Raw genomic sequence first — 288358 nt, 5'->3', positions numbered from 1 at the left:
AGAAGGGGATTTGCTGCCTCGGGCACCAAATGGTCCGTCTCCTGTGAGTCTAGATTTTTGAATCCGAAGCGAAACTGATAGTTAATTGTAACGTTCAGGGCCTCCTAATGACGATGGAACAGTCAAATTGCGTCGAGAGTCAATACATCGACCTCTAGCCGTCTTGTCTACAAGGGGATATTGCTGCCTCTGGCTCCATGTGGTTCTTCTCCTTTGAGTTGGGATTTTCGAATCCGACGCAGAACTGATAGTTAATTGTAGCCTTCAGGGCCTCCTAATGACGATGGAACACTCAAGTTGCGTCGCGATTCAATACATCGTCCTCCAGCGGACAGGTCTCCAAGGGGATATTGCTGCCTCGGGCAACTTATGGTCCGTCTCCAGTGACTCTAGATTTTCGAATCCGACGCAAAACTGATAGTTAATTGTAACGTTCAGGGCCAACTAATGGCGAAGGAACACTCAAATTGCGTCGCGATCCAATACATCGCCCTCCAGCCGACTTGTTTCCAAGGGGATATTGCTGTATCGGGCACTATATGATCGTTCTCCTGTGAGTAGATTTTCGAATCCGACGCTAAACAGATAGTTAATTGTAACGATCAGGGCCTCCTAATGACAATGGAACACTCAAATTGCGTCGAGATTCAATACATCGTCCTTCAGCCGACTCTTCTCCAAGGGTCTATTGCTGCCTCGGGCACCTTATCGTCGTTCTCCAGTGAGTCTAGATTTTCGGTCCGACGCAGAACTGATAGTTAATTATAGCCTTCAGGACCTCCTAATTACTATGGAGCACTCAAATTGCGTCGCGATTCAATACATCGCCCTCCAGCGGACTGGTCTCCAAACGGATAATGCTGCCTCGGGCACCTTATGGTCCGTCTCCAGTAAGTCTAGATTTTCGAATCCAACGCAAAACTTATAGTTAATTGTAACGTTCAGGGCCTTCTAATGACGATGGAACACTCAAATTGCGTTGCGATCCAATACATCGTCCTACCGCCGACCTGACTTCAAGGGTCTTTTGCTGTCTCAGCCACCTTATGATCGTTCTCTTGTGAGTCTAGATTTTCGAACCCGACGCGAACTGATAGTTAATTGTAACGTACAGGGCCACCTAATGACGACGGAACATTCAAATTGCGTCGAGATTCAATACATCGGCCTCCAGCCGACTTGTCTCCAAGGGTCTATTGCTGCCTCGGGCACCATATGGTCGTTCTCCTGTGAGTCTAGATTTATTAATCCGACGCAAAACTGATTGTTAATTGTAAGTTCAGGGCCTCCTAATGACGATGGAACACTCAAATTGCGTCGAGATTCAATATATCGTCCTCCAGCCGACTTGTATCCAAGGGGATATTACTGTCTCGGGCACCATATGTTCCTTCTCCTGTGAGCAGATTTTCGAATCCGACGCTAAAATGATGGTTAATTGTAACGTTCAGGGCCTCCTAATGACGATGGAACACTCAAATTGCGTCGAGATTCAATACATCGGCCTCCAGCCGACTTAACTCCAAGGGGATATTGCTGCCTCGAGCACCATATGGTCCGTCTCCTGTGAGTCTAGATTTTCGAATCCGACGAGGAACTGATAGTTAATTGTAGCCTTCAGGGCCTCCTAATGACGATGGAACACACAAATTGCGTCGAGAGTCAATACATCGACCTCCAGCCGACATGTCTACAAGCGTCTATTGCTGCCTCGGACACCTTAAGATCGTTCTCCTGTGAGGCTAGGTTTTCGAACCTGACGCAAAACTCATAGTTAATTGTTACGTTCAGGGCCACCTAATGACGATGGAACACTCAAATTGCGTCGAGATTCAATACATCGGCCTCCAGCCGACTTGTCTCCAAGGGGATATTGCTGTCTCGGGCACCATATGATCCTTCTTCTGTGAGTCTAGATTTTCGAATCCGACGCAAAAATGATAGTTAATTGTAACGTTCAGAGCATCCTAATGACGATGGAACACTCAAATTGTGTCGAGAGTCAATACATCGTCCTCCAGCCGACTTGTCTCCAAGGGTCTAATACAGCCTCGGGCACCTTATGTTCGTTCTCCTGTGAGTCTAGATTTTCGAATCCGACGCAAAAATGATAGTCAATTGTAACGTTCATGTCCTCCTAATGAAGGTGGATCACTCATATTGCGTCGAGATTCAATACATCGGCATCCAGCCGACTTGTCTCCAATGGTCTGATGCTGCCTCGAGCAGCTTATGGTCGTTCTCCTGTGATTCTAGATTTTCGAATCCGACGCATGACTGATAGTTTATTGTAACGTTCAGCGCCTCCTAGTTACGATGGAACACTCAAATTGCGTCGCGATCCAATACTTCGTCCTTCTGCCGACTTGACTTCAAGGGTTTTTTGCTGCCTCGGCCACCATATGGTCCTTCTCCTGTGAGTCTAGATTTACTAATCCGACGCAAAACTGATTGTTAATTGTAACGTTCAGCGCCTCCTAATGACGATGGAACACTCAAATTGCGTCGAGTTTCAATACATAGGCCACCAGCCGACTTGTCTCCAATGGTCTGATGCTGCCTCGGGCACCATATGGTCAATCTCCTGTGAGTCTAGATTTACTAATCCGACGCAAAACTGGTTCAGGGCCACCTTATGACGATGGAACACTCAAATTGCGTCGAGATTCAGTACATTGGCCTTCAGCCGACTTGTCTCCAAGGGGATTTTGCTGTCACGGGCACCATATGAACCTTCTCCTGTGAGTCAACATTTTCGAATCCGACGCAAAAATGATAGTGAATTGTAACGTTCAGCGCCTCCTAATGACGTTAGAACACTCAAATTGCGTCGAGATACAATACATCGTCCTCCAGCCGACTTGTCTAGAAGGGGATATTGCTGACTCGGGCACCAAATGGTTCGTCTCCTGTGAGTCGGGATTTTCGAATCCGACGCAGAACTGATAGTTAATTGTAACGTTCAGGGCCTCCTAATGACGATGGAACACTCAAGTTGCGTCGCGATTCAATACATCGTCCACCAGCGGACTGGTCCCCAAGGGGATATTGCTGCCTCGCTCACCTTATGGTCCGTCTCCAGTGAGTCGGGATTTTCGAGTACGACGAAAAACTGATAGTTAATTGTAACATTCAGGGCCTCCTAATGACGATGGAACACTCAAATTGCGTCGCCATCCATTACATCGTCCTCCAGCCGACTTGTCTCCTAGCGTCTATTGCTGCCTCGGGCACCTTATGATCTCCTGTGAGGCTAGATTTTCGAACCTGACGCAAAAATGATAGTGAATTGTAACGTTCAGCGCCTCCTAATGATGTTAGAACACTCAAATTGCGTCGAGATACAATACATCGTCCTCCAGCCGACTTGTATCCAAGGGGATATTGCTGACTCGGGCACCATATGATCCTTCTCCTGTGAGTAGATTTTCGAATCCGACGCTAAAATGATAGTTAATTGTAACGTTCAGCGCATCCTAATGACGATGGAACACTCAAATTGCGTTGCGATCCAATACATCGTCCTCCAGCCGACTTGTCTCCAAGGGTCTATTGCTGCCTCGGGCACCTTATGGTCGTTCTCCTGTGAGTCTAGATTTTCGAAGCCGACGCAGAACTGATAGTTAATTGTAACGTTCAGGGCCTCCTAATGACGATGGAACACTCTAATTGCGTCGAGATACAATCCATCTTCCTCCAGCCGACTTGTCTAGAAGGGGATATTGCTGCCTCGGGCACCAAATGGTCCGTCCCCTGTGAGTCTATATTTTTGAATCCGACGCGAAACTGATAGTTAATTGTAACGTTCAGGGCCTCCTAATGACGATGGAACAGTCAAATTGCGTCGAGAGTCAATACATCGACCTGTAGCCGTCTTGTCTACAAGGGGATATTGCTGCCTCGGGCTCCATGTGGTTCGTCTCCTTTGAGTCGGGATTTTCGAATCCGACGCAGAACTGATAGTTAATTGTAACGTTCAGGGCCTCCTAATGACGATGGAACACTCAAGTTGCGTCGCGATTCAATACATCGTCCTCCAGCGTACAGGTCTCCAAGGGGATATTGCTGCCTCGGGCACCATATGAACCTTCTCCTGTGAGTCTAGATTTTCGAATCCGACGCAAAAATGATAGTGAATTGTAACGCTCAGCACCTCCTAATGACGTTAGAACACTCCAATTGCGTCGAGACACAATACATCGTCCTCCAGGCGACTTGTCTAGAAGGGGATATTGCTGCCTCGGGCACCAAATGGTCCGTCTCCTGTGAGTCTAGATTTTTTTAATCCGACGCGAAACTGATAGTTAATTGTAAATTTCAGCGCCACCTAATGACGATGGAACTTTCAAATTGCGTCGAGATTCAATACATCGGCCTCCAGCCGACCTGTCTCCAAGGGTCTATTGCATCCTCGGGCACCATATGATCCTTCTCCTGTGAGTCTAGATTTTCGAATCCGACGCAAAAATGATAGTGAATTGTAACGATCAGCGCCTCCTAATGATGTTAGAACACTAAAATTGCGTCGAGATACTATACATCGTCCTCCAGCCGACTTGTATCCAAGGGGATATTGCTGACTCGGGCACCATATGATCCTTCTCCTGTGAGTAGATTTTCGAATCCGACGCTAAAATGATAGTTAATTGTAACGTTCAGCGCATCCTAATGACGATGGAACACTCAAATTGCGTCGCGATCCAATACATCGTCCTCCAGCTGACTTGTCTCCAAGTGTCTATTGCTGACTCGGGCTATATATGGTCGTTCTCCTGTGAGTCTAGATTTTCTAATCCGACGCAAAACTGATTATTAATTGTAACGTTCAGGGCCTAATAATGACGATGGAACTCTCAAATACCGTCGAGATTCAATATATCGTCTTTCAGCCGACTTGTCTCCAAGGGTCTATTGCTGCCTCGGGCACCTTATGGTCGTTCTCCTGTGAGTCAAGATTTTCTAATCCGACGCAAAACTGATAGTTAATTGTAACGTTCAGGGCCTTCTAATGACGATGGAACACTCAAATTGCGTCTGGATTCAATACATCGTCCTCCAGCGGACTGGTGTCGAAGGGGATATTGCTGCCTCGGGCACCTTATGTTCGTTCTCGTGTGAGTCTTGATTTTCGAATCCGACACAAAAATTATAGTTAATTGTAACGTTCACGTCCTCCTAATGACGATGGAACACTCAAATTGCGTGGAGATTCAATACATCGGCCTCAAGCTGACTTGTCTCCAATGGTCTGATGCTGCCTCGGGCACCATATGGTCGTTCCCCTGTGAGTCTAGATTTACTAATCCGACGCGAAACATAGTTAATTGTAACGTTCAGGGCCTCCTAATGACGATGGAACAGTCAAATTGCGTCGAGAGTCAATACATCGACCTCCAACCGTCTTGTCTACAAGGGGATATTGCTGCCTCGGGCTCCATGTGGTTCGTCTCCTGTGAGTCGGGATTTTCAAATCAGACGCGAAACTGATAGTGAATTGTAACGTTCAGCGCCTCCTAATGATGTTAGAACACTCAAATTGCGTCGAGATACAATACATCGTCCTCCAGCCGACTTGTATCCAAGGGGATATTGCTGACTCGGGCTATATATGGTCGTTCCCCTGTGAGTCTAGATTTTCTAATCCGACGCAAAACTGATTATTAATTCTAACGTTCAGGGTCTAATAATGACGATGGAACACTCAAATACCGTCGAGATTCAATATATCGTCTTTCAGCAGACTTGTCTCCAAGGGTCTATTGCTGCCTCGGGCACCTTATGGTCGTTCTCCTGTGAGTCAAGATTTTCTAATCCGACGCAAAACTGATAGTTAATTGTAACGTTCAGGGCCTTCTAATGACGATGGAACACTCAAATTGCGTCTCGATTCAATACATCGTCCTCAAGCGGACTGGTGTCCAAGGGGATATTGTCGACTCGGGCAGCATAAGATCCTTCTCCTGTGAGTAGATTTTCGAATCCGACGCAAAAATGATAGTTAATTGTAACGTTCAGCGCATCCTAATGACGATGGAACACTCAAATTGCGTCGAGATTCAATACATAGGCCTCCAGCCGACTTCTCTCCAATGGTCTGATGCTGCCTCGGGCACCATACGGTTGTTCTCCTATGAGTCTAGATTTACTAATCCGACGCAAAACTTATTGTTAATTGCAACGTTCAGGGCCTCCTAATGACGATGGAACACTCAAATTGCGTCGAGATTCAATACATCGGCCTCCAGCCGACCTAACTCCAATGGGATATTGCTGCCTCGGGCACCATATGGTCCGTCTCCTGTGTCTAGATTTTCGAATCCGACGCAGAACTGATAGTTAATTGTAGCCTTCAGGGCCTCCTAAAGACGTTGGAACACTCAAATTGGGTCGAGATTCTATACATCGTCCTCCAGCCGACATGTCTACAAGCGTCTATTGCTGCCTCGGACACCTTAAGATCGTTCTCCTGTGAGGCTACATTTTCGAACCTGACGCAAAACTCATAGTTAATTGTAACGTTCAGGGCCACCTAATGACGATGGAACACTCAAATTGCGTCGAGATTCAAGACATCGGCCTCCAGCCGATTTGTCTCCAAGGGGATATTGCTGTTTTGGGCACCATATGAACCTTCTCCAGTGAGTCTAGATTTTCGAATCGGACGCAAAAATGATAGTGAATTGTAACGTTCAGCACCTCCTAATGACGTTAGAACACTCCAATTACGTCGAGACACAATACATTGTCCTCCAGGCGACTTGTCTAGAAGGGGATTTTGCTGCCTCGGGCACCAAATGGTCCGTCTCCTGTGAGTCTAGATTTTTTAATCCGACGCGAAACTGATAGTTAATTGTTACGTTCAGGGCCTCCTAATGACGATGGAACACTCAAATTGCGTCGAGAGTCAATACATCGACCTCCAGCCGACATGTCTACAAGCGTCTATTGCTGCCTCGGACACCTTAAGATCGTACTCCTGTGAGGCTAGATTTTCGAACCTGACGCAAAACTCATAGTTAATTGTAACTTCAGGGCCACCTAATGACGATGGAACACTTAAATTGCGTAGCGATTCAATACATCGGCCTCCAGCCGACTTGTCTCCAAGGGGATATTGCTGTCTCGGGCACGATATGATCCTTCTTCTGTGAGTCTAGAATTTCGAATCCGACGCAAAATTGATAGTTAATTGTAACGTTCAGAGCATCCTAATGACGATGGAACACTCAAATTGTGTCGAGAGTCAATACATCGTCCTCCAGCCGACTTGTCTCCAAGGGTCTTTTGCAGCCTCGGGCACCTTATGTTCGTTCTCCTGTGAGTCTAGATTTTCGAATCCGACGCATAACTGATAGTTTATTGTAACGTTCAGCGCCTCCTAGTTACGATGGAACACTCAAATTGCATCGCGATCCAATACTTCGTCCTTCTGCCGACTTGACTTCAAGGGTCTTTTGCTGCCTCGGGCACCTTATGATCGTTCTCTTGTGAGTCTAGATTTTCGAACCCGACGCAAAACTGATAGTTAATTGTAAATTTCAGCGCCACCTAATGACGATGGAACATTCAAATTGCGTCGAGATTCAATACATCGGCCTCCAGCCGACCTGTCTCCAAGGGTCTATTGCTGCCTCGGGCACCATATGGTCGTTCTCCTGTGAGTCTAGATTTACTAATCCGACGCAAAAATGATAGTGAATTGTAACGTTCAGCGTCTCCTAATGATGTTAGAACACTCAAATTGCGACGAGATACTATACATCGTCCTCCAGCCGACTTGTATCAAGGGGACATTGCTGACTCGGGCACCATATGATCCTTCTCCTGTGAGTAGATTTTCGAATCCGACGCTAAAATGTTAGTTAATTGTAACGTTCAGCGCATCCTAATGACGATGGAACACTCAAATTGCGTCGCGATCCAATACATCGTCCTCCAGGCGACTTGTCTCCAAGGGTCTATTGCTGACTCGGGCTATATATGGTCGTTCTCCTGTGAGTCTAGATTTTCTAATCCGACGCAAACCTGATTATTAATTGTAACGTTCAGGGCCTAATAATGACGATGGAACACTCAAATACCGTCGAGATTCAATATATCGTCTTTCAGCCGACTTGTCTCCAAAGGTCTATTGCTGCCTCGGGCACCTTAAGGTCGTTCTTCTGTGAGCAAGATTTTCTAATCCGACGAAAAACTGATAGTTAATTGTAACGTTCAGGGCCTTCTAATGACGATGGAACACTCAAATTGCGTCTCGATTCAATACATCGTCCTCCAGCGGACTGGTGTCCAAGGGGATATTGCTGCCTCGGGCACCTTATGATCGTTCTCCTGTGAGCCTATATTTTCGAACCCGACGCAAAACTGATAGTTAATTGTAACGTTCAGTGCCACCTAATGACGTTAGAACACTCAAATTGCGTCGAGATACAATACATCTTCCTCCAGCCGACTTGTCTAGAAGGAGATATTGCTGCCTCGGGCACCAAATGGTCTGTCTCCTGTGAGTCTAGATGTTTGAATCCGACGCGAAACTGATAGTTAATTGTAAGGTTCAGGGCCTCCTAATGACGATGGAACACTCAAATTGCGTCGAGAGTCAATACATCGACCTGTAGCCGTCTTGTCTACAAGGGGATATTGCTGCCTCGGGCTCCATGTGGTTCGTCTCCTTTGAGTCGGGATTTTCGAATCCGACGCAAAACTGATAGTTAATTGTAACGTTCAGGGCCTCCTAAAGACGATGGATCACACAAGTTGCGTCGCGATTCAATACATCGTCCTCCAGCGAACAGGTCTCCAAGGGGATATAGCTGCCCGGGCAACTAATGGTCCGTCTCCAGTGACTCTAGATTTTCGAATCCGACGCAAAACTGATAGTTAATAGTAACGTTCAGGGCCTTCTAATGACGATGGAACACTCAAATTGCGTCGCGATCCAATACATCGTCCTTCAGCCGACTTGTCTCCAAGGGGATATTGCTGTCTCGGGCACCATATGAACCTTCTCCTGTGAGTCTAGATTTTCGAATCCGACGCAAAAATGATAGTGAATTGTAACGCTCAGCACCTCCTAATGACGTTAGAACACTCCAATTGGGTTGAGACACAATACATCGACCTCCAGGCGACTTGTCTAGAAGGGGATATTGCTGCCTCGGGCACCAAATGGTCCGTCTCCTGTGAGTCTAGATTTTTTTAATCCGACGCGAAACTGATAGTTAATTGTAAATTTCAGCGCCACCTAATGACGATGGAACATTCAAATTGCGTCGAGATTCAATACATCGGCCTCCAGCCGACCTGTCTCCAAGGGTCTATTGCTGCCTCGGGCACCATATGGTCGTTCTCCTGTGAGTCTAGATTTACTAATCCGACGCAAAAATGATAGTGAATTGTAACGTTCAGCGTCTCCTAATGATGTTAGAACACTCAAATTGCGACGAGATACTATACATCGTCCTCCAGCCGACTTGTATCAAGGGGACATTGCTGACTCGGGCACCATATGATCCTTCTCCTGTGAGTAGATTTTCGAATCCGACGCTAAAATGTTAGTTAATTGTAACGTTCAGCGCATCCTAATGACGATGGAACACTCAAATTGCGTCGCGATCCAATACATCGTCCTCCAGGCGACTTGTCTCCAAGGGTCTATTGCTGACTCGGGCTATATATGGTCGTTCTCCTGTGAGTCTAGATTTTCTAATCCGACGCAAAACTGATTATTAATTGTAACGTTCAGGGCCTAATAATGACGATGGAACACTCAAATACCGTCGAGATTCAATATATCGTCTTTCAGCCGACTTGTCTCCAAAGGTCTATTGCTGCCTCGGGCACCTTAAGGTCGTTCTTCTGTGAGCAAGATTTTCTAATCCGACGAAAAACTGATAGTTAATTGTAACGTTCAGGGCCTTCTAATGACGATGGAACACTCAAATTGCGTCTCGATTCAATACATCGTCCTCCAGCGGACTGGTGTCCAAGGGGATATTGCTGCCTCGGGCACCTTATGATCGTTCTCCTGTGAGCCTATATTTTCGAACCCGACGCAAAACTGATAGTTAATTGTAACGTTCAGTGCCACCTAATGACGTTAGAACACTCAAATTGCGTCGAGATACAATACATCTTCCTCCAGCCGACTTGTCTAGAAGGAGATATTGCTGCCTCGGGCACCAAATGGTCTGTCTCCTGTGAGTCTAGATGTTTGAATCCGACGCGAAACTGATAGTTAATTGTAAGGTTCAGGGCCTCCTAATGACGATGGAACACTCAAATTGCGTCGAGAGTCAATACATCGACCTGTAGCCGTCTTGTCTACAAGGGGATATTGCTGCCTCGGGCTCCATGTGGTTCGTCTCCTTTGAGTCGGGATTTTCGAATCCGACGCAAAACTGATAGTTAATTGTAACGTTCAGGGCCTCCTAAAGACGATGGATCACACAAGTTGCGTCGCGATTCAATACATCGTCCTCCAGCGAACAGGTCTCCAAGGGGATATAGCTGCCCGGGCAACTAATGGTCCGTCTCCAGTGACTCTAGATTTTCGAATCCGACGCAAAACTGATAGTTAATAGTAACGTTCAGGGCCTTCTAATGACGATGGAACACTCAAATTGCGTCGCGATCCAATACATCGTCCTTCAGCCGACTTGTCTCCAAGGGGATATTGCTGTCTCGGGCACCATATGAACCTTCTCCTGTGAGTCTAGATTTTCGAATCCGACGCAAAAATGATAGTGAATTGTAACGCTCAGCACCTCCTAATGACGTTAGAACACTCCAATTGGGTTGAGACACAATACATCGACCTCCAGGCGACTTGTCTAGAAGGGGATATTGCTGCCTCGGGCACCAAATGGTCCGTCTCCTGTGAGTCTAGATTTTTTTAATCCGACGCGAAACTGATAGTTAATTGTAAATTTCAGCGCCACCTAATGACGATGGAACATTCAAATTGCGTCGAGATTCAATACATCGGCCTCCAGCCGACCTGTCTCCAAGGGTCTATTGCTGCCTCGGGCACCATATGGTCGTTCTCCTGTGAGTCTAGATTTACTAATCCGACGCAAAACTGATTGTTAATTGTAAGTTCAGGGCCTCCTAATGACGATGCAACACTCAAATTGCGTCGAGATTCAGTACATCGGCCTCCAGCCGACCTGTCTCCAAGGGTCTATTGCTGACTCGGGCACCATATGATCCTTCTCCTGTGAGTAGATTTTCGAATCCGACGCTAAAATGATAGTTAATTGTAACGTTCAGCGCATCCTAATGACGATGGAACACTCAAATTGCGTCGCGATCCAATACATCGTCCTCCAGCTGACTTGTCTCCAAGTGTCTATTGCTGCCTCGGGCACCTTATGGTCGTTCTCCTGTGAGTCAAGATTTTCTAATCCGACGCAAAACTGATTGTTAATTGTAACGTTCAGGGCCTTCTAATGACGATGGAACACTCAAATTGCGTCTCGATTCAATACATCGTCCTCCAGCGGACTGGTGTCCAAGGGGATATTGCTGCCTCGGGCACCTTATGTTCGTTCTCCTGTGAGTCTAGATTTTCGAGTCCGACGCAAAAATTATAGTTAATTGTAACGTTCACGTCCTCCTAATGACGATGGAACACTCAAATTGCGTGGAGATTCAATACATCGGCCTCAAGCTGACTTGTCTCCGATGGTCTGATGCTGCCTCGGGCACCATATGGTCGTTCCCCTGTGAGTCTAGATTTTCTAATCCGACGCGAAACATAGTTAATTGTAACGTTCAGGGCCTTCTAATGACGATGGAACTCTCAAATTGCGTCGCGACCCAATACATCGTCCTTCAGCCGACTTGTCTCCAAGGGGATATTGCTGTCTCGGGCACCATATGAACCTTCTCCTGTGAGTCTAGATTTTCGAATCCGACGCAAAAATGATAGTGAATTGTAACGTTCAGCGCCTCCTAATGACGTTAGAACACTCAAATTGCGTCGAGATACAATACATCGTCCTCCAGCCGACTTGTCTAGAAGTGGATATTGCTGCCTCGGGCACCAAATGGTCCGTCTCCTGTGAGTCTACATTTTTGAATCCGACGCGAAATTGATAGTTAATTGTATCGTTCAGGGCCTCCTAATGACGATGGAACAGTCAAATTGCGTCGAGAGTCAATACATCGACCTCCAACCGTCTTGTCTACAAGGGGATATTGCTGCCTCGGGCTCCATGTGGTTCGTCTCCTGTGAGTCGGGATTTTCGAATCAGACGCGAAACTGATAGTTAATTGTAACGTTCAGGGCCTCCTAATGACGATGGAGTTTTCAAATTGCATCGCGATTAAATACATCGTCCAGCAGCGGACTGGTCCCCAAGGGGATATAGCTGCCTCGCTCATCTTATGGTCCGTCTCCAGTGAGTCGGGATTTTCGAATACGACGAAAAACTGATAGTTAATTGTAACATTCAGGGCCTCCTAATGACGATGGAACACTCAAATTGCGTCGCCATCCATTACATCGTCCTCCAGCCGACTTGTCTCCAAGCGTCTATTGCTGCCTCGGGCACCTTATGATCGTTCTCCTGTGAGGCTAGATTTTCGAACCTGACGCAAAACTCATAGTTAATTGTAACGTTCATGGCCACCTAATTACGATGGAACACTCAAATTGCGTCGAGATTCAATACATCGGCCTCCAGTCGACTTGTCTCCAAGGGGATATTGCTGTCTCGGGCACCATATGATCCTTCTCCTGTGAGTCTAGATTATCGAATCCGACGCAAAAATGATAGTGAATTGTAACGTTCAGCGCCTCCTAATGATGTTAGAACAGTCAAATTGCGTCGAGATACAATACATCGTCCTCCAGCCGACTTGTATCCAAGGGGATATTGCTGACTCGGGCACCATAAGATCCTTCTCCTGTGAGTAAATTTTCGAATCCGACGCAAAAATGATAGTTAATTGTAACGTTCAGCGCATCCTAATGACGATGGAACACTCAAATTGCGTCGCGATCCAATACATCTTCCTTCAGCCGACTTGTCTCCAAGGGGATATTGCTGTCTCGGGCACCATATGAACCTTCTCCTGTGAGTCTAGATTTTCGAATCCGACGCAAAAATGATAGTGAATTGTAACGCTCAGCACCTCCTAATGACGTTAGAACACTCCAATTGCGTCGTGACACAATACATCGTCCTCCAGGCGACTTGTCTAGAAGGGGATATTGCTGCCTCGGGCACCAAATGGTCCGTCTCCTGTGAGTCTAGATTTTTTTAATCCGACGCGAAACTGATAGTTAATTGTAAATTTCAGCGCCACCTAATGACGATGGAACATTCAAATTGCGTCGAGATTCAATACATCGGCCTCCAGCCGACCTGTCTCCAAGGGTCTATTGCCGCCTCGGGCACCATATGGTCGTTCTCCTGTGAGTCTAGATTTACTTATCCGACGCAAAACTGATTGTTAATTGTAAGTTCAGGGCCTCCTAATGACGATGCAACACTCAAATTGCGTCGAGATTCAGTACATCGGCCTTCAGCCGACTTGTCTCCAAGGGGATATTGCTGTCTCGGTCACCATATGATCCTTCTCCTGTGAGTCTAGATTTTCGAATCCGACGCAAAAATGATAGTGAATTGTAACGATCAGCGCCTCCTAATGATGTTAGAACACTAAAATTGCGTCGAGATACTATACATCGTCCTCCAGCCGACTTGTATCCAAGGGGATATTGCTGAATCGGGCACCATATGATCCTTCTCCTGTGAGTAGATTTTCGAATCCGACGCTAAAATGATAGTTAATTGTAACGTTCAGCGCATCCTAATGACGATGGAACACTCAAATTGCGTCGCGATCCAATACATCGTCCTCCAGCTGACTTGTCTCCAAGTGTCAATTGCTGCCTCGGGCACCTTATGGTCGTTCTCCTGTGAGTCAAGATTTTCTAATCCGACGCAAAACTGATTGTTAATTGTAACGTTCTGGGCCTTCTAATGACGATGGAACACTCAAATTGCGTCTCGATTCAATACATCCTCCTCCAGCGGACTGGCGTCCAAGGGGATATTGCTGCCTCGGGCACCTTATGTTCGTTCTCCTGTGAGTCTAGATTTTCGAATCCGACGCAAAAATTATAGTTAATTGTAACGTTCACGTCCTCCTAATGACGATGGAACACTCAAATTGCGTGGAGATTCAATACATCGGCCTCAAGCTGACTTGTCTCCAATGGTCTGATGCTGCCTCGGGCACCATATGGTCATTCCCCTGTGAGTCTAGATTTTCTAATCCGACGCGAAACATAGTTAATTGTAACGTTCAGGGCCTTCTAATGACGATGGAACTCTCAAATTGCGTCGCGACCCAATACATCGTCCTTCAGCCGACTTGTCTCCAAGGGGATATTGCTGTCTCGGGCACCATATGAACCTTCTCCTGTGAGTCTAGATTTTCGAATCCGACGCAAAAATGATAGTGAATTGTAACGTTCAGCGCCTCCTAATGACGTTAGAACACTCAAATTGCGTCGAGATACAATACATCGACCTCCAACCGTCTTGTCTACAAGGGGATATTGCTGCCTCGGGCTCCATGTGGTTCGTCTCCTGTGAGTCGGGATTTTCGAATCAGACGCGAAACTGATAGTTAATTGTAACGTTCAGGGCCTCCTAATGACGATGGAGTTTTCAAATTGCATCGCGATTCAATACATCGTCCAGCAGCGGACTGGTCCCCAAGGGGATATAGCTGCCTCGCTCATCTTATGGTCCGTCTCCAGTGAGTCGGGATTTTCGAATACGACGAAAAACTGATAGTTAATTGTAACATTCAGGGCCTCCTAATGACGATGGAACACTCAAATTGCGTCGCCATCCATTACATCGTCCTCCAGCCGACTTGTCTCCAAGCGTCTATTGCTGCCTCGGGCACCTTATGATCGTTCTCCTGTGAGGCTAGATTTTCGAACCTGACGCAAAACTCATAGTTAATTGTAACGTTCATGGCCACCTAATTACGATGGAACACTCAAATTGCGTCGAGATTCAATACATCGGCCTCCAGTCGACTTGTCTCCAAGGGGATATTGCTGTCTCGGGCACCATATGATCCTTCTCCTGTGGGTCTAGATTTTCGAATCCGACGCAAAAATGATAGTGAATTGTAACGTTCAGCGCCTCCTAATGATGTTAGAACAGTCAAATTGCGTCGAGATACAATACATCGTCCTCCAGCCGACTTGTATCCAAGGGGATATTGCTGACTCGGGCACCATAAGATCCTTCTCCTGTGAGTAAATTTTCGAATCCGACGCAAAAATGATAGTTAATTGTAACGTTCAGCGCATCCTAATGACGATGGAACACTCAAATTCCGTCTCGATTCAATACATCGTCCTCCAGCGCACTGGTGTCCAAGGGGATATTGCTGCCTCGGGCACCTTATGATCGTTCTCCTGTGAGCAAGATTTTCTAATCCGACGAAAAACTGATAGTTAATTGTAACGTTCAGGGCCTTCTAATGACGATGGAACACTCAAATTCCGTCTCGATTCAATACATCGTCCTCCAGCGGACTGGTGTCCAAGGGGATATTGCTGCCTCGGGCACCTTATGATCGTTCTCCTGTGAGTCTATATTTTCGAACCCGACGCAAAACTGATAGTTAATTGTAACGTTCAGTGCCACCTAATGACGTTAGAACACTCAAATTGCGTCGAGATACAATACATCTTCCTCCAGTCGACTTGTCTAGAAGGGGATATTGCTGCCTCGGGCACCAAATGGTCTGTCTCCTGTGAGTCTAGATGTTTGAATCCGACGCGAAACTGATAGTTATTGTAAGGTTCTGGGCCTCCTAATGACGATGGAACAGTGAAATTGCGTCGAGAGTCAATACATCGACCTGTAGCCGTCTTGTCTACAAGGGGATATTGCTGCCTCGGGCTCCATGTGGTTGGTCTCCTTTGAGTCGGGATTTTCGAATCCGACGCAGAACTGATAGTTAATTGTAACGTTCAGGGCCTTCTAATGACGATGGAACACTCAAATTGCGTCGCGATCCATTACATCGTCCTCCAGCTGACTTGTCTCCAAGTGTCTATTGCTGACTCGGGCTATATATGGTCGTTCTCCTGTGAGTCTAGATTTTCTAATCCGACGCAAAACTGATTATTAATTGTAACGTTCAGGGCCTAATAATGACGATGGAACTCTCAAATACCGTCGAGATTCAATATATCGTCTTTCAGCCGACTTGTCTCCAAGGGTCTATTGCTGCCTCGGGCACCTTATGGTCGTTCTCCTGTGAGTCAAGATTTTCTAATCCGACGCAGAACTGATTGTTAATTGTAACGTTCAGGGCCTCCTAATGACGGTGGAACAGTCAAATTGCGTCGAGAGTCAATACATCGACCTCCAACCGTCTTGTCTACAAGGGGATATTGCTGCCTCGGGCTCCATGTGGTTCGTCTCCTGTGAGTCGGGATTTTCGAATCAGACGCGAAACTGATAGTTAATTGTAACCTTCATGGCCTCCTAATGACGATGGAGTTTTCAAATTGCATCGCGATTCAATACATCGTCCAGCAGCGGACTGGTCCCCAAGGGGATATAGCTGCCTCGCTCATCTTATGGTCCGTCTCCAGTGAGTCGGGATTTTCGAATACGACGAAAAACTGATAGTTAATTGTAACATTCAGGGCCTCCTAATGACGATGGAACACTCAAATTGCGTCGCCATCCATTACATCGTCCTCCAGCCGACTTGTCTCCAAGCGTCTATTGCTGCCTCGGGCACCTTATGATCGTTCTCTTGTGAGGCTAGATTTTCGAACCTGACGCAAAACTCATAGTTAATTGTAACGTTCATGGCCACCTAATTACGATGGAACACTCAAATTGCGTCGAGATTCAATACATCGGCCTCCAGTCGACTTGTCTCCAAGGGGATATTGCTGTCTCGGGCACCATATGATCCTTCTCCTGTGAGTCTAGATTTTCGAATCCGACGCAAAAATGATAGTGAATTGTAACGTTCAGCGCCTCCTAATGATGTTAGAACAGTCAATTTGCGTCGAGATACAATACATCGTCCTCGAGCCGACTTGTATCCAAAGGGGATATTGCTGACTCGGGCACCATAAGATCCTTCTCCTGTGAGTAGATTTTCGAATCCGACGCAAAAATGATAGTTAATTGTAACGTTCAGCGCATCCTAATGACGATGGAACTCTCAAATTGCGTCGCGATCCAATAAATCGTCCTCCAGCTGACTTGTCTCCAAGGGTCTATTGCTGACTCGGGCTATATATGGTCGTTCTCCTGTGAGTCTAGATTTTCTAATCCGACGCAAAACTGATTATTAATTGTAACGTTCAGGGCCTAATAATGACGATGGAACACTCCAATACCGTCGAGATTCAATATATCGTCTTTCAGCCGACTTGTCTCCAAGGGTCTATTGCTGCCTCGGCACCTTATGGTCGTTCTCCTGTGAGTCTTGATTTTCTAATCCGACGCAAAACTGATAGTTAATTGTAACGTTCAGGGCCTTCTAATGACGATGGAACACTCAAATTGCGTCTCGATTCAATACATCGTCCTCCAGGGGACTGGTGTCCAAGGGGATATTGCCGACTCGGGCAGCATAAGATCCTTCTATGTGAGTAGATTTTCGAATCCGACGCAAAAATGATAGTTAATTGTAACGTTCAGCGCATCCTAATGACGATGGAACACTCAAATTGCGTCGAGATTCAATACATCGGCCTCCAGCCGACCTAACTCCAACGGGATATTGCTGCCTCGGGCACCATATGGTCCGTCTCCTGTGTCTAGATTTTCGAATCCGACGCCGAACTGATAGTTAATTGTAGCCTTCAGGGCCTCCTAATGACGTTGGAACACTCATATTGGGTCGAGATTCTATACATCGTCCTCCAGCCGACATGTCTACAAGCGTCTATTGCTGCCTCGGACACCTTAAGATCGTTCTCCTGTGAGGCTACATTTTCGAACCTGACGCAAAACTCATAGTTAATTGTAACGTTCAGGGCCACCTAATGACGATGGAACACTCAAATTGCGTCGAGATTCAATACATCGGCCTCCAGCCGACTTGTCTCCAAGGGGATATTGCTGTTTTGGGCACCATATGAACCTTCTCCTGTGAGTCTAGATTTTCGAATCGGACGCAAAAATGATAGTGAATTGTAACGTTCAGCACCTCCTAATGACGTTAGAACACTCCAATTGCGTCGAGACACAGTACATTGTCCTCCAAGCGACTTGTCTAGAAGGGGATATTGCTGCCTCGGGCACCAAATGGTCTGTCTCCTTTGAGTCTAGATTTTATAATCCGACGCGAAACGGATAGTTAATTGTAACGTTCAGGGCCTCCTAATGACGATGGAACACTCAAATTGCGTCGAGAGTCAATACATCGACCTCCAGCCGACATGACTACAAGCGTCTATTGCTGCCTCGGACACCTTAAGATCGTACTCCTGTGAGGCTAGATTTTCGAACCTGACGCAAAACTCATAGTTAATTGTAACTTCACGGCCACCTAATGACGATGGAACTCTCAAATTGCGTCGCGATTCAATACATCGGCCTCTTGCCGACTTGTCTCCAAGGGGATATTGCTGTCTCGGGCACGATATGATCCTTCTTCTGTGAGTCTAGATTTTCGAATCCGACCCAAAAATGATAGTTAATTGTAACGTTCAGAGCATCCTAATGACGATGGAACACTCAAATTGTGTCGAGAGTCAATACATCGTCCTCCAGCCGACTTGTCTCCAAGGGTCTTTTGCAGCCTCGGGCACCTTATGTTCGTTCTCCTGTGAGTCTAGATTTTCGAATCCGACGCAAAAATTTTAGTTAATTGTAACGTTCATGTCCTCCTAAAGAAGATGGATCACTCATATTGCGTCGAGATTCAATACATCGGCCTCCAGCCGACTTGTCTCCAATGGTCTGATGCTGCCTCGGGCAGCTTATGGTCGTACTGCTGTGAGTCTAGATTTTCGAATCCGACGCATAACTGATAGTTTATTGTAACGTTCAGCGCCTCCTAGTTACGATGGAGCACTCAAATTGCATCGCGATCCAATACTTCGTCCTTCTGCCGACTTGACTTCAAGGGTCTTTTGCTGCCTCGGGCACCTTATGATCGTTCTCTTGTGAGTCTAGATTTTCGAACCCGACGCAAAACTGATAGTTAATTGTAAATTTCAGCGCCACCTAATGACGATGGAACATTCAAATTGCGTCGAGATTCAATACATCGGCCTCCAGCCGACCTGTCTCCAAGGGTCTATTGCTGCCTCGGGCACCATATGGTCGTTCTCCTGTGGGTCTAGATATACTAATCCGACGCAAAACTGATTGTTAATTGTAAGTTCAGGGCCTCCTAATGACGATGGAACACTCAAATTGCGTCGCGATCTAATACATCGTCCTCCAGGCGACTTGTCTCCAAGGGTCTATTGCTGACTCGGGCTATATATGGTCGTTCTCCTGTGAGTCTAGATTTTCTAATCCGACTCAAAACTGATTATTAATTGTAACGTTCAGGGCCTAATAATGACGATGGAACACTCAAATACCGTCGAGATTCAATATATCGTCTTTCAGCCGACTTGTCTCCAAGGGTCTATTGCTGCCTCGGGCACCTTATGGTCGTTCTCCTGTGAGTCTATATTTTCGAACCCGACGCAAAACTGATAGTTAATTGTAACGTTCAGTGCCACCTAATGACGTTAGAACACTCAATTTGCGTCGAGATACAATACATCTTCCTCCAGCCGACTTGTCTAGAAGGGGATATTGCTGCCTCGGGCACCAAATGGTCTGTCTCCTGTGAGTCTAGATGTTTGAATCAGACGCGAAACTGATAGTTAATTGTAAGGTTCAGGGCCTCCTAATGACGATGGAACAGTCAAATTGCGTCGAGAGTCAATACATCGAAATGTAGCCGTCTTGTCTACAAGGGGATATTGCTGCCTCGGGCTCCATGTGGTTCGTCTCCTTTGAGTCGGGATTATCGAATCCGACGCAGAACTGATAGTTAATTGTAACGTTCAGGGCCTCCTAATGACGATGGAACACTCAAGTTGCGTCGCGATTCAATACATCGTCCTCCAGCGTACAGGTCTCCAAGGGGATATTGCTGCGTCGGGCAACTAATGGTCCGTCTCCAGTGACTCTAGATTTTCGAATCCGACGCAAAACTGATAGTTAATTGTAACGTTCAGGGCCTCCTAATGACGAAGGAACACTCAAATTGCGTCGCGATCTTATACATCGTCCTCCAGCCGACTTGTCTCCATGGGTCTTTTGCTGCCTCGGGCACTTTATGATCGTTCTCCTGTGAGACTAGATTTTCTAATCCGACGCTAAACTGATTGTTAATTGTAACGTTCAGGGCCTCCTAATGACAATGGAACATTCAAATTGCGTCGAGATTCAATACATCGTCCTTCAGCCGAGTCTTCTCCAAGGGTCTATTGCTGCCTCGGGCACCTTATCGTCGTTCTCCTGTGAGTCTAGAGTTTCGAATCCGACGCAGAACTGATAGTTAATTATAGCCTTCAGGGCCTCGTAATGAGGATGGAGCACTCAAATTGCGTCGCGATTCAATACATCGTCTTCCAGCAGACTGGTCTCCAAGGGGATAATGCTGCCTCGGGCACCTTATGGTCCGTCTCCAGTAAGTCTAGATTTTCGAATCCGACGCAAAACTGATAGTTAATTGTAACGTTCAGGGCCTTCTAATCACGATGGAACACTCAAATTGCGTCGCGATCCAATACATCGTCCTTCTGCCGACTTGACTTCAAGGGTCTTTTGCTGCCTCAGCCACCTCATGATCGTTCTCTTGTGAGTCTAGATTTTCGAACCCGACGCAAAAATTATAGTTAATTGTAACGTTCATGTCCTCCTAATGACGATGGAACACTCAAATTGCGTCGAGATTCAATACATCGGCCTCCAGCCGACTTGTCTCCAATGGTCTGATGCTGCCTCGGGCAGCTTATGGTCGTTCTCTTGTGAGTCTAGATTGTCGAATCCGACGCATAACTGATAGTTTATTGTAACGTTCAGCGCCTCCTAGTTACGATGGAACACTCAAATTGGGTCGCGATCCAATACATCGTCCTCCAGCCGACTTGTCTCCAAGGGTCTATTGCTGCCTCGGGCACCATATGGTCGTTCCCCTGTGAGTCTAGATTTTCTAATCCGACGCGAAACTGATAGTTAATTGTAACGTTCAGGGCCTTCTAATGACGATGGAACACTCAAATTGCGTCGCGATCCAATACATCGTCCTTCAGCCGACTTGTCTCCAAGGGGATATTGCTGTCTCGGGCACCATATGAACCTTCTCCTGTGAGTCTAGATTTTTGAATCCGACGCGAAACTGATAGTTAATTGTAACGTTCAGGACCTCCTAATGACGATGGAGCAGTCAAATTGCGTCGAGAGTCAATACATCGACCTCCAACCGTCTTGTCTACAAGGCTCCATGTGGCCTCGGGCTCAATGTGGTTCGTCTCATGTGAGTCGGGATTTTCGAACCAGACGCGAAACTGATAGGTAATTGCAACGTTCAGGGCCTCCTAATGACGATGGAGCTTTCAAATTGCATTGCGATTCAATACATCGTCCAGCAGGGGACTGGTCCCCAAGGGGATATTGCTGCCTCGCTCACCTTATGGTCCGTCTCCAGTGAGTCGGGATTTTCGAATACGACGAGAAACTGATAGTTAATTTAACATTCAGGGCCTCCTAATGACGATGGAACACTCAAATTGCATCGCCATCCATTCCATCGTCCTCGTGCCGACTTGTCTCCAAGCGTCTATTGCTGCCTCGGGCACCATATGAACCTTCTCCTGTGATCGTTCTCCTGTGAGTCTATATTTTCGAACCCTACGCAAAACTGATAGTTAATTGTAACGTTCAGTGCCACCTAATGACGTTAGAACACTCAAATTGCGTCGAGATACAATACATCTTCCTCCAGCCGACTTGTCTAGAAGGGATATTGCTGCCTCGGGCACCAAATGATCCGTCTCCTGTTAGTCTAGATTTTTGAATCCGACGCGAAACTGATAGTTAATTGTAACGTTCAGGGCCTCCTAATGACGATGGAAAAGTCAAATTGCGTCGAGAGTCAATACATCGACCTGTAGCCGTCTTGTCTACAAGGGGATATTGCTGCCTCGGGCTCCTTGTGGTTCGTCTTCTTTGAGTCGGGATTTTCGAATCCGGCGCAGAACTGATAGTTAATTGTGACGGTCAGGGCCTCATAATGACGATGGAACACTCAAGTTGCGTCGCGATTCAATACATTGTCCTCGAGCGTACAGGTCTCCAAGGGGATATTGCTGCCTCGGGCAACTAATGGTCCGTCTCCAGTGACTCTAGATTTTCTAATCCGACGCAGAACTGATAGTTAATTGTAACGTTCAGGGCCTCCTAATGACGAAGGAACACTCAAATTGCGTCGCGATCCAATACATCGTCCTCCAGCTTACCTGTCTCCATGGGCCTATTGCTGCCTCGGGCACTTTATGATCGTTCTCCTGTGAGTCTAGATTTTCTAATCCGACGCTAAACTGATTGTTAATTGTAACGTTCAGGGCTTCCTAATGCCGATGGAGCACTCAAATTGCGTCGCGATTCAATATATCGTCCTCCAGCGGACTTGTCTCCAACGGTCTATTGCTGCCTCGGGCACCTTATGGTCGTTCTCCTGTGAGTGTAGATGTTCGAATCCGACGCAAAACTGATAGTTAATTCCAACGTTCAGGGCCTCCTAATGACGATGGAACACTCAAATTGCGTCGAGATTGAAAACATCGTCCTCCGGCTGACTTGTCTCCAAGGGGATATTGGTGCGTCGGGCACCATATGATCCGTCTCCTGTGAGTTGCGCCCGAGGCAACAATGCACCCTTGGAGAAAAGTCGGCTGGAGGACGATGTGTTGAATCTCGACGCAATTTGAGTGAGCCATCGTCATTAGGTGGCCCTGAACGTTACAATTAACTATCAGTTATGCGTCGGATTCGATAATCTAGACTCACAGGAGAACGACCAAAAGGCGCGCGAGGCAACATTAGACCCTTCTAACAAGTCGGCTGGAGGACGATGTATTGGATCACGACGCAATTTGAGTGTTCCATCGTCATTAGGAGGCCCTGAACGTTACAATTAACTATCAGTTTCACGTCGAATTCGAAAATCTAGATTCACAGGAGACGGACCATCTGGTGCCCGAGGAAGCAATATTCCTCTGCAGACAAGTCGGCTTGAGGACGATGTATTCTCTCTCGACGCAATTTGAGTGTTCCATCGTCATTAGGAGCCCCTGAACGTTGCAATTAACTATCAGTTATGCGTCGGATTCGAATATCTAGACTCACTGGAGGACGACAAAAAGGCGCCCGAGGCAACAATAGACCCTAGGAGACAAGTCGGCTGGAGGACGATGTATTGAATCGCGACGCAAATTGAATATTCCATCGTCATTAGGAGGCCTTGAATGTTACAATTAAGTATGAGTTTTGCGTCGGATTCGATAATCTAGACCCACAGGAGAACGACCGTAAGTTGCCCGAGGCAGCAATAGACCCTTGGGGCCAAGTCAGCTGGAGGGCGATGTATTGAATCGCGGCGTAATTTAAGTGTTCCACCGTCATTAGGAGGCCCTGAACGTTACAATAAACTATCAGTATCCCGTCGCATTCGAAAATCTTGACTCACAAGAGACGGACCGTATGGTACCCAAGGCAGCAATATCCCCTTGAAGACAAGTCGGCTGGAGGATGATGTATTTAATCTCGACGCAATTTGAGTGTTCCATCGCCATTAGGTGGCCTTGAACGTTACAATTAACTATCAGTTATGCGTCGGATTCGTAAATGTAGATTCACAGGTGAACGAATACAAGGTGCCCGAGGGAGCAATAGACCCTTCGAGACAAGTCGGCTGGTGGCCGATGAATTGAATCTCGACGCAACTTGAGTGTTCCATCGTCATTATGAGGCCCTGACCGTCACAATTAACTATCAGTTCTGCGTCGGATTCGAAAATCCCGACTCAAAGGAGACGAACCACATGGAGCCCGAGGCAGCAATATCCCCTTGTAGACAAGACGGCTACAGGTCGATGTATTGAGTCTCGACGCAATTTGACTTTTCCATCGTCATTAGGAGGCCCTGAACGTTACAACTAACTATCAGTTTCGCGTCGGATTCAAAAATCTAGACTAACAGGAGACGGACCATTTGGTGCCCAAGGCAGCAATATCCCTTCTAGACAAGTCGGCTGGAGGAAGATGTATTGTATCTCGACGCAATTTGAGTGTTCCATCGTCATTAGGAGGACATGAACGTTACAATTAACTATCAGTTTCGCGTCGGATTAGAAAATCTAGACTCACAGGGGAACGACCATATGGTGCCCGAGGCAGCAATAGACCCTTGGAGACAAGTGGGCTGGAGGACGATGTATTGGATCGCGACGCAATTTGAGTGTTCCATCGTAACTAGGAGGCGCTGAACGTTACAATAAACTATCAGTTATGCGTCGGATTCGACAATCTAGACTCACAAGAGAACGACCATAAGCTGCCCGAGGCAGCATCAGACCATTGGAGACAAGTCGGCTGGAGGCCGATGTATTGAATCTCGACGCAATTTGAGTGTTCCATCGTCATTAGGAGGACATGAACGTTACAATTAACTATAATTTTTGCGTCGGGTTCAAAAATCTAGACTCACAAGAGAACGATCATAAGGTGGCTGAGGCAGCAAAAGACCCTTGAAGTCAAGTCGGCAGAAGGACGATGTATTGGATCGCGACGCAATTTGAGTGTTCCATCGTCATTAGAAGGCCCTGAACGTTACAATTAACTATCAGTTTTGCGTCGGATTCCAAAATCTAGACTTACTGGAGACGGACCATAAGGTGCCCGAGGCAGCATTATCCCCTTGGAGACCAGTCTGCTGGAGGACGATGTATTGAATCGCGACGCAATTTGAGTGCTCCATCGTCATTACGAGGCCCTGAAGGCTATAATTAACTATCAATTCTGCGTCGGATTCGAAAATCTAGACACAGGAGACGGACCATATGGTGCCCGAGGCAGCAATATCCCATTGGAGTTAGGTCGGCTGGAGGCCGATGTATTGAATCTCGACGCAATTTGAGAGTTCCATCGTCATTAGGAGGCCCTGAACGTTGCAATTAACAATCAGTTTTGCGTCGGATTAGTAAACCTAGACTCATAGGAGAACAACCGTATGGTGCCCGAGGCAGCATCAGACCATTGGAGAGAAGTCGGCTGGAGGCCTATGTATTGAATCTCGACGCAATTTGAGTGTTCCATCGTCATTAGGATGCCCTGAACGTTACAATTAACTATCATTTTAGCGTCGGATTCGAAAATCTACTCACAGGAGAAGGATCATATGGTGCCCGAGACAGCAATATCCCCTTGGAGACAAGTCGACTGGAGGCCGATGTATTGAATCTCGACGCAATTTGAGTGTTCCATCGTCATTAGGTGGCCATGAACGTTACAATTAACTATGAGTTTTGCGTCAGGTTCGAAAATCTAGCCTCACAGGAGAACGATCATAAGGTGCCCGAGGCAGCAATAGACGCTTGGAGACAAGTCGGATGGAGGACGATGTAATGGATGGCGACGCAATTTGAGTGTTCAATCGTCATTAGGAGGCCCTGAATGTTACAATTAACTATCAGTTTTTCGTCGTATTGGAAAATCCCGACTCACTGGAGACGGACCATTAGATGAGCGATGCAGCTATATCCCCTTGGGGACCAGTCCGCTGCTGGACGATGTATTGAATCGCGATGCAATTTGAAAGCTCCATCGTCATTAGGAGGCCCTGAACGTTACAATTCACTATCATTTTTGCGTCGGATTTGAAAATCTAGACTCACAGGAGAAGGTTCATATGGTGCCCGAGACAGCAATATCCCCTTGGAGACAATTCGGCTGAAGGACGATGTATTGGATCGCGACGCAATTTGAGTGTTCCATCGTCATTAGAAGCCCCTGAACGTTACAATTAACTATGTTTCGCGTCGGATTAGAAAATCTAGACTCACCGCGGAACGACCATATGGTGCCCGAGGCAGCATCAGACCATTGGAGACAAGCCGGCTGGAGGCCGATGTATTGAATCTCGACGCAATTTGAGTGTTCCATCGTCATTAGTAGGACATGAACGTTACAATTAACTATAATTTTTGCGTCGGATTCGAAAATCTAGACTCACAGGAGAACGAACATAAGGTGCCCGAGGCAGCAATATCCCCTTGGACACCAGTCCGCTGGAGGACGATGTATTGAATCGAGACGCAATTTGAGTCTTCCATCGTCATTAGAAGGCCCTGAACGTTACAATTAACTATCAGTTTGGCGTCGGATTAGAAAATCTTGACCCACAGGAGAACGACCATAAGGTGCCCGAGGCAGCAATAGACCCTTTTAGACAAATCGGCTGAAAGACGGTATATTGAATCTCGACGGTATTTGAGTGTTCCATCGTCATTATTAGGCCCTGAACGTTACAATTAATAATCAGTTTTGCGTCGGATTAGAAAATCTAGACTCACAGGAGAACGACCATATATAGCCCGAGTCAGCAATAGACCCTTGGAGACAAGTCAGCTGGAGGACGATGTATTGGATCGCGACGCAATTTGAGTGTTCCATCGTCATTAGGATGCGCTGAACGTTACAATTAACTATCATTTTAGTGTCGGATTCGAAAATCTACTCACAGGAGAAGGATCATATGGTGCCCGAGGCAGCAATATCCCATTGGAGTTTGGTCGGCTGGAGGCCGATGTATTGAATCTCGACGCAATTTGAGTGTTCCATCGTCATTAGGATGCGCTGAACGTTACAATTTACTATCACTTTTGCGTCGGATTAGAAAATCTTGACTCACAGGAGAACGACCATAAGGTGCCCGAGGCAGCAATAGACCCTTTTAGACAAGTCGGCTGAAAGGCGATATATTGAATCTCGACGGTATTTGAGTGTTCCATCGTCATTATTAGGCCCTGAACGTTGCCATTAACAATCAGTTTTGCGTCGGATTAGTAAATCTAGACTCATAGGAGAACAACCGTATGGTGCAAGAGGCAGCATCAGACCATTGGAGAGAAGTCGGCTGGAGGCCTATGTATTGAATCTCGGCGCAATTTGAGTGTTCCATCGTCATTAGGATGCGCTGAACGTTACAATTAACTATCATTTTTGCGTCGGATTCGAAAATCTACTTACAGGAGAAGGATCTTATGGTGCCCGAGTCAGCAATATCCCCTTGGATACAAGTCGGCTGGAGGACGATGTATTGTATCTCGACGCAATTTGAGTGTTCTAACATCATTAGGAGGCGCTGAACGTTACAATTCACTATCATTTTTGCGTCGGATTCGAAAATCTAGACTCACAGGAGAAGGATCATATGGTGCCCGAGACAGCAATATCCCCTTGGAGACAAGTCGACTGGAGGCCGATGTATTGAATCTCGACGCAATTTGAGTGTTCCATCGTCATTAGGTGGCCATGAACGTTACAATTAACTATGAGTTTTGCGTCAGGTTCGAAAATCTAGCCTCACAGGAGGACGATCATAAGGTGCCCGAGGCAGCAAAAGACGCTTGGAGACAAGTCGGCTGGAGGACGATGTAATGGTTGGCGACGCAATTTGAGTGTACCATCGTCATTAGGAGGCCCTGAATGTTACAATTAACTATCAGTTTTTCGTCTGATTCGAAAATCCCGACTCACAGGAGACGAACCACATGGAGCCCGAGGCAGCAATATCCCCTTTTAGACAAGACGGTTGGAGGGCGATCTATTGACTCTCGACGCAATTTGACTGTTTCATCGTCATTAGGAGGCCCTGAACGTTACAATTAACTATCAGTTTCCCGTCGGATTCAAAAATGTAGACTCACAGGAGACGGACCATTTGGTGCCCGAGGCAGCAATATCCACTTCTAGACAAGTCGGCTGGAGGACGATGTATTGTATCTCGACGCAATTTGAGTGTTTTAACGTCATTAGGAGGCGCTGAACGTTACAAATCACTATCATTTTTGCGTCGGATTCGAAAATCTAGACTCACAGGAGAAGGTTCATATGGTGCCCGATGCAGCAATATCCCCTTGGAGACAAGTCGGCTGAAGGACGATGTATTGGATCGCGACGCAATTTGAGTGTTCCATCGTCATTAGAAGGCCGTGAATGTTACAATTAACTATGTTTCGCGTAGGATTAGAAAATCTAGACTCACAGGGGAACAACCATATGGTGCCCGAGGCAGCATCAGACCATTGGAGACAAGTCGGCTGGAGGCCGATGTATTGAATCTCGACGCAATTTGAGTATTCCATCGTCATTAGGAGGACATAAACGTTACAATTAACTATAATTTTTGCGTCGGATTCGAAAATCTAGACTCACAGGAGAACGAACATTAGGTGCCCGAGGCAGCAATATCCCCTTGGACACCAGTCCGCTGGAGGACGATGTATTGAATCGAGACGCAATTTGAGTGTTCCATCGTCATTAGAAGGCCCTGAACGTTACAATTAACTATCAGTTTTGCGTCGGATTAGAAAATCTTGACTCACTGGAGAACGACCATTAGGTGCCCGAGGCAGCAAAAGACCCTTGGAGACAAGTCGGCTGAAAGACGATATATTGAATCTCGACGGTATTTGAGTGTTCCATCGTCATTATTAGGCCCTGAACGTTACAATTAATAATCAGTTTTCCGTCGGATTAGAAAATCTAGACTCACAGGATAACGACCATATATAGCCCGAGTCAGCAATAGACCCTTGGAGACAAGTCAGCTGGAGGACGATGTATTGGATCGCGACGCAATTTGAGAGTTCCATCGTCATTAGGTGGCCTTGAACGTTACAATTAACTATGAGTTTTGCGTCAGGTTCGAAAATGTAGCCTCACAGGAGAACGATCTTAAGGTGTCCGAGGCAGCAATAGACGCTTGTAGACATGTCGGCTGGAGGACGATGTATAGAATCTCGACCCAATTTGAGTGTTCCAACGTCATTAGGAGGCCCTGAAGGCTACAATTAACTATCAGTTCTGCGTCGGATTCGAAAATCTAGACACAGGAGACGGACCATATGGTGACCGAGGCAGCAATATCCCATTGAAGTTAGGTCGGCTGGAGGCCGATGTATTGAATCTCGACGCAATTTGAGAGTCCCATCGTCATTAGGAGGCCCTGAACGTTGCAATTAACAATCAGTTTTGCGTCGGATTAGTAAATCTAGACTCATAGGAGAACAACCGTATGGTGCCCGAGGCAGCATCAGACCATTGGAGAGAAGTCGGCTGGAGGCCTATGTATTGAATCTCGACGCAATTTTAGTGTTCCATCGTCATTAGGATGCGCTGAACGTTACAATTAACTATCATTTTTGCGTCGGATTCGAAAATCTACTCACAGGAGAAGGATCTTATGGTGCCCGAGTCAGCAATATCCCCTTGGATACAAGTCGGCTGGAGGACGATGTATTGTATCTCGACGCAATTTGAGTGTTCTAACATCATTAGGAGGCGCTGAACGTTACAATTCACTATCATTTTTGCGTCAGATTCGAAAATCTAGACCCACAGGAGAAGGATCATATGGTGCCCGAGACAGCAATATCCCCTTGGAGACAAGTCGACTGGAGGCCGATGTATTGAATCTCGACGCAATTTGAGTGTTCCATCGTCATTAGGTGGCCATGAACGTTACAATTAACTATGAGTTTTGCGTCAGGTTCGAAAATCTAGCCTCACAGGAGTCGGATCATAAGGTGCCCGAGGCAGCAATAGACGCTTGGAGACAAGTCGGATGGAGGACGATGTAATGGATGGCGACGCAATTTGAGTGTTCCATCGTCATTAGGAGGCCCTGAATGTTACAATTAACTATCAGTTTTTGTCGTATTCGAAAATCCCGACTCACTGGAGACGGACCATAAGATGAGCGATGCAGCAATATCCCCTTGGGGACAAGTCCGCTGCTGGACGATGTATTGAATCGCGATGCAATTTGAAAGCTCCATCGTCATTAGGAGGCCCTGAACGTTACAATTCACTATCATTTTTGCGTCGGATTTGAAAATCTAGACTCACAGGAGAAGGTTCATATGGTGCCCGAGACAGCAATATCCCCTTGGAGACAAGTCGGCTGAAGGACGATGTATTGGATCGCGACGCAATTTGAGTGTTCCATCGTCATTAGAAGGCCCTGAACGTTACAATTAACTATGTTTCGCGTCGGATTAGAAAATCTAGACTCACAGCGGAACGACCATATGGTGCCCGAGGCAGCATCAGACCATTGGAGACAAGTCGGCTGGAGGCCGATGTATTGAATCTGGACGCAATTTGAGTGTTCCATCGTCATTAGTAGGACATGAACGTTACAATTAACTATAATTTTTGCGTCGGATTCGAAAATCTAGACTCACAGGAGAACGAACATAAGGTGCCCGAGGCAGCAATATCCCCTTGGACACCAGTCCGCTGGAGGCCTATGTATTGAATCTCGACGCAATTTGAGTGTTCCATCGTCATTAGGATGCGCTGAACGTTACAATTAACTATCATTTTTGCGTCGGATTCGAAAATCTACTCACAGGAGAAAGATCTTATGGTGCCCGAGTCAGCAATATCCCCTTGGATACAAGTCGGCTGGAGGACGATGTATTGTATCTCGACGCAATTTGAGTGTTCTAACATCATTAGGAGGCGCTGAACGTTACAATTCACTATCATTTTAGCGTCGGATTCGAAAATCTAGACTCACAGGAGAAGGATCATATGGTGCCCGAGGCAGCAATATCCCCTTGTAGACAAGACGGTTGGAGGGCGATCTATTGACTCTCGACGCAATTTGACTGTTTTATCGTCATTAGGAGGCCCTGAACGTTACAATTAACTATCAGTTTCCAGTCGGATTCAAAAATGTAGACTCACAGGAGACGGACCATTTGGTGCCCGAGGCAGCAATATCCACTTCTAGACATGTCGGCTGGAGGACGATGTATTGTATCTCGACGCAATTTGAGTGTTTTAACGTCATTAGGAGGCGCTGAAAGTTACAATTCACTATCATTTTTGCGTCGGATTCGAAAATCTACTCACAGGAGAAGGATCTTATGGTGCCCGAGACAGCAATATCCCCTTGGAGACAAGTCGGCTGGAGGCCGATGTATTGAATCTCGACGCAATTTTAGTGTTCCATCGTCATTAGGTGGGCCTGAACGTTACAATTAACTATCAGTTTTGCGTCGGATTCGAAAATCTAGACTCACAGGAGAACGACCATAAGGTGCCGAGGCAGCAATAGACCCTTGGAGACAAGTCGGCTGAAGGACGATGTATTGAATCTCGACGCAATTTGAGTGTTCCATCGTCATTAGGAGGCCCTGAACGTTACAATTAACAATCAGTTTTGCGTCGGATTAGAAAATCTAGACTCACAGGAGAACGACCGTAAGGTGCTCGAAGCTGCAATAGACCCTTTCTAGACAAGTCGGCTGAAGGACGATGTATTGAATCTCGACGCAATATGAGTGTTCCATCGTCATCGGGAGGCCCTGGACGTTACAATTAACTGTCAGTTCTGCGTCGGCTTCGAAAATCTAGACTCACAGAAGAACGACCATAAGGTGCCCGATACAGCAATAGTCCCTTGGAGACAAGTCGGCAGAAGGCGATGTATTGAATCTCGACGGTATTTGAGTGTTCCATCGTCATTAGGAGGCCCTGAACGTTACAATTAACTATCATTTTAGCGTCGGATTCGAAAATCTACTCACAGGAGAAGGATCACATGGTGCCCGAGACAGCAATATCCCCTGGATACAAGCCGGCCGGAGGACGATATATTGAATCTCGACGCAATTATAGTGTTCCATCGTCATTATTAGGCCCTGAACGTTACAATTAATAATCAGTTTTGCGTCGGATTAAAAAATCTAGACTCACAGGAGAACGACCATATATTGCCCGAGGCAGCGATAGACCCTTGGAGACAAGTCGCCTGGAGGACGATGTATTGTATCTCGACGCAATTTGAGTGTTCTAACGTCATTAGGAGGTGCTGAACGTTACAATACACTATTATTTTTGCGTCGGATTCGAAAATCTACTCACAGGAGAAGGTTCATATGGTGCCCGAGACAGTAGGATATAAGTCGGCCGGAGGACGATATATTGAATATCGACGCAATTTGAGTGTTCCATCGTTAGGCCCTGAACGTTACAATTAATAATGTTTTGCGTCGGATTAGAAAATCTAGACTCACAGGAGAACGACCATATATTACCCGAGGCAGCAATAGACCCTTGGAGAAAAGTCGGCTGGAGGACGATGTATCGGATCGCGACGCAATTTGAGTCTTCCATCGTCATTAGCAGGCCCTGAACGTTACAATTAACTATCAGTTTTGCGTCGAAGTCGAAAATCTAGACTTACTGGAGACGGACCATAAGGTGCCCGAGGCAGCAATATCCCCTTGGTGACCTGTCCGCTGGAGGACGATGTATTGAATCTCGACGCAATTTGACTGTTCCATCGTCATTAGGAGGCCCTGAAGGCTACACTTAACTATCAGTTCTGCGTCGGATTTGAAAATCTAGACTCACAGGAGACGGACCATATGGTGCCCGAGACAGCAATATCCCCTTATATACAAGTCGGCTGGAGGACGATGTATTGAATCTCGACGCAATTTGAGTGTTCCATCGTCATTAGGAGGCCCTGAACGTTACAATTAACTATCAGTTTTGCGTCGGATTAGAAAATCTACACTCACAGGAGAACGACCATAAGGTGCTCGAGGCTGCAATAGACCCTATCTAGACAAGTCTGCTGAAGGACGATGTATTGAATCTCGACGCAATATGAGTGTTCCATCGTAATTAGGAGGCCCTGAACGTTGCAATTAACTATCAGTTCTGCGTCGGATTCGAAAATCTAGACTCACAGGAGACGTCCATAAGGTGCCCGAGGCAGCATTAGACCCCTGGATACAAGTCGGCCGGAGGACGATATATTCAATCTCGATGCAATTCGAGTGTTCCATCGTCATTATTAGGCCCTGAACGTTACAATTAATAATCAGTTTTTCGTCGGATTAGAAAATCTAGACTCACAGGAGAACGACCATAAATTGCCCGAGGCAGCAATAGACCCTTGGAGACAAGTCGGCTGGAGGACGATGTATTGTATCTGGACGCAATTTGAGTGTTCTAACGTCATTAGGAGGTGCTGAACGTTACAATTCACTATCAATTTTGCGTCGGATTCTTAAATCTAGACTCACAGGAGAAGGTTCATATGGTGCCCGAAACAGCAATATCCCCTTGGAGACAAGTCGGCTGGAGGCCGATGTATTGAATCTCGACGCAATTTGAGTGTTCCATCGTCATTAGGTGGCCCTGAACGTTACAATTAACTATGACATTTGCGTCAGGTTCGAAAATCTAGCCTCACATTAGAACGATCTTAAGGTGTCCGAGGCAGCAATAGACGCTTGTAACATGTCGGCTGGAGGACGATGTATAGAATCTCGACCCAATTTGAGTGTTCCAACGTCATTAGGAGGCCCTGAAGGCTACAATTAACTATCAGTTCTGCGTCGGATTCGAAAATCTAGACTCACAGGAGACGGACCATATGGTGCCCGAGGCAGCAATATCCCATTGGAGTTAGGTCGGCTGGAGGCCGATGTAATGAATCTCGACGCAATTTGAGTGTTCCATCGTCATTAGGAGGCCCTGAACGTTGCAATTAACTATCAGTTTCGCGTCGGATTAGAAAATCTACTCACAGGAGAAGGAACATATGGTGCGCGAGACAGCAATATCCCCTTATATACAAATCGGCTGGAGGACGATGTATTGAATCTCGACGCAATTTGAGTGTTCCATCGTCATTAGGAGGCCCTGATCGTTACAATTAACTATCAGTTTTGCGTCGGATTAGAAAATCTACACTCACAGGAGAACGACCATAAGGTGCTCGAGGCTGCAATAGACCCTTTCTAGACAAGTCGGCTGAAGGACGATGTATTGAATTTCGACGCAATTTGAGTGTTCCATCGTCATTAGGAGGCCCTGAACGTTACAATTAACAATCAGTTTTGCGTCGGATTAGAAAATCTAGACTCACAGGAGGACGACCATAAGGTGCCGAGGCAGCATTAGACCCTTGGAGACAGGTCGGCTGAAGGACGATGTTTGAATCTCGACGCAATTTGAGTGTTCCATCGTCATTAGGAGGCCCTGAAAGTTACAATTAACAATCAGTTTTGCGTCGGATTAGAAAATCTAGACTCACAGGAGAAAGACCGTGAGGTGCTCGAAGCTGTAATAGACCCTTTCTAGACAAGTCGGCTGAAGGACGATGTATTGAATATCGACGCAATTTCAGTGTTCCATCGCCGTCAGGAGGCCCTGAACTTACAATTAACAATCAGTTTTGCGTCGGATTAGTAAACCTCACAGGAGAACGACCATATGGTGCCCGAAGCAGCAATAGATCCTTGGAGACAAGTCGGCTGGAGGACGATGTATTGGATCGCGACGCAATTTGAGTGTTCCATCGTAACTAGGAGGTCCTGAACTTACAATTAACAATCAGTTTTGCGTCGGATTAGAAAATCTAGACTCATAGGAGAACGACCATATGGTGCCTGAGGCAGCGTCAGACCATTGGAGACAAATCGGCTGGAGGCCTATGTATTGAATCTCGACGCAATTTGAGTGTTCCATCGTCATTAGGATGCGCTGAACTTTACAATTAACTATCCGTTCCGCGTCGGATTTGAAAATCCCGACTCACAGGAGACGAACCACATGGAGCCCGAGGCAGTAATATCCCCTTGTAGACAAGTCGGCTGGAGGTCGATGTATTGACTCTCGACGCAATTTGAGTGTTCCATCGTCTTAGGAGGCGCTGAACGTTACAATTAACTATCATTTTTGCGTCGGATTCGAAAATCTAGACTCACAGGAGACGGACCATATGGTGCCCGAGGCAGCAATATCCCCTTGGAGGTAAGTCGGCTGGTGGCCGATGTATTGAATCTCGACGCAATTTGAGTGTTCCATTGTCATTAGGAGGCCCTGAAGGCTACAATTAACTATCAGTTGTGCGTCGGATGAGAAAATCTAGACTCACAGGAGACGGACCATTTGGTGCCCGAGACAGCAATATCCCGTTATATACAAGTCGGCTGGAGGACGATATATTGAATCTCGATGCAATTTGAGTGTTCCATCGTCATTAGGAGGCCCTGAACTTACAATTAACAATCAGTTTTGCGTCGGATTAGTAAATCTAGACTCAGAGGAGAACGACCATATGGTGCCCGAGGCAGCAATAGACCCTTGGAGACAAGTCGGCTGGAGGCCGATGTATTGAATCTCGACGCAATTTGAATGTTCCATCGTCATTAGGTGGCCCTGAACGTTACAATTAACTATCAGTTTTGCGTCGGGTTCGAAAATCTAGACTCACAGGAGAACAATCATAAGGTGCACGAGGCAGCAAAAGACCCTTAAAGTCAAGTCGGCAGAAGAACGATGTATTGGATCGCGACGCAATTCGAGTGTTCCATCGTCATTAGGAGGCCCTGAACGTTGCAATTAACTATCAGTTCTGCGTCGGATTCAAAAATCTAGACTCACAGGAGAACGACCATAAGGTGCCCGAGGCAGCATTAGACCCTTGGGGACAAGTCGGCTGAAGGACGATGTATTGAATCTCGACGGTATTTGACTGTTCCATCGTCATTAGGAGGCCCTGAGCGTTACAAGTAACTATTAGTTTCGCGTCGGATTCAAAAATCTAGACTCACAGGAGACGGACCATTTGGTGCCCGAGGCAGCAATATCTCCTTCTAGACAAGTCGGCTGGAGGACGATGTATTGTATCTCGACACAATTTGAGTGTTCCATCGTCATTAGGTGGCCCTGAACGTTACAATTAACTATCAGTTTTGCGTCGGGTTCGAAAATATAGACACACAGGGGAACGACCATATGGTGCCCGAGGCAGCAATATCCCCTTGGAGTTAAGTCGGCTGGAGGCCGATGTATTGGATCGCGACGCAATTTGAGTGTTCCATCGTCATTAGAAGGCCCTGAACGTTACAATTAACTATCAGTTTCGCGTCGGATTAGAAAATCTAGACTCACTGGAGACTGACCACAAGGTGCCCGAGGCAGCAATATCCCCTTGGACACCAGTCCGCTGGACGACGATGTATTGAATCGCGACGCAATTTGAGTGTTCCATCGTCATTAGGAGGACGTGAACGGTACAATTAACTATAATTTTTGCTTCGGATTCGAAAATCTAGACTCACAGGAGAACGAACATAAGGTGCCCGAGGCAGCAAAATCCCCTTGGAGTTAAGTCGGCTGGAGGCCGATGTATTGGATCGCGACGCAATTTGAGTGTTCCATCGTCATTAGAAGGCCCTGAACGTTACAATTAACTATCAGTTTCGCGTCGGATTAGAAAATCTAGACTCACAGGGGAACGACCATATGGTGCCCGAGGCAGCAATAGACCCTTGGAGACAAGTCGGCTGGAGGACGATGTATTGAATCTCGACGCAATATGAGTGTTCCATCGTCATTACGAGGCACTGAACGTTGCAATTAACTATCATTTTAGCGTCGGATACGAAAATCTACTCACAGGAGAAGGATCAAATGGTGACCGAGACAGCAGGATATAAGTCGGCCGGAGGACGATATATTGAATCTCGACGCAAATTGAGTGTTCCATCGTCATTATTAGGCCCTGAACGTTACAATTAATAATGTTTTGCGTCGGATTAGAAAATCTAGACTCACAGGAGAACGACCATATATTGCCCGAGGCAGCAATAGACCCTTGGAGACAAGTCGGCTGGAGGACGATGTATCGGATCGCGACGCAATTTGAGTGTTCCATCGTCATTAGGAGGCCCTGAACGTTACAATTAACTATCAGTTTTGCGTCGGAGTCGAAAATATAGACTTACTGGAGACGGACCTTAAGGTGCCCGAGGCAGCAATATACCCTTGGAGACCTGTCAGCTGGAGGACGATGTATTGAATCTTGACGCAATTTGAGTGTTCCATCGTTATTAGGAGGCCCTGAAGGCTACAATTAACTACCAGTTCTGCGTCGGATTTCAAAATCTAGACTCACAGGAGACGGACCATATGATGCCCGAGACAGCAATATCCCCTTATATACAAGTCGGCTGGAGAACGATGTATTGAATCTCGACGCAATTTGAGTGTTCCATCGTCATTAGGAGGCCATGAACGTTACAATTAACTATCAGTTTTGCGTGGGATTAGAAAATCTACACTCACAGGAGAACGATCATAAGGTGCTCGAGGCTGCAATAGACCCTTTCTAGACAAGTCGGTTGAAGGACAATGTATTGAAACTCGACGCAATTTGAGTGTTCCATCGTCATTAGGAGGCCCTGAACGTTGCAATTAACTATCAGTTCTGCGTCGGATTCGAAAATCTAGACTCACAGGAGACGACCATAAGGTGCCCGAGGCAGCATTAGACCCTTGGAGACAAGTCGGCTGAAGGACGACGTATTGAAACTCGACGGTATTTGAGTGTTCCATCGTCATTAGGAGGTCCTGAGCGTTACAATTAACGATCAGTTTAGCGTCGGATTCGAAAATCTACTCACAGGAGAAGGATCATATGGAGCCCGAGACAGCAATATCTCCTGGATACAAGTCGGCCGGAGGACGATAAATTCAATCTCGATGCAATTTGAGTGTTCCATCGTCATTATTAGGCCCTGAACGTTACAATTAATAATCAGTTTTTGGTCGGATTAGAAAATCTAGACTCACAGGAGAACGACCATAAATTGCCCCAGGCAGCAATTAACTATCAGTTCTGCGTCGGCTGCGAAAATCTAGACTCACAGGAGAACGACCATAAGGTGCCCGAGGCAGCAATAGACCCTTGGAGACAAGTCGGCAGAAGGGCGATGTATTGAATCTCGACGGTATTTGAGTGTTCCATCGTCATTAGGAGGCCCTGAACTTACAACTAACAATCAGTTTTGCGTCGGATTAGAAAATCTAGACTCACAGGAGACGGACCATATATTGCCCGAGGCAGCGATAGACCCTTGGAGACAAGTCGGCTGGAGGACGATGTATTGGATCGCGACGCAATTTGAGTGTTCCATCGTAACTAGGAGGTCCTGAACTTACAATTAAATATCAGTTTTGCGTCGGATTAGTAAATCTAGACTCACAGGAGAACGACCATATGGTGTCGGAGGCAGCGTCAGACCATTGGAGACAAGTCGGCTGGAGGCCTATGTATTGTATCTCGACGCAATTTAAGTGTTCCATCATCATTAGGATGCGCTGATCTTTACAATTAACTATCAGTTCCGCGTCGGTTTTGAAAATCCCGACTCACAGGAGACGAACCACATGGAGCCCGAGGCAGTAATATCCCCTTGTAGACAAGTCGGCTGGAGGTCGATGTTTTGACTCTCGACGCAATTTGAGTGTTCCATCGTCTTAGGAGGAGCTGAACGTTACAATTAACTATCATTTTTGCGTCGGATTCGAAAATCTAGACTCACAGGAGACGGACCATATGGTGCCCGAGACAGCAATATCCCCTTATATACAAGTTGGCTGGAGGACGATGTATTGAATCTCGACGCAATTTGACTGTTCCATCGTCATTAGGAGGCCATGAACGTTACAATTAACTATCAGTTTTGCGTCGGATTAGAAAATCTACACTCACAGGAGAACGACCATAAGGTGCTCGAGGCTGCAATAGACCCTATCTAGACAAGTCTGCTGAAGGACGATGTATTGAATCTCGACGCAATATGAGTGTTCCATCGTAATTAGGAGGCCCTGAACGTTGCAATTAACTATCAGTTCTGCGTCGGATTCGAAAATCTAGACTCACAGGAGACGTCCATAAGGTGCCCGAGGCAGCATTAGACCCCTGGATACAAGTCGGCCGGAGGACGATATATTCAATCTCGATGCAATTCGAGTGTTCCATCGTCATTATTAGGCCCTGAACGTTACAATTAATAATCAGTTTTTCGTCGGATTAGAAAATCTAGACTCACAGGAGAACGACCATAAATTGCCCTAGGCAGCAATAGACCCTTGGAGACAAGTCGGCTGGAGGACGATGTATTGTATCTGGACGCAATTTGAGTGTTCTAACGTGATTAGGAGGTGCTGAACGTTACAATTCACTATCAATTTTGCGTCGGATTCTTAAATCTAGACTCACAGGAGAAGGTTCATATGGTGCCCGAAACAGCAATATCCCCTTGGAGACAAGTCGGCTGGAGGCCGATGTATTGAATCTCGACGCAATTTGAGTGTTCCATCGTCATTAGGTGGCCCTGAACGTTACAATTAACTATGACTTTTGCGTCAGGTTCGAAAATCTAGCCTCACATTAGAACGATCTTAAGGTGTCCGAGGCAGCAATAGACGCTTGTAACATGTCGGCTGGAGGACGATGTATAGAATCTCGACCCAATTTGAGTGTTCCAACGTCATTAGGAGGCCCTGAAGGCTACAATTAACTATCAGTTCTGCGTCGGATTCGAAAATCTAGACTCACAGGAGACGGACCATATGGTGCCCGAGGCAGCAATATCCCATTGGAGTTAGGTCGGCTGGAGGCCGATGTAATGAATCTCGACGCAATTTGAGTGTTCCATCGTCATTAGGAGGCCCTGAACGTTGCAATTAACTATCAGTTTCGCGTCGGATTAGAAAATCTACTCACAGGAGAAGGAACATATGGTGCGCGATACAGCAATATCCCCTTATATACAAATCGGCTGGAGGACGATGTATTGAATCTCGACGCAATTTGAGTGTTCCATCGTCATTAGGAGGCCCTGAACGTTACAATTAACTATCAGTTTTGCGTCGGATTAGAAAATCTACACTCACAGGAGAACGACCATAAGGTGCTCGAGGCTGCAATAGACCCTTTCTAGACAAGTCGGCTGAAGGACGATGTATTGAATTTCGACGCAATTTGAGTGTTCCATCGTCATTAGGAGGCCCTGAACGTTACAATTAACAATCAGTTTTGCGTCGGATTAGAAAATCTAGACTCACAGGAGGACGACCATAAGGTGCCGAGGCAGCAATAGACCCTTGGAGACAGGTCGGCTGAAGGACGATGTTTGAATCTCGACGCAATTTGAGTGTTCCATCGTCATTAGGAGGCCCTGAAAGTTACAATTAACAATCAGTTTTGCGTCGGATTAGAAAATCTAGACTCACAGGAGAAAGACCGTGAGGTGCTCGAAGCTGTAATAGACCCTTTCTAGACAAGTCGGCTGAAGGACGATGTATTGAATATCGACGCAATTTCAGTGTTCCATCGCCGTCAGGAGGCCCTGAACTTACAATTAACAATCAGTTTTGCGTCGGATTAGTAAACCTCACAGGAGAACGACCATATGGTGCCCGAAGCAGCAATAGATCCTTGGAGACAAGTCGGCTGGAGGACGATGTATTGGATCGCGACGCAATTTGAGTGTTCCATCGTAACTAGGAGGTCCTGAACTTACAATTAACAATCAGTTTTGCGTCGGATTAGAAAATCTAGACTCATAGGAGAACGACCATATGGTGCCTGAGGCAGCGTCAGACCATTGGAGACAAATCGGCTGGAGGCCTATGTATTGAATCTCGACGCAATTTGAGTGTTCCATCGTCATTAGGATGCGCTGAACTTTACAATTAACTATCCGTTCCGCGTCGGATTTGAAAATCCCGACTCACAGGAGACGAACCACATGGAGCCCCTTGTAGACAAGTCGGCTGGAGGTCGATGTATTGACTCTCGACGCAATTTGAGTGTTCCATCGTCTTAGGAGGCGCTGAACGTTACAATTAACTATCATTTTTGCGTCGGATTCGAAAATCTAGACTCACAGGAGACGGACCATATGGTGCCCGAGGCAGCAATATCCCCTTGGAGGTAAGTCGGCTGGTGGCCGATGTATTGAATCTCGACGCAATTTGAGTGTTCCATTGTCATTAGGAGGCCCTGAAGGCTACAATTAACTATCAGTTGTGCGTCGGATTTGAAAATCTAGACTCACAGGAGACGGACCATTTGGTGCCCGAGACAGCAATATCCCGTTATATACAAGTCGGCTGGAGGACGATATATTGAATCTCGATGCAATTTGAGTGTTCCATCGTCATTAGGAGGCCCTGAACTTACAATTAACAATCAGTTTTGCGTCGGATTAGTAAATCTAGACTCAGAGGAGAACGACCATATGGTGCCCGAGGCAGCAATAGACCCTTGGAGACAAGTCGGCTGGAGGCCGATGTATTGAATCTCGACGCAATTTGAATGTTCCATCGTCATTAGGTGGCCCTGAACGTTACAATTAACTATCAGTTTTGCGTCGGGTTCGAAAATCTAGACTCACAGGAGAACGATCATAAGGTGCACGAGGCAGCAAAAGACCCTTAAAGTCAAGTCGGCAGAAGAACGATGTATTGGATCGCGACGCAATTCGAGTGTTCCATCGTCATTAGGAGGCCCTGAACGTTGCAATTAACTATCAGTTCTGCGTCGGATTCGAAAATCTAGACTCACAGGAGAACGACCATAAGGTGCCCGAGGCAGCATTAGACCCTTGGGGACAAGTCGGCTGAAGGACGATGTATTGAATCTCGACGGTATTTGACTGTTCCATCGTCATTAGGAGGCCCTGAGCGTTACAAGTAACTATTAGTTTCGCGTCGGATTCAAAAATCTAGACTCACAGGAGACGGACCATTTGGTGCCCGAGGCAGCAATATCTCCTTCTAGACAAGTCGGCTGGAGGACGATGTATTGTATCTCGACACAATTTGAGTGTTCCATCGTCATTAGGTGGCCCTGAACGTTACAATTAACTATCAGTTTTGCGTCGGGTTCGAAAATATAGACTCACAGGGGAACGACCACATGGTGCCCGAGGCAGCAATATCCCCTTGGAGTTAAGTCGGCTGGAGGCCGATGTATTGGATCGCGACGCAATTTGAGTGTTCCATCGTCATTAGAAGGCCCTGAACGTTACAATTAACTATCAGTTTCGCGTCGGATCAGAAAATCTAGACTCACTGGAGACTGACCACAAGGTGCCCGAGGCAGCAATATCCCCTTGGACACCAGTCCGCTGGACGACGATGTATTGAATCGCGACGCAATTTGAGTGTTCCATCGTCATTAGGAGGACGTGAACGGTACAATTAACTATAATTTTTGCTTCGGATTCGAAAATCTAGACTCACAGGAGAACGAACATAAGGTGCCCGAGGCAGCAAAATCCCCTTGGAGTTAAGTAGGCTGGAGGCCGATGTATTGGATCGCGACGCAATTTGAGTGTTCCATCGTCATTAGAAGGCCCTGAACGTTACAATTAACTATCAGTTTCGCGTCGGATTAGAAAATCTAGACTCACAGGGGAACGACCATATGGTGCCCGAGGCAGCAATAGACCCTTGGAGACAAGTCGGCTGGAGGACGATGTATTGAATCTCGACGCAATATGAGTGTTCCATCGTCATTACGAGGCACTGAACGTTGCAATTAACTATCATTTTAGCGTCGGATTCGAAAATCTACTCACAGGAGAAGGATCAAATGGTGACCGAGACAGCAGGATATAAGTCGGCCGGAGGACGATATATTGAATCTCGACGCAAATTGAGTGTTCCATCGTCATTATTAGGCCCTGAACGTTACAATTAATAATGTTTTGCGTCGGATTAGAAAATCTAGACTCACAGGAGAACGACCATATATTGCCCGAGGCAGCAATAGACCCTTGGAGACAAGTCGGCTGGAGGACGATGTATCGGATCGCGACGCAATTTGAGTGTTCCATCGTCATTAGGAGGCCCTGAACGTTACAATTAACTATCAGTTTTGCGTCGGAGTCGAAAATATAGACTTACTGGAGACGGACCTTAAGGTGCCCGAGGCAGCAATATACCCTTGGAGACCTGTCAGCTGGAGGACGATGTATTGAATCTTGACGCAATTTGAGTGTTCCATCGTTATTAGGAGGCCCTGAAGGCTACAATTAACTACCAGTTCTGCGTCGGATTTCAAAATCTAGACTCACAGGAGACGGACCATATGATGCCCGAGACAGCAATATCCCCTTATATACAAGTCGGCTGGAGAACGATGTATTGAATCTCGACGCAATTTGAGTGTTCCATCGTCATTAGGAGGCCATGAACGTTACAATTAACTATCAGTTTTGCGTGGGATTAGAAAATCTTCACTCACAGGAGAACGATCATAAGGTGCTCGAGGCTGCAATAGACCCTTTCTAGACAAGTCGGTTGAAGGACAATGTATTGAAACTCGACGCAATTTGAGTGTTCCATCGTCATTAGGAGGCCCTGAACGTTGCAATTAACTATCAGTTCTGCGTCGGATTCGAAAATCTAGACTCACAGGAGACGACCATAAGGTGCCCGAGGCAGCATTAGACCCTTGGAGACAAGTCGGCTGAAGGACGATGTATTGAAACTCGACGGTATTTGAGTGTTCCATCGTCATTAGGAGGTCCTGAGCGTTACAATTAACGATCAGTTTAGCGTCGGATTCGAAAATCTACTCACAGGAGAAGGATCATATGGTGCCCGAGACAGCAATATCTCCTGGATACAAGTCGGCCGGAGGACGATAAATTCAATCTCGATGCAATTTGAGTGTTCCATCGTCATTATTAGGCCCTGAACGTTACAATTAATAATCAGTTTTTGGTCGGATTAGAAAATCTAGACTCACAGGAGAACGACCATAAATTGCCCCAGGCAGCAATTAACTATCAGTTCTGCGTCGGCTGCGAAAATCTAGACTCACAGGAGAACGACCATAAGGTGCCCGAGGCAGCAATAGACCCTTGGAGACAAGTCGGCAGAAGGGCGATGTATTGAATCTCGACGGTATTTGAGTGTTCCATCGTCATTAGGAGGCCCTGAACTTACAACTAACAATCAGTTTTGCGTCGGATTAGAAAATCTAGACTCACAGGAGACGGACCATATATTGCCCGAGGCAGCGATAGACCCTTGGAGACAAGTCGGCTGGAGGACGATGTATTGGATCGCGACGCAATTTGAGTGTTCCATCGTAACTAGGAGGTCCTGAACTTACAATTAAATATCAGTTTTGCGTCGGATTAGTAAATCTAGACTCACAGGAGAACGACCATATGGTGTCGGAGGCAGCGTCAGACCATTGGAGACAAGTCGGCTGGAGGCCTATGTATTGTATCTCGACGCAATTTAAGTGTTCCATCATCATTAGGATGCGCTGATCTTTACAATTAACTATCAGTTCCGCGTCGGTTTTGAAAATCCCGACTCACAGGAGACGAACCACATGGAGCCCGAGGCAGTAATATCCCCTTGTAGACAAGTCGGCTGGAGGTCGATGTATTGACTCTCGACGCAATTTGAGTGTTCCATCGTCTTAGGAGGAGCTGAACGTTACAATTAACTATCATTTTTGCGTCGGATTCGAAAATCTAGACTCACAGGAGACGGACCATATGGTGCCCGAGACAGCAATATCCCCTTATATACAAGTTGGCTGGAGGACGATGTATTGAATCTCGACGCAATTTGACTGTTCCATCGTCATTAGGAGGCCATGAACGTTACAATTAACTATCAGTTTTGCGTGGGATTAGAAAATCTACACTCACAGGAGAACAATCATAAGGTGCTCGAGGCTGCAATAGACCCTTTCTAGACAAGTCGGCTGAATGACAATGTATTGAAACTCGACGCAATTTGAGTGTTCCATCGTCATTAGGAGGCCCTGAACTTACAATTAACAATCAGTTTTGCGTCGGATTAGTAAATCTAGACTCAGAGGAGAACGACCATATGGTGCCCGAGGCAGCAATAGACCCTTGGAGACAAGTCGGCTGGAGGCCGATGTATTGAATCTCGACGCAATTTGAATGTTCCATCGTCATTAGGTGGCCCTGAACGTTACAATTAACTATCAGTTTTGCGTCGGGTTCGAAAATCTAGACTCTCAGGAGAACGATCATAAGGTGCCCGAGGCAGCAAAAGACCCTTAAAGTCAAGTCGGCAGAAGAACGATGTATTGGATCGCGACGCAATTTGTGTGTTCCATCGTCATTAGGAGGCCCTGAACGTTACAATTAACTATCAGTTTCGCGTCGGATTAGAAAATCTAGACTCACAGGAGAACGAACATAAGGTGCCCGAGGCTCCAATAGACCCTTGGAGACAAGTCGGCTGGAGGACGATGGATTGTATCTCAACGCAATTTGAGTGCTCTAACGTCATTAGGAGGTGCTGAACGTTACAATTCACTATCATTTTTGCGTCGGATTCGAAAATCTAGACTCACAGGAGAAGATTCATATGGTGCCCGAGACAGCAATGTCCCCTTGGAGACAAGTCGGCTGGAGGCCGATGTATTGAATCTCGACGCAATATGAGTGTTCCATCGTCATTACGAGGCACTGAACGTTGCAATTAACAATCAGTTTAGCGTCGGATTCGAAAATCTACTCACATATGGTGCCCGAGACAGCAATATCCCCTTTATATACAAGTCGGCTGGAGGACGATATATTGATTCTCGATGCAATTTGAGTGTTCCATCGTCATTAGGACGCCCTGAACGTTACAACTAACTATCATTTTAGCGTCGGATTCGAAAATCTACTCACAGGAGAAGGATCAAATGGTGACCGAGACAGCAGGATATAAGTCGGCCGGAGGACGATATATTGAATCTCGACGCAAATTGAGTGTTCCATCATCATTATTAGGCCCTGAACGTTACAATTAATAATGTTTTGCGTCGGATTAGAAAATCTAGACTCACAGGAGAACGACCATATATTGCCCGAGGCAGCAATAGACCCTTGGAGACAAGTCGGCTGGAGGACGATGTATCGGATCGCGACGCAATTTGAGTGTTCCATCGTCATTAGGAGGCCCTGAACGTTACAATTAACTATCAGTTTTGCGTCGGAGTCGAAAATATAGACTTACTGGAGACGGACCTTAAGGTGCCCGAGGCAGCAATATACCCTTGGAGACCTGTCAGCTGGAGGACGATGTATTGAATCTTGACGCAATTTGAGTGTTCCATCGTTATTAGGAGGCCCTGAAGGCTACAATTAACTATCAGTTCTGCGTCGGATTTGAAAATCTAGACTCACAGGAGACGGACCATATGGTGCCCGAGACAGCAATATCCCCTTATATACAAGTCGGCTGGAGGACGATTTATTGAATCTCGACGCAATTTGAGTGTTCCATCGTCATTAGGAGGCCCTGAACGTTACAATTAACTATCAGTTTTGCGTGGGATTAGAAAATCTACACTCACAGGAGAACGATCATAAGGTGCTCGAGGCTGCAATAGACCCTTTGTAGACAAGTCGGCTGAAGGACAATGTATTGAAACTCGACGCAATTTGAGTGTTCCATCGTCATTAGGAGGCCCTGAACGTTGCAATTAACTATCAGTTCTGCGTCGGATTCGAAAATCTAGACTCACAGGAGACGACCATAAGGTGCCCGAGGCAGCATTAGACCATTGGAGACAAGTCGGCTGAAGGACGATGTATTGAATCTCGACGGTATTTGAGTGTTCCATCGTCATTAGGAGGTCCTGAGCGTTACAATTAACGATCAGTTTAGCGTCGGATTCGAAAATCTACTCACAGGAGAAGGATCATATGGTGCCCGAGACGGCAATATCTCCTGGATACAAGTCGGCCGGAGGACGATAAATTCAATCCCGATGCAATTTGAGTGTTCCATCGTCATTATTAGGCCCTGAACGTTACAATTAATAATCAGTTTTTGGTCGGATTAGAAAATCTAGACTCACAGGAGAACGACCATAAATTGCCCCAGGCAGCAATAGACCCTTGGAGACAAGTCGGCTGGAGGTCGATGTATTGGATCGCGACGCAATTTGAGTGTTCCATCGTAAGTAGGAGGCCCTGAACTTACAATTAACAATCAGTTTTGTGTCGGATTAGTAATTCTAGACTCACAGGAGAACGAACATATGGTGCCCGAGGCAGCAATAGACCCTTGGAGATAAGTCGGCTGGAGGACGATGGATGGATTGCGACGCAATTTGAGTGTTCCATCGTCATTAGGAGGCCCTGAATATTACAATTAACTATCAGTTTTTCGTTGGATTCGAAAATCTAGACTCACTGGAGACTGACCATAAGGTGCCCGAGGCAGCAATATCCCCTTGGACACCAGTCCGCTGGAGGACGATGTATTGAATCGCGACGCAATTTCAATGTTCCATCGTCATTAGGAGGCCCTGAATGTTACAATTAAATATCAGTTTCGCGTCAGATTCGAAAATCCTGACTCACAAGAGACGGACCAACTGGAGTCCGATGCAGCAATATCCCCTTGTAGACAAGTCGGCTGGAGGTCGATGTATTGACACTCGACGCAATTTGAGTGTTCCCTCGTCATTAGGAGGCGCTGAACGTTACAATCAACTATCATTTTTGCGTCGGATTCGAAAATTTAGACTCACAGGAGACGGACCATATGGTGCCCGAGGCTGCAATATCCCCTTGGAGTTAAGTCAGCTGGAGGCCGATGTATTGAATCTCAACGTAATTTGAGTGTTCCATCGTCATTAGGAATCCCTGAACTTACAATTAACTATCAGTTTTGCGTCGGATTAGTAAACCTGACAGGAGAACGACCATATGGTGCCCGAGGCAGAAATAGATCCTTGGAGACAAGTCGGCTGGAGGCCGATGTATTGAATCTCGACGCAATTTGAATGTTCCATCGTCATTAGGTGGCCCTGAACGTTACAATTAACTATCAGTTTTGCGTCGGATTCGAAAATCTTGACTTACTGGAGGCGGACCATCAGGTGCGCGAGGCCGCATTATCCCCTTGGAGACCAGTCGGCTGAAGGCCGATGTACTGAATCTCGACACAATTTGAGTGTTCCATCGTCAATAGGTGGCCCTGAACGTTACAATTAACTATCAGTTTTGCGTCGGGTTCGAAAATATAGACTCACAGGGGAACGACCATATGGTGCCCGAGGCAGCAATAGACACTTGGAGACAAGTCGGCTGGAGGACGATGGATGGATTGCCACGCAATTTTAGTGTTCCATCGTCATTAGGAGGCCCTGTATATAACAATTAACTGTCGGTTTTTCGTCGGATTCGAAAATCTAGACTCACTGGAGACTGACCATAAGGTACCCGAGGCAGCAATATCCCCTTGGACACCAGTCCGCTGGAGGAAGATGTATTGAATCGCGACGCAATTTGAATGTTCCATCGTCATTAGGAGTCCCTGAATGTTCCAATTAAATATCAGTTTCGCGTCAGTTTCGAAAATCCCGACTCACAGGAGACGGACCACATAGAGCCCGATGCAGCAATATCCCCTTGTAGACAAGTCGGCTGGAGGTCGATGTATAGACACTCGACACAATTTGAGTGTTCCATCGTCATTAGGAGGCGCTGAACGTTACAATTAACTATCAGTTTAGCGTCGGATTCGAAAATCTACTTACAGGGGAAGGTACAAATGGTGCCCGAGACAACAATATCCCCTTGGATACAAGTCGGCTGGAGGACGATATATTGAATCTCGACGCAATTTGAGTGTTCCATCGTCATTAGCAGGCGTTGAACTTACAATTAACAATCAGTTTTGCGTCGGATTAGTAAATCTCACAGGAGAACGACCATATGGTGCCCGAGGCAGCAATACATCCTTGGAGACAAGTCGGCTGGAGGCCGATGTATTGAATCTCGACGCAATTTTAATGTTCCATCGTCATTAGGTGGGCCTGAACGTTACAATTAACTATCATTTTTGCGTCGGGTTCGAAAAGCTAGACTCACAGGAGAACGATCATAAGGTGCCCGAGGCAGCAAAAGACCCTTCAAGTCAGGTCGGCAGAAGAACGATGTATTGGATCGCGACGCAATTTGAGTGTTCCATCGTCATTAGGAGGCCCTGAACGTTGCAATTAACTATCAGTTCTGCGTCGGATTCGAAAATCTAGACTCACAGGAGACGACCATAAGGTGCCCGAGGCAGCATTAGACCATTGGAGACAAGTCGGCTGAAGGACGATGTATTGAATCTCGACGGTATTTGAGTGTTCCATCGTCATTAGGAGGTCCTGAGCGTTACAATTAACGATCAGTTTAGCGTCGGATTCGAAAATCTACTCACAGGAGAAGGATCATATGGTGCCCGAGACGGCAATATCTCCTGGATACAAGTCGGCCGGAGGACGATAAATTCAATCCCGATGCAATTTGAGTGTTCCATCGTCATTATTAGGCCCTGAACGTTACAATTAATAATCAGTTTTTGGTCGGATTAGAAAATCTAGACTCACAGGAGAACGACCATAAATTGCCCCAGGCAGCAATAGACCCTTGGAGACAAGTCGGCTGGAGGTCGATGTATTGGATCGCGACGCAATTTGAGTGTTCCATCGTAAGTAGGAGGCCCTGAACTTACAATTAACAATCAGTTTTGTGTCGGATTAGTAATTCTAGACTCACAGGAGAACGAACATATGGTGCCCGAGGCAGCAATAGACCCTTGGAGATAAGTCGGCTGGAGGACGATGGATGGATTGCGACGCAATTTGAGTGTTCCATCGTCATTAGGAGGCCCTGAATATTACAATTAACTATCAGTTTTTCGTTGGATTCGAAAATCTAGACTCACTGGAGACTGACCATAAGGTGCCCGAGGCAGCAATATCCCCTTGGACACCAGTCCGCTGGAGGACGATGTATTGAATCGCGACGCAATTTCAATGTTCCATCGTCATTAGGAGGCCCTGAATGTTACAATTAAATATCAGTTTCGCGTCAGATTCGAAAATCCTGACTCACAAGAGACGGACCAACTGGAGTCCGATGCAGCAATATCCCCTTGTAGACAAGTCGGCTGGAGGTCGATGTATTGACACTCGACGCAATTTGAGTGTTCCCTCGTCATTAGGAGGCGCTGAACGTTACAATCAACTATCATTTTTGCGTCGGATTCGAAAATTTAGACTCACAGGAGACGGACCATATGGTGCCCGAGGCTGCAATATCCCCTTGGAGTTAAGTCAGCTGGAGGCCGATGTATTGAATCTCAACGTAATTTGAGTGTTCCATCGTCATTAGGAATCCCTGAACTTACAATTAACTATCAGTTTTGCGTCGGATTAGTAAACCTGACAGGAGAACGACCATATGGTGCCCGAGGCAGAAATAGATCCTTGGAGACAAGTCGGCTGGAGGCCGATGTATTGAATCTCGACGCAATTTGAATGTTCCATCGTCATTAGGTGGCCTTGAACGTTACAATTAACTATCAGTTTTGCGTCGGATTCGAAAATCTTGACTTACTGGAGGCGGACCATCAGGTGCGCGAGGCCGCATTATCCCCTTGGAGACCAGTCGGCTGAAGGCCGATGTACTGAATCTCGACACAATTTGAGTGTTCCATCGTCAATAGGTGGCCCTGAACGTTACAATTAACTATCAGTTTTGCGTCGGGTTCGAAAATATAGACTCACAGGGGAACGACCATATGGTGCCCGAGGCAGCAATAGACACTTGGAGACAAGTCGGCTGGAGGACGATGGATGGATTGCCACGCAATTTTAGTGTTCCATCGTCATTAGGAGGCCCTGTATATAACAATTAACTGTCGGTTTTTCGTCGGATTCGAAAATCTAGACTCACTGGAGACTGACCATAAGGTACCCGAGGCAGCAATATCCCCTTGGACACCAGTCCGCTGGAGGAAGATGTATTGAATCGCGACGCAATTTGAATGTTCCATCGTCATTAGGAGTCCCTGAATGTTCCAATTAAATATCAGTTTCGCGTCAGTTTCGAAAATCCCGACTCACAGGAGACGGACCACATAGAGCCCGATGCAGCAATATCCCCTTGTAGACAAGTCGGCTGGAGGTCGATGTATAGACACTCGACACAATTTGAGTGTTCCATCGTCATTAGGAGGCGCTGAACGTTACAATTAACTATCAGTTTAGCGTCGGATTCGAAAATCTACTTACAGGGGAAGGTACAAATGGTGCCCGAGACAACAATATCCCCTTGGATACAAGTCGGCTGGAGGACGATATATTGAATCTCGACGCAATTTGAGTGTTCCATCGTCATTAGCAGGCGTTGAACTTACAATTAACAATCAGTTTTGCGTCGGATTAGTAAATCTCACAGGAGAACGACCATATGGTGCCCGAGGCAGCAATACATCCTTGGAGACAAGTCGGCTGGAGGCCGATGTATTGAATCTCGACGCAATTTTAATGTTCCATCGTCATTAGGTGGGCCTGAACGTTACAATTAACTATCATTTTTGCGTCGGGTTCGAAAAGCTAGACTCACAGGAGAACGATCATAAGGTGCCCGAGGCAGCAAAAGACCCTTCAAGTCAGGTCGGCAGAAGAACGATGTATTGGATCGCGACGCAATTTGAGTGTTCCATCGTCATTAGGAGGCGCTGAACGTTGCAATTAACTATCAGTTCTGCGTCGGATTCGAAAATCTAGTCTCACAGGAGAACGACCATAAATTGCCCGAGGCAGCAATAGACCCTTGGGGACAAGTCGGCTGGAGGACGATGTATTGGATCGCGACGCAATTTGAGTGTTCCATCGTAACTAGGAGGCCCTGAACTTACAATTAACAATCAATTTTGCGTCGGATTAGTAAATCTAGACTCACAGGAGAACGTCCATATGGTGCCCGAGGCAGCGTCAGACCATTGGAGACAAGTCGGCTGGAGTGTTCCATCGTCATTAGGATGCGCTGAACGTTAGAATTAAATATCAGTTCCGCGTCGGATTCGAAAATCCCGACTCACAGGAGACTAACCACATGGAGCCCGAGGCAACAATATCCCCTTGTAGACAAGACGGTTGGAGGTCGATGTTTTGACTCTCGACGCAATTTGACTGTTTCATCGTCATTAGGAGGCCCTGAACGTTACAATTAACTATCTGTTTCGCGTCGGATTCAAAAATCTAGACTCACAGGAGACGGACCATTTGGTGCCCGAGGCAGCAATATCTCTTTCTAGACAAGTCGGCTGGAGGACGATGTATTGTATCTCGACGCAATTTGAGTGTTCCATCGTCATTAGGTGGGCCTGAACTTTACAATTAACTATCAGTTTTGCGTCGGCTTCGAAAATCTAGACTCACAGGATAACGACCATAAGGTACCGAGGCAGCAATAGACCCTTGGAGACAAGTCGGCTGAAGGACGATGTATTGAATCTCGACGCAGTTTGAGTGTTCCATCGTCATTAGGAGGCCCTGAACGTTACAATTAACAATCAGTTTTGCGTCGGATTAGAAAATCTAGACTCACAGGAGAACGACCGTAAGGTGCTCGAAGCTGCATTAGACCCTTTCAAGACAAGTCGGCTGAAGGACGATGTATTGAATCTCGACGCAATTTGAGTGTTCCATCGTCATTAGGAGGCCCTGAACGTTACAATTAACTATCAGTTCTGCGTCGGCTTCGAAAATCTAGACTCACAGGAGAACAACCATAAGGTGCCCGAGGCAGCAATAGACCCTTGGAGACAAGTCGGCAGAAGGGCGATGTATTGAATCTCGACGGTATTTGAGTGTTCCATCGTCATTAGGAGGCCCTGAACTTACAACTAACAATCAGTTTTGCGTCGGATTAGAAAATCTAGACTCACAGGAGACGGACCATATATTGCCCGAGGCAGCGATAGACCCTTGGAGACAAGTCGGCTGGAGGACGATGTATTGGATCGCGACGCAATTTGAGTGTTCCATCGTAACTAGGAGGTCCTGAACTTACAATTAACAATCAGTTTTGCGTCGGATTAGTAAATCTAGACTCACAGGAGAACGACCATATGGTGTCGGAGGCAGCGTCAGACCATTGGAGACAAGTCAGCTGGAGGCCTATGTATTGAATCTCAACGCAATTTGAGTGTTCCATCGTCATTAGGAGGCCCTGAAGGCTACAATTAACTATCAGTTGTGCGTCGGATTTGAAAATCTAGACTCACAGGAGACGGACCATTTGGTGCCCGAGACAGCAATATCCCGTTATATACAAGTCGGCTGGAGGACGATATATTGAATCTCGATGCAATTTGAGTGTTCCATCGTCATTAGGAGGCCCTGAACTTACAATTAACAATCAGTTTTGCGTCGGATTAGTAAATCTAGACTCAGAGGAGAACGACCATATGGTGCCCGAGGCTGCAATAGACCCTTGGAGACAAGTCGGCTGGAGGCCGATGTATTGAATCTCGACGCAATTTGAATGTTCCATCGTCATTAGGTGGCCCTGAACGTTACAATTAACTATCAGTTTTGCGTCGGGTTCGAAAATCTAGACTCACAGGAGAACGATCATAAGGTGCCCGAGGCCGCTAAAGACCCTTAATGTCAAGTCGGCAGAAGAACGATGTATTGGATCGCGACGCAATTTGAGTGTTCCATCGTCATTAGAAGGCCCTGAACGTTACAATTAACTATCAGTTTTGCGTCGGATTCGAAAATCTTGACTTACTGGAGGCGGACCATCAGGTGCGCGACGCCGCATTATAACCTTGGAGACCAGTCCGCTGGAGGACGATGTATTGAATCGCGACGCAATTTGAGTGTTCCATCGTCATTAGGTGGCCCTGAACCTTACAATTAACTATCAGTTTTGCGTCGGATTAGAAAATCTAGACTCACAGGAGAACGACCATAAGGTGCTCGAGGCTGCAATGGACCCTTTCTAGACAAGTCGGCTGAAGGACGATGTATTGAATCTCGACGCAATTTGAGTGTTCCATCGTCATTAGGAGGCCCTGAACGTTGCAATTAACTATCAGTTCTGCGTCGGATTCGAAAATCTAGACTCACAGGAGATCGACCATAAGGTGCCCGAGGCAGCATGAGACCCTTGGAGACAAGTCGGCTGAAGGACGATGTATTGAATCTCGACGGTATTTGAGTGTTCCATCGTCATTAGGAGGCCCTGAGCGTTACAATTAACTATCATTTTAGCGTCGGATTCGAAAATCTAGACACACAGGAGAAGGTTCATACGGTGCCCGAGACAGCAATATCCCCTTGGAGACAAGTCGGCTGAAGGCCGATGTACTGAATCTCGACACAATTTGAGTGTTCCATCGTCAATAGGTGGCCCTGAACGTTACAATTCACTATCATTTTTGCGTCGGATTCGAAAATCTAGACTCACAGGAGGAGGATCAAATGGTGACCGAGACAGCAATATCCCCTTGGAGACAAGTCGGCTGAAGGCCGATGTACTGAATCTCGACGCGATTTGAGTGTTCCATCGTCATTAGGTGGCCCTGAACGTTGCAATTAACTATCAGTTTTGCGTCGGGTTCGAAAATCTAGACTCACAACAGAACGACCATATATTGCCCGAGTCAGCAATAGACCCTTGGAGACAAGTCGGCTGGAGGCCGATGTATTGAATCTCGACGCAATTTGAATGTTCATCGTCATTAGGTGGCCCTGAACGTTACAATTAACTATCAGTTTTGCGTCGGGTTCGAAAATATAGACTCACAGGGGAACGACCATATGGTGCCCGAGGCAGCAATAGACACTTGGAGACAAGTCGGCTGGAGGACGATGGATGGATTGCCACGCAATTTTAGTGTTCCATCGTCATTAGGAGGCCCTGAATATAACAATTAACTGTCGGTTTTTCGTCGGATTCGAAATTCTAGACTCACTGGAGACTGACCATAAGGTGCCCGAGGCAGCAATATCCCCTTGGACACCAGTCCGCTGGAGGACGATGTATTGAATCGCGACGCAATTTGAATGTTCCATCGTCATTAGGAGGCCATGAATGTACCAATTAAATATCAGTTTCGCGTCAGTTTCGAAAATCCCGACTCACAGGAGACGGACCACATAGAGCCCGATGCAGCAATATCCCCTTGTAGACAAGTCGGCTGGAGGTCGATGTATAGACACTCGACGCAATTTGAGTGTTCCATCATCATTAGGAGGCGCTGAACGTTACAATTAACTATCAGTTTAGCGTCGGATTCGAAAATCTACTTACAGGGGAAGATACAAATGGTGCCCGAGACAACAATATCCCCTTGGATACAGGTCGGCTGGAGGACGATATATTGAATCTCGACGCAATTTGAGTGTTCCATCGTCATTAGGAGGCGTTGAACTTACAATTAACAATCAGTTTTGCGTCGGATTAGTAAATCTCACAGGAGAACGACCATATGGTGCCCGAGGCAGCAATAGATCCTTGGAGACAAGTCGGCTGGAGGCCGATGTATTGAATCTCGACGCAATTTTAATGTTTCATCGTCATTAGGTGGGCCTGAACATTACAATTAACTATCAGTTTTGTGTCGGATTCGAAAATCTAGACTCACAGGAGAACGACCATAAGGTGCCGAGGCAGCAATAGACCCTTGGAGACAAGTCGGCTGAAGGACGATGTATTGAATCTCAACGCAATTTGAGTGTTCCATCGTCATTAGAAGGCCCTGAACGTTACAATTAACAATCAGTTTTGCGTCGGATTCGAAAATCTAGACTCACAGGAGAACGACCATAAGGTGCTCGAGGCTGCAATAGACCCTTTCTAGACAAGTCGGCTGAAGGACGATGTATTGAATCTCGACGCAATTTGAGTGTTCCATCGTCATTAGGAGGCCCTGAACGTTACAATTAACTATCAGTTCTGCGTCGGATTCGAAAATCTAGACTCACAGGAGAACGACCATAAGGTGCCCGAGGCAGCAATAGACCCTTGGAGACAAGTCGGCCGGAGGACGATATATTGAATCTCGACGCAATTATAGTGTTCCATCGTCATTATTAGGCCCTGAACGTTACAATTACTAATCAGTTTTGCGTCGGATTAGAAAATCTAGACTCACAGGAGAACGACCATATATTGCCCGAGGCAGCAAAAGACCCTTGGAGACAAGTCGGCTGGAGGACGGTGTATTGGATCGCGACGCAATTTGAGTGCTCCATCGTCATTAGGATGCGCTGAACTTTACAATTAACTATCAGTTCCGCGTCGGATTCGAAAATTCCGACTCACAGAAGACGAACCACATGGAGCCCGAGGCAGCAATTTCCCCTTGTAGACAAGTCGGCTGGAGGTCGATGTATTGACTCTCGACGCAATTTGAGTGTTCCATCGTCATTAGGAGGCGCTGAACGTTACAATTAACTATCATTTTTGCGTCGGGTTCGAAAAGCTAGACTCACAGGAGAACGATCATAAGGTGCCCGAGGCAGCAAAAGACCCTTAAAGGCAGGTCGGCAGAAGAACGATGTATTGGATCGCGACGCAATTTGAGTGTTCCATCGTCATTAGGAGGCGCTGAACGTTAGAATTAACTATCAGTTCCGCGTCGGATTCGAAAATCCCGACTCACAGAAGACGAACCACATGGAGCCCGAGGCAGCAGTTTCCCCTTGTAGACAAGTCGGCTGGATGTCGATGTATTGACTCTCGACGCAATTTGACTGTTCCATCGTCATTAGGAGGCCCTGAACGTTACAATTAACTATCTGTTTCGCATCGGATTCAAAAATCTAAACTCACAGGAGACGGACCATTTGGTGCCCGAGGCAGCAATATCTCCTTCTAGACAAGTCGGCTGGAGGACGATGTATTGTATCTCGACGCAATTTGAGTGTTCCATCGTCATTAGGTGGGCCTGAACGTTACAATTAACTATCAGTTTTGCGTCGGATTCGAAAATCTAGACTCACAGGATAACGACCATAAGGTACCGAGGCAGCAATAGACCCTTGGAGACAAGTCGGCTGAAGGACTATGTATTGAATCTCGACGCAGTTTGAGTGTTCCATCGTCATTAGGTGGCCCTGAACGTTACAATTAACAATCAGTTTTGCGTCGGATTAGAAAATCTAGACTCACAGGAGAACGACCGTAAGGTGCTCGAAGCTGCAATAGACCCTTTCAAGACAAGTCGGCTGAAGGACGATGTATTGAATCTCGACGCAATTTGAGTGTTCCATCGTCATTAGGAGGCCCTGAACGTTACAATTAACTATCAGTTCTGCGTCGGCTTCGAAAATCTAGACTCACAGGAGAACGACCATAAGGTGCCCGAGGCAGCAATAGACCCTTGGAGACAAGTCGGCAGAAGGGCGATGTATTGAATCTCGACGGTATTTGGGTGTTCCATCGTCATTAGGAGGCCCTGAACTTACAACTAACAATCAGTTTCGCGTCGGATTAGAAAATCTAGACTCACAGGAGACGGACCATATATTGCCCGAGGCAGCGATAGACCCTTGGAGACAAGTCGGCTGGAGGACGATGTATTGGATCGCGACGCAATTTGAGTGTTCCATCGTAACTAGGAGGTCCTGAACTTACAATTAACAATCAGTTTTGCGTCGGATTAGTAAATCTAGACTCACAGGAGAACGACCATATGGTGTCGGAGGCAGAGTCAGACCATTGGAGACAAGTCGGCTGGAGGCCTATGTATTGAATCTCAACGCAATTTGAGTGTTCCATCGTCATTAGGATGCGCTGAACTTTACAATTAACTATCAGTTCCGCGTCGGTTTTGAAAATCCCGACTCACAGGAGACGAACCACATGGAGCCCGAGGCAGTAATATCCCCTTGTAGACAAGTCGGCTGGAGGTCGATGTATTGACTCTCGACGCAATTTGAGTGTTCCATCGTCTTAGGAGGCGCTGAACGTTACAATTAACTATCATTTTTGCGTCGGATTCGAAAATCTAGACTCACAGGAGAAGGACCATATGGTGCCCGAGGCAGCAATATACCCTTGGAGGTAAGTCGGCTGGTGGCCGATGTATTGAATCTCGACGCAATTTGAGTGTTCCATCGTCATTAGGAGGCCCTGAAGGCTACAATTAACTATCAGTTGTGCGTCGGATTTGAAAATCTAGACTCACAGGAGACGGACCATCTGGTGCCCGAGACAGCAATATCCCGTTATATACAAGTCGGCTGGAGGACGATATATTGAATCTCGATGCAATTTGAGTGGTCCATCGTCATTAGGAGGCCCTGAACTTACAATTAACAATCAGTTCTGCGTCGGCTTCGAAAATCTAGACTCACAGGAGAACAACCATAAGGTGCCCGAGGCAGCAATAGACCCTTGGAGACAAGTCGGCAGAAGGGCGATGTATTGAATCTCGACGGTATTTGAGTGTTCCATCGTCATTAGGAGGCCCTGAACTTACAACTAACAATCAGTTTTGCGTCGGATTAGAAAATCTAGACTCACAGGAGACGGACCATATATTGCCCGAGGCAGCGATAGACCCTTGGAGACAAGTCGGCTGGAGGACGATGTATTGGATCGCGACGCAATTTGAGTGTTCCATCGTAACTAGGAGGTCCTGAACTTACAATTAACAATCAGTTTTGCGTCGGATTAGTAAATCTAGACTCACAGGAGAACGACCATATGGTGTCGGAGGCAGCGTCAGACCATTGGAGACAAGTCAGCTGGAGGCCTATGTATTGAATCTCAATGCAATTTGAGTGTTCCATCGTCATTAGGAGGCCCTGAAGGCTACAATTAACTATCAGTTGTGCGTCGGATTAGAAAATCTAGACTCACAGGAGAACGACCATAAGGTGCTCGAGGCTGCAATGGACCCTTTCTAGACAAGTCGGCTGAAGGACGATGTATTGAATCTCGACGCAAATTGAGTGTTCCATCGTCATTAGGAGGCCCTGAACGTTGCAATTAACTATCAGTTCTGCGTCGGATTCGAAAATCTAGACTCACAGGAGAACGACCATAAGGTGCCCGAGGCAGCATTAGACCCTTGGAGACAAGTCGGCTGAAGGACGATGTATTGAATCTCGACGGTATTTGAGTGTTCCATCGTCATTAGGAGGCCCTGAACGTTACAATTAACTATCATTTTAGCGTCGGGTTCGAAAATATAGACTCACAGGGGAACGACCATATGGTGCCCGAGGCAGCAATAGACACTTGGAGACAAGTCGGCTGGAGGACGATGGATGGATTGCCACGCAATTTTAGTGTTCCATCGTCATTAGGAGGCCCTGTATATAACAATTAACTGTCGGTTTTTCGTCGGATTCGAAAATCTAGACTCACTGGAGACTGACCATAAGGTGCCCGAGGCAGCAATATCCCCTTGGACACCAGTCCGCTGGAGGACGATGTATTGAATCGCGACGCAATTTGAATGTTCCATCGTCAATAGGAGGCCCTGAATGTTACAATTAAATATCAGTTTCGCGTCAGTTTCGAAAATCCCGACTCACAGGAGACGGACCACATAGAGCCCGATGCAGCAATATCCCCTTGTAGACAAGTCGGCTGGAGGTCGATGTATAGACACTCGACACAATTTGAGTGTTCCATCGTCATTAGGAGGCGCTGATCGTTACAATTAACTATCAGTTTAGCGTCGGATTCGAAAATCTACTTACAGGGGAAGGTACAAATGGTGCCCGAGACAACATTATCCCCTTGGATACAAGTCGGCTGGAGGACGATATATTGAATCTCGACGCAATTTGAGTGTTCCATCGTCATTAGCAGGCGTTGAACTTACAATTAACAATCAGTTTTGCGTCGGATTAGTAAATCGCACAGGAGAACGACCATATGGTGCCCGAGGCAGCAATAGATCCTTGGAGACAAGTCGGCTGGAGGCCGATGTATTGAATCTCGACGCAATTTTAATGTTCCATCGTCATTAGGTGGGCCTGAACGTTACAATTAACTATCAGTTTTGTGTCGGATTCGAAAATCTAGACTCACAGGATAACGACCATAAGGTACCGAGGCAGCAATAGACCCTTGGAGACAAGTCGGCTGAAGGACGATGTATTGAATCTCGACGCAGTTTGAGTGTTCCATCGTCATTAGGAGGCCCTGAACGTTACAATTAACAATCAGTTTTGCGTCGGATTAGAAAATCTAGACTCACAGGAGAACGACCGTAAGGTGCTCGAAGCTGCATTAGACCCTTTCAAGACAAGTCGGCTGAAGGACGATGTATTGAATCTCGACGCAATTTGAGTGTTCCATCGTCATTAGGAGGCCCTGAACGTTACAATTAACTATCAGTTCTGCGTCGGCTTCGAAAATCTAGACTCACAGGAGAACGACCATAAGGTGCCCGAGGCAGCAATAGACCCTTGGAGACAAGTCGGCAGAAGGGCGATGTATTGAATCTCGACGGTATTTGAGTGTTCCATCGTCATTAGGAGGCCCTGAAGGCTACAATTAACTATCAGTTATGCGTCGGATTTGAAAATCTAGACTCACAGGAGACGGACCATTTGGTGCCCGAGACAGCAATATCCCGTTATATACAAGTCGGCTGGAGGACGATATATTGAATCTCGATGCAATTTGAGTGTTCCATCGTCATTAGAAGCCCCTGAACGTTACAATTAACTATCAGTTTTGCGTCGGATTCGAAAATCTTGACTTACTGGAGGCGGACCATCAGGTGCGCGAGGCCGCATTATCCCCTTGGAGACCAGTCCGCTGGAGGACGATGTATTGAATCGCGACGCAATTTGAGTGTTCCATCGTCATTAGGAGGCCCTGAACGTTACAATTAACTATCAGTTTTGCGTCGGATTAGAAAATCTAGACTCACAGGAGAACGACCATAAGGTGCTCGAGGCTGCAATGGACCCTTTCTAGACAAGTCGGCTGAAGGACGATGTATTGAATCTCGACGCAATTTGAGTGTTCCATCGTCATTAGGAGGCCCTGAACGTTGCAATTAACTATCAGTTCTGCGTCGGATTCGAAAATCTAGACTCACAGGAGATCGACCATAAGGTGCCCGAGGCAGCATGAGACCCTTGGAGACAAGTCGGCTGAAGGACGATGTATTGAATCTCGACGCAATTTGAGTGTTCCATTGTCATTAGGAGGCCCTGAACGTTACAATTAACTATCAGTTCTGCGTCGGATTCGAAAATCTAGACTCACAGGAGAACGACCATAAGGTGCCCGAGGCAGCAATAGACCCTTGGAGACAAGTCGGCAGAAGAACGATGTATTGAATCTCGACGGTATTTGAGTGTTCCATCGTCATTAGGAGGCCTGAACGTTACAATTAACTATCATTTTAGCGTCGGATTCGAAAATCTACTCAGAGGAGAAGGATCACATTGTGCCCGAGACAGCAATATCCCCTGGATACAAGTCGGCCGGAGGACGATATATTGAATCTCGACGCAATTATAGTGTTCCATCGTCATTATTAGGCCCTGAACGTTACAATTACTAATCAGTTTTGCGTCGGATTAGAAAATCTAGACTCACAGGAGAACGACCATATATTGCCCGAGGCAGCAATAGACCCTTGGAGACAAGTCGGCTGGAGGACGATGTATTGGATCGCGACGCAATTTGAGTGCTCCATCGTCATTAGGATGCGCTGAACTTTACAATTAACTATCAGTTCCGCGTCGGATTCGAAAATCCCGACTCACAGAAGACGAACCACATGGAGCCCGAGGCAGCAATTTCCCCTTGTAGACAAGTCGGCTGGAGGTCGATGTATTGACTCTCGACGCAATTTGAGTGTTCCATCGTCATTAGGAGGCGCTGAACGTTACAATTAACTATCATTTTTGCGTCGGGTTCGAAAAGCTAGACTCACAGGAGAACGATCATAAGGTGCCCGAGGCAGCAAAAGACCCTTAAAGTCAGGTCGGCAGAAGAACGATGTATTGGATCGCGACGCAATTTGAGTGTTCCATCGTAACTAGGAGGCCCTGAACTTACAATTAACAATCAATTTTGCGTCGGATTAGTAAATCTAGACTCACAGGAGAACGACCATATGGTGCCCGAGGCAGCGTCAGACCATTGGAGACAAGTCGACTGGAGTGTTCCATCGTCATTAGGATGCGCTGAACGTTAGAATTAAATATCAGTTCCGCGTCGGATTCGAAAATCCCGACTCACAGGAGACTAACCACATGGAGCCCGAGGCAGCAATATCCCCTTGTAGACAAGACGGTTGGAGGTCGATGTTTTGACTCTCGACGCAATTTGACTGTTCCATCGTCATTAGGAGGCCCTGAACGTTACAATTAACTATCTGTTTCGCGTCGGATTCAAAAATCTAGACTCACAGGAGACGGACCATTTGGTGCCCGAGGCAGCAATATCTCCTTCTAGACAAGTCGGCTGGAGGACGATGTATTGTATCTCGACGCAATTTGAGTGTTCCATCGTCATTAGGTGGGCCTGAACTTTACAATTAACTATCAGTTTTGCGTCGGATTCGAAAATCTAGACTCACAGGATAACGACCATAAGGTACCGAGGCAGCAATAGACCCTTGGAGACAAGTCGGCTGAAGGACGATGTATTGAATCTCGACGCAGTTTGAGTGTTCCATCGTCATTAGGAGGCCCTGAACGTTACAATTAACAATCAGTTTTGCGTCGGATTAGAAAATCTAGACTCACAGGAGAACGACCGTAAGGTGCTCGAAGCTGCATTAGACCCTTTCAAGACAAGTCGGCTGAAGGACGATGTATTGAATCTCGACGCAATTTGAGTGTTCCATCGTCATTAGGAGGCCCTGAACGTTACAATTAACTATCAGTTCTGCGTCGGCTTCGAAAATCTAGACTCACAGGAGAACGACCATAAGGTGCCCGAGGCAGCAATAGACCCTTGGAGACAAGTCGGCAGAAGGGCGATGTATTGAATCTCGACGGTATTTGAGTGTTCCATCGTCATTAGGAGGCCCTGAAGGCTACAATTAACTATCAGTTGTGCGTCGGATTTGAAAATCTAGACTCACAGGAGACGGACCATTTGGTGCCCGAGACAGCAATATCCCGTTATATACAAGTCGGCTGGAGGACGATATATTGAATCTCGATGCAATTTGAGTGTTCCATCGTCATTAGAAGGCCCTGAACGTTACAATTAACTATCAGTTTTGCGTCGGATTCGAAAATCTTGACTTACTGGAGGCGGACCATCAGGTGCGCGAGGCCGCATTATCCCCTTGGAGACCAGTCCGCTGGAGGACGATGTATTGAATCGCGACGCAATTTGAGTGTTCCATCGTCATTAGGAGGCCCTGAACGTTACAATTAACTATCAGTTTTGCGTCGGATTAGAAAATCTAGACTCACAGGAGAACGACCATAAGGTGCTCGAGGCTGCAATGGACCCTTTCTAGACAAGTCGGCTGAAGGACGATGTATTGAATCTCGACGCAATTTGAGTGTTCCATCGTCATTAGGAGGCCCTGAACGTTGCAATTAACTATCAGTTCTGCGTCGGATTCGAAAATCTAGACTCACAGGAGATCGACCATAAGGTGCCCGAGGCAGCATGAGACCCTTGGAGACAAGTCGGCTGAAGGACGATGTATTGAATCTCGACGGTATTTGAGTGTTCCATCGTCATTAGGAGGCCCTGAGCGATACAATTAACTATCATTTTAGCGTCGGATTCGAAAATCTAGACTCACAGGAGATGGTTCATACGGTGCCCGAGACAGCAATATCCCCTTGGAGACAAGTCGGATGAAGGCCGATGTAATGAATCTCGACACAATTTGAGTGTTCCATCGTCAATAGGTGGCCCTGAACGTTACAATTAACTATCAGTTTTGCGTCGGGTTCGAAAATATAGACTCACAGGGGAACGACCATATGGTGCCCGAGGCAGCAATAGACACTTGGAGACAAGTCGGCTGGAGGACGATGGATGGATTGCCACGCAATTTTAGTGTTCCATCGTCATTAGGAGGCCCTGAATATAACAATTAACTGTCGGTTTTTCGTCGGATTCGAAAATCTAGACTCACTGGAGACTGACCATAAGGTGCCCGAGGCAGCAATATCCCCTTGGACACCAGTCCGCTGGAGGACGATGTATTGAATCGCGACGCTATTTGAATGTTCCATCGTCATTAGGAGGCCCTGAATGTTACAATTAAATATCAGTTTCGCGTCACTTTCGAAAATCCCGACTCACAGGAGACGGACCACATAGAGCCCGATGCAGCAATATCCCTTTGTAGACAAGTCGGCTGGAGGTCGACGTATAGACACTCGACGCAATTTGAGTGTTCCATCGTCATTAGGAGGCGCTGAACGTTACAATTAACTATCAGTTTAGCATCGGATTCGAAAATCTACTTACAGGGGAAGATACAAATGGTGCCCGAGACAACAATATCCCCTTGGATACAAGTCGGCTGGAGGACGATATATTGAATCTCGACGCAATTTGAGTGTTCCATCGTCATTAGGAGGCGTTGAACTTACAATTAACAATCAGTTTTGCGTCGGATTAGTAAATCTCACAGGAGAACGACCATAAGGTGCCGAGGCAGCAATAGACCCTTGGAGACAAGTCGGCTGAAGGACGATGTATTGAATCTCAACGCAATTTGAGTGTTCCATCGTCATTAGGAGGCCCTGAACGTTACAATTAACAATCAGTTTTGCGTCGGATTCGAAAATCTAGACTCACAGGAGAACGACCATAAGGTGCTCGAGGCTGCAATAGACCCTTTCTAGACAAGTCGGCTGAAGGACGATGTATTGAATCTCGACGCAATTTGAGTGTTCCATCGTCATTATGAGGCCCTGAACGTTACAATTAACTATCAGTTCTGCGTCGGATTCGAAAATCGAGACTCACAGGAGAACGACCATAAGGTGCCCGAGGCAGCAATAGACCCTTGGAGACAAGTCGGCAGAAGGACGATGTATTGAATCTCGACGGTATTTGAGTGTTCCATCGTCATTAGGAGGCCCTGAACGTTACAATTAACTATCATTTTAGCGTCGGATTCGAAAATCTACTCAGAGGAGAAGGATCACATGGTGCCCGAGACAGCAATATCCCCTGGATACAAGTCGGCCGGAGGACGATATATTGAATCTCGACGCAATTATAGTGTTCCATCGTCATTATTAGGCCCTGAACGTTACAATTACTAATCAGTTTTGCGTCGGATTAGAAAATCTAGACTCACAGGAGAACGACCATATATTGCCCGAGGCAGCAATAGACCCTTGGAGACAAGTCGGCTGGAGGACGATGTATTGGATTGCGACGGAATTTGAGTGCTCCATCGTCATTAGGATGCGCTGAACTTTACAATTAACTATCAGTTCCGCGTCGGATTCGAAAATCCCGACTCACAGAAGACGAACCACATGGAGCCCGAGGCAGCAATTTCCCCTTGTAGACAAGTCGGCTGGAGGTCGATGTATTGACTCTCGACGCAATTTGAGTGTTCCATCGTCATTAGGAGGCGCTGAACGTTACAATTAACTATCATTTTTGCGTCGGGTTCGAAAAGCTAGACTCACAGGAGAACGATCATAAGGTGCCCGAGGCAGCAAAAGACCCTTAAAGTCAGGTCGGCAGAAGAACGCTGTATTGGATCGCGACGCAATTTGAGTGTTCCATCGTCATTAGGAGGCGCTGAACGTTGCAATTAACTATCAGTTCTGCGTCGGATTCGAAAATCTAGACTCACAGGAGAACGACCATAAATTGCCCGAGGCAGCAATAGACCCTTGAAGACAAGTCGGCTGGAGGACGATGTATTGGATCGCGACGCAATTTGAGTTATCCATCGTAACTAGGAGGCCCTGAACTTACAATTAACAATCAATTTTGCGTCGGATTAGTAAATCTAGACTCACAGGAGAACGACCATATGGTGCCCGAGGCAGCGTCAGACCATTGGAGACAAGTCGGCTGGAGTGTTCCATCGTCATTAGGATGCGATGAACGTTAGAATTAAATATCAGTTCCGCGTCGGATTCGAAAATCCCGACTCACAGGAGACCAACCACATGGAGCCCGAGGCAGCAATATCCCCTTGTAGACAAGACGGTTGGAGGTCGATGTTTTGACTCTCGACGCAATTTGACTGTTCCATCGTCATTAGGAGGCCCTGAACGTTACAATTAACTATCTGTTTCGCGTCGGATTCAAAAATCTAGACTCACAGAAGACGGACAATTTGGTGCCCGAGGCAGCAATATCTCCTTCTAGACAAGTCGGCTGGAGGACGATGTATTGTATCTCGACGCAATTTGAGTGTTCCATCGTCATTAGGTGGGCCTGAACTTTACAATTAACTATCAGTTTTGCGTCGGATTCGAAAATCTAGACTCACAGGATAACGACCATAAGGTACCGAGGCAGCAATAGACCCTTGGAGACTAGTCGGCTGAAGGACGATGTATTGTATCTCGACGCAATTTGAGTGTTCCATCGTCATTAGGTGGGCCTGAACTTTACAATTAACTATCAGTTTTGCGTCGGCTTCGAAAATCTAGACTCACAGGATAACGACCATAAGGTACCGAGGCAGCAATAGACCCTTGGAGACAAGTCGGCTGAAGGACGATGTATTGAATCTCGACGCAGTTTGAGTGTTCCATCGTCATTAGGAGGCCCTGAACGTTACAATTAACAATCAGTTTTGCGTCGGATTAGAAAATCTAGACTCACAGGAGAACGACCGTAAGGTGCTCGAAGCTGCATTAGACCCTTTCAAGACAAGTCGGCTGAAGGACGATGTATTGAATCTCGACGCAATTTGAGTGTTCCATCGTCATTAGGAGGCCCTGAACGTTACAATTAACTATCAGTTCTGCGTCGGCTTCGAAAATCTAGACTCACAGGAGAACGACCATAAGGTGCCCGAGGCAGCAATAGACCCTTGGAGACAAGTCGGCAGAAGGGCGATGTATTGAATCTCGACGGTATTTGAGTGTTCCATCGTCATTAGGAGGCCCTGAAGGCTACAATTAACTATCAGTTGTGCGTCGGATTTGAAAATCTAGACTCACAGGAGACGGACCATTTGGTGCCCGAGACAGCAATATCCCGTTATATACAAGTCGGCTGGAGGACGATATATTGAATCTCGATGCAATTTGAGTGTTCCATCGTCATTAGAAGGCCCTGAACGTTACAATTAACTATCAGTTTTGCGTCGGATTCGAAAATCTTGACTTACTGGAGGCGGACCATCAGGTGCGCGAGGCCGCATTATCCCCTTGGAGACCAGTCCGCTGGAGGACGATGTATTGAATCGCGACGCAATTTGAGTGTTCCATCGTCATTAGGAGGCCCTGAACGTTACAATTAACTATCAGTTTTGCGTCGGATTAGAAAATCTAGACTCACAGGAGAACGACCATAAGGTGCTCGAGGCTGCAATGGACCCTTTCTAGACAAGTCGGCTGAAGGACGATGTATTGAATCTCGACGCAATTTGAGTGTTCCATCGTCATTAGGAGGCCCTGAACGTTGCAATTAACTATCAGTTCTGCGTCGGATTCGAAAATCTAGACTCACAGGAGATCGACCATAAGGTGCCCGAGGCAGCATGAGACCCTTGGAGACAAGTCGGCTGAAGGACGATGTATTGAATCTCGACGGTATTTGAGTGTTCCATCGTCATTAGGAGGCCCTGAGCGTTACAATTAACTATCATTTTAGCGTCGGATTCGAAAATCTAGACTCACAGGAGATGGTTCATACGGTGCCCGAGACAGCAATATCCCCTTGGAGACAAGTCGGATGAAGGCCGATGTAATGAATCTCGACACAATTTGAGTGTTCCATCGTCAATAGGTGGCCCTGAACGTTACAATTAACTATCAGTTTTGCGTCGGGTTCGAAAATATAGACTCACAGGGGAACGACCATATGGTGCCCGAGGCAGCAATAGACACTTGGAGACAAGTCGGCTGGAGGACGATGGATGGATTGCCACGCAATTTTAGTGTTCCATCGTCATTAGGAGGCCCTGAATGTTACAATTAAATATCAGTTTCGCGTCACTTTCGAAAATCCCGACTCACAGGAGACGGACCACATAGAGCCCGATGCAGCAATATCCCCTTGTAGACAAGTCGGCTGGAGGTCGACGTATAGACACTCGACGCAATTTGAGTGTTCCATCGTCATTAGGAGGCGCTGAACGTTACAATTAACTATCAGTTTAGCATCGGATTCGAAAATCTACTTACAGGGGAAGATACAAATGGTGCCCGAGACAACAATATCCCCTTGGATACAAGTCGGCTGGAGGACGATATATTGAATCTCGACGCAATTTGAGTGTTCCATCGTCATTAGGAGGCGTTGAACTTACAATTAACAATCAGTTTTGCGTCGGATTAGTAAATCTCACAGGAGAACGACCATAAGGTGCCGAGGCAGCAATAGACCCTTGGAGACAAGTCGGCTGAAGGACGATGTATTGAATCTCAACGCAATTTGAGTGTTCCATCGTCATTAGGAGGCCCTGAACGTTACAATTAACAATCAGTTTTGCGTCGGATTCGAAAATCTAGACTCACAGGAGAACGACCATAAGGTGCTCGAGGCTGCAATAGACCCTTTCTAGACAAGTCGGCTGAAGGACGATGTATTGAATCTCGACGCAATTTGAGTGTTCCATCGTCATTATGAGGCCCTGAACGTTACAATTAACTATCAGTTCTGCGTCGGATTCGAAAATCTAGACTCACAGGAGAACGACCATAAGGTGCCCGAGGCAGCAATAGACCCTTGGAGACAAGTCGGCAGAAGGACGATGTATTGAATCTCGACGGTATTTGAGTGTTCCATCGTCATTAGGAGGCCCTGAACGTTACAATTAACTATCATTTTAGCGTCGGATTCGAAAATCTACTCAGAGGAGAAGGATCACATGGTGCCCGAGACAGCAATATCCCCTGGATACAAGTCGGCCGGAGGACGATATATTGAATCTCGACGCAATTATAGTGTTCCATCGTCATTATTAGGCCCTGAACGTTACAATTACTAATCAGTTTTGCGTCGGATTAGAAAATCTAGACTCACAGGAGAACGACCATATATTGCCCGAGGCAGCAATAGACCCTTGGAGACAAGTCGGCTGGAGGACGATGTATTGGATTGCGACGGAATTTGAGTGCTCCATCGTCATTAGGATGCGCTGAACTTTACAATTAACTATCAGTTCCGCGTCGGATTCGAAAATCCCGACTCACAGAAGACGAACCACATGGAGCCCGAGGCAGCAATTTCCCCTTGTAGACAAGTCGGCTGGAGGTCGATGTATTGACTCTCGACGCAATTTGAGTGTTCCATCGTCATTAGGAGGCGCTGAACGTTACAATTAACTATCATTTTTGCGTCGGGTTCGAAAAGCTAGACTCACAGGAGAACGATCATAAGGTGCCCGAGGCAGCAAAAGACCCTTAAAGTCAGGTCGGCAGAAGAACGCTGTATTGGATCGCGACGCAATTTGAGTGTTCCATCGTCATTAGGAGGCGCTGAACGTTGCAATTAACTATCAGTTCTGCGTCGGATTCGAAAATCTAGACTCACAGGAGAACGACCATAAATTGCCCGAGGCAGCAATAGACCCTTGAAGACAAGTCGGCTGGAGGACGATGTATTGGATCGCGACGCAATTTGAGTTATCCATCGTAACTAGGAGGCCCTGAACTTACAATTAACAATCAATTTTGCGTCGGATTAGTAAATCTAGACTCACAGGAGAACGACCATATGGTGCCCGAGGCAGCGTCAGACCATTGGAGACAAGTCGGCTGGAGTGTTCCATCGTCATTAGGATGCGATGAACGTTAGAATTAAATATCAGTTCCGCGTCGGATTCGAAAATCCCGACTCACATGAGACCAACCACATGGAGCCCGAGGCAGCAATATCCCCTTGTAGACAAGACGGTTGGAGGTCGATGTTTTGACTCTCGACGCAATTTGACTGTTCCATCGTCATTAGGAGGCCCTGAACGTTACAATTAACTATCTGTTTCGCGTCGGATTCAAAAATCTAGACTCACAGAAGACGGACAATTTGGTGCCCGAGGCAGCAATATCTCCTTCTAGACAAGTCGGCTGGAGGACGATGTATTGTATCTCGACGCAATTTGAGTGTTCCATCGTCATTAGGTGGCCCTGAACGTTACAATTACCTATCAGTTTTGCGTCGGGTTCGAAAATATAGACTCAGAGGAGAACGATCATAAGGTGCCCGAGGCAGCAATAGACCCTTGGAGGCAAGTCGGCTGGAGGCCGATGTATTGAATCTCGACGCAATTTGAATGTTCATCGTCATTAGGTGGCCCTGAACGTTACAATTAACTATCAGTTTTGCGTCGGGTTCGAAAATCTAGACCCACAAGAGAACGATCATAAGGTGCCCGAGGCAGCAAAAGACCCTGGAATTCAAGTCGGCAGAAGGACGATGTATTGGATCGCGACGCAATTTGAGTGTTCCATCGTCATTAGGAGGCCCTGAAGGCTAAAATTAACTATCAGTTCTGCGTCGGATTCGAAAATCTAGACTCACAGGAGAAGGATCATATGTTGCCCAAGGCAGCAATATCCCCTTGGAGTTAAGTCGGCTGGAGGCCGATGTATTGAATCTCGACGCAATTTGAGTGTTCCATCGTCATTAAGAGGCCCTGAACGTTACAATTAACAATCAGTTTTGCGTCGGATTAGAAAATCTAGACTCACAGGAGAACGATCATAAAGTGCCCGAGGCAGCAATAGACCCATGGAGACAAGTCGGCTGGAGGACGATGTATTGGATCGCGACGCAATTTGAGTGTTCCTTCGCCATTAGGAGGCCCTGAACGTTACAATTAACTATCAGTTTAGCGTCGGATTCGAAAATCTGGAGTCACTGGAGACGGACCATAAGTTGCCCGAGGCAGCAATATCCCCTTGGACACCAGTCCGCTGGAGGACGATGTATTGAATCGCGACGCAATTTGAATGCTCCATCATCATTAGGAGGCCCTGAACATTACAATTAAATATCAGTTTCGAATCAGATTCGAAAATCCCAACTCACAGGAGACGGACCACATGGAGCCCGATGCAGCAATATCCCCTTGTAGACAAGTCGGCTGGAGGACGATGTATTGAATCTCGACGCAATTTGAGTGTTCCATCGTCATTAGGAGGCCCTGAACTTACAATTAACAATCAGTTTTGCGTCGGATTAGTAAATCTACACTCACAGGAGAACGACCATATGGTGCCCGAGGCAGCAATAGACCCTTGGAGACAAGTCGGCTGGAGGCCGATGTATTGAATCTCGACGCAATTTGAATGTTCATCGTCATTAGGTGGCCCTGAACGTTACAATTAACTATCAGTTTTGCGTCGGGTTCGAAAATCTAGACTCACAAGAGAACGACCATAAGGTGCTCGAGGCTGCAATGGACCCTTTCTAGACAAGTCGGCTGAAGGACGATGTATTGAATCTCGACGCAATTTGAGTGTTCCATCGTCATTAGGAGGCCCTGAACGTTGCAATTAACTATCAGTTCTGCGTCGGATTCGAAAATCTAGACTCACAGGAGATCGACCATAAGGTGCCCGAGGCAGCATGAGACCCTTGGAGACAAGTCGGCTGAAGGACGATGTATTGAATCTCGACGGTATTTGAGTGTTCCATCGTCATTAGGAGGCCCTGAGCGTTACAATTAACTATCATTTTAGCGTCGGATTCGAAAATCTAGACTCACAGGAGATGGTTCATACGGTGCCCGAGACAGCAATATCCCCTTGGAGACAAGTCGGATGAAGGCCGATGTAATGAATCTCGACACAATTTGAGTGTTCCATCGTCAATAGGTGGCCCTGAACGTTACAATTAACTATCAGTTTTGCGTCGGGTTCGAAAATATAGACTCACAGGGGAACGACCATATGGTGCCCGAGGCAGCAATAGACACTTGGAGACAAGTCGGCTGGAGGACGATGGATGGATTGCCACGCAATTTTAGTGTTCCATCGTCATTAGGAGGCCCTGAATATAACAATTAACTGTCGGTTTTTCGTCGGATTCGAAAATCTAGACTCACTGGAGACTGACCATAAGGTGCCCGAGGCAGCAATATCCCCTTGGACACCAGTCCGCTGGAGGACGATGTATTGAATCGCGACGCTATTTGAATGTTCCATCGTCATTAGGAGGCCCTGAATGTTACAATTAAATATCAGTTTCGCGTCACTTTCGAAAATCCCGACTCACAGGAGACGGACCACATAGAGCCCGATGCAGCAATATCCCCTTGTAGACAAGTCGGCTGGAGGTCGACGTATAGACACTCGACGCAATTTGAGTGTTCCATCGTCATTAGGAGGCGCTGAACGTTACAATTAACTATCAGTTTAGCATCGGATTCGAAAATCTACTTACAGGGGAAGATACAAATGGTGCCCGAGACAACAATATCCCCTTGGATACAAGTCGGCTGGAGGACGATATATTGAATCTCGACGCAATTTGAGTGTTCCATCGTCATTAGGAGGCGTTGAACTTACAATTAACAATCAGTTTTGCGTCGGATTAGTAAATCTCACAGGAGAACGACCATAAGGTGCCGAGGCAGCAATAGACCCTTGGAGACAAGTCGGCTGAAGGACGATGTATTGAATCTCAACGCAATTTGAGTGTTCCATCGTCATTAGGAGGCCCTGAACGTTACAATTAACAATCAGTTTTGCGTCGGATTCGAAAATCTAGACTCACAGGAGAACGACCATAAGGTGCTCGAGGCTGCAATAGACCCTTTCTAGACAAGTCGGCTGAAGGACGATGTATTGAATCTCGACGCAATTTGAGTGTTCCATCGTCATTATGAGGCCCTGAACGTTACAATTAACTATCAGTTCTGCGTCGGATTCGAAAATCTAGACTCACAGGAGAACGACCATAAGGTGCCCGAGGCAGCAATAGACCCTTGGAGACAAGTCGGCAGAAGGACGATGTATTGAATCTCGACGGTATTTGAGTGTTCCATCGTCATTAGGAGGCCCTGAACGTTACAATTAACTATCATTTTAGCGTCGGATTCGAAAATCTACTCAGAGGAGAAGGATCACATGGTGCCCGAGACAGCAATATCCCCTGGATACAAGTCGGCCGGAGGACGATATATTGAATCTCGACGCAATTATAGTGTTCCATCGTCATTATTAGGCCCTGAACGTTACAATTACTAATCAGTTTTGCGTCGGATTAGAAAATCTAGACTCACAGGAGAACGACCATATATTGCCCGAGGCAGCAATAGACCCTTGGAGACAAGTCGGCTGGAGGACGATGTATTGGATTGCGACGGAATTTGAGTGCTCCATCGTCATTAGGATGCGCTGAACTTTACAATTAACTATCAGTTCCGCGTCGGATTCGAAAATCCCGACTCACAGAAGACGAACCACATGGAGCCCGAGGCAGCAATTTCCCCTTGTAGACAAGTCGGCTGGAGGTCGATGTATTGACTCTCGACGCAATTTGAGTGTTCCATCGTCATTAGGAGGCGCTGAACGTTACAATTAACTATCATTTTTGCGTCGGGTTCGAAAAGCTAGACTCACAGGAGAACGATCATAAGGTGCCCGAGGCAGCAAAAGACCCTTAAAGTCAGGTCGGCAGAAGAACGCTGTATTGGATCGCGACGCAATTTGAGTGTTCCATCGTCATTAGGAGGCGCTGAACGTTGCAATTAACTATCAGTTCTGCGTCGGATTCGAAAATCTAGACTCACAGGAGAACGACCATAAATTGCCCGAGGCAGCAATAGACCCTTGAAGACAAGTCGGCTGGAGGACGATGTATTGGATCGCGACGCAATTTGAGTTATCCATCGTAACTAGGAGGCCCTGAACTTACAATTAACAATCAATTTTGCGTCGGATTAGTAAATCTAGACTCACAGGAGAACGACCATATGGTGCCCGAGGCAGCGTCAGACCATTGGAGACAAGTCGGCTGGAGTGTTCCATCGTCATTAGGATGCGATGAACGTTAGAATTAAATATCAGTTCCGCGTCGGATTCGAAAATCCCGACTCACATGAGACCAACCACATGGAGCCCGAGGCAGCAATATCCCCTTGTAGACAAGACGGTTGGAGGTCGATGTTTTGACTCTCGACGCAATTTGACTGTTCCATCGTCATTAGGAGGCCCTGAACGTTACAATTAACTATCTGTTTCGCGTCGGATTCAAAAATCTAGACTCACAGAAGACGGACAATTTGGTGCCCGAGGCAGCAATATCTCCTTCTAGACAAGTCGGCTGGAGGACGATGTATTGTATCTCGACGCAATTTGAGTGTTCCATCGTCATTAGGTGGCCCTGAACGTTACAATTACCTATCAGTTTTGCGTCGGGTTCGAAAATATAGACTCAGAGGAGAACGATCATAAGGTGCCCGAGGCAGCAATAGACACTTGGAGACAAGTCGGCTGGAGGACGAAGTATTGTATCTCGACGCAATTTGAGTGTTCCATCGTCATTAGGAGGCCCTGAACGTTACAATTAACTATCAGTTTAGCGTCGGATTCGAAAATCTACTTACAGGGGAAGGCACAAATGGTGCCCGAGACCACAATATCCCCTTGGATACAAGTCGGCTGGAGGACGATATATTGAATCTCGACGCAATTTGAGTGTTCCATCGTCATTAGGAGGCCCTGAACTTACAATTAACAATCAGTTTTGCTTCGGATTAGTAAATCTCACAGGAGAACGACCATATGGTGCCCGAGGCAGCAATAGATCCTTGGAGACAAGTCGGCTGGAGGCCGATGTATTGAATCTCGACGCAATTTGAGTGTTCCATCGTCATTAGGGGGCCCTGAACGTTACAATTAACAATCATATTGCGTCGGATTAGAAAATCTAGACTCACACGAGAACGACCATATATTGCCCGAGTCAGCAATAGACCCTTGGAGGCAAGTCGGCTGGAGGCCGATGTATTGAATCTCGACGCAATTTGAATGTTCATCGTCATTAGGTGGCCCTGAACGTTACAATTAACTATCAGTTTTGCGTCGGGTTCGAAAATCTAGACCCACAAGAGAACGATCATAAGGTGCCCGAGGCAGCAAAAGACCCTGGAATTCAAGTCGGCAGAAGGACGATGTATTGGATCGCGACGCAATTTGAGTGTTCCATCGTCATTAGGAGGCCCTGAAGGCTAAAATTAACTATCAGTTCTGCGTCGGATTCGAAAATCTAGACTCACAGGAGAAGGATCATATGTTGCCCAAGGCAGCAATATCCCCTTGGAGTTAAGTCGGCTGGAGGCCGATGTATTGAATCTCGACGCAATTTGAGTGTTCCATCGTCATTAAGAGGCCCTGAACGTTACAATTAACAATCAGTTTTGCGTCGGATTAGAAAATCTAGACTCACAGGAGAACGATCATAAAGTGCCCGAGGCAGCAATAGACCCATGGAGACAAGTCGGCTGGAGTACGATGTATTGGATCGCGACGCAATTTGAGTGTTCCTTCGCCATTAGGAGGCCCTGAACGTTACAATTAACTATCAGTTTAGCGTCGGATTCGAAAATCTGGAGTCACTGGAGACGGACCATAAGTTGCCCGAGGCAGCAATATCCCCTTGGACACCAGTCCGCTGGAGGACGATGTATTGAATCGCGACGCAATTTGAATGCTCCATCATCATTAGGAGGCCCTGAACATTACAATTAAATATCAGTTTCGAATCAGATTCGAAAATCCCAACTCACAGGAGACGGACCACATGGAGCCCGATGCAGCAATATCCCCTTGTAGACAAGTCGGCTGGAGGACGATGTATTGAATCTCGACGCAATTTGAGTGTTCCATCGTCATTAGGAGGCCCTGAACTTACAATTAACAATCAGTTTTGCGTCGGATTAGTAAATCTACACTCACAGGAGAACGACCATATGGTGCCCGAGGCAGCAATAGACCCTTGGAGACAAGTCGGCTGGAGGCCGATGTATTGAATCTCGACGCAATTTGAATGTTCATCGTCATTAGGTGGCCCTGAACGTTACAATTAACTATCAGTTTTGCGTCGGGTTCGAAAATCTAGACTCACAAGAGAACGATCATAAGGTGCCCGAGGCAGCAAAAGACCCTTGAAGTCAAGTCGGCAGAAGGACGACGTATTGGATCGCGACGCAATTCGAGTGTTCCATCGTCATTAGAAGGCCCTGAACGTTACAATTAACTATCAGTTTTGTGTTGGATTCGAAAATCTAGACTTATTGGAGACGGACCATAAGGTGCCCGAGGCAGCATTATCCCCTTGGAGACCAGTTCGCTGGAGGACGATGTATTGAATCGCGACGCAATTTGAGTGCTCCATCGTCATTAGGAGGCCCTGAAGGCTACAATTAACTATCAGCTCTCCGTCGGATTCTAGACGGACCATAAGGTGCCCGAGGCAGCATTATCCTCTTGGAGACCAGTCCGCTGGAGGACGATAATTGAATCGCGACGCAATTTGAGTGTTCCATCGTTACTAGGAGGCCCTGAACTTACAATTAACAATCAGTTTTGCGTCGGATTAGTAAATCTAGACTCACAGGAGATTGACCATATGGTGCCCGAGGCAGCATCAGACCATTGGAGACAAGTTGGCTGGTGGCCTGTGTATTGAAATCGACGCAATTTGAGTGTTCCATCGTCATTAGGATGCGCTGAACGTTACAATTAACTATCATTTTAGGGTCGGATTCGAAAATCTACTCACAGGAGAAGGATCATATGGTGCCCGAGTCAGCAATATCCCCTTGGATACAAGTCGGCTGGAGGACGATGTATAGTATCTCGACGCAATTTGAGTGTTCTAACATCATTAGGAGGCGCTGAACGTTGCAATTCACTATCATTTTTGCGTCGGATTCGAAAATCTAGACTCACAGGAGAAGGATCAAATGGTGACCGAGACAGCAATATCCCCTTGGAGACAAGTCGGCTGAAGGCCGATGTACTGAATCTCGACGCAATTTGAGTGTTCCATCGTCATTAGGTGGCCCTGAACGTTACAATTAACTATCAGTTTTGCGTCAGGTTCGAAAATCTAGACTCACAACAGAACGACCATATATTGCCCGAGTCGGCAATAGACCCTTGGAGACAAGTCGGCTGGAGGCCGATGTATTGAATCTCGACGCAATTTGAATGTTCATCGTCATTAGGTGGCCCTGAACGTCACAATTAAGGGGATACGGAATCACCTATCCCCGCAATGTTAATATATGCCTACTATAGGGAACATTTTCTCACAAACTACTGGAGACAGAGAGGTAAAAATTTTACTGTATGTGCATTCATATGTTACAACAATACTGAAACAAGAGTTTATTGTCAAAGTATTTTCTTACAGAGATATTGTACATTTATTTTAAGTAAATATTTTCCATCGCTTTTTACTAGACTATCACCCCTAAGTCTTTTGTAAATCAAGTAATTAAAAAATCGTTGTTTCAGTATGTAATAGGGACCTATGTCACTACGTCATAAAAATTTCAGACTTCTAGGTTGACCAGTACCTGAGATAATGTTCCTAGATGAAGTAAAAAGTAAACTTACGGGAAACGGAGAAAGAAGATTAAAACATTCCTGATCCGTAGCTAATACCCCCTTCACAGTCTTCATAATCATCTTCAAGTCTTCTTTTAGCACCCCTCTGAACCTGTCTTGCTTTTTTCACTAATGTCTTGATTATATTATCAGCATGCCTTAGTCTGTGCTGATCTAAAAAGAACATAGCACGTACCGTACGGGAACCAACACACATACCCAACTTTTAAAGGACCTGGCATTTAGTTATATTTCCAAGATTGAAGGTTGCCACAGCATCATACACACCAAAATGTAGTGTATTAATTCCGACAAACACTGTTTTTGGGAGACGATGCCATATCACACTATTCAAGCACTCGTTGGGGTTCTGCGTTTTTCCGTGAAGACATTTCATCAGAAGACTTCTGTCAGCCAGATCTCTGAAAATGGGCTTTATTTCTGCCATGATGGCTGATGGTAGACTGTGGTGGTGAATGTATTTCTCTCCTGTTGTTAGTCCCCTATTGTATTTACACCAGCTGGTTTCACCTTTGGGGCACCAACCATGTTGTGGATGCTCATCCGTGGATGCGGTGTGGAAATATAAAGCCCATATAGCTCTCCTCATTTCTTCAAGATTGCCTGTATTTTGCCTGATTGCAAGGCAATAGCAGTTCTGAATGTGGTCTATTATGGAATCAGTCAATCTTCCTCTGCCATCCAAGGTTTTCCCATCATCTAGTTTTTTCCCTTTCATAACTGATTTTAACCTTCTCAGCCTGGCACCCATTCTCTTCTGCACATGTCCTATACATTCAAGTTTGCTTATATTTACACTGTTCCCATATGGTTTGCTTTCCAAAACTTCTTTGAATGCTTTAGAGTCACCATCTCCCAGATATTTGACATAGCGAACATTATACCACTGTGAAGAGCGATGAAAAATTTTCTTCACCCCAGCAACCTCCATGCCACCACTACTACCATAATAATTAGTAATACAGTCATCACTGTGTTCATTTTTCAGCCTGCCTGTGCACCTACAGTATTTAGACATTATTGCAACATCAATAACCTTGCCAGTATCAACACTAGTTGCTGTTACAACACCATTGTTGGAGGTGTGGCCCCTTTTCTGCCACGTGCCATCAAACGCCACTGTGAGGTCACGACTGCCGTCATTTTCTTCCACTGCTTCTTCCACAGCAACCTGCATTGACTTCTGTGCTACATCTTCAACTGCAGATCCTAGTACATAATTGTAAGCTTCAAACTTTGAAGGTGCACTTGGAAGATTTAGAACACCACATAGCATATCACCAGCTGCTTTGCCCTTACCAATTGCTCGCAATCCATAAACTAACCTAATATTTACACTATAAAGTTCAGTTTTCTTGTTTCCATTATTTACAGTTACTGAAACCGAACTTGGAAACTTACAGCTGTATTTACAAACACTGCATATTAAATTAAACTGGGCAGCCAGGCCAACATGGGATTCTACTTTCAGAGAAACGTTTCCATGACATTTTTTGCAGCACAAACTGTTTTCAAGAGCTTCACACAATATATTCGTATCAATGAGTTCAAAAACTTCATTCCCTCTATCAAGTAAATTATATTTCTCTTCCAAATCTCTTAGTTTTTTATGAGAAGCACTGTTTTCATTTGGTGTAAGTTCGTTCGGCAAATCAGTAATAAGTGGATTCACATTTTCCAACAGTGATGATGATGAACTGCTTTGCTTTGCTAATGAATCATTATTTCTTTTCTTTTGCCAGTTCACACGCTTTTTAAATACTTTTGCTTTAGCTCTAGGCATTTTCACTGCGAAAAATGAAGCACTAAATACGAAATAACTCAACAACAACTACTTTCTTATATCACACTGTTTACAAAACAGTCCCGCCACAAAGTCAAAGAGTAACTTGAGGAAACCAGAAAGAAACATTTTCGGGCAACTAGTGTATAAATAGTCGCTGGAAACCGGGATATTTGAATTCATGTCACTTTAAAGGTACTGCCAAAAAGTTCATGGTCAGCCACGAGAGACGTGTATAACTAAAGCGCAATACCCGATTTCACAAATATATAAAAATAAAATAGTTATAATTGTAGTAGAGCTATGTATGATACGTCATTTTAAAGAGGAAACATGGCAGAATATAATACGCCAATAAAAAAAAATTTCGATTTTTTAACCCAAAATCCGATTCCGTATCCCCTTAACTATCAGTTTTGTGTCGGATTCGAAAATCTAGACTTACCGGATCCCGACAATAAGGTGCCCGAGGGAGCAATATCCCCTTGGAGACCAGTCCGCTGGAGAACGATGTATTGAATCTCGACGCAATTTGAGTGTTCCATCGTCATTAAGACGCCCTGAACATTACAATTAAATATCAGTTTCGAATCAGATTCGAAAATCCCAACTCACAGGAGACGGACCACATGGAGCCCGATGCAGCAATATCCCCTTGTAGACAAGTCGGCTGGAGGACGATGTATTGAATCTCGACGCAATTTGAGTGTTCCATCGTCATTAGGAGGCCTTGAACTTACAATTAACAATCAGTTTTGCGTCGAATTAGTAAATCTACACTCACAGGAGAACGACCATATGGTGCCCGAGGCAGCAATTGTCCCTTGGAGACAAGTGCGGCTGGAGGCCGATGTATTGAATCTCGACGCAATTTGAATGCTCCATCATCATTAGGAGGCCCTGAACATTACAATTAAATATCAGTTTCGAATCAGATTCGAAAATCCCAACTCACAGGAGACGGACCACATGGAGCCCGATGCAGCAATATCCCCTTGTAGACAAGTCGGCTGGAGGACGATGTATTGAATCTCGACGCAATTTGAGTGTTCCATCGTCATTAGAAGGCCCTGAAAGTTACAATTAACTATCAGTTTTGTGTTGGATTCGAAAATCTAGACTTATTGGAGACGGACCATAAGGTGCCCGAGGCAGCAATATCCCCTTGGACACCAGTCCGCTGGAGGACGATGTATTGAATCGCGACGCAATTTGAATGCTCCATCATCATTAGGAGGCCCTGAACATTACAATTAAATATCAGTTTCGAATCAGATTCGAAAATCCCAACTCACAGGAGACGGACCACATGGAGCCCGATGCAGCAATATCCCCTTGTAGACAAGTCGGCTGGAGGACGATGTATTGAATCTCGACGCAATTTGAGTGTTCCATCGTCATTAGGAGGCCCTGAACTTACAATTAACCATCAGTTTTGCGTCGGATTAGTAAATCTACACTCACAGGAGAACGACCATATGGTGCCCGAGGCAGCAATAGACCCTTGGAGACAAGTCGGCTGGAGGCCGATGTATTGCATCTCGACGCAATTTGAATGTTCATCGTCATTAGGTGGCCCTGAACGTTACAATTAACTATCAGTTTTGCGTCGGGTTCGAAAATCTAGACTCACAAGAGAACGATCATAAGGTGCCCGAGGCAGCAAAAGACCCTTGAAGTCAAGTCGGCAGAAGGACGACGTATTGGATCGCGACGCAATTCGAGTGTTCCATCGTCATTAGGAGGCCCTGAACTTACAATTAACAATCAGTTTTGCGTCGGATTAGTAAATGTAGACCCGCAGGAGAACGACCATATGGTGCCCGACGCAGCAATAGACCCTTGGAGACAAGTCGGCTGGAGGCCGATGTATTGAATCTCGACGCAATTTGAATGTTCATCGTCATTAGGTGGCCCTGGACGTTACAATTAACTATCAGTTTTGCGTCGGATTAGAAAATCTAGACTCACAGGAGAACGACCATAAGGTGCCCGAGGCAGCAATAGACCCTTGGAGACAAGTCGGCAGGAGGACGATGTATTGGATCGCGACGCAATTTGAGTGTTCCATCGTTACTATGAGGCCCTGAACTTACAATTAACAATCAGTTTTGCGTCGGATTAGTAAATCCAGACTCACAGGAGATTGACCATATGGTGCCCGAGGCAGCATCAGACCATTGGAGACAAGTTGGCTGGTGGCCTGTGTATTGAAACTCGACGCAATTTGAGTGTTCTAACATCATTAGGAGGCGCTGAACGTTGCAATTCACTATCATTTTTGCGTCGGATTCGAAAATCTAGACTCACAGGAGAAGGATCAAATGGTGACCGAGACAGCAATATCCCCTTGGAGACAAGTCGGCTGAAGGCCGATGTACTGAATCTCGACGCAATTTGAGTGTTCCATCGTCATTAGGAGGCCCTGAAGGCTAAAATTAACTATCAGTTCTGCGTCGGATTCGAAAATCTAGACTCACAGGAGAAGGATCATATGTTGCCCAAGGCAGCAATATCCCCTTGGAGTTAAGTCGGCTGGAGGCCGATGTATTGAATCTCGACGCAATTTGAGTGTTCCATCGTCATTAAGAGGCCCTGAACGTTACAATTAACAATCAGTTTTGCGTCGGATTAGAAAATCTAGACTCACAGGAGAACGATCATAATGTGCCCGAGGCAGCAATAGACCCATGGAGACAAGTCGGCTGGAGGACGATGTATTGGATCGCGACGCAATTTGAGTGTTCCTTCGCCATTAGGAGGCCCTGAACGTTACAATTAACTATCAGTTTAGCGTCGGATTCGAAAATCTGGAGTCACTGGAGACGGACCATAAGTTGCCCGAGGCAGCAATATCCCCTTGGACACCAGTCCGCTGGAGGACGATGTATTGAATCGCGACGCAATTTGAATGCTCCATCATCATTAGGAGGCCCTGAACATTACAATTAAATATCAGTTTCGAATCAGATTCGAAAATCCCAACTCACAGGAGACGGACCACATGGAGCCCGATGCAGCAATATCCCCTTGTAGACAAGTCGGCTGGAGGACGATGTATTGAATCTCGACGCAATTTGAGTGTTCCATCGTCATTAGGAGGCCCTGAACTTACAATTAACAATCAGTTTTGCGTCGGATTAGTAAATCTACACTCACAGGAGAACGACCATATGGTGCCCGAGGCAGCAATAGACCCTTGGAGACAAGTCGGCTGGAGGCCGATGTATTGAATCTCGACGCAATTTGAATGTTCATCGTCATTAGGTGGCCCTGAACGTTACAATTAACTATCAGTTTTGCGTCGGGTTCGAAAATCTAGACTCACAAGAGAACGATCATAAGGTGCCCGAGGCAGCAAAAGACCCTTGAAGTCAAGTCGGCAGAAGGACGACGTATTGGATCGCGACGCAATTCGAGTGTTCCATCGTCATTAGAAGGCCCTGAACGTTACAATTAACTATCAGTTTTGTGTTGGATTCGAAAATCTAGACTTATTGGAGACGGACCATAAGGTGCCCGAGGCAGCATTATCCCCTTGGAGACCAGTTCGCTGGAGGACGATGTATTGAATCGCGACGCAATTTGAGTGCTCCATCGTCATTAGGAGGCCCTGAAGGCTACAATTAACTATCAGCTCTCCGTCGGATTCTAGACGGACCATAAGGTGCCCGAGGCAGCATTATCCTCTTGGAGACCAGTCCGCTGGAGGACGATAATTGAATCGCGACGCAATTTGAGTGTTCCATCGTTACTAGGAGGCCCTGAACTTACAATTAACAATCAGTTTTGCGTCGGATTAGTAAATCTAGACTCACAGGAGATTGACCATATGGTGCCCGAGGCAGCATCAGACCATTGGAGACAAGTTGGCTGGTGGCCTGTGTATTGAAATCGACGCAATTTGAGTGTTCCATCGTCATTAGGATGCGCTGAACGTTACAATTAACTATCATTTTAGGGTCGGATTCGAAAATCTACTCACAGGAGAAGGATCATATGGTGCCCGAGTCAGCAATATCCCCTTGGATACAAGTCGGCTGGAGGACGATGTATAGTATCTCGACGCAATTTGAGTGTTCTAACATCATTAGGAGGCGCTGAACGTTGCAATTCACTATCATTTTTGCGTCGGATTCGAAAATCTAGACTCACAGGAGAAGGATCAAATGGTGACCGAGACAGCAATATCCCCTTGGAGACAAGTCGGCTGAAGGCCGATGTACTGAATCTCGACGCAATTTGAGTGTTCCATCGTCATTAGGTGGCCCTGAACGTTACAATTAACTATCAGTTTTGCGTCAGGTTCGAAAATCTAGACTCACAACAGAACGACCATATATTGCCCGAGTCGGCAATAGACCCTTGGAGACAAGTCGGCTGGAGGCCGATGTATTGAATCTCGACGCAATTTGAATGTTCATCGTCATTAGGTGGCCCTGAACGTCACAATTAAGGGGATACGGAATCACCTATCCCCGCAATGTTAATATATGCCTACTATAGGGAACATTTTCTCACAAACTACTGGAGACAGAGAGGTAAAAATTTTACTGTATGTGCATTCATATGTTACAACAATACTGAAACAAGAGTTTATTGTCAAAGTATTTTCTTACAGAGATATTGTACATTTATTTTAAGTAAATATTTTCCATCGCTTTTTACTAGACTATCACCCCTAAGTCTTTTGTAAATCAAGTAATTAAAAAATCGTTGTTTCAGTATGTAATAGGGACCTATGTCACTACGTCATAAAAATTTCAGACTTCTAGGTTGACCAGTACCTGAGATAATGTTCCTAGATGAAGTAAAAAGTAAACTTACGGGAAACGGAGAAAGAAGATTAAAACATTCCTGATCCGTAGCTAATACCCCCTTCACAGTCTTCATAATCATCTTCAAGTCTTCTTTTAGCACCCCTCTGAACCTGTCTTGCTTTTTTCACTAATGTCTTGATTATATTATCAGCATGCCTTAGTCTGTGCTGATCTAAAAAGAACATAGCACGTACCGTACGGGAACCAACACACATACCCAACTTTTAAAGGACCTGGCATTTAGTTATATTTCCAAGATTGAAGGTTGCCACAGCATCATACACACCAAAATGTAGTGTATTAATTCCGACAAACACTGTTTTTGGGAGACGATGCCATATCACACTATTCAAGCACTCGTTGGGGTTCTGCGTTTTTCCGTGAAGACATTTCATCAGAAGACTTCTGTCAGCCAGATCTCTGAAAATGGGCTTTATTTCTGCCATGATGGCTGATGGTAGACTGTGGTGGTGAATGTATTTCTCTCCTGTTGTTAGTCCCCTATTGTATTTACACCAGCTGGTTTCACCTTTGGGGCACCAACCATGTTGTGGATGCTCATCCGTGGATGCGGTGTGGAAATATAAAGCCCATATAGCTCTCCTCATTTCTTCAAGATTGCCTGTATTTTGCCTGATTGCAAGGCAATAGCAGTTCTGAATGTGGTCTATTATGGAATCAGTCAATCTTCCTCTGCCATCCAAGGTTTTCCCATCATCTAGTTTTTTCCCTTTCATAACTGATTTTAACCTTCTCAGCCTGGCACCCATTCTCTTCTGCACATGTCCTATACATTCAAGTTTGCTTATATTTACACTGTTCCCATATGGTTTGCTTTCCAAAACTTCTTTGAATGCTTTAGAGTCACCATCTCCCAGATATTTGACATAGCGAACATTATACCACTGTGAAGAGCGATGAAAAATTTTCTTCACCCCAGCAACCTCCATGCCACCACTACTACCATAATAATTAGTAATACAGTCATCACTGTGTTCATTTTTCAGCCTGCCTGTGCACCTACAGTATTTAGACATTATTGCAACATCAATAACCTTGCCAGTATCAACACTAGTTGCTGTTACAACACCATTGTTGGAGGTGTGGCCCCTTTTCTGCCACGTGCCATCAAACGCCACTGTGAGGTCACGACTGCCGTCATTTTCTTCCACTGCTTCTTCCACAGCAACCTGCATTGACTTCTGTGCTACATCTTCAACTGCAGATCCTAGTACATAATTGTAAGCTTCAAACTTTGAAGGTGCACTTGGAAGATTTAGAACACCACATAGCATATCACCAGCTGCTTTGCCCTTACCAATTGCTCGCAATCCATAAACTAACCTAATATTTACACTATAAAGTTCAGTTTTCTTGTTTCCATTATTTACAGTTACTGAAACCGAACTTGGAAACTTACAGCTGTATTTACAAACACTGCATATTAAATTAAACTGGGCAGCCAGGCCAACATGGGATTCTACTTTCAGAGAAACGTTTCCATGACATTTTTTGCAGCACAAACTGTTTTCAAGAGCTTCACACAATATATTCGTATCAATGAGTTCAAAAACTTCATTCCCTCTATCAAGTAAATTATATTTCTCTTCCAAATCTCTTAGTTTTTTATGAGAAGCACTGTTTTCATTTGGTGTAAGTTCGTTCGGCAAATCAGTAATAAGTGGATTCACATTTTCCAACAGTGATGATGATGAACTGCTTTGCTTTGCTAATGAATCATTATTTCTTTTCTTTTGCCAGTTCACACGCTTTTTAAATACTTTTGCTTTAGCTCTAGGCATTTTCACTGCGAAAAATGAAGCACTAAATACGAAATAACTCAACAACAACTACTTTCTTATATCACACTGTTTACAAAACAGTCCCGCCACAAAGTCAAAGAGTAACTTGAGGAAACCAGAAAGAAACATTTTCGGGCAACTAGTGTATAAATAGTCGCTGGAAACCGGGATATTTGAATTCATGTCACTTTAAAGGTACTGCCAAAAAGTTCATGGTCAGCCACGAGAGACGTGTATAACTAAAGCGCAATACCCAATTTCACAAATATATAAAAATAAAATAGTTATAATTGTAGTAGAGCTATGTATGATACGTCATTTTAAAGAGGAAACATGGCAGAATATAATACGCCAATAAAAAAAAATTTCGATTTTTTAACCCAAAATCCGATTCCGTATCCCCTTAACTATCAGTTTTGTGTCGGATTCGAAAATCTAGACTTACCGGATCCCGACAATAAGGTGCCCGAGGGAGCAATATCCCCTTGGAGACCAGTCCGCTGGAGAACGATGTATTGAATCTCGACGCAATTTGAGTGTTCCATCGTCATTAAGACGCCCTGAACATTACAATTAAATATCAGTTTCGAATCAGATTCGAAAATCCCAACTCACAGGAGACGGACCACATGGAGCCCGATGCAGCAATATCCCCTTGTAGACAAGTCGGCTGGAGGACGATGTATTGAATCTCGACGCAATTTGAGTGTTCCATCGTCATTAGGAGGCCTTGAACTTACAATTAACAATCAGTTTTGCGTCGAATTAGTAAATCTACACTCACAGGAGAACGACCATATGGTGCCCGAGGCAGCAATTGTCCCTTGGAGACAAGTGCGGCTGGAGGCCGATGTATTGAATCTCGACGCAATTTGAATGCTCCATCATCATTAGGAGGCCCTGAACATTACAATTAAATATCAGTTTCGAATCAGATTCGAAAATCCCAACTCACAGGAGACGGACCACATGGAGCCCGATGCAGCAATATCCCCTTGTAGACAAGTCGGCTGGAGGACGATGTATTGAATCTCGACGCAATTTGAGTGTTCCATCGTCATTAGAAGGCCCTGAACGTTACAATTAACTATCAGTTTTGTGTTGGATTCGAAAATCTAGACTTATTGGAGACGGACCATAAGGTGCCCGAGGCAGCAATATCCCCTTGGACACCAGTCCGCTGGAGGACGATGTATTGAATCGCGACGCAATTTGAATGCTCCATCATCATTAGGAGGCCCTGAACATTACAATTAAATATCAGTTTCGAATCAGATTCGAAAATCCCAACTCACAGGAGACGGACCACATGGAGCCCGATGCAGCAATATCCCCTTGTAGACAAGTCGGCTGGAGGACGATGTATTGAATCTCGACGCAATTTGAGTGTTCCATCGTCATTAGGAGGCCCTGAACTTACAATTAACAATCAGTTTTGCGTCGGATTAGTAAATCTACACTCACAGGAGAACGACCATATGGTGCCCGAGGCAGCAATAGACCCTTGGAGACAAGTCGGCTGGAGGCCGATGTATTGCATCTCGACGCAATTTGAATGTTCATCGTCATTAGGTGGCCCTGAACGTTACAATTAACTATCAGTTTTGCGTCGGGTTCGAAAATCTAGACTCACAAGAGAACGATCATAAGGTGCCCGAGGCAGCAAAAGACCCTTGAAGTCAAGTCGGCAGAAGGACGACGTATTGGATCGCGACGCAATTCGAGTGTTCCATCGTCATTAGGAGGCCCTGAACTTACAATTAACAATCAGTTTTGCGTCGGATTAGTAAATGTAGACCCGCAGGAGAACGACCATATGGTGCCCGAGGCAGCAATAGACCCTTGGAGACAAGTCGGCTGGAGGCCGATGTATTGAATCTCGACGCAATTTGAATGTTCATCGTCATTAGGTGGCCCTGGACGTTACAATTAACTATCAGTTTTGCGTCGGATTAGAAAATCTAGACTCACAGGAGAACGACCATAAGGTGCCCGAGGCAGCAATAGACCCTTGGAGACAAGTCGGCAGGAGGACGATGTATTGGATCGCGACGCAATTTGAGTGTTCCATCGTTACTATGAGGCCCTGAACTTACAATTAACAATCAGTTTTGCGTCGGATTAGTAAATCTAGACTCACAGGAGATTGACCATATGGTGCCCGAGGCAGCATCAGACCATTGGAGACAAGTTGGCTGGTGGCCTGTGTATTGAAACTCGACGCAATTTGAGTGTTCTAACATCATTAGGAGGCGCTGAACGTTGCAATTCACTATCATTTTTGCGTCGGATTCGAAAATCTAGACTCACAGGAGAAGGATCAAATGGTGACCGAGACAGCAATATCCCCTTGGAGACAAGTCGGCTGAAGGCCGATGTACTGAATCTCGACGCAATTTGAGTGTTCCATCGTCATTAGGTGGCCCTGAACGTTACAATTAACTATCAGTTTTGCGTCAGGTTCGAAAATCTAGACTCACAACAGAACGACCATATATTGCCCGAGTCGGCAATAGACCCTTGGAGACAAGTCGGCTGGAGGCCGATGTATTGAATCTCGACGCAATTTGAATGTTCATCGTCATTAGGTGGCCCTGAACGTCACAATTAAGGGGATACGGAATCACCTATCCCCGCAATGTTAATATATGCCTACTATAGGGAACATTTTCTCACAAACTACTGGAGACAGAGAGGTAAAAATTTTACTGTATGTGCATTCATATGTTACAACAATACTGAAACAAGAGTTTATTGTCAAAGTATTTTCTTACAGAGATATTGTACATTTATTTTTAAGTAAATATTTTCCATCGCTTTTTACTAGACTATCACCCCTAAGTCTTTTGTAAATCAAGTAATTAAAAAATCGTTGTTTCAGTATGTAATAGGGACCTATGTCACTACGTCATAAAAATTTCAGACTTCTAGGTTGACCAGTACCTGAGATAATGTTCCTAGATGAAGTAAAAAGTAAACTTACGGGAAACGGAGAAAGAAGATTAAAACATTCCTGATCCGTAGCTAATACCCCCTTCACAGTCTTCATAATCATCTTCAAGTCTTCTTTTAGCACCCCTCTGAACCTGTCTTGCTTTTTTCACTAATGTCTTGATTATATTATCAGCATGCCTTAGTCTGTGCTGATCTAAAAAGAACATAGCACGTACCGTACGGGAACCAACACACATACCCAACTTTTGAAGGACCTGGCATTTAGTTATATTTCCAAGATTGAAGGTTGCCACAGCATCATACACACCAAAATGTAGTGTATTAATTCCGACAAACACTATTCAAGCACTCGTTGGGGTTCTGCGTTTTTCCGTGAAGACATTTCATCAGAAGACTTCTGTCAGCCAGATCTCTGAAAATGGGCTTTATTTCTGCCATGATGGCTGATGGTAGACTGTGGTGGTGAATGTATTTCTCTCCTGTTGTTAGTCCCCTATTGTATTTACACCAGCTGTTTTCACCTTTGGGGCACCAACCATGTTGTGGATGCTCATCCGTGGATGCGGTGTGGAAATATAAAGCCCATATAGCTCTCCTCATTTCTTCAAGATTGCCTGTATTTTGCCTGATTGCAAGGCCATAGCAGTTCTGAATGTGGTCTATTATGGAATCAGTCAATCTTCCTCTGCCATCCAAGGTTTTCCCATCATCTAGTTTTTTCCCTTTCATAACTGATTTTAACCTTCTCAGCCTGGCACCCATTCTCTTCTGCACATGTCCTATACATTCAAGTTTGCTTATATTTACACTGTTCCCATATGGTTTGCTTTCCAAAACTTCTTTGAATGCTTTAGAGTCACCATCTCCCAGATATTTGACATAGCGAACATTATACCACTGTGAAGAGCGATGAAAAATTTTCTTCACCCCAGCAACCTCCATGCCACCACTACTACCATAATAATTAGCAATACAGTCATCACTGTGTTCATTTTTCAGCCTGCCTGTGCACCTACAGTATTTAGACATTATTGCAACATCAATAACCTTGCCAGTATCAACACTAGTTGCTGTTACAACACCATTGTTGGAGGTGTTGCCCCTTTTCTGCCACGTGCCATCAAACGCCACTGTGAGGTCACGACTGCCGTCATTTTCTTCCACTGCTTCTTCCACAGCAACCTGCATTGACTTCTGTGCTACATCTTCAACTGCAGATCCTAGTACATAATTGTAAGCTTCAAACTTTGAAGGTGCACTTGGAAGATTTAGAACACCACATAGCATATCACCAGCTGCTTTGCCCTTACCAATTGCTCGCAATCCATAAACTAACCTAATATTTACACTATAAAGTTCAGTTTTCTTGTTTCCATTATTTACAGTTACTGAAACCGAACTTGGAAACTTACAGCTGTATTTACAAACACTGCATATTAAATTAAACTGGGCAGCCAGGCCAACATGGGATTCTACTTTCAGAGAAACGTTTCCATGACATTTTTTGCAGCACAAACTGTTTTCAAGAGCTTCACACAATATATTCGTATCAATGAGTTCAAAAACTTCATTCCCTCTATCAAGTAAATTATATTTCTCTTCCAAATCTCTTAGTTTTTTATGAGAAGCACTGTTTTCATTTGGTGTAAGTTCGTTCGGCAAATCAGTAATAAGTGGATTCACATTTTCCAACAGTGATGATGATGAACTGCTTTGCTTTGCTAATGAATCATTATTTCTTTTCTTTTGCCAGTTCACACGCTTTTTAAATACTTTTGCTTTAGCTCTAGGCATTTTCACTGCGAAAAATGAAGCACTAAATACGAAATAACTCAACAACAACTACTTTCTTATATCACACTGTTTACAAAACAGTCCCGCCACAAAGTCAAAGAGTAACTTGAGGAAACCAGAAAGAAACATTTTCGGGCAACTAGTGTATAAATAGTCGCTGGAAACCGGGATATTTGAATTCATGTCACTTTAAAGGTACTGCCAAAAAGTTCATGGTCAGCCACGAGAGACGTGTATAACTAAAGCGCAATACCCGATTTCACAAATATATAAAAATAAAATAGTTATAATTGTAGTAGAGCTATGTATGATACGTCATTTTAAAGAGGAAACATGGCAGAATATAATACGCCAATAAAAATAAATTTCGATTTTTTAACCCAAAATCCGATTCCGTATCCCCTTAACTATCAGTTTTGTGTCGGATTCGAAAATCTAGACTTACCGGATCCCGACAATAAGGTGCCCGAGGGAGCAATATCCCCTTGGAGACCAGTCCGCTGGAGAACGATGTATTGAATCTCGACGCAATTTGAGTGTTCCATCGTCATTAAGAGGCCCTGAACATTACAATTAAATATCAGTTTCGAATCAGATTCGAAAATCCCAACTCACAGGAGACGGACCACATGGAGCCCGATGCAGCAATATCCCCTTGTAGACAAGTCGGCTGGAGGACGATGTATTGAATCTCGACGCAATTTGAGTGTTCCATCGTCATTAGGAGGCCTTGAACTTACAATTAACAATCTGTTTTGCGTCGAATTAGTAAATCTACACTCACAGGAGAACGACCATATGGTGCCCGAGGCAGCAATTGTCCCTTGGAGACAAGTGCGGCTGGAGGCCGATGTATTGAATCTCGACGCAATTTGAATGCTCCATCATCATTAGGAGGCCCTGAACATTACAATTAAATATCAGTTTCGAATCAGATTCGAAAATCCCAACTCACAGGAGACGGACCACATGGAGCCCGATGCAGCAATATCCCCTTGTAGACAAGTCGGCTGGAGGACGATGTATTGAATCTCGACGCAATTTGAGTGTTCCATCGTCATTAGAAGGCCCTGAACGTTACAATTAACTATCAGTTTTGTGTTGGATTCGAAAATCTAGACTCACAACAGAACGACCATATATTGCCCGAGTCGGCAATAGACCCTTGGAGACAAGTCGGCTGGAGGCCGATGTATTGAATCTCGACGCAATTTGAATGTTCATCGTCATTAGGTGGCCCTGAACGTCACAATTAAGGGGATACGGAATCACCTATCCCCGCAATGTTAATATATGCCTACTATAGGGAACATTTTCTCACAAACTACTGGAGACAGAGAGGTAAAAATTTTACTGTATGTGCATTCATATGTTACAACAATACTGAAACAAGAGTTTATTGTCAAAGTATTTTCTTACAGAGATATTGTACATTTATTTTTAAGTAAATATTTTCCATCGCTTTTTACTAGACTATCACCCCTAAGTCTTTTGTAAATCAAGTAATTAAAAAATCGTTGTTTCAGTATGTAATAGGGACCTATGTCACTACGTCATAAAAATTTCAGACTTCTAGGTTGACCAGTACCTGAGATAATGTTCCTAGATGAAGTAAAAAGTAAACTTACGGGAAACGGAGAAAGAAGATTAAAACATTCCTGATCCGTAGCTAATACCCCCTTCACAGTCTTCATAATCATCTTCAAGTCTTCTTTTAGCACCCCTCTGAACCTGTCTTGCTTTTTTCACTAATGTCTTGATTATATTATCAGCATGCCTTAGTCTGTGCTGATCTAAAAAGAACATAGCACGTACCGTACGGGAACCAACACACATACCCAACTTTTGAAGGACCTGGCATTTAGTTATATTTCCAAGATTGAAGGTTGCCACAGCATCATACACACCAAAATGTAGTGTATTAATTCCGACAAACACTATTCAAGCACTCGTTGGGGTTCTGCGTTTTTCCGTGAAGACATTTCATCAGAAGACTTCTGTCAGCCAGATCTCTGAAAATGGGCTTTATTTCTGCCATGATGGCTGATGGTAGACTGTGGTGGTGAATGTATTTCTCTCCTGTTGTTAGTCCCCTATTGTATTTACACCAGCTGTTTTCACCTTTGGGGCACCAACCATGTTGTGGATGCTCATCCGTGGATGCGGTGTGGAAATATAAAGCCCATATAGCTCTCCTCATTTCTTCAAGATTGCCTGTATTTTGCCTGATTGCAAGGCCATAGCAGTTCTGAATGTGGTCTATTATGGAATCAGTCAATCTTCCTCTGCCATCCAAGGTTTTCCCATCATCTAGTTTTTTCCCTTTCATAACTGATTTTAACCTTCTCAGCCTGGCACCCATTCTCTTCTGCACATGTCCTATACATTCAAGTTTGCTTATATTTACACTGTTCCCATATGGTTTGCTTTCCAAAACTTCTTTGAATGCTTTAGAGTCACCATCTCCCAGATATTTGACATAGCGAACATTATACCACTGTGAAGAGCGATGAAAAATTTTCTTCACCCCAGCAACCTCCATGCCACCACTACTACCATAATAATTAGCAATACAGTCATCACTGTGTTCATTTTTCAGCCTGCCTGTGCACCTACAGTATTTAGACATTATTGCAACATCAATAACCTTGCCAGTATCAACACTAGTTGCTGTTACAACACCATTGTTGGAGGTGTGGCCCCTTTTCTGCCACGTGCCATCAAACGCCACTGTGAGGTCACGACTGCCGTCATTTTCTTCCACTGCTTCTTCCACAGCAACCTGCATTGACTTCTGTGCTACATCTTCAACTGCAGATCCTAGTACATAATTGTAAGCTTCAAACTTTGAAGGTGCACTTGGAAGATTTAGAACACCACATAGCATATCACCAGCTGCTTTGCCCTTACCAATTGCTCGCAATCCATAAACTAACCTAATATTTACACTATAAAGTTCAGTTTTCTTGTTTCCATTATTTACAGTTACTGAAACCGAACTTGGAAACTTACAGCTGTATTTACAAACACTGCATATTAAATTAAACTGGGCAGCCAGGCCAACATGGGATTCTACTTTCAGAGAAACGTTTCCATGACATTTTTTGCAGCACAAACTGTTTTCAAGAGCTTCACACAATATATTCGTATCAATGAGTTCAAAAACTTCATTCCCTCTATCAAGTAAATTATATTTCTCTTCCAAATCTCTTAGTTTTTTATGAGAAGCACTGTTTTCATTTGGTGTAAGTTCGTTCGGCAAATCAGTAATAAGTGGATTCACATTTTCCAACAGTGATGATGATGAACTGCTTTGCTTTGCTAATGAATCATTATTTCTTTTCTTTTGCCAGTTCACACGCTTTTTAAATACTTTTGCTTTAGCTCTAGGCATTTTCACTGCGAAAAATGAAGCACTAAATACGAAATAACTCAACAACAACTACTTTCTTATATCACACTGTTTACAAAACAGTCCCGCCACAAAGTCAAAGAGTAACTTGAGGAAACCAGAAAGAAACATTTTCGGGCAACTAGTGTATAAATAGTCGCTGGAAACCGGGATATTTGAATTCATGTCACTTTAAAGGTACTGCCAAAAAGTTCATGGTCAGCCACGAGAGACGTGTATAACTAAAGCGCAATACCCGATTTCACAAATATATAAAAATAAAATAGTTATAATTGTAGTAGAGCTATGTATGATACGTCATTTTAAAGAGGAAACATGGCAGAATATAATACGCCAATAAAAATAAATTTCGATTTTTTAACCCAAAATCCGATTCCGTATCCCCTTAACTATCAGTTTTGTGTCGGATTCGAAAATCTAGACTTACCGGATCCCGACAATAAGGTGCCCGAGGGAGCAATATCCCCTTGGAGACCAGTCCGCTGGAGAACGATGTATTGAATCTCGACGCAATTTGAGTGTTCCATCGTCATTAAGAGGCCCTGAACATTACAATTAAATATCAGTTTCGAATCAGATTCGAAAATCCCAACTCACAGGAGACGGACCACATGGAGCCCGATGCAGCAATATCCCCTTGTAGACAAGTCGGCTGGAGGACGATGTATTGAATCTCGACGCAATTTGAGTGTTCCATCGTCATTAGGAGGCCTTGAACTTACAATTAACAATCTGTTTTGCGTCGAATTAGTAAATCTACACTCACAGGAGAACGACCATATGGTGCCCGAGGCAGCAATTGTCCCTTGGAGACAAGTGCGGCTGGAGGCCGATGTATTGAATCTCGACGCAATTTGAATGCTCCATCATCATTAGGAGGCCCTGAACATTACAATTAAATATCAGTTTCGAATCAGATTCGAAAATCCCAACTCACAGGAGACGGACCACATGGAGCCCGATGCAGCAATATCCCCTTGTAGACAAGTCGGCTGGAGGACGATGTATTGAATCTCGACGCAATTTGAGTGTTCCATCGTCATTAGAAGGCCCTGAACGTTACAATTAACTATCAGTTTTGTGTTGGATTCGAAAATCTAGACTTATTGGAGACGGACCATAAGGTGCCCGAGGCAGCAATATCCCCTTGGACACCAGTCCGCTGGAGGACGATGTATTGAATCGCGACGCAATTTGAATGCTCCATCATCATTAGGAGGCCCTGAACATTACAATTAAATATCAGTTTCGAATCAGATTCGAAAATCCCAACTCACAGGAGACGGACCACATGGAGCCCGATGCAGCAATATCCCCTTGTAGACAAGTCGGCTGGAGGACGATGTATTGAATCTCGACGCAATTTGAGTGTTCCATCGTCATTAGGAGGCCCTGAACTTACAATTAACAATCAGTTTTGCGTCGGATTAGTAAATCTACACTCACAGGAGAACGACCATATGGTGCCCGAGGCAGCAATAGACCCTTGGAGACAAGTCGGCTGGAGGCCGATGTATTGAATCTCGACGCAATTTGAATGTTCATCGTCATTAGGTGGCCCTGAACGTTACAATTAACTATCAGTTTTGCGTCGGGTTCGAAAATCTAGACTCACAAGAGAACGATCATAAGGTGCCCGAGGCAGCAAAAGACCCTTGAAGTCAAGTCGGCAGAAGGACGACGTATTGGATCGCGACGCAATTCGAGTGTTCCATCGTCATTAGAAGGCCCTGAACGTTACAATTAACTATCAGTTTTGTGTTGGATTCGAAAATCTAGACTTATTGGAGACGGACCATAAGGTGCCCGAGGCAGCATTATCCCCTTGGAGATCAGTTCGCTGGAGGACGATGTACTGAATCGCGACGCAGTTTGAGTGCTCCATCGTCATTAGGAGGCCCTAAAGGCTACAATTAACTATCAGCTCTCCGTCGGATTCTAGACGGACCATAAGGTGCCCGAGGCAGCATTATCCCCTTGGAGACCAGTCCGCTGGAGGACGATAATTGAATCGCGACGCAATTTGAGTGTTCCATCGTCATTAGGAGGCCCTGAACTTACAATTAACAATCAGTTTTGCGTCGGATTAGTAAATCTAGACCCGCAGGAGAACGACCATATGGTGCCCGAGGCAGCAATAGACCCTTGGAGACAAGTCGGCTGGAGGCCGATGTATTGAATCTCGACGCAATTTGAATGTTCATCGTCATTAGGTGGCCCTGAATGTTACAATTAACTATCAGTTTTGCGTCGGATTAGAAAATCTAGACTCACAGGAGAACGACCATAAGGTGCCCGAGGCAGCAATAGACCCTTGGAGACAAGTCGGCAGGAGGACGATGTATTGGATCGCGACGCAATTTGAGTGTTCCATCGTTACTAGGAGGCCCTGAACTTACAATTAACAATCAGTTTTGCGTCGGATTAGTAAATCTAGACTCACAGGAGATTGACCATATGGTGCCCGAGGCAGCATCAGACCATTGGTGACAAGTCGGCTGGTGGCCTATGTATTGAAACTCGACGCAATTTGAGTGTTCCATCGTCATTAGGATGCGCTGAACTTTACAATTAACTGTCATTTTAGCGTCGGATTCGAAAATCTACTCACAGGAGAAGGATCATATGGTGCCCGAGTCAGCAATATCCCCTTGGATACAAGTCGGCTGGAGGACGATGTATAGTATCTCGACGCAATTTGAGTGTTCTAACATCATTAGGAGGCGCTGAACGTTACAATTCACTATCATTTTTGCGTCGGATTCGAAAATCTAGAGTCACAGGAGAAGGATCAAATGGTGACCGAGACAGCAATATCCCCTTGGAGACAAGTCGGCTGAAGGCCTATGTACTGAATCTCGACGCAATTAGAGTGTTCCATCGTCATTAGGTGGCCCTGAAAGTTACAATTAACTATCAGTTTTGCGCCGGGTTCGGAAATCTAGACTCACAACAGAACGATCATAAGGTGCCCGAGGCAGCAAAAGACCCTTGAAGTCAAGTCGGCAGAAGGACGAAGTATTGGATCGCGATGCAATTTGAGTGTTCCATCGTAACTAGGAGGCGCTGAACGCTACAATAAACTATCAGTTATGCGTCGGATTCGAAAATCTAGACTCACAGGAGATCGACCATAAGCTGCCCGAGGCAGCATCAGACCATTGGAGACAAGTCGGCTGGATGCCGATGTATTGAATCTCGACGCAATATGAGTGATCCACCTTCATTTGGAGGACATGAACGTTACAATTAACTATCATTTTTGCGTCGGATTCGAAAATCTAGAATCACAGGAGAACGAACATAAGGTGCCCGAGGCTGTAAAAGACCCTTGGAGACAAGTCGGCTGGAGGACGATGTATTGACTCTCGACGCAATTTGAGTGTTCCATCGTCATTAGGAGGCCCTGAAGGCTACAATTAACTATCAGTTCTGCGTCGGATTCGAAAATCTAGACTCACAGAAGACGGACCATATGGTGCCCGAGGCAGCAATATCCCCTTGGAGTTAAGTCGGCTGGAGGCCGATGTATTGAATCTCGACGCAATTTGAGTGTTCCATCGTCATTAGGAGGCCCTGAACGTTACAATTAACTATCAGTTTGCGTCGGGTTCGAAAATCTAGACTCACAAGAGAACGATCATAAGGTGGCTGAGACAGCAAAAGACCCTTGAAGTCAGGTCGGCAGAAGGACGATGTATTGGATCGCGACGCAATTTGAGTGTTCCATCGTCATTAGAAGGCCCTGAACGTTACAATTAACTATCAGTTTTGCGTTGGATTCGAAAATCTAGACATACTGGAGACGGACCATAAGGTGCCCGAGGCAGCATTATCCCTTTGGAGACCAGTCCGCTGGAGGACGATGTATTGAATCGCGACGCAATTTGAGTGCTCCATCGTCATTAGGAAGCCCTGAACGTTACAATTAACTATCAGTTTCGCGTCGGATTCAAAAATCTAGACTCACAGGAGACGGACCATTTGGTGAACGAGGCAGCAATATCCCCTTCTAGACAAGTCGGCTGGAGGACTCTGTATTGTATCTCGACGCAATGTGAGTGTTCTAACGTCATTAGGAGGCGCTGAACGTTGCAATTCACTATCATTTTTGCGTCGGATTCGAAAATGTAGACTCACAGGAGAAGGTTCATATGGTGGCTGAGACAGCAATATCCCCTTGGAGACAAGTCGGCTGAAGGGCAATATACTGAATCTCGACGCAATTTGAGTGTTCCATCGTCATTAGGTGGCCCTGAACGTTACAATTAACTATCAGAATTGCGTCGGATTAGAAAATCTAGACTCACAGGAGAACGACCATAAGGTGCCCGAGGCAGCAATGGACCCTTGGAGGCAAGTCGGCTGAAGGAGGATCTATTGAATCTCGACGGTATTTGTGTGTTCCATCGTCATTATTAGGCCCTGAACGTTACAATTAATTATCAGTTTTGCGTCGGATTAGAAAATCTAGACTCACAGGAGAACGACCATAAGGTGCCCGAGGCAGCAATTGACCCTTGGAGACAAGTCGGCTGAAGGACGATGTATTGAATCTCGACGGTATTTGAGTGTTCCATCCTCATTATTAGGCCCTAAACGTTACAATTAATTATCAGTTTTGCGTCGGATTAGAAAATCTAGACTCACAGGAGAACGACCATATGGTGCCCGAGGCAGCAATAGACCCCTTGGAGACAAGTCGGCTGGAGGACGATGTATTGGATCGCGATGCAATTTGAGTGTTCCATCGTTACTAGGAGGCCCTGAACTTACAATTAACAATCAGTTTTGCGTCGGATTAGTATATCTAGACTCATAGGAGAACGACCATATGGTGCCCGAGGCAGCAATAGACCCTTGGAGACAAGTCGGCTGGAGGCCGATGTATTGAATCTCGACGCAATTTGAATGTTCATCGTCATTAGGTGGCCCTGAACGTTGCAATTAACTATCAGTTTTGCGTCGGGTTCGATACTATAGACTCACAGGAGAACGATCATAAGGTGCCCGAGGCAGCAATATCCCCTTGGACACCAGTCCGCTGGAGGACGATGTATTGAATCGCGACGCAATTTGAGTGTTCCATCGTCATTAGGAGGCCTTGAACTTACAATTAACAATCAGTTTTGCGTCGGATTAGTAAATCTAGACTCACAAGAGAACGACCATTTGGTGCCCGAGGCAGCAATAGACCCTTGGAGACAAGTCGGCTGGAGGCCGATGTATTGAATCTCGACGCAATTTGAATGTTCATCGTCATTAGGTGGCCCTGAACGTTACAATTAACTATCAGTTTTGCGTTGGATTCGAAAATCTAGACTTATTGGAGACGGACCAAAAGGTGCCCGAGGCAGCATTATCCCCTTGGAGACCAGTCCGCTGGAGGACGATGTATTGAATCGCGACGCAATTTGTGTGCTCCATCGTCATTAGGAGGCCCTGAAGGCTACAATTAACTATCAGCTCTCCGTCGGATTCTAGACGGACCATAAGGTGCCCGAGGCAGCATTATCCCCTTCGACACCATTCCGCTCTAGGACGATAATTGAATCGCGACGCAATTTGAGTGTTCCATCGTCATTAGGAAGCCCTGAACGTTACAATTAACAATCATATTGCGTCGGATTCGAAAATCTAGACTCACAGGAGAAGGTTCATATGGTGCTCGAGACAGCAATATCCCCTTGGAGACAAGTCGGCTGAAGGCCGATGTACTGAATCTAGACGCAATTTGAGTGTTCCATCGTCATTAGGTGGCCCAGAACGTTACAATTAACTATCAGAATTGCGTCGGATTAGAAAATCTAGACTCACAGGAGAACGACCATAAGGTGCCCGAGGCAGCAATAGACCCTTGGAGGCAAGTCGGCTGAAGGAGGATCTATTGAATCTCGACGGTATTTTAGTGTTCCATCGTCATTATTAGGCCCTGAACGTTACAATTAATTATCAGTTTTGCGTCGGATTAGAAAATCTAGACTCACAGGAGAACGACCATATATTGCCCGAGGCAGCAATAGACCCTTGGAGACAAGTCGGCTGGAGGACGATGTATTGGATCGCGACGCAATTTGAGTGTTCCATCGTCATTAGGATGCTCTGAACGTTACAATTAACTATCATTTTTGCGTCGGATTCAAAAATCTAGCCTCACAGGAGACGGACCATTTGGTGCCCGAAGGCAGCAATATCCCCTTCTAGACAAGTCGGCTGGAGGCCGATGTATTGAATCTCGACGCAATTTGAGTTTTCTAACGTCATTAGGAGGCGCTGAACGTTACAATTCACTATCATTTTTGCGTCGGATTCGAAAATGTAGACTCACAGGAGAAGGTTCATATGGTGCCCGAGACAGCAATATCCCCTTGGAGACAAGTCGGCTGAAGGCCAATGTACTGAATCTCGACGCAATTTGAGTGTCCCATCGTCATTAGGTGGCCCTGAACGTTACAATTAACTATCAGTTTTGCGTCGGGTTCGAAAATCTAGACTCACAACAGAACGTTCATAAGGTGCCCGAGGCAGCAAAAGACCATTAAAGTCAAGTCGGCAGAAGGACGAAGTATTGGATCGCGACGCAATTTGAGTGTTCTAACGTCATTAGGAGGCGCTGAACGTTACAATACACTATCAGTTATGCGTCGGATTCGAAAATCTAGACTCACAGGAGAACGACCATAAGCTGCCCGAGGCAGCATCAGACCATTGGAGACAAGTCGGCTGGATGCCGATGTATTGAATCTCGACGCAATATGAGTGATCCACCTTCATTAGGAGGACATGAACGTTACAATTAACTATCATTTTTGCGTCGGATTCGACAATCTAGACTCACAGGAGAACGAACATAAGGTGCCCGAGGCTGTAAAAGACCCTTGGAGACAAGTCGGCTGGAGGACGATGTATTGACTCTCGACACAATTTGAGTGTTCCATCGGCATTAGGATGCTCTGAACGTTACAATTAACTATCATTTTTGCGTCGGATTCGAAAATCTAGACTCACAGAAGAAGGATCATATGGTGCCCGAGACAGCAATATCCCCTTGGAGACAAGTCGGCTGGAGGCCGATGTATTGAATCTCGACGCGATTTGAGTGTTCCATCGTCATTAGGTGGCCCTGAACGTAACAATTAACTATGAGTTTTGCGTCAGGTTCGAAAATCTTGCCTCACAGGAGAACGATCTTAAGGTGTCCGAGGCAGCAATAGACGCTTGTAGACATGTCGGCTGGAGGTCGATGTATTGACTCTCGACGCAATTTGAGTGTTCCATCGTCATTAGGAGGCCCTGAAGGCTACAAGTAACTAACACTTCTGCGTTGGATTCGAAAATCTAGACTCACAGGAGACGGACAATATGGTGCCCGAGGCAGCAATATCCCCTTGGATACAAGTCGGCTGGAGGACGATATATTGAATCTCGACGCAATTTGAGTGTTCATCGTCATTAGGAGGCCCTGAACTTACAATTAACAATCAGTTTTGCGTCGGAGTAGTAAATCTAGACTCACAGGAGAACGACCATATGGTGCCCGAGGCAGCAATAGACCCTTGGAGACAAGTCGGCTGGAGGCAGATGTATTGTATCTCGACGCAATTTGAATGTTCCGTCGTCATTAGGTGGCCCTGTACGTTACAATTAACTATCAGTTTTGCGTCGGGTTCGAAAATCTAGACTCACAAGAGAACGATCATAAGGTGGCTGAGACGGCAAAAGACCCTTGAAGTCAAGTCGGCAGAAGGACGATGTATTGGATCGCGACGCAATTTGAGTGTTCCATCGTCATTAGAATGCCCTGAACGTTACAATTAACTATCAGTTTTGCGTTGGATTCGAAAATCTATACTTACTGGAGTCGGACCATAAGGTGCCCGAGGCAGCATTATCCCCTTGGAGACCAGTCCGCTGGAGGACGATGTATTGAATCGCGACGCAATTTGAGTGCTCCATCGTCATTAGGAGGCCCTGAACGTTACAATTAACTATCAGTTCTGCGTCGGATTCGAAAATCGCGACTCAAAGGAGAAGAACCTCATGGAGCTCGAGGCAGCAATATCCCCTTGTAGACAAGACGGCTAGAGGTCGATGTATTGACTCTCGACGCAATTTGACTGTTCCATCGTCATTAGGAGGCCCTGAACGTTACAATTAACTATCAGTTTCGCGTCGGATTCAAAAATCTAGACTCACAGGAGACGGACCATAAGGTGCCCGAGGCAGCAATAGACCCTTGGAGACAAGTCGGCTGAAGGACGATGTATTGAATCCTGACGGTATTTGAGTGTTCCATCGTCATTATTAGGCCCTGAACGTTACAATTAATTATCAGTTTTGCGTCGGATTAGAAAATCTAGACTCACAGGAGAACGACCATATATTGCCCGAGGCAGCAATAGACCGTTGGAGACAAGTCGGCTGAAGGCCAATGTACTGAATCTCGACGCAATTTGAGTGTTCCATCGACATTAGGTGGCCCTGAACGTTACAATTAACTATCAGTTTTGCGTCGGATTAGAAAATCTAGACTCACAGGAGAACGACCGTAAGGTGCCCGAGGCAGCAATAGACCCTTGGAGACAAGTCGGCTGGAGGACGATGTATTGGATCGCGACGCAATTTGAGTGTTCCATCGTCATTAGGATGCGCTGAATGTTACAATTAACTATCATTTTAGAGTCGGATTCGAAAATCTACTCACAGGAGAAGGATCATATGGTGCCCGAGTCAGCAATATCCCCTTGGATACAAGTCGGCTGGAGGACGATGTATAGTATCTCGACGCAATTTGAGTGTTCTAACATCATTAGGAGGCGCTGAACGTTACAATTCACTATCATTTTTGCGTCGGATTCGAAAATCTAGACTCACAGGAGAACGAACATAAGGTGCCCGAGGCTGTAAAAGACCCTTGGAGACAAGTCGGCTGAAGGACGATGTATTGACTCTCGACACAATTTGAGTGTTCCATCGTCATTAGGATGCTCTGAACGTTACAATTAACTATCAGTTTCGCGTCGGATTCAAAAATCTAGACTCACAGGAGACGGACCATTTGGTGCCCGAAGGCAGCAATATCCCCTTCTAGACAAGTCGGCTGGAGGCCGACATATTGAATCTCGACGCAATTTGAGTTTCCAACGTCATTAGGAGGCGCTGAACGTTACAATTCACTATCATTTTTGCGTCGGATTCGAAAATGTAGACTCACAGGAGAAGGTTCATATGGTGCCCGAGACAGCAATATCCCCTTGGAGACAGGTCGGCTGAAGGCCAATGTACTGAATCTCGACGCAATTTGAGTGTCCCATCGTCATTAGGTGGCCCTGAACGTTACAATTAACTATCAGTTTTGCGTCGGGTTCGAAAATCTAGACTCACAACAGAACGTTCATAAGGTGCCCGAGGCAGCAAAAGACCCTTGAAGTCAAGGCGGCAGAAGGACGAAGTATTGGATCGCGACGCAATTTGAGTGTTCCATCGTAACTAGGAGGCGCTGAACGTTACAATAAACTATCAGTTATGCGTCGGATTCGAAAATCTAGACTCACAGGAGAACGACCATAAGCTGCCCGAGGCAGCATCAGACCATTGGAGACAAGTCGGCTGGATGCCGATGTATTGAATCTCGACGCAATATGAGTGATCCACCTTCATTAGGAGGACATGAACGTTACAATTAACTATCATTTTTGCGTCGGATTCGACAATCTAGACTCACAGGAGAACGAACATAAGGTGCCCGAGGCTGTAAAAGACCCTTGCAGACAAGTCGGCTGGAGGACGATGTATTGACTCTCGACACAATTTGAGTGTTCCATCGGCATTAGGATGCTCTGAACGTTACAATTAACTATCATTTTTGAGTCGGATTCGAAAATCTAGACTCACAGAAGAAGGATCATATGGTGCCCGAGACAGCAATATCCCCTTGGAGACAAGTCGGCTGGAGGCCGATGTATTGAATCTCGACGCAATTTGAGTGTTCCATCGTCATTAGGAGGCCCTGAACTTACAATTAACAATCAGTTTTGCGTCGGAGTAGTAAATCTAGACTCACAGGAGAACGACCACATGGTGCCCGAGGCAGCAATAGACCCTTGGAGACAAGTCGGCTGGAGGCCGATGTATTGTATCTCGACGCAATTTGAATGTTCCGTCGTCATTAGGTGGCCCTGTACAAGATAACGATCATAAGGTGGCTGAGACAGCAAAAGACCCTTGAAGTCAGGTCGGCAGAAGGACGATGTATTGGATCGCGACGCAATTTGAGTGTTCCTTCGCCATTAGTTGGCCCTGAACGTTACAATTAACTATCAGTTTCGCGTCGGATTCAAAAATCTAGATTCACAGAAGACGGACCATTTGGTGCCCGAGGCAGCAATATCCCCTTCTAGACAAGTCGGCTGGAGGACGATGCATTGTATCTCGACGCAATTTGAGTGTTCCAACGTCATTAGGAGGTGCTGAACGTTACAATTCACTATCATTTTTGCGTCGGATTCGAAAATGTAGGCTCACAGGAGAAGGTTCATATGGTGCCCGAGACAGCAATATCCCCTCGGAGACAAGTCGGCTGAAGGCCAATGTACTGAATCTCGACGCAATTTGAGTGTTCCATCGTCATTAGATGGCCCTGAACGTTACAATTAACTATCAGTTTTGCATCGGGTTCGATAATATAGACTCACAGGAGAACGATCATAAGGTGCCCGAGGCAGCAATATCCCCTTGGACACCAGTCCGCTGGAGGACGATGTATTGAATCGCGACGCAATCTGAGTGTTCCATCGTCATTAGGAGACCCTGATCTTACAATTAACAATCAGTTTTGCGTCGGATTAGTAAATCTAGACTCACAAGAGAACGACCATATGGTGCCCGAGGCAGCAATAGACCCTCGGAGACAAGTCGGCTGGAGGCCTATGTATTGAAACTCGACGCAATTTGAGTGTTCCATCGTCATTAGGATGCGCTGAACGATACAATTAACTATCATTTTTGCGTCGGATTCGAAAATCTAGACTCACAGGAGAAGGATCATATGGTGACCGAGACAGCAATATCCCCTTGGAGACAAGTCGGCTGAAGGCCGATGTACTGAATCTCGACGCAATTTGAGTGTTCCATCGTCATTAGGTGGCCCTGAACGTTACAATTAACTATCAGTTTTGCGCCGGGTTCGAAAATATAGACTCACTGGAGACTGACCATAAGGTGCCCGAAGCAGCATTATCCCCTTGTAGACAAGTCGGCTGGAGGTCGATGTATTCACACTCGACGCAATTTGAGTGTTCCATCGTCATTATTAGGCCCTGAACGTTACAATTAATTATCATTTTTGAGTCGGATTCGAAAATCTAGACTCACAGAAGAAGGATCATATGGTGCCCGAGACAGCAATATCCCCTTGGAGACAAGTCGGCTGGAGGCCGATGTATTGAATCTCGACGCAATTTGAGTGTTCCATCGTCATTAGGAGGCCCTGAACTTACAATTAACAATCAGTTTTGCGTCGGAGTAGTAAATCTAGACTCACAGGAGAACGACCACATGGTGCCCGAGGCAGCAATAGACCCTTGGAGACAAGTCGGCTGGAGGCCGATGTATTGTATCTCGACGCAATTTGAATGTTCCGTCGTCATTAGGTGGCCCTGTACAAGATAACGATCATAAGGTGGCTGAGACAGCAAAAGACCCTTGAAGTCAGGTCGGCAGAAGGACGATGTATTGGATCGCGACGCAATTTGAGTGTTCCTTCGCCATTAGTTGGCCCTGAACGTTACAATTAACTATCAGTTTCGCGTCGGATTCAAAAATCTAGATTCACAGAAGACGGACCATTTGGTGCCCGAGGCAGCAATATCCCCTTCTAGACAAGTCGGCTGGAGGACGATGCATTGTATCTCGACGCAATTTGAGTGTTCCAACGTCATTAGGAGGTGCTGAACGTTACAATTCACTATCATTTTTGCGTCGGATTCGAAAATGTAGGCTCACAGGAGAAGGTTCATATGGTGCCCGAGACAGCAATATCCCCTCGGAGACAAGACGGCTGGACGACGATAAATTGAATCTCGACGCAATTTGAGTGTTCCATCGTCATTAGGAGGCCCTGAACGTTACAATTAACTATCAGTTTTGCGTCGGGTTTGAAAATCTAGACTCACAGGAGAACGATCATAAGGTGCCCGAGGCAGGAAAAAGACCCTTGGTGACAAGTCGGCTGGAGGACGATGTATTTAATCTCGACTCAATTCGAGTGTACCATCGTCATTAGGAGGCCCTGAAAGTTACAATTAACTATCCGTTCTGCGTTCGATTCGAAAATCTAGACTCACAGGAGAAAGACCATAAGGTGCCCGAGGCTGCAATAAACCCTTGGTGACAAGTCGGCTGGAGGACGATGTATTGAATCTCGACTCAATTCGAGTGTACCATCGTCATTAGGTGGCCCTGAACGTTACAATTAACTATCAGGTTTGCGTCGGGTTCGAAAATCTAGACTCACAGGAGAACGATCATAAGGTGCCCGAGGAAGCAATAGACCCTTGGAGACAAGTCGGCTGAAGGAGGATGTATTGAATCTCGACGCAATTTGAATGTTCCATCGTCATTAGGTGGCCCTGAACGTTACATTTAACTATCAGTTTTGCGTCGGATTCGAAATTCTAGACATAATGGAGACGGACAATAAGGTGCCCGAGGCAGCAATATCCCCTTGGAGACCAGTCCGCTGGAGAACGATGTATTGCATTGCGACGCAATTTGAGTGCTCCATCGTCATTAGGAGGCCCTGAACGTTACAATTAACTATCAGTTTTGCGTCGGATTCGAAAATCTAAACTCACAGGAGAACGACCATATGGTGCCCGAGGCAGCAATAGACCTTTGGAGACAAGTCGGCTGGAGGCCGATGAATTGAATCTCGACGCAATTTGAATGTTCCATCGTCATTAGGTGGCCCTGAACGTTACAATTAACTATCAGGTTTGCGTCGGGTTCGAAAATTTAGACTCACAGGAGAACGATCATAAGGTGCTCGAAGCAGCAAAAGACCCTTGAAATAAAGTCGGCAGAAGGACGATGTATTGGATCGCGACGTAATTTGTGTTTTGCATCGTCATAAGAAGGCCCTGAACGTTACATTTAACTATCAGTTTTGCGTCGAATTCGAAAATCAAGACTTACTGGAGACGAGCCATAAGGTGCCCGAGGCAGCAATATCCCTTTCGAGTCCAGTCCGCTGGACGACGCTGTATTGTATCGCGACGCAATTTGGGTGCTCCATCGTCTTTAGGAGGCCCTGAACGTTACAATTAACTCTCAGTTTTCCGTCCGATTCGAAAATCTATACTTACTGGAGACGGACCATTAGGTGCCCGAGGCAGCAATATCCCCTTGGAGACCAGTCCGCTGGAGGACGATGTATTGAATCGCGACGCAATTTGAATGCTCCATCGTCATTAGGAGGCCCTGAACGTAACAATTAAAAATCAGTTTTGCGTCGGATTAGAAAATCTACTCACAGGAGAACGACCATATGGTGCCCGATGCAGCTATAGACCCTTGGAGACAAGTCTGCTGGAGGCCGATGTATTGAATCTCGACTCAATTTGAGTGTACCTTCGTCATTAGGAGGCCCTGAAAGTTACAATTAACTATCTGTTCTGCGTACGATTCGAAAATATAGACTCACAGGAGAACGACCATAAGGTGCCCGAGGAAGCAATAGACCCTTGGAGACAAGTCGGCTGATGGAGGATGTATTGAATCTCGACGCAATTTGAATGTTCCATCGTCATTATGAGGCCCTGAACGTTACAATTAACTATAAGTTTAGCGTCGGATTCGAAAATCTACTCTCAGGAGAAGGATCATATGGTGCCCGAGACAGCAATATCCCCTTGGAAACAAGTCGGCTGGAGGACGATATATTGAATCTCGACGCAATTTGAGTGATCCATCGTCATTAGGAGGACCTGAACGTTACAATTAACTACCAGTTTTGCGTCGGATTAGAAAATCTAGACTCACAGGAGATCGACCATAAGGTGCCCGAGGCTGCAATAGACCCTTGGAGACAAGTCGGCTGGAGGACGATGTATTGAATATCGACTTAATTTGAGTGTACCATCGTCATTAGGAGGCCCTGAAAGTAACAATTAACTATCTGTTCTGCGTTCGATTCGAAAATCTAGACTCACAGGAGAACGACCATGAGGTGCCCGAGGAAGCAATAGACGCTTGGAGACAAGTCGGCTGAATGACGATGTATTGAATCTCGACGCAATTTGAATGTTCCATCGTCATTAGGAGGCCCTGAACGTTACAGTTAACAATCAGTTTAGCGATGGATTCGAAAATCTACTCACAGGAGAAGGATCATATGGTGCCCGAGACAGCAATATCCCCTTGGATACAAGTCGGCTGGAGGACGATATATTGAATCTCGACGCAATTTGAGTGTTCCATTGACATTAGGAGGCCCTGAACGTTACAATTAAAATCAGTTTTGCGTCGGAATCGAAGAACTAGACTCACAGGAGAACGACAATAAGGTGCACGAGGAAGCAATAGACCCTTGGAGACAAGTCGGCTGAAGGACGATGTATTGAATCTCGACGCAATTTGAGTGTTCCATCGTCATTAGGAGGCCCTGAAGGCTACAATTAACTATCAGTTCTGCGTCGGATTCGAAAATCTAGACTCACAGGAGACGGACCATATGATGCCCGAGGCGCAATATCCCCTTGGAGTTAAGTCGGCTGGAGGCCGATGTATTGAATCTCGACGCATTTTGAGTGTTCCATCGTAACTAGGAGGCGCTCAACGTTACAATAAACTATCAGTTATGCGTCGGATTAGTAAATCTAGACTCACAGGTGTCGGACCACATGGTGCCCGAGGCAGCAATAGACCCTTGGGGACAAGTCGGCTGGAGGTCGATGGATTGAATCTCGACGCAATTTGAATGTTCCATGGTTATTAGGTGGCCCTGATCGTTACAAGTCGGGTTCGATAATCTAGACTCACAGGAGAACGATCATAAGGTGCCCGAGGAAGCAATAGACCCTTGGAGACAAGTCGGCTGATGGAGGATGTACTGAATCTCGACGCAATTTGAATGTTCCATCGTCATTAGGTGGCCCTGAACGTTACAATTAACTCTCAGTTTTCCGTCGGATTCGAAAATCTAGACTTACTGGAGACGGACCATAAGGTGCCCGAGGCAGCAATATCCCCTTGGAGACCAGTCCGCTGGAGGACGATGTATTGAATCTCGACGCAATTTGAATGTTCCATCGTCATTAGGAGGCCCTGAACGTTACAGTTAACTATCAGTTTAGCGTCGGATCCGAAAATCTAATCACAGGACAAGGATCATATGGTGCCCGAGACAGCAATATCCCCTTGGATACAAGACGGCTGGAGGACGATATATTGAATCTCGACGCAATTTGAGTGTTCCATCGACATTAGGAGGCCCTGAACGTTACAATTAACATTCAGTTTTGCGTCGGATTCGAAGAACTAGACTCTCAGGAGATCGACCATAAGGTGCCCGAGGCTGCAATAGACCCTTGGAGACAAGTCGGCTGGAGGACGATGTATTGAATCTCGACTCAATTTGAGTGTACCATCGTCATTAGGAGGCCCTGAAAGTTACAATTAACTATCTGTTCTGCGTTGGATTCGAAAATCTAGACTTACTGGAGACGGACCATAAGGTGCCCGAGGCAGCAATAGACCCTTGGAGACAAGTCGGCTGAAGGACGATATATTGAATCTCGACGCAATTTGAGTGATCCATCATCATTAGGAGGACCTGAACGTTACAATTAACTATCAGTTTTGCGTCGGAATCGAAAATCTAGACTCACTGGAGACGGACCATAAGGTGCCCGAGGCAGCAAAATCCCCTTGGAGTCCAGTCCGATGGAGGACGATATATTGAATCGCGACGCAATTTGAGTACTCCATCGTCTTTAGGAGGCCCTGAACGTTACAATTAACTATCAGTTTTCCGTCGGATTCGAAAATCTAGTCTTACTGGAGACGGACCATAAGGTGTCCGAGGCAGCAATATCCCCTTGGAGACCATCCGCTGGAGGACGATGTATTGAATCTCGACTCAATTTGAGTGTACCATCGTCATTAGATGGCCCTGAACGTTACAATTAACTATCAGTTTTGCGTCGGGTTCGAAAATCTAGACTCACAGGAGTACGACCATAAGGTGCCCGAGGCTGCAATAGACCCTTGGAGACAAGTAGGCTGAAGGACGATGTATTGGATCTCGTCGCAATTTGAGTGCTCCATCGTCATTAGGAGGTCCTGAACGTTACAATTAACTATCAGTTTTGCGTCGGATTCGAAAATCTAAGCTCACAGGAGAACGACCATATGGTGCCTGAGGCAGCAATAGACCTTCGGAGACAAGTCGGCTGGAGGCCGATGTATTGAATCTCGACGCAATTTGAATGTTCCATCGTCATTAGGTGGCCCTGAACGTTACAATTAACTATCAGTTTTGCGTCGGATTCGAAAATCAAGACTTACTGGAGACGAGCCATAAGGTGCCCGAGGCAGCATTATCCCTTTCGAGTCCAGTCCGCTGGACGACGCTGTATTGTATCGCGACGCAATTTGAGTGCTCCATCGTCTTTAGGAGGCCCTGAACGTTACAATTAACTCTCAGTTTTCCGTCGGATTCGAAAATCTAGACTTACTGGAGACGGACCATAAGGTGCCCGAGGCAGCAATATCCCCTTGGAGACCAGTCCGCTGGAGGACGATGTATTGAATCGCGACGCAATTTGAATGCTCCATCGTCATTAGGAGGCCCTGAACGTTACAATTAAAAATCAGTTTTGCGTCGGATTAGAAAATCTACTCACAGGAGAACGACCATATGGTGCCCGATGCAGCTATAGACCCTCGGAGACAAGTCCGATGGAGGACGATGTATTGAACCTCGAGGCAATTTGAGTGTTCCATCGTCATTAGGAGGCCATGAACGCTACAATTAACTATCAGTTTTGAGTCGGATTAGAAAATCTAGACTCTCAGGAGATCGACCATAAGGTGCCCGAGGCTGCAATAGACCCTTGGAGACAAGTCGGCTGGAGGACGATGTATTGAATCTCGACTCAATTTGAGTGTACCATCGTCATTAGGAGGCCCTGAAAGTTACAATTAACTATCTGTTCTGCGTTCGATTCGAAAATCTAGACTCACAGGAGAACGACCATCAGGTGCCCGAGGAAGCAATAGACCCTTGGAGACAAGTCGGCTGAATGACGATGTATTGAATCTCGACGCAATTTGAATGTTCCATCGTCATTAGGAGGCCCTGAACGTTAGAGTTAACTATCAGTTTAGCGTCGGATTCGAAAATCTAATCACAGGAGAAGGATCATATGGTGCCCGAGACAGCAATATCCCCTTGGATACAAGTCGGCTGGAGGACGATATATTGAATCTCGACGCAATTTGAGTGTTCCATCGACATTAGGAGGCCCTGAACGTTACAATTAACAATCAGTTTTGCGTCGGAATCGAAGAACTAGACTCTCAGGAGATGGACCATAAGGTGCCCGAGGCTGCAATAGACCCTTGGAGACAAGTCTGCTGGAGGACGATGTATTGAATCTCTACTCAATTTGAGTGTACCATCGTCATTAGGAGGCCCTGAAAGTTACAATTAACTATCTGTTCTGCGTTCGATTCGAAAATCTAAACTTACTGGAGACGGACCATAAGGTGCCCGAGGCAGCAATAGACCCTTGGAGACAAGTCGGCTGAAGGACGATATATTGAATCTCGACGCAATTTGAGTGATCCATCGTCATTAGGAGGACCTGAACGTTACAATTAACTATCAGTTTTGCGTCGGAATCGAAAATCTAGACTCACTGGAGACGGACCATAAGGTGCCCGAGGCAGCAAAATCCCCTTGGAGTCCAGTCCGATGGAGGACGATATATTGAATCGCGACGCAATTTGAGTACTCCATCGTCTTTAGGAGGCCCTGAACGTTACAATTAACTATCAGTTTTCCGTCGGATTCGAAAATCTAGTCTTACTGGAGACGGACCATAAGGTGTCCGAGGCAGAAATATCCCCTTGGAGACCATCCGCTGGAGGACGATGTATTGAATCTTGACTCAATTAGAGTGTACCATCGTCATTAGATGGCCCTGAACGTTACAATTAACTATCAGTTTTGCGTCGGGTTCGAAAATCTAGACTCACAAGAGTACGACCATAAGGTGCCCAAGGCTGCAATAGACCCTTGGAGACAAGTAGGCTGAAGGACGATGTATTGGATCTCGTCGCAATTTGAGTGCTCCATCGTCATTAGGAGGTCCTGAACGTTACAATTAACTATCAGTTTTGCGTCGGATTCGAAAATCTAAACTCACAGGAGAATGACCATATGGTGCCCGAGGCAGCAATAGACCTTTGGAGACAAGTCGGCTGGAGGCCGATGTATTGAATCTCGACGCAATTTGAATGTTCCATCGTCATTAGGTGGCCCTGAACGTTACAATTAACTATCAGTTTTGCGTCGGATTCGAAAATCAAGACTTACTGGAGACGAGCCATAAGGTGCCCGAGGCAGCATTATCCCTTTCGAGTCCAGTCCGCTGGACGACGCTGTATTGTATCGCGACGCAATTTGAGTGCTCCATCGTCTTTAGGAGGCCCTGAACGTTACAATTAAAAATCAGTTTTGCGTCGAATTAGAAAATCTACTCACAGGAGAACGACCATATGGTGCCCGATGCAGCTATAGACCCTTGGAGACAAGTCTGCTGGAGGCCGATGTATTGAATCTCGACTCAATTTGAGTGTACCATCGTCATTAGGAGGCCCTGAAAGTTACAATTAACTATCTGTTCTGCGTTCGATTCGAAAATGTAGACTCACAAGAGAACGACCATAAGGTGCCCGAGGAAGCAATAGACCCTTGGAGACAAGTCGGCTGATGGAGGATGTATTGAATCTCGACGCAATTTGAATGTTCCATCGTCATTATGAGGCCCTGAACGTTACAATTAACAATCAGTTTTGCGTCGGAATCGAAGAACTAGACTCACAGGAGAACAACAATAAGGCGCCCGAGGAAGCAATAGACCCTTGGAGACAAGTCGGCTGAAGGACGATGTATAGAATCTCGACGCAATTTGAGTGTTCCATCGTCATTAGGAGGACCTGAAAGTTACAATTAACTATCTGTTCTGCGTTCGATTCGAAAATCTAGACTTACTGGAGACGGACCATAAGGTGCCCGAGGCAGCAATAGACCCTTGGAGACAAGTCGGCTGAAGGACGATATATTGAATCTCGACGCAATTTGAGTGATCCATCGTCATTAGGAGGACCTGAACGTTACAATTAACTATCAGTTTTGCGTCGGAATCGAAAATCTAGACTCACTGGAGACGGACCATAAGGTGCCCGAGGCTGCAATATCCCCTTGGAGTCCAGTCCGATGGAGGACGATATATTGAATCGCGACGCAATTAGAGTACTCCATCGTCTTTAGGAGGCCCTGAACGTTACAATTAACTATCAGTTTTCCGTCGGATTCGAAAATCTAGTCTTACTGCAGACGGACCATAAGGTGTCCGAGGCAGCAATATCCCCTTGGAAACCATCCGCTGGAGGACGATGTATTGAATCTCGACTCAATTTTAGTGTACCATCGTCATTAGATGGCCCTGAACGTTACAATTAACTATCAGTTTTGCGTCGGGTTCGAAAATCTAGACTCACAGGAGTACGACCATATGGTGCCCGAGGCTGCAATAGACCCTTGGAGACAAGTCGGCTGAAGGACGATGTATTGGATCTCGTCGCAATTTGAGTGTTCATCGTCATTAGGAGGCCCTGAACGTTACATTTAACTATCAGTTTTGCGTCGGATTCGAAAATCTAGACTTACTGGAGACGGACCATAAGGTGCGCGAGGCAGCAAGATCCCCTTGGAGACCGGTCAGTTGGAGGACGATGTATTGAATGGCGACGCAATTTGAGTGCTCCTTCGTCATTAGGAGGCCTTGAACGTTACAATTAACTATCAGTTTCGCGTCGGATTCGAAAATCCCTACTCACAGACGACGAACCACATGGATCCCGAGGCAGCAATATCCCCTTGTAGACAAGTCGGCTGGAGGTCGACGTATTACCTCTCGACGCAATTTGAGTAATCCATCGTCATTAGGAGGTCCTGAACGTTACAATTAACAATCAGTTTTGCGTCGGAATCGAAGAACTAGACTCTCAGGAGATCGACCATAAGGTGCCCGAGGCTGCAATAGACCCTTGGAGACAAGTCGGCTGGAGGACGAAGTATTGAATCTCGACTCAATTTGAGTGTACCATCGTCAATAGGAGGCCCTGAAAGTTACAATTAACTATCTGTTCTGCGTTCGATTCGAAAATCTAGACTTACTGGAGACGGACCATAAGGTGCCCGAGGCAGCAATAGACCCTTGGAGACAAGTCGGCTGAAGGACGATATATTGAATCTCGACGCAATTTGAGTGATCCATCGTCATTAGGAGGACCTGAACGTTACAATTAACTATCAGTTTTGCGTCGGAATCGAAAATGTAGACTCACTGGAGACGGACCATAAGGTGCCCGAGGCAGCAAAATCCCCTTGGAGTCCAGTCCGATGGAGGACGATATATTGAATCGCGACGCAATTTGAGTACTCCATCGTCTTTAGGAGGCCCTGAACGTTACAATTAACTATCAGTTTTCCGTCGGATTCGAAAATCTAGTCTTACTGGAGACGGACCATAAGGTGTCCGAGGCAGCAATATCCCCTTGGAGACCATCCGCTGGAGGACGATGTATTGAATCTCGACTCAATTTGAGTGTACCATCGTCATTAGATGGCCCTGAACGTTACAATTAACTATCAGTTTTGCGTCGGGTTCGAAAATCTAGACTCACAGGAGTACGACCATAAGGTGCCCGAGGCTGCAATAGACCCTTGGAGACAAGTAGGCTGAAGGACGATGTATTGGATCTCGTCGCAATTTGAGTGCTCCATCGTGATTAGGAGGTGCTGAACGTTACAATTAACTATCAGTTTTGCGTCGGATTCGAAAATCTAAACTCACAGGAGAACGACCATATGGTGCCCGAGGCAGCAATAGACCTTTGGAGACAAGTCGGCTGGAGGCCGATGTATTGAATCTCGACGCAATTTGAATGTTCCATCGTCATTAGGTGGCCCTGAACGTTACAATTAACTATCAGTTTTGCGTCGGATTCGAAAATCAAGACTTACTGGAGACGAGCCATAAGGTGCCCGAGGCAGCATTATCCCTTTCGAGTCCAGTCCGCTGGACGACGCTGTATTGTATCGCGACGCAATTTGAGTGCTCCATCGTCTTTAGGAGGCCCTGAACGTTACAATTAAAAATCAGTTTTGCGTCGGATTAGAAAATCTACTCACAGGAGAACGACCATATGGTGCCCGATGCAGCTATAGACCCTTGGAGACAAGTCCGATGGAGGACGATGTATTGAATCTCGAGGCAATTTGAGTGATCCATCGTCATTAGGAGGCCCTGAACGCTACAATTAACTATCAGTTTTGCGTCGGATTAGAAAATCTAGACTCACAGGAGAACGACCATAAGGTGCCCGAGGCTGCAATAGACCCTTGGAGACAAGTCGGCTGGAGGACGATGTATTGAATCTCGACTCAATTTGAGTGTACCATCGTCATTAGGAGGCCCTGAAAGTTACAATTAACTATCTGTTCTGCGTTCGATTCGAAAATCTAGACTCACAGGAGAACGACCATGAGGTGCCCGAGGAAGCAATAGACCCTTGGAGACAAGTCGGCTGAATGACGATGTATTGAATCTCGACGCAATTTGAATGTTCCATCGTCATTAGGAGGCCCTGAACGTTACAGTTAACTATCAGTTTAGCGTCGGATTCGAAAATCTAATCACAGGAGAAGGATCATATGGTGCCCGAGACAGCAATATCCCCTTGGATACAAGACGGCTGGAGGACGATATATTGAATCTCGACGCAATTTGAATGTTCCATCGACATTAGGAGGCCCTGAACGTTACAATTAACAATCAGTTTTGCGTCGGAATCGAAGAACTAGACTCTCAGGAGATCGACCATAAGGTGCCCGAGGCTGCAATAGACCCTTGGAGACAAGTCGGCTGGAGGACGATGTATTGAATCTCGACGCAATTTGAGTGTTCCATCGTCATTAGGAGGACCTGAAGGTTACAATTAACTATCTGTTCTGCGTTCGATTCGAAAATCTAGACTTACTGGAGACGGACCATAAGGTGCCCGAGGCAGCAATAGACCATTGGAGACAAGTCGGCTGGAGGACGATATATTGAATCTCGACGCAATTTGAGTGATCCATCGTCATTAGGAGGACCTGCACGTTACAATTAACTATCAGTTTTGCGTCGGAATCGAAAATCTAGACTCACTGGAGACGGACCATAAGGTGCCCGAGGCAGCAATATCCCCTTGGAGACCAGTCCGCTGGAGGATGATGTATTGAATCGCGACGCAATTTGAATGTTCCATAGTCATTAGGAGGCCCTGAACGTTACAATTAACTATCAGTTTAGCGTCGGATTCGAAAATCTACTCTCAGGAGAAGGATCATATGGTGCCCGAGACAGCAATATCCCCTTGGAAACAAGTCGGCTGGAGGACGATATATTGAATCTCGACGCAATTTGAGTGATCCATCGTCATTAGGAGGACCTGCACGTTACAATTAACTATCAGTTTTGCGTCGGAATCGAAAATCTAGACTCACTGGAGACGGACCATAAGGTGCCCGAGGCAGCAATATCCCCTTGGAGACCAGTCCGCTGGAGGACGGTGTATTGAATCGCGACGCAATTTGAATGCTCCATCGTCATTAGGAGGCCCTGAACGTTACAATTAAAAATCAGTTTTGAGTCGGATTAGAAAATCTACTCACAGGAGAACGACCATATGGTGCCCGATGCAGCTATAGACTTTTGGAGACAAGTCTGCTGGAGGCCGATGTATTGAATCTCGACTCAATTTGAGTGTACCATCGTCATTAGGAGGCCCTGAAAGTTACAATTAACCATCTGTTCTGCGTTCGATTCGAAAATCTAGACTCACAGGAGAACGACCATAAGGTGTCCGAGGAAGCAATAGACCCTTGGAGACAAGTCGGCTGAAGGACGATGTATTGAATCTCGACGCAGTTTGAGTGTTCCGTCGTCATTAGGAGGCCCTGATCGTTACAATTAACTATCAGTTTATCGTCGGATTCGAAAATCTACTCACAGGAGAAGGATCATATGGTGCCCGAGACAGCAATATCCGCTTGGATACAAGTCGGCTGGAGAACGATGTATTGAATCGCGACGCTATTTGAGTGCTCCATCGTCATTAGGAGGCCCTGAACGGAACAATTAACTATCAGTTTTGCGTCGGATTCGAAAATCTACTCACAGGAGAAGGATCATATGGTGCCCAAGACAGCAATATCCCCTTGGATACATTTCGGCTGGAGGACGATATATTGAATCTCGACGCAATTTGAGTGTTCCATCGACATTAGGAGGCCCTGAACGTTACAAAATAACAATCAGTTTTGCGTCGGAATCGAAGAACTAGACTCACAGGAGAACGACAATAAGGTGCCCAAGGAAGCAATAGACCCTTGGAGACAATCCGGCTGAAGGACGATGTATTAAATCTCGACGCAATTTGAGTGTTCCATCGTCATTAGGAGGCCCTGAACGTTACAATTAAAAATCAGTTTTGAGTCGGATTAGAAAATCTACTCACAGGAGAACGACCATATGGTGCCCGATGCAGCTATAGACTTTTGGAGAAAAGTCTGCTGGAGGCCGATGTATTGAATCTCGACTCAATTTGAGTGTACCATCGTCATTAGGAGGCCCTGAAAGTTACAATTAACTATCTGTTCTGCGTTCGATTCGAAAATCTAGACTCACAGGAGAACGACCATAAGGTGTCCGAGGAAGCAATAGACCCTTGGAGACAAGTCGGCTGAAGGACGATGTATTGAATCTCGACGCAGTTTGAGTGTTCCGTCGTCATTAGGAGGCCCTGACCGTTACAATTAACTATCAGTTTATCGTCGGATTCGAAAATCTACTCTAAGGAGAAGGATCATATGGTGCCCGAGACAGCAATATCCCCTTGAATGTTCCATGGTCATTAGATGGCCCTGAACGTTACAATTAACTATCAGTTTTGCGTCGGGTTCGAAAATCTAGACTCACAGGAGAACGACCATAAGGTGCCCGAGGCTGCAATAGACCCTTGGAGACAAGTCGGCTGAAGGACGTTGTATTGGATCTCGTCGCAATTAGTGTTCATCGTCATTAGGAGGCCCTGAACGTTACATTTAACTATCAGTTTTGCGTCGGATTCGAAAATCTAGACTTACTGGAGACGGACCATAAGGTGCGCGAGGCAGCAATATCCCCTTGGAGACCAGTCCGTTGGAGGACGATGTATTGAATCGCGACGCAATTTGAGTGCTCCTTCGTCATTAGGAGGCCCTGAACGTTACAATTAACTATCAGTTTCGCGTCTGATTCGAAAATCACGACCCACAGAAGACGAACCACATGGACCCCGAGGCAGCAATATCCCCTTGTAGACAAGTCGGCTGGAGGTCGATGTATTGACTCTCGACGCAATTTGAGTGTTCCATCGTCATTAGGAGGCCCTGAACGTTATAATTAACAATCAGTTTTGCGTCGGATTCGAAAATCTAGACTTACTGGAGACGGACCATAAGGTGCCCGAGGCAGCAATAGACCCTTGGAGACAAGTCGGCAGAAGGACGATGTATTGGATCTCGTCGCAATTTTAGTGTTCATCGTCATTAGGAGGCCCTAAACGTTTCAATTAACTATCTGTTTAGCGTCGGATTCGAAAATCTACTCTCAGGAGAAGGATCATATGGTGCCCGAGACAGCTATATCCCCTTGGATACAAGTCGGCTGGAGGACGATGTATTGGATCGCGACGCATTTTGAGTGTTCCATCGTAACTAGGAGGCGCTCAACGTTACCATAAACTATCAGTTATGCGTCGGATTAGTAAATCTAGACTCACAGGTGACGGACCACAAGGTGCCCGAGGCAGCAATAGACCCTTGGAGACAAGTCGGCTGGCGGCCGATGTATTAAATCTCGACGCAATTTGAATGTTCTATGGTCATTAGGTGGCCCTGAACGTTACAATTAACTATCAGTTTTGCGTCGGGTTCGAAAATCTAGACTCACAGAAGAACGATCATAAGGTGCCCGAGACAACAATAGACCCTTTGAGACAAGTCGGCTGAAGGACGATGTATTGGATCTCGTCGCAATTTGAGTGTTCATCGTCATTAGGAAGCCCTGAACGTTACATTTAACTATCAGTTTTGCGTCGGATTCGAAAATCTAGACTTACTGGAGACGGACCATAAGGTGCCCGAGGCAGCAAAATCCCCTTGGAGACCAGTCCGCTGGAGAACGATGTTTTGAATCGCGACGCAATTTGAGTGCTCCATCATCATTAGGAGGCCCTGAACGTTACAATTAACTATCAGTTTTGCGTCGGATTCGAAAATCTAAACTCACAGGAGAACGACCATAAGGTGCCCGAGGCCGCAATAGACCTTTGGAGACAAGTCGGCTGGAGGCCGATGTATTGAATCTCGACGCAATTTGAATGTTCCATCGTCATTAGGTGGCCCTGAACGTTACAATTAACTATCAGGTTTGCATCGGGTTCGAAATCCTAGACTCACAGGAGAGCGATCATAAGGTGCCCGAGGCAGCAATATCCCCTTGGAGTCCAGTCCGCTGGAGGACGCTGTATTGTATCGCGACGTAATTTGAGTGCTCCATCGTCTTTAGGACTCCCAGAACGTTACAATTAACTATCACTTTTCCGTCGGATTCGAAAATCTAGACTTACTGGAGACGGACCATAAGGTGCCCGAGGCAGCAATATCCCCTTGGAGACCAGACCGCTGGAGGACGATGTATTGAATCGCGACGCAATTTGAGTGTTCCATCGTCATTAGGAGGCCCTGAACGTTACAATTAACTATCAGTTTCGCGTCGGATTCTAAAATCCCGACTCACAGAAGACGAACCACATGGATCCCGAGGCAGCAATATCCCCGTGTAGACAAGTCGGCTGGAGGTCGATGTATTGACTCTCGACGCAATTTGAGTAATCCATCGTCATTAGGAGGTCCTGAACATTACAATTAACTATCAGTTTGGCGTCGGATTCGAAAATCTAGACTTACTGGAGACGGACCATAAGGTGCCCGAGGCAGCAATAGACCCTTGGAGACAAGTCGGCTGAAGGACGATGTATTGAATCTCGACGCAATTTGAGTGTACCATGGTCATTAGGAGGCCTTGAAAGTTACAATTAACTATCTGTTCTGCGTTCGATTCGAAAATCTAGACTCATAGGAGAACGACCATAAGGTGCCCGAGGCAGCAATAGACCCTTGGAGACAAGTTGGCTGGAGGACGATGTATTGAATCTCGACTCAATTTGAGTGTACCATCGTCATTAGGAGGCCCTGAAAGTTACAATTAACTATCTGTTCTGCGTTCGATTCGAAAATCTAGACTCACAGGTGAACGACCATGAGGTGCCCGAGGAAGCAATAGACCCTTGGAGACCAGTCCGCTGGAGGACGATGTATTGAATCTCGACGCAATTTGAGTGTTCCATCGTCATTAGGAGGCCCTGAAGGCTACAATTAACTTTCAGTTCTGCATCGGATTCGACAATCTAGACTTACTGGAGACGGACCATAAGGTGTCGGAGGCAGCAATATCCCCTTGGAGACCAGTCCGCTGGAGGACGATGTATTGAACCTCGATTCAATTTGAGTGTACCATCGTCATTAGGAGGCCCTGAAAGTTACAATTAACTATCTGTTCTGCGTTCGATTCGAAAATCTAGACTCACAGGAGTACGACCATGAGGTGCCCGAGGAAGCAGTAGACCCTTGAAGACAAGTCGGCTGAAAGACGATGTATTGAATCTCGACGCAATTTGAATGTTCCATCGTCATTAGGAGGCCCTGAACGTTACAATTAACTATCAGTTTAGCGTCGGATTCGAAAATCTACTCACAGGAGAAGGATCATATGGTGCCCGAGACAGCAATATCCCCTTGGATACAATTCGGCTGGAGGACGATATATTGAATCTCGACGCAATTTGAGTGTTCCATCGACATTAGGAGGCCCTGAACGTTACAATTAACAATCAGTTTTGCGTCGGAATCGAAGAACTAGACTCACAGGAGAACGACAATTAGGTGCCCGAGGAGGCAATAGACCCTTGGATACAAGTCGGCTGAAGGACGATGTATTGAATCTTGACGCAATTTCAGTGTTCCATCGTCATTAGGAGGCCCTGAACATTACAATTAACTATCAGTTTTGCGTCGGATTCGAAAATCTAAACTCACAGGAGAACGACCATATGGTGCCCGAGGCAGCAATAGACCTTTGGAGACAAGTCGGCTGGAGGCCGATGTATTGAATCTCGACGCAATTTGAATGTTCCATCGTCATTAGGTGGCCCTGAACGTTACAATTAACTATCAGGTTTGCGTCGGGTTCGAAAATCTAGACTCTCAGGAGAACGATCAAAAAGGTGCTCGAAGCAGCAAAAGACCCTTGAAGTAAAGTCGGCAGAAGGACGATGTATTGGATCGCGACGCAATTTGTGTTTTCCATCGTCATAAGAAGGCCCTGAACGTTACATTTAACAATCAGTTTTGCGCCGGATTCGAAAATCAAGACTTACTGGAGACGAGCCATAAGGTGCCCGAGGCAGCAATATCCCTTTCGAGTCCAGTCCGGTGGACGACGCTGTATTGTATCGCGACGCAATTTGAGTGCTCCATCGTCATTAGGAGGCCCTGAACGTTACAATTAACTCTCAGTTTTGCGTCGGATTCGAAAATCTAGACTTACTGGAGACGGACCATAAGGTGCCCGAGGCAGCAATATCCCCTTGGAGACCAGTCGGCTGGAGGACGCAATTTGAATGCTCCATCGTCATTAGGAGGCCCTGAACGTTACAATTAAAAATCAGTTTTGCTTCGGATTAGAAAATCTACTCACGGGAGAACGACCATATGGTGCCCGATGCAGCTATAGACCCTTGGAGACAAGTCTGCTGGAGGCCGATGTATTGAATCTCGACTCAATTTGAGTGTACCATGGTCATTAGGAGGCCCTGAAAGTTACAATTAACTATCTGTTCTGCGTTCGATTCGAAAATCTAGACTCACAGGAGAACGACCATGAGGTGCCCGAGGAAGCAGTAGACCCTTGAAGACAAGTCGGCTGAAAGACGATGTATTGAATCTCGACGCAATTTGAATGTTCCGTCGTCATTAGGAGGCCCTGAACGTTACAATTAACTATCAGTTTAGCGTCGGATTCGAAAATCTACTCACAGGAGAAGGATCATATGGTGCCCGAGACAGCAATATCCCCTTGGATACAATTCGGCTGGAGGACGATTTATTGAATCTCGACGCAATTTGAGTGTTCCATCGACATTAGGAGGCCCTGAACGTTACAATTAACAATCAGTTTTGCGTCGGAATCGAAGAACTAGACTCACAGGTGAACGACAATAAGGTGCCCGAGGAAGCAATAGACCCTTGGATACAAGTCGGCTGAAGGACGATGTATCGAATCTTGACGCAATTTCAGTGTTCCATCGTCATTAGGAGGCCCTGAACGTTACAATTAACAATCAGTATTGCGTCGGATTAGAAAATCTAGATTCACATTAGTACGACCATAAGGTGCCCGAGGCTGCAATAGAGCCTTGGAGACAAGTCGGCTGAATGACGATGTATTGAATCTCGACGCAATTTGAATGTTCCATCGTCATTAGGAGGCCCTGAACGTTACATTTAACTATCAGTTTTGCGTCGGATTCGAAAATCAAGACTTACTGGAGACGAGCCATAAGGTGCCCGTGGCAGCAATATCCCTTTCGAGTCCAGTCCGCTGGACGACGCTGTATTGTATCGCGACGCAATTTGAGTGCTCCATCGTCTTTAGGAGGCCCTGAACGTTACAATTAACTCTCAGTTTTCCGTCGGATTCGACTTACTGGAGACGGACCATAAGGTGCCAGAGGCAGCAATATCCCCTTGGAGACCAGTCCGCTGGAGGACGATGTATTGAATCGCGACGCAATTTGAATGCTCCATCGTTATTAGGAGGCCCTGAACGTTACAATTAAAAATCAGTTTTGCTTCGGATTAGAAAATCTACTCACAGGAGAACGACCATATGGTGCCCGATGCAGCTATAGACCCTTGGAGACAAGTCTGCTGGAGGCCGATGTATTGAATCTCGACTCAATGGTCATTAGGAGGGCCTGAAAGTTACAATTAACTATCTGTTCTGCGTTCGATTCGAAAATCTAGACTCACAGGAGAACGAACATAAGGTGCCCGAGGAAACAATAGACCCTTGGAGACAAGTCGGCTGATGGAGGGTGTATTGAATCTCGACGCAATTTGAATGTTCCATCGTCATTATGAGGCCCTGAATGTTACAATTAACTATAAGTTTAGCGTCGGATTCGAAAATCTACTCTCGGGAGAAGGATCATATGGTGCCCGAGACAGCAATATCCCCTTGGAAACAAGTCGGCTGGAGGACGATATATTGAATCTCGACGCAATTTGAGTGATCCATCGTCATTAGAAGGACCTGAACGTTACAATTAACTATCAGTTTTGCGTCGAAATCGAAAATCTAGACTTACTGGAGACGGACCATAGGGTGCCCGAGGCAGCAATATCCCCTTGGAGAACAAGTCCGATGGAGGACGATGTATTGAATCTCGAGGCAATTTGAGTGTTCCATCGTCATTAGGAGGCCTTGAACGTTACAATTAACTATCAGTTTTCCGTCGGATTCGAAAATCTAGTCTAACTGGAGACGGAGCATAAGGTGTCCGAGGCAGCTATATCCCCTTGGAGACCATCCGCTGGAGGACGATGATTTGAATCTCGACTCAATTTGAGTGTACCATCGTCATTAGATGGCCCTGAACGTTACAATTAACTATCAGTTTTGCGTCGGATTCGAAAATCTAGACTTACTGGAAACGGACCATAAGGTGCGCGAGGCAGCAATATCCCCTTGGAGACCGGTCAGTTGGAGGACGATGTATTGAATCGCGACGCAATTTGAGTGCTCCTTCGTCATTAGGAGGCCTTGAACGTTACTATTAACTATCAGTTTCGCGTCGGATTCGAAAATCCCTACTCACAGACGACGAACCACATGGATCCCGAGGCAGCAATATCCCCTTGTAGACAAGTCGGCTGGAGGTCGATGTATTACCTCTCGACGCAATTTGAGTAATCCATCGTCATTAGGAGGTCCTGAACGTTACAATTAACTATCAGTTTTGCGTCGGATTCGAAAATCTAGATTTACTGGAGACGGACCATAAGGTGCCCGAGGCAGAAATAGACCCTTGGAGACAAGTCGGCTGAAGGACGATGTTTTGGATCTCGTCGCAATTTTAGTGTTCATCGTCGTTAGGAGGCCCTGAACGTTTCAATTAACTATCTGTTTTGCGTCGGATTCGAAAATCTAGACTTACTGGAGACGGACCATAAGGTGCCCGAGGCAGCAATATCCCCTTGGAGTCCAGTCCGCTGGAGGACGATGTATTGAATCGCGACGCAATTTGAGTACTCCATCGTCTTTAGGAGGCCCTGAACGTTACAATTAACTAACAGTTTTCCGTCGGATTCGAAAATCTAGACTTACTGGATACGGACCTTAAGGTGTCCGAGGCAGCAATATCCCCTTGGAGACCAGTCCGCTGGAGGACGATGTATTGAATCTCGATTCAATTTGAGTGTACCATCGTCATTAGAAGGCCCTGAAAGTTACAATTAACTATCTGTTCTGCGTTCGATTCGAAAATCTAGACTCACAGGAGAACGACCAAAAGGTGCCCGAGGCTGCAATAGACCCTTGGAGACAAGTTGGCTGGAGGACGATGTATTGAATCTCGACTCAATTTGAGTGTACCATCGTCATTAGGAGGCCCTGAACTTTACAATTAACAATCAGTTTTGCGTCGGATTCGAAAATCCCGACTCACAGAAGACGAACCACCTGGATCCCGAGGCAGCAATAGACCCTTGGAGACAAGTCGGCTGGAGGCCGATGTATTGAATCTCGACGCAATTTGCATGTTCTATGGTCATTAGGTGGCCCTGAACGTTACAATTAAAAATCAGTTTTGCGTCGGATTAGAAAATCTACTCACAGGAGAACGACCATATGGTGCCCGATACAGCTATAGACCCTTGGAGACAAGTCTGCTGGAGGCCGATGTATTGAATCTCGACTCAATTTGAGTGTACCATCGTCATTAGGAGGCCCTGAAAGTTACAATTAACTATCTGTTCTGCGTTCGATTCGAAAATCTAGACTCACAGCAGAACGACCATAAGGTGCCCGAGGAAGCAATAGACCCGTGGAGACAAGTCGGCTGATGGAGGATGTATTGAATCTCGACGCAATTTGAATGTTCCATCGTCATTATGAGGCCCTGAACGTTACAATTAACTATAAGTTTAGCGTCGGATTCGAAAATCTACTCTCAGGAGAACGATCATATGGTGCCCGAGACAGCAATATCACCTTGGAAACAAGTCGGCTGGAGGACGATATATTCAATCTCGACGCAATTTGAGTGATCCATCGTCATTAGGAGGACCTGAACGTTACAATTAACTATCAGTTTTGCGTCGGAATCGAAAATCTAGACTTACAGGAGACGGACCATAAGGTGCCCGAGGCAGCAATATCCCCTTGGAGTCCAGTCCGATGGAGGACGATGTATTGAATCTCGAGGCAATTTGAGTGTTCCATCGTCATTAGGAGGCCCTGAACGCTACAATTAACTATCAGTTTTGCGTCGGATTAGAAAATCTAGACTCACAGGAGAACGACCATAAGGTGCCCGAGGCTACAATAGACCCATGGAGACAAGTCGGCTGAAGGACGATGTATTGAATCTCGACGCAATTTGAGTGTTCCATCGTCATTAGGAGGACCTGAAGGTTACAATTAACTATCTGTTCTGCGTTCGATTCGAAAATCTAGACTTACTGGAGAAGGACCATAAGGTGCCCGAGGCAGCAATAGACCATTGGAGACAAGTCGGCTGAAGGACGATATATTGAATTTCGACGCAATTTGAGTGATCCATCGTCATTAGGAGGACCTGAACGTTACAATTAACTATCAGTTTTGCGTCGGATTCGAAAATCTAGACTTACTGGAGACGGATCATAAGGTGCCCGAGGCAGCAATATCCCCTTGGAGACCAGTCCGCTGGAGGACGATGTATTGAATCTCGACGCAATTTGAATGTTCCATAGTCATTAGGAGGCCCTGAACGTTACAATTAACTATCAGTTTTGCGTCGGAATCGAAAATCTCGACTCACTGGAGACGGACTATAAGGTGCCCGAGGCAGCAATATCCCCTTGGAGACCAGTCCGCTGGAGGACGATGTATTGAATCGCGACGCAATTTGAATGCTCCATCGTCATTAGGAGGCCCTGAACGTTACAATTAAAAATCAGTTTTGCGTCGGGTTCGAAAATCTAGACTCACAGGAGAACGATCATAAGGTGCCCGAGGCAACAATAGACCCTTGGAGACAAGTCGGCTGAAGGACGATGTTTTGGATCTCGTCGCAATTTGAGTGTTGAAAGTTACAATTAACTATCTGTTCTGCGTTGGATTCGAAAATCTAGACTCACAGGAGAACGACCATAAGGTGTCCGAGGAAGCAATAGACCCTTGGAGACAAGTCGGCTGAAGGACGATGTATTGAATCTCGACGCAGTTAGAGTGTTCCGTCGTCATTAGCAGGCTCTGAACGTTACAATTAACTATCAGTTTATCGTCGGATTCGAAATTCTACTCACAGGAGAAGGATCATATGGAGCCCGAGACAGCAATATCCACTTGGATACAAGTCGGCTGGAGGACGACGTATAGGACCGCGACGCATTTTGAGTGTTCCATCGTAACTAGGAGGCGCTCAACGTTACGCGTCGGATTAGTAAATCTAGACTCACAGGAGACGGACCACATGGTGCCCGAGGCAGCAGTAGACCCTTGGAGACAAGTCGGCTGGAGGCCGATGTATTGAATCTCGACGCAATTTGAATGTTCCATGGTCATTAGATGGCCCTGAACGTTACAGTTAACTATCAGTTTTGCGTCGGGTTCGAAAATCTAGACTCACAGGAGAACGATCATAAGGTGCCCGAGGCAACAATAGACCATTGGAGACAAGTCGGCTGAAGGACGATGTATTGGATCTCGTCGCAATTTGAGTGTTCATCGTCATTAGGAGGCCCTGAACGTTACATTTAACTATCAGTTTTGCGTCGGAATCGGAAATCTAGACTTACTGGAGACGGACCATAAGGTGCCCGAAGCAGCAATATCCCCTTGGAGACCAGTCCGCTGGAGAACGATGTATTGAATCGCGACGCTATTTGAGTGCTCCATCGTCATTAGGAGGCCCTGAACGGAACAATTCGGATTCGTAAATCTACTCACAGGAGAAGGATCATATGGTGCCCAAGACAGCAATATCCCCTTGGATACATTTCGGCTGGAGGACGATATATTGAATCTCGACGCAATTTGAGTGTTCCATCGACATTAGGAGGCCATGAACGTTACAAAATAACAATCAGTTTTGCGTCGGAATCGAAGAACTAGACTCACAGGAGAACGACAATAAGGTGCCCGAGGAAGCAATAGACCCTTGGAGACAATTCGGCTGAAGGACAATGTATTAAATCTCGACGCAATTTGAGTGTTCCATCGTCATTAGGAGGCCCTGAACGTTACAATTAACAATCAGTTTTGCGTCGGATTAGGAAATCTAGATTCACAGTAGTACGACCATAAGGTGCCCGAGGCTGCAATATCCCCTTGGAGACCAGTCCGTTGGAGGACGATGTATTGAATCGCGACGCAATTTGAGTGCTCCTTCGTCATTAGGAGGCCCTGAACGTTACAATTAACTATCAGTTTAGTGTCGGATTCGAAAATCTACTCTCAGGAGAAGGATCATATGGTGCCCGAGACAGCAATATCCCCTTGGAAACAAGTCGGCTGGAGGACGATATATTGAATCTCGACGCAATTTGAGTGATCCATCGTCATTAGGAGGACCTGAACGTTACAATTAACTATCAGTTTTGCGTCGGAATCGAAAATCTAGACTCACTGGAGACTGACCATAAGGTGCCCGAGGCAGCAATATCCCCTTGGAGTCCAGTCCGATGGAGGACGATGTATTGAATCTCGAGGCAATTTGAGTGTTCCATCGTCATTAGGAGGCCCTGAACGCTACAATTAACTATCAGTTTTGCGTCGGATTAGAAAATCTAGACTCACAGGAGAACGACCATAAGGTGCCCGAGGCTACAATAGACCCATGGAGACAAGTCGGCTGAAGGACGATGTATTGAATCTCGACGCAATTTGAGTGTTCCATCGTCATTAGGAGGACCTGAAGGTTACAATTAACTATCTGTTCTGCGTTCGATTCGAAAATCTAGACTTACTGGAGAAGGACCATAAGGTGCCCGAGGCAGCAATAGACCATTGGAGACAAGTCGGCTGAAGGACGATATATTGAATTTCGACGCAATTTGAGTGATCCATCGTCATTAGGAAGACCTGAACGTTACAATTAACTATCAGTTTTGCGTCGGATTCGAAAATCTAGACTTACTGGAGACGGATCATAAGGTGCCCGAGGCAGCAATATCCCCTTGGAGACCAGTCCGCTGGAGGACGATGTATTGAATCTCGACGCAATTTGAATGTTCCATAGTCATTAGGAGGCCCTGAACGTTACAATTAACTATCAGTTTTGCGTCGGAATCGAAAATCTCGACTCACTGGAGACGGACTATAAGGTGCCCGAGGCAGCAATATCCCCTTGGAGACCAGTCCGCTGGAGGACGATGTATTGAATCGCGACGCAATTTGAATGCTCGATCGTCATTAGGAGGCCCTGAACGTTACAATTAAAAATCAGTTTTGAGTCGGATTAGAAAATCTACTCACAGAAGTACGACCATATGGTGCCCGATGCAGCTATAGACTTTTGGAGACAAGTCTGCTGGAGGCCGATGTATTGAATCTCGACTCAATTTGAGTGTACCATCGTCATTAGGAGGCCCTGAAAGTTACAATTAACTATCTGTTCTGCGTTTGATTCGAAAATCTAGACTCACAGGAGAACGACCATAAGGTGTCCGAGGAAGCAATAGACCCTTGCAGACAAGTCGGCTGAAGGACAATGTATTAAATCTCGACGCAATTTGAGTGTTCCATCGTCATTAGGAGGCCCTGAACGTTACAATTAACAATCAGTTTTGCGTCGGATTAGGAAATCTAGATTCACAGTAGTACGACCATAAGGTGCCCGAGGCTGCAATATCCCCTTGAAGACCAGTCCGTTGGAGGACGATGTATTGAATCGCGACGCAATTTGAGTGCTCCTTCGTCATTAGGAGGCCCTGAACGTTACAATTAACTATCAGTTTAGTGTCGGATTCGAAAATCTACTCTCAGGAGAAAGATCATATGGTGCCCGAGACAGCAATATCCCCTTGGAAACAAGTCGGCTGGAGGACGATATATTGAATCTCGACGCAATTTGAGTGATCCATCGTCATTAGGAGGACCTGAACGTTACAATTAACTATCAGTTTTGCGTCGGAATCGAAAATCTAGACTCACTGGAGACTGACCATAAGGTGCCCGAGGCAGCAATATCCCCTTGGAGACCAGTCCGCTGGAGAACGATGTATTGAATCGCGACGCTATTTGAGTGCTCCATCGTCATTAGGAGGCCCTGAACGGAACAATTAACTATCAGTTTCGCGTCTGATTCGAAAATCACGACTCACAGAAGACGAACCACATGGACCCCGAGGCAGCAATATCCCCTTGTAGACAAGTCAGCTGGAGGTCGATGTATTGACTCTCGACGCAATTTGAGTAATCCATCGTCATTAGGAGGTCCTGAACGTTACAATTAACTATCAAATTTGCGTCGGGTTCGAAAATCTAGACTCACAGAAGAACGATCATAAGGTGCCCGAGACAACAAAAGACCCTTGGAGACAATTCGGCTGAAGGACGATGTATTGGATCTCGTCGCAATTTGAGTGTTCATCGTCATTAGGAGGCCCTGAACGTTACATTTAACTATCAGTTTTGCGTCGGATTCGAAAATCTAGACTTACTGGAGACGGACCATAAGGTGCCCGAGGCAGCGAAATCCCCTTGAAGACCATTCCGCTGGAGAACGATGTATTGAATCGCGACGCAATTTGAGTGCTCCATCGTCATTAGGAGGCCCTGAACGTTACAATTAACTATCAGTTTTGCGTCGGATTCGAAAATCTAAACTCACAGGAGAACGACCATATGGTGCCCGAGGCCGCAATAGACCTTTGGAGACAAGTCGGCTGGAGGCCGATGTATTGAATCTCGACGCAATGTGAATGTTCCTACGTCATTAGGTGGCCCTGAACGTTACAATTAACTATCAGGTTTGCGTCGGGTTCGAAAATCTAGACTCACAGGAGAGCGATCATAAGGTGCCCGAGGCAGCAATATCCCCTTGGAGGCCAGTCCGCTGGAGGACGCTGTATTGTATCGCGACGCAATTTGAGTGCTCCATCGTCTTTAGGACTCCCAGAACGTTACAATTAACTATCAGTTTTCCGTCGGATTCGAAAATCTAGACTTACTGGAGACGGACCATAAGGTGCCCGAGGCAGCAATATCCCCTTGGAGACCAGTCCGCTGGAGGACGATGTATTGAATCGCGACGCAATTAGAATGCTCCATCGTCATTAGGAGGCACTGAACGTTACAATTAAAAATCAGTTTTGCGTCGGATTAGAAAATCTAGACTCACAGGAGAACGACCAAATGCTGCCCGAGGCAGCTATAGACCCTTGGAGACAAGTCTGCTGGAGGCCGATGTATTGAATCTCGACTCAATTTGAGTGTTCCATCGTCATTAGGAGGCCCTGAACGTTACAATTAACAATCAGTTTTGCGTCGGATTAGAAAATCTAGATTCACAGGAGTACGACCATAAGGTGCCCGAGGCAGCAATATCCCCTTGGAGACCAGTCCGCTGGAGGTCGATATATTGAATCTCGACGCAATGTGAGTGTTCCATGGTCAATAGGAGGCCCTGAAGGCTACAATTAACTTTCAGTTCTGCATCGGATTCGACAATCTAGACTTACTGGAGACGGACCATAAGGTGTCCGAGGCAGCAATATCCCCTTGGAGACCAGTCCGCTTGAGGACGATGTATTGAACCTCGATCCAATTTGAGTGTACCATCGTCATTAGGAGCCCCTGAAAGTTACAATTAACTATCTGTTCTGCGTTCGATTCGAAAATCTAGACTCACAGGAGAACGACCAAAAGGTGCCCGAGGCAGCAATAGACCCTTGGAGACAAGTTGGCTGGAGGACGATGTATTGAATCTCGACTCAATTTGAGTGTACCATCGTCTTTAGGAGGCCCTGAAAATTACAATTAACTATCTGTTCTGCGTTCGATTCGAAAATCTAGACTACAGGAGAACGACAATAAGGTGCCCGAGGAAGCAATAGACCCTTGGAGACAAGTCAGCTGAAGGAAGATGTATTGAATCGCGACGCAATTTGAGTGTTCCATCGTCATTAGGAGGCCTTGAACGTTACAATTAACAATCAGTTTTGCGTCGGATTAGAAAATCTAGATTCACAGGAGTACGACCATTAGGTGCCCGAGGCAGCAATATCCCCTTGGTGACCAGTCCGCTGGAGGACGATGTATTGAATCTCGAAGCAATTTGAGTGTTCCATCGTCATTAGGAGGCCCTGAAGGCTACAATTAACTTTCAGTTCTGCATTGGATTCGACAATCTAGACTCACAGGAGAGCGATCATAAGGTGTCCGAGGCAGCAATAGACCCTTGGACACAAGTCGGCTGAAGGACGATGTATTGGATATCGTCGCAATTTTAGTGTTCATCGTCATTAGGAGGCCCTGAACGTTACAATTAATTATCAGTTTTGCGTCGGGTTCGAAAATCTAGACTCACAGGATAGCGATCATAAGGTGCCCGAGGCAGCAATAGACCCTTGGAGACAAGTCTGCTGAAGGACGATGTATTGGATCTCGTCGCAATTTTAGTGTTCATCGTCATTAGGAGGCCCTGAACGTTACAATTAACTATCAGTTTTCCGTCGGATTCGAAAATCTAGACTTACTGGAGACGTACCATAAGGTGCCCGAGGCAGCAATATCCCCTTGGAGACCAGTCCGCTGGAGGACGATGTATTGAGTCGCGACGCAATTTGAATGCTCCATCGTCATTAGGCGGCCCAAACGTTACAATTAAAAATCAGTTTAGCGTCGGATTCGAAAATCTACTCTCAGGTGAAGGAACATATGGTGCCCGAGACAGCAATATCCCCTTGGAAACAAGTCGGCTGGAGGACGATATATTGAATCTCGACGCAATTTGAGTGATCCATCGTCATTAGGAGGACCTGAACGTTACAATTAACTATCAGTTTTCCGTCGGATTCGAAAATCTAGACTTACTGGAGACGGACCAAGAGGTGCCCGAGGCAGTAATATCCCCTTGAAGTCCAGTCCGCTGGAGGACGATGTATTGAATCGCGACGCAATTTGAGTACTCCATCGTCATTAGGAGGCCCTGGAAGTTACAATTAACTATCTGTTCTGCGTTCGATTCGAAAATCTAGACTCACAGGAGAACGACCATAAGGTGCCCGAGGCTGCAATAGACCCTTGGTGACAAGTCGGCTGGAGGACGATGTAATGAATCTCGACTCAATTCGAGTGTTCCATCGTCATTAGGAGGCCCTGAACGTTACAATTAACTATCATTTTATCGTCGGATTCGAAAATCTACTCTCAGGAGAAGGATCACATGGTGCCCGAGACAGCAATATCCCCTTGGATACAAGTCGGGTGGAGGACGATGTATTGGATCGCGACGCATTTTGAGTGTTCCATCGTAACTAGGAGGCGGTCAACGTTACAATAAACTATCAGTTATGCGTCGGATTAGTAAATCTAGACTCACAGGAGACGGACCACATGGTGCCCGAGACAGCAATAAACCCTTGGAGACAAGTCGGCTGGAGGCCGATGTATTGAATCTCGACGCAATTTGAATGTTCCATGGTCATTAGGTGGCCCTGAACGTTACAATTAACGATCAGTTTTGCGTCGGGTTCGAAAATCTAGACTCACAGGAGAACGATCATAAGGTGCCCGAGGCAACAATAGACCCTTGGAGACAAGTCGGCTGAAGTACGATGTATTGGATCTCGTCGCAATTTGAGTGTCCATCGTCATTAGGAGGCCCTGAAAGTTACATTTAAGTATCAGTTTTGCGTCGGAATCGAAAATCTAGACTTACTGGAGACGGACGATAAGGTGCCCGAGGCAGCAAAATCCCCTTTGGAGACCAGTCCGCTTTACAACGATGTATTGAATCGCGACGCAATTTGAGTGTTCCATCGTCATTAGGAGGCCCTGAACGTTACAATTAACTATCAGTTTAGCGTCGGATTCGAAAATCTACTCACAGGAGAAGGATCATATGGTGCGCGAGACAGCAATATCCTCTTGGATACAAGTCGGCTGGAGGACGATATATTGAATCTCGACGCAATTTGAGTGTTCCATCGACATTAGGAGGCCCTGAACGTTACAATTAACAATCAGTTTTGCGTCGGAATCGAAGAACTAGACTCACAGGAGAACGACAATAAGGTGCCCGAGAAAGCAATAGAATCTTGGAGACAAGTCGGCTGAAAGACGATGTATTGAATCTCGACGCAATTTGAGTGTTCCATTGTCATTAGGAGGCCCTGAACGTTACAATTAACAATCAGTTTTGCGTCGGATTAGAAAATATAGATTCACAGGAGTCGACCATAAGGTGCCGGAGGCTGCAATAGACCGTTGGAGACAAGTCGGCTGAATGACGATGTATTGGATCTCGTCACAATTTGAGTGTTCATCGTCATTAGGAGGCCCTGAACGTTACATTGAACTATCAGTTTTGCGTCGGATTCTACAATCTAGACTTACTGGAGACGGACCATAAGGTGCTCGAGGCAGCGAAATCCCCTTGGAGACCAGTCCGCTGGAGAACGATGTATTGGATCGCGACGCAATTTGAGTGCTCCATCGTCATTAGGAGGCCCTGAAAGTTACAATTAACTATCAGTTTTGCGTCGGATTCGAAATTCTAAACTCACAGGAGAACGACCATATGGTGCCCGAGGCCGCAATAGACCTTTGGAGACAAGTCGGCTGGAGGCCGATGTATTGAATCTCGACGCAATTTGAATGTTCCATCGTCATTATGTGGCCCTGAACGTTACAATTAACTATCAGGTTTGCGTCGGGTTCGAAAATCTAGAATCACAGGAGAGCGATCATAAGGTGCCCGAGGCAGCAATATCCCCTTGGAGTCCAGTCCGCTGGAGGACGCTGTATTGTATCGCGTCGCAATTTGAGTGCTCCATCGTCTTTAGGACTCCCAGAACGTTACAATTAACTATCAGTTTTCCGTCGGATTCGAAAATCTAGACTTACTGGAGACGGACCATAAGGTGCCCGAGGCAGCAATATCCCCTTGGAGACCAGTCCGCTGGAGGACGATGTATTGAATTGCGACGCAATTAGAATGCTCCATCGTTATTAGGAGGCACTGAACGTTACAATTAAAAATCAGTTTTGCGTCGGATTAGAAAATCTAGACTCTCAGGAGAACGACCAAATGCTGCCCGAGGCAGCTATAGACCCTTGGAGACAAGTCTGCTGGAGGCCGATGTATTGAATCTCGACGCAATTTGAGTGTTCCATCGTCATTAGGAGGCCCTGAACGTTACAATTAACAATCAGTTTTGCGTCGGATTCGAAAATCCCGACTCACAGAAGACGAACCACATGGATACCGAGGCAGCAATATCCCCTTGTAGACAAGTCGGCTGGAGGACGATGTATTGAATCGCGACGCAATTAGAATGCTCCATCGTCATTAGGAGGCCCTGAACGTTACAATTAACTATCAGTTTAGCGTCGGATTCGAAAATCTACTCTTAGGAGAAGGATCATATGGTGCCCGAGACAGCTATATCCCCTTGGATACAAGTCGGCTGGAGGACGATGTATTGGATCGCGACGCATTTTGAGTGTTCCATCGTAACTAGGAGGCGCTCAACGTTACAATAAACTATCAGTTATGCGTCGGATTAGTAAATCTAGACTCACAGGAGACGGACCACATGGTGCCCGAGGCAGCAGTAGACCCTTGGAGACAAGTCGGCTGGAGGCCGATGTATTGAATCTCGACGCAATTTGAGTGTTCCATCGTCATTAGGTGGCCCTGAACGTTACAATTAACTATCAGTTTTGCGTCGGAATCGAAAATCTAGACTTACTGGAGACGGACCATAAGGTGCCCGAGGCAGCAATTGCCCCTTGGAGACCAGTCCGCTGGAGAACGATGTATTGAATCGCGACGCTATTTGAGTGTTCCATCGTCATTAGGAGGCCCTGAACGTTACAATTAACAATCAGTTTTGCGTCGGATTAGAAAATCTAGATTCACAGGAGTACGACCATAAGGTGCCCGAGGCAGCAATATCCCCTTGGAGACCAGTCCGCTGGAGGACGATGTATTGAACCTCGATTTAATTTGAGTGTACCATCGTCATTAGGAGCCCCTGAAAGTTACAATTAACTATCTGTTCTGCGTTCGATTCGAAAATCTAGACTCACAGGAGAACGACCAAAAGGTGCCCGAGGCAGCAATAGACCCTTGGAGACAAGTTGGCTGGAGGACGATGTATTGAATCTCGACTCAATTTGAGTGTACCATCGTCTTTAGGAGGCCCTGAAAATTACAATTAACTATCTGTTCTGCGTTCGATTCGAAAATCTAGACTACAGGAGAACGACAATAAGGTGCCCGAGGAAGCAATAGACCCTTGGAGACAAGTCAGCTGAAGGAAGATGTATTGAATCGCGACGCAATTTGAGTGTTCCATCGTCATTAGGAGGCCTTGAACGTTACAATTAACAATCAGTTTTGCGTCGGATTAGAAAATCTAGATTCACAGGAGTACGACCATTAGGTGCCCGAGGCAGCAATATCCCCTTGGTGACCAGTCCGCTGGAGGACGATGTATTGAATCTCGAAGCAATTTGAGTGTTCCATCGTCATTAGGAGGCCCTGAAGGCTACAATTAACTTTCAGTTCTGCATTGGATTCGACAATCTAGACTCACAGGAGAGCGATCATAAGGTGTCCGAGGCAGCAATAGACCCTTGGACACAAGTCGGCTGAAGGACGATGTATTGGATATCGTCGCAATTTTAGTGTTCATCGTCATTAGGAGGCCCTGAACGTTACAATTAATTATCAGTTTTGCGTCGGGTTCGAAAATCTAGACTCACAGGATAGCGATCATAAGGTGCCCGAGGCAGCAATAGACCCTTGGAGACAAGTCTGCTGAAGGACGATGTATTGGATCTCGTCGCAATTTTAGTGTTCATCGTCATTAGGAGGCCCTGAACGTTACAATTAACTATCAGTTTTCCGTCGGATTCGAAAATCTAGACTTACTGGAGACGTACCATAAGGTGCCCGAGGCAGCAATATCCCCTTGGAGACCAGTCCGCTGGAGGACGATGTATTGAGTCGCGACGCAATTTGAATGCTCCATCGTCATTAGGCGGCCCAAACGTTACAATTAAAAATCAGTTTAGCGTCGGATTCGAAAATCTACTCTCAGGTGAAGGAACATATGGTGCCCGAGACAGCAATATCCCCTTGGAAACAAGTCGGCTGGAGGACGATATATTGAATCTCGACGCAATTTGAGTGATCCATCGTCATTAGGAGGACCTGAACGTTACAATTAACTATCAGTTTTCCGTCGGATTCGAAAATCTAGACTTACTGGAGACGGACCAAGAGGTGCCCGAGGCAGTAATATCCCCTTGAAGTCCAGTCCGCTGGAGGACGATGTATTGAATCGCGACGCAATTTGAGTACTCCATCGTCATTAGGAGGCCCTGGAAGTTACAATTAACTATCTGTTCTGCGTTCGATTCGAAAATCTAGACTCACAGGAGAACGACCATAAGGTGCCCGAGGCTGCAATAGACCCTTGGTGACAAGTCGGCTGGAGGACGATGTAATGAATCTCGACTCAATTCGAGTGTTCCATCGTCATTAGGAGGCCCTGAACGTTACAATTAACTATCATTTTATCGTCGGATTCGAAAATCTACTCTCAGGAGAAGGATCACATGGTGCCCGAGACAGCAATATCCCCTTGGATACAAGTCGGGTGGAGGACGATGTATTGGATCGCGACGCATTTTGAGTGTTCCATCGTAACTAGGAGGCGGTCAACGTTACAATAAACTATCAGTTATGCGTCGGATTAGTAAATCTAGACTCACAGGAGACGGACCACATGGTGCCCGAGACAGCAATAAACCCTTGGAGACAAGTCGGCTGGAGGCCGATGTATTGAATCTCGACGCAATTTGAATGTTCCATGGTCATTAGGTGGCCCTGAACGTTACAATTAACGATCAGTTTTGCGTCGGGTTCGAAAATCTAGACTCACAGGAGAACGATCATAAGGTGCCCGAGGCAACAATAGACCCTTGGAGACAAGTCGGCTGAAGTACGATGTATTGGATCTCGTCGCAATTTGAGTGTCCATCGTCATTAGGAGGCCCTGAAAGTTACATTTAAGTATCAGTTTTGCGTCGGAATCGAAAATCTAGACTTACTGGAGACGGACGATAAGGTGCCCGAGGCAGCAAAATCCCCTTTGGAGACCAGTCCGCTTTACAACGATGTATTGAATCGCGACGCAATTTGAGTGTTCCATCGTCATTAGGAGGCCCTGAACGTTACAATTAACTATCAGTTTAGCGTCGGATTCGAAAATCTACTCACAGGAGAAGGATCATATGGTGCGCGAGACAGCAATATCCTCTTGGATACAAGTCGGCTGGAGGACGATATATTGAATCTCGACGCAATTTGAGTGTTCCATCGACATTAGGAGGCCCTGAACGTTACAATTAACAATCAGTTTTGCGTCGGAATCGAAGAACTAGACTCACAGGAGAACGACAATAAGGTGCCCGAGAAAGCAATAGAATCTTGGAGACAAGTCGGCTGAAAGACGATGTATTGAATCTCGACGCAATTTGAGTGTTCCATTGTCATTAGGAGGCCCTGAACGTTACAATTAACAATCAGTTTTGCGTCGGATTAGAAAATATAGATTCACAGGAGTCGACCATAAGGTGCCGGAGGCTGCAATAGACCGTTGGAGACAAGTCGGCTGAATGACGATGTATTGGATCTCGTCACAATTTGAGTGTTCATCGTCATTAGGAGGCCCTGAACGTTACATTGAACTATCAGTTTTGCGTCGGATTCTACAATCTAGACTTACTGGAGACGGACCATAAGGTGCTCGAGGCAGCGAAATCCCCTTGGAGACCAGTCCGCTGGAGAACGATGTATTGGATCGCGACGCAATTTGAGTGCTCCATCGTCATTAGGAGGCCCTGAAAGTTACAATTAACTATCAGTTTTGCGTCGGATTCGAAATTCTAAACTCACAGGAGAACGACCATATGGTGCCCGAGGCCGCAATAGACCTTTGGAGACAAGTCGGCTGGAGGCCGATGTATTGAATCTCGACGCAATTTGAATGTTCCATCGTCATTATGTGGCCCTGAACGTTACAATTAACTATCAGGTTTGCGTCGGGTTCGAAAATCTAGAATCACAGGAGAGCGATCATAAGGTGCCCGAGGCAGCAATATCCCCTTGGAGTCCAGTCCGCTGGAGGACGCTGTATTGTATCGCGTCGCAATTTGAGTGCTCCATCGTCTTTAGGACTCCCAGAACGTTACAATTAACTATCAGTTTTCCGTCGGATTCGAAAATCTAGACTTACTGGAGACGGACCATAAGGTGCCCGAGGCAGCAATATCCCCTTGGAGACCAGTCCGCTGGAGGACGATGTATTGAATTGCGACGCAATTAGAATGCTCCATCGTTATTAGGAGGCACTGAACGTTACAATTAAAAATCAGTTTTGCGTCGGATTAGAAAATCTAGACTCTCAGGAGAACGACCAAATGCTGCCCGAGGCAGCTATAGACCCTTGGAGACAAGTCTGCTGGAGGCCGATGTATTGAATCTCGACGCAATTTGAGTGTTCCATCGTCATTAGGAGGCCCTGAACGTTACAATTAACAATCAGTTTTGCGTCGGATTCGAAAATCCCGACTCACAGAAGACGAACCACATGGATACCGAGGCAGCAATATCCCCTTGTAGACAAGTCGGCTGGAGGACGATGTATTGAATCGCGACGCAATTAGAATGCTCCATCGTCATTAGGAGGCCCTGAACGTTACAATTAACTATCAGTTTAGCGTCGGATTCGAAAATCTACTCTTAGGAGAAGGATCATATGGTGCCCGAGACAGCTATATCCCCTTGGATACAAGTCGGCTGGAGGACGATGTATTGGATCGCGACGCATTTTGAGTGTTCCATCGTAACTAGGAGGCGCTCAACGTTACAATAAACTATCAGTTATGCGTCGGATTAGTAAATCTAGACTCACAGGAGACGGACCACATGGTGCCCGAGGCAGCAGTAGACCCTTGGAGACAAGTCGGCTGGAGGCCGATGTATTGAATCTCGACGCAATTTGAGTGTTCCATCGTCATTAGGTGGCCCTGAACGTTACAATTAACTATCAGTTTTGCGTCGGAATCGAAAATCTAGACTTACTGGAGACGGACCATAAGGTGCCCGAGGCAGCAATTGCCCCTTGGAGACCAGTCCGCTGGAGAACGATGTATTGAATCGCGACGCTATTTGAGTGTTCCATCGTCATTAGGAGGCCCTGAACGTTACAATTAACAATCAGTTTTGCGTCGGATTAGAAAATCTAGATTCACAGGAGTACGACCATAAGGTGCCCGAGGCAGCAATATCCCCTTGGAGACCAGTCCGCTGGAGGACGATGTATTGAACCTCGATTTAATTTGAGTGTACCATCGTCATTAGGAGCCCCTGAAAGTTACAATTAACTATCTGTTCTGCGTTCGATTTGAAAATCTAGACTCACAGGAGAACGACCATAAGGTGCCCGAGGCAGCAATAGACCCTTGGAGACAAGTTGGCTGGAGGACGATGTATTGAATCTTGACTCAATTTGAGTGTACCATCGTCATTAGGAGGCCCTGAAGGTTACAATTAACTATCTGTTCTGCGTTCGATTCGAAAATCTAGACTCACAGGTGAACGACCATGAGGTGCCCGAGGAAGCAATAGACCCTTGGAGACAAGTCGGCTGAAAGACGATGTATTGAATCTCGACGCAATTTGAATGTTCCATCGTCATTAGGAGGCCCTGAACGTTACAATTAACTATCAGTTTAGCGTCGGATTCGAAAATCTATTCACAGGAGAAGGATCATATGGTGCCCGAGACAGCAATATCCCCTTGGATTCAATTCGGCTGGAGGACGATATATTGAATCTCGACGCAATTTGAGTGTTCCATCGACATTAGGAGGCCCTGAACGTTACAATTAACAATCAGTTTTGCGTCGGAATCGAAGAACTAGACTCACAGGAGAACGACAATAAGGTGCCCGAGGAAGCAATAGACCGTTGGAGACAAGTCGGCTGAAGGACGATGTATTGAATCTCGACGCAATTTGGGTGTTCCATCGTCATTAGGAGACACAGAACGTTACAATTAACAATCAGTTTTGCGTCGGATTAGAAAATCTAGATTCACAGGAGTACGACCATAAGGTGCCCGAGGCTGCAATAGAAACTTGGAGACAAGTCGGCTGAAGGACGATGTATTGGATCTCGTCGCAATTTGAGTGTTCATCGTCATTAGGAGGCCCTGAACGTTACATTTAACTATCAGTTTTGCGTCGGATTCGAAAATCTAGACTTACTGGAGAAGGACCATAAGGTGCGCGAGGCAGCAATATCCCCTTGGAGACCAGTCCGTTGGAGGACGATGTATTGAATCGCGACGCAATTTGAGTGCTCCTTCGTCATTAGGAGGCCCTGAACGTTACAATTAACTATAGTTTCGCGTCGGATTCGAAAATCCCGACTCATAGAAGACGAACCACATGGATCCCGAGGCAGCAATATCCCCTTGTAGACAAGTCGGCTGGAGGTCGATGTATTGACTCTCGACTCAATTTGAGTAATCCATCGTCATTAGGAGGTCATGAACGTTACAATTACCTATCTGTTTAGCGTCGGATTCGAAAATCTACTCTCAGGGGAAGGATCATATGGTGCCCGAGACAGCTATATCCCCTTGGATACAAGTCGGCTGGAGGACGATTTATTGGATCGCGACGCATTTTGAGTGTTCCATCGTCACTAGGAGGCGCTCAACGTTACAATTAACTATCAGTTATGCGTCGGATTAGTAAATCTAGACTCACAGGTGACGGACCACAAGGTGCCCGAGGCAGCAATAGACCCTTGGAGACAAGTCGGCTGGAGGCCGATGTATTGAATCTCGACGCAATTTGAATGTTCTATGGGCATTAGGTGGCCCTGAACGTTACAATTAACTATCAGTTTTGCGTCGGGTTCGAAAATCTAGACTCACAGAAGAACGATCATAAGGTGCCCGAGACAACAATAGACCCTTGGAGACAAGTCGGCTGAAGGACGATGTATTGGATCTCATTGCAATTTGAGTGTTCATCGTCATTAGGAGGCCCTGAAATTTACATTTAACTATCAGTTTTGCGTCGGATTCGAAAATCTAGACTTACTGGAGACGGACCATAAGGTGCCCGAGGCAGCAAAATCCGCTTGGAGACCAGTCCGCTGGAGAACGATGTATTGAATCGCGACGCAATTTGAGTGCTCCATCGTCATTAGGAAACCCTGAACGTTACAATTAACTATCAGTTTAGCGTCTGATTCGAAAATCTAAACTCACAGGAGAACGATCATATGGTGCCCGAGGCCGCAATTGACCATTGGAGACAAGTCGGCTGGAGGCCGATGTATTGAATCTCGACGCAATTTGAATGTTCCATCGTCATTAGGTGGCCCTGAACGTTACAATTAACTATCAGGTTTGCGTCGGGTTCGAAAATCTAGACTCACAGGAGAGCGATCACAAGGTGCCCGAGGCAGCAATATCCCCTTGGAGTCCAGTCCGCTGGAGGACGCTGTATTGTATCGCGACGCAATTTGAGTGCTCCATCGTCTTTAGGACTCCCAGAACGTTACAATTAACTATCAGTTTTCCGTTGGATTCGAAAATCTAGACTTACTGGAGACGGACCATAAGGTGCCCGAAGCAGCAATAGCCCCTTGGAGACCAGTCCGCTGGAGAACGATGTATTGAATCGCGACGCTATTTGAGTGTTCCATCGTCATTAGGAGGCCCTGAACGTTACAATTAACAATCAGTTTTGCGTCGGATTAGAAAATCTAGATTCACAGGAGTACGACCATAAGGTGCCCGAGGCAGCAATATCCCCTTGGAGACCAGTCCGCTGGAGGACGATGTATTGAACCTCGATTTAATTTGAGTGTACCATCGTCATTAGGAGCCCCTGAAAGTTACAATTAACTATCTGTTCTGCGTTCGATTTGAAAATCTAGACTCACAGGAGAACGACCATAAGGTGCCCGAGGCAGCAATAGACCCTTGGAGACAAGTTGGCTGGAGGACGATGTATTGAATCTTGACTCAATTTGAGTGTACCATCGTCATTAGGAGGCCCTGAAGGTTACAATTAACTATCTGTTCTGCGTTCGATTCGAAAATCTAGACTCACAGGTGAACGACCATGAGGTGCCCGAGGAAGCAATAGACCCTTGGAGACAAGTCGGCTGAAAGACGATGTATTGAATCTCGACGCAATTTGAATGTTCCATCGTCATTAGGAGGCCCTGAACGTTACAATTAACTATCAGTTTAGCGTCGGATTCGAAAATCTATTCACAGGAGAAGGATCATATGGTGCCCGAGACAGCAATATCCCCTTGGATTCAATTCGGCTGGAGGACGATATATTGAATCTCGACGCAATTTGAGTGTTCCATCGACATTAGGAGGCCCTGAACGTTACAATTAACAATCAGTTTTGCGTCGGAATCGAAGAACTAGACTCACAGGAGAACGACAATAAGGTGCCCGAGGAAGCAATAGACCGTTGGAGACAAGTCGGCTGAAGGACGATGTATTGAATCTCGACGCAATTTGGGTGTTCCATCGTCATTAGGAGACACAGAACGTTACAATTAACAATCAGTTTTGCGTCGGATTAGAAAATCTAGATTCACAGGAGTACGACCATAAGGTGCCCGAGGCTGCAATAGAAACTTGGAGACAAGTCGGCTGAAGGACGATGTATTGGATCTCGTCGCAATTTGAGTGTTCATCGTCATTAGGAGGCCCTGAACGTTACATTTAACTATCAGTTTTGCGTCGGATTCGAAAATCTAGACTTACTGGAGAAGGACCATAAGGTGCGCGAGGCAGCAATATCCCCTTGGAGACCAGTCCGTTGGAGGACGATGTATTGAATCGCGACGCAATTTGAGTGCTCCTTCGTCATTAGGAGGCCCTGAACGTTACAATTAACTATAGTTTCGCGTCGGATTCGAAAATCCCGACTTATAGAAGACGAACCACATGGATCCCGAGGCAGCAATATCCCCTTGTAGACAAGTCGGCTGGAGGTCGATGTATTGACTCTCGACGCAATTTGAGTAATCCATCGTCATTAGGAGGTCATGAACGTTACAATTACCTATCTGTTTAGCGTCGGATTCGAAAATCTACTCTCAGGGGAAGGATCATATGGTGCCCGAGACAGCTATATCCCCTTGGATACAAGTCGGCTGGAGGACGATTTATTGGATCGCGACGCATTTTGAGTGTTCCATCGTCACTAGGAGGCGCTCAACGTTACAATTAACTATCAGTTATGCGTCGGATTAGTAAATCTAGACTCACAGGTGACGGACCACAAGGTGCCCGAGGCAGCAATAGACCCTTGGAGACAAGTCGGCTGGAGGCCGATGTATTGAATCTCGACGCAATTTGAATGTTCTATGGGCATTAGGTGGCCCTGAACGTTACAATTAACTATCAGTTTTGCGTCGGGTTCGAAAATCTAGACTCACAGAAGAACGATCATAAGGTGCCCGTGACAACAATAGACCCTTGGAGACAAGTCGGCTGAAGGACGATGTATTGGATCTCATTGCAATTTGAGTGTTCATCGTCATTAGGAGGCCCTGAAATTTACATTTAACTATCAGTTTTGCGTCGGATTCGAAAATCTAGACTTACTGGAGACGGACCATAAGGTGCCCGAGGCAGCAAAATCCGCTTGGAGACCAGTCCGCTGGAGAACGATGTATTGAATCGCGACGCAATTTGAGTGCTCCATCGTCATTAGGAAACCCTGAACGTTACAATTAACTATCAGTTTAGCGTCTGATTCGAAAATCTAAACTCACAGGAGAACGATCATATGGTGCCCGAGGCCGCAATTGACCATTGGAGACAAGTCGGCTGGAGGCCGATGTATTGAATCTCGACGCAATTTGAATGTTCCATCGTCATTAGGTGGCCCTGAACGTTACAATTAACTATCAGGTTTGCGTCGGGTTCGAAAATCTAGACTCACAGGAGAGCGATCACAAGGTGCCCGAGGCAGCAATATCCCCTTGGAGTCCAGTCCGCTGGAGGACGCTGTATTGTATCGCGACGCAATTTGAGTGCTCCATCGTCTTTAGGACTCCCAGAACGTTACAATTAACTATCAGTTTTCCGTTGGATTCGAAAATCTAGACTTACTGGAGACGGACCATAAGGTGCCCGAAGCAGCAATAGCCCCTTGGAGACCAGTCCGCTGGAGAACGATGTATTAAATCGCGACGCTATCTGAGTGTTCCATCGTCAATAGGAGGCCCTGAACGTTACAATTAACTATCAGTTTAGCGTCGGATTCGAAAATCTACTCACAGGAGAAGGATCATATGGTGCCCGAGACAGCAATATCCCCTTGGATACAAGTCGACTGGAGGACGATATATTGAATCTCGTCCCAATTTGAGTTTTCCATCGACATTAGGAGGCCCTGAACGGTACAATTAACAATCAGTTTTGCTTCGGAATCGAAGAACTAGACTCACAGGAGAACGACAATAAGGTGCCCGAGGAAGCAATAGGCCCCGTGGAGACAAGTCGGCTGAAGGATGATGAATTGAATCTCGACGCAATTTGAGTGTTCCATCGTCATTAGGAGGCCTTGAACGTTACAATTAACAATCAGTTTTGCGTCGGATTAGAAAATCTAGATTCACAGGAGTACGACCATAAGGTGCCCGAGGCAGCAATATCCCCTTGGAGACCAGTCCGCTGGAGGACGATGTATTGAGTCGCGACGCAATTTGAATGCTCCATCGTAATTAGGCGGCCCAAACGTTACAATTAAAAATCAGTTTTGCGTCGGATTAGAAAATCTAGACTCACAGGAGAACGACCATATGCTGCCCGAGGCAGCTATAGACCCTTTGAGACAAGTCCGCTGGAGGCCGATGTATTGAATCTCGATTCAATTTGAGTGTACCATCGTCATTAGGAGGCCCTGAAAGATACAATTAACTATCTGTTCTGCGTTCGATTCGAAAATCTAGACTCACAGGAGAACGACCATAATGTGCCCGAGGAAGCAATAGACCCTTGGAGTCCAGTCCGCTGGAGGACGCTGTATTGTATCGCGACGCAATTTGAGTGCTCCATCGTCTTTAGGACTCCCAGAACGTTACAATTAACTATCAGTTTTCCGTTGGATTCGAAAATCTAGACTTACTGGAGACGGACCATTAGGTGCCCGAAGCAGCAATATCCCCTTGGAGACCAGTCCGGTGGAGAACGATGTATTAAATCACGACGCTATTCGAGTGTTCCATCGTCATTAGGAGGCCCTGAACGTTACAATTAACTATCAGTTTAGCGTCGGATTCGAAAATCTACTCACAGGAGAAGGATCATATGGTGCCCGAGACAGCAATATCCCCTTGGATACAAGTCGACTGGAGGACGATATATTGAATCTCGTCCCAATTTGAGTGTTCCATCGACATTAGGAGGCCCTGAACGGTACAATTAACAATCTGTTTTGCTTCGGAATCGAAGAACTAGACTCACAGGAGAACGACAATAAGGTACCCGAGGAAGCAATAGACCCTTGGAGACAAGTCGGCTGAAGGATGATGTATTGAATCGCGACGCAATTTGAGTGTTCCATCGTCATTAGGAGGCCTTGAACGTTACAATTAACAATCAGTTTTGCGTCGGATTAGAAAATCTAGATTCACAGGAGTACGACCATTAGGTGCCCGAGGCAGCAATATCCCCTTGGAGACCAGTCCGCTGGAGGACGATGTATTGAATCTCGAAGCAATTTGAGTGTTCCATCGTCATTAGGAGGCCCTGAAGGCTACAATTAACTTTCAGTTCTGCATTGGATTCGACAATCTAGACTCACAGGAGAGCGATCATAAGGTGCCCGAGGCAGCAATAGACCCTTGGAGACAAGACGGCTGAAGGACGATGTATTGGAACTCGTCGCAATTTTAGTGTTCATCGTCATTATGAGGCCCTGAACGTTACATTTAACTATCAGTTTTGCGTCGGAATCGAAAATCTAGACTTACTGGAGACGGACCATAAGGTCCCCAAGGCAGCAATAGCCCCTTGGAGACCAGTCCGCTGGAGAACGATGTATTAAATCGCGACGCTATCTGAGTGTTCCATCGTCAATAGGAGGCCCTGAACGTTACAATTAACTATCAGTTTAGCGTCGGATTCGAAAATCTACTCACAGGAGAAGGATCATATGGTGCCCGAGACAGCAATATCCCCTTGGATACAAGTCGACTGGAGGACGATATATTGAATCTCGTCCCAATTTGGGTGTTCCATCGACATTAGGAGGCCCTGAACGGTACAATTAACAATCACTTTGCTTCGGAATCGAAGAACTAGACTCACAGGAGAACGACAATAAGGTGCCCGAGGAAGCAATAGGCCCCGTGGAGACAAGTCGGCTGAAGGATGATGTATTGAATCTCGACGCAATTTGAGTGTTCCATCGTCATTAGGAGGCCTTGAACGTTACAATTAACAATCAGTTTTGCGTCGGATTAGAAAATCTAGATTCACAGGAGTACGACCATAAGGTGCCCGAGGCAGCAATATCCCCTTGGAGACCAGTCCGCTGGAGGACGATGTATTGAATCTCGAAGCAATTTGAGTGTTCCATCGTCATTAGGAGGCCCTGAAGGCTACAATTAACTTTCAGTTCTGCATTGGTTTCGACAATCTAGACTCACAGGAGAGCGATCATAAGGTGCCCGAGGCAGCAATAGACCCTTGGAGACAAGTCGGCTGAAGGACGATGTATTGGATATCGTCGCAATTTTAGTGTTCATCGTCATTAGGAGGCCCTGAACGTTACAATTAACTATCAGTTTTCCGTCGGATTCGAAAATCTAGACTTACTGGAGACGGACCATAAGGTGCCCGAGGCAGCAATATCCCCTTGGAGACCAGTCCCCTGGAGGACGATGTATTGAGTCGCGACGCAATTTGAATGCTCCATCGTCATTAGGCGGCCCAAACGTTACAATTAAAAATCAGTTTTGCGTCGGATTAGAAAATCTAGACTCACAGGAGAACGACCATATGCTGCCCGAGGCAGCTATAGACCCTTGGAGACAAGTCTGCTGGAGGCCGATGTATTGAATCTCGACTCAATTTGAGTGTACCATCGTCATTAGGAGGCCCTGAAAGATACAATTAACTATCTGTTCTGCGTTCGATTCGAAAATCTAGACTCACAGGAGAACGACCATATTGTGCCCGAGGAAGCAATAGACCCTTGGAGACAAGTCGGCTGAAGGAGGATGTATTGAATCTCGACGCAATTTGAATGTTCCATCGTCATTAGGAGGCCCTGAACGTTACAATTAACAATCAGTTTAGCGTCGGATTCGAAAATCTACTCTCAGGTGAAGGAACATATGGTGCCCGAGACAGCAATATCCCCTTGGAAACAAGTCGGCTGGAGGACGATATATTGAATCTCGACGCAATTTGAGTGATCCATCGTCATTAGGAGGACCTGAACGTTACAATTAACTATCAGTTTTCCGTCGGATTCGAAAATCTCGACTTACTGGAGACGGACCATAAGGTGTCCGAGGCAGCAATATCCCCTTGGAGACTAGTCCGCTGGAGGACGATGTATTGAATCTCGACTCAATTGGAGTGTACCATCGTCATTAGGAGGCCCTGAAAGTTACAGTTAACTATCTGTTCTGCGTTCGATTCGAAAATCTAGACTCACAGGAGAAGGACCATAAGGTGCCCGAGGCTGCAATAGACCCTTGGTGACAAGTCGGCTGGAGGACGATGTAATGAATCTCGACTCAATTCGAGTGTATCATCGTCATTAGGAGGCCCTGAAAGTTACAATTAACTATCTGTTCTGCGTTGGATTCGAAAATCTATACTCACAGGAGAACGACCATAAGGTGTCCGAGGAAGCAATAGACCCTTGGAGACAAGTCGGCTGAAGGGCGATGTATTGAATCTCGACGCAGTTTGAGTGTTCCATCGTCATTAGGAGGCCCTGAACGTTACAATTAACTATCAGTTTATCGTCGGATTCGAAAATCTACTCTCAGGAGAAGGATCATATGGTGCCCGAGACAGCAATATCCCCTTGGATACAAGTCGGGTGGAGGACGATGTATTGGATCGCGACGCATTTTGAGTGTTCCATCGTAACTAGGAGGCGGTCAACGTTACAATAAACTATCAGTTATGCGTCGGATTAGTAAATCTAGACTCACAGGAGACGGACCACATGGTGCCCGAGACAGCAATAGACCCTTGCAGACAAGTCGGCTGGAGGCCGATGTATTGAATCTCGACGCAATTTGAATGTTCCATGGTCATTAGGTGGCCCTGAACGTTACAATTAATGATCAGTTTTGCGTCGGGTTCGAAAATCTAGACTCACAGGAGAACGATCATAAGGTGCCCGAGGCAACAATAGACCCTTGGAGACAAGTCGGCTGAAAGACGATGTATTGGATCTCGTCGCAATTTGAGTGTTCATCGTCATTAGGAGGCCCTGAACGTTACATTGAACTTTGAGTTTTGCGTCGGATTCGAAAATCTAACCTCACAGGAGAACTACCATATGATGCCCGAGGCAGCAAAAGACCCTTGAAATCAAGTCGGCAGAAGACGATGTATTGGATCTCGACGCAATTTGAGTGTTCCATCGTCATTAGGAGGCCCTGAACGTTACAATTAATTATCAGTTTAGCGTCGGATTCGAAAATCTAGACTCACAGAAGACGGACCACTAGGTGCCCGAGGCAGCAATATCCCCTTGGAGACCTGTCCGTTGGAGGACGATGTATTGAATCGCGACGCAATTTGAGTGCTCCATCGTCATTAGGAGGCCCTGAACGTTACAATTAACTATCAGTTCTGCGTCGGATTCGAAAATCTAGACTCACAGGAGAACGACGATAAGGTACCCGAGGCAGCAATAGACCCTTGGAGACAAGTCGGCTGAAAGGCGATGTATTGAATCTCGACGCAATTTGAGTGTACCATCGTCATTAGGAGGCCCTGAACGTTACAATTAACAATCAGTTTTGCGTCGGATTAGAAAATCCCGACTCACAGGAGACGGACCACATGAAGCCCGAGGCAGCAATATCCCCTTGTAGACAAGTCGGATATGGGTCGATGTATTGACTCTCGACGCAATTTGAGTGTTCCATCGTCATTAGGAGGCCCTGAACGTTACAATTAACTATCAGTTTTGCGTCGGATTCGAAAATCTAGACTTACTGGAGACGGACCATAAGGTGCCCGAGGCAGCAATATCCCCTTTGGAGACTAGTCCGCTGGACAACGATGTATTGAATCGCGACGCAATTTGAGTGTTCCATCGTCATTAGGAGGCCCTGAACGTTACAATTAACTATCAGTTTAGCGTCGGATTCGAAAATCTACTCACAGGAGAAGGATCATAAGGTGCGCGAGACAGCAATATCCTCTTGGATACAAGTCGGCTGGAGGACGATATATTGAATCTCGACGCAATTTGAGTGTTCCATCGACATTAGGAGGCTCTGAACGTTACAATTAACAATCAGTTTTGCGTCGGAATCGAAGAACTAGACTCACAGGAGAACGACAATAAGGTGCCCGAGGAAGCAATAGAATCTTGGAGACAAGTCGGCTGAAAGACGATGTATTGAATCTCGACGCAATTTGAGTGTTCCATTGTCATTAGGAGGCCCTGAACGTTATAATTAACAATCAGTTTTGCGTCGGATTAGAAAATCTAGATTCACAGGAGTACGACCATAAGGTGCCCGAGGCTGCAATAGACCGTTGGAGACAAGTCGGCTGAAGGACGATGTATTGGATCTCGTCGCAATTTGAGTGTTCATCGTCATTAGGAGGCCCTGAACGTTACATTGAACTATGAGTTTTGCGTCGGATTCGAAAATCTAGACTTACTGGAGACGGACCATAAGGTGCCCGAGGCAGCAATATCCCCTTGGAGACCTGTCCGTTGGAGGACGATGTATTGAATCGCGACGCAATTTGAGTGCTCCATCGCCATTAGGAGGCCCTGAACGTTACAATTAACTATCAGTTCTGCGTCGGATTCGAAAATCTAGACTCACAGGAGAACGACGATAAGGTGCCCGAGGCAGCTATAGACCCTTGGAGACAAGTCGGGTGAAAGGCGATGTATTGAATCTCGACGCAATTTGAGTGTTCCATCGTCATTAGGAGGCCCTGAACGTTACAATTAACAATCAGTTTTGCGTCGGATTAGAAAATCTAGACTCACAGGAGAATGACCATATCGTTCCCGAGGCAGCAATAGACCCTTGGAGACAAGTCGGCTGGACGCCGATGTATTGAAACTCGACGCAATTTGAATGTTCCATGGTCATTAGGTGGCCCTGAACGTTACAATTAACTATCTGTTCTGCGTTGGATTCGAAAATCTAGACTCACAGGAGAACGACCATAAGGTGCCCGATGAAGCAATAGACCCTTGGAGACAAGTCGGCTGCAGGACGATATATTGAAACTCGACGCAATTTGAGTGTTCCATCGTCATTACGAGGCCCTGAACGTTACAATTAACTATCAGTTTAGCGTCGGATTCGAAAATCTAGACTCACAGGAGAACGATCATAAGGTGCCCGAGGCAGCAATAGACCCTTGGAGACAAGTCGGCGGAAGGACGATGTATTGGATCTCGTCGCAATTTGAGTGTTCAACGTCATTAGGAGGCCCTGAACGTTACAATTAACAATCAGTTTTGCGTCGGATTCGAAAATCTAGACTTACTGGAGACGGACCATAAGGTGCCCGAGGCAGCAATATCCCCTTGGACACCAGTCCGCTGGAGGACGATGTATTGAATCGCGACGCAATTTGAATGCTCCATCGTCATTAGGAGGCCCTGAACGTTACAATTAACTATCAGTTTCGCGTCGGTTTCGAAAATCCCGACTCACAGGAGACGGACCACATGAAGCCCGAGGCAGCAATATCCCATTGTAGACAAGTCGGCTATGGGTCGATGTATTGACTCTCGACGCAATTTGAGTGTTCCATCGTCATTAGGAGGCTCTGAACGTTACATTTAACTATCAGTTTTGCGTCGGATTCGAAAATCTAGACTTACTGGAGACGGACCATAAGGTGCCCGAGGCAGCAATATCCCCTTGGAAACCAGTCCGCTGGAGAACGATAATTGAATCGCGACGCAATTTGAGTGCTCCATCGTCATTAGGAAGCCCTGAACGGTACAATTAACTATCAGTTTTGCGTCGGATTCGAAAATCTAGACTCACAGGAGAACGACCATAAGTTGCCCGAGGCTGCAATAGACCCTTGGAGACAAGTCGGCTGGATGACGATTTATTGAATCTCGACTCAATTTGAGTGTACCATCGTCATTAGGAGGCCCTGAAAGTTACAATTAACTATCTGTTCTGCGTTCGATTCGAAAATGTAGACTCACAGGAGAACGACATGAGGTGCCCGAGGTAGCAATAGACCCTTGGAGACAAGTCGGCTGAAGGACGATGTATTGAATCTCGACGCAATTTGAGTGTTCCATCGTCATTAGGAGGCCTTGAACGTCACAATTAACAATCAGTTTTGCGTCGGATTAGAAAATCTAGACTCACAGGAGAACGACCATATGGTGCCCGAGGCAGCTATAGACCCTTGGAGACAAGTCTGCTGGAGGCCGATGTATTGAATCTCGACTCAATTTGAGTGTACCATCGTCATTAGGAGGCCCTGAAAGTTACACTTAACTATCTGTTCTGCGTTGGATTCGAAAATCTAGACTCACAGGAGAACGACCATAAGGTGTCCGAGGCAGAAATAGACCCTTGGAGACAAGTCGGCTGAAGGACGATGTATTGAATCGAGACGCAATTTGAGTACTCCATCGTCTTTAGGAGGCCCTGAACGTTACAATTAACTATCAGTTTTCCGTCGGATTCGAAAATCTAGACTTACTAGAGACGGACCATAAGGTGTCCGAGGCAGCAATATCCCCTTGGAGACCAGTCCGCTGAAGGACGATGTATTGAATCTCGACTCAATTTGAGTGTACCATCGTCATTAGGAGGCCCTGAAAGTTTCACCTAACTATCTGTTCTGCGTTGGATTCGAAAATCTAGACTCACAGGAGGACGACCATAAGGTGTCCGAGGAAGCAATAGACCCTTGGAGACAAGTCGGCTGAAGGACGATGTATTGAATCTCGACGCAGTTTGAGTGTTCCTTCGTCATTAGGAGGCCCTGAACGTTACAATTAACTATCAGTTTATCGTCGGATTCGAAAATCTACTCTCAGGAGAAGGATCATATGGTGCCGGAGACAGCAGATCCCCTTGGATACAATTCGGCCGGACGACGATATATTGAATCTGGACGCAATTTGAGTGTTCCATCGTCATTAGGAGGATCTGAACGTTACAATTAATAATCAGTTTTGCGTCGGATTAGAAAATCTAGACTCACAGGAGAACGACCATATGGTGCCCGAGGTTGCAATAGACCCTTGGACACAAGTCGGCTAGAGGACAATGTAATGGATCGCGACGCAATTTGAGTGTTCCATCGTAACTAGGATGCCCTGATTATACAATTAGCAATCAGTTTTGCGTCAGATTAGTAAATCTAGACTCACAGGAGATCGACAATATGGTGCCCGAGGCAGCAATAGACCCTTGGACACAAGTCGGCTGGAGGCCGATGTATTGAATCTCGACGCAATTTGAGTGTTCCATCGTCATTAGAAAGCCCTGAACGTTACAATTAACTAACAGTTTTGCGTCGGATTAAAAAATCTAGACTCACAGGAGAACACCATAAGCTGCCCGAGGCAGCATCACACCATTGGAGACAAGTCGGCTGGAGGCCGATCTATTGAATCTCGACGCAATTTGAGTATCCATCGTCATTAGGAGGACATGAATGTTACAATTAACTATCATTTTTGCGTCGGATTCGATAATCTAGCCTCACACGAGAACGATCTTAAGGTGCCCGAAGCAGCAATAGACGCTTGGAGACAAGTCGGCTGGAGGACGATGTAATGGATCGCAAAACAATTTGAGTGTTCCATCGTCATTAGGAGACCCTGAATGTTACAATTAACTATCAGTTTTTCGTCGGATTCGAAAATCCCGACTCACTGGAGACGGACCATAAGGTGAAAGAGGCAGCAATATCGTCATTAGGAGACCCTGAATGTTACAATTAACTATCAGTTTTTCGTCGGATTCGAAAATCCCGACTCACTGGAGACGGACCATAAGGTGAAAGAGGCAGCAATATCCCTTTGGGGACCAATCCGCTGGAGGACGATGTATTGAATCCTGACACAATTTGAAAGCTCCATCGTCATTAGGAGGCCCTGAACGTTACAATTAACTATCTGTTCTGCGTTCGATTCGAAAATCTAGACTCACAGGAGAACGACCATAAGGTGTCCGAGGAAGCAATAGACCCTTGGAGACAAGTCGGCTGAAGGACAATGTATTGAATCTCGACGCAATTTGCGTGTTCCATCGTCATTAGGAGGCCCTGAACGTTACAATTAACTATTAGTTTATCGTCGGATTCGAAAATCTACTCTCAGGAGAAGGATCATATGGTGCCCGAGACAGCAATATCCCCTTGGATACAAGTCAGCTGGAGGCCGTTGTAAAGAATCTCGACGCAATTTGAATGTTCCATGGTCATTAGGTGGCCCTGAACGTTACAATTAACTATCAGTTTTGCGTCGGGTTCGAAAATCTAGACTCTTAGGAGAACGATCATAAGGTGCCCGAGGCAACAATAGACCCTTGGAGACAAGTCGGCTGAAGGACGATGTATTGGATCTCGTCACAATTTGAGTGTTCATCGACATTAGGAGCCCCTGAACGTTACATTTAACTATGAGTTTTGCGTCGGATTCGAAAATCTAGACTTAGTGGAGACGGACCATAAGGTGCCCGAGGCAGCAATATCCCCTTGGAGACCAGTCCGCTGGAGAACGATGTATTGAATCGCGACGCAATTTGAGTGCTCCATCGTCATTAGGAGGTCCTGAACGTTACAATTAACTATCAGTTTAGCGTCGGATTCGAAAATCTACTCACAGGAGAAGGATCATATGGTGCCCGAGACAGCAATATCCCCTTGGATACAAGTCGGCTGGAGAACGATATATTGAATCTCGACGAAATTTGAGTGTTCCATCGACATTAGGAGGCCCTGAACGTGAAAATTAACAATCACATTTGCGTCGGAATCGAAGAACTAGACTCACAGGAGAACGACAATAAGGTGCCCGAGGAAGCAATAGACCCTTGGAGACAAGTCGGCTGAAGGACGATGTATTGAATCTCGACGCAATTTGAGTGTTCCATCGTCATTAGGAGGCCTTGAACGTTACAATTAACTATCAGTTTTGCGTCGCATTCGAAAATCTAGACCTACAGGAGACGGACTATAAGGTGCCCGAGGCAGCAATATCCCCTTGGAGACCAGTCCGCTGGAGGACGATGTATTGAATCTCGACGCAATTTGAGTGTTCCATCGTCATTAGGAGGCCCTGAAGGCTACAATTAACTATCAGTTCTGCATCGGATTCGAAAATATAGACTCACAGGAGAGCGATCATAAGGTGCCCGAGGCAGCATAGACCTTTGGAGACAAGTCGGCTGGAGGACGATGTATTGGATCTCGTCGCAATTTTAATGTTCATCGTCATTCGTAGGCCCTGAACGTTACAATTAACTATCAGTTTTGCGTCGGGTTCGAAAATCTAGACTCACAGGAGGGCGATCAAAAGGTGCCCGAGGCAGCAAAAGACCCTTGGAGACAAGTCGGCTGAATGACGATGTATTGGATCTCGTCGCAATTTTAGAGTTGATAGTCATTAGGAGGCCCTGAACGTTACTATTAACTATCAGTTTTGCGTCGTATTCGAAAATCTAGACTTACTGGAGACGGACCATAAGGTGCCCGTGGCAGCAATATCCCATTGGAGTCCAGTCCGCTGGAGGAAGCTGTATTGTATCGCGACGCAATTTGATTGCTCCATCGTCTTTAGGAGGCCCTGAACGTTACAATTAACTATCAGTTTTCCGTCGGATTCGAAAATTCTAGACTTACTGGAGACGGACCATAAGGTGCCCGGGGGCAGCAATATCCCCTTGGAAACCAGTCCGCTGGAGGACGATGTATTGAATCGCGACGCAATTTGAATGCTCCACCGTCATTAGGAGGCCCTGAACGCTATAATTAAAAATCAGTTTTGCGTCGGATTAGAAAATCTAGACCCAATGGGAAAACGACCATATTGTGCCCGAGGCTGCTATAGACCCTTGGAGACAAGTCTGCTGGAGGCCGATGTATTGAATCTCGACTCAATTTGAATGTTCCATCGTCATTAGGAGGCCCTGAACGTTACAATTAACTATCAGTTTAGCGTCGGATTCGAAAATCTACTCTCAGGAGAAGGATCATATGGTGCCCGAGACAGCAATATCCTCTTGGAAACAAGTCGGCTGGAGGACGAAATATTGAATCTCGAAGCAATTTGAGTGATCCATCGTCATTAGGAGGCCCTGAAAGCTACAATTAACTATCTGTTCTGCGTTCGATTCGAAAATATAGACTCACAGGAGAACGACAATAAGGTGCCCGAGGCTGCAATTGACCCTTGGTGACAAGTCGGCTGAAGGACGATGTATTGAATCTCGACGCAATTTGAGTGTTCCATCGTCATTAGGAGGCCCTGAACGTTACAATTAACAATCAGTTTTGCGTCGGATTAGAAAATCCAGATTCAAAGGAGTACGACCATAAGGTGCCCGAGGCTGCAAAAGACCCTTGGAGACAAGTCGGCTGAAGGACGATGTATTGAATCTCGACGCAATTTGAGTGTTCCATCGTCATTAGGAGGCCCTGAACGTTACAATTAACAATCAGTTTTGCGTCGGATTCGAAAATCTAGACTCACAGGAGAACGACCATATGATGCCCGAGGCAGCAATAGACCCTTCGAGACATGTCGGCTGGAGGCCGATGTATTGAATCTCGACGCAATTTGAATGTTCCATAGTCATTAGGTGGCCCTGAACGTTACAATTAACTATCGGGTTTGCGTCGGGTTCAAAAATGTAGACTCTCAGGAGAACGATCATAAGGTGCTCGAGGCAGCAAAAGACCCTTGAAATCAAGTCGGCAGAAGACGCTGTATTGGATCTCGACGCAATTTGAGGGTTCCATCGTCATTAGGAGGTCCTGAACGTTACAATTAACTATCAGTTTAGCGTCGGATTCGAAAATCTAGACTCACAGAAGACGGACCACAAGGTGCCCGAGGCAGCAATATCCCCTTGGAGACCTGTCCGATGGAGGACGATGTAATGAATCGCGACGTAATATGAGTGCTCCATCGTCATTAGGAGGCCCTGAACGTTACAATTAACTATCAGTTTAGCGTCAGATTCGAAAATCTAGACTCACAGGAGAACGACGACAAGGTGCCCGAGGCAGCTATAGACCCTTGGAGACAAGTTGCCTGAAAGGCGCTGTATTGAATCTCGACGCAATTTGAGTGTTCCATCGTCATTAGGAGGCCCTGAACGTTACAATTAACTATCAGTTTAGCGTCGGATTCGAAAATCTAGACTCACAGGATAACGATCATAAGGTGCCCGAAACAGCAAAAGACCCTAGAAGTAAAGTCGGCAGCAGGACGATGTTTCGGATCGCGACGCAATTTGAGTGTTCCATCGTCATTAGGAGGCCCTGAACAGTACAATTAACTATCAGTTCTGCGTCGGATTCGAAAATCTAGACTCACAGGAGAACGACGATAAGGTGCCCGAGGCAGCAATAGACCCATGGAGACAAGTTGGCTGAAAGGCGCTGGATTGAATCTCGACGCAATTTGAGTGTTCCATCGTCATTAGGAGGCCCAGAACGTTACAATTAACTATCAGTTTACCGTCGGATTCGAAAATCTAATCACAGGTGAAGGAACGCATAGTGCCCGAGACAGCAATAGACCCTTGGAGACAAGTCGACTGAAGGACGATGTATTGAATCTCGACGCAATTTGAGTGTGCCATCGTCATTAGGATTACTTGAGCGTTACAATTAACTGTCAGTTTTGCGTCGGACTCGAATATCTAGACTTACTGGAGTCGGACCATAAGGTGCCCCAGGCAGCAATACCACCTTGGAGTCCAGTCCGCTGGAGGACGATGTATTGAATCGCGACGCAATTTGAGTGCCCAATCATCATTAGGATGCCTTGAACGTTACAATTAACTATCAGTTTTGCGTTGGATTCGAAAATCTCGACTCACAGGAGAACGATCATAAGGTGCGCCAGGCAGCAATAACACTTGGAGACAGGTCGGCTGGAGGACGATGTATTGGATCGCGACGCAATTTGAGTGATCCATCGTAACTAGGAGGCGCTCAACGTTTCAATAAACTATCAGTAATGCGTCGGATTCGAAAATCTAGACTCACAGGAGAACGACCATAAGGTGCCCGAGGCTGCAATAGACCCTTGTATACAAGTCGGCTGGAGGACGATGTATTGCCCTCGACGCAATTTGAGTGTACCATTGTCATTAGGAGGCCCTGAAAGTTACAATTAACTATCTGTTCTGCGTTGGATTCGAAAATCTAGACTCACAGGAGAACGACCATAAGGTGCTCGAGGCAGCGAAAGACCCTTGAAGTCAAGTCGGCAGAAGGACGATGTATTGGATCGCCACGCAATTTGAGTGTTCCATCGTCATTAGGAGGCACTGAACGTTACAATTAACTATCAGTTTTGCGTCGGATTCGAAAATCTAGACTTACTGGAGACGGACAATAAGGTGCCCGAGGCAGCAATATCCCCTTTGAGACCTGTCCGCTGAAGGACGATGTGTTGAATCGCGACGCAATTTGAGTGGTCCATCGTCATTAGGTGGCCCTGAACGTTACAATTAACTATGAGTTTTGCGTCGGGTTCGAAAATCTAGACTCACAGGAGAACGACCATAAGGTGCCCGAGGCTGCAATAGACCCTTGGAGACAAGTCGGCTGGATGACTATGTATTGAATCTCGACGCAATTTGCGTATTCCATCGTCATTAGGAGGCCCTGATCGTTACAATTAACTATCAGTTTAGCGTCAGATTCGAAAATCTAGACTCACAGGAGAACGACGACAAGGTGCCCGAGGCAGCAATAGACCCTTGGAGACAAGTTGCCTGAAAGGCGCTGTATTGAATCTCGACGCAATTTGAGTGTTCCATCGTCATTAGGAGGCCCTGAACGTTACAATTAACTATCAGTTTAGCGTGGGATTCGAAAATCTAGACTCACAGGATAACGATCATAAGGTGCCCGAAACAGCAAGAGACCCTAGAAGTAAAGTCGCCAGAAGGACGATGTTTCGGATCGCGACGCAATTTGAGTGTTCCATCGTCATTAGGAGGCCCTGAACAGTACAATTAACTATCAGTTCTGCGTCGGATTCGAAAATCTAGACTCACAGGAGAACGACGATAAGGTGCCCGAGGCAGCAATAGACCCTTGGAGACAAGTTGGCTGAAAGGCGCTGTATTGAATCTCGACGCAATTTGAGTGTTCCATCGTCATTAGGAGGCCCTGAACGTTACAATTAACTATCAGTTTAGCGTTGGATTCGAAAATCCACTCACAGGAGAAGGATCATATGGTGCCCGAGTCAGCAATATCCCCTTGGATATAAGTCGGCTGGAGGACGATATATTGAATCTCCACGCAATTTGAGTATTCCATCGTCATTAGGAGGCCCTGAACGTTACAATAATCTATCATTTTTGGGTCGGATTCGAAAATCTAGACTCACAGGAGAACGACCATAAGGTGCCCGAGACAGCAATATACCCTTGGAGACAAGTCAGCTGAAGGACGATGTATTGAATCTCGACGCAATTTGAGTGTGCCATCGTCATTAGGTGGACTTGAACGTTACAATTAACTATCAGTTTTGCGTCGGATTCGAAAATCTAGACATACTGGAGACGCACCATAAGGTGCCCGAGGCAGCAATATCCCCTTGGAGACTAGTCCGCTGGAGGACGATGTATCGATCGCGACGCAATTTGAGTGCTCCATCGTCATTAGGAGGCCCTGAACGTTGCAATTAACAATCAGTTTTGCGTCGGAATCGAAAATCTAGACTCACTCTAGACGGACCATAAGTTGACCAAGGCAGCAATATCCTCTTGGAGACCAGTCCGCTGGAGGACGATTAATTGAATCGCGACGCAATTTGAGTTTTCCTTCGTCATTAGGAGGCACTGAACGTTACAATTAACTATCAGTTTTGCGTCGGATTCGAAAATCTAGAGTCACTGGAGAACGATCATAAGGTGCCCGAGGCTGCAGTAGACCCTTGGAGACAAGTCGGCTGGAGGACGATGTATTTACCTCGACGCAATTTGAGTGTACCATTGTCATTAGGAGGCCCTGAGGGCTACAATTAACTATCAGTTCTGCGTCGGATTCGAAAATCTAGACTCACAGGAGACCGACGATAAGGTGCCCGAGGCAGCAATAGACCATTGTAGACAAGTCGGCTGAAGGACGATGTATTGAATCGCGACGCAATTTGAGTGCTCCATCATCATTAGGATGCCTGAACGTTACAATTACCTATTAGTTTTGCGTTGGATTCGAAAATCTAGACTCACAGGAGGACGATCATAAGGTGCCCCAGGCAGCATTAGACACTTGGAGACAAGTCGGCCGAAGGACAATGTATTGAATCTCGACGCAATTTGCGTGTTCCATCGTCATTAGGAGGCCCTGAACGTTACAATTAACTATCAGTTTATCGTCGGATTCGAAAATCCTCTCTCAGGAGAAGGATCATATGGTGCCCGAGACAGCAATATCCCCTTGGATACAAGTCAGCTGGAGGCCGTTGTAAAGAATCTCGACGCAATTTGAATGTTCCATGGTCATTAGGTGGCCCTGAACGTTACAATTAACTATCAGTTTTGCGTCGGGTTCGAAAATCTAGACTCTTAGGAGAACGATCATAAGGTGCCCGAGGCAACAATAGACCCTTGGAGACAAGTCGGCTGAAGGACGATGTATTGGATCTCGTCACAATTTGAGTTTTCATCGACATTAGGAGGCCCTGAACGTTACATTTAACTATCAGTTTTGCGTCGGATTCGAAAATCTAGACTTAGTGGAGACGGACCATAAGGTGCCCGAGGCAGCAATATCCCCTTGGAGACCAGTCCGCTGGAGGACGATGTATTGAATCGCGACGCAATTTGAATGCTCCACCGTCATTAGGAGGCCCTGAACGCTATAATTAAAAATCAGTTTTGCGTCGGATTAGAAAATCTAGACTCACAGGTAAACGACCATATTGTGCCCGAGGCTGCTATAGACCCTTGGAGACAAGTCTGCTGGAGGCCGATGTATTGAATCTCGACTCAATTTGAATGTTCCATCGTCATTAGGAGGCCCTGAACGTTACAATTAACTATCAGTTTAGCGTCGGATTCGAAAATCTACTCTCAGGAGAAGGATCATATGGTGCCCGAGACAGCAATATCCTCTTGGAAACAAGTCGGCTGGAGGACGAAATATTGAATCTCGAAGCAATTTGAGTGATCCATCGTCATTAGGAGGCCCTGAAAGCTACAATTAACTATCTGTTCTGCGTTCGATTCGAAAATATAGACTCACAGGAGAACGACAATAAGGTGCCCGAGGCTGCAATAGACCCTTGGTGACAAGTCGGCTGGAGGACGATGTAATGAATCTCGACTCAATTCGAGTGTACCATCGTTATTAGGAGGCCCTGAAAGTTACAATTAACTATCTGTTCTGCGTTGGATTCAAAAATCTAGACTCACAGGAGAACGACCATAAGGTGTCCGAGGAAGCAATATCCCCTTGGAAACCAGTCCGCTGGAGGACGATGTATGGAATCGCGACGCAATTTGAGTGCTCCTTCGTCATTAGGAGGCCCTAAGCGTTACAATTAACTATCAGTTTTGCGTCGGATTCGGAAATCTACTCACAGGAGAGGGATCATATGGTGCCCGAGACAGCAATATCCCCTTGGATACAAGTCGGCTGGAGGACGATATATTGAATCTCGACGCAATTTGAGTGTTCCATCGTCATTAGGAGGCCCTGAACGTTACAATTAACAATCAGTTTTGCGTCGGGTTAGAAAATCCAGATTCAAAGGAGTACGACCATAAGGTGCCCGAGGCTGCAATAGACCCTTGGAGACAAGTCGGCTGAAGGACGATGTATTGAATCTCGACGCAATTTGAATGTTCCATAGTCATTAGGTGGCCCTGAACGTTACAATTAACTATCGGGTTTGCGTCGGGTTCAAAAATCTAGACTCTCAGGAGAACGATCATAAGGTGCTCGAGGCAGCAAAAGACCCTTGAAATCAAGTCGGCAGAAGACGCTGTATTGGATCTCGACGCAATTTGAGGGTTCCATCGTCATTAGGAGGCCCTGAACGTTACAATTAACTATCAGTTTAGCGTCGGATTCGAAAATCTAGACTCACAGAAGACGGACCACAAGGTGCCCGAGGCAGCAATATCCCCTTGGAGACCTGTCCGATGGAGGACGATGTAATGAATCGCGACGCAATTTGAGTGCTCCATCGTCATTAGGAGGCCCTGAACGTTACAATTAACTATCAGTTTAGCGTCAGATTCGAAAATGTAGACTCACAGGAGAACGACGACAAGGTGCCCTTGGAGACAAGTTGCCTGAAAGGCGCTGTATTGAATCTCGACGCAATTTGAGTGTTCCATCGTCATTAGGAGGCCCTGAACGTTACAATTAACTATCAGTTTAGCGTCGGATTCGAAAATCTAGACTCACAGGATAACGATCATAAGGTGCCCGAAACAGCAAGAGACCCTAGAAGTAAAGTCGGCAGAAGGACGATGTTTCGGATCGCGACGCAATTTGAGTGTTCCATCGTCATTAGGAGGCCCTGAACAGTACAATTAACTATCAGTTCTGCGTCGGATTCGAAAATCTAGACTCACAGGAGAACGACGATAAGGTGCCCGAGGCAGCAATAGACCCTTGGAGACAAGTTGGCTGAAAGGCGCTGTATTGAATCTCGACGCAATTTGAGTGTTCCATCGTCATTAGGAGGCCCTGAACGTTACAATTAACTATCAGGTTAGCGTCGGATTCGAAAATCTAATCACAGGTGAAGGAACGCATAGTGCCCGAGACAGCAATAGACCCTTGGAGACAAGTCGACTGAAGGACGATGTATTGAATCTCGACGCAATTTGAGTGTGCCATCGTCATTAGGATTACTTGAGCGTTACAATTAACTGTCAGTTTTGCGTCGGATTCGAATATCTAGACTTACTGGAGTCGGACCATAAGGTGCCCCAGGCAGCAATACCACCTTGGAGTCCAGTCCGCTGGAGGATGATGTATTGAATCGCGACGCAATTTGAGTGCCCAATCATCATTAGGATGCCTTGAACGTTACAATTAACTATCAGTTTTGCGTTGGATTCGAAAATCTCGACTCACAGGAGAACGATCATAAGGTGCGCCAGGCAGCAATAGACACTTGGAGACAGGTCGGCTGGAGGACGAAGTATTGGATCGCGACGCAATTTGAGTGATCCATCGTAACTAGGAGGCGCTCAACGTTTCAATAAACTATCAGTTATGCGTCGGATTCGAAAATCTAGACTCACAGGAGAACGACCATAAGGTGCCCGAGGCTGCAATAGACCCTTGTATACAAGTCGGCTGGAGGACGATGTATTGCCCTCGACGCAATTTGAGTGTACCATTGTCAATAGGAGGCCCTGAAAGTTACAATTAACTATCTGTTCTGCGTTGGATTCGAAAATCTAGACTCACAGGAGAACGACCATAAGGTGCCCGAGGAAGCAATAGACCCTTGGAGACAAGTCGGCTTATGGATGATGTATTGAATCTCGACGGAATTTGAGTGTTCTATCGTCATTAGGAGGCTCTGAACATTACAATTAACTATCAGTTTTGCGTCGGGTTCGAAAAACTAGACTCATAGGAGAACGATCATAAGGTGCTCGAGGCAGCAAAAGACCCTTGAAGTCAAGTCGGCAGAAGGACGATGTATTGGATCGCCACGCAATTTGAGTGTTCCATCGTCATTAGGAGGCACTGAACGTTACAATTAACTATCAGTTTTGCGTCGGATTCGAAAATCTAGACTTACTGGAGACGGACAATAAGGTGCCCGAGGCAGCAATATCCCCTTTGAGACCTGTCCGCTGAAGGACGATGTGTTGAATCGCGACGCAATTTGAGTGGTCCATCGTCATTAGGTGGCCCTGAACGTTACAATTAACTATGAGTTTTGCGTCGGGTTCGAAAATCTAGACTCACAGGAGAACGACCATAAGGTGCCCGAGGCTGCAATAGACCCTTGGAGACAAGTCGGCTGGATGACTATGTATTGAATCTCGACGCAATTTGCGTGTTCCATCGTCATTAGGAGGCCCTGATCGTTACAATTAACTATCAGTTTAGCGTTGGATTCGAAAATCTACTCACAGGAGAAGGATCATATGGTGCCCGAGACAGCAAAATCCCCTTGGATATAAGTCGGCTGGAGGACGATATATTTAATCTCGACGCAATTTGAGTGTTCGATCGTCATTAGGAGGCCCTGAACGATACAATTAACAATCAGCTTTGCGTCGGAATCAAAAATCTAGACTCACAGGAGAACGACAATAAGGTGCCCGAGGAAGCAATAGACCCTTGGAGACAAGTCGACTGAAGGACGATGTATTGAATCTCGACGCAATATGAGTGTTCCATCGTCATTAGGAGGCCCTGAACGTTACAATTAACTATCAGTTTAGCGTTGGATTCGAAAATCCACTCACAGGAGAAGGATCATATGGTGCCCGAGTCAGCAATATCCCCTTGGATATAAGTCGGCTTGAGGACGATATATTGAATCTCGACGCAATTTGAGTATTCCATCGTCATTAGGAGGCCCTGAACGTTACAATAATCTATCATTTTTGGGTCGGATTCGAAAATCTAGACTCACAGGAGAACAACCATAAGGTGCCCGAGACAGCAATATACCCTTGGAGACAAGTCGGCTGAAGGACGATGTATTGAATCTCGACGCAATTTGAGTGTGCCATCGTCATTAGGTGGACTTGAACGTTACAATTAACTATCAGTTTTGCGTCGGATTCGAAAATCTAGACATACTGGAGACGCACCATAAGGTGCCCGAGGCAGCAATATCCCCTTGGAGACTAGTCCGCTGGAGGACGATGTATCGATCGCGACGCAATTTGAGTGCTCCATCGTCATTAGGAGGCCCTGAACGTTGCAATTAACAATCAGTTTTGCGTCGGAATCGAAAATCTGGACTCACTCTAGACGGACCATAAGTTGACCAAGGCAGTAATATCCCCTTGGAGACCAGTCCGCTGGAGGACGATTAATTGAATCGCGACGCAATTTGAGTTTTCCTTCGTCATTAGGAGGCACTGAACGTTACAATTAACTATCAGTTTTGCGTCGGATTCGAAAATCTAGAGTCAATGGAGAACGATCATAAGGTGCCCGAGGCTGCAGTAGACCCTTGGAGACAAGTCGGCTGGAGGACGATGTATTTACCTCGACGCAATTTGAGTGTACCATTGTCATTAGGAGGCCCTGAGGGCTACAATTAACTATCAGTTCTGCGTCGGATTCGAAAATCTAGACTCACAGGAGACCGACGATAAGGTGCCCGAGGCAGCAATAGACCATTGGAGACAAGTCGGCTGAAGGACGATGTATTGAATCGCGACGCAATTTGAGTGCTCCATCATCATTAGGATGCCTGAACGTTACAATTACCTATTAGTTTTGCGTTGGATTCGAAAATCTAGACTCACAGGAGGACGATCATAAGGTGCCCCAGGCAGCATTAGACACTTGGAGACAAGTCGGCCGAAGGACAATGTATTGAATCTCGACGCAATTTGCGTGTTCCATCGTCATTAGGAGGCCCTGAACGTTACAATTAACTATCAGTTTATCGTCGGATTCGAAAATCTACTCTCAGGAGAAGGATCATATGGTGCCCGAGACAGCAATATCCCCTTGGATACAAGTCAGCTGGAGGCCGTTGTAAAGAATCTCGACGCAATTTGAATGTTCCATGGTCATTAGGTGGCCCTGAACGTTACAATTAACTATCAGTTTTGCGTCGGGTTCGAAAATCTAGACTCTTAGGAGAACGATCGTAAGGTGCCCGAGGCAACAATAGACCCTTGGAGACAAGTCGGCTGAAGGACGATGTATTGGATCTCGTCACAATTTGAGTTTTCATCGACATTAGGAGGCCCTGAACGTTACATTTAACTATCAGTTTTGCGTCGGATTCGAAAATCTAGACTTAGTGGAGACGGACCATAAGGTGCCCGAGGCAGCAATATCCCCTTGGAGACCAGTCCGCTGGAGAACGATGTATTGAATCGCGACGCAATTTGAGTGCTCCATCAAAATTAGGAGGCCCTGAACGTTACAATTAACTATCAGTTTTCCGTCGGATTCGAAAATTCTAGACTTACTGGAGACGGACCATAAGGTGCCCGGAGGCAGCAATATCCCCTTGGAAACCAGTCCGCTGGAGGACGATGTATTGAATCGCGACGCAATTTGAATGCTCCACCGTCATTAGGAGGCCCTGAACGCTATAATTAAAAATCAGTTTTGCGTCGGATTAGAAAATCTAGACTCACAGGAAAACGACCATATTGTGCCCGAGGCTGCTATAGACCCTTGGAGACAAGTCTGCTGGAGGCCGATGTATTGAATCTCGACTCCATTTGAATGTTCCATCGTCATTAGGAGGCCCTGAACGTTACAATTAACTATCAGTTTAGCGTCGGATTCGAAAATCTACTCTCAGGAGAAGGATCATATGGTGCCCGAGACAGCAATATCCTCTTGGAAACAAGTCGGCTGGAGGACGAAATATTGAATCTCGAAGCAATTTGAGTGATCCATCGTCATTAGGAGGCCCTGAAAGCTACAATTAACTATCTGTTCTGCGTTCGATTCGAAAATATAGACTCACAGGAGAACGACAATAAGGTGCCCGAGGCTGCAATAGACCCTTGGTGACAAGTCGGCTGGAGGACGATGTAATGAATCTCGACTCAATTCGAGTGTACCATCGTTATTAGGAGGCCCTGAAAGTTACAATTAACTATCTGTTCTGCGTTGGATTCGAAAATCTAGACTCACAGGAGAACGACCATAAGGTGTCCGAGGAAGCAATATCCCCTTGGAAACCAGTCCGCTGGAGGACGATGTATGGAATCGCGACGCAATTTGAGTGTTCCATCGTTATTAGGAGGCCCTGAACGTTACAATTAACAATCAGTTTTGCGTCGGATTAGAAAATCCAGATTCAAAGGAGTACGACCATAAGGTGCCCGAGGCTGCAATAGACCCTTGGAGACAAGTCGGCTGAAGGACGATGTATTGAATCTCGACGCAATTTGAGTGTTCCATCGTCATTAGGAGGCCCTGAACGTTACAATTAACAATCAGTTTTGCGTCGGATTCGAAAATCTAGACTCACAGGAGAACGACCATATGATGCCCGAGGCAGCAATAGACCCTTGGAGACATGTCGGCTGGAGGCCGATGTATTGAATCTCGACGCAATTTGAATGTTCCATAGTCATTAGGTGGCCCTGAACGTTACAATTAACTATCGGGTTTGCGTCGGGTTCAAAAATCTAGACTCTCAGGAGAACGATCATAAGGTGCTCGAGGCAGCAAAAGACCCTTGAAATCAAGTCGGCAGAAGACGCTGTATTGGATCTCGACGCAATTTGAGGGTTCCATCGTCATTAGGAGGCCCTGAACGTTACAATTAACTATCAGTTTAGCGTCGGATTCGAAAATCTAGACTCACAGAAGACGGACCACAAGGTGCCCGAGGCAGCAATATCCCCTTGGAGACCTGTCCGATGGAGGACGATGTAATGAATCGCGACGCAAATTGAGTGCTCCATCGTCATTAGGACGCCCTGAACGTTACAATTAACTATCAGTTTAGCGTCAGATTCGAAAATCTAGACTCACAGGAGAACGACGACAAGGTGCCCGAGGCAGCAATAGACCCTTGGAGACAAGTTGCCTGAAAGGCGCTGTATTGAATCTCTACGCAATTTGAGTGTTCCATCGTCATTAGGAGGCCCTGAACGTTACAATTAACTATCAGTTTAGCGTCGGATTCGAAAATCTAGACTCACAGGATAACGATCATAAGGTGCCCGAAACAGCAAAAGACCCTAGAAGTAAAGTCGTCAGAAGGACGATGTTTCGGATCGCGACGCAATTTGAGTGTTCCATCGTCATTAGGAGGCCCTGAACAGTACAATTAACTATCAGTTCTGCGTCGGATTCGAAAATCTAGACTCACAGGAGAACGACGATAAGGTGCCCGAGGCAGCAGTAGACCCTTGGAGACAAGTTGGCTGAAAGGCGCTGTATTGAATCTCGACGCAATTTGAGTGTTCCATCGTCATTAGGAGGCCCTGAACGTTACAATTAACTATCAGGTTAGCGTCGGATTCGAAAATCTAATCACAGGTGAAGGAACGCATAGTGCCCGAGACAGCAATAGACCCTTGGAGACAAGTCGACTGAAGGACGATGTATTGAATCTCGACGCAATTTGAGTATGCCATCGTCATTAGGATTACTTGAGCGTTACAATTAACTGTCAGTTTTGCGTCGGATTCGAATATCTAGACTTACTGGAGTAGGACCATAAGGTGCCCCAGGCAGCAATACCACCTTGGAGTCCAGTCCGCTGGAGGACGATGTATTGAATCGCGACGCAATTTGAGTGCCCAATCATCATTAGGATGCCTTGAACGTTACAATTAACTATCAGTTTTGCGTTGGATTCGAAAATCTCGACTCACAGGAGAACGATTATATGGTGCGCCAGGCAGCAATAGACACTTGGAGACAGGTCGGCTGGAGGACGATGTATTGGATCGCGACGCAATTTGAGTGATCCATCGTAACTAGGAGGCGCTCAACGTTTCAATAAACTATCAGTTATGCGTCGGATTCGAAAATCTAGACTCACAGGAGAACGACCATAAGGTGCCCGAGGCTGCAATAGACCCTTGTATACAAGTCGGCTGGAGGACGATGTATTGCCCTCGACGCAATTTGAGTGTACCATTGTCATTAGGAGGCCCTGAAAGTTACAATTAACTATCTGTTCTGCGTTGGATTCGAAAATCTAGACTCACAGGAGAACGACCATAAGGTGCCCGAGGAAGCAATAGACCCTTGGAGACAAATCGGCTTATGGATGATGTATTGAATCTCGACGGAATTTGAGTGTTCCATCGTCATTAGGAGGCTCTGAACATTACAATTAACTATCAGTTTTGCGTCGGGTTCGAAAAACTAGACTCATAGGAGAACGATCATAAGGTGCTCGAGGCAGCAAAAGACCCTTGAAGTCAAGTCGGCAGAAGGACGATGTATTGGATCGCCACGCAATTTGAGTGTTCCATCGTCATTAGGAGGCACTGAACGTTACAATTAACTATCAGTTTTGCGTCGGATTCGAAAATCTAGACTTACTGGAGACGGACAATAAGGTGCCCGAGGCAGCAATATCCCCTTTGAGACCTGTCCGCTGAAGGACGATGTGTTGAATCGCGACGCAATTTGAGTGGTCCATCGTCATTAGGTGGCCCTGAACGTTACAATTAACTATGAGTTTTGCGTCGGGTTCGAAAATCTAGACTCACAGGAGAACGACCATAAGGTGCCCGAGGCTGCAATAGACCCTTGGAGACAAGTCGGCTGGATGACTATGTATTGAATCTCGACGCAATTTGCGTGTTCCATCGTCATTAGGAGGCCCTGATCGTTACAATTAACTATCAGTTTAGCGTTGGATTCGAAAATCTACTCACAGGAGAAGGATCATATGGTGCCCGAGACAGCAAAATCCCCTTGGATATAAGTCGGCTGGAGGACGATATATTAAATCTCGGCGCAATTTGAGTGTTCGATCGTCATTAGGAGGCCCTGAACGAAACAATTAACAATCAGTTTTGCGTCGGAATCAAAAATCTAGACTCACAGGAGAACGACAATAAGGTGCCCGAGGAAGCAATAGACCCTTGGAGACAAGTCGACTGAAGGACGATGTATTGAATCTCGACGCAATATGAGTGTTCCATCGTCATTAGGAGGCCCTGAACGTTACAATTAACTATCAGTTTAGCGTTGGATTCGAAAATCCACTCACAGGAGAAGGATCATATGGTGCCCGAGTCAGCAATATCCCCTTGGATATAAGTCGGCTGGAGGACGATATATTGAATCTCGACGCAATTTGAGTATTCCATCGTCATTAGGAGGCCCTGAACGTTACAATCATCTATCATTTTTGGGTCGGATTCGATAATCTAGACTCACAGGAGAACGACCATAAGGTGCCCGAGACAGCAATATACCCTTGGAGACAAGTCGGCTGAAGGACGATGTATTGAATCTCGACGCAATTTGAGTGTGCCATCGTCATTAGGTGGACTTGAACGTTACAATTAACTATCAGTTTTGCGTCGGATTCGAAAATCTAGACATACTGGAGACGCACCATAAGGTGCCCGAGGCAGCAATATCCCCTTGGAGACTAGTCCGCTGGTGGACGATGTATCGATCGCAACGCAATTTGAGTGCTCCATCGTCATTAGGAGGCCCTGAACGTTGCAATTAACAATCAGTTTTGCGTCGGAATCGAAAATCTAGACTCACTCTAGACTGACCATAAGTTGACCAAGGCAGCAATATCCCCTTGGAGACCAGTCCGCTGGAGGACGATAAATTGAATCGCGACCCAATTTGAGTTTTCCTTCGTCATTAGGAGGCACTGAACGTTACAATTAACTATCAGTTTTGCGTCGGATTCGAAAATCTAGAGTCACTGGAGAACGATCATAAAGTGCCCGAGGCTGCAGTAGACCCTTGGAGACAAGTCGGCTGGAGGACGATGTATTTACCTCGACGCAATTTGAGTGTACCATTGTCATTAGGAGGCCCTGAGGGCTACAATTAACTATCAGTTCTGCGTCGGATTCGAAAATCTAGACTCACAGGAGACCGACGATAAGGTGCCCGAGGCAGCAATAGACCATTGGAGACAAGTCGGCTGAAGGACGATGTATTGAATCGCGACGCAATTTGAGTGCTCCATCATCATTAGGATGCCTTGAACGTTACAATTACCTATTAGTTTTGCGTTGGATTCGAAAATCTAGACTCACAGGAGGACGATCATAAGGTGCCCCAGGCAGCATTAGACACTTGGAGACAAGTCGGCTGAAGGACAATGTATTGAATCTCGACGCAATTTGCGTGTTCCATCGTCATTAGGAGGCCATGAACATTACAATTAACTATCAGTTTATCGTCGGATTCGAAAATCTACTCTCAGGAGAAGGATCATATGGTGCCCGAGACAGCAATATCCCCTTGGATACAAGTCAGCTGGAGGCCGTTGTAAAGAATCTCGACGCAATTTGAATGTTCCATGGTCATTAGGTGGCCCTGAACGTTACAATTAACTATCAGTTTTGCGTCGGGTTCGAAAATGTAGACTCACAGGAAAACGACCATATTGTGCCCGAGGCTGCTATAGACCCTTGGAGACAAGTCTGCTGGAGGCCGATGTATTGAATCTCGACTCAATTTGAATGTTCCATCGTCATTAGGAGGCCCTGAACGTTACAATTAACTATCAGTTTAGCGTCGGATTCGAAAATCTACTCTCAGGAGAAGGATCATATGGTGCCCGAGACAGCAATATCCTCTTGGAAACAAGTCGGCTGGAGGACGAAATATTGAATCTCGAAGCAATTTGAGTGATCCATCGTCATTAGGAGGCCCTGATAGCTACAATTAACTATCTGTTCTGCGTTCGATTCGAAAATATAGACTCACAGGAGAACGACAATAAGGTGCCCGAGGCTGCAATACACCCTTGGTGACAAGTCGGCTGGAGGACGATGTAATGAATCTCGACTCAATTCGAGTGTACCATCGTTATTAGGAGGCCCTGAAAGTTACAATTAACTATCTGTTCTGCGTTGGATTCGAAAATCTAGACTCACAGGAGAACGACCATAAGGTGTCCGAGGAAGCAATATCCCCTTGGAAACCAGTCCGCTGGAGGACGATGTATGGAATCGCGACGCAATTTGAGTGCTCCTTCGTCATTAGGAGGCCCTAAGCGTTACAATTAACTATCAGTTTTGCGTCGGATTCGGAAATCTACTCACAGGAGAGGGATCATATGGTGCCCGAGACAGCAATATCCCCTTGGATACAAGTCGGCTGAAGGACGATGTATTGAATCTCGACGCAATTTGAGTGTTCCATCGTCATTAGGAGGTCCTGAACGTTACAATTAACAATCAGTTTTGCGTCGGATTCGAAAATCTAGACTCACAGGAGAACGACCATATGATGCCCGAGGCAGCAATAGACCCTTGGAGACATGTCGGCTGGAGGCCGATGTATTGAATCTCGACGCAATTTGAATGTTCCATAGTCATTAGGTGGCCCTGAACGTTACAATTAACTATCGGGTTTGCGTCGGGTTCAAAAATCAAGACTCTCAGGAGAACGATCATAAGGTGCTCGAGGCAGCAAAAGACCCTTGAAATCAAGTCAGCAGAAGACGCTGTATTGGATCTCGACGCAATTTGAGGGTTCCATCGTCATTAGGAGGCCCTGAACGTTACAATTAACTATCAGTTTAGCGCCGGATTCGAAAATCTAGACTCACAGATGACGGACCACAAGGTGCCCGAGGCAGCAATATCCCCTTGGAGACCTGTCCGATGGAGGACGATGTAATGAATCGCGACGCAATTTGAGTGCTCCATCGTCATTAGCAGGCCCTGAACGTTACAATTAACTATCAGTTTAGCGTCAGATTCGAAAATCTAGACTCACAGGAGAACGACGACAAGGTGCCCGAGGCAGCAATAGACCCTTGGAGACAAGTTGCCTGAAAGGCGCTGTATTGAATCTCGACGCAATTTGAGTGTTCCATCGTCATTAGGAGGCCCTGAACAGTACAATTAACTATCAGTTCTGCGTCGGATTCGAAAATCTAGACTCACAGGAGAACGACGATAAGGTGCCCGAGGCAGCAATAGACCCTTGGAGACAAGTTGGCTGGAAGGCGCTGTATTGAATCTCGACGCAATTTGAGTGTTCCATCGTCATTAGGAGGCCCTGAACGTTACAATTAACTATCAGTTTAGCGTCGGATTCGAAAATCTAATCACAGGTGAAGGAACGCATAGTGCCCGAGAAAGCAATAGACCCTTGGAGACAAGTCGACTGAAGGACGATGTATTGAATCTCGACGCAATTTGAGTGTGCCATCGTCATTAGGATTACTTGAACGTTACAATTAACTGTCAGTTTTGCGTCGGATTCGAATATCTAGACTTACTGGAGTCGGACCATAAGGTGCCCCAGGCAGCAATACCACCTTGGAGTCCAGTCCGCTGGAGGACGATGTATTGAATCGCGACGCAATTTGAGTGCTCCATCATCATTAGGATGCCTTGAACGTTACAATTAACTATCAGTTTTGCGTTGGATTCGAAAATCTCGACTCACAGGAGAACGATCATAAGGTGCGCCAGGCAGCAATAGACACTTGGAGACAGGTCGGCTGGAGGACGATGTATTGGATCGCGACGCAATTTGAGTGATCCATCGTAACTAGGAGGCGCTCAACGTTACAATAAACTATCAGTTATGCGTCGGATTCGAAAATCTAGACTCACAGGAGAACGACCATAAGGTGCCCGAGGCTGCAATAGACCCTTGTATACAAGTCGGCTGGAGGACGATGTATTGCCCTCGACGCAATTTGAGTGTACCATTGTCATTAGGAGGCCCTGAAAGTTACAATTAACTATCTGTTCTGCGTTGGATTCGAAAATCTAGACTCACAGGAGAACGACCACAAGGTGCCCGAGGAAGCAATAGACCCTTGGAGACAAGTCGGCTTATGGATGAAGTATTGAATCTCGACGGAATTTGAGTGTTCCATCGTCATTAGGAGGCTCTGAACATTACAATTAACTATCAGTTTTGCGTCGGGTTCGAAAAACTAGACTCATAGGAGAACGATCATAAGGTGCTCGAGGCAGCAAAAGACCCTTGAAGTCAAGTCGGCAGAAGGACGATGTATTGGATCGCCACGCAATTTGAGTGTTCCATCGTCATTAGGAGGCACTGAACGTAAAAATTAACTATCAGTTTTGCGTCGGATTCGAAAATCTAGACTTACTGGAGACGGACAATAAGGTGCCCGAGGCAGCAATATCCCCTTTGAGACCTGTCCGCTGAAGGACGATGTGTTGAATCGCGACGCAATTTGAGTGGTCCATCGTCATTAGGTGGCCCTGAACGTTACAATTAACTATGAGTTTTGCGTCGGGTTCGAAAATCTAGATTCACAGGAGAACGACCATAAGGTGCCCGAGGCTGCAATAGACCCTTGGAGACAAGTCGGCTGGATGACTATGTATTGAATCTCGACGCAATTTGCGTGTTCCATCGTCATTAGGAGGCCCTGATCGTTACAATTAACTATCAGTTTAGCGCTGGATTCGAAAATCTACTCACAGGAGAAGGATCATATGGTGCCCGAGACAGCAAAATCCCCTTGGATATAAGTCGGCTGGAGGACGATATATTTAATCTCGACGCAATTTGAGTGTTCGATCGACATTAGGAGGCCCTAAACGATACAATTAACAATCAGTTTTGCGTCGGAATCAAAAATCTAGACTCACAGGAGAACGACAATAAGGTGCCCGAGGAAGCAATAGACCCTTGGAGACAAGTCGATTGAAGGACGATGTATTGAATCTCGACGCAATATGAGTGTTCCATCGTCATTAGGAGGCTCTGAACGTTACAATTAACTATCAGTTTAGCGTTGGATTCGAAAATCCACTCACAGGAGAAGGATCATATGGTGCCCGAGTCAGCAATATCCCCTTGGATATAAGTCGGCTGGAGGACGATATATTGAATCTCGACGCAATTTGAGTATTCCATCGTCATTAGGAGGCCCTGAACGTTACAATCATCTATCATTTTTGGGTCGGATTCGATAATCTAGACTCACAGGAGAACGACCATAAGGTGCCCGAGACAGCAATATACCCTTGGAGACAAGTCGGCTGAAGGACGATGTATTGAATATCGACGCAATTTGAGTGTGCCATCGTCATTAGGTGGACTTGAACGTTACAATTAACTATCAGTTTTGCGTCGGATTCGAAAATCTAGACATACTGGAGACGCACCATAAGGTGCCCGAGGCAGCAATATCCCCTTGGAGACTAGTCCGCTGGAGGACGATGTATCGATCGCGACGCAATTTGAGTGCTCCATCGTCATTAGGAGGCCCTGAACGTTGCAATTAACAATCAGTTTTGCGTCGGAATCGAAAATCTAGACTCACAGGAATACGACAATAAGGTGCCCGAGGAAGCAATTGTCCCTTGGAGACAAGTCGACCGAAGGACGATGTATTGAATCTCGACGCAATTTGAGTGTGCCATCGTCATTAGGAGGACTTGAACCTTACAATTAACAATCAGTTTTGCGTAGGATTCGAATATCTAGACTTACTGGAGTCGGACCATAAGGTGCCCCGGGCAGCAATATCACCTTGGAGTCCAGTCCGCTGGAGGACGATGTATTGAATCGCGACGCAATTTTAGTGCTCCATCATCATTAGGATGCCTTGAACGTTACAATTAACTATCAGTTTTGCGTTGGATTTGAAAATCTCGACTCACAGGAGAACGATCATAAGGTGCGCCAGGCAGCAATAGACCCTTGGAGACAGGTCGGCTGGAGGACGATGTATTGGATCGCGACGCAATTTGAGTGATCCATCGTAACTAGGAGGCGCTCAACGTTACAATAAACTATCAGTTATGCGTCGGATTCGAAAATGTAGACTCACAGGAGAACGACCCTAAGGTGCCCGAGGCTGCAATAGACCCTTGGATACAAGTCGGCTGGAGGACGATGTATTGCCCTCGACGCAATTTGAGTGTACCATCGTCATTAGGAGGCCCTGAAAGTTACGATTAACTATCTGTTCTGCGTTGGATTCGAAAATCTAGTTTCACAGGTGAACGACCATAAGGTGCCCGAGGAAGCAATAGACCCTTTTAGACAAGTCGGCTTATGGATGATGTATTGAATCTCGACGGAATTTGAGTGTTCCATCGTCATTAGGAGGCCCTGAACATTACAATTAACTATCAGTTTTGCGTCGGGTTCGAAAATCTAGACTCATAGGAGAACGATCATAATGTGCTCGAGGCAGCAAAAGGCCCTTGAAGTCAAGTCGGCAGAAGGACGATGTATTGGATCGCCACGCAATTTGAGTGTTCCATCGTCATTAGGAGGCACTGAACGTTACAATTAACTATCAGTTTTGCGTCGGATTCGAAAATCTAGACTTACTGGAGACGGACAATAAGGTGCCCGAGGCATCAATATCCCCTTTGAGACCTGTCCGCTGGAGGACTATGTATTGAATCGCGACGCAATTTGAGTGGTCCATCGTCATTAGGAGGCCCTGAACGTTACAATTAACAATCAGTTTTGCGTCGGATTAGAAAATCTAGACTCACAGGAGAACGACCATATCGTTCCCGAGGCAGCAATAGACCCTTGGAGACAAGTCGGCTGGAGGCCGATGTATTGAAACTCGACGCAAAATGAATGTTCCATGGCCATTAGGTGGCCCTGAACGTTACAATTAACTATGAGTTTTGCGTCGGGTTCGAAAATCTAGACTCACAGGAGAACGACCATAAGGTGCCCGAGGCTGCAATAGACCCTTGGAGACAAGTCGGCTGGATGACGATGTATTGAATCTCGACGCAATTTGCGTGTTCCATCGTCATTAGGAGGCGCTGATCGTTACAATTAGTTACCAGTTTAGCGTTGGATTCGAAAATCTACTCACAGGAGAAGGATCATATGGTTCCCGAGACAGCAATATCCCCTTGGATATAAGTCGGCTGGAGGGCGATATATTTAATCTCGACGCAATTTGAGTGTTCGATCGTCATTAGGAGGCACTGAACGATACAATTAACAATCAGTTTTGCGTCGGAATCAAAAATCTAGACTCACAGGAGAACGAAAATAAGGTGCCCGAGGAAGCAATAGACCCTTGGAGACAAGTCGACTGAAGGACGATGTATTGAATCTCGACACAATATGAGTGTTCCATCGTCATTAGGAGGCCCTGAACGTTACAATTAACTATCAGTTTAGCGTTGGATTCGAAAATCCACTCACAGGAGAAGGATCATATGGTGCCCGAGTCAGCAATATCCCCTTGGATATAAGTCGGCTGGAGGACGATATATTGAATCTCGACGCAATTTGAGTATTCCATCGTCATTAGGAGGCCCTGAACGTTACAATTAACAATCAGTTTTGCGTCGGAATCGAAAATCTAGACTCACAGGAGAACGACAGTAAGGTGCCCGAGGAAGCATTAGACCCTTGGAGACAAGTCGACCGAAGGACGATGTATTGAACCTCGACGAAATTTGAGTGTTCCATCGTCATTAGGAGGCCCTGAACGTTACAATTAACAATCAGTTTTGCGTCGGATTCGAAAATCTACTCTCAGGAGAAGGATCATATGGTGCCTGAGACAGCAATATACCCTTGCAGACAAATCGGCTGAAGGACGATGTATTAAATGTCGACGCAATTTGAGTGTGCCATCGTCATTAGGTGGACTTGAACGTTACAATTAACTATCAGTTTTGCGTCGGATTCGAATATCTGGACTTACTGGAGGCGGACCATAAGGTGCCCGAGGCAGCAATATCCCCTTGGAGACAAGTCGGCTGGAGGCCGATGTATTGAATCTCGACGCAATTTGAGTGTTCCATCGTCATTAGGAAACCCTGAACATTACAATTAACAATCAGTTTCGCGTTGGATTCGAAAATCTAGACTCACTGGAGACGGACCATAACTTGACCAAGGCAGCAATATCCCCTTGGAGACCAGTCCGCTGGAGGACGATGTATTGAATCGCGACGCAATTTGAGTTTTCCTTCGTCATTAGGAGGCACTGAACGTTACAATTAACTATCAGTTTTGCGTCGGAAACGAAAATCTAGAGTCACTGGAGAACGATCATAAGGTGCCCGAGGCTGCAATAGACCCATGGAGACAAGTCGGCTGAAGGACGATGTATTGAATCTCGACGCAATTAGAGTGTTCCATCGTCATTAGGACGCCCTGAACGTTACAATTAACTATCAGTTTTGCGTGCAATTCGAAAATCTACTCACAGGAGAAGGATCATATGGTGCCCGAGGCAGCAATATCCCCTTGGATACAAATCGGCTGGAGGCCGATGTATTGAATCTCGACGCAATTTGAATGTTCCATGGTCATTAGGTGGCCCTGAACGTTACAATTAACTATCAGTTTTGCGTCGGATTCGAAAATCTAGACATACTGGAGACGCACAATAAGGTGCCCGAGGCAGCAATATTCCTTTGGAGACCAGTCCGCTGGAGAACGATGTATTGAATCGCGAAGCAATTTGAGTGTTCCATCGTCATTAGGAGGGCCTGAACGTTACAATTAACTATCAGTTTTGCGTCGGAATCGAAAATCTAGACTCACAGGAGAACGACAATAAGGTGCCCGAGGAAGCAATAGACCCTTGGAGACAAGTCGACTGAAGGACGATGTATTGAATCTCGACGCAATATGAGTGTTCCATCGTCATTAGGAGGCCCTGAACGTTACAATAAACTATCATTTTTGGGTCGGATTCGAAAATCTAGACTCACTGGAGAACGACCATAAGGTGCCCGAGGAAGCAATAGACCCTTGGAGACAAGTCGACTGAAGGACGATGTATTGAATCTCGACGCAATATGAGTGTTCCATCGTCATTAGGAGGCCCTGAACGTTACAATTAACAATCAGTTTTGCGTCGGATTCGAAAATCTACTCTCAGGAGAAGGATCATATGGTGCCCGAGACAGCAATATACCCTTGGAGACAAGTCGGCTGAAGGACGATGTATTGAATCTCGATTCAATTTGAGTGTGCCATCGTCATTAGGTGGACTTGAACGTTACAATTAACTATCAGTTTTGTGTCGGATTCGAATATCTAGACTTACTGGAGGCGGACCATAAGGTGCCCGAGGCAGCAATGTCCCCTTGGAGACAAGTCGGCTGGAGGCCGATGTATTGAATCTCGACGCAATTTGAGTGCTCCATCGTCATTAGGAAGCCCTGAACATTACAATTAACAATCAGCTTTGCGTCGGAATCGAAAATCTAGACTCACTGGAGACAAGTCGACTGAAGTACGATGTATTGAACCTCGACGCAATTTGAGTGTACCATCGTCATTAGGAGGCCCTGAAAGTTACGATTAACTATCTGTTCTGCGTTGGATTCGAAAATCTAGACTCACAGGAGAACGACCATAAGGTGCCCGAGGAAGCAATAGACCCTTTTAGACAAGTCGGCTTATGGATGATGTATTGAATCTCGACGGAATTTGAGTGTTCCATCGTCATTAGGAGGCCCTGAGCATTACAATTAACTATCAGTTTTGCGTCGGGTTCGAAAATCTAGACTCATAGGAGAACGATCATAATGTGCTCGAGGCAGCAAAAGACCCTTGAAGTCAAGTCGGCAGAAGGACGATGTATTGGATCGCCACGCAATTTGAGTGTTCCATCGTCATTAGGAGGCACTGAACGTTACAATTAACTATCAGTTTTGCGTTGGATTCGAAAATCTAGACTTACTGGAGACGGACAATAAGGTGCCCGAGGCATCAATATCCCCTTTGAGACCTGTCCGCTGGAGGACTATGTATTGAATCGCGACGCAATTTGAGTGGTCCATCGTCATTAGGAGGCCCTGAACGTTACAATTAACAATCAGTTTTGCGTCGGATTAGAAAATCTAGACTCACAGGAGAACGACCATATCGTTCCCGAGGCAGCAATAGACCCTTGGAGACAAGTCGGCTGGAGGCCGATGTATTGAAACTCGACGCAATTTGAATGTTCCATGGTCATTAGGTGGCCCTGAACGTTACAATTAACTATGAGTTTTGCGTCGGGTTCGAAAATCTAGACTCACAGGAGAACGACCATAAGGTGCCCGAGGCTGAAATAGACCCTTGGAGACAAGTCGGCTGGATGACGATGTATTGAATCTCGACGCAATTTGCGTGTTCCATCGTCATTAGGAGGCGCTGATCGTTACAATTAGTTACCAGTTTAGCGTTGGATTCGAAAATCTACTCACAGGAGAAGGATCATATGGTGCCCGAGACAGCAATATCCCCTTGGATATAAGTCGGCTGGAGGGCGATATATTTAATCTCGACGCAATTTGAGTGTTCGATCGTCATTAGGAGGCCCTGAACGATACAATTAACAATCAGTTTTGCGTCGGAATCAAAAATCTAGACTCACAGGAGAACGACAATAAGGTGCCCGAGGAAGCAATAGACCCTTGGAGACAAGTCGACTGAAGGACGATGTATTGAATCTCGACGCAATATGAGTGTTCCATCGTCATTAGGAGGCCCTGAACGTTACAATTAACTATCAGTTTAGCGTTGGATTCGAAAATCCACTCACAGGAGAAGGATCATATGGTGCCCGAGTCAGCAATATCCCCTTGGATATAAGTCGGCTGGAGGTCGATATATTGAATCTCGACGCAATTTGAGTATTCCATCGTCATTAGGAGGCCCTGAACGTTACAATAAACTATCATTTTTGGGTCGGATTCGAAAATCTAGACTCACAGGAGAACGACCATAAGGTGCCCGAGGCTGCAATAGACCCTTGGATATAAGTCGGCTGGAGGACCATATATTGAATCTCGACGCAATTTGAGTGTTCCATCGTCATTAGGAAGCCCTGAACGTTACAATTAACAATCAGTTTTGCGTCGGAATCGAAAATCTAGACTCACAGGAGAACGACAGTAAGGTGCCCGAGGAAGCATTAGACCCTTGGAGACAAGTCGACTGAAGGACGATGTATTGAACCTCGACGCAATTTGAGTGTTCCATCGTCATTAGGAGGCCCTGAACGTTACAATTAACAATCAGTTTTGCGTCGGATTCGAAAATCTACTCTCAGGAGAAGGATCATATGGTGCCCGAGACAGCAATATACCCTTGGAGACAAGTCGGCTGAAGAACGATGTATTGAATCTCGACGCAATTTGAGTGTGCCATCGTCATTAGGTGGACTTGAACGTTACAATTAACTATCAGTTTTGCGTCGGATTCGAAAATCTAGACATACTGGAGACGCACCATAAGGTGCCCGAGGCAGCAATATCCCCTTGGAGACTAGTCCGCTGGAGGACGATGTATCGATCGCGACGCAATTTGAGTGCTCCATCGTCATTAGGAGGCCCTGAACGTTGCAATTAACAATCAGTTTTGCGTCGGAATCGAAAATCTAGACTCACAGGAGTACGACAATAAGGTGCCCGAGGAAGCAATAGACCCTTGGAGACAAGTCAACCGAAGGACGATGTATTGAATCTCGACGCAATTTGAGTGTGCCATCGTCATTAGGAGGACTTGAACCTTACAATTAACAATCAGTTTTGCGTAGGATTCGAATATCTAGACTTACTGGAGTCGGACCATAAGGTGCTTCAGGCAGCAATATCACCTTGGAGTCCAGTCCGCTGGAGGACGATGTATTGAATCGCGACGCAATTTGAGTGCTCCATCATCATTAGGATGCCTTGAACGTTACAATTAACTATCAGTTTTGCGTTGGATTCGAAAATCTCGACTCACAGGAGAACGATCTTAAGGTGCGCCAGGCAGCAATAGACCCTTGGAGACAGGTCGGCTGGAGGACGATGTATTGGATCGCGACGCAATTTGAGTGATCCATCGTAACTAGGAGGCGCTCAACGTTACAATAAACTATCAGTTATGCGTCGGAATCAAAAATCTAGACTCACAGGAGAACGACAATAAGGTGCCCGAGGAAGCAATAGACCCTTGGAGACAAGTCGACTGAAGGACGATGTATTGAATCTCGACGCAATATGAGTGTTCCATCGTCATTAGGAGGCCCTGAACGTTACAATTAACTATCAGTTTAGCGTTGGATTCGAAAATCCACTCACAGGAGAAGGATCATATGGTGCCCGAGTCAGCAATATCCCCTTGGAAATAAGTCGGCTGGAGGACGATATATTGAATCTCGACGCAATCTGAGTATTCCATCGTCATTAGGAGGCCCTGAACGTTACAATAAACTATCATTTTTGGGTCGGAATCGAAATTCTAGACTCACAGGAGAACGACAGTAAGGTGCCCGAGGAAGCATTTGACCCTTGGAGACAAGTCGACTGAAGGACGATGTATTGAACCTCGACGCAATTTGAGCGTTCCATCGTCATTAGGAGGCCCTGAACGTTACAATTAACAATCAGTTTTGCGTCGGATTCGAAAATCTACTCTCAGGAGAAGGATCATATGGTGCCCGAGACAGCAATATACCCTTGGAGACAAGTCGGCTGAAGGACGATGTATTGAATCTCGACGCAATTTGAGTGTGCCATCGTCATTAGGTGGACTTGAACGTTACAATTAACTATCAGTTTTGTGTCGGATTCGAATATCTAGACTTACTGGAGGCGGACCATAAGGTGCCCGAGGCAGCAATATCCCCTTGGAGACAAGTCGGCTGGAGGCCGACTTATTGAATCTCGACGCAATTTGAGTGCTCCATCGTCATTAGGAAGCCCTGAACATTACAATTAACAATCAGTTTCGCGTCGGATTCGAAAATCTAGACTCACTGGAGACGGACCATAAGTTGACCAAGGCAGCAATATCCCCTTGGAGACCAGTCCGCTGGAGGACGATTAATTGAATCGCAACGCAATTTGAGTTTTCCTTCGTCATTAGGAGGCACTGATGTATTGAACCTCGACGAAATTTGAGTGTTCCATCGTCATTAGGAGGCCCTGAACGTTACAATTAACAATCAGTTTTGCGTCGAATTCGAAAATCTACTCTCAGGAGAAGGATCATATGGTGCCCGAGACAGCAATATACCCTTGGAGACAAGTCGGCTGAAGGACGATGTATTGAATCTCGACGCAATTTGAGTGTTCCATCGTCATTAGGAAACCCTGAACATTACAATTAACAATAAGTTTCGCGTTGGATTCGAAAATCTAGACTCACTGGAGGCGGACCATAACTTGACCAAGGCAGCAATATCCCCTTGGAGACCAGTCCGGTGGAGGACGATGTTTTGAATCGCGACGCAATTTGAGTTTTCCTTCGTCATTAGGAGGCACTGAACGTTACAATTAACTATCAGTTTTGCGTCGGATTCGAAAATCTAGAGTCACTGGAGAACGATCATAAGGTGCCCGAGGCTGCAATAGACCCATGGAGACAACTCGGCTGAAGGACGATGTATTGAATCTCGACGCAATTAGAGTGTTCCATCGTCATTAGGACGCCCTGAACGTTACAATTAACTATCAGTTTTGCGTGCAATTCGAAAATCTACTCACAGGAGAAGGATCATATGGTGCCCGAGGCAGCAATATCCCCTTGGATACAAATCGGCTGGAGGCCGATGTATTGAATCTCGACGCAATTTGAATGTTCCATGGTCATTAGGTGGCCCTGAACGTTACAATTAACTATCAGTTTTGCGTCGGATTCGAAAATCTAGACATACTGGAGACGCACAATAAGGTGCCCGAGGCAGCAATATTCCTTTGGAGACCAGTCCGCTGGAGAACGATGTATTGAATCGCGAAGCAATTTGAGTGTTCCATCGTCATTAGGAGGGCCTGAACGTTACAATTAACTATCAGTTTTGCGTCGGAATCGAAAATCTAGACTCACAGGAGAACGACAATAAGGTGCCCGAGGAAGCAATAGACCCTTGGAGACAAGTCGACTGAAGGACGATGTATTGAATCTCGACGCAATATGAGTGTTCCATCGTCATTAGGAGGCCCTGAACGTTACAATAAACTATCATTTTTGGGTCGGATTCGAAAATCTAGACTCACTGGAGAACGACCATAAGGTGCCCGAGGAAGCAATAGACCCTTGGAGACAAGTCGACTGAAGGACGATGTATTGAATCTCGACGCAATATGAGTGTTCCATCGTCATTAGGAGGCCCTGAACGTTACAATTAACAATCAGTTTTGCGTCGGATTCGAAAATCTACTCTCAGGAGAAGGATCATATGGTGCCCGAGACAGCAATATACCCTTGGAGACAAGTCGGCTGAAGGACGATGTATTGAATCTCGATTCAATTTGAGTGTGCCATCGTCATTAGGTGGACTTGAACGTTACAATTAACTATCAGTTTTGTGTCGGATTCGAATATCTAGACTTACTGGAGGCGGACCATAAGGTGCCCGAGGCAGCAATGTCCCCTTGGAGACAAGTCGGCTGGAGGCCGATGTATTGAATCTCGACGCAATTTGAGTGCTCCATCGTCATTAGGAAGCCCTGAACATTACAATTAACAATCAGCTTTGCGTCGGAATCGAAAATGTAGACTCACTGGAGACAAGTCGACTGAAGTACGATGTATTGAACCTCGACGCAATTTGAGTGTACCATCGTCATTAGGAGGCCCTGAAAGTTACGATTAACTATCTGTTCTGCGTTGGATTCGAAAATCTAGACTCACAGGAGAACGACCATAAGGTGCCCGAGGAAGCAATAGACCCTTTTAGACAAGTCGGCTTATGGATGATGTATTGAATCTCGACGGAATTTGAGTGTTCCATCGTCATTAGGAGGCCCTGAACATTACAATTAACTATCAGTTTTGCGTCGGGTTCGAAAATCTAGACTCATAGGAGAACGATCATAATGTGCTCGAGGCAGCAAAAGACCCTTGAAGTCAAGTCGGCAGAAGGACGATGTATTGGATCGCCACGCAATTTGAGTGTTCCATCGTCATTAGGAGGCACTGAACGTTACAATTAACTATCAGTTTTGCGTTGGATTCGAAAATCTAGACTTACTGGAGACGGACAATAAGGTGCCCGAGGCATCAATATCCCCTTTGAGACCTGTCCGCTGGAGGACTATGTATTGAATCGCGACGCAATTTGAGTGGTCCATCGTCATTAGGAGGCCCTGAACGTTACAATTAACAATCAGTTTTGCGTCGGATTAGAAAATCTAGACTCACAGGAGAACGACCATATCGTTCCCGAGGCAGCAATAGACCCTTGGAGACAAGTCGGCTGGAGGCCGATGTATTGAAACTCGACGCAATTTGAATGTTCCATGGTCATTAGGTGGCCCTGAACGTTACAATTAACTATGAGTTTTGCGTCGGGTTCGAAAATCTAGACTCACAGGAGAACGACCATAAGGTGCCCGAGGCTGAAATAGACCCTTGGAGACAAGTCGGCTGGATGACGATGTATTGAATCTCGACGCAATTTGCGTGTTCCATCGTCATTAGGAGGCGCTGATCGTTACAATTAGTTACCAGTTTAGCGTTGGATTCGAAAATCTACTCACAGGAGAAGGATCATATGGTGCCCGAGACAGCAATATCCCCTTGGATATAAGTCGGCTGGAGGACGATATATTGAATCTCGACGCAATTTGAGTATTCCATCGTCATTAGGAGGCCCTGAACGTTACAATAAACTATCATTTTTGGGTCGGATTCGAAAATCTAGACTCACAGGAGAACGACCATAAGGTGCCCGAGGCTGCAATAGACCCTTGGATATAAGTCGGCTGGAGGACCATATATTGAATCTCGACGCAATTTGAGTGTTCCATCGTCATTAGGAAGCCCTGAACGTTACAATTAACAATCAGTTTTGCGTCGGAATCGAAAATCTAGACTCACAGGAGAACGACAGTAAGGTGCCCGAGGAAGCATTAGACCCTTGGAGACAAGTCGACTGAAGGACGATGTATTGAACCTCGACGCAATTTGAGTGTTCCATCGTCATTAGGAGGCCCTGAACGTTACAATTAACAATCAGTTTTGCGTCGGATTCGAAAATCTACTCTCAGGAGAAGGATCATATGGTGCCCGAGACAGCAATATACCCTTGGAGACAAGTCGGCTGAAGAACGATGTATTGAATCTCGACGCAATTTGAGTGTGCCATCGTCATTAGGTGGACTTGAACGTTACAATTAACTATCAGTTTTGCGTCGGATTCGAAAATCTAGACATACTGGAGACGCACCATAAGGTGCCCGAGGCAGCAATATCCCCTTGGAGACTAGTCCGCTGGAGGACGATGTATCGATCGCGACGCAATTTGAGTGCTCCATCGTCATTAGGAGGCCCTGAACGTTGCAATTAACAATCAGTTTTGCGTCGGAATCGAAAATCTAGACTCACAGGAGTACGACAATAAGGTGCCCGAGGAAGCAATAGACCCTTGGAGACAAGTCAACCGAAGGACGATGTGTTGAATCTCGACGCAATTTGAGTGTGCCATCGTCATTAGGAGGACTTGAACCTTACAATTAACAATCAGTTTTGCGTAGGATTCGAATATCTAGACTTACTGGAGTCGGACCATAAGGTGCTTCAGGCAGCAATATCACCTTGGAGTCCAGTCCGCTGGAGGACGATGTATTGAATCGCGACGCAATTTGAGTGCTCCATCATCATTAGGATGCCTTGAACGTTACAATTAACTATCAGTTTTGCGTTGGATTCGAAAATCTCGACTCACAGGAGAACGATCTTAAGGTGCGCCAGGCAGCAATAGACCCTTGGAGACAGGTCGGCTGGAGGACGATGTATTGGATCGCGACGCAATTTGAGTGATCCATCGTAACTAGGAGGCGCTCAACGTTACAATAAACTATCAGTTATGCGTCGGAATCAAAAATCTAGACTCACAGGAGAACGACAATAAGGTGCCGAGGAAGCAATAGACCCTTGGAGACAAGTCGACTGAAGGACGATGTATTGAATCTCGACGCAATATGAGTGTTCCATCGTCATTAGGAGGCCCTGAACGTTACAATTAACTATCAGTTTAGCGTTGGATTCGAAAATCCACTCACAGGAGAAGGATCATATGGTGCCCGAGTCAGCAATATCCCCTTGGAAATAAGTCGGCTGGAGGACGATATATTGAATCTCGACGCAATCTGAGTATTCCATCGTCATTAGGAGGCCCTGAACGTTACAATAAACTATCATTTTTGGGTCGGAATCGAAATTCTAGACTCACAGGAGAACGACAGTAAGGTGCCCGAGGAAGCATTTGACCCTTGGAGACAAGTCGACTGAAGGACGATGTATTGAACCTCGACGCAATTTGAGTGTTCCATCGTCATTAGGAGGCCCTGAACGTTACAATTAACAATCAGTTTTGCGTCGGATTCGAAAATCTACTCTCAGGAGAAGGATCATATGGTGCCCGAGACAGCAATATACCCTTGGAGACAAGTCGGCTGAAGGACGATGTATTGAATTTCGACGCAATTTGAGTGTGCCATCGTCATTAGGTGGACTTGAACGTTACAATTAACTATCAGTTTTGTGTCGGATTCGAATATCTAGACTTACTGGAGGCGGACCATAAGGTGCCCGAGGCAGCAATATCCCCTTGGAGACAAGTCGGCTGGAGGCCGACTTATTGAATCTCGACGCAATTTGAGTGCTTCATCGTCATTAGGAAGCCCTGAACATTACAATTAACAATCAGTTTCGCGTCGGATTCGAAAATCTAGACTCACTGGAGACGGACCATAAGTTGACCAAGGCAGCAATATCCCCTTGGAGACCAGTCCGCTGGAGGACGATTAATTGAATCGCAACGCAATTTGAGTTTTCCTTCGTCATTAGGAGGCACTGATGTATTGAACCTCGACGAAATTTGAGTGTTCCATCGTCATTAGGAGGCCCTGAACGTTACAATTAACAATCAGTTTTGCGTCGAATTCGAAAATCTACTCTCAGGAGAAGGATCATATGGTGCCCGAGACAGCAATATACCCTTGGAGACAAGTCGGCTGAAGGACGATGTATTGAATCTCGACGCAATTTGAGTGTTCCATCGTCATTAGGAAACCCTGAACATTACAATTAACAATAAGTTTCGCGTTGGATTCGAAAATCTAGACTCACTGGAGGCGGACCATAACTTGACCAAGGCAGCAATATCCCCTTGGAGACCAGTCCGGTGGAGGACGATGTTTTGAATCGCGACGCAATTTGAGTTTTCCTTCGTCATTAGGAGGCACTGAACGTTACAATTAACTATTAGTTTTGCGTCGGATTCGAAAATCTAGAGTCACTGGAGAACGATCATAAGGTGCCCGAGGCTGCAATAGACCCTTGGAGACAAGTCGGCTGAAGGACGATGTATTGAATCTCGACGCAATTAGAGTGTTCCATCGTCATTAGGACGCCCTGAACGTTACAATTAACTATCAGTTTTGCGTGCAATTCGAAAATCTACTCACAGGAGAAGGATCATATGATGCCCGAGACAGCAATATCCCCTTGGATACAAGTCGGCTGGAGGACGATGTATTTACCTCGACGCAATTTGAGTGTACCATCGTCATTAGGAGGCCCTGAAGGCTACAATTAACTATCAGTTTTGCGTCGGATTCGAAAATCAAGACTCACAGGAGAACGATCATAAGGTGCGCCAGGCAGCAATAGACCCTTGGAGACAGGTCGGCTGGAGGACGATGTATTGGATCGCGACGCAATTTGAGTCATCCATCGTAGCTAGGTTGTGCTCAACGTATTTAATAAACTATCAGTTTAGCGTCGGATTCGAAAATCTACTCACAGGAGAAGTATCATATGGTGCCCGAGGCAGCAATATCCCCTTGGAGACAAGTCGGCTGGAGGCCGATGTATTGAATCTCGACGCAATTTGAGTGTTCCATCGTCATTAGGAAGCCCTTAACATTACAATTAACGATCAGTTTCGCGTTGGATTCGAAAATCTAGACTCACTGGAGACGGACCATATATTGACCGTGGCAGCAATATCCTCTTGGAGACCAGTCCGCTGGAGGACGATGTATTGAATCGCGACGCAATTTGAGTTTTCCTTCGTCATTAGGAGGCCTTGAACGTTACAATTAACTATCAGTTTTGCTTCGGATTCGAAAATCTAGAGTCACTGGAGTGCCCGAGGCTGCAATAGACCCTTGGAGACAAGTCGGCTGGAAGACGATGTATTTACCTCGACGCAATTTGAGTGTACCATCGTCATTAGGAGGCCCTGAAGGCTACAATTAACTATCAGTTCTGCGTCGGATTCGAAAATCTAGACTCACAGGAGAACGACGATAAGGTGCCTGAGGCAGCAATAGACCCTTGGAGACAAGTCGGCTGAAGGACGATGTATTGAATCTCGACGCAATTAGAGTGTTCCATCGTCATTAGGACGCCCTGAACGTTACAATTAACTATCAGTTTTGCGTGCAATTCTAAAATCTACTCACAGGAGAAGGATCATATGATGCCCGAGACAGCAATATCCCCTTGGATACAAGTCGGCTGGAGGACGATGTATTGATTCGCGACGCAATTTGAGTGCTCCATCATCATTAGGATGCCTTGAACGTTACAATTAACTATCAGTTTTGCGTTGGATTCGAAAATCTCGACTCACAGGAGAACGATCATAAGGTGCGCCAGGCAGCAATAGACCCTTGGAGACAGATCGGCTGGAGGACGATGTATTGGATCGCGACGCAATTTGAGTGATCCATCGTAACTAGGAGGCGCTCAACGTTACAATAACCTATCAGTTATGCGTCGGATTCGAAAATCTAGACTCACAGGAGAACGACCATAAGGTGCCGAGGCTGCAATAGACCCTTGGATACAATTCGGCTGGAGGACGATGTATTGCCCTCGACGCAATTTGAGTGTACCATCGTCATTAGGAGGCCCTGAAAGTTACAATTAACTATGTGTTCTGCGTTGGATTCGAAAATCTAGACTCACAGGAGAACGACCATAAGGTGCCCGAGGAAGCAATAGACCCTTGGAGACAAGTCGGCTTATGGATGATGTATTGAATCTCGACGGAATTTGAGTGTTCCATCGTCATTAGGAGGCCCTGAACATTACAATTAACTATCAGTTTTGCGTCGGGTTCGAAAATCTAGACTCATAGGAGAACGATCATATGGTGCCCGAAGCAGCAATATCCCCTTTGAGACCTGTCCGCTGGAGGACGATGTATTGAATCGCGACGCAATTTGAGTGGTCCATCGTCATTAGGAGGCCCTGAACGTTACAATTAACAATCAGTTTTGCGTCGCATTAGATAATCTAGACTCACAGGAGGATCACCATATGGTTCCCGAGGCAGCAAAAGACTCTTGGAGACAAGTCGGCTGGAGGCCGATGTATAGAAACTCGACGCAATTTGAATGTTCCATGGTCATTAGGTGGCCCTGAACGTTACAATTAACTATGAGTTTTGCGTCGGGTAGGAAAATCTAGACTCACAGGAGGAAAGACCATAAGGTGCCCGAGGCTGCAATAGCCCCTTGGAGACATGTCGGCTGGATGACGATGTATTGAATCTCGACGCAATTTGCGTGTTCCTTCGTCATTAGGAGGCCCTGATCGTTACAATTAACTATCAGTTTAGCGTTGGATTCGAAAATCTACTCACAGGAGAAGCATCATATGGTGCCCGAGACAGCAATATCCCCTTGGATATAAGTCGGCTGGAGGACGATATATTTAATCTCGACGCAATTTGAGTGTTCGATCGTCATTAGGAGGCCCTGAACGATACAATTAACAATCAGTTTTGCGTCGGAATCAAAAATCTAGACTCACAGGAGAACGACAATAAGGTGCCCGAGGAAGCAATAACCCTTGGAGACAAGTCGACTGAAGGACTATGTATTGAATCTCGACGCAATATGACTGTTCCATCGTCATTAGGAGGCCCTGAACGTTACAATTAACAATCAGTTTTGCGTCGGATTCGAAAATCTACTCTCAGGAGAAGGATCATATGGTGCCCGAGACAGCAATATACCCTTGGAGACAAGTCGGCTGAAGGACGATGTATTGAATCTCGACGCAATTTGAGTGTGCCATCGTCATTAGGTGGACTTGAACGTTACAATTAACTATCAGTTTCGCGTCGGATTCGAAAATCTAGACTCACAGGTGAACGACCATATGGTGCCCGAAGCAGCAGTAGAGCCTTGGAGACAAGTCGGCTGGAGGATGTGGTATTGAATCTCGACGCAATTTGAATGTTCCATCGTCATTAGGAGGCCCTGAACGTTACAATTAACTATCTGTTCTGTGTTGGATTCGAAAATCTAGACTCACAGGAGAACGACCATAAGGTGCCCGAGGAAGCAATAGACCCTTGGAGACAAGTCGGCTGAAGGACGATGTATTGAATCTCGACGCAATTTGAGTGTTCCATCGTCATTAGAAGGCATTGAACGTTACAATTAACTATCCATTTAGCGTCGGATTCGAAAATCTACTCACAGGCGAAGGATCATATGGTGCTGAGACAGCAATATCCCCTTGGATACAATTCGGCTGGAGGACTATATATTGAATCTCGACGGAATTTGAGTGTTCATCGTCATTCGGAGGCTCTGAACGTTACAATTAACTATCAGTTTTGTGTCGGATTCGAAAATCTAGACTTACTGGAGACGGACCATAAGGTGCCCGAGGCAGCAATAACCCCTCGGAGACCAGTCCGCTGGAGGACGATGTATTGAATCGCGACGCAATTTGAGTGCTAAATCGTCATTAGGAGGCCCTGAACGTTACAATTAACAATCAGTTTTGCGTCGGATTAGAAAATCTAGACTCACAGTTGAACGACCACATGGTGCCCGAGGCAGCTATAGACCCTTGGAGGCAAGTCGGCTGGAGGCCGATGTATTGAATCTCGACGCAATTTGAATGTTCCAGGGTCATTAGGTGGCCCTGAACGTTACTATTAACTATCAGTTTTGCGTCGGGTTCGAAAATCTAGACTCACAGGAGAACGATCATGAGGTGCCCGAGGTAGCAATAGACCTTTGGAGACAAGTCGGCTGAAGGACGATGTATTGGATTTCGTCGCAATTTGAGTGTTCATCGTCATTAGGAGGCCCTGAACGTTACAATTAACTATCAGTTTTGCGTCGGATTCGACAATCTAGACTTACTGTAGACGGACCATAAGGTGCCCGAGGCAGCAATATCCCCTTGGAGACCAGTCCGCTGGTGGACGATGTATTGAATCGCGACGCAATTTGAGTGCTAAATCGTCATTAGGAGGCCCTGAACGTTACAATTAACTCTCAGTTTTGCGTCGGATTCGAAAATCTAGACTCACAGGAGAACGACCATATGGTGCCCGAGGCAGCAATAGACCCTTGGAGACAAGTCGGCTGGAGGCCGATGTATTGAATCTCCACGAAATTTGAATGTTCCATCGTCATTAGGTGGCCCTGAACGTTACAATTAACTATCAGTTTTGCGTCGGATTCGAAAATCTACTCTCAGGAGAAGGATCATATGGTGCCCGAGACAGCAATAGACCCTTGGAGACAAGTCGGCTGAAGGACGATGTATTGAATCTGGACGCAATTAGAGTGTTCCATCGTCATTAGGAGGCCCTGAACGTTACAATTAACTATCAGTTTTGCGTGCAATTCGAAAATCTACTCACAGGAGAAGGATCATATGTAGCCCGAGACAGCAATATCCCCTTGGATACAAGTCGGCTGGAGGCCGATGTATTGAATCTCGACGCAATTTGAATGTTCCATGGGCATTAGGTGGCCCTGAACGTTACAATTAACTATCAGTTTTGCGTCGCATTCGAAAATCTAGACATACTGGAGACGGACAATAAGGTGCCCGAGGCAGCAATATCCCCTTGGAGACCAGTCCGCTGGAGAACGATGTATTGAATCGCGACGCAATTTGAGTTTTCCTTCGTCATTAGGAGGCCTTGAACGTTACAATTAACTATCAGTTTTGCGTCGGATTCGAAAATCTAGAGTCACTGGAGAACGATCATAAGGTGCCCGAGGCTGCAATAGACCCTTGGAGACAAGTCGGCTGGAAGACGATGTATTTACCTCGACGCAATTTGAGTGTACCATCGTCATTAGGAGGCCCTGAAGGCTACAATTAATTATCAGTTCTGCGTCGGATTCGAAAATCTAGACTCACAGGAGAACGACGATAAGGTGCCTGAGGCAGCAATAGACCCTTGGAGACAAGTCGGCTGAAGGACGATGTATTGAATCTCGACGCAATTAGAGTGTTCCATCGTCATTAGGACGCCCTGAACGTTACAATTAACTATCAGTTTTGCGTGCAATTCTAAAATCTACTCACAGGAGAAGGATCATATGATGCCCGAGACAGCAATATCCCCTTGGATACAAGTCGGCTGGAGGACGATGTATTGATTCGCGACGCAATTTGAGTGCTCCATCATCATTAGGATGCCTTGAACGTTACAATTAACTATCAGTTTTGCGTTGGATTCGAAAATCTCGACTCACAGGAGAACGATCATAAGGTGCGCCAGGCAGCAATAGACCCTTGGAGACAGATCGGCTGGAGGACGATGTATTGGATCGCGACGCAATTTGAGTGATCCATCGTAACTAGGAGGCGCTCAACGTTACAATAACCTATCAGTTATGCGTCGGATTCGAAAATCTAGACTCACAGGAGAACGACCATAAGGTGCCGAGGCTGCAATAGACCCTTGGATACAATTCGGCTGGAGGACGATGTATTGCCCTCGACGCAATTTGAGTGTACCATCGTCATTAGGAGGCCCTGAAAGTTACAATTAACTATCTGTTCTGCGTTGGATTCGAAAATCTAGACTCACAGGAGAACGACCATAAGGTGCCCGAGGAAGCAATAGACCCTTGGAGACAAGTCGGCTTATGGATGATGTATTGAATCTCGACGGAATTTGAGTGTTCCATCGTCATTAGGAGGCCCTGAACATTACAATTAACTATCAGTTTTGCGTCGGGTTCGAAAATCTAGACTCATAGGAGAACGATCATATGGTGCCCGAAGCAGCAATATCCCCTTTGAGACCTGTCCGCTGGAGGACGATGTATTGAATCGCGACGCAATTTCAGTGGTCCATCGTCATTAGGAGGCCCTGAACGTTACAATTAACAATCAGTTTTGCGTCGGATTAGAAAATCTAGACTCACAGGAGAATCACCATATGGTTCCCGAGGCAGCAATAGACTCTTGGAGACAAGTCGGCTGGAGGCCGATGTATAGAAACTCGACGCAATTTGAATGTTCCATGGTCATTAGGTGGCCCTGAACGTTACAATTAACTATGAGTTTTGCGTCGGGTAGGAAAATCTAGACTCACAGGAGGAAAGACCATAAGGTGCCCGAGGCTGCAATAGCCCCTTGGAGACATGTCGGCTGGATGACGATGTATTGAATCTCGACGCAATTTGCGTGTTCCTTCGTCATTAGGAGGCCCTGATCGTTACAATTAACTATCAGTTTAGCGTTGGATTCGAAAATCTACTCACAGGAGAAGGATCATATGGTGCCCGAGACAGCAATATCCCCTTGGATATAAGTCGGCTGGAGGACGATATATTTAATCTCGACGCAATTTGAGTGTTCGATCGTCATTAGGAGGCCCTGAACGATACAATTAACAATCAGTTTTGCATCGGAATCAAAAATCTAGACTCACAGGAGAACGACAATAAGGTGCCCGAGGAAGCAATAGACCCTTGGAGACAAGTCGACTGAAGGACTATGTATTGAATCTCGACGCAATATGAGTGTTCCATCGTCATTAGGAGGCCCTGAACGTTACAATTAACTATCAGTTTTGCGGGGGATTCGAATATCTAGACTTACTGGAGGCGGACCATAAGGTGCCCGAGGCAGCAATATCCCCTTGGAGACAAGTCGGCTGGAGGCCGATGTATTGAATCTCGACGCAATTTGAGTGTTCCATCGTCATTAGGAAGCCCTGAACATTACAATTAACAATCAGTTTCGCGTCGGATTCGAAAATCTAGACTCACTGGAGACGGACCATAAGTTGACCGTGGCAGCAATATCCCCTTGGAGACCAGTCCGCTGGAGGACGATGTATTGAATCGCGACGCAATTTGAGTGTACCATCGTCATTAGGAGGCCCTGAAGGCTACAATTAACTATCAGTTCCGCGTCGGATTCGAAAATCTAGACTCACAGGAGAACGACGATAAGGTGCCTGAGGCAGCAATAGACCCTTGGAGACAAGTCGGCTGAAGGACGATGTATTGAATCTCGACGCAATTAGAGTGTTCCATCGTCATTAGGTGGCCCTGAAGGCTACAATTAACTATCAGTTTTGCGTGCAATTCGAAAATCTACTCACAGGAGAAGGATCATATGATGCCCGAGACAGCAATATCCCCTTGGATACAAGTCGGCTGGAGGACGATGTATTGAATCGCGACGCAATTTGAGTGCTCCATCATCATTAGGATGCCTTGAACGTTACAATTACCTATCAGTCTTGCGTTGGATTCGAAAATCTAGACTCAGGAGAACGATCATAAGGTGCCCCAGGCAGCATTAGACACTTGGAGACAAGTCGGCTGGAGGACGATGTATTGGATCGCGATGCAATTTGAGTGTTCCATCGTAACTAGGTGGTGCTCAACGTTACAATTAACTATCAGTTTAGCGTCGGATTCGAAAATCTACTCACAGGAGAAGGATCATATGGTGCCCGAGGCAGCAATATCCCCTTGGATACAAGTCGGCTGGAGGCCGATGTATTGAATCTCGACGCAATTTGAATGTTCCATGGTCATTAGGTGGCCCTGAACGTTACAATTAACTATCAGTTTTGCGTCGGATTCGAAAATCTAGACATACTGGAGACGCACCATAAGGTGCCTGAGGCAGCAATAGACCCTTGGAGACAAGTCGGCTGAAGGACGATGTATTGAATCTCGACGCAATTAGAGTGTTCCATCGTCATTAGGAGGCCCTGAACGTTACAATTAACTATCAGTTTTGCGTAGGATTCGAAAATCTAGACTCACAGGTGAACGACCATATGGTGCCCGAAGCAGCAATAGAGCCTTGGAGACAAGTCGGCTGGAGGATGTGGTATTGAATCTCGACGCAATTTGAATGTTCCATCGTCATTAGGAGGCCCTGAACGTTACAATTAACTATCTGTTCTGTGTTGGATTCGAAAATCTAGACTCACAGGAGAACGACCATAAGGTGCCCGAGGAAGCAATAGACCCTTGGAGACAAGTCGGCTGAAGGACGATGTATTGAATCTCGACGCAATTTGAGTGTTCCATCGTCATTAGAAGGCCCTGAACGTTACAATTAACTATCCATTTAGCGTCGGATTCGAAAATCTACTCACAGGCGAAGGATCATATGGTGCTGAGACAGCAATATCCCCTTGGATACAATTCGGCTGGAGGACTATATATTGAATCTCGACGGAATTTGAGTGTTCATCGTCATTCGGAGGCTCTGAACGTTACAATTAACTATCAGTTTTGTGTCGGATTCGAAAATCTAGACTTACTGGAGACGGACCATAAGGTGCCCGAGGCAGCAATAACCCCTCGGAGACCAGTCCGCTGGAGGACGATGTATTGAATCGCGACGCAATTTGAGTGCTAAATCGTCATTAGGAGGCCCTGAACATTACAATTAACAATCAGTTTTGCGTCGGATTAGAAAATCTAGACTCACAGTTGAACGACCACATGGTGCCCGAGGCAGCTATAGACCCTTGGAGGCAAGTCGGCTGGAGGCCGATGTATTGAATCTCGACGCAATTTGAATGTTCCAGGGTCATTAGGTGGCCCTGAACGTTACTAATAACTATCAGTTTTGCGTCGGGTTCGAAAATCTAGACTCACAGGAGAACGATCATGAGGTGCCCGAGGTAGCAATAGACCTTTGGAGACAAGTCGGCTGAAGGACGATGTATTGGATTTCGTCGCAATTTGAGTGTTCATCGTCATTAGGAGGCCCTGAACGTTACAATTAACTATCAGTTTTGCGACGGATTCGACAATCTAGACTTACTGTAGACGGACCATAAGGTGCCCGAGGCAGCAATATCCCCTTGGAGACCAGTCCGCTGGTGGACGATGTATTGAATCGCGACGCAATTTGAGTGCTAAATCGTCATTAGGAGGCCCTGAACGTTACAATTAACTCTCAGTTTTGCGTCGGATTCGAAAATCTAGACTCACAGGAGAACGACCATATGGTGCCCGAGGCAGCAATAGACCCTTGGAGACAAGTCGGCTGGAGGCCGATGTATTGAATCTCCACGAAATTTGAATGTTCCATCGTCATTAGGTGGCCCTGAACGTTACAATTAACTATCAGTTTTGCGTCGGATTCGAAAATCTACTCTCAGGAGAAGGATCATATGGTGCCCGAGACAGCAATAGACCCTTGGAGACAAGTCGGCTGAAGGACGATGTATTGAATCTGGACGCAATTAGAGTGTTCCATCGTCATTAGGAGGCCCTGAACGTTACAATTAACTATCAGTTTTGCGTGCAATTCGAAAATCTACTCACAGGAGAAGGATCATATGTAGCCCGAGACAGCAATATCCCCTTGGATACAAGTCGGCTGGAGGCCGATGTATTGAATCTCGACGCAATTTGAATGTTCCATGGGCATTAGGTGGCCCTGAACGTTACAATTAACTATCAGTTTTGCGTCGCATTCGAAAATCTAGACATACTGGAGACGGACCATAAGGTGCCCGAGGCAGCAATATCCCCTTGGAGACCAGTCCGCTGGAGAACGATGTATTGAATCGCGACTCAATTTGAGTGTTCCATCGTCATTAGGAGGCCCTGAACGTTACAATTAACTATCAGTTTTGCGTCGGATTCGAAAATCTAGACTCACAGGTGAACGACCATATGGTGCCCGAGGCAGCAATAGAGCCTTGGAGACAAGTCGGCTGGAGGCTGTAGTATTGAATCTCGACGCAATTTGAATGTTCCATCGTCATTAGGGGGCCCTGAACGTTACAATTAACTATCAGTTTTGAGTCGGGCTCGAAAATCTAGACTCACAGGAGAACGATCATGAGGTGCCCGAGGCAGCAATAGACCTTTGGAGACAAGTCGGCTGAAGGACGATGTATTGGATCTCGTCGCAATTTGAGTGTTCATCGTCATTAGGAGGCCCTGAACATTACAATTAACTATCAGTTTTGCGTCGGGTTCGAAAATCTAGACTCACAGGAGAACGATCATAAGGTGACCGAGGCAGCAATATACCCTTGAAGACAAGTCGGCTGAAGGACGATGTATTGAATCTCGACACAATTTGAGTGTGCCATCGCCATCAGGAGGACCTGAACGTTACAATAAACTATCAGTTATGCATCGGATTCGAAAATCTAGACTCACAGGAGAACGACCATACGGTGCCCGGGGCTGCAATAGACCCATGGAGACAAGTCGGCTGGAGGACGTTGTATTGAATCTCGACGCAATTTGAGTGTACCATCGTCATTAGGAGGCCCTGAAAGTTACAATTAACTATCTGTTCTGTGTTGGATTCGAAAATCTAGACTCACAGGAGAACGACCATAAGGTGCCCGAGGAAGCAATAGACCCTTGGAGACAAGTCGGCTGAAGGACGATGTATTGAATCTCGACGCAATTTGAGTGTTCCATCGTCATTAGAAGGCCCTGAACGTTACAATTAACTATCCATTTAGCGTCGGATTCGAAAATCTACTCACAGGCGAAGGATCATATGGTGCTGAGACAGCAATATCCCCTTGGATACAATTCGGCTGGAGGACTATATATTGAATCTCGACGGAATTTGAGTGTTCATCGTCATTCGGAGGCTCTGATCGTTACAATTAACTATCAGTTTTGTGTCGGATTCGAAAATCTAGACTTACTGGAGACGGACCATAAGGTGCCCGAGGCAGCAATAACCCCTCGGAGACCAGTCCGCTGGAGGACGATGTATTGAATCGCGACGCAATTTGAGTGCTAAATCGTCATTAGGAGGCCCTGAACGTTACAATTAACAATCAGTTTTGCGTCGGATTAGAAAATCTAGACTCACAGTTGAACGACCACATGGTGCCCGAGGCAGCTATAGACCCTTGGAGGCAAGTCGGCTGGAGGCCGATGTATTGAATCTCGACGCAATTTGAATGTTCCAGGGTCATTAGGTGGCCCTGAACGTTACTATTAACTATCAGTTTTGCGTCGGGTTCGAAAATCTAGACTCACAGGAGAACGATCATGAGGTGCCCGAGGTAGCAATAGACCTTTGGAGACAAGTCGGCTGAAGGACGATGTATTGGATTTCGTCGCAATTTGAGTGTTCATCGTCATTAGGAGGCCCTGAACGTTACAATTAACTATCAGTTTTGCGTCGGATTCGACAATCTAGACTTACTGTAGACGGACCATAAGGTGCCCGAGGCAGCAATATCCCCTTGGAGACCAGTCCGCTGGTGGACGATGTATTGAATCGCGACGCAATTTGAGTGCTAAATCGTCATTAGGAGGCCCTGAACGTTACAATTAACTCTCAGTTTTGCGTCGGATTCGAAAATCTAGACTCACAGGAGAACGACCATATGGTGCCCGAGGCAGCAATAGACCCTTGGAGACAAGTCGGCTGGAGGCCGATGTATTGAATCTCCACGAAATTTGAATGTTCCATCGTCATTAGGTGGCCCTGAACGTTACAATTAACTATCAGTTTTGCGTCGGATTCGAAAATCTACTCTCAGGAGAAGGATCATATGGTGCCCGAGACAGCAATAGACCCTTGGAGACAAGTCGGCTGAAGGACGATGTATTGAATCTGGACGCAATTAGAGTGTTCCATCGTCATTAGGAGGCCCTGAACGTTACAATTAACTATCAGTTTTGCGTGGAATTCGAAAATCTACTCACAGGAGAAGGATCATATGTAGCCCGAGACAGCAATATCCCCTTGGATACAAGTCGGCTGGAGGCCGATGTATTGAATCTCGACGCAATTTGAATGTTCCATGGGCATTAGGTGGCCCTGAACGTTACAATTAACTATCAGTTTTGCGTAGGATTCGAAAATCTAGACATACTGGAGACGGACCATAAGGTGCCCGAGGCAGCAATATCCCCTTGGAGACCAGTCCGCTGGAGAACGATGTATTGAATCGCGACTCAATTTGAGTGTTCCATCGTCATTAGGAGGCCCTGAACGTTACAATTAACTATCAGTTTTGCGTCGGATTCGAAAATCAAGACTCACAGGTGAACGACCATATGGTGCTCGAGGCAGCAATAGAGCCTTGGAGACAAGTCGGCTGGAGGCTGTAGTATTGAATCTCGACGCAATTTGAATGTTCCATCGTCATTAGGGGGCCCTGAACGTTACAATTAACTATCAGTTTTGAGTCGGGCTCGAAAATCTAGACTCACAGGAGAACGATCATGAGGTGCCCGAGGCAGCAATAGACCTTTGGAGACAAGTCGGCTGAAGGACGATGTATTGGATCTCGTCGCAATTTGAGTGTTCATCGTCATTAGGAGGCCCTGAACGTTACAATTAACTATCAGTTTTGCGTCGGATTCGACAATCTAGACTTACTGGAGACGGACCATAAGGTGCCCGAGGCAGCAATATCCCCTTGGAGACCAGTCCGCAGGAGGACGATGTATTGAATCGCGACGCAATTTGAGAGCTAAATCGTCATTAGGAGGCCCTGCACGTTACAATTAACTCTCAGTTTTGCGTCGGATTCGAAAATCTAGACTCATAGGAGAACGACCATATGGTGCCCGAGGCAGCAATAGACCCTTGGAGACAAGTCGGCTGGAGGCCGATGTATTGTATCTCGACGAAATTTGAATGTTCCATCGTCATTAGGTGGCCCTGAACGTTACAATTAACTATCAGTTTTGCGTCGGATTCGAAAATCTAGACTTACCGGAGACGGGCCATAAGGTGCCCGAGGCAGCAACATCACCTTGGAGACCAGTCCAGTGGTGGACAATGTATTGAATCGCGCCGCAATTTGAGTGCTCCATCGTCATTAGGAGGCCCTGAACGTTACAATTAACAATCAGTTTTGCGTCGGATTCGAAAATCTACTCTCAGGAGAAGGATCATATGGTGCCCGTGACAGCAATATACCTTTGGAGACAAGTCGGCTGAAGGACGATGTATTGAGTCTCGACGCAATTTGAGTGTGCCATCGTCATTCGGTGGACTTGAACGTTACAAGTAACTATCAGTTTTGCGTCGGATTCGAATATCTAGACTTACTGGAGGCGGACCATAACGTGCCCGAGGCAGCAATATCCCCTTGGAGACAAGTCGGCTGGAGGCCGATGTATTGAAAATCGACGCAATTTGAGTGTTCCATCGTCATTAGGAAGCCCTGAACATTACAATTAACAATCAGTTTCGCGTCGGATTCGAAAATATAGACTCACTGGAGACGGACCATAAGTTGACCGTGGCAGCAATATCCCCTTGGAGACCAACCCGCTGGAGGACGATGTATTGAATCTCGACGCAATTTGAATGTTCCATCGTCATTAGGAGGCTCTGAACGTTACAATTAACTATCAGTTTTGCGTCGGATTCGAAAATCTAGACATACTGGAGACGCACCATAAGGTGCCCGAGGCAGCAATATCCCCTTGGAGACCAGTCCGCTGGAGAACGATGTATTGAATCGCGCCTCAATTTGAGTGTTCCATCGTCATTAGGAGGCCCTGAACGTTACAATTAACTATCAGTTTTGCGTAGGATTCGAAAATCTAGACTCACAGGTGAACGACCATATGGTGCCCGAAGCAGCAATAGTGCCTTGGAGACAAGTCGGCTGGAGGATGTGGTATTGAATCTCGACGCAATTTGAATGTTCCATCGTCATTAGGAGGCCCTGAACGTTACAATTAACTATCAGTTTTGCGTCGGGTTCGAAAATCTAGACTCACAGGAGAACGATCATAAGGTGACCGAGGCAGCAATATACCCTTGGAGACAAGTCGGCTGAAGGACGTTGTATTGAATATCGACACAATTTGAGTGTGCCATCGCCATTAGGAGGACATGAACGTTACAATAAACTATCAGTTATGCATCGGATTCGAAAATCTAGACTCACAGGAGAACGACCATACGGTGCCCGGGGCTGCAATAGACCCATGGAGACAAGTCGGCTGGAGGACGTTGTATTGAATCTCGACGCAATTTGAGTGTACCATCGTCATTAGGAGGCCCTGAAAGTTACAATTAACTATCTGTTCTGTGTTGGATTCGAAAATCTAGACTCACAGGAGAACGACCATAAGGTGCCCGAGGAAGCAATAGACCCTTGGAGACAAGTCGGCTGAAGGACGATGTAATGAATCTCGACGCAATTTGAGTGTTCCATCGTCATTAGAAGGCCCTGAACGTTACAATTAACTATCCATTTAGCGTCGGATTCGAAAATCTACTCACAGGCGAAGGATCATATGGTGCTGAGACAGCAATATCCCCTTGGATACAATTCGGCTGGAGGACTATATATTGAATCTCGACGGAATTTGAGTGTTCATCGTCATTCGGAGGCTCTGAACGTTACAATTTTGTGTCGGATTCGAAAATCTAGACTTACTGGAGACGGACCATAAGGTGCCCGAGGCAGCAATAACCCCTCGGAGACAAGTCCGCTGGAGGACGATGTATTGAATCGCGACGCAATTTGAGTGCTAAATCGTCATTAGGAGGCCCTGAACGTTACAATTAACAATCAGTTTTGCGTCGGATTAGAAAATCTAGACTCACAGTTGTACGACCACATGGTGCCCGAGGCAGCTATAGACCCTTGGAGGCAAGTCGGCTGGAGGCCGATGTATTGAATCTCGACGCAATTTGAATGTTCCAGGGTCATTAGGTGGCCCTGAACGTTACTATTAACTATCAGTTTTGCGTCGGGTTCGAAAATCTAGACTCACAGGAGAACGATCATGAGGTGCCCGAGGTAGCAATAGACCTTTGGAGACAAGTCGGCTGAAGGACGATGTATTGGATTTCGTCGCAATTTGAGTGTTCATCGTCATTAGGAGGCCCTGAACGTTACAATTAACTATCAGTTTTGCGTCGCATTCGACAATCTAGACTTACTGTAGACGGACCATAAGGTGCCCGAGGCAGCAATATCCCCTTGGAGACCAGTCCGCTGGTGGACGATGTATTGAATCGCGACGCAATTTGAGTGCTAAATCGTCATTAGGAGGCCCTGAACGTTACAATTAACTCTCAGTTTTGCGTGCAATTCGAAAATCTACTCACAGGAGAAGGATCATATGTAGCCCGAGACAGCAATATCCCCTTGGATACAAGTCGGCTGGAGGCCGATGTATTGAATCTCGACGCAATTTGAATGTTCCATGGGCATTAGGTGGCCCTGAACGTTACAATTAACTATCAGTTTTGCGTCGGATTCGAAAATCTAGACTCACAGGTGAACGACCATATGGTGCCCGAGGCAGCAATAGAGCCTTGGAGACAAGTCGGCTGGAGGCTGTAGTATTGAATCTCGACGCAATTTGAATGTTCCATCGTCATTAGGGGGCCCTGAACGTTACAATTAACTATCAGTTTTGAGTCGGGCTCGAAAATCTAGACTCACAAGAGAACGATCATGAGGTGCCCGAGGCAGCAATAGACCTTTGGAGACAAGTCGGCTGAAGGACGATGTATTGGATCTCGTCGCAATTTGAGTGTTCATCGTCATTAGGAGGCCCGGAACGTTACAATTAACTATCAGTTTTGCGTCGGATTCGACAATCTAGACTTACTGGAGACGGACCATAAGGTGCCCGAGGCAGCAATATCCCCTTGGAGACCAGTCCGCTGGAGGACGATGTATTGAATCGCGACGCAATTTGAGAGCTAAATCGTCATTAGGAGGCCCTGCACGTTACAATTAACTCTCAGTTTTGCGTCGGATTCGAAAATCTAGACTCACAGGAGAACGACCATATGGTGCCCGAGGCAGCAATAGACCCTTGGAGACAAGTCGGCTGGAGGCCGATGTATTGTATCTCGACGAAATTTGAATGTTCCATCGTCATTAGGTGGCCCTGAACGTTACAATTAACTATCAGTCTTGCGTCGGATTCGAAAATCTAGACTTACTGGAGACGGACCATAAGGTGCCCGAGGCAGCAACATCACCTTGGAGACCAGTCCAGTGGTGGACATTGTATTGAATCGCGCCGCAATTTGAGTGCTCCATCGTCATTAGGAGGCCCTGAACGTTACAATTAACAATCAGTTTTGCGTCGGATTCGAAAATCTACTCTCAGGAGAAGGTTCATATGGTGCCCGAGACAGCAATATACCCTTGGAGACAAGTCGGCTGAAGGACGATGTATTGAGTCTCGACGCAATTTGAGTGTGCCATCGTCATTCGGTGGACTTGAACGTTATAATTAACTATCAGTTTTGCGTCGGATTCGAATATCTAGACTTACTGGAGACGGACCATAAGGTGCCCGAGGCAGCAATATCCCCTTGGAGACTAGTCCGCTGGAGGACGATGTATCGTCGCGACGCAATTTGAGTGTTCCATCGTCATTAGGAGGCCCTGAACGTTACAATTAACTATCAGTTTTGCGTCGGATTCGAAAATCTACTCTCAGGAGAAGGATCATATGGTGCCCGAGACAGCAATATACCCTTGGAGACAAGTCGGCACAAGGACGATGTATTGAATCTCGACGCAATTTGAGTGTGCCATCGTCATTAGGTGGACTTGAACGTTACAATTAACTATCAGTTTTGCGTCGGATTCGAATATCCAGACTTACTGGAGGCGGACCATAACGTGCCCGAGTCAGCAATATCCCCTTGGAGACAAGTCGGCAGGAGGACGATGTATTGAATATCGACGCAATTTGAGTGTTCCATCGTCATTAGGAAGCCCTGAACATTACAATTAACAATCAGTTTCGCGTCGGATTCGAAAATCTAGACTCACTGGAGACGGACCATAAGTTGACCATGGCAGCAATATCCCCTTGGAGACCAACCCGCTGGAGGACGATGTATTGAATCTCGACGCAATTTGAATGTTCCATCGTCATTAGGAGGCTCTGAACGTTACAATTAACTATCAGTTTTGCGTCGGATTCGAAAATCTAGACATACTGGAGACGCACCATAAGGTGCCCGAGGCAGCAATATCCCCTTGGAGACCAGTCCGCTGGAGGACGATGTATTGAATCGCGACGCAATTTGAGTGTTCCATCGTCATTAGGAGGCCCTGAACGTTACAATTAACTATCAGTTTTGCGTCGGATTCGAAAATCTAGACATACTGGAGACGCACCATAAGGTGCCCGAGGCAGCAATATCCCCTTGGAGACCAGTCCGCTGGAGAACGATGTATTGAATCGCGCCTCAATTTGAGTGTTCCATCGTCATTAGGAGGCCCTGAACGTTACTATTAACTATCAGTTTTGCGTCGGATTCGAAAATCTAGACTCACAAGTGAACGACCATATGGTGCCCGAGGCAGCAATAGAGCCTTGGAGACAAGTCGGCTGGAGGCTGTGGTATTGAATCTCGACGCAATTTGAATGTTCAATCGCCATTAGGAGGCTCTGAACGTTACAATTAACAATCATTTGTGCGTCGGATTCCAAAATCTAGACTTACTGGAGACGGACCAGAAGGTGCCCGAGGCAGCAATATCCCCTTGGAGACTAGTCCGCTGAAGGACGATGTATCGATCGCGACGCAATTTGAGTGCTAAATCGTCATTAGGATGCCCTGAACGTTACAATAAACTATCAGTTATGCATCGGATTCGAAAATCTAGACTCACAGGAGACCGACGATAAGGTGCCCGAGGCAGCAATAGAGCGTTGGAGACAAGTCGGCTGAAGGACGATGTATTGAATCTCAACGCAATTTGAATGTTCCATCGGCATTAGGAGGCTCTGAACGTTACAATTAACAATCAGTTGTGCGTCGGATTCCAAAATCTAGACTTACTGGAGACGGACCATAAGGTGCCCGAGGCAGCAATATCCCCTTGGAGACTAGTCCGCTGGAGGACGATGTATCGATCGCGACGCAATTTGAGTGTTCCATCGTCATTAGGAGGCCCTGAACGTTACAATTAACTATCAGTTTTGCGTCGGATTCGAAAATCTACTCTCAGGAGAAGGATCATATGGTGCCCGAGACAGCAATATACCCTTGGAGACAAGTCGGCTGAAGGACGTTGTATTGAATCTCGACACAATTTGAGTGTGCCATCGCCATTAGGAGGACCTGAACGTTACAATAAACTATCAGTTATGCATCGGATTCGAAAATCTAGACTCACAGGAGAACGACCATACGGTGCCCTGGGCTGCAATAAACCCATGGAGACAAGTCGGCTGGAGGACGCTGTATTGAATCTCACGCAATTTGAGTGTTCCATCGTCATTAGAAGGCCCTGAACGTTACAATTAACTATCCATTTAGCGTCGGATTCGAAAATCTACTCACAGGCGAAGGATCATATGGTGCTGAGACAGCAATATCCCCTTGGATACAATTCGGCTGGAGGACTATATATTGAATCTCGACGGAATTTGAGTGTTCATCGTCATTCGGAGGCTCTGAACGTTACAATTAACTATCAGTTTTGTGTCGGATTCGAAAATCTAGACTTACTGGAGACGGACCATAAGGTGCCCGAGGCAGCAATAACCCCCCGGAGACCAGTCCGCTGGAGGACGATGTATTGAATCGCGACGCAATTTGAGTGCTAAATCGTCATTAGGAGGCCCTGAACGTTACAATTAACTCTCAGTTTTGCGTCGGATTCGAAAATCTAGACTCACAGGAGAACGACCATATGGTGCCCGAGGCAGCAATAGACCCTTGGAGACAAGTCGGCTGGAGGCCGATGTATTGAATCTCCACGAAATTTGAATGTTCCATCGTCATTAGGTGGCCCTGAACGTTACAATTAACTATCAGTTTTGCGTCGGATTCGAAAATCTACTCTCAGGAGAAGGATCATATGGTGCCCGAGACAGCAATAGACCCTTGGAGACAAGTCGGCTGAAGGACGATGTATTGAATCTGGACGCAATTAGAGTGTTCCATCGTCATTAGGAGGCCCTGAACGTTACAATTAACTATCAGTTTTGCGTGCAATTCGAAAATCTACTCACAGGAGAAGGATCATATGTAGCCCGAGACAGCAATATCCCCTTGGATACAAGTCGGCTGGAGGCCGATGTATTGAATCTCGACGCAATTTGAATGTTCCATGGGCATTAGGTGGCCCTGAACGTCACAATTAACTATCAGTTTTGCGTCGGATTCGAAAATCTAGACATACTGGAGACGGACCATAAGGTGCCCGAGGCAGCAATATCCCCTTGGAGACCAGTCCGCTGGAGAACGATGTATTTAATCGCGACTCAATTTGAGTGTTCCATCGTCATTAGGAGGCCCTGAACGTTACAATTAACTATCAGTTTTGCGTCGGATTCGAAAATCTAGACTCACAGGTGAACGACCATATGGTGCCCGAGGCAGCAATAGAGCCTTGGAGACAAGTCGGCTGGAGGCTGTAGTATTGAATCTCGACGCAATTTGAATGTTCCATCGTCATTAGGGGGCCCTGAACGTTACAATTAACTATCAGTTTTGAGTCGGGCTCGAAAATCTAGACTCACAGGAGAACGATCATGAGGTGCCCGAGGCAGCAATAGACCTTTGGAGACAAGTCGGCTGAAGGACGATGTATTGAATCGCGACGCAATTTGAGAGCTAAATCGTCATTAGGAGGCCCTGCACGTTACAATTAACTCTCAGTTTTGCGTCGGATTCGAAAATCTAGACTCACAGGAGAACGACCATATGGTGCCCGAGGCAGCAATAGACCCTTGGAGACAAGTCGGCTGGAGGCCGATGTATTGTATCTCGACGAAATTTGAATGTTCCATCGTCATTAGGTGGCCCTGAACGTTACAATTAACTATCAGTTTTGCGTCGGATTCGAAAATCTAGACTTACTGGAGACGGACCATAAGGTGCCCGAGGCAGCAACATCACCTTGGAGACCAGTCCAGTGGTGGACAATGTATTGAATCGCGCCGCAATTTGAGTGCTCCATCGTCATTAGGAGGCCCTGAACGTTACAATTAACAATCACTTTTGCGTCGGATTCGAAAATCTACTCTCAGGAGAAGGTTCATATGGTGCCCGAGACAGCAATATACCCTTGGAGACAAGTCGGCTGAAGGACGATGTATTGAGTCTCGACGCAATTTGAGTGTGCCATCGTCATTCGGTGGACTTGAACGTTACAATTAACTATCAGTTTTGCGTCGGATTCGAATATCTAGACTTACTGGAGGCGGACCATAACGTGCCCGAGGCAGCAATATCCCCTTGGAGACAAGTCGGCTGGAGGCCGATGTATTGAATATCGACGCAATTTGAGTGTTCCATCGTCATTAGGAAGCCCTGAACATTACAATTAACAATCAGTTTCGCGTCGGATTCGAAAATATAGACTCACTGGAGACGGACCATAAGTTGACCGAGGCAGCAATTTCCCCTTGGAGACCAGTCCGCTGGAGGACGAAGTATTGAATCGCGACGCAATTTGAGTTTTCCTTCGTCATTAGGAGGCACCGAACGTTACAATTAACTATCAGTTTTGCGTCGTATTCGAAAATCTAGAGTCACTGGAGAACGATCATAAGGTGCCCGAGGCTGCAATAGACCCTTGGAGACAAGTCGGCTGGAGGACGATGTATTTACCTCGAAGCAATTTGAGTGTACCATCGTCATTAGGAGGCCCTGAAGGCTACAATTAACTATCAGTTCTGCGTCGGATTCGAAAATCTAGACTCACAGGAGACCGACGATAAGGTGCCCGAGGCAGCAATAGAGCGTTGGAGACAAGTCGGCTGAAGGACGATGTATTGAATCTCAACGCAATTTGAATGTTCCATCGTCATTAGGAAGCTCTGAACGTTACAATTAACAATCAGTTGTGCGTCGGATTCCAAAATCTAGACTTACTGGAGACGGACCATAAGGTGCCCGAGGCAGCAATATCCCCTTGGAGACTAGTCCGCTGGAGGACGATGTATCGATCGCGACGCAATTTGAGTGTTCCATCGTCATTAGGAGGCCCTGAACGGTACAATTAACTATCAGTTTTGCGTCGGATTCGAAAATCTACTCTCAGGAGAAGGTTCATATGGTGCCCGAGACAGCAATATACCCTTGGAGACAAGTCGGCACAAGGACGATGTATTGAATCTCGACGCAATTTGAGTGTGCCATCGTCATTAGGTGGACTTGAACGTTACAATTAACTATCAGTTTTGCGTCGGATTCGAATATCCAGACTTACTGGAGGCGGACCATAACGTGCCCGAGTCAGCAATATCCCCTTGGAGACAAGTCGGCAGGAGGACGATGTATTGAATATCGACGCAATTTGAGTGTTCCATCGTCATTAGGAAGCCCTGAACATTACAATTAACAATCAGTTTCGCGTCGGATTCGAAAATCTAGACTCACTGGAGACGGACCATAAGTTGACCGTGGCAGCAATATCCCCTTGGAGACCAACCCGCTGGAGGACGATGTATTGAATCTCGACGCAATTTGAATGTTCCATCGTCATTAGGAGGCTCTGAACGTTACAATTAACTATCAGTTTTGCGTCGGATTCGAAAATCTAGACATACTGGAGACGGACCATAAGGTGCCCGAGGCAGCAATAACCCCTCGGAGACCAGTCCGCTGGAGGACGATGTATTGAATCGCGACGCAATTTGAGTGCTAAATCGTCATTAGGAGGCCCTGAACGTTACAATTAACAATCAGTTTTGCGTCGGATTCGACAATCTAGACTTACTGGAGACGGACCATAAGGTGCCCGAGGCAGCAATATCCCCTTGGAGACCAGTCCGCTGGTGGACGATGTATTGAATCGCGACGCAATTTGAGTGCTAAATCGTCATTAGGAGGCCCTGAACGTTACAATTAACTCTCAGTTTTGCGTCGGATTCGAAAATCTAGACTCACAGGAGAACGACCATATGGTGCCCGAGGCAGCAATACACCCTTGGAGACAAGTCGGCTGGAGGCCGATGTATTGAATCTCCACGAAATTTGAATGTTCCATCGTCATTAGGTGGCCCTGAACGTTACAATTAACTATCAGTTTTGCGTCGGATTCGAAAATCTAGACTCACAGGAGAACGACCATATGGTGCCCGAGGCAGCAATAGACCCTTGGAGACAAGTCGGCTGGAGGCCGATGTATTGAATCTCCACGAAATTTGAATGTTCCATCGTCATTAGGTGGCCCTGAACGTTACAATTAACTATCAGTTTTGCGTCGGATTCGAAAATCTACTCTCAGGAGAAGGATCATATGGTGCCCGAGACAGCAATAGACCCTTGGAGACAAGTCGGCTGAAGGACGATGTATTGAATCTGGACGCAATTAGAGTGTTCCATCGTCATTAGGAGGCCCTGAACGTTACAATTAACTATCAGTTTTGCGTGCAATTCGAAAATCTACTCACAGGAGAAGGATCATATGTAGCCCGAGACAGCAATATCCCCTTGGATACAAGTCGGCTGGAGGCCGATGTATTGAATCTCGACGCAATTTGAATGTTCCATGGGCATTAGGTGGCCCTGAACGTCACAATTAACTATCAGTTTTGCGTCGGATTCGAAAATCTAGACATACTGGAGACGGACCATAAGGTGCCCGAGGCAGCAATATCCCCTTGGAGACCAGTCCGCTGGAGAACGATGTATTTAATCGCGACTCAATTTGAGTGTTCCATCGTCATTAGGAGGCCCTGAACGTTACAATTAACTATCAGTTTTGCGTCGGATTCGAAAATCTAGACTCACAGGTGAACGACCATATGGTGCCCGAGGCAGCAATAGAGCCTTGGAGACAAGTCGGCTGGAGGCTGTAGTATTGAATCTCGACGCAATTTGAATGTTCCATCGTCATTAGGGGGCCCTGAACGTTACAATTAACTATCAGTTTTGAGTCGGGCTCGAAAATCTAGACTCACAGGAGAACGATCATGAGGTGCCCGAGGCAGCAATAGACCTTTGGAGACAAGTCGGCTGAAGGACGATGTATTGGATCTCGTCGCAATTTGAGTGTTCATCGTCATTAGGAGGCCCTGAACGTTACAATTAACTATCAGTTTTGCGTCGGATTCGACAATCTAGACTTACTGGAGACGGACCATAAGGTGCCCGAGGCAGCAATATCCCCTTGGAGACCAGTCCGCTGGAGGACGATGTATTGAATCGCGACGCAATTTGAGAGCTAAATCGTCATTAGGAGGCCCTGCACGTTACAATTAACTCTCAGTTTTGCGTCGGATTCGAAAATCTAGACTCACAGGAGAACGATCATAAGGTGCCCGAGGCTGCAATAGACCCTTGGAGACAAGTCGGCTGGAGGACGATGTATTTACCTCGAAGCAATTTGACTGTACCATCGTCATTAGGAGGCCCTGAAGGCTACAATTAACTATCAGTTCTGCGTCGGATTCGAAAATCTAGACTCACAGGAGACCGACGATAAGGTGCCCGAGGCAGCAATAGAGCGTTGGAGACAAGTCGGCTGAAGGACGATGTATTGAATCTCAACGCAATTTGAATGTTCCATCGTCATTAGGAGGCTCTGAACGTTACAATTAACAATCAGTTGTGCGTCGGATTCCAAAATCTAGACTTACTGGAGACGGACCATAAGGTGCCCGAGGCAGCAATATCCCCTTGGAGACTAGTCCGCTGGAGGACGATGTATCGATCGCGACGCAATTTGAGTGTTCCATCGTCATTAGGAGGCCCTGAACGGTACAATTAACTATCAGTTTTGCGTCGGATTCGAAAATCTACTCTCAGGAGAAGGATCATATGGTGCCCGAGACAGCAATATACCCTTGGAGACAAGTCGGCACAAGGACGATGTATTGAATCTCGACGCAATTTGAGTGTGCCATCGTCATTAGGTGGACTTGAACGTTACAATTAACTATCAGTTTTGCGTCGGATTCGAATATCCAGACTTACTGGAGGCGGACCATAACGTGCCCGAGTCAGCAATATCCCCTTGGAGACAAGTCGGCAGGAGGACGATGTATTGTATATCGACGCAATTTGAGTGTTCCATCGTCATTAGGAAGCCCTGAACATTACAATTAACAATCAGTTTCGCGTCGGATTCGAAAATCTAGACTCACTGGAGACGGACCATAAGTTGACCGTGGCAGCAATATCCCCTTGGAGACCAACCCGATGGAGGACGATGTATTGAATCTCGACGCAATTTGAATGTTCCATCGTCATTAGGAGGCTCTGAACGTTACAATTAACTATCAGTTTTGCGTCGGATTCGAAAATCTAGACATACTGGAGACGGACCATAAGGTGCCCGAGGCAGCAATAACCCCTCGGAGACCAGTCCGCTGGAGGACGATGTATTGAATCGCGACGCAATTTGAGTGCTAAATCGTCATTAGGAGGCCCTGAACGTTACAATTAACAATCAGTTTTGCGTCGGATTAGAAAATCTAGACTCACAGTTGAACGACCACATGGTGCCCGAGGCAGCTATAGAACCTTGGAGGCAAGTCGGCTGGAGGCCGATGTATTGAATCTCGACGCAATTTGAATGTTCCAGGGTCATTAGGTGGCCCTGAACGTTACTATTAACTATCAGTTTTGCGTCGGGTTCGAAAATCTAGACTCACTGGAGAACGATCATGAGGTGCCCGAGGTAGCAATAGACCTTTGGAGACAAGTCGGCTGAAGGACGATGTATTGGATTTCGTCGCAATTTGAGTGTTCATCGTCATTAGGAGGCCCTGAACGTTACAATTAACTATCAGTTTTGCGTCGGATTCGACAATCTAGACTTACTGTAGACGGACCATAAGGTGCCCGAGGCAGCAATATCCCCTTGGAGACCAGTCCGCTGGTGGACGATGTATTGAATCGCGACGCAATTTGAGTGCTAAATCGTCATTAGGAGGCCCTGAACGTTACACTTAACTCTCAGTTTTGCGTCGGATTCGAAAATCTAGACTCACAGGAGAACGACCATATGGTGCCCGAGGCAGCAATAGACCCTTGGAGACAAGTCGGCTGGAGGCCGATGTATTGAATCTCCACGAAATTTGAATGTTCCATCGTCATTAGGTGGCCCTGAACGTTACAATTAACTATCAGTTTTGCGTCGGATTCGAAAATCTACTCTCAGGAGAAGGATCATATGGTGCCCGAGACAGCAATAGACCCTTGGAGACAAGTCGGCTGAAGGACGATGTATTGAATCTGGACGCAATTAGAGTGTTCCATCGTCATTAGGAGGCCCTGAACGTTACAATTAACTATCAGTTTTGCGTGCAATTCGAAAATCTACTCACAGGAGAAGGATCATATGTAGCCCGAGACAGCAATATCCCCTTGGATACAAGTCGGCTGGAGGCCGATGTATTGAATCTCGACGCAATTTGAATGTTCCATGGGCATTAGGTGGCCCTGAACGTCACAATTAACTATCAGTTTTGCGTCGGATTCGAAAATCTAGACATACTGGAGACGGACCATAAGGTGCCCGAGGCAGCAATATCCCCTTGGAGACCAGTCCGCTGGAGAACGATGTATTTAATCGCGACTCAATTTGAGTGTTCCATCGTCATTAGGAGGCCCTGAACGTTACAATTAACTATCAGATTTGCGTCGGATTCGAAAATCTAGACTCACAGGTGAACGACCATATGGTGCCCGAGGCAGCAATAGAGCCTTGGAGACAAGTCGGCTGGAGGCTGTAGTATTGAATCTCGACGCAATTTGAATGTTCCATCGTCATTAGGGGGCCCTGAACGTTACAATTAACTATCAGTTTTGAGTCGGGCTCGAAAATCTAGACTCACAGGAGAACGATCATGAGGTGCCCGAGGCAGCAATAGACCTTTGGAGACAAGTCGGCTGAAGGACGATGTATTGGATCTCGTCGCAATTTGAGTGTTCATCGTCATTAGGAGGCCCTGAACGTTACAATTAACTATCAGTTTTGCGTCGGATTCGACAATCTAGACTTACTGGAGACGGACCATAAGGTGCCCGAGGCAGCAATATCCCCTTGGAGACCAGTCCGCTGGAGGACGATGTATTGAATCGCGACGCAATTTGAGAGCTAAATCGTCATTAGGAGGCCCTGCACGTTACAATTAACTCTCAGTTTTGCGTCGGATTCGAAAATCTAGACTCACAGGAGAACGACCATATGGTGCCCGAGGCGGCAATAGACCCTTGGAGACAAGTCGGCTGGAGGCCGATGTATTGTATCTCGACGAAATTTGAATGTTCCATCGTCATTAGGTGGCCCTGAACGTTACAATTAACTATCAGTTTTGCGTCGGATTCGAAAATCTAGACTTACTGGAGACGGACCATAAGGTGCCCGAGGCAGCAACATCACCTTGGAGACCAGTCCAGTGGTGGACAATGTATTGAATCGCGCCGCAATTTGAGTGCTCCATCGTCATTAGGAGGCCCTGAACGTTACAATTAACAATCAGTTTTGCGTCGGATTCGAAAATCTAATCTCAGGACAAGGTTCATATGGTGCCCGAGACAGCAATAAACCCTTGGAGACAAGTCGGCTGAAGGACGATGTATTGAGTCTCGACGCAATTTGAGTGTGCCATCGTCATTCGGTGGACTTGAACGTTACAATTAACTATCAGTTTTGCGTCGGATTCGAATATCTAGACTTACTGGAGGCGGACCATAACGTGCCCGAGGCAGCAATATCCCCTTGGAGACAAGTCGGCTGGAGGCCGATGTATTGAATATCGACGCAATTTGAGTGTTCCATCGTCATTAGGAAGCCCTGAACATTACAATTAACAATCAGTTTCGCGTCGGATTCGAAAATATAGACTCACTGGAGACGGACCATAAGTTGACCGAGGCAGCAATTTCCCCTTGGAGACCAGTCCGCTGGAGGACGAAGTATTGAATCGCGACGCAATTTGAGTTTTCCTTCGTCATTAGGAGGCACCGAACGTTACAATTAACTATCAGTTTTGCGTCGTATTCGAAAATCTAGAGTCACTGGAGAACGATCATAAGGTGCCCGAGGCTGCAATAGACCCTTGGAGACAAGTCGGCTGGAGGACGATGTATTTACCTCGAAGCAATTTGAGTGTACCATCGTCATTAGGAGGCCCTGAAGGCTACAATTAACTATCAGTTCTGCGTCGGATTCGAAAATCTAGACTCACAGGAGACCGACGATAAGGTGCCCGAGGCAGCAATAGAGCGTTGGAGACAAGTCGGCTGAAGGACGATGTATTGAATCTCAACGCAATTTGAATGTTCCATCGTCATTAGGAGGCTCTGAACGTTACAATTAACAATCAGTTGTGCGTCGGATTCCAAAATCTAGACTTACTGGAGACGGACCATAAGGTGCCCGAGGCAGCAATATCCCCTTGGAGACTAGTCCGCTGGAGGACGATGTATCGATCGCGACGCAATTTGAGTGTTCCATCGTCATTAGGAGGCCCTGAACGTTACAATTAACTATCAGTTTTGCGTCGGATTCGAAAATCTACTCTCAGGAGAAGGATCATATGGTGCCCGAGACAGCAATATACCCTTGGAGACAAGTCGGCACAAGGACGATGTATTGAATCTCGACGCAATTTGAGTGTGCCATCGTCATTAGGTGGACTTGAACGTTACAATTAACTATCAGTTTTGCGTCGGATTCGAATATCCAGACTTACTGGAGGCGGACCATAACGTGCCCGAGTCAGCAATATCCCCTTGGAGACAAGTCGGCAGGAGGACGATGTATTGAATATCGACGCAATTTGAGTGTTCCATCGTCATTAGGAAGCCCTGAACATTACAATTAACAATCAGTTTCGCGTCGGATTCGAAAATCTAGACTCACTGGAGACGGACCATAAGTTGACCGTGGCAGCAATATCCCCTTGGAGACCAACCCGCTGGAGGACGATGTATTGAATCTCGACGCAATTTGAATGTTCCATCGTCATTAGGAGGCTCTGAACGTTACAATTAACTATCAGTTTTGCGTCGGATTCGAAAATCTAGACATACTGGAGACGCATCATAAGGTGCCCGAGGCAGCAATATCCCCTTGTAGACCAGTCCGCTGGAGAACGATGTATTGAATCGCGCTTCAATTGAGTGTTCCATCGTCATTAGGAGGCCCTGAACGTTACAATTAACTAACAGTTTTGCGTCGGATTCGAAAATCTAGACATACTGGAGACGCACCATAAGGTGCCCGAGGCAGCTATATCCCCTTGGAGACCAGTCCGCTGGAGAACGATGTATTGAATCGCGCCTCAATTAGAGTGTTCCATCGTCATTAGGAGGCCCTGAACGTTACAATTAACTATCAGTTTTGCGTCGGATTCGAAAATCTAGACTCACAAGTGAACGACCATATGGTGCCCGAGGCAGCAATAGACCCTTGGAGACAAGTCGGCTGGAGGCTGTGGTATTGAATCTCGACGCAATTTGAATGTTCAATCGCCATTAGGAGGCTCTGAACGTTACAATTAACAATCATTTGTGCGTCGGATTCCAAAATCTAGACTTACTGGAGACGGACCAGAAGGTGCCCGAGGCAGCAATATCCCCTTGGAGACCAGTCCGCTGGAGGACGAAGTATTGAATCGCGACGCAATTTGAGTTTTCCTTCGTCATTAGGATGCCCTGAACGTTACAATTAACTATCAGTTTTGCGTCGGGTTCGAAAATCTAGACTCACAGGAGAACGATCATAAGGTGCCCGAGGCAGCAATATACCCTTGGAGACAAGTCGGCTGAAGGACGATGTATTGAATTTCGACGCAATTTGAGTGTGCCATCGTCATTAGGAGGACCTGAACGTTACAATAAACTATCAGTTATGCATCGGATTCGAAAATCTAGACTCACAGGAGAACGACCATACGGTGCCCGGGGCTGCAATAGACCCATGGAGACAAGTCGGCCGGAGGACGTTGTATTGAATCTCGACGCAATTTGAATGTTCCATCGTCATTAGGAGGCTCTGAACGTTACAATTACCTATCAGTTTTGCGTTGGATTCGAAAATCTAGACTCACAGGAGAACGATCATAAGGTGCCCCAGGCAGCATTAGACACTTGGAGACAAGTCGGCTGGAGGCCGATGTATTGAATCTCGACGCAATTTGTATGTTCCATGGTCATTAGGTGGCCCTGAACGTTACAATTGACTATCAGTTTAGCGTTGGATTCGAAAATCCACTCACAGGAGAAGGATCATATGGTGCCCGAGACAGCAATATCCCGTTGGAGACAAGTCGGCTGAAGGACGATGTATTGAATCTCGACGCAATTTGAGTGTTCAATCGTCATTAGGAAGCTCTGAACATTACAATTAACATTCAGTTTCGCGTCGGATTCGAAAATCTAGACTCACTGGAGACGGACCATAAGTTGACCGTGGCAGCAATATCCCGTTGGAGACCAGTCCGCTGGAGGACGATGTATTGAATCGCGACGCAATTTGAGTTTTTCTTCGTTTTTAGGAGGCCTTGAACGTTACAATTAACTATCAGTTTTGCGTCGGATTCGAAAATCTAGAGTTACTGGAGAACGATCATAAGGTGCCCGAGGCTGCAATAGACCCTTGGAGACAAGTCGGCTGGGGGACGATGTATTTACCTCGACGCAATTTGAGTGTACCATCGTCATTAGGAGGCCCTGAAGGCTACAATTAACTATCAGTTCTGCGTCGGATTCGAAAATCTAGACTCACAGGAGACCGACGATAAGGTGCCCGAAGCAGCAATAGACCCTTGGAGACAAGTCGGCTGAAGGACGATGTATTGAATCGCGACGCAATTTGAGTGCTCCATCATCATTAGGATGCCTTGAACGTTACAATTACCTATCAGTTTTGCGTTGGATTCGAAAATCTAGACTCACAGGAGAACGATCATAAGGTGCCCCAGGCAGCATTAGACACTTGGAGACAAGTCGGCTGGAGGACGATGTATTGGATCGCGACGCAATTTCAATGTTCCATCGTAACTAGGTGGTGCTCAACGTATTTAATAAACTATCAGTTTAGCGTCGGATTCGAAAATCTACTCACAGGAGAAGGATCATATGATGCCCGAGACAGCAATATCCCCTTGGATACAAGTCGGCTGGAGGAGGATGTATTGAATCGCGACGCAATTTGAGTGCTCCATCATCATTAGGATGCCTTGAACGTTACAATTAACTATCAGTTTAGTGTCGGATTCGAAAATCTACTCACAGGAGAAGGATCATATGGTGCCCGAGGCAGCAATATCCCCTTGGATACAAGTCGGCTGGAGGCCGATGTATTGAATCTCAACGCAGTTTGAATGTTCCATGGTCATTAGGTGGCTCTGAACGTTACAATTAACTATCAGTTTTGCGTCGGATTCGAAAATCTAGACATACTGGAGACGCACCATAAGGTGTCCGAGGCAGCAATATCCCCTTGGAGACCAGTCCGCTGGAGAACGATGTATTGAATTGCGACGCAATTTGAGTGTTCCATCGTCTTTAGGAGGCCCTGAACGTTACAATTAACTATCAGTTTTGCGTCGGATTCGAAAATCTAGACTCACAGGTGAACGACCATATGGTGTCCGAGGCAGCAATAGAGCCTTGGAGACAAGTCGGCTGGAGGCCGATGTATTGAATCTCAACGCAATTTGAATGTTCCATCGTCATTAGGAGGCTCTGAACGTTACAATTAACAATCAGTTGTGCGTCGGATTCCAAAATCTAGACTTACTGGAGACGGACCATAAGGTGCCCGAGGCAGCAATATCCCCTTGGAGACTAGACCGCTGGCGGACGATGAATCGATCGCGACGCAATTTGAGTGTTCCATCGTCATTAGGAGGCCCTGAACGTTACAATTAACTATCAGTTTTGCGTCGGATTCGAAAATCTACTCTCAGGAGAAGGATCATATGGTGCCCGAGACAGCAATATACCCTTGGAGACAAGTCGGCACAAGGACGATGTATTGAATCTCGACGCAATTTGAGTGTGCCATCGTCATTAGGTGGACTTGAACGTTACAATTAACTATCAGTTTTGCGTCGGATTCGAATATCCAGACTTACTGGAGGCGGACCATAACGTGCCCGAGGCAGCAATAGACCCTTGGAGACAAGTCGGCAGGAGGTCGATGTATTGAATATCGACGCAATTTGAGTGTTCCATCGTCATTAGGAAGCCCTGAACATTACAATTAACAATCAATTTCGCGTCGGATTCGAAAATCTAGACTCACTGGAGACGGACCATAAGTTGACCGTGGCAGCAATATCCCCTTGGGACCAACCCGCTGGTGGACGATGTATTGAATCGCGACGCAATTTGAGTTTTCCTTCGTCATTAGGAGGCCTTGAACGTTACAATTAACTATCAGTTTTGCGTCGGATTCGAAAATCTAGGGTCACTGGAGAACGATCATAAGGTGCCCGAGGCTGCAATAGACCCTTGGAGACAAGTCGGCTGGAGGACGATGTATTTACCTCGACGCAATTTGAGTGTACCATCGTCATTAGGACGCCCTGAAGGCTACAATTAACTATCAGTTCTGCGTCGGATTCGAAAATCTAGATTCACAGGAGAACGACGATAAGGTGCCTGAGGCAGCAATAGACCCTTGGAGACAAGTCGGCTGAAGGACGATGTATTGGATCTCGACGCAATTAGAGTGTTCCATCGTCATTAGGAGGCCCTGAACGTTACAATTAACTATCAGTTTTGCGTGCAATTCGAAAATCTACTCACAGGAGAAGGATCATATGGTGCCCGAGGCAGCAATATCCCCTTGGATACATGTCGGCTGGAGGCCGATGTATTGAATCTCGACGCAATTTCAATGTTCCATGGTCATTAGGTGGCCCTGAACGTTACAATTAACTATCAGTTTTGCGTCGGATTCGAAAATCTAGACATACTGGAGACGCACCATAAGGTGCCCGAGGCAGCAATATCCCCTTGGAGACCAGTCCGCTGGAGAACGATGTATTGAATCGCGCCTCAATTTGAGTGTTCCATCGTCATTAGGAGGCCCTGAACGTTACAATTAACTATCAGTTTTGCGTCGGATTCGAAAATCTAGACTCACAAGTGAACGACCATATGGTGCCCGAGGCAGCAATAGAGCCTTGGAGACAAGTCGGCTGGAGGCTGTGGTATTGAATCTCGACGCAATTTGAATGTTCAATCGCCATTAGGAGGCTCTGAACGTTACAATTAACAATCATTTGTGCGTCGGATTCCAAAATCTAGACTTACTGGAGACGGACCATAAGGTGCCCGAGGCAGCAATATCCCCTTGGAGACTAGTCCGCTGGGGGACGATGTATCGATCGCGACGCAATTTGAGTGCTCCATCGTCATTAGGATGCCCTGATCGTTACAATTAACTATCAGTTTTGCGTCGGGTTCGAAAATCTAGACTCACAGGAGAACGATCATAAGGTGCCCGAGGCAGCAATATACCCTTGGAGACAAGTCGGCTGAAGGACGATGTATTGAATCTCGACGCAATTTGAGTGTGCCATCGTCATTAGGAGGGCCTGAACGTTACAATAAACTATCAGTTATACATCGGATTCGAAAATCTAGACTCACAGGAGAACGACCATACGGTGCCCGGGGCTGCAATAGACCCATGGAGACAAGTCGGCTGGAGGACGTTGTATTGAATCTCGACGCAATTTGAGTGTACCATCGTCATTAGGAGGCCCTGAAAGTTACAATTAACTATCTGTTCTGTGTTGGATTCGATAATCTAGACTCACAGGAGAACGACCATAAGGTGCCCGAGGAAGCAATAGACCCTTGGAGACAAGTCGGCTGAAGGACGATGTGTTGAATCGCGACGCAATTTGAGTGTTCCATCGTCATTAGAAGGCCCTGAACGTTACAATTAACTATCCGTTTAGCGTCGGATTCGAAAATCTACTCACCGCAGAAGGATCATATGGTGCTGAGACAGCAATATCCACTTGGAGACAAGTCGTCTGAAGGACGATGTATTGTATCCCGAAGCGATTTGAGTGTTCCATCGTCATTAGGAGGCTCTGAACGTTACAATTAACAATAAGTTGTGCGTCGGATTCCAAAATCTAGACTTACTGGAGACGGACCATAAGGTGCCCGAGGCAGCAATATCCCCTTGAAGACTAGTCCGCTGGAGAACGATGTATTGAATCGCGACGCAATTTGAGTGTTCCATCGTCTTTAGGAGGCCCTGAACGTTACAATTGACTATCAGTTTTGCGTCGGGTTCGAAAATGTAGACTCACAAGAGAACGATCATGAGGTGCCCGAGGCAGCAATATACCCTTGGAGACAAGTCGGCTTAAGGACGATGTATTGAGTCTCGACGCAATTTGGGTGTGCCATCGTCATTAGGTGGACTTGAACGTAACAATTACCTATCAGTTTTGCGTTGGATTCGAAAATCTAGACTCACAGGAGAACGATCATAAGGTGCCCCAGGCAGCATTAGACACTTGGAGACAAGTCGGCTGGAGGCCGATGTATTGAATCTCGACGCAATTTGAATGTTCCATGGTCATTAGGTGGCCCTGAACGTTACAATTGACTATCAGTTTAGCGTTGGATTCGAAAATCCACTCACAAGAGAAGGATCATATGGTGCCCGAGACAGCAATATCCCCTTGGAGACAAGTCGGCTGAAGGACGATGTATTGAATCTCGACGCAATTTGAGTGTTCCATCGTCATTAGGAAGCCCTGAACATTACAATTAACAATCAGTTTCGCGTCGGATTCGAAAATCTAGACTCACTGGAGACGGACCATAAGTTGACCGTGGCAGCAATATCCCGTTGGAGACCAGTCCGCTGGATGACGATGTATTGAATCGCGACGCAATTTGAGTTTTCCTTCGTTTTTAGGAGGCCTTGAACGTTACAATTAACTATCAGGTTTGCGTCGGATTCGAAAATCTAGAGTCACTGGAGAACGATCATAAGGTGCCCGAGGCTGCAATAGACCCTTGGAGACAAGTCGGCTGGGGGACGATGTATTTACCTCGACGCAATTTGAGTGTACCATCGTCATTAGGAGGCCCTGAAGGCTACAATTAACTATCAGTTCTGCGTCGGATTCGAAAATCTAGACTCACAGGAGACCGACGATAAGGTGCCCGAGGCAGCAAAATCCCCTTGGATACAAGTCGGCTGGAGGACGATGTATTGAATCGCGACGCAATTTGAGTGCTCCATCATCATTAGGATGCCTTGAACGTTACAATTACCTATCAGTTTTGCGTTGGATTCGAAAATCTAGACTCACAGGAGAACGATCATAAGGTGCCCCAGGCAGCATTAGACACTTGGAGACAAGTCGGCTGGAGGACGATGTATTGGAGCGGGACGCAATTTCAATGTTCCATCGTAACTAGGTGGTGCTCAACGTATTTAATAAACTATCAGTTTAGCGTCGGATTCGAAAATCTACTCACAGGAGAAGGATCATATGATGCCCGAGACAGCAATATCCCCTTGGATACAATTCGGCTGGAGGACGATGTATTGAATCGCGACGCAATTTGAGTGCTCCATCATCATTAGGATGCCTTGAACGTTACAATTAACTATCAGTTTAGTGTCGGATTCGAAAATCTACTCACAGGAGAAGGATCATATGGTGCCCGAGGCAGCAATATCCCCTTGGATACAAGTCGGCTGGAGGCTGATGTATTGAATCTCAACGCAATTTGAATGATCCATGGTCATTAGGTGGCCCTGAACGTTACAATTAACTACCAGTTTTGCGTCGGATTCGAAAATCTAGACATACTGGAGACGCACCATAAGGTGCCCGAGGCAGCAATATCCCCTTGGAGACCAGTCCGCTGGAGAACGATGTATTGAATCGCGACTCAATTTGAGTGTTCCATCGTCATTAGGAGGCCCTGAACGTTACAATTAACTATCAGTTTTGCGTCGGGTTCGAAAATCTAGACTCACAGGAGAACGATCATAAGGTGCCCGAGGCAGCAATATACCCTTGGAGACAAGTCGGCTGAAGGACGATGTATTGAATCTCGACGCAATTTGAGTGTTCCATCGTCATTAGAAGGCCCTGAACGTTACAATCAACTATCCGTTTAGCGTCGGATTCGAAAATCTACTCACAGGAGAAGGATCATATGGTGCTGAGACAGCAATATCCCCTTGGATACCAGTCGGCTGGAGGACTATATATAGAATCTCGACGGAATTTGAGTGTTCCATCGTCATTAGGAGGCCCTGAACGTTACAATTAAGAATCAGTTTTGCGTCGGAATCGATGAACTAGACTCACAGCAGAACGACAATAAGGTGCCCGAGAAAGCAATATCCCCTTGGAGACAAGTCGTCTGAAGGACGATGTATTGAATCTCGACGCGACTTGAGTGGTCCATCGTCATTAGGAGCCCCTGTACGTTACAATTAACAATCAGTTTTGCGTCGGATTAGAAAATCTAGACTCACAGGAGGACGACCATAAGGTGCCCGAGGCTGCAATAGACCCTTGGACACAAGTCGGCTGAAGGACGATGTATTGAATCTCGACGAAATTTGAGTGTTCATCGTCATTCGGAGGCCCTGAACGTTACAATTAACTATCAGTTTTGCGTCGGATTCGAAAATCTAGACCTACTGGAGACGGACCATAAGGTGCCCGAGGCAGCAATATCCCCTTGGAGACCAGTCCGCTGGAGGACGATGTATTAAATCGCGACGCAATTTGAGTGCTAAATCGTCATTAGGAGGCCCTGAACGTTACTATTAACAATCAGTTTTGCGTCGGATTAGAAAATCGAGACTCACAGGAGAACGACCACATGGTGCCCGAGGCCGCTATAGACCATTGGAGGCAAGTCGGCTGGAGGCCGATGTATTGAATCTCGACGCAATTTGAATGTTCCATGGTCATTAGGTGGCCCGGAACGTTACTATTAACTATCAGTTTTGCGTCGGGTTCAAAAATCTAGACTCACAGGAGAACGATCATGAGGTGCCCGAGGCAGCAATAGACCATTGGAGACAAGTCGGCTGAAGGACGATGTATTGGATCTCGTCGCAATTTGAGTGTTCATCGTCATTAGGAGGCCCTGAACGTTACAATTACTATCAGTTTTGCGTCGGATTCGAAAATCTAGACTTACTGGAGACGGACCATAAGGTGCCCGAGGCAGCAACATCCCCTTGGAGACCAGTCCAGTGGAGGACAATGTATTGAATCGCGCCGCAATTTTAGTGCTCCATCGTCATTAGGAGGCCCTGAACGTTACAATTACGTATCAGTTTTGCGTCTGATTCGAAAATCTAGACCCACAGGAAAACGATCATAAGGTGCCCGAGGCTGCAATAGACCCTTGGAGACAAGTCGGATGAAGGACGATGTATTGAGTCTCGACGCAATTTGGGTGTGCCATCGTCATTAGGTGGACTTGAACGTAACAATTACCTATCAGTTTTGCGTTGGATTCGAAAATCTAGACTCACAGGAGAACGATCATAAGGTGCCCCAGGCAGCATTAGACACTTGGAGACAAGTCGGCTGGAGGCCGATGTATTGAATCTCGACGCAATTTGAATGTTCCATGGTCATTAGGTGGCCCTGAACGTTACAATTGACTATCAGTTTAGCGTTGGATTCGAAAATCCACTCACAAGAGAAGGATCATATGGTGCCCGAGACAGCAATATCCCCTTGGAGACAAGTCGGCTGAAGGACGATGTATTGAATCTCGACGCAATTTGAGTGTTCCATCGTCATTAGGAAGCCCTGAACATTACAATTAACAATCAGTTTCGCGTCGGATTCGAAAATCTAGACTCACTGGAGACGGACCATAAGTTGACCGTGGCAGCAATATCCCGTTGGAGACCAGTCCGCTGGATGACGATGTATTGAATCGCGACGCAATTTGAGTTTTCCTTCGTTTTTAGGAGGCCTTGAACGTTACAATTAACTATCAGGTTTGCGTCGGATTCGAAAATCTAGAGTCACTGGAGAACGATCATAAGGTGCCCGAGGCTGCAATAGACCCTTGGAGACAAGTCGGCTGGGGGACGATGTATTTACCTCGACGCAATTTGAGTGTACCATCGTCATTAGGAGGCCCTGAAGGCTACAATTAACTATCAGTTCTGCGTCGGATTCGAAAATCTAGACTCACAGGAGACCGACGATAAGGTGCCCGAGGCAGCAAAATCCCCTTGGATACAAGTCGGCTGGAGGACGATGTATTGAATCGCGACGCAATTTGAGTGCTCCATCATCATTAGGATGCCTTGAACGTTACAATTACCTATCAGTTTTGCGTTGGATTCGAAAATCTAGACTCACAGGAGAACGATCATAAGGTGCCCCAGGCAGCATTAGACACTTGGAGACAAGTCGGCTGGAGGACGATGTATTGGAGCGGGACGCAATTTCAATGTTCCATCGTAACTAGGTGGTGCTCAACGTATTTAATAAACTATCAGTTTAGCGTCGGATTCGAAAATCTACTCACAGGAGAAGGATCATATGATGCCCGAGACAGCAATATCCCCTTGGATACAATTCGGCTGGAGGACGATGTATTGAATCGCGACGCAATTTGAGTGCTCCATCATCATTAGGATGCCTTGAACGTTACAATTAACTATCAGTTTAGTGTCGGATTCGAAAATCTACTCACAGGAGAAGGATCATATGGTGCCCGAGGCAGCAATATCCCCTTGGATACAAGTCGGCTGGAGGCTGATGTATTGAATCTCAACGCAATTTGAATGATCCATGGTCATTAGGTGGCCCTGAACGTTACAATTAACTACCAGTTTTGCGTCGGATTCGAAAATCTAGACATACTGGAGACGCACCATAAGGTGCCCGAGGCAGCAATATCCCCTTGGAGACCAGTCCGCTGGAGAACGATGTATTGAATCGCGACTCAATTTGAGTGTTCCATCGTCATTAGGAGGCCCTGAACGTTACAATTAACTATCAGTTTTGCGTCGGGTTCGAAAATCTAGACTCACAGGAGAACGATCATAAGGTGCCCGAGGCAGCAATATACCCTTGGAGACAAGTCGGCTGAAGGACGATGTATTGAATCTCGACGCAATTTGAGTGTTCCATCGTCATTAGAAGGCCCTGAACGTTACAATTAACTATCCGTTTAGCGTCGGATTCGAAAATCTACTCACAGGAGAAGGATCATATGGTGCTGAGACAGCAATATCCCCTTGGATACCAGTCGGCTGGAGGACTATATATAGAATCTCGACGGAATTTGAGTGTTCCATCGTCATTAGGAGGCCCTGAACGTTACAATTAAGAATCAGTTTTGCGTCGGAATCGATGAACTAGACTCACAGCAGAACGACAATAAGGTGCCCGAGAAAGCAATATCCCCTTGGAGACAAGTCGTCTGAAGGACGATGTATTGAATCTCGACGCGACTTGAGTGGTCCATCGTCATTAGGAGCCCCTGTACGTTACAATTAACAATCAGTTTTGCGTCGGATTAGAAAATCTAGACTCACAGGAGGACGACCATAAGGTGCCCGAGGCTGCAATAGACCCTTGGACACAAGTCGGCTGAAGGACGATGTATTGAATCTCGACGAAATTTGAGTGTTCATCGTCATTCGGAGGCCCTGAACGTTACAATTAACTATCAGTTTTGCGTCGGATTCGAAAATCTAGACCTACTGGAGACGGACCATAAGGTGCCCGAGGCAGCAATATCCCCTTGGAGACCAGTCCGCTGGAGGACGATGTATTAAATCGCGACGCAATTTGAGTGCTAAATCGTCATTAGGAGGCCCTGAACGTTACTATTAACAATCAGTTTTGCGTCGGATTAGAAAATCGAGACTCACAGGAGAACGACCACATGGTGCCCGAGGCCGCTATAGACCATTGGAGGCAAGTCGGCTGGAGGCCGATGTATTGAATCTCGACGCAATTTGAATGTTCCATGGTCATTAGGTGGCCCGGAACGTTACTATTAACTATCAGTTTTGCGTCGGGTTCGAAAATCTAGACTCACAGGAGAACGATCATGAGGTGCCCGAGGCAGCAATAGACCATTGGAGACAAGTCGGCTGAAGGACGATGTATTGGATCTCGTCGCAATTTGAGTGTTCATCGTCATTAGGAGGCCCTGAACGTTACAATTACTATCAGTTTTGCGTCGGATTCGAAAATCTAGACTTACTGGAGACGGACCATAAGGTGCCCGAGGCAGCAACATCCCCTTGGAGACCAGTCCAGTGGAGGACAATGTATTGAATCGCGCCGCAATTTTAGTGCTCCATCGTCATTAGGAGGCCCTGAACGTTACAATTACGTATCAGTTTTGCGTCTGATTCGAAAATCTAGACCCACAGGAAAACGATCATAAGGTGCCCGAGGCTGCAATAGACCCTTGGAGACAAGTCGGATGAAGGACGATGTATTGGATCGCGACGCAATTTGAGTGTTCCATCGTCAATAGGAGGCCCTGAACGTTACAATTAACTATCAGTATTGCGTCGGAATCCAAAATCTAGACTTACTGGAGACGGACCATATGGTGCCCGAGGCAGCAATATTCCCTTGGAGACTAGTCCGCTGGAGAAAGATGTATCGAATCGCGACGCAATTTGAGTGCTCCATCGTCATTAGGAGGCCCTGAACGTTACAATTAACTATCAGTTTTGCATCGGGTTCGAAATTCTAGACTCACTGGAGAACGATCATAAGGTGCCCGAGGCAGCAATATACCCTTGGATACAAGTGGGCTAAAGGACGATGTATTGAATCTCGACGCAATTTGAGTGTGCCATCGTCATTAGGAGGACCTGAACGTTACAATTAACTATCAGTTTTGCGTCGGATTCGAATATCTAGACTTACTGGAGGTGCCCGAGGCAGCAATATCCCCTTGGAGTCCAGTCCGCTGGAAGACGATATATTGAATCGCAACGCATTTTGAGAGCTCCATCGTCATTAGGAGGCCCTGAACGTTACAATTAACTATCAGTTTTGCGTTGGATTCGAAAATCTAGACTCACAGGAGAACGATCATAAGGTGCCCCAGGCAGCAATAGACCCTTGGAGACAAGTCGGCTGGAGGAAGATATATTGAATCTCGACGCAATTTGAGTGTTCCATTGTCATTAGGAGGCCCTGAACGTTACAATTAACAATCAGTTTTGCGTCGGATTCGTCAAATTAGACTTACTGGAGACGGACCATAAGGTGCCCGAGGCAGCAATATCCCCTTGGAGACTAGTCCGCTGGAGGACGATGTATCGATCGCGACGCAATTTGAGAGCTCCATCGTCATTAGGATGCCCTGAACGTTACAATTAACTATCAGTTTTGCGTCGGGTTCGAAAATCTAGACTCACAGGAGAACGATCATAAGGTGCCCGAGGCACCAATATACCCTTGGAGACAAGTCGGCTGAAGGACGATGTATTGAATCTCGACGCAATTTGAGTGTGCCATCGTCATTAGGAGGACCTGAACGTTACAATAAACTATCAGTTATGCATCGGATTCAAAAATCTAGACTCACAGGAGAACGACCATACGGTGCCCGGGGCTGCAATAGACCCATGGAGACAAGTCGGCTGGAGGACGTTGTATTGAATCTCGACGCAATTTGAGTGTACCATCGTCATTAGGAGGCCCTGAAAGTTACAATTAACTATCTGTTCTGTGTTGGATTCGAAAATCTAGACTCACAGGAGAACGACCATAAGGTGCCCGAGGAAGCAATAGACCCTTGCAGACAAGTCGGCTGAAGGACGATGTATTGAATCGCGACGCAATTTGAGTGTTCCATCGTCATTAGAAGGCCCTGAATGTTACAATTAACTATCCGTTTAGCGTCGGATTCGAAAATCTACTCACAGCAGAAGGATCATATGGTGCTGAGACAGCAATATCCCGTTGGAGACAAGTCGTCTGAAGGACGATGTATTGAATGTCGACGCGATTTGAGTGTTCCATCGTCATTAGGAGGCCCTGTACGTTACAATTAACAATAAGTTTTGCGTCGGATTAGAAAATCTAGACTCACAGGAGGACGACCATAAGGTGCCCGAGGCTGCAATAGACCCTTGGACACAAGTCGGCTGAATTACGATGTATTGAATCTCGACGAAATTTGAGTGTTCATCGTCATTCGGAGGCCCTGAACGTTACAATTAACTATCAGTTTTGCGTCGGATTCGAAAATCTAGACCTACTGGAGACGGACCATAAGGTGCCCGAGGCAGCAATATCCCCTTGGAGACCAGTCCGCTGGAGGACGATGTATTAAATCGCGACGCAATTTGAGTGCTAAATCGTCATTAGGAGGCCCTGAACGTTACTATTAACAATCAGTTTTGCGTCGGATTAGAAAATCGAGACTCACAGGAGAACGACCACATGGTGCCCGAGGCCGCTATAGACCATTGGAGGCAAGTCGGCTGGAGGCCGATGTATTGAATTTCGACGCAATTTGAATGTTCCATGGTCATTAGGTGGCCCGGAACGTTACTATTAACTATCAGTTTTGCGTCGGGTTCGAAAATCTAGACTCACAGGAGAACGATCATGAGGTGCCCGAGGCAGCAATAGACCATTGGAGACAAGTCGGCTGAAGGACGATGTATTGGATCTCGTCGCAATTTGAGTGTTCATCGTCATTAGGAGGCCCTGAACGTTACAATTACTATCAGTTTTGCGTCGGATTCGAAAATCTAGACTTACTGGAGACGGACCATAAGGTGCCCGAGGCAGCAACATCCCCTTGGAGACCAGTCCAGTGGAGGACAATGTATTGAATCGCGCCGCAATTTTAGTGCTCCATCGTCATTAGGAGGCCCTGAACGTTACAATTACGTATCAGTTTTGCGTCTGATTCGAAAATCTAGACCCACAGGAAAACGATCATAAGGTGCCCGAGGCTGCAATAGACCCTTGGAGACAAGTCGGATGAAGGACGATGTATTGGATCGCGACGCAATTTGAGTGTTCCATCGTCAATAGGAGGCCCTGAACGTTACAATTAACTATCAGTATTGCGTCGGAATCCAAAATCTAGACCTACTGGAGACGGACCATATGGTGCCCGAGGCAGCAATATTCCCTTGGAGACTAGTCCGCTGGAGAAAGATGTATCGAATCGCGACGCAATTTGAGTGCTCCATCGTCATTAGGAGGCCCTGAACGTTACAATTAACTATCAGTTTTGCATCGGGTTCGAAATTCTAGACTCACTGGAGAACGATCATAAGGTGCCCGAGGCAGCAATATACCCTTGGATACAAGTGGGCTAAAGGACGATGTATTGAATCTCGACGCAATTTGAGTGTGCCATCGTCATTAGGAGGACCTGAACGTTACAATTAACTATCAGTTTTGCGTCGGATTCGAATATCTAGACTTACTGGAGGTGCCCGAGGCAGCTATATCCCCTTGGAGTCCAGTCCGCTGGAAGACGATATATTGAATCGCAACGCATTTTGAGAGCTCCATCGTCATTAGGAGGCCCTGAACGTTACAATTAACTATCAGTTTTGCGTTGGATTCGAAAATCTAGACTCACAGGAGAACGATCATAAGGTGCCCCAGGCAGCAATAGACCCTTGGAGACAAGTCGGCTGGAGGAAGATATATTGAATCTCGACGCAATTTGAGTGTTCCATTGTCATTAGGAGGCCCTGAACGTTACAATTAACAATCAGTTTTGCGTCGGATTCGTCAAATTAGACTTACTGGAGACGGACCATAAGGTGCCCGAGGCAGCAATATCCCCTTGGAGACTAGTCCGCTGGAGGACGATGTATCGATCGCGACGCAATTTGAGAGCTCCATCGTCATTAGGATGCCCTGAACGTTACAATTAACTATCAGTTTTGCGTCGGGTTCGAAAATCTAGACTCACAGGAGAACGATCATAAGGTGCCCGAGGCAGCAATATACCCTTGGAGACAAGTCGGCTGAAGGACGATGTATTGAATCTCGACGCAATTTGAGTGTGCCATCGTCATTAGGAGGACCTGAACGTTACAATAAACTATCAGTTATGCATCGGATTCAAAAATCTAGACTCACAGGAGAACGACCATACGGTGCCCGGGGCTGCAATAGACCCATGGAGACAAGTCGGCTGGAGGACGTTGTATTGAATCTCGACGCAATTTGAGTGTACCATCGTCATTAGGAGGCCCTGAAAGTTACAATTAACTATCTGTTCTGTGTTGGATTCGAAAATCTAGACTCACAGGAGAACGACCATAAGGTGCCCGAGGAAGCAATAGACCCTTGCAGACAAGTCGGCTGAAGGACGATGTATTGAATCGCGACGCAATTTGAGTGTTCCATCGTCATTAGAAGGCCCTGAATGTTACAATTAACTATCCGTTTAGCGTCGGATTCGAAAATCTACTCACAGCAGAAGGATCATATGGTGCTGAGACAGCAATATCCCGTCGGAGACAAGTCGTCTGAAGGACGATGTATTGAATCTCGACGCGATTTGAGTGTTCCATCGTCATTAGGAGGCCCTGTACGTTACAATTAACAATAAGTTTTGCGTCGGATTAGAAAATCTAGACTCACAGGAGAACGCCCATAAGGTGCCCGAGGCAGCAATATCCCCTTGGTGACCAGTCCGCTGGAGGACGATGTATTGAATCGCGACGCAATTTGAGTTTTCCTTCGTCATTGGGAGGCACCGAACGTTACAATTAACTATCTGTTCTGTGTTGGATTCGAAAATCTAGACTCACAGGAGAACGACCATAAGGTGCCCGAGGAAGCAATAGACCCTTGGAGACAAGTCGGCTGAAGGACGATGTATTGGATCTCGTCGCAATTTGAGTGTTCATCGTCATTAGGAGGCCCTGAACGCTACAATTAACTATCAGTTTTGCGTCGGATTCGGCAATCTAGACTTACTGGAGACGGACCATAAGGTGCCCGAGGCAGCAATATCCCCTTGGAGACCAGTCCGCTGGAGGACGATGTATTGAATCGCGACGCAATTAGAGTGTTCCATCGGCATTAGGAGGCACCGAACGTTACAATTAACTATCAGTTTTGCGTCGGATTCGAAAATCTAGAGTCACTGGAGAACGATCATAAGGTGCCCGAGGCTGCAATAGACCCTTGGAGACAAGTCGGCTGGAGGACGATGTATTTACCTCGACGCAATTTGAGTGTTCCATCGTCATTAGGAGGCCCTGAACGTTACAATTAACTATCAGTTTTGCGTGCAATTCGAAAATCTACTCACAGGAGAAGGATCATATGATGCCCGAGACTGCAATATCCCCTTGGATACAAGTCGGCTGGAGGACGATGTATTGAATCGCGACGCAATTTGAGTGCTACATCATCATTAGGATGCCTTGAACGTTACAATTACCTATCAGTTTTGCGTTGGATTCGAAAATCTAGACTCACAGGAGAACGATCATAAGGTGCCCCAGGCAGCATTAGACACTTGGAGACAAGTCGGCTGGAGGCCGATGTATTGAATCTCGTCGCAATTTGAATGTTCCATGGTCATTAGGTGGCCCTGAACGTTACAATTAACTATCAGTTTTGCGTTGGATTCGAAAATCTAGACATACTGGAGACGCACCATAAGGTGCCCGAGGCAGCAATATCCCCTTGGAGACAAGTCGGCTGGAGGTCGATGTATTGGATCGCGACGCAATTTGAATGTTCCATCGTAACTAGGTGGTGCTCAACGTATTTAATAAACTATCAGTTTAGCGTCGGATTCGAAAATCTACTCACAGGAGAAGGATCATATGGTGCCCGAGGCAGCAATATCCCCTTGGAGACAAGTCGTCTGAAGGACGATGTATTGAATCTCGACGCGATAAGAGTGTTCCATGGTCATTAGGAGGCCCTGTACGTTACAATTAACAATAAGTTTTGCGTCGGATTAGAAAATCTAGACTCACTGGAGAACGCCCATAAGGTGCCCGAGGCTGCAATAGACCCTTGGACACAAGTCGGCTGAAGGACGATGTATTGAATCTCGACGAAATTTGAGTGTTCATCGTCATTCGGAGGCCTTGAACGTTACAATTAACTATCAGTTTGTGTCGGATTCGAAAATCTAGACTTACTGGAGACGGACCATAAGGTGCCCGAGGCAGCAATATCCCCTTGGAAACCAGTCCGCTGGAGGACGATGTATTGAATCGCGACGCAATTTGAGTTTTCCTTCGTCATTAGGAGGCACCGAACGTTACAATTAACTATCAGTTTTGCGTCGGATTCGAAAATCTAGAGTCACTGGAGAACGATCATAAGGTGCCCGAGGCTGCAATAGACCCTTGGAGACAAGTCGGCTGGAGGACGATGTATTTACCTCGACGCAATTTGAGTGTTCCATCGTCATTAGGAGGCCCTGAGCGTTACAATTAACTATCAGTTTTGCGTGCAATTCGAAAATCTACTCACAGGAGAAGGATCATATGATGCCCGAGACTGCAATATCCCCTTGGATACAAGTCGGCTGGAGGACGATGTATTGAATCGCGACGCAATTTGAGTGCTCCATCATCATTAGGATGCCTTGAACGTTACAATTACCTATCAGTTTTGCGTTGGATTCGAAAATCTAGACTCACAGGAGAACGATCATAAGGTGCCCCAGGCAGCATTAGACACTTGGAGACAAGTCGGCTGGAGGCCGATGTATTGAATCTCGTCGCAATTTGAATGTTCCATGGTCATTAGGTGGCCCTGAACGTTACAATTAACTATCAGTTTTGCGTCGGATTCGAAAATCTAGACATACTGGAGACGCACCACAAGGTGCCCGAGGCAGCAATATCCCCTTGGAGACAAGTCGGCTACAGGACGATGTATTGGATCGCGACGCAATTTGAATGTTCCATCGTAACTAGGTGGTGCACAACGTATTTATTAAACTATCAGTTTAGCGTCGGATTCGAAAATCTACTCACAGGAGAAGGATCATATGATGCCCGAGACAGCAATATCCCCTTGGATACAAGTCGGCTGGAGGACGATGTATTGAATCGCGACGCAATTTGAGTGCTCCATCATCATTAGGATGCCTTGAACGTTACAATTAACTATCAGTTTAGCGTCGGATTCGAAAATCTACTCACAGGAGAAGGATCATATGGTGCCCGCGGCAGCAATATCCCCTTGGATACAAGTCGGCTGGAGGCCGATGTATTGAATCTCAACGCAATTTGAATGTTCCATGGTCATTAGGTGGCCCTGAACGTTACAATTAACTATCAGTTTTGCGTCGGATTCGAAAATGTAGACTCACAGGTGAACGACCATATGCTGCCCGAGGCAGCAATAGACCCTTGGAGACAAGTCGGCTGGAGGCTGTGGTATTGAATCTCGATGCAATTTAAATGTTCCATCGTCATTAGGAGGCTCTGAACGTTACAATTAACAATCAGTTGTGCATCGGATTCCCAAATTTAGACTTACTGGAGACGGACCATAAGGTGCCCGAGGCAGCAATATCCCCTTGGAGACAAGTCGGCTGGAGGCCGATGTATTGAATATCGACGCAATTTGACTGTTCCATCGTCATTAGGAAGCCCTGAACATTACAATTAGCAATCAGTTTTGCGTCGGATTCGAAAATCTACTCTCAGGAGAAGGATCATATGGTGCCCGAGGCAGCAATATCCCCTTGGAGACAAGTCGTCTGAAGGACGATGTATTGAATCTCGACGCGATAAGAGTGTTCCATGGTCATTAGGAGGCCCTGTACGTTACAGTTAACAATAAGTTTTGCGTCGGATTAGAAAATCTAGACTCACTGGAGAACGCCCATAAGGTGCCCGAGGCTGCAATAGACCCTTGGACACAAGTCGGCTGAAGGACGATGTATTGAATCTCGACGAAATTTGAGTGTTCATCGTCATTCGGAGGCCTTGAACGTTACAATTAACTATCAATTTTGTGTCGGATTCGAAAATCTAGACTTACTGGAGACGGACCATAAGGTGCCCGAGGCAGCAATATCCCCTTGGAGACCAGTCCGCTGGAGGACGATGTATTGAATCGCGACGCAATTTGAGTGCTAAATCGTCATTAGGAAGCCCTGAACGTTACAATTAACAATCAGTTTTGAGTCGGATTAGAAAATCTAGACTCACAGGGGAACGACCACATGGTGCCCGAGGCAGCTATAGACCCTTGGAGGCAAGTCGGCTGGAGGCCGATGTATTGAATCTCGAAGCAATTTCAATGTTCCAGGGTCATTAGGTGGCCCTGAACGTTACTATTAACTATCAGTTTTGCGTCGGGTTCGAAAATCTAGACTCACAAGAGAACGATCATGAGGTAACCGAGGAAGCAATAGACCTTTGGAGACAAGTCGGCTGAAGGACGATGTATTGGATCTCGTCGCAATTTGAGTTTTCCTTCGTCATTAGGAGGCACCGAACGTTACAATTAACTATCTGTTCTGTGTTGGATTCGAAAATCTAGACTCACAGGAGAACGATCATAAGGTGCCCCAGGCAGCAATAGACCCTTGGAGACAAGTCGGCTGGAGGAAGATATATTGAATCTCGACGCAATTTGAGTGTTCCATTGTCATTAGGAGGCCCTGAACGTTACAATTAACAATCAGTTTTGCGTCGGATTCGTCAAATTAGACTTACTGGAGACGGACCATAAGGTGCCCGAGGCAGCAATATCCCCTTGGAGACTAGTCCGCTGGAGGACGATGTATCGATCGCGACGCAATTTGAGAGCTCCATCGTCATTAGGATGCCCTGAACGTTACAATTAACTATCAGTTTTGCGTCGGGTTCGAAAATCTAGACTCACAGGAGAACGATCATAAGGTGCCCGAGGCAGCAATATACCCTTGGAGACAAGTCGGCTGAAGGACGATGTATTGAATCTCGACGCAATTTGAGTGTGCCATCGTCATTAGGAGGACCTGAACGTTACAATAAACTATCAGTTATGCATCGGATTCAAAAATCTAGACTCACAGGAGAACGACCATACGGTGCCCGGGGCTGCAATAGACCCATGGAGACAAGTCGGCTGGAGGACGTTGTATTGAATCTCGACGCAATTTGAGTGTACCATCGTCATTAGGAGGCCCTGAAAGTTACAATTAACTATCTGTTCTGTGTTGGATTCGAAAATCTAGACTCACAGGAGAACGACCATAAGGTGCCCGAGGAAGCAATAGACCCTTGCAGACAAGTCGGCTGAAGGACGATGTATTGAATCGCGACGCAATTTGAGTGTTCCATCGTCATTAGAAGGCCCTGAATGTTACAATTAACTATCCGTTTAGCGTCGGATTCGAAAATCTACTCACAGCAGAAGGATCATATGGTGCTGAGACAGCAATATCCCGTCGGAGACAAGTCGTCTGAAGGACGATGTATTGAATCTCGACGCGATTTGAGTGTTCCATCGTCATTAGGAGGCCCTGTACGTTACAATTAACAATAAGTTTTGCGTCGGATTAGAAAATCTAGACTCACAGGAGAACGCCCATAAGGTGCCCGAGGCAGCAATATCCCCTTGGTGACCAGTCCGCTGGAGGACGATGTATTGAATCGCGACGCAATTTGAGTTTTCCTTCGTCATTGGGAGGCACCGAACGTTACAATTAACTATCTGTTCTGTGTTGGATTCGAAAATCTAGACTCACAGGAGAACGACCATAAGGTGCCCGAGGAAGCAATAGACCCTTGGAGACAAGTCGGCTGAAGGACGATGTATTGGATCTCGTCGCAATTTGAGTGTTCATCGTCATTAGGAGGCCCTGAACGCTACAATTAACTATCAGTTTTGCGTCGGATTCGGCAATCTAGACTTACTGGAGACGGACCATAAGGTGCCCGAGGCAGCAATATCCCCTTGGAGACCAGTCCGCTGGAGGACGATGTATTGAATCGCGACGCAATTAGAGTGTTCCATCGGCATTAGGAGGCACCGAACGTTACAATTAACTATCAGTTTTGCGTCGGATTCGAAAATCTAGAGTCACTGGAGAACGATCATAAGGTGCCCGTGCTGCAATAGACCCTTGGAGACAAGTCGGCTGGAGGACGATGTATTTACCTCGACGCAATTTGAGTGTTCCATCGTCATTAGGAGGCCCTGAACGTTACAATTAACTATCAGTTTTGCGTGCAATTCGAAAATCTACTCACAGGAGAAGGATCATATGATGCCCGAGACTGCAATATCCCCTTGGATACAAGTCGGCTGGAGGACGATGTATTGAATCGCGACGCAATTTGAGTGCTCCATCATCATTAGGATGCCTTGAACGTTACAATTACCTATCAGTTTTGCGTTGGATTCGAAAATCTAGACTCACAGGAGAACGATCATAAGGTGCCCCAGGCAGCATTAGACACTTGGAGACAAGTCGGCTGGAGGCCGATGTATTGAATCTCGTCGCAATTTGAATGTTCCATGGTCATTAGGTGGCCCTGAACGTTACAATTAACTATCAGTTTTGCGTTGGATTCGAAAATCTAGACATACTGGAGACGCACCATAAGGTGCCCGAGGCAGCAATATCCCCTTGGAGACAAGTCGGCTGGAGGTCGATGTATTGGATCGCGACGCAATTTGAATGTTCCATCGTAACTAGGTGGTGCTCAACGTATTTAATAAACTATCAGTTTAGCGTCGGATTCGAAAATCTACTCACAGGAGAAGGATCATATGGTGCCCGAGGCAGCAATATCCCCTTGGAGACAAGTCGTCTGAAGGACGATGTATTGAATCTCGACGCGATAAGAGTGTTCCATGGTCATTAGGAGGCCCTGTACGTTACAATTAACAATAAGTTTTGCGTCGGATTAGAAAATCTAGACTCACTGGAGAACGCCCATAAGGTGCCCGAGGCTGCAATAGACCCTTGGAAAAAAGTCGGCTGAAGGACGATGTATTGAATCTCGACGAAATTTGAGTGTTCATCGTCATTCGGAGGCCTTGAACGTTACAATTAACTATCAGTTTGTGTCGGATTCGAAAATCTAGACTTACTGGAGACGGACCATAAGGTGCCCGAGGCAGCAATATCCCCTTGGAAACCAGTCCGCTGGAGAACGATGTATTGAATCGCGACGCAATTTGAGTGCTAAATCGTCATTAGGAAGCCCTGAACGTTACAATTAACAATCAGTTTTGAGTCGGATTAGAAAATCTAGACTCACAGGGGAACGACCACATGGTGCCCGAGGCAGCTATAAACCCTTGGAGGCAAGTCGGCTGGAGGCCGATGTATTGAATCTCGAAGCAATTTCAATGTTCCAGGGTCATTAGGTGGCCCTGAACGTTACTATTAACTATCAGTTTTGCGTCGGGTTCGAAAATCTAGACTCACAAGAGAACGATCATGAGGTAACCGAGGAAGCAATAGACCTTTGGAGACAAGTCGGCTGAAGGACGATGTATTGGATCTCGTCGCAATTTGAGTTTTCCTTCGTCATTAGGAGGCACCGAACGTTACAATTAACTATCTGTTCTGTGTTGGATTCGAAAATCTAGACTCACAGGAGAACGACCATAGGGTGCCCGAGGAAGCAATAGACCCTTGGAGACAAGTCGGCTGAAGGACGATGTATTGGATCTCGTCGCAATTTGAGTGTTCATCGTCATTAGGAGGCCCTGAACGTTACAATTAACTATCAGTTTTGCGTCGGATTCGACAATCTAGACTTACTGGAGACGGACCATAAGGTGCCCGAGGCAGCAATATCCCCTTGGAAACCAGTCCGCTGGAGGACGATGTATTGAATCGCGACGCAATTTGAGTTTTCCTTCGTCATTAGGAGGCACCGAACGTTACAATTAACTATCAGTTTTGCGTCGGATTCGAAAATCTAGAGTCACTGGAGAACGATCATAAGGTGCCCGAGGCTGCAATAGACCCTTGGAGACAAGTCGGCTGGAGGACGATGTATTTACCTCGACGCAATTTGAGTGTTCCATCGTCATTAGGAGGCCCTGAGCGTTACAATTAACTATCAGTTTTGCGTGCAATTCGAAAATCTACTCACAGGAGAAGGATCATATGATGCCCGAGACTGCAATATCCCCTTGGATACAAGTCGGCTGGAGGACGATGTATTGAATCGCGACGCAATTTGAGTGCTCCATCATCATTAGGATGCCTTGAACGTTACAATTACCTATCAGTTTTGCGTTGGATTCGAAAATCTAGACTCACAGGAGAACGATCATAAGGTGCCCCAGGCAGCATTAGACACTTGGAGACAAGTCGGCTGGAGGCCGATGTATTGAATCTCGTCGCAATTTGAATGTTCCATGGTCATTAGGTGGCCCTGAACGTTACAATTAACTATCAGTTTTGCGTCGGATTCGAAAATCTAGACATACTGGAGACGCACCACAAGGTGCCCGAGGCAGCAATATCCCCTTGGAGACAAGTCGGCTACAGGACGATGTATTGGATCGCGACGCAATTTGAATGTTCCATCGTAACTAGGTGGTGCACAACGTATTTATTAAACTATCAGTTTAGCGTCGGATTCGAAAATCTACTCACAGGAGAAGGATCATATGATGCCCGAGACAGCAATATCCCCTTGGATACAAGTCGGCTGGAGGACGATGTATTGAATCGCGACGCAATTTGAGTGCTCCATCATCATTAGGATGCCTTGAACGTTACAATTAACTATCAGTTTAGCGTCGGATTCGAAAATCTACTCACAGGAGAAGGATCATATGGTGCCCGCGGCAGCAATATCCCCTTGGATACAAGTCGGCTGGAGGCCGATGTATTGAATCTCAACGCAATTTGAATGTTCCATGGTCATTAGGTGGCCCTGAACGTTACAATTAACTATCAGTTTTGCGTCGGATTCGAAAATCTAGACTCACAGATGAACGACCATATGCTGCCCGAGGCAGCAATAGACCCTTGGAGACAAGTCGGCTGGAGGCTGTGGTATTGAATCTCGATGCAATTTAAATGTTCCATCGTCATTAGGAGGCTCTGAACGTTACAATTAACAATCAGTTGTGCATCGGATTCCCAAATTTAGACTTACTGGAGACGGACCATAAGGTGCCCGAGGCAGCAATATCCCCTTGGAGACAAGTCGGCTGGAGGCCGATGTATTGAATATCGACGCAATTTGACTGTTCCATCGTCATTAGGAAGCCCTGAACATTACAATTAGCAATCAGTTTTGCGTCGGATTCGAAAATCTACTCTCAGGAGAAGGATCATATGGTGCCCGAGGCAGCAATATCCCCTTGGAGACAAGTCGTCTGAAGGACGATGTATTGAATCTCGACGCGATAAGAGTGTTCCATGGTCATTAGGAGGCCCTGTACGTTACAGTTAACAATAAGTTTTGCGTCGGATTAGAAAATCTAGACTCACTGGAGAACGCCCATAAGGTGCCCGAGGCTGCAATAGACCCTTGGACACAAGTCGGCTGAAGGACGATGTATTGAATCTCGACGAAATTTGAGTGTTCATCGTCATTCGGAGGCCTTGAACGTTACAATTAACTATCAGTTTTGTGTCGGATTCGAAAATCTAGACTTACTGGAGACGGACCATAAGGTGCCCGAGGCAGCAATATCCCCTTGGAGACCAGTCCGCTGGAGGACGATGTATTGAATCGCGACGCAATTTGAGTGCTAAATCGTCATTAGGAAGCCCTGAACGTTACAATTAACAATCAGTTTTGAGTCGGATTAGAAAATCTAGACTCACAGGGGAACGACCACATGGTGCCCGAGGCAGCTATAGACCCTTGGAGGCAAGTCGGCTGGAGGCCGATGTATTGAATCTCGAAGCAATTTCAATGTTCCAGGGTCATTAGGTGGCCCTGAACGTTACTATTAACTATCAGTTTTGCGTCGGGTTCGAAAATCTAGACTCACAAGAGAACGATCATGAGGTAACCGAGGAAGCAATAGACCTTTGGAGACAAGTCGGCTGAAGGACGATGTATTGGATCTCGTCGCAATTTGAGTTTTCCTTCGTCATTAGGAGGCACCGAACGTTACAATTAACTATCTGTTCTGTGTTGGATTCGAAAATCTAGACTCACAGGAGAACGACCATAGGGTGCCCGAGGAAGCAATAGACCCTTGGAGACAAGTCGGCTGAAGGACGATGAATTGAATCTCGTCGCAATTTGAGTGTTCATCGTCATTAGGAGGCCCTGAACGTTACAATTAACTATCAGTTTTGCGTCGGATTCGACAATCTAGACTTACTGGAGACGGACGATAAGGTGCCCGAGGCAGCAATATCCCCTTGGAAACCAGTCCGCTGGAGGACGATGTATTGAATCGCGACGCAATTTGAGTTTTCCTTCGTCATTAGGAGGCACCGAACGTTACAATTAACTATCAGTTTTGCGTCGGATTCGAAAATCTAGAGTCACTGGAGAACGATCATAAGGTGCCCGAGGCTGCAATAGACCCTTGGAGACAAGTCGGCTGGAGGACGATGTATTTACCTCGACGAAATTTGAGTGTTCCATCGTCATTAGGAGGCCCTGAACGTTACAATTAACTATCAGTTTTGCGTGCAATTCGAAAATCTACTCACAGGAGAAGGATCATATGATGCCCGAGACTGCAATATCCCCTTGGATACAAGTCGGCTGGAGGACGATGTATTGAATCGCGACGCAATTTGTGTGCTCCATCATCATTAGGATGCCTTGAACGTTACAATTACCTATCAGTTTTGCGTTGGATTCGAAAATCTAGACTCACAGGAGAACGATCATAAGGTGCCCCAGGCAGCATTAGACACTTGGAGACAAGTCGGCTGGAGGCCGATGTATTGAATCTCGTCGCAATTTGAATGTTCCATGGTCATTAGGTGGCCCTGAACGTTACAATTAACTATCAGTTTTGCGTCGGATTCGAAAATCTAGACATACTGGAGACGCACCATAAGGTGCCCGAGGCAGCAATATCCCCTTGGAGACAAGTCGGCTACAGGACGATGTATTGGATCGCGACGCAATTTGAATGGTCCATCGTAACTAGGTGGTGCTCAACGTATTTATTAAACTATCAGTTTAGCGTCGGATTCGAAAATCTACTCACAGGAGAAGGATCATATGGTGCCCGAGGCAGCAATATCCCCTTGGATACAAGTCGGCTGGAGGCCGATGTATTGAAACTCGACGCAATTTGAATGTTCCATGGTCATTAGGTGGCCCTGAACGTTACAATTAACAATCAGTTTTGCGTCGGAATCGAAAATCTAGACTCACAGGAGAACGACAATAAGGTGCCCGAGGAAGCAATATACCCTTGGAGACAAGTCGGCTGAAGGACGATGTATTGAATCTCGACGCAATTTGAGTGTGCCATCGTCATTAGGTGGACTTGAACGTTACAATTAACTATCAGTTTTGCGTCGGATTCGAGTATCTAGACTTACTGGAGGCGGACCATAAGGTCCCCGAGGCAGCAATATTCCCTTGGAGACAAGTCGGCTGGAGGCCGATGTATTGAATCTCGACGCAATTTGAGTGTTCCATCGTCATTAGGAAGCCCTGAACATTACAATTAACAATCAGTTTCGCGTCGGATTCGAAAATCTAGACTCACTGGAGACGGACCATAAGTTGACCGTGGCAGCAATATCCCCTTGGAGACTAGTCCGCTGGAGGACGATGTATTGAATCGCGACGCAATTTGAGTTTTCCTTCGTCATTAGGAGGCCTTGAACGTTACAATTAACTATCAGTTTTGCGTCGGATTCGAAAATCTAGAGTCACTGGAGAACGATCATAAGGTGCCCGAGGCTGCAATAGACCCTTGGAGACAAGTCGGCTGGAGGACGATGTATTTACCTCGACGCAATTTGAGTGTACCATCGTCATTAGGAGGCCCTGAAGGCTACAATTAACTATCAGTTCTGCGTCGGATTCGAAAATATAGACTCACAGGTGATCGACGATAAGGTGCCCGAAGCAGCAATAGACCCTTGGAGACAAGTCGGCTGAAGGACGATGTATTGACTCTCGACGCAATTAGAGTGTTCCATCGTCATTAGGACGCCCTGAACGTTACAATTAACTATCAGTTTTGCGTGCAATTCGAAAATCTACTCACAGGAGAAGGATCATATGATGCCCGAGACAGCAATATCCCCTTGGATACAAGTCGGCTGGAGGCCGATGTATTGAATCTCAACGCAATTTGAATGTTCCATGGTCATTAGGTGGCCCTGAACGTTACAATTAACTATCAGTTTTGCGTCGGATTCGAAAATCTAGACTCACAGATGAACAACCATATGGTGCCCGAGGCAGCAATAGACCCTTGGAGACAAGTCGGCTGGAGGCTGTGGTATTGAATCTCGACGCAATTTGAATGTTCCATCGTCATTAGGAGGCTCTGAACGTTACAATTAACAATCAGTTGTGCGTCGGATTCCAAAATCGAGACTTACTGGAGACGGACCATAAGGTGCCCGAGGCAGCAATATCCCCTTGGAGACAAGTCGGCTGGAGGCCGATGTATTGAATATCGACGCAATTTGAGTGTTCCATCGTCATTAGGAAGCCCTGAACATTACAATTAGCAATCAGTTTTGCGTCGGATTCGAAAATCTACTCTCAGGAGAAGGATCATATGGTGCCCGAGACAGCAATATACCCTTGGAGACAAGTCGGCTGAAGGACGATGTATTGAGTCTCGACGCAATTTGAGTGTGCTATCGTCATTCGGTGGACTTGAACGTTACAATTAACTATCAGTTTTGCGTCGGATTCGAATATCTAGACTTACTGGAGGCGGACCATAAGGTGCCCGAGGCAGCAATATCCCCTTGGAGACAAGTCGGCTGGAGGCCGATGTATTGAATATCGACGCAATTTGAGTGTTCCATCGTCATTAGGAAGCCCTGAACATTACAATTAGCAATCAGTTTCGCGTCGGATTCGAAAATCTAGACTCACTGGAGACGGACCATAAGTTGACCGAGGCAGTAATATCCCCTTGCAGACCAGTCCGCTGGAGGACGATGTATTGAATCGCGATGCAATTTGAGTTTTCCTTCGTTATTAGGAGGCACCGAACGTTACAATTAACTATCAGTTTTGCGTCGGATTCGAAAATCTAGAGTCACTGGAGAACGATCATAAGGTGCCCGAGGCTGCAATAGACCCTTGGAGACAAGTCGGCTGGAGGACGATGTATTTACCTCGACGCAATTTGAGTGTACCATCGTCATTAGGAGGCCCTGAAGGCTACAATTAACTATCAGTTCTGCGCCGGATTCGAAAATCTAGACTCACAGGAGACCGACGATAAGATGCCCGAGGCAGCAATAGACCCTTGGAGACAAGTCGGCTGAAGGACGATGTATTGAATCTCGACGTAATTAGAGTGTTCCATCGTCATTAGGAGGCCCTGAACGTTACAATTAACTATCAGTTTTGCGTGCAATTCGAAAATCTACTCACAGGAGAAGGATCATATGATGCCCGAGACTGCAATATCCCCTTGGATACAAGTCGGCTGGAGGACGATGTATTGAATCGCGACGCAATTTGAGTGCTCCATCATCATTAGGATGCCTTGAACGTTACAATTACCTATCAGTTTAGCGTTGGATTCGAAAATCTAGACATACTGGAGACGCACCATAAGGTGCCCGAGGCAGCAATATCCCCTTGGAGACCAGTCCGCTGGAGAACGATGTATTGAATTGCGACGCAATTTGAGTGTTCCATCGTAACTAGGTGGTGCTCAACGTATTTAATAAACTATCAGTTCAGCGTCGGATTCGAAAATCTACTCACAGGAGAAGGATCATATGGTGCCCGAGGCAGCAATATCCCCTTGGATACAAGTCGGCTGGAGGCCGATGTATTGAATCTCGACGTAATTGGAATGTTCCATGGTCATTAGGTGGCCCTGAACGTACAATTAACTATCAGTTTTGCGTCGGATTCGAAAATCTAGACATACTGGAGACGCACCATAAGGTGCCCGAGGCAGCAATATCCCCTTGGAGACCAGTCCGCTGGAGAACGATGTATTGAATTGCGACGCAATTTGAGTGTTCCATCGTCTTTAGGAGGCCCTGAACGTTAGAATTAACTATCAGTTTTGCGTCGGATTCGAAAATCTAGACTCACAGGTGAACGACCATATGGTGCCCGAGGCAGCAATAGACCCTTGGAGACAAGTCGGCTGGAGGCCGATGTATTGAATCTCGACGCAATTTGAATGTTCCATCGTCATTAGGAGGCTCTGAACGTTACAATTAACAATCAGTTGTGCGTCAGATTCCAATTTCTAGACTTACTGGAGACGGACCATAAGGTGCCCGAGGCAGCAATATCCCCTTGGAGACTAGTCCGCTGGAGGACGATGTAACGATCGCGACGCAATTTGAGTGCTCCATCGTCATTAGGACGTCCTGAACGTTACAATTAACAATCAGTTTTGCGTCGGAATCGAAAATCTAGACTCACAGGAGAACGACAATAAGGTGCCCGAGGAAGCATTAGACCCTTGGAGACAAGTCGGCTGGAGGACGATGAATTTACTTCGACGCAATTTGAGTGTACCATCGTCATTAGGAGGCCCTGAAGGCTACAATTAACTATCAGTTCTGCGTCGGATTCGAAAATCTTAACTCACAGGAGACCGACGATAAGGTGCCCGAAGCAGCAATAGACCCTTGGAGACAAGTCGGCTGAAGGACGATGTATTGAATCTCGACGCAATTAGAGTGTTCCATCGTCATTAGGAGGCCCTGAACGTTACAATTAACTATCAGTTTTGCGTGCAATTCGAAAATCTACTCACAGGAGAAGGATCATATGATGCCCGAGACAGCAATATCCCCTTGGATACAAGTCGGCTGGAGGACGATGTATTGAATCGCGACGCAATTTGAGTGCTCCATCATCATTAGGATGCCTTGAACGTTACAATTAACTATCAGTTTAGTGTCGGATTCGAAAATCTACTCACAGGAGAAGGATCATATGGTGCCCGCGGCAGCAATATCCCATTGGATACAAGTCGGCTGGAGGCCGATGTATTGAATCTCAACGCAATTTGAATGTTCCATGGTCATTAGGTGGCCCTGAACGTTACAATTATCTATCAGTTTTGCGTCGGATTCGAAAATCTAGACATACTGGAGACGCACCATAAGGTGCCCGAGGCAGCAATATCCCCTTGGAGACCAGTCCGCTGGAGAACGATGTATTGAATCGCGACTCAATTTGAGTGTTCCATCGTCATTAGGAGGCCCTGAACGTGACAATTAACTATCAGTTTTGCGTCGGGTTCGAAAATCTAGACTCACAGGAGAACGATCATAAGGTGCCCGAGGCAGCAATATACCCTTGGAGACAAGTCGGCTGAAGGACGATGTATTGAATCTCGAAGCAATTTGAGTGTTCCATCGTCATTAGAAGGCCCTGAACGTTACAATTAACTATCCGTTTAGCGTCGGATTCGAAAATCTACTCACAGGAGAAGGATCATATGGTGCTGAGGCAGCAAAATCCCCTTGGATACTAGTCGGCTGGAGGACTATATATAGAATCTCGACGGAATTTGAGTGTTCCATCGTCATTAGGAGGCCCTGAACGTTACAATTAAGAATCAGTTTTGAATCGGAATCGATGAACTAGAGTCACAGCAGAACGACAATAAGGTGCCCGAGAAAGCAATATCCCCTTGGAGACAAGTCGTCTGAATGACGATGTATTGAATCTCGACGCGACTTGAGTGGTCCATCGTCATTAGGAGGCCCTGTACGTTACAATTAACAATAAGTTTTGCGTCGGATTAGAAAATCTAGACTCACGGGAGGACGACCATAAGGTGCCCGAGGCTGCAATAGACCCTTGGACACAAGTCGGCTGAAGGACGATGTATTGAATCTCGACGAAATTAGAGTGTTCATCGTCATTCGGAGGCCCTGAACGTTACAATTAACTATCAGTTTTGCGTCGGATTCGAAAATCTAGACCTACTGGAGACGGACCATAAGGTGCCCGAGGCAGCAATATCTCCTTGGAGACCAGTCCGCTGGAGGACGATGTATTGAATCGCGACGCAATTTGAGTGCTAAATCGTCATTAGGAGGCCCTGAACGTTACAATTAACAATCAGTTTTGCGTCGGATTAGAAAATCGAGACTCTCAGGAGAACGCCCACATGGTGCCCGAGGCCGCTATAGACCATTGGAGGCAAGTCGGCTGGAGGCCGATGTATTGAATCTCGACGCAATTTGAATGTTCCATGGTCATTAGGTGGCCCTGAACGTTAGTATTAACTATCAGTTTTGCGTCGGGTTCGAAAATCTAGACTCACAGGAGAACGATCATGAGGTGCCCGAGGCAGCAATAGACCTTTGGAGACAAGTCGGCTGAAGGACGATGTATTGGATCTCGTCGCAATTTGAGTGTTCATCGTTATTAGGAGGCCCTGAACGTTACAATTAACAATCAGTTGTGCGTCAGATTCCATATTATAGACTTACTGGAGACGGACCATAAGGTGCCCGAGGCAGCAATATCCCCTTGGAGACTAGTCCGCTGGAGGACGATGTATCGATCGCGACGCAATTTGAGTGCTCCATCGTCACTAGGAGGCCCTGAACGTTAGAATTAACAATCAGTTTTGCGTCGGATTAGAAAATCTAGACTCACAGGAGAACGACCATATGGTTCCCGAGGCAGCAATGGACCCTCGGAGACAAGTCGGCTGGAGGCCGATGTATTGAAACTCGACGCAATTTGAATGTTCCATGGTCATTAGGTGGCCCTGAACGTTACAATTGACTGTCAGTTTAGCGTTGGATTCGAAAATCCACTCACAGGAGAAGGATCATATGGTGCCCGAGACAGCAATATCCCCTTGGATATAAGTCGGCTGGAGGACGATATATTTAATCTCGACGCAATTTGAGTATTCCATCGTCATTAGGAGGCCCTGAACGTTACAATAAACTATCATTTTTGGGTCGGATTCGAAAATCTAGACTCACAGGAGAACGACCATAAGGTGCCCGAGGCTGCAATAGACCCTTGGATATAAGTCGGCTGGAGGACGATATATTGAATCTCGACGCAATTTGAGTGTTCCATCGTCATTAGGACGTCCTGAACGTTACAATTAACAATCAGTTTTGCGTCGGAATCGAAAATCTAGACTCACAGGAGAACGACAATAAGGTGCCCGAGGAAGCATTAGACCCTTGGAGACAAGTCGGCTGGAGGACGATGTATTTACTTCGACGCAATTGAGTATTCCATCGTCATTAGGAGGCCCTGAACGTTACAATTAACTATCAGTTTTGCGTGCAATTCGAAAATCTACTCACAGGAGAAGGATCATATGATGCCCGAGACAGCAATATCCCCTTGGATACAAGTCGGCTGGAGGACGATGTATTGAATCGCGACGCAATTTGAGTGCTCCATCATCATTAGGATGCCTTGAACGTTACAATTAACTATCAGTTTAGTGTCGGATTCGAAAATCTACTCACAGGAGAAGGATCATATGGTGCCCGCGGCAGCAATATCCCATTGGATACAAGTCGGCTGGAGGCCGATGTATTGAATCTCAACGCAATTTGAATGTTCCATGGTCATTAGGTGGCCCTGAACGTTACAATTAACTATCAGTTTTGCGTCGGATTCGAAAATCTACACATACTGGAGACGCACCATAAGGTGCCCGAGGCAGCAATATCCCCTTGGAGACCAGTCCGCTGGAGAACGATGTATTTAATCGCGACTCAATTTGAGTGTTCCATCGTCATTAGGAGGCCCTGAACGTTACAATTAACTATCAGTTTGGCGTCGGGTTCGAAAATCTTGACTCACAGGAGAACGATCATAAGGTGCCCGAGACAGCAAATACCCTTGGAGACAAGTCGGCTGAAGGACGATGTATTGAATCTCGACGCAATTTGAGTGTTCCATCGTCATTAGAAGGCCCTGAACGTTACAATTAACTATCCGTTTAGCGTCGGATGCGAAAATCTACTCACAGGAGAACGATCATATGGTGCTGAGACAGCAAAATCCCCTTGGATACCAGTCGGCTGGAGGACTATATATAGATTCTCGACGGAATTTGAGTGTTCCATCGTCATTAGGAGGCCCTGAACGTTACAATTAAGAATCAGTTTTGCGTCGGAATCGATGAACTAGAGTCACAGCAGAACGACAATAAGGTGCACGAGAAAGCATTATCTCCTTGGAGACCAGTCGGCTGGATGCCGATGTATTGAATCTCGACGCAATTTGAATGTTCCATGGTCATTAGGTGGCCCTGAACGTTACTATTAACTATCAGTTTTGCGTCGGGTTCGAAAATCTAGACTCACAGGAGAACGATCATGAGGTGCCCGAGGCAGCAATAGACCTTTGGAGACAAGTCGGCTGAAGGACGATGTATTGGATCTCGTCGCAATTTGAGTGTTCATCGTCATTAGGAGGCCCTGAACGTTACAATTAACTATCAGTTTTGCGTCGGATTCGACAATCTAGACTTACTGGAGACGGACCATAAGGTACCCGAGGCAGCAATATCCCCTTGGAGACCAGTCCGCTGGAGGACGATGTATAGAATCGCGACGCAATTTGAGTGCTAAATCGTCATTAGGAGGCCCTGAACGTTACAATTAACTATCAGTTTTGCGTCGGATTCGAAAATCTAGACTTACTGGAGACGGACCATAAGGTGCCCGAGGCAGCAACATCCCCTTGGAGACCAGTCCAGTGGAGGATAATGTATTGAATCGCGCCGCAATTTGAGCGCTCCATCGTCATTAGGAGGCCCTGAACGTTACAATTACGTATCAGTTTTGCGTCTGATTCGAAAATCTAGACCCACAGGAGAACGATCATAAGGTGCCTGAGGCTGCAATAGACCCTTGGAGACAAGTCGGATGAAGGACGATGTATTGGATCGCGACGCAATTTGAGTGTTCCATCGTCAATAGGAGGCCCTGAACGTTACAATTAACTATCAGTATTGCGTCGGAATCCAAAATCTAGATTTACTGGAGAACGATCATAAGGTGCCCGTGGCAGCAATATACCCTTGGATACAAGTCGGCTGAAGGACGATGTATTGAATCTCGACGCAATTTGAGTGTGCCATCGTCATTAGGAGGACCTGAACGTTACAATTAACTATCAGTTTTGCGTCGGATTCGAATATCTAGACTTACTGTAGGTGCCCGAGACAGCAATATCCCCTTGGAGTCAAGTCCGCTGGAGAACGATGTATTGAATCGCGCCGCAATTTGAGCGCTCCATCGTCATTAGGAGGCCCTGAACGTTACAATTACGTATCAGTTTTGCGTTGGATTCGAAAATCTAGACTCACAGGAGAACGATCATAAGGTGCCGCAGGCAGCAAAAGACCCTTGGAGACAAGTCGGCTGGAGGACGATGTATTGGATCGCGACGCAATTTGAGTGTTCCATCGTAACTAGGAGGCGCTCAACGTTACAATAAACTGTCAGTTATGCGTCGGATTCGAAAATCTAGACACACAGGAGAACGACCATAAGGTGCCCTGGGCTGCAATAGACCCTTGGAGACAAGTCGGCTGGAGGAAGATATATTGAATCTCGACGCAATTTGAGTGTACCATCGTCATTAGGAGGCCCTGAAAGTTACAATTAACTATTGGATTCGAAAATCTAGACTCACAGTAGAACGACCATAAGTTGCCCGAGACAGCAATATCCCCTTCGACATAAGTCGGCTGGAGGACGATATATTGAATCTCGACGCAATTTGAGTGTTCCATCGTCATTAGGAGGTCCTGAACGTTACAATTAACTATCATTTTTGGGTCGGATTCGAAAATCTAGACTCACAGGAGAACGACCATAAGGTGCGCGAGGCTGCAAAAGACCCTTGGAGACAAGTCGGCTGGATGACGATATATTGAATCTCGACGCAATTTGAGTGTACCATCGTCATTAGGATTCCCTGAAAGTTACAATTAACTATCTGTTCTGCGTTGGATTCGAAAAGCTAGACTGACAGGAGAACGACCATAAGGTGCCCGAGGAAGCAATAGACCCTTGGAGACAAGTCGGCTGAAGGACGATATCTTGATTCTCGACGCAATTTGAGTGTCCATCGTCATTAGGAGGCCCTGAAAGTTACAATTAACAAACAGTTTTGCGTCGGATTCGAAAATCTAATCTCAGGAGAAGGATCATATGGTGCCCGAGACAGCAATATACCCTTGGAGACAAGTCGGCTGAAGGAAGATATATTGAATCTCGACGCAATTTGAGTGTGCCATCGTCATTAGGAGGACCTGAACGTTACAATTAACTATCAGTTTTGCTATGGATTCGAAAATCTACTCACAGGAGAAGTATCATATGGTGCCCGAGACAGCAATAACCCCTTGGATACAAGTCGGCTGGAGGAAGATATATTGAATCTCGACGCAATTTGAGTGTTCCATCGTCATTAGGAGGCCCTGAACGTTACAATTAACTATCAGTTTTGCGTCGGATTCGAAAATCTAGACTTACTGGAGACGGACCATAAGGTGCCCGAAGCAGCAATATTCCCTTGGAGACCAGTCCGCTGGAGGACGATGTTTTGAATCGCGACGCAATTTGAGTGCTAAATCGTCATTAGGAGGCCCTGAACGTTAGAATTGACTATCAGTTTTGCGTCGGATTCGAAAATCTAGGCTCACAGGAGAACGATCATAAGGTGCTCGAGGCAGCAAAAGACCCTTGAAGTCAAGTCGGCTGGAGGACGATGTATTGGATCGCGACGCAATTTGAGTGTTCCATCGTAACTAGGAGGCGCTCAACGTTACAATAAACTATCAGTTTAGCGTCTGATTCGAAAATCTACTCACAGGAGAAGGATCATATGGTGCCCGAGGCAGCAATAGACCCTTGGAGACAAGTCGGCTGGAGGACGATGTATTGGATCGCGACACAATTTGAGTGTTCCATCGTCATTAGGAGGCCCTGAACGTTACAATTAACTATCAGTTTTGCTATGGATTCGAAAATCTACTCACAGGAGAAGTATCATATGGTGCCCGAGACAGCAATATCCCCTTGGATACAAATCGGCTGGAGGAAGATATATTGAATCTCGACGCAATTTGAGTGTTCCATCGTCATTAGGAGGCCCTGAACGTTACAATTAACAATCAGTTTTGCGTCGGAATCGATGAACTAGACTCACAGGAGAACGACAATAAGGTGCCCGAGAAAGCAATAGACCCTTGGAGACAAGTCGGATGAAGGACGATGTATTGGATCGCGACGCAATTTGAGTGTTCCATCGTCATTAGGAGGCCCTGAACGTTACAATTAACTATCAGTTTTGCGTCGGAGTCCAAAATCTAGACTTACTGGAGACGGACCATAAGGTGCCCGAGGCAGCAATATCCACTTGGAGATCTTTCCGCTGGAGAACGATGTATCTAATCGCGACGCAATTTGAGAGCTCCATCGTCATTAGGAGGCCCTGAACGTTACAATTAACTATCAGGTTTGCGTCGGATTCCAAAATCTAGACTTACTGGATACGGACCATAAGGTGCTCGAGGTAGCAATATCCCCTTGGAGACCAGTCCGCTGGAGGACGATGTATCGAATCGCGACGCAATTTGAGTGCTCCATCGTCATTAGGAGGCCCTGAACGTTACAATTAACTATCAGTTTTGCTATGGATTCGAAAATCTACTCACAGGAGAAGTATCATATGGTGCCCGAGACAGCAATATCCCCTTGGATACAAGTCGGCTGGAAGAAGATATATTGAATCTCGACGCAATTTGAGTGTACCATCGTCATTAGGAGGCCCTGGAAGTTACAATTAACCATCTGTTCTGCGTTGGATTCGAAAATCTAGACTCACAGGAGAACGACCATAAGGTGCCCGAGACAGCAATATCCCCTTGGATACAAGTCGGCTGGAGGAAGATAAATTGAATCTCGACGCAATTTGAGTGTTCCATCGTCATTGGGAGGCCCTGAACGTTACAATTAACAATCAGTTTTGCGTCGGAATCGATGAACTAGACCCACAGGAGAACGACAATAAGGTGCCCGAGAAAGCAATGGACCCTTGGAGACAAGTCGGATGAAGGACAATGTATTGGATCGCGACGCAATTTGAGTGTTCCATCGTCTTTAGGAGGCCCTGAACGTTACAATTAACTATCAGTTTTGCGGCGGATTCCAAAATCTAGACTTACTGGAGACGGACCATAAGGTGCCCGAGGCAGCAATATCCCCTTTGAGTCCAGTCCGCTGGAGGACGATGTATTGAATCGCAACGCAATTTGAGTGCTCCATCGTCATTAGGAGGCCCTGAACGTTACAATTAACTATCAGTTTTGCGTTGGATTCGAAAATTCAGACCCACAGGAGAACGATCATAAGGTGCCCCAGGCAGCAATAGACCCTTGGAGACAAGTCGGCTGGAGGACGATGTATTGGATCGCGACGCAATTTGAGTGTTCCATCGTAACTAGGAGGCGCTCAACGTTACAATAAACTGTCAGTTATGCGTCGGATTCGAAAATCTAGACTCACAGGAGAACGACCATAAGGTTCCCGGGGCTGCAATAGACCCATGGAGACAAGTCGGCTGGAGGACGATGAATTGAATCTCGACTCAATTTGAGTGTACCATCGTCATTAGGAGGCCCTGGAAGTTACAATTAACTATCTTTTCTGCGTTGGATTCGAAAATCTAGACTCACAGGAGACCGACCATAAGGTGCCCGAGACAGCAATATCCCCTTGGATACAAGTCGGCTGGAGGAAGATAAATCGAATCTCGACGCAATTTGAGTGTTCCATCGTCATTGGGAGGCCCTGAACGTTACAATTAACAATCAGTTTTGCGTCAGAATAGATGAACTAGACCCACAGGAGAACGACAATAAGGTGCCCGAGAAAGCAATGGACCCTTGGAGACAAGTCGGAAGAAGGACAATGTATTGGTTCGCGACGCAATTTGAGTGTCCCATCGTCATTAGGAGGCCCTGAACGTTACAATTAACTATCAGTTTTTCGTCGGGTTCGAAAATCTAGACTCACAGGAGAACGATCATAAGGTGCCCGATGCAGCAATATACCTTTGGAGACAAGTCAGCTGAAGGACGATGTATTGAATCTCGACGCAATTTGAGTGTGCCATCGTCATTAGGAGGACCTGAACGTTACAATTAACTATCAGTTTTGCGTCGGATTCGAATATCGAGTCTTACTGGAGGCGGACCATAAGGTGCCCGAGGCAGCAATATCCCCTTGGAGTCTAGTCCGCTGGAGGACGATGTATTGAATCGCAACGCAATGTGAGTGCTCCATCGTCATTAGGAGGCCCTGAACGTTACAATTAACAGTTTTGCGTCGGATTAGAAAATCTAGACTCACAGGAGAACGACCATAAGGTGCCGAGGCTGCAATAGACCCTTGGACACAAGTCGGCTGAAGGACGATGTATTGAATCTCGTCGAAATTTGAGTGTTCCATCGTCATTAGGAGGCCCTGAACGTTACAATTAACACACAGTTTTGCGTCGGACTAGAAAATCTAGACTCACAGGAGAACGACCACATGGTGCCCGAGGCAGCAATAGACCTTGGAGACAAGTCGGCTGGAGGCCGATGTATTGAATCTCGACACAATTTGAATGTTCCATGGTCATTAGGTGGCCCTGAACGTTTCTATTAACTAACAGTTTTGCGTCAGGTTCGAAGATCTAGACTCACAGGAGAACGATCATAAGGTGCCCGAGGCAGCAATAGACCCTTGGAGACAAGTCGCCTGAAGGACGATGTATTGGATCTCGTCGCAATTTGAGTGTTCATCGTCATTAGGAGGCCCTGAACGTTACAATTAACTATCAGTTTTGCGTCGGATTCGAAAATCTAGACTTACTGGAGACGGACCATAAGGTGCCCGAGGCAGCAATATTCCCTTGGAGACCAGTCCGCTGGAGGACGATGTATTCAATCGCGACGCAATTTGTGTGTTCCATCGTAACTAGGAAGCGCTCAACGTTACAATAAACTATCAGTTATGCGTCGGATTCGAAAATCTAGACTCACAGGAGAATGACCATAAGGTGCCCGAGGAAGCAATAGACCCTTGGAGACAAGTCGGCTGAAGGACGATGTATTGAATCTCGACGCAATTTGGGTGCTACATCGTCATTACCCTGAACGTTACAATTAACAATCAGTTTTGCGTCGGATTAGAAAATCTAGACTCGCAGGAGAACGATCATAAGGTGCCCGAGGCTGCAATAGACCCTTGGAGACAAGTCGGCTGGAGAACGATGTATTGAATCTCGACGCAATTTGAGTATTCCATCGTCATTAGGAGGCCCTGAACATTACAATTAATAATCAGTTTTGCGTTGGTAAAGAAAATCTAAACTCACAGGAGAACGACCATAAGGTGCCCGAGGCTGCAATAGACCCTTGGAGACAAGTCGGCTGAAGGACGATGTATTGAATCTCGACGAAATTTGAGTGTTCCATCGTAATTAGGAGGCGGTGAACGTTACAATTAACAATCAGTTTTGCGTCGGATTAGAAAATCTAGACTCACAGCAGAACGACCACATGGTGCCCGAGGCAAGAGACAAGTCGGCTGGAGGCCGATGTATTGAATCTCGACGCAATTTGTTTGTTCCATGGTCATTAGGTGACCCTGAACGTTACTATTAACTGACAGTTTTGCGTCGGGTTCGAAAATCTAGACTCACAGGAGAACGATCATAAGGTGCCCGAGGCAGCAATAGACCCTTGGAGACAAGTCGGCTGAAGAACGATGTATTGAATCTCGTCGCAATTTGAGTGTTCATCGTCATTAGGAGGCCCTGAACGTTACAATTAACTATCAGTTTTGCGTCGGATTCGAAAATCTAGACTTACTGGAGACGGACCATAAGGTGCCCGAGGCAGCAATATTCCCTTGGAGACCAGTCCGCTGGAGGACGATGTATTGAATCGCGACGCAATTTGAGGTCTAAATCGTCATTAGGAGGCCCTGAACGTTACAATTAACTATCAGTTTTGCGTCGGATTCGAAAATCTACACTCACAGGAGAACGATCATAAGGTGCTCGAGGCAACAAAAGACCCTTGAAGTCAAGTCGGCAGAAGGACGATGTATTGGATCGCGACGCAATTTGAGTGTTCGATCGTCATTAGGAGGCCCTGAGCGATACAACTAACTACCAGTTTTGCGTCGGATTCTAAAATCTAGACTTACTGGAGACGGACCATAAGGTGCCCGAGGCAGCAATATCCCCTTGGAGACCATTCAGCTGGAGACCGATGTATCGAATCGCGACGCAATTTGAGTGCTCCATCGTCATTAGGAGGCCCTGAACGTTACAATTAACTATCAGTTTTGCGTCGGATTCGAAAATCGAGACTCACAGGAGAACGACCATAAGGTGCCCGAGGCTGCAATAGACCCTCGGAGACAAGTCGGCTGGAGAACGATGTATTGAATCTCGACGCAATTTGAATGTCCCATGGTCATTTGGTGGCCCTGAAGGCTACAATTAACTATAAGTTCTGCGTCGGATTCGAAAATCGAGAATCACAGGAGACCGACGATAAGGTGCCCGAGGCAGCAATATTCCCTTGGAGACCAGTCCGCTGGAGGACGATGTATTGAATCGCGACGCAATTTGTGTATTCCATCGTAACTAGGAGGCGCTCAACGTTACAATAAACTATCAGTTATGCGTGGGATTCGAAAATCTAGACTCACAGGAGAATGACCATAACGTGCCCGAGGAAGCAATAGACCCTTGGAGACAAGTCGGCTGAAGGACGATGTATTGAATCTCGACGCAATTTGAGTGTTCCATCGGCATTACCCTGAACGTTACAATTAACAATCAGTTTTGCGTCGGATTAGAAAATCTAGACTCACAGGAGAACGATCATAAGGTGCCCGAGGCTGCAATAGACCCTTGGAGACAAGTCGGCTGGAGAACGATGTATTGAATCTCGACGCAATTTGAGTGTTCCATCGTCATTAGGAGGCCCTGAACATTACAATTAATAATCAGTTTTGCGTCGGTAAAGAAAATCTAGACTCACAGGAGAACGACCATAAGGTGCCCGAGGCTGCAATAGACCCTTGGAGACAAGTCGGCTGAAGGACGATGTATTGGATCTCGACGCAATTTGAGTGTTCCATCGTCATTAGGAGGCCCTGAACGTTACAATTAACTATCAGTTTTGCGTCGGATTCGAAAACCTAGACTTACTGGAGACGGACCATAAGGTGCCCGAGGTAGCAACATCCCCTTGGAGACCAGTCCAGTGGAGGACGATGTATTGAGTCTCGACGCAATTTGAGTGCTTCACCGTCATTAGGAGGCCCTGAACGTTACAATTAACTATTAGTTTTGCGTCGGATTCGAAAATCTAGACTCACAGGAGAACGATCATAAGGTGCCCGAGGCAGCAATATACCTTTGGAGACAAGTCAGCTGAAGGACGATGTATTGAATCTCGACGCAATTTGAGTGTTCCATCGTCATTAGGAGGCCCTGAACGTTACAATTAACAGTCAGTTTTGCGTTGGAATCGATGAACTAGACTCACAGGAGAACGACAATAAGGTGCCGGAGAAAGCAATATCCCCATGGAGACAAGTCGTCTGAAGGACGATGTATTGAATCTCGACGCAATTTGAGTGTTCCATCGTCATTAGGAGGCCCTGATCGTTACAATTAACTATCAGTTTTGCGTTGGATTCGAAAATCTAGACTTACTGGAGACGGACCATAAGGTGCCCGATGCAGCAATATCACCTTGGAGACCATTCAGCTGGAGACCGATGTATCGAATCGCGACGCAATTTGAGTGCTCCATCGTCATTAGGAGGCCCTGAACGTTACAATTAACTATCAGTTTTGCGTCGGATTCGAAAATCGAGACTCACAGGAGAACGACCATAAGGTGCCCGAGGCTGCAATAGACCCTCGGAGACAAGTCGGCTGGAGAACGATGTATTGAATCTCGACGCAATTTGAATGTTCCATGGTCATTTGGTGGCCCTGAAGGCTACAATTAACTATAAGTTCTGCGTCGGATTCGAAAATCGAGAATCACAGGAGACCGACGATAAGGTGCCCGAGGCAGCAATATTCCTTTGGAGACCAGTCCGCTGGAGGACGATGTATTGAATTGCGACGCAATTTGTGTATTCCATCGTAACTAGGAGGCGCTCAACGTTACAATAAACTATCAGTTATGCGTGGGATTCGAAAATCTAGACTCACAGGAGAATGACCATAACGTGCCCGAGGAAGCAATAGACCCTTGGAGACAAGTCGGCTGAAGGACGATGTATTGAATCTCGACGCAATTTGAGTGTTCCATCGGCATTACCCTGAACGTTACAATTAACAATCAGTTTTGCGTCGGATTAGAAAATCTAGACTCACAGGAGAACGATCATAAGGTGCCCGAGGCTGCAATAGACCCTTGGAGACAAGTCGGCTGGAGAACGATGTATTGAATCTCGACGCAATTTGAGTGTTCCATCGTCATTAGGAGGCCCTGAACATTACAATTAATAATCAGTTTTGCGTCGGTAAAGAAAATCTAGACTCACAGGAGAACGACCATAAGGTGCCCGAGGCTGCAATAGACCCTTGGAGACAAGTCGGCTGAAGGACGATGTATTGGATCTCGACGCAATTTGAGTGTTCCATCGTCATTAGGAGGCCCTGAACGTTACAATTAACTATCAGTTTTGCGTCGGATTCGAAAACCTAGACTTACTGGAGACGGACCATAAGGTGCCCGAGGTAGCAACATCCCCTTGGAGACCAGTCCAGTGGAGGACGATGTATTGAGTCTCGACGCAATTTGAGTGCTTCACCGTCATTAGGAGGCCCTGAACGTTACAATTAACTATTAGTTTTGCGTCGGATTCGAAAATCTAGACTCACAGGAGAACGATCATAAGGTGCCCGAGGCAGCAATATACCTTTGGAGACAAGTCAGCTGAAGGACGATGTATTGAATCTCGACGCAATTTGAGTGTTCCATCGTCATTAGGAGGCCCTGAACGTTACAATTAACAGTCAGTTTTGCGTTGGAATCGATGAACTAGACTCACAGGAGAACGACAATAAGGTGCCCGAGAAAGCAATATCCCCATGGAGACAAGTCGTCTGAAGGACGATGTATAGAATCTCGACGCAATTTGAGTGTTCCATCGTCATTAGGAGGCCCTGAGCGTTACAATTAACTATCAGTTTTGCGTTGGATTCGAAAATCTAGACTTACTGGAGACGGACCATAAGGTGCCCGATGCAGCAATATCACCTTGGAGACCATTCAGCTGGAGACCGATGTATCGAATCGCGACGCAATTTGAGTGCTCCATCGTCATTAGGAGGCCCTGAACGTTACAATTAACTATCAGTTTTGCGTCGGCTTCGAAAATCTAGACTCACAGGAGAACGATCATAAGGTGCCCGAGTCAGTAATATACCCTTGGAGACAAGTCGGCTGAAGTACAATGTATTGAATCTAAACGCAATTTGAGTGGGCCATCGTCATTAAGAGGACCAGAACGTTAAATTAACTATTAGTTTTGCGTCGGATTCGAATATCTAGACTTACTGGAGGTGTCCGAGGCAGCAATATCCTCTTGGAGTCCAGTCCGCTGGAGGACGATGTATTGAATCGCAACGCAATTTCAGTGCTAGATCGTCATTAGGAGGCCCTGAACGTTACAATTAACTATCAGTTTTGCGTTGGATTCGAAAATCTAGACCCACAGGAGAACGATCATAAGGTGCCCCAGGCAGCAATAGACCCTTGGAGACAAGTCAGCTGGAGAACGATGTATTGGATCGCGACGCAATTTGAGTGGTCCATCGTCATTAGGAGGCCCTGACCGTTACAATTAACAGTTTTGCGTCGGATTAGAAAATCTAAACTCACAGGAGAACGACCATAAGGTGCCCGAGGCTGCAATAGACCCTTGGACACAAGTCGGCTGAAGGACGATGTATTGAATCTCGTCGAAATTTGAGTGTTCCATCGTCATTAGGAGGCCCTGAACATTACAATTAATAATCAGTTTTGCGTCGGTAAAGGAAATCTAGACTCACAGGAGAACGACCATAAGGTGCCCGAGGCTGCAATAGACCCTTGGAGACAAGTCGGCTGAAGGACGATGTATTGAATCTCGACGAAATTTGAGTGTTCCATCGTCATTAGTAGGCGCTGAACGTTACAATTAACAATCAGTTTTGCGTCGGATTAGAAAATCTATACTCACAGAAGAACGACAACATGGTGCCCGAGGCAAGAGACAAGTCGGCTGGAGGCCGATGTATAGAATCTCGACGCAATTTGAATATTCCATGGTCATTAGGTGGCCCTGAACGTTACTATTAACTAACAGTTTTGCGTCGGGTTCGAAAATCTAGACTCACAGGAGAACGATCATAAGGTGCCCGAGGCAGCAATATACCTTTGGAGACAAGTCAGCTGAAGGACGATGTATTGAATCTCGAAGCAATTTGAGTGTTCCATCGTCATTAGGAGGCCCTGAACGTTACAATTAACAATCAGTTTTGCGTCGGAATCGATGAACTAGACTCACAGGAGAAAGACAATAAGGTGCCCGAGAAAGCAATATCCCCTTGGAGACAAGTCGTCTGAAGGACGATGTATTGAATCTCGACGCAGTTTGAGTGTTCCATCGTCATCAGGAGGCCCTGAGCGTTACAATTAACTATCAGTTTTGCGTTGGATTCGAAAATCTAGACTTACTGGAGACGGACCATAAGGTGCCCGAGGCAGCAATATCCCCTTGGAGACCAGTCCGCTGGAGGACGTTGTATCGAATCGCGATGCACTTTGAGTGCTCCATCGTCATTAGGAGCCCTTGAACGTTACAATTAACAATCAGTTTTGCGTCGGATTAGAAAATCTAGACTCACAGGAGAATGACCACATAGTGCCCGAGGCAAGAGACAAGTCGTCTGGAGGCCGATGTATTGAATCTCGACGCAATTTGAATGTTCCATGGTCATTAGGTGGCCCTGAACGTTACTATTAATTATCAGTTTTGCGTCGGATTCGAAAATCTAGACTTACTGGAGACGGACCATAAGGTGCTCGAGGCAGCAATATTCCCTTGGAGACCAGTCCGCTGGAGGACGATGTATTGAATCGCGACGCAATTTGAGTGCTAAATCGTCATTAGGAGGCCCTGAACGTGACAATTAACTATCAGTTTTGCGTCGGATTCGAAAATCTAGACTCACAGGAGAACGATCATAAGGTGCCCGAGGCAGCAATATACCTTTGGAGACAAGTCAGCTGAAGGACGATGTACTGAATCTCGACGCTATTTGAGTCTTCCATCGTCATTAGGAGGCCCTGAACGTCACAATTAACAATCAGTTTTGCGTCGGAATCGATGAACTAGACTCACAGGAGAACGACAATAAGGTGCCCGAGGCAGCAATATCCCCTTGGAGACCATTCCGCTGGAGAACGATGTATCGAATCGCGACGCAATTTGAGTGCTCCATCGTCATTAGGAGGCCCTGAACGTTACAATTAACTATCAGTTTTGCGTCGGGTTCGAAAATCTAGACTCACAGGAGAACGATCATAAGGTGCCCGAGGCAGCAATATCCCCTTGGAGACCATTCCCCTGGAGAACGATGTATCGAATCCGACGCAATTTGAGTGCTCCATCGTCATTAGGAGGCCCTGAACGATACAATTAACTATCAGTTTTACGTCGGGTTCGAAAATCTAGACTCACAGGAGAACGATCATAAGGTGCCCGAGTCAGCAATATACCCTTGGAGACAAGTCGGCTGGAGAACGATGTATTGAATCTCGACGCAATTTGAGTGTTCCATCGTCATTAGGAGGCCCTGAAGGCTACAATTAACTATCAGTTCTGCGTCGGATTCGAAAATCTAGAATCACAGGAGACCGACGATAAGGTGCCCGAGACAGCAATAGACCCTTGGAGACAAGTCGGCTGAAGGACGATGTATTGAATCTCGACGCAATTAGAGTGTTCCATCGTCATTAGGAGGCCCTGGACGTTACAATTAACAATCAGTTTTGCGTCGGATTCGAAAATCTAGACTCACAGGAGAATGACCACATAGTGCCCGAGGCAAGAGACAAGTCGTCTGGAGGCCGATGTATTGAATCTCGACGCAATTTGAATGTTCCATGGTCATTAGGTGGCCCTGAACGTTACTATTAATTATCAGTTTTGCGTCGGATTCGAAAATCTAGACTTACTGGAGACGGACCATAAGGTGCTCGAGGCAGCAATATTCCCTTGGAGACCAGTCCGCTGGAGGACGATGTATTGAATCGCGACGCAATTTGAGTGCTAAATCGTCATTAGGAGGCCCTGAACGTGACAATTAACTATCAGTTTTGCGTCGGATTCGAAAATCTAGACTCACAGGAGAACGATCATAAGGTGCCCGAGTCAGCAATATACCCTTGGAGACAAGTCGGCTGAAGGACGATGTATTGAATCTCGACGCAATTCGAGTGTGCCATCGTCATTAGGAGGACCTGAACGTTATTTAACAATTAGTTTTGCGTCGGATTCGAATATCTAGACTTGCTGGAGGTGCCCGAGGCAGCAATATCCCTTTGGAGTCCAGTCCGCTGGAAGACGATGTATTGAATCGCAACGCTATTTGAGTGCTCCACTGTCATTAGGAGGCCCTGAACGTTGCAATTAACTATCAGTTTTGCGTTGGATTCGAAAATGTAGACCCACAGGAGAACGATCATAAGGTGCCCCAGGCAGCAATAGACGCTTGGAGACAAGTCGGCTGGAGGCCGATGTATTGGATCGCGACGCTATTTGAGTGTTCCATCGTAACTAGGAGGCGCTCAACGTTACAATAAACTGTCAGTTATGCGTCGGATTCGAAAATCTAGACTCACAGGAGAACGACCATAAGGTGCCCGGGGCTGCAATAGACCCTTGGAGACAAGTCGGCTGGAGGACGATGTATTGAATCTCGACGCAATTTGTGTGTACCATCGTCATTAGGAGGCCCTGTAAGTTACAATTAACTATCTGTTCTGCGCTGGATTCGAAAATCTAGACTCACAGGAGAACGACCATAAGGTGCCCGAGACAGCAATATCCCCTTGGATACAAGTCGGCTGGAGGAAGATATATTGAATCACGACGCAATTTGAGTGTTCCATCGTCTTTAGGAGGCCCTGAACGTTACAATTAACAATCAGTTTTGCGTCGGAATCGATGAACTAGACTCACAACAGAACGACAATAAGGTGCCCGAGAAAGCAATAGACCCTTGGACACAAGTCGGCTAAAGGACGATGTATTGAATCTCGACGAAATTTGAGTGTTCCATCGTCATTAGGAGGCCCTGAACGTTACAATTAACAATCAGTTTTGCATTTATTAGAAAATCTAGACTCACAGGAGAACGACCACATGGTGCCCGAGGCAGCAATAGACCCTTGGAGACAAGTCGGCTGGAGGCCGATGTATTGAATCTCGACGCAATTTGAATGTTCCATGGTCATTTGGTGGTCCTTAACGTTACTATTAACTATCAGTTTTGCGTCTGATTCGAAAATCTGGACTCACAGGAGAACGATCATAAGGTGCCAGAGGCTGCAATAGACCCTTGGAGACAAGTCAGCTGGAGAACGATGTATTGAATCTCGACGCAATTTGAGTGTTCCATCGTCATTAGGAGGCCCTGAAGGCTACAATTAACTATCAGTTCTGCGTCGGATTCGAAAATCTAGAATCACAGGAGACCGACGATAGGGTGCCCGAGGCAGCAATAGACCCTTGGAGACAAGTCGGCTGAAGGACGATGTATTGAATCTCGACGCAATTAGAGTGTTCCATTGTCATTAGGAGGTCCTGAACATTACAATTAAGTATCAGTTTTGCGTGGGATTCGAAAATCTACTCACAGGAGAAGGATCATATGATGCCCGAGACAGTAAAATCCTCTTGGATACAAGTCGGCTGGAGGACGATATATTGAATCTCGACGCAATTTGAGTGTTCCATCGTCATTAGGAGGCCCTGGACGTTACAATAAACAATCAGTTTTGCGTCGGATTCGAGAATCTAGACTTACTGGAGACGGACCATAAGGTGCCCGAGGCAGCAATATCCCCTTGGAGACCATTACGCTGGAGGATGTTGTATCGAATCGCGACACAATTTGAGAGCTAAATCGTCATTAGGAGGCCCTGAACGTTACAATTAACTATCAGTTTTTCGTCGGGTTCGAAAATCTAGACTCACAGGAGAACGATCATAAGGTGCCCGAGGCAGCAATATACCTTTGGAGACAAGTCAGCTGAAGGACGATGTATTGAATCTCGACGCAATTTGAGTGTGCCATCGTCATTAGGAGGACCTGAACGTTACAATTAACTATCAGTTTTGCGTCGGATTCGAATATCTAGTCTTACTGGAGGCGGACCATAAGGTGCCCGAGGCAGCAATATCCCCTTGGAGTCCAGTCCGCTGGAGGACGATGTATTGAATCGCAACGCAATTTGAGTGCTCCATCGTCATTAGCAGGCCCTGAACGTTACAATTAACTATCAGTTTTGCGTTGGATTCGAAAATCTAGAATCACAGGAGAACGATCAGAAGGTGCCCCAGGCAGCAATAGACCCTTGGAGACAAGTCGGCTGGAGGACGATGTATTGGATCGCGACGCAATTTGAGTGTTCCATCGTAACTCGGAGGCGCTCAGCGTTACAATAAACTATCAGTTAAGCGTCGGATTCGAAAATCTAGACTCACAGGCGAACGACCATAAGGTGCCCGAGGAAGCAATAGACCCATGGAGACAAGTCGGCTGAAGAACGATGTATTGAATCTCGACGCAATTTGAGTGTTCCATCGTCATTACCCTGAACGATACAATTAACAATCAGGTTTGCGTCGGATTAGAAAATCGAGACTCACAGGAGAACGTTCATAAGGTGCCCGAGGCTGCAATAGACCCTTGGAGACAAGTCAGCTGGAGGACGATGTATTGAATCTCGACGCAATTTGAGTGTTCCATCGTCATTAGGAGGCCCTGAACGTTACAATTAACAATCAGTTTTGCGTCGGTAAAAATAATCTAGACTCACAGGAGAACGACCATAAGGTTCCCGAGGCTGCAATAGACCCTTGGAGACAAGTCGGCTGAAGGACGATGTATTGAATCTCGACGCAATTTGAGTGTTCCATCGTCATTGGGATGCCCTGAACGTTACAATTAACAATCAGTTTTGCGTCGGAATCGATGAACTAGACTCACAGGAGAACGACAATAAGGTGCCCGTGAAAGCAATTTCCCCTTGGAGACAAGTCGTCTGAAGGACGATGTATTGAATCTCGACGCAATTTGAGTATTCCATCGTCATTAGGAGGCCCTGAGCGTTACAATTAACTATCAGTTTTGTGTCGGATTCGAATATCTAGTCTTACTGGAGGCGGACCATATGGTGCCCGAGGCAGCAATATCCCCTTGGAGTCCAGTCCGCTGGAGGACGATGTATTGAATCGCAACCCAATTTGAGTGCTCCATCGTCATTAGGAGGCCCTGAACGTTACAATTAACTATCAGTTTTGCGTTGGATTCGAATATCTTGACTCACAGGAGAACGATCATAAGGTGTCCCAGGCAGCAGTAGACCCTTGGAGACAAGTCGGCTGGAGGACGATGTATTGGATCGCGACGCAATTTGTGTGTTCCATCGTAACTAGGAGGTGCTCAACGTTACAATAAACTATCAGTTATGCGTCGGATTCGAAAATCTAGACTCACAGGAGAACGACCATAAGGTGCCCGAGGCAGCAATAGACCCTTGGAGACAAGTCGGCTGGAGGACGATGTATGAATCTCGACTCAATTTGAGTGCACCATCGTCATTAGGACGCCCTGAAAGTTACAATTAACTATCTGTTCTGCGTTGGATTCGAAAATCTAGACTCACAGGAGAACGACCATAAGGTGCCGGAGGAAGCAATAGACCCTTGGAGACAAGTCGGCTGAAGAACGATGTATTGAATCTCGACGCAATTTGAGTGTTCCATCGTCATTACCCTGAACGTTACAATTAACAATCAGTTTTGCGTCGGATTAGAAAATCTAGACTCACAGGAGAACGATCATGAGGTGCCCGAGGCAGCAATATACCTTTGGAGACAAGTCGGCTGGAGGACGATGTATGAATCTCGACTCAATTTGAGTGCACCATCGTCATTAGGACGCCCTGAACGTTACAATAAACTATCAGTTATGCGTCGGATTCGAAAATCTACACTCACAGGAGAACGAACACATGGTGCTCGAGGCTAGAGACAAGTCGGCTGGAGGCCGATGTATTGAATCTCGACGCAATTTGAGTGTTCCATCGTCATTAGGAGGCCCTGAAGGCTACAATTAACTATCAGTTCTGCGTCGGATTCGAAAATCTAGACTCACAGGAGAACGATCATAAGGTGCCCCAGGCAGCAATAGACCCTTGGGGACAAACCGGCTGGAGGACGATGTATTGGATCGCGACGCAATTTGTGTGTTCCATCGTAACTATGAGGCGCTCAACGTTACAATAAACTATCAGTTATGCGTCGGATTCGAAAATCTAGACTCACAGGCGAAAGACCATAAGGTGCCCGAGGAAGCAATAGACCCTTGGAGACAAGTCGGCTGAAGAACGATGTATTGAATCTCGACGCAATTTGAGTGTTCCATCGTCATTACCCTGAACGTTACAATTAACAATCAGTTTGGCGTCGGATTAGAAAATCTAGACTCACAGGAGAACGACCATAAGGTGCCCGAGGCTGCAATAGACCCTTGGAGACAAGTCTGCTGGAGAACGATGTATTGAATCTCGACGCAATTTGAGTGTTCCATCGTCATTAGGAGGCCCTGAACATTACAATTAACAATCAGTTTTGCGTCGGTAAAAATAATCTAGACTCACAGGAGAACGACCATAAGGTGCCCGTGGCTGCAATAGACCCTTGGAGACAAGTCGGCTGAAGGACGATGTATTGAATCTCGACGAAATTTGAGTGTTCCATCGTCATTAGGAGGCGCTGAACGTTACAATTAACAATCAGTTTTGCGTCGGATTAGAAAATCTAGACTCACAGGAGAACGACCACATGGTGCCGGAGGCAAGAAACAAGTCGGCTGGAGCCGATGTATTGAATCTCGACGCAATTTGAATGCTCCATGGTCATTAGGTGGCCATGAACGATACTATTAACTAACAGTTTTGCGTCGGGTTCGAAAATCTAGACTCACAGGAGAACGATCATAAGGTGCCCGAGGCAGCAATAGACCCTTGGAGACAAGTCGGCTGAAGGACGATGAATTGGATCTCGTTGCAATTTGAGTGTTCATCGTCATTAGGAGGCCCTGAACGTTACAATTAACTATCAGTTTTGCGTCGGATTCGAAAATCTAGACTTACTGGAGACGGACCATAAGGTGCCCGAGGCAGCAATATTCCCTTGGAGACCAGTCCGCTGGAGGACGATGTATTGAATCGAGACGCAATTTGAGTTCTAAATCGTCATTAGGAGGCCCTGAACGTTACAATTAACTATCAGTTTTGCGTCGGATTCGAAAATCTAGACTCACATGAGAACGATCATGAGGTGCTCGAGGCAGCAAAAGACCCTTGAAGTCAATTCGGCAGAAGGACGATGTATTGGATCGCGACGCAATTTGAGTGTTCCATCGTAATTAGGAGGCCCTGAGCGATACAATTAACTATCAGTTTTGCGTCGGATTCGAAAATCTAGACTTACTGGAGACGGACCATAAGGTACCCGAGGCAGCAATATCCCCTTGGAGACCAGTCCGCTGGAGGACGATGTATCGAATCGCGACGCAATTTGAGTGCTCCATCGTCATTAGGAGGCCCTGAACGTTACAATTAACATTCAGTTTTGCGTCGGAATCGATGAACTAGACTCACAGAAGAACGACAATAAGGTGCCCGAGAATGCAATAGACCCTTGGAGACAAGTCGGCTGAACGACGATTTATTGGATCGCGACGCAATTTGAGTGTTCCATCGTCATTAGGAGGCATTGAACGTTACAATTAACTATCAGTTTTGCGTCGGATTCGAAAATCTAGACTTACTGGAGACGGACCATAAGGTACCCGAGGCAGCAATATCCCCTTGGAGACCAGTCCGCTGGAGGACGATGTATCGAATCGCGACGCAATTTGAGTGCTCCATCGTCATTAGGAGGCCCTGACCGTTACAATTAACTATCAGTTTCGCGTCGGGTTCAAAAATCTAGGCTCACAGGAGAACGATCATAAGGTCCCCGAGGCAGCAATATACCTTTGGAGATAAGTCACCTGAAGGACGATGTATTGAATCTCGACGCAATTTGAGTGTTCCATCGACATTAGGAGGCCGTGAACGTTACAATTAACAATCAGTTTTGCGCCGGATTAGAAAATCTAGACTCACAGGAGAACGACCACATGGTGCCCGAGGCAGCAATGGACCCTTGGAGACAAGTCGGCTGGAGGCCGATGTATTGAATCTCGACGCATTTTGAATGTTCCATGGTAATTAGGTGGCCCTGAAGGCTACAATTAACTATCAGTTCTGCGTCGGATTCGAAAATCTAGACTCACAGGAGACCGACGATAAGGGTCCCGAGGCAGCAATAGACCCTTGGAGACAAGTCGGCTGAAGGACGATGTATTGAATCTCGACGCAATTAGAGTGTTCCATCGTCATTAGGAGGCCCTGAACATTACAATTAACTATCAGTTTTGCGTCGGATTCGAAAATCTAGACTTACTGGACACGGACCATAAGGTGCCAGAGGCAGCAACATCCCCTTGGAGACCAGTCCAGTGGAGGACGATGTATTGAAACGCGACGCAATTTGAGTGCTCCATCGTCATTAGGAGGCCCTGAACGTTACAATTAACAATCAGTTTTGCGTCGGATTAGAAAATCTAGACTCACAGGAGAACGATCATAAGGTGCCCAAGGCTGCAATAGACCCTTGGAGACAAGTCGGCTGAAGGACGATGAATTGGATTTCGTCGCAATTTGAGTGTTCATCGTCATTAGGAGGCCCTGAACGTTACAATTAACTATCAGTTTTGCGTGCGATTCGAAAATCTACTCACAAGAGAAGGATCATATGATGCCCGAGACAGCAATATCCCCTTGGATACAAGGCGGCTGGAGGACGATATATTGAATCTCGACGCAATTTGAGTGTTCCATCGTCATTAGGAGGCCCTGAACGTTACAATTAACAATCAGTTTTTCTTCGGATTAGAAAATCTAGACTCACAGGAGAACGATCATAAGGTGCCCGAGGCTGCAATAGACCCTTGGAGAAAAGTCGGCTGGAGAACGATGTATTGAATCTCGACGTAATTTGAGTGTTCCATCGTCATTAGGAGGCCCTGAAGGCTACAATTAACTATCAGTTCTGCGTCGGATTCGAAAATCTAGACTCACAGGAGACCGACGATAAGGAGCCCGAGGCAGCAATAGACCCTTGGAGACAAGTCGGCTAAAGGACGATGTATTGAATCTCGACGCAATTAGAGTGCTCCACCGTCATTAGGAGGCCCTGAACGTAAAAATTAACTATTAGTTTTGCGTCGGATTCGAAAATCTAGACTCACAGGAGAACGATCATAAGGTGCCCGAGGCTGCAACATCCCCTTGGAGACCAGTCCAGTGGAGGGCGATGTATTGAATCGCGACGCAATTTGAGTGCTCCACCGTCATTAGGAGGCCCTGAACGTTACAATTAACTATTAGTTTTGCGTCGGATTCGAAAATCTAGACTCACAGGAGAACGATCATAAAGTGCCCGAGGCAGCAATATACCTTTGGAGACAAGTCAGCTGAAGGACGATGTATTGAACCTCGACGCAATTTGAGTGTTCCATCGTCATTAGGAGGCCCTGAACGTTACAATTAACTATCAGTTTTGCGTGGGATTCGAAAATCGACTCACAGGAGAAGGATCATATGATGCCGAGACAGCAATATCTTCTTGGATACAAGTCGGCTGGAGGACGAAGTATTGAATCTCGACGCAATTTGAGTGTTCCATCGTCATTAGGAGGCCCTGAACGTTACAATTAACTATCAGTTCTGAGTCGGATTCGAAAATCTAGACTCACAGGAGAACGATCATAAGGTGCCCGAGGCAGCAATAGACCCTTGGAGACAAGTCGGCTGAAGAACGATATATTGTATCTCGACGCAATTTGAGTGTTCCATCGTCATTGGGAGGCCCTGAACGTTACAATTAACATTCAGTTTTGCCTCGGAATCGATGAACTAGACTCACAGAAGAACGACAATAAGGTGCCCGAGAAAGCAATAGACCCTTGGAGACAAGTCGGCTGAACGACGATATATTGGATCGCGACGCAAATTGAGTGTTCCATCGTCATTAGGAGGCTCTGAACGTTACAATTAACTATCAGTTTTGCGTCGGATTCGAAAATCTAGACTCACAGGAGAACGATCATAAGGTGCCCGAGGCTGCAATAGACCCTTGGAGACAAGTCGATTGGAGAACGATGTATTGAATCTCGACGCAATTTGAGTGTTCCATCGTCATTAGGAGGCCCTGTACGTTACAATTAACTATCAGTTTTGCGTGGGATTCGAAAATCGACTCACAGGAGAAGGATCATATGATGCCGAGACAGCAATATCTTCTTGGATACAAGTCGGCTGGAGGACGATGTATTGAATCTCGACGCAATTTGAGTGTTCCATTGTCATTAGGAGGCTCTGAACGTTACAATTAACTATCAGTTTTGCGTCGGATTCGAAAATCTAGACTCACAGGAGAACGATCATAAGGTGCCTGAGGCTGCAATAGACCCTTGGAGACAAGTCGGCTGGAGAACGATGTATTGAATCTCGACGCAATTTGAGTGTTCCATCGTCATTAGGAGGCCCTGAACGTTACAATTAACTATCAGTTCTGAGTCGGATTCGAAAATCTAGACTCACAGGAGAACGATCATAAGGTGCCCGAGGCAGCAATAGACCCTTGGAGACAAGTCGGCTGAAGAACGATATATTGAATCTCGACGCAATTTGAGTGTTCCATCGTCATTGGGAGGCCCTGAACGTTACAATTAACATTCAGTTTTGCCTCGGAATCGATGAACTAGACTCACAGAAGAACGACAATAAGGTGCCCGAGGCTGCAATAGACCCTTGGAGACAAGTCGATTGGAGAACGATGTATTGAATCTCGACGCAATTTGAGTGTTCCATCGTCATTAGGAGGCCCTGAACGTTGCAATTAACTATCAGTTTTGCGTCGGATTCGAAAATCTAGACTTACTGGAGACGGACCATAAGGTGCCCGAGGCAGCAACATCCCCTTGGAGACCAATCCAGTGGCGGACGATGTATTGAATCACGACGCAATTTGAGTGCTCCATCGTTATTAGGAGGCCCTGAACGTTACAATTAATAATCAGTTTTGCGTCGGATTCGAAAATCTAGACTCACAGGAGAACGATCATAAGGTGCCCGAGGCTGCAATAGACCCTTGGAGACAAGTCGGCTGGAGAACGATGTATTGAATCTCGACGCAATTTGAGTGTTCCATCGTCATTAGGACGCCCTGAACGTTACAATTAACTATCAGTTCTGCGTCGGATTCGAAAATCTAGACTCACAGGAGACCGACGATAAGGTGCCCGAGCCAGCAATAGACCCTTGGAGACAAGTCGGCTGAAGAACGATATATTGAATCTCGACGCAATTTGAGTGTTCCATCGTCATTGGGAGGCCCTGAACGTTACAATTAACTATCAGTTTTTCGTGATGTTCGAAAATCTACTCACAGGAGAAGGATCATATGATGCCCGAGACAGCAATATCCCCTTGGATACAAGTCAGCTGGAGGACGATGTATTGAATCTCGACGCAATTTGAGTGTTCCATCGTCATTAGGAGGCCCTGAACGTTACAATTAACTATCAGTTTTGGGTCGGATTCGAATATCTAGACTTACTGGAGGCGGACCAAAAGGTGCCCGAGGCAGCGATATCCCCTTTTAGTCCAGTCCGCTGGAGGACGATGTATTGAATGGCAACGCAATTCGAGTGCTCCATCGTCATTAGGAGGCCCTGAACTTTACAATTAACTATCAGTTTAGCGTTGGATTCGAAAATCTAGACTCACAGGAGAACGATCATAAGGTGCCCCAGGCAGCAATTGACCCTTGGAGACAAGTTGGCTGGAGGACGATGTATTCGATCGCGACGCAATGTGAGTGTTCCATCGTAACTAGGAGGCGCTAAACGTTACACTAAACTATCAGTTATGCGTCGGATTCGAAAATCTAGACTCACAGAAGAACGATCATAAGGTGCCCGAGGCTGCAATAGACCCTTGGAGACAAGTCGGCTGGAGAACGATGTAGTGATTCACGACGCAATGTGAGTGTTCCATCGTCATTAGGAGGCCCTGAAGGCTACAATTAACTATCAGTTAGCGTCGGATTCGAAAATCTAGACTCACAGGAGACCGACGATAAGGAGCCCGAGGCAGCATTAGACCCTTGGAGACAAGTCGGCTGAAGGACGATGTATTAAATCTCGACGCAATTAGAGTGTTCCATCGTCATTAGGAAGCCCTGTACGTTACAATTAACTATCAGTTTTGCGTGGGATTCGAAAATCTTCTCACAGGAGAAGGATTATATGATGCCCGAGACAGCAATATCCCCTTGGATACAAGTCGGCTGGAGGACGATGTATTGAATCTCGACGCAATTTGAGTGTTCCATCGTCATTAGGAGGCCCTGAACGTTACAATTAACATTCAGTTTTGCGTCGGAATCGATGAACTAGACTTACTGGAGACGGACCATAAGGTGCCCGAGGCAGCAATATCCCCTTGGAGACCAGTCCGCTGGAGGACGATGTATCGAATCGCGACGCAATTTGAGTGCTCCATCGTCATTAGGAGGCCCTGACCGTTACAATTAACTATCAGTTTTGCGTCGGGTTCAAAAATCTAGGCTCACAGGAGAACGATCATAAGGTGCCCGAGGCAGCAATATACCTTTGGAGATAACTCAGCTGAAGGACGATGTATTGAATCTCGACGCAATTTGAGTGTTCCATCGACATTAGGAGGCCCTGAACGTTTCAATTAACAATCAGTTTTGCGTCGGATTAGAAAATCTAGACTCACAGGAGAGCGACCATAAGGTGTCCGAGGCTGCAATAGACCCGGCAGAAGGACGATGTATTGAATCTCGACGAAATTTGAGTGTTCCATCGTCATTAGGAGGCCCTGAACGTTACAATTAACAATCAGTTTTGCGCCGGATTAGAAAATCTAGACTCACAGGAGAACGACCACATGGTGCCCGAGGCAGCAATAGACCCTTGGAGACAAGTCGGCTGGAGGCCGATGTATTGAATCTCGACGCAATTAGAGTGTTCCATCGTCATTAGGAGGCCCTGAACATTACAATTAACTATCAGTTTTGCGTCGGATTCGAAAATCTAGACTTACTGGAGACGGACCATAAGGTGCCAGAGGCAGCAACATCCCCTTGGAGACCAGTCCAGTGGAGGACGATGTATTGAAACGCGACGCAATTTGAGTGCTCCATCGTCATTAGGAGGCCCTGAACGTTACAATTAACAATCAGTTTTGCGTCGGATTAGAATATCTAGACTCACAGGAGTACGATCATAAGGTGCCCGAGGCTGCAATAGACCCATGGAGACAAGTCGGCTGAAGGACGATGAATTGAATCTCGTCGCAATTTGAGTGTTCATCGTCATTAGGAGGCCCTGAACGTTACAATTAACTATCAGTTTTGCGTGCGATTCGAAAATCTACTCACAAGAGAAGGATCATATGATGCCCGAGACAGCAATATCCCCTTGGATACAAGTCGGCTGGAGGACGATATATTGAATCTCGACGCAATTTGAGTGTTCCATCGTCATTAGGAGGCCCTGAACGTTACAATTAACAATCAGTTTTGCTTCGGATTAGAAAATCTAGACCCACAGGAGAACGATCTTAAGGTGCTCGAGGCTGCAATAGACCCTTGGAGAAAAGTCGGCTGGAGAACGATGTATTGAATCTCGACGCAATATGAGTGTTCCATCGTCATTAGGAGGGACCTGAAGGCTACAATTAACTGTCAGTTCTGCGTCGGTTTCGAAATTCTTGACTCACAGGAGACCGACGATAAGGAGCCCGAGGCAGCAGTAGACCCTTGGAGACAAGTCGGCTGAAAGACGATGTATTGGATCGCGACGAAATTTGAGTGTTCCATCGTCATTAGGAGGCCCTGAGCGATACAATTAACTATCAGTTTTGCGTCGGATTCGAAAATCTAGACTTACTGGAGACGGACCATAAGGTGCCCGAGGCAGCAACATCCCCTTGGAGACCAGTCCAGTGGAGGGCGATGTATTGAATCGCGACGCAATTTGAGTGCTCCACCGTCATTAGGAGGCCCTGAACGTTACAATCAACTATTAGTTTTGCGTTGGATTCGAAAATCTAGACTCACAGGAGAACGATCATAAGGTGCCCGAGGCAGCAATATACCTTTGGAGACAAGTCAGCTGAAGGACGATGTATTGAATCTCGACGCAATTTGAGTGTTCCATCGTCATTAGGAGGCCCTGAAGGCTACAATTAACTATCAGTTCTGGTTCGGATTCGAAAATCTAGAATCACAGGAGACCGACGATAAGGTGCTCGAGGCAGCAAAAGACCCTTGTAGTCAAGTCGGCAGAAGGACGATGTATTGGATCGCGACGCAATTTGAGTGTTCCGTCGTCATTAGGAGGCCCTGAACGTTACAATTAACTATCAGTTTTGCGTCGGATTCGAAAATCTAGACTCACAGGAGAACGATCATAAGGTGCCCGAGGCTGCAATAGACCCTTAGAGACAAGTCGGCTGGAGAACGATGTATTGAATCTCGACGCAGTTTGAGTCTTCCATCGTCATTAGGAGGCCCTGAAGGCTACAATTAACTATCAGTTCTGCGTCGGTTTCGAAAATCTAGACTCACAGGAGACCGACGATAAGGAGCCCGAGGCAGCAATAGACCCTTGGAGACAAGTCGGCTGAAAGACGGTGTATTGAATCTCGACGCAATTTGAGTGTTCCATCGTCATTAGGAGGCCCTGAACGTTACAATTAACATTCAGTTTTGCGTCGGAATCGATGAACTAGACTCACAGAAAAACGACAATAAGGTGCAGGAGAAAGCAATAGACCCTTGGAGACAAGTCGGCTGAACGACGATGTATTGGATCGCGACGCAATTTGGGTGTTCCATCGTCATTAGGAGACCCTGAACGTTACAATTAACAATCAGTTTTGCGTCGGATTAGAAAATCTAGACTCACAGGAGAACGATCATAAGGTGCCCGAGGCTGCAATAGACCCTTGGAAAAAGGTCGGCTGGAGAACGATGTAATGAATCTCGACGCAATTTGAGTGTTCCATCGTCATTAGGAGGCCCTGAAGGCTACAATTAACTATCAGTTCTTCGTCGGATTCGAATATCTAGAATCACAGGAGACCGACGATAAGGAGCCCGAGGCAGCAATAGACCCTTGGAGACATGTCGGCTGAAGGACGATGTATTAAATCTCGACGCAATTTGAGTGTTCCATCGTCATTAGGAGGCCCTGTACGTTACAATTAACTATCAGTTTTGCGTGGGATTCGAAAATCGACTCACAGGAGAAGGATCATACGATGCCCGAGACAGCAATATCTTCTTGGATACAAGTCGGCTGGAGGACGATGTATTGAATCTCGACGCAATTTGAGTGCTCCACCGTCATTAGGAGGCCCTGAACGTTACAATCAACTATTAGTTTTGCGTTGGATTCGAAAATCTAGACTCACAGGAGAACGATCATAAGGTGCCCGAGGCAGCAATATACCTTTGGAGACAAGTCAGCTGAAGGACGATGTATTGAATCTCGACGCAATTTGAGTGTTCCATCGTCATTAGGAGGCCCTGAAGGCTACAATTAACTATCAGTTCTGGTTCGGATTCGAAAATCTAGAATCACAGGAGACCGACGATAAGGTGCTCGAGGCAGCAAAAGACCCTTGTAGTCAAGTCGGCAGAAGGACGATGTATTGGATCGCGACGCAATTTGAGTGTTCCGTCGTCATTAGGAGGCCCTGAACGTTACAATTAACTATCAGTTTTGCGTCGGATTCGAAAATCTAGACTCACAGGAGAACGATCATAAGGTGCCCGAGGCTGCAATAGACCCTTAGAGACAAGTCGGCTGGAGAACGATGTATTGAATCTCGACGCAGTTTGAGTCTTCCATCGTCATTAGGAGGCCCTGAAGGCTACAATTAACTATCAGTTCTGCGTCGGTTTCGAAAATCTAGACTCACAGGAGACCGACGATAAGGAGCCCGAGGCAGCAATAGACCCTTGGAGACAAGTCGGCTGAAAGACGGTGTATTGAATCTCGACGCAATTTGAGTGTTCCATCGTCATTAGGAGGCCCTGAACGTTACAATTAACATTCAGTTTTGCGTCGGAATCGATGAACTAGACTCACAGAAAAACGACAATAAGGTGCAGGAGAAAGCAATAGACCCTTGGAGACAAGTCGGCTGAACGACGATGTATTGGATCGCGACGCAATTTGGGTGTTCCATCGTCATTAGGAGACCCTGAACGTTACAATTAACAATCAGTTTTGCGTCGGATTAGAAAATCTAGACTCACAGGAGAACGATCATAAGGTGCCCGAGGCTGCAATAGACCCTTGGAAAAAGGTCGGCTGGAGAACGATGTAATGAATCTCGACGCAATTTGAGTGTTCCATCGTCATTAGGAGGCCCTGAAGGCTACAATTAACTATCAGTTCTTCGTCGGATTCGAATATCTAGAATCACAGGAGACCGACGATAAGGAGCCCGAGGCAGCAATAGACCCTTGGAGACATGTCGGCTGAAGGACGATGTATTAAATCTCGACGCAATTTGAGTGTTCCATCGTCATTAGGAGGCCCTGTACGTTACAATTAACTATCAGTTTTGCGTGGGATTCGAAAATCGACTCACAGGAGAAGGATCATACGATGCCCGAGACAGCAATATCTTCTTGGATACAAGTCGGCTGGAGGACGATGTATTGAATCTCGACGCAATTTGAGAGTTCCATCGTCATTAGGAGGCCCTGAACGTTACAATTAACTATCAGTTTTGCGTCGGATTCGAAAATCTAGACTCACAGGAGAACGATCATAAGGTGCCCCAGGCAGCAATTGACCCTTGGAGACAAGTCGGCTGGAGGACGATGTATTGGATCGCGACGCTATTTGAGTGTTCCATCGTCATTGGGAGGCCCTGAAGGCTACAATTAACTATCAGTTCTGCGTCGGATTCGAAAATCTAGACTCACAGGAGACCGACGATAAGGAGCCCGAGGCACCAATAGACCCTTGGAGACAAGTCGGCTGAAAGACGATGTATTGCTGCCCCAGGCAGCAATTGACCCTTGGAGACAAGTCGGCTGGAGGACGATGTATTGGATCGCGACGCTATTTGAGTGTTCCATCGTCATTGGGAGGCCCTGAAGGCTACAATTAACTATCAGTTCTGCGTCGGATTCGAAAATCTAGACTCACAGGAGACCGACGATAAGGAGCCCGAGGCACCAATAGACCCTTGGAGACAAGTCGGCTGAAAGACGATGTATTGAATCTCGACGCAATTTGAGTGTTCCATCGTCATTAGGAGGCCATGAACGTTACAATTAATTATCAGTTTTGCTTCGGGTTCGAAAATCTAGACTCACAGGAGAACGATCATAAGGTGCCCGAAGCAGCATTATTCGTTTGGAGACAAGTCAGCTGAAGGACGATGTATTGAATCGCAACGCAATTTGAGTGCTCCATCGTCATTAGGAGGCCCTGAACGTTACAATTAATTATCAGTTTTGCGTCGGATTCGAAAATCTAGATTTACTAGAGACGGACCATAAGGTGACCGAGGCAGCAATATCCCCTTGGAGACCAGTCCGCTGGAGGACGATGTATTGAATCGCGACGCAATTTGAGTGCTCCATCGTCATTAGGAGGCCCTGAACGTTACAATTAACTATCAGTTTTGCGTCGGATTCGAAAATCTAGACTCACAGGAGACCGACGAAAAGGTGCCCGAGGCAGCAATAGACCCTTGGAGACAAGTCGGCTGGAGGACGATGTATTGGATCGCGACGCAATTTGAGTATTCCATCGTAACTAGGAGGCGCTCAACGTTACAATAAACTATCAGTTATGCGTCGGATTCGAAAATCTAGACTCAGAGGAGACGGACCATAAGGTACCCGAGGCAGCAACATCCCCTTGGAGACCAGTCCGGTGGAGGACGATGTATTGAATCGCGACGCAATTTGAGTTCTCCATCGTCATTAGGAGGCCCTGTACGTTACAATTAACTATCAGTTTTGCGTGGGATTCGAAAATCGACTCACAGGAGAAGGATCATATGATGCCCGAGACAGCAATATCTGCTTGGATACAAGTCGGCTGGAGGACGATGTATTGAATCTCGACGCAATTTGAGTGTTCCATCGTCATTAGGAGGCCCTGAACGTTGCAATTAACTATCAGTTTTGCGTCGGATTCGAAAATCTAGACTTACTGGAGACGGACCATAAGGTGCCCGAGGCAGCAACATCCCCTTGGAGACCAATCCAGTGGTGGACGATGTATAGAATCACGACGCAATTTGAGTGCTCCATCGTTATTAGGAGCCCCTGAACGTTACAATTAGTAATCAGTTTTGCGTCGGATTCGAAAATCTAGACTCACAGGAGAACGATCATAAGGTGCCCTAGGCTGCAATAGACCCTTGGAGACAAGTCGGCTGGAGAACGATGTATTAAATCTCGACGCAATTTGAGTGTTCCATCGTCATTAGGACGCCCTGAACGTTACAATTAACTATCAGTTCTGCGTCGGATTCGAAAATCTAGACTCACAGGAGACCGACGATAAGGTGCCCGAGGCAGCAATTGACCCTTGGAGACAAGTCGGCTGAAGAACGATATATTGAATCTCGACGCAATTTGAATGTTCCATCGTCATTGGGAGGCCCTGAACGTTACAATTAACTATCAGTTCTTCGTGGGATTCGAAAATCTACTCACAGGAGAAGGATCATATGATGCCCGAGACAGCAATACCCCCTGGGATACAAGTCGCCTGGAGGACGATGTATTGAATCTCGACGCAATTTGAGTGTTCCATCGTCATTGGGAGGCCCTGAACGTTACAATTAACTATCAGTTTTGCGTCGGATTCGAATATCTAGACTTACTGGAGGCGGACCATAAGGTGCCCGAGGCAGCAATATCCCCTTTTAGTCCAGTCCGCTGGAGGACGATGTATTGAATCGCAACGCAATTCGAGTGCTCCATCGTCATTAGGACGCCCTGAACGTTACAATTAACTATCAGTTCTGCGTCGGATACGAAAATCTAGACTCACAGGAGACCGACGATAAGGTGCCCGAGGCAGCAATAGACCCTTGGAGACAAGTCGGCTGAAGAACGATATATTGAATCTCGACGCAATTTGAGTGTTCCATCGTCATTGGGAGGCCCTGAACGTTACAATTAACTATCAGTTTTTCGTGGGATTCGAAAAGCTACTCACAGGAGAAGGATCATATGATGCCCGAGACAGCAATATCCCCTTGGATACAAGTCGCCTGGAGGACGATGTATTGAATCTCGACGCAATTTGAGTGTTCCATCGTCATTAGGAGGCCCTGAAGGCTACAAGTAACTATCAGTTAGCGTCGGATTCGAAAATCTAGACTCACAGGAGACCGACGATAAGGAGCCCGAGGCAGCAATAGACCCTTGGAGACAAGTCGGCTGAAGGACGATGTATTGAATCTCGACGCAATTAGAGTGTTCCATCGTCATTAGGAGGCCCTGAACGTTACAATTAACTATCAGTTTTGCGTCGGGTTCGAAAATCTAGACTCTCACGAGAACGATCATAAGGCCGAGGCAGCAATATAACTTTGGTGACAAGTCAGCTGAAGGACGATGTATTGAATCTCGACGCAATGTGAGTGTGCCATCGTCATTAGGCGGACATGAACGTTACAATTAACTATCAGTTTTGCGTCGGATTCGAATATCTAGACTTACTGGAGGCGGACCATAAGGTGCCCGAGGCAACAATATCCCCTTGGAGTCCAGTGCGCTGGAGGACGATGTATTGAATCGCAACGCAATTTGAGTGCTGCATCGTCATTAGGAGGCCCTGAACGTTACAATTAACTATCAGTTTTGCGTTGGATTCGAAAATGTAGACTCACAGGAGAACGATCATAAGGTGCCCCAGGCAGCAATTGACCCTTGGAGACAAGTCGGCTGGAGGACGATGTATTGGATCGCGACGCAATTTGAGTGTTCCATCGTCATTGGGAGGCCCTGAAGGCTACAATTAACTATCAGTTCTGCGTCGGATTCGAAAATCTAGACTCACAGGAGACCGACGATAAGGAGCCCGAGGCAGCAATAGACCCTTGGAGACAAGTCGGCTGAAGGACGATGTATTGATTCTCGACGCAATTTGAGTGTTCCATCGTCATTAGGAGGCCCTGAACGTTACATTTAATTAGCAGTTTTGCGTCGGGTTCGAAAATCTAGACTCACAGGAGAACGATCATAAGGTGCCCGAGGCAGCAATATTCGTTTGGAGACAAGTCAGCTGAAGGACGATGTATTGAATCTCGACGCAATTTGAGTGTGCCATCGTCATTAGGCGGACCTGAACGTTACAATTAACTATCAGTTTTGCGTCGGATTCGAATATCTAGACTTACTGGAGGCGGACCATAAGGTGCCCGAAGCAGCAATATCCCCTTGGAGTCCAGTCCGCTGGAGGACGATGTATTGAATCGCAACGCAATTTGAGTGCTGCATCGTCATTAGGAGGCCCTGAACGTTACAATTAACTATCAGTTTTGCATTGGATTCGAAAATCTAGACTCACAGGAGAACGATCATAAGGTGCCCCAGGCAGCAATTGACCCTTGGAGACAAGTCGGCTGGAGGACGATGTATTGGATCGCGACGCTATTTTAGTGTTCCATCGTCATTGGGAGGCCCTGAAGGCTACAATTAACTATCAGTTCTGCGTCGGATTCGAAAATCTAGACGCACAGGAGACCGACGATAAGGAGCCCGAGGCACCAATAGACCCTTGGAGACAAGTCAGCTGAAAGACGATGTATTGAATCTCGACGCAATTTGAGTGTTCCATCGTCATTAGGAGGCCCTGAACGTTACAATTAATTATCAGTTTTGCGTCGGGTTCGAAAATCTAGACTCACAGGAGAACGATCATAAGGTGCCCGAGGCAGCATTATTCGTTTGGAGACAAGTCAGCTGAAGGACGATGTATTGAATCGCAACGCAATTTGAGTGATCCATCGTCATTAGGAGGCCCTGAACGTTACAATTAACTATCAGTTTTGCGTTGGATTCGAAAATCTAGACTCACAGGAGAACGATCATAAGGTGCCCCAGGCAGCAATAGACCCTTGGAGAGAAGTCGGCTGGAGGACGATGTATGGGATCGCGACGCAATTTGAGTGTTACATCGTAACTAGGAGGCGCTCAACGTTACAATAAACTATCAGTTATGCGTCGGATTCGAAAATCTAGCATCACAGGAGATGGACCATAAGGTGCCCGAGGCAGCAACATCCCCTTGGAGAGCAGTCCGGTGGAGGACGATGTATTGAATCGCATCGTCATTAGGAGGCCCTGAACGTTACAATTAACAATCAGTTTTGCGTCGGATTCGAAAATCTAGATTTACTAGAGACGGACCATAAGGTGACCGAGGCAGCAATATCCCCTTGGAGACCAGTCCGCTGGACGACGATGTATTGAATCGCGACGCAATTTGAGTGCTCCATCGTCATTAGGAGGCCCTGAACGTTACAATTAACTATCAGTTTTGCGTCGGATTCGAAAATCTAGACTCACAGGAGACCGACGAAAAGGTGCCCGAGGCAGCAATAGACCCTTGGAGACAAGTCGGCTGGAGGACGATGTATTGGATCGCGACGCAATTTGAGTGTTCCATCGTAACTAGGAGGCGCTCAACGTTACAATAAACTATCAGTTATGCGTCGGATTCGAAAATCTAGACTCACAGGAGACGGATCATAAGGTGCCCGAGGCAGCAACATCCCCTTGGAGACCAGTCCGGTGGAGGACGATGTATTGAATCGCGACGCAATTTGAGTGCTCCATCGTCATTAGGAGGCCCTGAACGTTACAATTAACTATCAGTTTTGCGTCGGATTCGAAAATCTAGACTCACAGGAGAACGACCATAAGGTGCCCGAGGCTGCAATAGACCCTTGGACACAAGTCGGCTGGGGGCCGATGTATTGAATATCGACGCAATTTGAATGTTCCATGGTCATTAGGTCGCCCTGAACGTTACTATCAACTATCAGTTTTGCGTCGGGTTCGAAAATCTAGACTCACAGGAGAACCATCATAAGGTGCCCGTGGCAGCAATAGACCCTTGGAGACAAGTCGGCCGAAGGACGATGTATTAGATCTCGTCGCAATTTGAGTGTTCATCGTCATTAGGAGGCCCTGAACGTTACAATTAACTATCAGTTTTGCGTCGGATTCGAAAATCTAGACTTACTGGAGACGGACCATAAGGTGCCCGAGGCAGCAATACTCCCTTGGAGACCAGTCCGCTGGAGGACGATGTATTGAATCGCGACGCAATTTGAGTGCTAAATCGTCATTAGGAGGCCCTGAACGTTACAATTAACTATCAGTTTTGTGTCGGATTCGAAAATCTAGACTCACAGGAGAACGACCATATGGTGCCCGAGGCAGCAATAGACCCTTGGAGACTAGTCGGCTGCAGGCCGAAGTATTGAATATCGACGCAATTTGAATGTTCCATGGTCATTAGGTGGCCCTGAACGTTACAATTAACTATCAGTTTTGCGTTGGATTCGAAAATCTAGACTCACAGGAGAACGATCATAAGGTGCGCCAGGCAGCAATAGACCCTTGGAGACAAGTCGGCTGGAGGACGATGTATTGGATCGCGACGCAATTTGAGTGTTCCATCGTCATTAGGAGGCCCTGAAGGCTACAATTAAGTATCAGTTCTGCGTCGGATTCGAAAATCTAGACTCACAGGAGACCTACGATAAGGTGCCCGAGACAGCAACAGACCCTTGGAGACAAGTCGGCTGGAGGCCGATGTATTGAAACTCGACGCAATTTGAGTGTTCCATGGCCATTAGGTGGCCCTGAACGATACAATTAACTATCAGTTTTCCGTCGGGTTCGAAAATCAAGACTCACTGGAGAACGATCATAAAGTGCCCGAGGCAGCAATAGACCCTTGGAGACAAGTCGGCTGGAGGACGATGTATTGGTTCGCGACGCAATTTGATTGTTCCATCGTAACTAGGAGGCGCTCAACGTTACAATTTACAATCAGTTTTGCGTCGGGTTCGAAAATCTAGACTTACTGGAGACGGAGCATAAGGTGCCCGAGGCAGCAATACTCCCTTGGAGACCAGTCCGCTGGAGGACGATGTATTGAATCGCGACGCAATTTGAGTGCTCCATCGTCATTAGGAGGCCATGAACGTTACAATTAACTATCAGTTTTGCGTCGGATTCGAAAATCTAGACCTACTGGAGACGGACCATAAGGTGCCCGAGGCAGCAATACTCCCTTGGAGACCAGTCCGCTGGAGGACGATGTATTGAATCGCGACGCAATTTGAGTGCTAAATCGTCATTAGGAGGCCCTGAACGTTACAATTAACTATCAGATTTGTGTCGGATTCGAAAATCTAGACTCACAGGAGAACGACCATACGGTGCCCGAGGCAGCAATAGACCCTTGGAGACTAGTCGGCTGCAGGCCGATGTATTGAATATCAACGCAATTTGAATGTTTCATGGTCATTAGGTGGCCCTGAAGGTTACAATTAACTATCAGTTTTGCGTCGGGTTCGAAAATCTACACTCACAGGAGAACGATCATAAGGTGCCCGAGGCAGCAATAGACCCTTGGAGACAAGTCGGCTGGAGGACGATGTACTGGATAGCGACGCAATTTGAGTGTTCCATCGTAACTAGGAGGCCCTGAACGTTACAATTAACTATCAGTTTTGCATCGGATTCGAAAATCTAGACTCACAGGAGAACGATCATAAGGTGCGCCAGGCAGCAATAGACCCTTGGAGACAAGTCGGCTGGAGGACGATGTATTGGATCGCGACGCAATTTGAGTGTTCCATCGTAACTAGGAGGCGCTCAACGTTACAATAAACTATCAGTTATGCGTCGGATTCGAAAATCTAGGCTCACAGGAGACGGTCCATAAGGTGCCCGAGGCAGCAACATCCCCCTGGAGACCAGTCCGGTGGAGGACGATGTATTGCATCGCGACGCAATTTGAGTGCTCCATCGTCATTAGGAGGCCCTGAACGGTACAATTAACTATCAGTTTTGCGTCGGATTCGAAAATCTAGACTCACAGGAGAACGACTATATGTTGCCCGAGGCAGTAATAGACCCTTGGAGACTAGTCGGCTGCAGGCCGATGTATTGAATCTCGACGCAATTTGAATGTTCCATCGTCATTAGGTGGCCCTGAACGTTACAATGAACTATCAGTTTTGCGTGGGATTCGAAAATCTACTCACAGGAGAAGGATCATATGATGCCCGAGACAGCAATATCCCCTTGGATACAAGTCGACTGGAGGACGATATATTGAATCTCGACGCAACTTGAGTGTTCCATCGTCATTAGGAGGCCCTGAAGGCTACAATTAACTAACAGTTCTGCATCGGATTCGATAAGCTAGACTCACAGGAGACCTACGATAAGGTGCCCGAGGCAGCAATAGACCCTTTGAGACAAGTCGGCTGGAGGCCGATGTATTGAAACTCGACGCAATTTGAATGTTCCATGGTCATTAGGTGGCCCTGAACGTTACAATTAACTATCAGTTTTCCGTCGGGTTCGAAAATCTAGACTCACAGGAGAACGATCATTAGGTGCCCGAGGCAGCAATATACCCTTGGAGACAAGTCGGCTGAAGGACGATGTATTGAATCTCGACGCAATTTGAGTGTTCCATCGTCATTAGGAGTACCTGAATGTTACAATTAACTATCAGTTTTGCGTCGGATTCGAAAATCTAGATTTACTAGAGACGGACCATAAGGTGACCGAGGCAGCAATATCCCCTTGGAGACCAGTCCGCTGGAGGACGATGTATTGAATCGCGACGCAATTTGAGTGCTCCATCGTCATTAGGAGGCCCTGAACGTTACAATTAACTATCAGTTATGCGTCGGATTCGAAAATCTAGACTCACAGGAGAACGACCATAAGGTGCCCGAGGCTGTAATAGACCCTTGGACACAAGTCGGCTGGGGGCCGATGTATTGAATATCGACGCAATTTGAATGTTCCATGGTCATTAGGTGGCCCTGAACGTTACTATCAACTATCAGTTTTGCGTCGGGTTCGAAAATCTAGACCCACATGAGAACGATCATAAGGTGCCCGTGGCAGCAATAGACCCTTGGAGACAAGTCGGCCGAAGGACGATGTATTAGATCTCGTCGCAATTTGAGTGTTCATCGTCATTAGGAGGCCCTGAACGTTACAATTAACTATCAGTTTTGCGTCGCATTCGAAAATCTAGACTTACTGGAGACGGACCATAAGGTGCCCGAGGCAGCAATACTCCCTTGGAGACCAGTCCGCTGGAGGACGATGTATTGAATCGCGACGCAATTTGAGTGTTAAATCGTCATTAGGAGGCCCTGAACGTTACAATTAACTATCAGTTTTGTGTCGGATTCGAAAATCTAGACTCACGGGAGAACGACCATACGGTGCCCGAGGCAGCAATAGACCCTTGGAGACTAGTCGGCTGCAGGCCGATGTATTGAATATCGACGCAATTTGAATGTTCCATGGTCATTAGGTAGCCCTGAACGTTACTATTAACTATCAGTTTTGCGTCGGGTTCGAAAATCTAGACTCACAGGAGAACGATCATAAGGTGCCCGAGGCAGCAATAGACCCTTGGAGACAAGTCGGCTGGAGGCCGATGTATTGAATATCGACGCAATTTGAATGTTTCATGGTCATTAGGTGGCCCTGAAGGTTACAATTAACTATCAGTTTTGCGTCGGGTTCGAAAATCTACACTCACAGGAGAACGATCATAAGGTGCCCGAGGCAGCAATAGGCCCTTGGAGACAAGTCGGCTGGAGGACGATGTACTGGATAGCGACGCAATTTGAGTGTTCCATCGTAACTAGGAGGCGCTCAACGTTACAATAAACTATCAGTTATGCGTCGGATTCGAAAATCTAGACTCACAGGAGAATGATGATAAGGTGACCGAGGCTGAAATAGACCCTTGGACACAAGTCGGCTGGAGGCCGATGTATTGAATCTCGACGCAATTTGAATGTTCCATGGTCATTAGGTGGCCCTGAACGTTACTATTAACTATCAGTTTTGCGTCGGGTTCGAAAATCTAGACTCACAGGAGAAAGATCATAAGGTGCCCGAGGCAGCAATAGACCCTTGGAGACAAATCGGCTGAAGGACGATGTATTTGATCTCGTCCCAATTTGAGTGTTCATCGTCATTAGGAGGCCCTGAACGTTACAATTAACAATCAGTTTTGCGTCGGATTCGAAAATCTAGACTTACTGGAGACGGACCATAAGGTGCCCGAGGCAGCTATATTCCCTTGGCGACCAGTCCGCTGGAGGACGATGTATTGAATCGCGACGCAATTTGAGTGTTCCATCGTAACTAGGAGGCCCTGAACGTTACAATTAACTATCAGTTTTGCATTGGATTCGAAAATCTAGACTCACAGGAGAACGATCATAAGGTGCGCCAGGCAGCAATAGACCCTTGGAGACAAGTCGGCTGGAGGACGATGTATTGCATCGCGACGCAATTTGAGTGCTCCATCGTCATTAGGAGGCCCTGAACGGTACAATTAACTATCAGTTTTGCGTCGGATTCGAAAATCTAGACTCACAGGAGAACGACTATATGTTGCCCGAGGCAGTAATAGACCCTTGGAGACTAGTCGGCTGCAGGCCGATGTATTGAATCTCGACGCAATTTGAATGTTCCATCGTCATTAGGTGGCCCTGAACGTTACAATGAACTATCAGTTTTGCGTGGGATTCGAAAATCTACTCACTGGAGAAGGATCATATGATGCCCGAGACAGCAATATCCCCTTGGATACAAGTCGACTGGAGGACGATATATTGAATCTCGACGCAACTTGAGTGTTCCATCGTCATTAGGAGGCCCTGAAGGCTACAATTAACTAACAGTTCTGCATCGGATTCGATAAGCTAGACTCACAGGAGACCTACGATAAGGTGCCCGAGGCAGCAATAGACCCTTGGAGACAAGTCGGCTGGAGGCCGATGTATTGAAACTCGACGCAATTTGAATGTTCCATGGTCATTAGGTG

The sequence above is a fragment of the Schistocerca serialis genome, chromosome 9 (genome assembly GCF_023864345.2).
Source record: "Schistocerca serialis cubense isolate TAMUIC-IGC-003099 chromosome 9, iqSchSeri2.2, whole genome shotgun sequence".
Classification (NCBI taxonomy): Eukaryota; Metazoa; Arthropoda; class Insecta; order Orthoptera; family Acrididae; genus Schistocerca; species Schistocerca serialis.
The sequence above is the reverse complement of the archived record's forward strand: the minus strand, read 5'-3'. Positions refer to the sequence as shown.